Here is a 269,500-nt window from a genome sequence, read left to right as displayed (position 1 = left end):
ATTGAGAGGTTGAATAGGGTAAGGGAGGGGGAGGAGGGGGAGTCTGATGATGGTGGTGATGATAGACTGCGCAAGAGGATGCGGTCTGAGAGTTTGTAGGAGGTTGTATGTTTGGATGTTACGGTCGCGGTCGCGTTCTCGCGATGCATGACTGCCGCGGAGACGCCGCACACGAGATTTCGGCAGCGCTAGCCTGTTACGTTGCGAACGCCTTCCCCGCTCAATGCGTCATTGTCGTCAAGTGTCAAGCGTAGCTATAAACTCCGCTCTGCGTCACTCGATTAGGCAAGAAGTTTGCTATTGCATCGCTCTGGACCGATGCACTGATTCTAAATTTGTCAGACCACGCCCTACGGCTATACCTGCATTAGTACATGACACGAGAAGAAAACCGCTCTAAGGCTTGATTACTACACTCCAAGAGAACGGTTTCTACAGGAAGTATCCCGGAGTCCACTCATCTTCCTGAGGTTCTTCGCAAACCGTTCAATATTGGCTGTCAAACGGCACATTCATCGACATGGCGCTCCCAGCCACTACGCAGGTCGCGATTCTGCTATCGATCTTCGTCTTACCCATTCTCACCTATGTCTACTTCACCAAGAACCAGCAAGCAAAGAGTAATGCTGGACCTTTGCCAGCAGCGACAGAGATCACAGGGCTCTTCATACACCCCATCAAGTCATGCCACGGCATCAGCGTAAAGTCGGCAAAGCTCTTGCCAACGGGTCTTGATCTCGGTGCGCCTCTTTTGTCAAACATTCGAGAACTGCGAAATGCTGACAGAATTAGATCGTCAATGGATGTGGGTGAGCTACCCAAACTACGAGTTCCTGACGATCCGCCAAAACTCAAAAATGACACTGATCCGGCCGACCTACGACGAAAAGACTGATACCCTTACCGTTACTGCACCCGCGCCAAACTCGGTCGATGAGAAGTTGGAGTTCTCAATTCCGGCTCATCCGTCTAAGGAATGGCTCGACGAGAATACCGAAGAGCACTCGGCAAAGATATGGAGTACTACAACGGGAACCCGCGTGTACTCTACGAAGATGACCGCACCATTCAACAGCTTCTTCGATAAGGAAGTACGGCTTGTGTACAAGCCCCCTGTCTCCGAGGACCCCAGACCTCTAGTATCGAACGGTGCACCAGCCGTCCTTGGGAGAAATGCATCGACCTGTTTCCCCGACCTGATGCCCGTGCTCGTCGGCAACCAATCCAGCATCGACGAACTCAACACGCGTCTCAAAGCTGCAGAAGGCCTCACAATCGACGTCCGCCGTTTCCGACCCAACATCCTCGTCAAGGGTGATGCTAATACGCCCTGGGATGAAGATCGCTGGAAGACCATCAAGATTACGCCTAATGCTGGTGACAAGCCGATCGTTCTGGATATTACTCAACGATGCGCGCGCTGTCAGGTGCCTAATGTACATCCTGATTCGGCGGAGAAGCACAAGACGCAGCCTTGGGACGCGCTGATGAAGTATCGAAGGATTGACGAGGGGATCACATACAAGCCCTGCTATGGTATGCTCGCTGTACCGAAGTCGGTAGGGGATCTCAGGGTTGGCATGAAGTTTGAGGTTACTGAGGTTACGGATAAGCATCGGTATATCGCTGGATTCTAGGGGGTGGAGCTTGACGGTTCATGCTGATGAACCCTTACTGGCTGCTGCGTATATGGGGGAGTCTGACCGAATGCCATCACAGCGCAAGCCATTGCGACACAGTTGTCGTACGACTCTCCACAAACGTTGTACGGATGATTAGATCAGCACACAATTTCTCTGCTGTCAGCCTCGAAAATCAAAAGAAGCTAGCAGTAAGCTGCCCGATTTAGCCTTTGGAAGATCCTAGGTGCATCGATTTGCAGCTCCTGAAATCTCTTCAGATGATTGTTGGAGATGTTGCCCAAGCTACAGCAATCATAAGCGGATCCCCACGTAGTTCACATGCGAACAGCCATGTGCAGCGGCAATTATGACGAGTGTTCCTGATGATCCATCGGATCTGCAAAGCGAAGACTGCCGAAGCGGCTCCGCCTCTAGCCCGCCTTCAGATTAGCGACGCGACGCGACAGACAGGGGTACACCTATCATCGTGTCCGTGGCTGACTTTCTCTTGAACTCAACTTCTTTCAGAGAAACGTGAGAATTACACACAAGACGTTTCCAGCATGTTTCGCACAGTTATGGAGATGCCATGGCGCGCGCGTGGAGGATGGCAGCGGCATTGTTTCGAAACAGAGAACTGCAACTCAGTGGAGATTACGCGCGTTCTTGATCGGACCGTGACGTGTGACGACGACTATCCGTGTTGAGACCCTGGCGTTTGGGACGCAGGGACACCAGACGGAAGGCACACAGAGGGGATACAGAAAGCGCGTCCCACCTGGCCGCCGACCAAGTATGACAACTTCCGCTTCCAGCGAGGGAGTCACAGGTCGTCGAATCGCTCTTTCCTTTCCACACCCACAATGGCAGGCGATGCAATGCTGGCATTGCCAATGTCTCCGACACAGTCGCCCAAAGAGTTTGGAAGTGCCGCCGTACAATGGGCGTGCACAAGAAGAGGAAGGATGATGGTCTTGACGATTGCACTTCTCACGGTTCTGCTTGGATTGACGGGTATGAGGAATCATGAGGTATGTTCAACCTTCACAGACAGCAGAGACGACATCGAGATATGCGACATACCCCACCAGACTTGAACGTCATCAGCGAGGCCGAAGCTAACTCCAACAGGTCATATCTTCACGATACCACAACTTCTCCTCGTACTACCCATGGCGACCGTATCTCCAGCCCCTGCCCGACATCGTACACTCGCCGTTCAAGACACCCTCGAACACGACGCTGCAGATCGAGAATGGCGAACTCGACCACGTCCCGCCGAAACTCAAGAAGACGACGCCCAACTTCCACCTCCTCATGCCTGCCGAACGCGACACCGATGGCTTCTGCAAGACGACCCTGTCTGCTATGCTTCTCCACTACCCTCCACCGACTGCGGTACAGCTACACAAGCCATATGAGTCGGACATCAAGTGGGACAGGGACACACTGAACAGCACGCTGCATTACCTGAGCAATGAGAAGCTGGTCAAGGACCATGACTTGGTTCTCATCGTGGACGGACAACACTCGATGTTCCAGCTGCCGAGCGATGTGATTGTCACGCAGTACAAGAGGTTGTTGGCAGACGCCAACATGCGGCTGCTGAAGAAGTATGGCGTTAACAAGAATGGCTACCAGAAGTTCAACCAGACGATCGTGTTCGGCGCAGAGAAGATCTGCGAGAACGACGACATGGCCTGCAAGTATGTGCCTCAATCGATACTCTCGGACAATACATACGGAACCGAGAACGGTCGACGCATATCAGACACCCCAGCGAAGTTCATTCACTCCAAGATGGTCATGGGTCCGGCCAGCGACTTGAAGATGCTTTACCAGTTTGCTCTGGAGAAGTTCATGGAGGGGAGAAGTCAGTTCCAGACCGTGCAGTCGGTATTCGCAACTCTCTTCGCCGAGCAGCAGCTGGGCAGAGATGCGGAGGAAGTGGCATCGAAGCATACGGGTACCAAAGTCAAAGAATACCTCACGGGCCGAGCGAGCACGTCAGAAGCCAAGCGAAGACTGGAGCGTGCCAGCGCTGAGTTCTCCAACACTACACGTCATGAGTTTTCTGTCGGTTTGGACTATACCCACGCGCTCTTCCAACCCTTGGACTACTGTGTCGAAGACGAACTCGCGCCTCTGTTACACGACAACTCGACCGACTTGTCGCAATACAGTCGCTCCGACTCAGACCCTCGTTACCTGTCCCTACCCACTGCCCTCAACGAGACCAAGACCCCATTCTGGCGCCCCGACTTCGTCGAGCACAACCCGTCTCCCAACGAAAAGCCAGCATACATTGACAATCTAGAGTTTACGTTGGAGCTCGATGGCTTGCCGAGCCGCAAGCTACCTTGGGAAAGCATTCCTCTGATCCAGAACACCTACTCCGGTTCCGTCCCCGCCATCATCCTCAGCAGCTCTTCGCACTCGAGCGGCGAGCGCCCACCAGCCGCCAACATAACCTGGGACAACTTGTGGTACTCAGACCACAAACGCGCCATGCTGAGAAACTACTTCCGCGCGCCTCAGTCTTCAGACGGCTACCATAACCACCTCGTCGGTGGCGATCGCTACTGGGACAACCGCGGCGGGCGAGGCGGCATATGGACCGAAGCCGAACAGACCTGGCTGCCCTGGGGCGAAGTCGATGGCGTTTGCGGCACGCTACCCCAACTCAAAGAAGTCTTCAACGATGGCAAGGGCGTGTGGCTGCATGAGTTGGAACAGGACAACGAGCAAGGCCGTCTCAACGAACAAGAAGAGCATCGGCAAAAGCAGGAAGAGGCGCGACTTAAGGATATAGAAGAGTTGGTCAAGCTGGAACAGGAGGCTAAAGAGAAGAACGAGCAGAAGGAGAAGGAGAGTATCGACTTTGAGAAGCTGAAGGAGCTCCAGGATTTGGAGGCTACAGAGGAAAAGAAGGTTGAGAGGAGGAGGAAGAGGTGGAATGTCGTAGAGGAATGTGTAAGATATTGTTAGTGGGTGGGGGTTCTTTTATCTGTTATATATCCCGGGCTTTCGCCGTGTTTTCTTTTTATGTTTGTTGGGTGGATGGGTCTGTTGTTTGATAGTTTATGCCGCTCTAGGCGCAATTTCATGATGTTTCGAAAGTATGGTAGTGTTGTTAAATTGCTCTTATCGTTTCACTTACGGTTTTGGTCAGAAGCGTCGGGTGTCATTTGGAAAAGACGTGGTGCAAGACACGAGACTTGGACACGTGCTCGAACAACAAGCCTCACAAATAACCAAAGAGACAGATATACTTCCTGATGCTACCTTGGTCACACTGCTACACAGAACTCACCAATGGCGACCGACGCGACCATGGCTACCGAACCAACCACGGCGCCTTACCCCTTCGTTTACATCTACATTGACGCGATGAGCTTCCCAGTAATTATACACACCCAATATGCGTTACCAGCCAGATGCTAACACGAACCAGTATGTCAACGAATTCGTCCAAAGCAACACTGAAGCCGATATAGGTCCGAGGCTGGAAGCCCTCATGCGTACTTGCCTCAAGAAGCACTCGAAGAAGCGGCCGAATGTCGACCTAGAATCGTGCGTACTATGGGTAGACGTCCTCATAAAGGCGGAGAACGGGGATTGTCCACCAGCTATGCTCCGGTTCTGTGAGGACGTGACTGCCGTTCATGACTCGAAGATATTCTTGTTGATGGATGGCAAGCGCAGGGAAGGTGTGCAGGGTAAGGCCTACCTTGGGAATGCTGCTGGTTGAATTCTCCGTATGGCTGACTAGCGACAGACGAACCGGACGAGTTACCCAACGATCCAATGTGTCAATTTACGCTCCTCGCTACCCGGAGGCCAGATCAGCTTGAGGTGTTCGCGAGGAGGGATAGTAATTGTGTGATTACAGACGAGCTACCAGGCTACGTACCCGTCAACGCATCGGGCCAGCGTGTCGACGAAAATGTCGTTCAACGACCCGCCGACTACTGCTTTGACGACTATCTCGAACACAAACGCCGGAACGGTAGAGTTCGTAGCTGCTATCACTACCACCTGGACGACGGATGCGACGGCGAGGAATGCCAATACGATCATAGCGAGATCACCGACGACGTGTTGAGCGTCTTGTGTTTTCTAGGTCAGAGAACACGCTGTGTATATGGCGGCGCGTGCCGACGTGTAAACTGCTTTTTTGGACATGTCTGTCGTTGGAAGGACTTCGGAGGTAAGCATCCGGAATGCAAGTTTCAAGACGGGGAACATGGGGTTGACCAGACGGTTCATCGTTGGGAGATGGGGAGGTTACGTTACGATAGCATAGTTTAGTGTGGTTAGGTGGATAAGTGAAAAACGAAGGCTGCTGGGGAATGCGAGAAAGCGACGTTGCTGGTGCGCTAACATCTAGTGTAAGTATGATAGGTCCTGGGGTATCTCACGGGGTCTGGTTGCTCGACGGCAGAGTGGATACATAGGGTAGGCAACTACGGTAGCCACGTTCTTGCACCAAGCGAAAGACCTCCAAGGATACGTCGCTACCCTGGTTGGGAAACAGAAAGAGTGACGTATCCTATAAATCCTCGAAAGAAGTTCAGTTGATACCATTAGGAGAGACATGACTGGCTAACCCACTTAACTCAACCACGGAAAGACATGAGCAATATGCTCCAACACCAACTTGACACCAAATATAGATTCGACATGCCGCAAATAAATCTAAGCATCACAGATCTTCTCTACTCCAAAAGTTCTCACTACTACCATTTTCACCAAAACCGTCGAGTACGACCGCAGCACCACCCAAAATGTCCACCACACCACCCAAAACCGGCCTACCCACCACCCGCCGCCTCCATACCCCAAACTTCTCCACAACCCCTCTCCACGCAGAAGCCCTGTCAAACATCTACGCCCCCATCAGCAAAGACCTTTTCCTCTCCAAACCCCCCTCCTGGAAAACAGACTCCGTCGCCTCACCTCCAAAATGGAAGGGCGAAAAACACATCTACAAAGACTCCGCTTACTACACCCTCAACCCCCGCGGCATACTCCCCTCCAAAAAGATGCAAGCAGCAGGCCTAGTCGAATTGCCCTTCCAGTCCCCCTCCACCTTCCCCCTTCTCCTAATAAAAAAGACCGAATACCGCGACGGCCCCATATACCCTCAATTCGGGGATTTCCGCATCGACAAACTGGTTCGGTATGAGAAGGCCAATGTGCCGGCTAGTTGTTCTTCCATCGGCACAAGCTGGGCTAGGAAACGTATCCAGGGAGCGGGATTAGTACCGGAAATGGGCAACATATTGTCTAATCTGCAGATCAGGAAAGAGCAGTTTCCGGCGCCGTTTTGCGAGTTGCCGGATGAGCAGTTTAGGATGTGGTTTGTGAGGAATATGGAGATGGTGGGGTGGGGGGAGTGGGAGGCGGGGGTTGAGGTGGAGAGGGTTTTGGGGAGGGGGGAGGGGGAGGAGGTTGAGCAAGAGGAGAATGAGGAGGCGGAGAGGTGTTTGACGTGTCCTTTGGCGAGAGAGATTAGGGAGAAGCTGGAGGGGATTCAACGGAGGAAAATGGAGAGACGGCAGGGTAAGATTCAGAGGGCAGTGGAGAGAAAGAGCAGGTGTGAGGAAGTAAGGGATGATGTTTCCTTGTCGACAATGGAAGAGGAACCCGTGAAACAGGGGGTGTATCCCGTTGAAAGACGCGGAAAGTGGACTTGGATAAAGAAGTTCTTTTGGTGGAGCTGGTTCCCATCCTCCCATACCAGCATCCATCCTACATAGCAACGCAACCAACCCCTTACATAACCTTCGGCTGACTCTCCGCAAGCTTAATCTTGCCCTGCTCATCATAAACAATCTCCCTAATCTTAACACACCGCAGATGGTTAACCCCCTTGCTCAAACTACTATCATGGTAAAACAAATACCACTTCCCCTTGAACTCCGCAATACTGTGATGCGTCGTCCACCCAATCACCGGCTCCAAGATCCTTCCCCCGTAGGTAAACGGTCCAAGCGGGCTCTCTCCAATCGCATAGCAAAGGAAATGCGTGTCGCCCGTCGAGTACGAGAAGTAGTACTTCCCGCCATACTTGTGCATCCACGCCGCCTCAAAGAACCTCCTGTCGTGATCCTCCGCCTGGATAGGCTGACCCGCCTCATCAAGGATAACAACATCCTTAACCTCCGAAGTGAAAGTCGTCATATCATCCGACAGTTTCGCTACTTTCGCGCAGAGCGCCGGTCCAGACGACGCCTCCATAGTCTCATAGTCCTCGCGGACAAACTCCCCCGTCTTCCAACACTGCAACTGCCCACCCCAAATCCCGCCAAAATACAAATACGCACTCCCATCCTCATCCACAAAACTCGCCGGATCAATACTGAAACTACCCTTGATAGGTTCAGCCTCCGGCTTGAACGGGCCCTCTGGCTTATCGCCGCTCGCAACACCCACACGGAAAATACCGTCCTTATCGCGGGCGGGGAAGAAGAGATAGTATTTCCCGTTTTTGGATGCGGCGTCAGGGGCCCAGAGTTGTTTTTGCACCCAGGGAATGTCTTCTTGCTTGAGGGCTACGCCGTGGTCGGTGACGGGCCCGCCGACTTGTTCCATGCTGAAGACGTGGTAGTCGTTCATGTCGTATTGGTCGCCGTTGTCGTTGTCGGCGATGTCCGTCTCGCGGTCGTGCGAGGGGTAGACGTAGAGTTTGCCATTGAAGACGTGGGCTGAGGGGTCGGCGGTGAAGACGTGGGTTACGATTGGTTCTTTGTCTGCCATGATTGTGTGTTTTTGTATGTATGTATGTGTTTGAGTTTTTGGTTGATGTTGAAATAGATAGTTGGATTGAACTGAAAAAAGAGCAGCAATGTTATATAGCTATACGTTGCCCTTCCCCATGGGTCCTTATGAATGGAGGGGTAGTCTGCCCCACGATGCCGCCAGCCGCTCTGCTATTTACCCGGCGGGACGGCTATCCTGAAGCCAAGCAAATTGCAGTTGGATCCAAGACGGTCATACCACTTAGTATTGCTCAATCGCGGTACAATGGTGTCCGCTGTGGATGAAGAGATGGATGGAAGTTCGGCGTGCTGTTTAGCCGTCTATTCTTCCGCCCGCACAGGCGCGTGCTTCTAGTGCTAACTGCTAATCTGCCTCGGGTCGGCGGGCGTCATGCGCTGCAACCGCGGGAGTCATGTTCGCGCAAGATGCAGATCCAGGGTGCGGGTGACATGCAGGGTAAGAATTTGTTACGTGTATCCAAAGATGACTTCGTAGGGTTCCTGCTTTTTATACCATGACCGATATCTATATTACTACTATTACACGTGCAGAACCGTGAAGACATCCAACGACGTCGCAACCTGGAAGCTGCATCAGGGGTATTAAATGCTCAGCCCAAACGCCATCGCTACCCAAGAATGTGATATTTCTTCTTCCTCGACAGCAGTGGCTGGGGTTTTGGCGCACTTCTACCTGTCAAGATCTCGATACCGCCGTCCATATTCGGCGGACTGCGTGCAGCAGTGCGAAACGCGCTCGAGATCCTCATACCAAGAACTGAACTAGACGTGCGTCGGCGCGAAGTTGGCGCATGCGTAGGAACGGACTGCGTCTCTTTCAAAGTGAACTCCTGCAGCTCTTCGACAACGTCATGAAGGTCCCGGCGTCTGCCCTCTCCTTGGCAACGGGCCGCTCTAGGACACGTCAGCACACCTGCAAACTAAAGCAAGCGACAAAGCGCCAGGCTCAGGTCTGTAGGGGCTGGTACAACTTCATGGTCTTGTTCCGCACATCGGCACACTGCTGCAGCGCAGTGATGTGCTTTTCTTGCGCAAGCTTCCATGTTTCCATGACACTTTCATCCTCTTCCATCTTGGCCATGTAGCTCGCAAACCCAATTCCCCTGGTAGTCTCGCCGCGCTGGTGGATGAAGTGATGATCTAAATCCTCCATCTCGCTGCTCCGCGCAGCAAAGTGGCTAGTAAGGGTTTGACAGTACGCTCTGTAGGATTTGACATAAACGCCCATGTGGTCGAAGTACGTGTTTACGGAAGCCACATCCAGCTTGGTAGGTGGAATAGGTGCACGAGGTATATCTGGATACTTAAGATTCTTTGCAGCGTTTGCCTTGATGGGATGTGAGTTGGATGCGCCGGAAGGAAAAGGGAGAGCATCCATTACAGATCCCAAGCCGGAAAGTCCGTTGTTTTGAGGCTCCACGACCGGATTGATCAAGTCTGGACCAAGACCGTTCAGTCCTTCGGCTGGTGGTTTTGCAGTGGTCGCAGAAGAAGGTGCAGTAGCAGAGCCATTCGGTGTCGCCTGTGCACCTGCCGTGTTCAGTCTTGGTGATGTACGCGTTCCCTTCTTTGCGGGCTTCGCGCTTGGTGGTGGGACAGGGTCGATATCCATGGCATCTACATCACCATTGGCTGGCTCTTCTGCAAAGGCCTGGTACTTGGATCTAGCTGAGTCGGTTGATTCCTGGGGCTTCGACGCCCCGTTCTGCTGTACCGAAGCCTTTCGGGCAGCCTTTGGACGTTTCGTAGCCTCTGATGGTCGACGCGGCGATGTCTCCTTCTCCTGATTGTATACCCAGTTCGGATCCTTGAACGTCTCTTGCCAGGCTTGAGGACTGAATTTGGCAGTGTGTGGCGCCATCTTAGGTGGGGCGAAGTTGACACCCGGTGGTGGTCCCGGTGGAGGAGGAGGTATTGGCTGTCCGTTGGGTGCAACGGGAGGCGGGTCCATCGGCCGCGTGCTGAAGGGGTTGCGGTCTGTCGCATTGCGCTGTGACCTGCCGCGGGTTGGAGAGGCTCGGCCTTTTCCGTTGGCACCTTTTTGCATGTTAGGAGCAAAGTAACTGCCACTGCCTTCGAACTTGCCATGCCAGTCCGAAGGCGAGAATTTCAAGTTGATGCTTTCTTCACTCCTGCTCTTGAAGCTGTTGGGTATGTTCCCTGGCACGCCGTTGCTCTGTCGTTTCGAATCAGGAGTCGTGAAGTTACCTTCTGACCAGGTTGGCGGAGGCGGCCTTGTGGCTTGAGGTGGTGGTGGAGGGTCACGGTGTTTGTTGCCGATGTTGGACGCTTCCGAGTCGGATTCTTCGTCGCTAGAGTCGGGATATCCGTGAGCGAATGGGTTCGGCTTCGCGCTGGCCTTCTTCCCTTGTGTTCTGCGACCCGAGTCTGAGAAGGCGCCCCCATCTTGCGAATAACTTGCTCGGTGCGAGTGTGTTGGTGAGTTGCGCACACTGGACGACCGCCCAAGGCCTTCGAACATGGAGGTACGCTCGCCTGCTACATGGGAGTGATATGGTGTGCGAACGCGGTTGGCCTCTGAGTATGGGACGTCGTCGGCATGGCTATCCATATCAGGAGTCGTGGACATGGGTGGGGTTGGAGCCGGACGGGCATAGTTCCTATACGCTGACCGTGCCTGGCCTTCATCGACGCCTGGTGTTGATGGGTCAAACCCAGTCTTGGACGATGGGACCCTGGTGCTCTGACTGCGGCCAAAGGGGGTGCCATTGGGGTTGTTCTGCGGATTGGTGTGCGGACTGCTCTGGGCGCTTGGATTGTGCTGCCGAGGGTCCTCACCCCGTGGCTGCTTCATCTTCTGCCATGCCGTGAAGACATTCGCGCGAGCCTCTGCATCCCTGGCCTTTGTGTCCGGTCGCTGCGCTGTTGGTGGCGCGCGGAAGTTCCTGCCCGAGAACCTGTCCGCACCGGTGTTGTATGTGCTATGGTGTTGCTGCGGTGGGGGAGGGCGCTGAGCCTGCGGCTGCGGTTTCGGCGGAGGTGCGCGATAGTACGAGCCTTGCGGGGTGGTTGTCGTGTATGCATTTCTCGGAGGCGGCGGCGGTCTCGTTCGCGGTGTGTTGGGAGTGTGGCCAGGAGCAGATACATTGCGGTATTTCCTTCTGTCGGCGTCGTACTTGGCTCGTAGGCTGGCATCGCATAGTATCTCGTGTGCGGCCTGGATCTCTTGGAAGCGGACGACGAATTCGGCTTCGCGTCCGGGGTTTCGATCTGGGTGGTACTGTAGCGCCAGCGTTCGGAAAGCCTTGCGGATCTCGTTCTCGCTGGCCGTCGGGGATACCTTCAGGTCGGCATAGTAGTTTCGCGTGGCATCGGCTTTGACCATGGCGGCGGTATTCGCGAAGAGACGGGAGTGAAGAGGCTGGCGGGAGGTTGTACAGTGCGCGCACTCTGCCCTTGTAGGCAGCTCTAGTCGTCAAGCAGCCTGGTGGGGGTTGCCCGTTGACTGCCTTGTCGTGTGGCAGGGCAGTGCTGCTCAGATGATGCTGGCTGCGCGTGGACGTCGGAACATGGTAATGGAAGCTGAACCACGGAAACTGCAAAAGTCTGGGTTGATCACTCTGTCAGCCGCATGTCGTCAGTGTTGCAGAGAGTGTGGTTACCCTTTGCGTCTATTGGAGCTGCGGTCGCTTGTTGCGCTGGCGAGGTGCTCTGCATGTGTTTTGGGCTGATGTTTTGGCTGAGAGGGGCCTACGGCAACGCTTAGCAACGCCCGACCTGGCCACGAGAAGAACCCTGTATTAATTCCTTCTGGGCTCTCGAATATCATCTATGTCGCAATCGTCCAAGCATGCACGGAAACGTTCACAGCAAGTACAGCGCATTAATCTGGGTTTTGCCGTACGTCTGACGTCGATGGTGCAGCTGTCTTACCAATACCGGTACCGGTCAGCCACCCATGTGAAAGTCCTGTATTCGTTCTTGGCTATAGCAAGGCATACTCGCTTCTCCGAACATGGTCCATACGACGCCCTCCTCAACCGCAGCAGCGTCTTCACATTTGATCCCCGACATTTCACATTGCAACAGATAAAAACTGAAGTGTTGTCTTCGTAAAGATCATGAATCCTGTATGATTTTGAAAGTCCTGACAGCTTTTTTGCTGCTAGGAAGCTACGTAGCCCAGGACACCCTATGCCATTCACGCCAGCCCATACGCTGAAAACAATCGACCAGACGTTGCACCAAGCACACCATATGCTCAATGCATTTAACGGTAGCGCCAGAGGGAGAGGGTGTTGTGCCTCTTCCAGGTCTTCCTCCTTCCAGCAGTGGTGTTGTTGAACTTGTGTCCACGGCCGAGACCACGGCTCTTCTTGCCGGTGGCGGTGAGACCACGAGCCTCGCGGTGCTTGTGGACTGCCTTTGTGATCCAGTTGATGCGAGGATCGCGGCGGATGGCCTTGTGCTGGGGGTCGACGCAGATGACCTCGTAGTACTTGTAGGTCGAGTCCTGGTTGATCCAGTAGGAGTTGAGCACGCGCAAGTTGGCGCAGCGGCGGCCGATACGCTCCTCAGCGGTGGACTTGAGAGAGCGCTGGTACTTGAGCTGGTTGATACCCTGGTTGGTAGGCTTTCCTGTTCGGTTGTCAGTTTTTCGTTCCATAGCAATTCGATTGCGTGTTGCGTACCGTAGGTGGCGCCCCTGGAACATGATGTTAGCATAGTCCTCTTGTTTAAGATGTCGATTGCACTCACTTGGGAGCCTGCCTCTTGCGACCTCCACGGCGGACGCGGATGCGGTAGATAACGTAACCCTGCTTGGCCTTGTATCCGAGACGGCGGGCCTTGTCGGGGCGCGAGGGGCGGCTTGCGCGGTGGATGACCTTAAGTTGGCGAAGCTATCGATGCACTCTCAGCAAAGTTCAACGAGTACACCAATTGAGACATGGGTCTCGGGATAATCATACCTCCCAGCACTGTCGCAACGTTAGCAGAGTCCTTTGTCTAGCTCAATCGTGTGTACGTACGCGAACGCGCATCAAGAAGCGCATCATGTCCGACTGCTTCTTCTTCTGAAGTTCTTCGACATCTACGGCGGATCAGCTACGAGCGGGCAATTGCGGTGTTCGGTGTGCGCTTACACTTGAGGGCACCCATCTGCGGTATTGTTAGTATAGAGTCGACGAGGTTCAGCAATATTGGAGGGACGTACCTTGACTGTTGGTTAGTAGATTGTCGACGCTGTCGTGCTGGAGGTTGCGAAAAGATGATACGACAGGTATTTCGCACTGTGTGGGCGGGGCCGTGCGAGGCGCTAGCTTGACGAGGCAACGCGCAGCCTGACACGAGTCGGTCAGAAGAACATGGCCCCGCCGGGCCTGACGGAGGAGATGTGAACATCAAATTTCGAGACAAGTGCGAAGGCGGTTTTCTCGTGTGGCTGTATGTGACAAGAGTAGAGTGATGAAGATTTCATATTTGGTGTCTTCCCATGAGCAATGCTCTAAGGTCGCTCTTGCGCGGGTCGGACGCTGGTGTTCTGCTCTCAGGGCTGTTCGATGTATACTCCGAATCAGGAAGTTCTGCAAAATCCGTCGATTGTTGGTGTCTGCATTGTTACCACGGGTTGTCCGAACCATCGCCATTTGAGGCTTCGTTCCTCATGTCCACCCACACGCCTTGAACAACACAATACCGCTCATACCTAGCAGCCATCACCCACCGGCAATCCCTTGACCATCCTCTTAACACCCCTCTCCGCATACCTCAAACTCTTCTGCAGCTCATAGTTCAGCTCAACCTTCTCGCCTCCCTCCATATCCACATCGCCATCTTCGTCTGTCATCACAGAGTCCTCCACATCCGCTCCCAGCACTTTCTTGACATTCCTCAGCGCAACTCTCGCGCCCTTCTTGAGCTGCTTATCCGTGTCCTCGATGTCCTGCTTCCATGTGTCTGCAATAGTGCCGGGCTGCTCTTCTCGTAGTTTCGCAATCATGCCGTCTAGTCTCTGGTATTCGTTGACGAGGGCCTCGGATGCGCGTAGGACGCTGGTGACGGAGGTGTAGACTGCGTTGCCTGCGATTTGTGTGCCTGCAAAGGTTTCGGGTTTGCCCTTTGCTGGTCGGTTGGGGGTTTGCAGGGCTTCGGAGAGGGTGGAGGTGAGTTCTTCGCGACGGCGCTCTTCTTCCTTCTCACTACAGTAGCTGTTAGAGTAGCTTTGCAGATGATGAGGGATTGACTCACGCTTGGAGCTTTCGCTGTGCTAGTAGTGCGTTGTACTTCTTCTGATCGGCATTTATCGTGGCGCGGAATTCCTGCATCTGTGTGTCATCTTTCTTTGGCTTCTCGAGAAGACGACTGAGTGAAAGCATTTGCTGGCTCTCAGGCGCGGGTGAGGCATGTCGGCGCGCCATGGTTGAGATGGTAGGGTTGGTATGTGAAAAGGTGAGATGATATGGCAGATTGGTGAGGAAGGTGCCACCCGGTGTCAATATTTGAGGTAGGCTTGAAGGCGACATCACATTTTTAGTTTACAGAAAAATCCTGAAATATAGGCCGGGAGGTACTCAATCAGCCCACGGGCTTCAGGGATTTTATCTCTGGGGTGCCGGGAGGTAGTCGTGGTGTTGAAACACTTCACGAAAATTAGGCCAGGAGGTATTCAGTGATTTTGGCAGGGTCATCTCAAACCTGATATATAGGCCTGGCAGATACCACAACATTCACAAAAGACAGTTTTTTGGTGCCAGAAGCATTCTCATTTCGCCATATAGGCATAATATATAGCTAAAATACACGCATTCATGGGGAATTTTTGGTGGTGAAAGCAAGAAAAATCAAGAAAAATCATGAAGGAAAAATGACTTACCTCACCGGGCAGTCTACATAAACCTTGAACTCATAGGTGAAAAGGAAATGAAAAGGAAATACCATATAATGACCAAAAACCGAAAAGAAACCTTGAAGAGAACTTGACTTGACAGTCAATTCTGTCTTCAGTTACCGAAAGACAAGTTGTGCATGGCACCATTCAAGGTGCTGTCAGCGCCAGTGTTGGGGCGACCACGTCCTCCTGAGGCGCCATAGTATCCTCCAGGAGCAGCTGAGGTGTACTGGGCATTGGCGTAGGCGTTGGTGTAGCCACCGCCAGCAGAGTACGAAGCGCCACCGTTGTACGCGTTGTGATGCTGATGACCGAAGGCGTGGCCGGTACTGGAGGTGTAGTTGCGCGAGGCAGCGTATCCAGCAGTAGTTGTAGCAGGCCCATACCCTCCACCGTATGACGAAGTGTAAGTCGAAGGTGGATAGTAGGCTCCAGCTCCATAGTTCATCGGGCTGCCGCTCGCAGTGACGTTGGGGTAGTAGTTACGGTACATCTGCTGCTGCATCTGCTGACCGTGGGACCAAGGCTGCATGTTGTATGAGGGCTGGGTAGGGTAGGCCGGGATCTGGTGGGAGAACGCGTGGAAGCCGTCGTCGTAGTTACCGTAGTTGGCCTGGGTGCGAGCTTGACCTGAGCGATAATTAGCAATCATACACACGTAGCAAGGGAACGACGATGGACTTACCGTACTGCTGGGCCGGACGGTGGGTGTTGGAGCCGAAACCGGGGCCGACCGAGGAAGAAGCATTGCCGCTGTTGGATGTGATGATGGCACCAGGACCGATGGCAGAAGGCGGCGGGATCTGAGACATGCCGGCAGGGTTGACGACGGAGGCAGGGTTGACAGCCGACATCCAGATGCGCACCTTGTACTGCTTGAACAGGTCGGTGACAAGCTCGTTGAAGTTGACATACGACTCGGCGTAGTAGAAGTAGGTCAGCTTGTGGTAATCACTGAAGATGTTAGTATGATGAGAGCAACATGAACTTGTTTGACTTACGCTTGGTACTCAGCATCGAGGATCTCCATAGGCAGCTTGTGGTCAGCGGCCTTCTGAGCTCCGAGACGCTTGGCCTTGGCCTCTCCACCCTCCTTCTCACGCAGCGCAGAGATCTCATGGGCCTGAGCGAGACGCTTGATCATCTTCGGCTTGAACGGTTCAGGCTCACCCGAAGCAGTCACTGGGGTACGGCTCATGGGGTTCGGGAATCCGTTAGCACGGGCGAGGGCGCCGAGCATGCCGGAGTCGTTCTGGGTGCCGGCCAGGGAGTACTGAGAGAACATGACGAGCCAGCGGAAGTGCTCCTCGTTCGCATCAACCTTGAGCTTCTTAGCCTCCTCCATGGTCAAGTCGGCATGTGTGATCTGGCCCAGGTCGCATCCACGGTCGCCTTCGGTGATGACAAGGTCGCCACGACGGATCTCGAGGCCGGTGTTGTCGTAAAGGTAGTAGATGTCGGCACGAGAGCACTTGAAGGTGACAATGTACAAGCGGCGAGTGGGGTTTCCGATTCTAGGAGGGACCGCGTAGGGGTTGCCAGCAGACATGGCCATGTTGGGCACGACAGGATCGGGGTGAGCTGCCGAGATGGCGGAGGAGTTGATAGCGCGCGAGGCCGGGCCGTAGCCAGTGAAGTAGGCAGAGGCATCGAAGGGCTCGTCGTCCTTGTTGCCACGTGGGCTCTGGCGGGGTGAGACGTACTCCTCCTCTTCCTCCTGAGTGTTGCTCAAGGTTGAGAGCGGCATGGCTGAGTTGTAGCTACCGTAGTGGGCGAACGAATGACGGCGGCCGAGGGGGTCCATCTCAGCAGGTGAGATGTTGCCTGTGGTCCACTGGGGCTTCTGAGGGCTGTCCACGATCTCGACTTCGTGATCACGGTTGAGGACACCGACGTGCTCGCTGAAGCGACGGGTAAGGCCTGGGGCAGGACGGTTGACCGCAGGCTCAGTGTCGTCGAGCTCTTCGATGGCATACTCACCGGCGGCGTTGTACGAGGTGTTGCGCAGACCGGCAGTCGTCTTGCGGCGCTGCTGCTGAAGCTGGGAGACAGGGGAGCCAGTGGAGGTAGCCCTGCTGCGGGCGCGAGCGTTCTCCATGGCGGCTTGTTTGAGCAAGGCTTGCTTCTGCTCACGCTCCCAGTAACCGGCGGGCAGGCGGACTCCGTGCTCTGAGCCGTTGGAGGACTCGATCTCGTCGGCGTCGTCTTCACGCAGCTGCGAAAGGCCGACAGCGGACTCACCAAGAAGGCTGGGCTTGGATGGACGGTGGCGGAGGTTGGCGCTGGTGTTTGGCTGACGCGAGAAGCGGCTGACAGGACTGTGCTCGATGTCGCCTTGACCTATGCTATAGGACTGGGAACGGACAGCCTTGCGGAAGGGATTGGGAGCTTGTTGGTTGAGCAAAAAGCCAATACCGTTACCGTCGTCGCCTTCAACTGTGGTGGGAGAGGGAATGGGCTTGTCGGTGGGTGCAAAAGCAGAAGTAGGGGACGGAGCGATCTCTTTGTTGGGTCGATTCAAACCGTTGAAGCTAGGCGTGTTCCAGGGGAACGACGACGTGGACGGACGGGACTGCTGGGGCAACTCGAGTGACGGTGTTGTGGGCTGCGAGCCGGCAAACGACACCGAGGGCAGCGAGAACTTCCGGTTGGGCTGGATATCTTGGAGCCAACCAGAAGAGGGACGTCGAACACCGAGGGGGTAGGAGCCTTGCGCAGGGCGAGTAACGACTGGCACATGCTCGCGGTCGTCGTCGCTGGACGCCAAGACATCGCTGTCAGGGGTGGGACGTCGGAGTTGCAACTTCGACTTCTCGAGCGCTGAACCACCGACGGTCAAGCCGCGGTTGTAAGGGTTATTACTCATCATGGATGGTCTACCTTGAAGACGTCAGTGATCTCCTTGTCATGGATGACAAGACAGTGGCTGGACGTACCTTGAAGAGTTGCTGGAATGGGGATGAATAGGGGGGTGTCTTGATGCACACTATCTGCACACGGAAGATGTCTGTGATGCACAGGGTAGATGCTATGTTGCGTGGTCGAGGGTGTAGGAAGATGTAATGTCTAGGCAGGTAGTGTGTCTTTATGTCTCCTTCACCTCTAATCGCAAACGCGCAATATGTTAGCGCCGACGTCATTAGAAGGGGCGATAAGGAGCGGGGTATTAAGGGTGAGACAGGTAAAGGCAGCGGTGAAGGTAGACGTGAGGGCATACGTGGGGGCAAACGGTGAAGGTGGCCAGCCAGCGTAGGTGAAGGGCGGGGCACTCTGATGGCATGCGGCCAGACCGCGATGCAAACAATGGGAGCGCCGGACGTGCCCGAGAAGCGGAAGGTGCTGAGATGAGATGAGAATACATACCTGGACTGTAGATTTCGGAAGCAGATGTGTCTATCGCTAGATGCGTACTTGACGACCTGAAGACAGCGTGTATGGTGCTGATGCGGCACTTCAGGACGTTTAGGGGTTTTAGAAAGCCGTGAAGCAACCGCTCCTGCAAGCAGAATCGGATGCAGGGCGTGGTGAGGGTTGTGGGAGTGAGATGATGGGAAAGATGGTGGTGGAGGAAGAAGGAAGCAGAAACGACGCCAGCAGCGGGGTTTTACGAGCCAGCACCGAAATGCGACAGTCAGCTGGCTTGATTACCGCCTTGAAGCGCTGGAGGAAAGACCGTTGGCGATGCTCGAGGCAGGAACGCCGTGCACGGATGGCTTTAGAGATTACTGTCGGCCAGTCGTCTTAGCAATGAACATAGGGGCCAGGAAGAGGCCACGCTGAAGAATAACAGGATGAAGACAGCAGAAAGCTTGAATTGCTCCCAATGATCCTCCTCGTAGGAACGTAGAATGAGATGATGCTGCTGTTCGAGTGACAATGCTCAGGAGGGTTGGCTTGCTGTCGCCCCGCCCACACACACCATCTGGACACCCCCGAGAACTTGATGCAAGCAGCTCTACCCGTCAGAACATCCTACAGAGACTCTTCCGAGGCGAATAGGGTGCTTCTGCATGTCCAGAGTCGTGATGCAGTGCGTGGTGTTGACGGCGCTGACCTGCTCCCGCACAACCTCAACTCCGCCAACGCCGGTACATACCCCAACATCTTCCACAACACCACTCGCCCCCGAAGCGCGCGCCTGAGGACCATACGCAGGGACGCTCACACCGAAGAGAGCAGCTGCAGTAAGGAAAAGAAAGAAAGAAAGGCTGACTCTGCTTACCTAGTTAACAGAACTTTGTCTAGAGAATTACGCGACGCGGAGCTCGATGCCCAAAGCAGATCTATCGGGAGAAGGGCGGTATATCCTATCCAACATCGTCAGCCTCATGGTAATTGCATACACATGCACGACATCGCAGAGCCTGGATACGCCGCAGACCCGCCGCCGCAGCAGACGGGCGCGACGACGATGTGCGCACGACGCGGAATGCCAAAGGAAGGGATACATACCTGGTATATTCTATCCCACAATGACTCTATTCAAACAAACTGATTTGGAAGCCGATTAGCACTGGACGAGAGCCCCAAGCTCTGCGACACGAAGCTGCGCGGGCACAACCGTCGCAGATCGGCGAAGACATACCTCAAAACGTCGCAAACCAAGCGCCAAACTCTTGAACCAGTCTATCCCTAGTCTTTCTTCTCGAAGATATCGAACACGAACACGATCCGCTATGGCATCAGTCGTCGCATGGAATCACACAAGCCTAGGATCGGCAAGAAGGCACCGGGTCCTTGGAGTGTGGGGAAGCGCCACGCTGCTAAACCCAAGGCTGTCCCGCAGATCAAGGACAAATGTTCGGAGGATGGACGTGCGACTACTAGAGCAAGCACATGTCGCCCTCTGACATGGACGGCAGAACAGATGAATATAATAGGGAGGGCACCGTCCGCAGAGGCCAGACTGACAGCAGCAGAGTTTCGCCTTGGCGATCGTTCGAAACGTTGGGAAGCAGACGCGGCAGACACCCTGCGTTCCGCGCGCCTTGTCAGATCAGGAGACGACTCCACCAGCCCAAGCGCGGCGAGCTTACGGCGATCTTAAAGACTTCGAAATGTGGCTGACAGGGAGGCAAGAGGAGGAAGGCGAGGCAGGATGCTCATTACAGGAGACGAGACGTAAGTCTCTGAGACAAGCAGACATGCAACGCCTTTGAGGCTTCTGCAGCTCACCGGGCTGGCCAAGGGTCAGGGGCTTGTGAAGGGTCGTTGCGCAGGAAATGCGGAGACGGCCATCCCAACTTTGGCTAGCCGTGTATGCTTCAGGCGAACTCCTGCAAATTGCTGCGCTGTTGGGGGGTAGCGAAGCTCGCCGGACAGGGCCCGGTTCATCCAACCGTCGGTCTTCGTCAAACCTCTTGTAACCACCTCTCGACAACACAGCTTCATCGACTTTCATCAGGATTCATCCTTCTTCTTTAGCCCAATTCCTGATCGACGATGCGTTGGGCTGCATGGCTGGGGTTTCGTCAACGAACCCCTCATTTCTTCTGTCTGGACTCGGTTGGGCCCGTCGGAAGACATCCATCCCTTCTCTTCTAGGGCTTCATGCTTGCTGCACGCCATTCTGTTTCGCTTCAAGCGCCATCAGTCACGCTGCATCCCCGTCAGGCTATCGCACCCCGGAACAGCCTTAAGCAGCACTGCGGACACTTTCAGCCCTAGAGTGTAACAGGTCACGCGGTCTCGACGACAACCATGGCCTCAATACTAAGCTCTTTAGCTGCTTGACGCACCCGCGGCATGCCCCGCTCAGCGCGTTGATCTCTGTGGACACGTCTGGGCCTCTCCTATTCGACGCCGCCCTTGATATACGTATCGCAACCGATGGCTACACAACGAGCGTTCCTGGAGCTAACGACCAACATATCCCGCGAAGACTCCTGAGTGGTTCGCGACATGTTCGCCATCTGCAGCCGACAGGGTATTACAGTGTGTCTTTGGCTGGTGTCGAGCACACGAGGCACGGCATGCTGTTGGACAGTCTCCTCTTTCGGCTCTGCATATTGGCTGCGCGGCATCCTGACAACCCCGCATTTTGCGCACAGCATTGGCGTTATTGAGGACAACCAAGCCCCGCGGTACCTCCAGTCAACGATGCGCCCGCACGTCTGTTCGCCGCCTGAGGCCTTGTTCAAACGGTCGCTCGTTCTTCGGCCGTGGGCTTTTGGAATTCTGTTTGTCGTTACAGGATGTTTGCCAGCATTGTATGCTGCTCTAAGGTACGTATGGTATTGCCACAGATCGGGCTGCCCGACTCGAAGGAACCCTGTCACGACCGATGTTTGTGAACCTCTTTTGGGATACCGATCAAGTGCTCGGTCCGATGTGGAGGCCATCCGGCTGTCACCAAACGGCATCGCAAGTACCTTGCCCGGATGTTCTGATTCACGTCCCGGTCCAAGCAGCATGCCCCTCGGCTTCCAATGTCCCGCATGGTTGTAGAGATGCCTGGTGCATGCTCGTATTGGACCTCCCTGATGGTATTTGCAAAGTGCGTACACATGGACCATTCTCCGCGTTGTTGATGTCCCAGCCTACCACAGGAAGCCACACCGACCTCGAGAGTGGCGTTTGTATTGTGCCGACTCGAATCTCGCAGGGGTATCGTTCGCAGTCGCGCGGGGTACGGCCCAGAAGCCGCCAACGAATCCTCGTCCTGGTGTTGGGCGGACTCCCGCGGGGTTGGTCATCGTGTCTGTTCGACTATGGTGTCCGCTTCCGAGAGCCGCTTCGGTTTCAAGGGATGAACTCTGTTCGTGTTGAGTCCAATGGTCGCCAACCTACTTCTGTGTTGCCTGGTTAGCCTTTCGTATCCAAGAGCAGTATTCCGAAGGTAGTGACTGCGCTGACATGATGCCTCGCCGTCGTGTGCAGGATGTGTTGCAATCATAGTTGCGGAGTATAGAGGGGCTTCCGCTCAGCTTCTTTGTTGTCTGACCAGCCCTTTGTATTCGAGAGTAGCATTTCCGGGGTGTTGCGCGCCTTGGAGTGGTCTGCTGCCGTCTTCGAGAAGACTTCTTGTTGCCTTGGCCGCGGACATGAGTAGGATGGTCTCCGATCAGACACCACGATGTCATCAACTTGACAGGCTGTCGTAGTGCGAGTCGGTCGACGATGTGGAGCATGAGGGTGTCGTTCGCATCCGCTGAAGTTTTCTCCGCGCAGAGGCGAATGGGAGGGCGTGATTCCTTCGGCTTGCCGTCTGGTACGTGTGGCGGGGAGGCTGCGCGGCGGTCTCGTTGCGCATGTTGCCGTCCCTACAGTTTTGGTAGAGCTTTCTGTGGTATGGGAATCTATCAAAGAGTTGAATATGCGCCGCCTGGGCGGCAAGAGTCCTGTGGTTGCAAGTTGAGGGAGCGATTTGCCGAAGTCGAAAAGACATCGCCGGACCCCCGAGGCGGAGGCGCAGGGTGTCGAGGCAGCCCACATTCAAAGAGCAGGACCACAACCTCCTGATGGCTTCACAGAGGGTGCATCGGGGGTTGGTGGGCTCAAGGGGGTGGGGTGATTTGAGAGGTTTTGGTCGAGGCTCGAGCAACATCACGGACAACACCAGCGCTTGCCCAAGGAAGGACCAAGGCCAACATCACAACATCATAACAGCATCACAACACTATGACAAGGGGTATAAGGGAAGGCATCTTAGGATCAAGAGCTTCTACATGACCTCCGCCTTTACCTTTCGTGCAGGGGAAGGAGGGTGGTGCTAGGACTCTGTCCGTGGGATGAGGCCAGACCTTGGGCAGCCAGGAAGGTAAAGCTGGACAACATCGAGGTCACCAAAAGGGTGCAGCAACCAGCACTGACCTTCACGGCCGCAAACAGGCTACTGTGAAGGTGTAGAAGAAGGTCAATGTCTTCTAGATGTCCTCCCAAACTGCCGACTTCCCTGTGGATTCTCTTCGCGAGCTCCTGGTCTGCCTGCTCCGCTTTCCCCGGCCTCCTGCCTCCGCTTTGAACCCTTTGGCCCCCCACAAACCGTCTTTTGGCTGAAAATTTCAGCTCCAAGCTCCTCCGTGCCTCCTACACCATCACCACCGCCGCCCCGCCAAGCTGCGGAGCCACTTCTTCTCCTGCAGCAGTACTTGAGCTGTTATCCTCCCGCTTTCCCGGGTGCTCCGAGTCTTCTTGAGGTCTTCATCTGTTCCGCCGCCCCCGCAACGCAACGCTGTCCTTCAGGCATACAAATATGCGCAGACACCTTCGATCTTACAGACCTCCGCGGAGGCTACAATGGGCTTCGAGTCGACGCTGACACAACAATGATATACTCGGATAGCTACGCGAATGTTCCTTGTCCCCGAGGACATGGTGTACCCAGACCCTGCCAGCCATATCACGCGATGATACGCTATACCGATATAAAGCCACCTTCTCAAAGCCGGTTCAGTGGTATGAGAAGGGGTGAGTTATTACACGAATGTCGAAGATCAACTAGTCCATGTTACCCTCCTGCTCTCGGGCAGCGATGGGTAGCTGGACGGCCAATCTGAAAAAGTCGCCTAGACTGAGACTCTTGTCTTTGCAATACAGATACGGGTTGGACATCACTATGTAGATGAATGACATGTGTTTGCTTCATGAGACGTCTTTAAGGAGTTGATGTATAATGTCTCCTCATACAAGGAAAAGACTGAACACTCTGGAGCCTACGCTGACGTTGGGTCACCTCCTGCGCATGTTTCTATGCTGATGTAGGCCGCAGGCCTCTTCAGGTCTTTGCCTAAAGTGACATGTGAAAATACTTGCTGAGGTTTGATGTTACTAATCCACCCCACCTCTGGCAAAGCCTGCGCGCATGGATCTCGCGTTGGTAAAACAATGCGACTGCATGCCGGCACAAAGAAGGTTTCTCAGAAACGTCAAGATTGCGAAAGGGCCGAGTCGCCAACAAAACACGTCCGCTACGTTTCACGATATCAGGCAAGGCTATAAAGCGCGTAATCTGCAACAGCATTTTCCTTGCGAGGGCCTTTCAATTCAAAAGATAGCATAATCCATGACTGACTGGCCGGCGCTGCTCGTGCGAGGACGATTTGCAAACATGGTCCAACCGCGTCACACAACAGTTCGCACGGAGCGCAACGATGGCGATCACGTCGTCGATCCGGGGAGCGAGTATCCGCAGATCCAAACCTCCTCCACGTGCAAAACCAACGTCAAACCTCATGTCGTCAAGACAAACTTTACGTGTCGGCGACGGTCTAGAAGCCATAGCGCATGTCATAGCATGAGCTGTTACGTAGAAGACTGCAGTATCACGTGTCTAAGTAAGCCTTAGCTTTAGTATTTCTTAACTATAGAAATTTAAAAAAATCTTAACTTAATAACTAAAGTATACTATTATAGTTATATATTACTACTAATACTTAGAAAAGATAAGTATATAAAATCTTTATACTTATATATTAATCTTTTTATACTTATTTATATACTTTAAGATAGTAACTACTTTTACTTTTTAATAAGTAAGCTTAATACTATAAGTATACTTTAATTACTTAAAATTTACTACTTATTTTATTAGTAACTCTTATATTAAGTAAAAGTTTACTAACTTTATTATACTTTTTAAAGCTACTTATAATTACTTTAATATAAATAACTTATAAGTAAATATTATATCTAGAAGTATAGAAATAAATAGAAGATAAATTATTATATTATAAGCTTACTTAGAAAGCTTTCTTAAGTAGTAAAGCTTTTAAGAGCTTATCTTAATCTATACTAGTATAATTATATACTATACTCTTAAGAAGTATCTAGAGGTATATTCTATAATACACTTTTTAAGTATTCTATAAAAGTAGGCTACGTAGTTATAATAAGCTCTTTTATTATAGCTAAGAATACTAATTATATACTTATTAGAGTGTACGTAGCGCTAAGAGCTTACTTAGCGTACACGCGCTAATTATAATATTACTAAAAATTATTTAATTAGCTAAACACTCTCTACCTCTTACCTAAAATAAAAGTAAGTATCTCTAATTTTTATTAGTACGCTTACTAACTTTAGTAGTATACTTTATTATACTAATTAAACTAAGTATATCTCTTTATATCTATTTCTAAGCTCTATAGTATTATATTAAATAAGAATAAGTATAAGTATAAGAATAGCTACTTTTCTAAGAATAAGTAGTTTAGTTCTAGCTCTATAAGCGCCTCTAAGATAACTTCTTTAAGTTCTAGTTACGTAAGCGCGTTAAAGGCTAAGCTATTAAGCTCTAATACTTCTAACTTCTCTAAGTACCTAGCTACTCTTTTTAAAGTAGATAATTATAAGCGCTTAAATAAGCTTTATAGTGTTTCTAGAAGCTCTTCTAAGCGTAGTTCTTTTAGTAAGAAGTAGAGCTCTAGTTCTATATGTACTTCTACTTCTATCTATAACTTATTTACTACTTTAACTTACGCTTCTAAGAAGTTTAATTTATTTACTAAGTATAGTAATATAGTTACTTAAAAGTAGGCTAATAATATTTTATATTATAATAAGCGCGCTACCTAGAAGTACGCTAATAAGTAGTATACTTATAACCTTAAAGCTAAGAATAAAGTAAAGTAAAAGCGTTATAACTAGATTACTTATAAGTATTATATTACTAGTTAAGCTATAAAAAATAAGTAGCGTTTATATTATAAGCGTAATAAGTAGATTAAGCGTAACTTAAAGCGTAGTAATAAGAATTCTAAAGCTAAGGCTAACGCTAAAACTAAGTATATTAAGTCTAAGAATAAGCGCTTTATTAATAAGCAGCGTACTAAGTAAGAATACTTTAAGATTCTACTTCTAAAGGCTATTAAGCTCTATTAAGAGATAGTTTTAAAGAAAGTAATCTACTAAGCATAGTAGTCTACTAATTCTATTAGCGTAATAGAAAAGTACTATAATAAGTAGACTAGTAAGGCTGCCTAAAAAGAGTATACTAATTATAATTCTAACGTTGCTATACTCTCTTAGAAGCTTTCTAGTAATTCTTGTAAGTATTCTACTAAAGTTACTATTATAGTTTCTAGTCTCTTAGCTACTAGTAATACTTATTTTAATATTCTATTTCTAGATTCTTTTAGTTCTAAGAGCTTTACTTCTAAGAACTCTACTACTATTTCTTTTAACACTTCTAAGCTTTCTACTAAAGCCTTAGATAAGCTCTCTATTTCTTAAGAGAGTAGTATAGTTTATAACGCTTTACCTTTCTCTAGCTCTACTTCTAAGAAGAGGTATTCTTTTATTATTATAAGTAGTATAAAGAGCTTTCTTTTTAATCTAAAGCTCTCTATCTAGTCTAATAGTTTAGATATTACTAATTCTTCTAATAAGTATAATAATAAAAAGTATAATAGTAAGAAGTATACGCTTAATAAAGATTCTAATAATAAAAATAATAGAGCTTTAGTAACTAAGTCTATATGTAAGCGTAGCTCTAAAAAGCCTATTTTTATTACTACTAGTAAGCTTTACAAGATAGTGTGTCTCTAATACTTCTAGTTTATAAGTACTAAAAAGGCTACTAACTCTCTCTATAAAAACTACGTAAGTATTAATAAGAGTAAAAAGTCTAAGCGCTGTCTTACTAGTGCTATTAGTAATTATAGATATAATAATATATACGTATACTCTTTTTTAAGCTTAAGAAGCTTTACTAACTTTTTTTTAGACCTAAGTATATAAAGAAGGTTACTAAGTATATAGTTAATTAGTTTTGCACTATAGAGTAGAACTTAAAGACTAGTTATCTACTTAATATTAAGAACTCTTACTTTTGTAAGCTTATTTACAACTATAATACTACTTTTAAGTAGTATCTTAAGTATAGCTATATAATCTAAAGGCGTAGTAAGAAGTAAAGCTTTAATACCTTAAAGGTAGAGCGTAATACTAATAAGTCTAAGAATACTTCTAGTATTAAGTAGTCTTAATCTAACTTTAATAATAAGACTAATAACGCTTCTACTTCTAAGTAGCGCTCTTCTAGTAAGTTTTATTCTAGTACTCTAACTTCTTAGTGCTAATAAGCTTTATAAAACTTTATCTAGTAGTTAAGTAGATTAACTATAATAAGACTATAGATAATAGTATAGCGCTTTCTAATAATAATAATAGAAAAGTGTCTTCTAAGACTATTACTAATAATACTATTATAGTTATCTATAAAAGTATTACTACTAAGCTTAGTTATGTATTTACGTCTATAGAGAAAGTTATACTCTCTTAGTTCTTTACTTTAGAGTTTAAGTATCTTTAAGCTTATAAGAATACTACTAATAACTAGTAGTACTCTTCTAACTTTACGCTTAGATAACTAAAAAAGCGTTACTTTAATTATAGTTCTAGATATACACTTTCTTATCTTACTACGCTCTTTAGAGTATATACTTTAATAAAAGCCTTTTTTAATAAGTAGTTTTCTATAGGCCTATAAGAGAGGCTACGCTTAAAATACACTTTCTACTACTTTCTAAGAAAAGTAGTAAAAAAAAACTCTTTTATACTTTATAAGCTTTATAATACTACTAATAATTTAATATTCTTTATATTTAACTACTTCTTAAAGTAGGTAAATTACTAAACTAATAGATTTTTAGTAAGCCTATTAGCTAGTATACTTTTAGTCTCTAAGTACTTAACTTTAAAAGACTCTTTAGCATGCTCTTACCTTAGCTATATATTTTAGATATTAATATATCTAAGACGTGTTATTATACACTTATTAGCGCTAACTACTAAGTGTATAGTCTACTAGTTATTATAGAAAATTATCTACGCTACTTCTAAGGTAAGCGTAAGCTTCTAAAACAGCCTCTTAAGAGCTATTACTTCTTTACTAATATACTTAAAAGTAAGAAGCTCTACTTCTATAGTTAAAGTTATTATAGTTACTTATTATACTACTTTCTAAATAATAGTACCTCTAAAGAGTATAATAAAGTAGCCTTATAAAGAGCGCCTAGTCTCTAGGTTATTTATAAAAGAAGCGTTACTATAAATTATAAGCTTTACTCTAGAGTACACTCTATAGTAGATAGCCTAATAGTAAGTCTTATATAAGTATATAATTACTTAGTTAACTACTTCTATATACTCTTTACTTAAGTTTATAAGAAAGTATAAGAGCTTTAAGATAGCGTATACTATATTAGGCTATAGTATAATAGCTATATAGAGTAGTAATCTAATACGCTCTTAGTAGTCTTTAACTACTTTCTTATCTACTTTATCTATTAACTTTATAAGCTCTTAGCTTAGAAGTAGTATAGTAGAGCTTAAAAATATACTTTCTAAGTTAAACTTCTTAGTAAGCTTATCTAAATACTTATTATATATAAGCATTATAGTATAAGTAGCGTAATTACGTAATACTTTTACTTCTAGAAACTATTTAACTAGGCCTTTCTCTTCTAGGTTATATACTACTTTTATTATATTAGTAACTTATAAAGCTTCTTAATAAGTAGTATAGTAATATATAAGTAGTATATTATTAATATAGAAGAGTAGAAGAATCTTTCTTTATTTATTAAAGAAGAGACAAAGCTCTTCTTTAGAAGTAATAAGACCTACTTTCTTTACTATACGTAAGAGCTCTTTATACTAGAGTAGTAAAGAGTTCTTTAGTTTATAAAGAGCACGCTTAAGCTTTATACACTTACTAGGCTTCTTAAAGCTATCTAGTATATTATATACTATAACTAGCTAGTATTCTTAGTGTATATAAAGAAATACTTCTATAATATTAAATTAGAGAATCTCTAGGTTAAACTTAGCTACTATTACTATTACTATTCTAAAAGAGCGTAAGGTAAGCGTTACTACATATATAAAGTATATAGAATTAATTACTTATAGATTTTCTCTTACTACTATATAAGCTTTATACTTAATAAAGTAGCTATTCTAATTAACCTTATATATAAATACCTACTTTAGTAGAAGTAGGCGCTCTTATACTAAGAAGCGCTTAATCTTTTTCTAGGTACTTACTTAATAAAGTGTATTAATTTTCTTATTATAAGCCTTATAGAAGAGCTTTTTATATAGATAGTTACTAAGATCTTTATACTTCTTTAGAAGTAGTAGTAGTTAATTATAGTATATGTATTTAGATAGCTTATACTTTTATAGAAGTATATTATCTAAGATTATAGCTACTATAATTAAGTAAATAGTTATAAGCTCTTTCTAGTCTTCTTCTACTCTATATAAGTATTAAAGAAGACTATTTAGAAGATTATTATCTTATATACTATTCTATAGATTATATAGCGTATAAACTCTTAGTTCTTCTACTTCTAGGCCTTTATATTACTTTTTAATTCTAGAGCTTAATTACGTTAGTTTTCTATAATTACGCCTTTAGCGTGTTAGTCTAGAAGTAGATAGTAGTTCTATTTTACTTTATTTTAGAGAAGTTCTAAACGTAGAGCATGCGTAGAAATATAGTATACTTAGTAGTACTCTATTTTAATAAGTACTATATACTTTATTCTAATAAAAGCTTTCTATATTAGAAAGCTATTTGTTACTTAGTACTAGTAGACGCTCTTCTCTAGTTTAGTACACTTTTTAGGCGTTACTATTATACTTCTAACTAGACCTTATAGTTTAGTATACTCTAGGCTCTAGTATTTACTCTAGAGTAAATAGACTAGTATACTCTTAAGAGTCTATATAGATTTCTAGTAGTTAGCTAGCTAAGCTTTCTACCTATATAAAAGATATATTATATACTACTTATTAATTAAGCTAGCTAGCTTATTTAATAGTAAGCTATAATACACTACTCTTTAGCTTCTAGATAGAGTCTTTAGAAGTATACTAGTCTTGCGCTTTACTTACTATAGCGCAGAGTTAGTTAAAGATATCTTTATATACTTCTTCTACGTTATATAGCTTATTCTTATATAGAAGATTAATAATATACGTAAGCTCTTTTACTAAGTGCTTCTAGCTATCTTTAGCGCTACTCTTATAGAAAAGCTTTTTATTAAAGCTTATATTTCTTATTATAATTACTTAATTAAGCTTTAGAACCTATATTTTATAAATATTAAACGCTCTATATTCTACTAGGTATCTAATATAGTCTCTTAGTATAACTTTAAAGTTACGCTTATCTTATCTAGCTACTTACTCTTTATTAAGTAGGTAAGCTTTATAGCTATAGGCGTAAATAGTACTCTAATCTAAATAAAGGTTAGCTATAATAGTATAGACTTTCTTACTATACTCTATACACTATACATTAAGTATAGTGTTAAGTACTAAGAAATTATAAGTATATAATAGGCTTATATTATATAGCTAGGTTACTACTTCTATAATATTTAGCTAGAGCTTTTTAGAAAGATTTATACTAACTTTTATCTTAATAGACTTAGTAATTATCTTCTAACCTACTCTCTCTACTTCTCTATTTAGTTTATAGATATAGATAGAGGTATACTCTATAATAATACTCTACTCTTTAGCCTATATCTTAAAGCGTAACTTACCTCTCTAAAGTAGCGTTATAATATTATTATCTTAGATAATAACGTAGATATTAAGCTTATACTAAGCTATAAAAAAGCTTATAAAGTTATAAAAGACTCTTATAATCTTTATAAGCGTTTTAGCTTAAAAAGTATATTAATAGATCTTACTACTATAATTATCTTTAAGTAGTATAATTTAGAGCTCTTTATTATAACTAGTAGAAAAGTTAAAAAGGTTCTATAAGATTCTCTAATAAGGTCTTAGAGCTTTCTTACGTAGTTACCTAGAGATATACTACTTTATATAAGTAATAGCGTAATACTTATACTTACTTTAGCTTATTCTCTTAATACGTATATTATACGCATTCTTAATAAGAGCTTAGAGCGCTTCTAGACCTAGGTAGTCTACTCTTACATACTAAAGCTTCTCTAAATTAGACTAAGAAAGGCTTCTCTAGAATTATTATAAGTGCTAGTTATTAGTTACGCTTATTATAGTTAGGTAAAACTTTAAAAGATTATATTTAATAAATATAAGCTTATACTCTCTCTTAAGCTTTACTAGTATAAAGTTATTAGAGAGTGTTTCTATACAAAGCGTTAAGTCTAACTCTAGGTACTATAGTCTAGCTTTATTAAGAGCTACTTCTAAGATAATATTAATATAGAAATCTTTTATAAGCGCTATACTTATTAGAATAAAGTTTTTTATATATAGTCCTCTTTTTCTAGTTAAAGCGTTTCTAATTCTTTATATACTATATTTAAGCATCTAGAAGAAGAAACTTTCTACTTCTATAGTGCAGAATTTATATACTCTTACAAAAGTCTTTAGCTTAAGTAGAGATATATTATTAATAAGATATACTACTACTCTATTATCTAAGATAGTACTTATAGAGAGTAGATAGACGTTAAAATCTATAGTAGAGTACATACTACTAATACTTAGCTAACTTATAATAAGAGTAAAGTTAATAAGTATTATTTAAATTAACTCTAAGTAGATAGAGCTTAGGCTCTTAATCTATACTTACTATAAAGTAGTCTATCTCTTCTTATTAAGAGCTCTTTATAGGCTATTATACTTTAAGTCTCTAAGCTTAGTAGTAATCTTAGCCTTAGCTTTATTAGAAAGCTTTAGAAGTTTACTTATAAGCGCTGTTTCTAAACGCTTATATATAGTAGTAGACTACTTATAGTACTATTTATATAAGTAATTCTTCTTAGACTTTTAGAATAAGTTATTATTATTAGAAGCTTATTATAGTGCTTTTATAATAGTAAACACACTACCTTTACTACTAGAGTAAGTAGTATACTCTTAGATTAGTGTAGTAAAAATTTTTAAAGCTTATTTAAGAGTAACCTAAGTTTTACTAATAGTAAGAGCTTTAATAAGGTTCTACTATATAGAGCGTTTTTATTTTAGAGTAAGCTTAATACTAATTACTTCTAAATAGTTCTAAATAGTAAGCGTATTATTAACTTTAGTAAGTTTATATACTTTAGCTTAGGCTAGAATATAGAGGTATTTCTATTACTAGCGCTTAGCGTTAACACGTCTTTATTACGCTTTCTAAAGATATACTCTATACTATAAGCGTATAAGATTCTTAGTATAGTCTTTCTTTAAAGAAAGCGTAGACTTAAGGTATTTAATAAGTACTTATAATATAGCCTCTTTCTTTATAAAGATAGAAAGTATAGTAGAAGCTAGAAGCTTTAGACTAATAGTCTAATTAACCTAGTTCTAAAGATATCTAATATAAGTACTCTTTAACTACTATTTTATTACTTATACTTTATACTTTATAATAGATAGATTATACTTATTAGTGTAGAGCTTATTAACTAAAGCGTTCTATATAATTACTACTAGCTCTAGAGTAGTTAGAACACTTATCTAGATAAAAGTAGCTATTTTAGTATTAGAGTTAATATTAGCCTAAATTTTTCTACTTAAAGTATAGAATTTAAACTAGGTAAACTACTTAGACTAATACGCTAAGTTAGTAAGTGTAAAAGCTTTTATAGAAATTATTATAGAGTTACTTATTATAAGTAATAAAGTAGTGCTTTTATAAAAGCGCAAAGATTAGTAATAAAATTAGTATTACTATACTCTATTAAACGCCTTACGTCTTAAGTATATAAATATAGAACTATATTATCTTCTTAAAGTACTAGGCTTATAACTATTATATCTAAAAGTATAGAAATAAATAAAAGATAAATTATTATATTATAAGCTTACTTAGAAAGCTTTCTTAAGTAGTAAAGCTTCTAAGAGCTTATCTTAATCTATACTAGTATAATTACGTGCTATACTCTTAAGAAGCATCTAGAGGTGTGTTCTATAATAGTAAACTTTTACTTTATAGTAATAGCTAATTTTATTTATAGTAATATAAGCTTTAGTACTAATATTAAATTCTTTATATAAAGTAAATATAATACTTTTAAATAACTTTATAAGAAAGTTTTTACTTAAACTACTACTACTAGTAATAATAACTTCTTTATTAATATTAAAAGCTAAAGCTAAAAAAAGTTTATAATATAAGTAAAATATATTTTATTTAGAGTTTAGAGATAATAAAAAAAATTAAATTAGTAGACTAGTAATTAATAAGCTTATAGGCATGTACTATAATATTTTCTGCAGCGTGACATTAGGTAAGACTGTAGTAGCCCCCTCGGAGAAAAGAATTAGGGTGACGGTGCGGTCATGCGAGCGAAGGCGCCTAGGGGCGTCATCAGTGGCTGATAGCGCTGATGGACATCCCTGTGCCGGCTTGCATCATCGCTGTTGTTGCGCAGCAACCAGGAGAACAGCCGCGTAACAACTTCGAATCATATATAGTATTCGGGCAATGCACGCGCGAACGACCGCCTTTATCGCAAACAAACACCACGCAGCAATTCCAATTCCATCTTGCGTCGAAGATCCGCACGTCGTGATCGGCGCTACCAACAAGGCAAGTACCGATAGTTCCGGAGGTGGAAGCGACGATTGGACCCTCATACGTCACTGCTGGTCGCCCAGGGTCCTATGACGCTGCCACAAAGACCCGCTTCCTCCCGCCAGCCGCCGACTGCTATAATTCTCCAGCCCCAGCCCAGCCCTCCTGCAGCAGATCGCCTTCATCTACAGCAGCCACCCGATTCATTTCATCCCCACCGCAAACCTAACGCTTTGCTAGAAACGACGAACTTGAGTTCGTTTGCATCTATACATCACCCAACCACCACATTTTCCATATACACATCAGTAAAATGGTGTCAAGAGCTGTTTCCATGGGCCTTCGCGCCTGGCAGGTATGTTCATGGCATTGACTCATCGAAGAACCTCATTAACATTGTATAGTTGATCTGCGCCATTCTCGTTACCGCATTCATGGGCAACAACATCGCCCGCGCGTGGAACGGAACACACTCCATCATCAATTACTCACTCTTCGTCGGTGTATGGTGGTTGTTCACATTGCTATACTTCCTGCCCACATCCTTCATCGAGAAGTTCAGCATCCCCATCGTGGACATCGCCATGGACGGACTGAGCGTCCTCTTCGGTTTCTGCGCCGCCGTCGCACTTCCCGCATACATTGGCGCACATAGCTGCTCGAACGCCGTAAGTCATCTGTGATCTCTTTGTTGAGCGCATAATCTAACATGTATCAGGGATACACCCGCTCCAACAAGGTCCTCAACAGCTCCGCAGACACCGAGCAGAACTGCCGTCAAGCCCAGGCTACCACCGCTTTCCTCTGGTTCGGATGGGCCGCTTTCGTCGCCACACTCGCCGTCAACATCATGAACGGACGCGGCAGCGGCGCCAACCTGCGCGGCGGTATCCGCCGTGGTGGTCCCTCCATGAGCCAGGTTTAGAATACCTACAAGTCTTATTCCGATGCTTCATGGAATACCAGATCAGATGTCAGCGATGTCTGAGTCTGCTCGCATCAAGTCGCGCAGCGCTACCTGGAACATGTACGATATGAAGGTGGATAATACATCGTGCTTGATGCCGATGCTGGATGGATCGAAGGAAAGTTATTTAGGATACCAGTACACGTGTACGACCGTTATGCGGCGTTTGCATTGATCTTTAGCGATTGTAATAATACTATAGTTAATGACATGGAATTACGATACCCAACATCATCTCAATGGCCAACATTCATTCTCCGGAAGAGTTTGTTCATCATGACGTCATCTCCTTGCTTTTGATCCGCGATATCCATCTCAAGAACTGGGCATTGCAGCCACCCCACGCCAACCTAGGAAAAGGCTAAACGCCCTCGCGTCTACGTTAACGTTGTATCACCTAATTGCAAGTTTTTGGCTTAATGTAGTCTGCAGACCTGTCTAGGTTTTTTCTTGTATGAGGTGCCCTATCATCATTCGCTTGTCATGTGCGTCTTACAGCCGTCATACCCGTCAGAAAGGAGTGCCTTTGCAACGATCTCCACAGCAACTTACGATATCCTGTTGAGTTGGTACTGATTAGACAGTACCAAAATGGACAACATCGACTCAGCCAATTAGCACTAAGACACTTGATACGACGCTAACATGAATTATACACTTCACCAAACCCGCCATTTCATACATCCGTCCCTTCATCTCCCAAGTAAAACCTCCTACTCGACCAACGACATGTCCTTTTGATCCAACCCTCCTATACCCTTGACCCCAATCCACAACACAGTTTCCCCCAACCTCCAGCCCATCACCACCCCATCCCTCCCCCCCTCTCTCCCTTCCCAACACCATCTGCCTGGACGCGCTCAAATGTCGGCGACGTCTGCATCGTTGGTTTTGCTCCTCGGCTGAGCGTTGGTGTGGTGTCTATGTCCGGGGGTGCTGTGTTGTTTTCATCCGAGGGTATGGAGGAAATGGATAGTATGGATGGGAGGTAGTGGTTTATGGCGGAGAAGAGGAGGTAGGTAGTGACGCAGAGGAGTATGGTAATGCGATAGAAGTGTGGGAGGCCGAGTATTTTGGGGAGGAGGAGGGTGAGAGTGAGGATGGAGGTGGTGTGCAGGAGGTAGGTTCTATGGAGATGGGATAGGGTGTAGATGGAGATGTAGATGTTGTCGATGTCCATTTCGGGGGCTTGTGGGTTGGGATTACGCGGTTTTACCCGGCGTGTAGATACTGATGATGTCGCAGAGGCGCGGTTATTGTATGAGGATTAAGACGGAGATTAGCGTGTACAGTTGAGGAAAGGAGGGGGCTTCCGTGCATTCACTGATGAGATGCGGTGGTGCCTGAGGGTCAGGAGAGGCTAGAAGTTACCAGACGGTATAAGAAACATTCGGAGCTTTGTTTCGAGCCATTGGTTCAAATTTAGATATTTGCGAGAGCTTGCAATGATGGCTGCTGCGGAACGGGATCGGCCTCGATTACGCTGTAGTTTTCCGTGACTGTAGAATATACCTTGCAGGAACTGGTAAATTCGCAGATACTCGTTATTGATATAAGGAGTTATACGTAGCACGCCTTCCTATAGTATTGTTATGTGTGTAAGTAGAATGGACGATGTGTCTCACTCCGCACATCTTCAAATGTCGAACACACAATGTATACAATCACAAAGTCTATAGCACAAGCAACGTTCAAGTATACTTCTAATAAATATACACATTCAATAAAGTATATCGAAAGAAACGACGCCAAACGCCGATGAACCACCCATAAGTTCAACCCCACCACCCCATGAAGCAGAGAGACCCTTGCCTCGTGCCCACAACGCCAAATCACCAGGGTATAAAACACCCACCCACATGCACCCGAAGACAAGGCAAGCAATCTACTCGCTATCATCGTCGTCATCGAAGCTAGGTTCAGAAGCCTCATCCGACTCCGCCTCATCATCACTAACCACATACTTCGCCGGCTTAGCAGCAGCCCTGCGACCAGGTCTCGCAGCAGGGGCGCGCTTGGCTGGTTTGGGAGTTGGCTCATCCTCGTCCTCATCAGATAGGATGTCGTTGGCAATAGCGTCCGCATCCTCCATCTCCTCATCCTCGTCAGAGTCGATAGTGATCTGCTTCTTGGCCTTGGCTGCAGGCTTCGCAGCTTCCGCGTCTTTGCCGTGTTTCTTCGCGTAAGCTTTTGCTGCGGGGCTCTGAGCTGCAGGCTTCTTCGCTACGGCCTTGGGCTTGGGTGCAGGCTTGGCGGCTGCGGCCTTGGGCTTCGCGGCGGGTTTGGTAAGGCGGCTGGCGACGGGTTTCTTGACACCGAGATCGAAGTCGTCTTCGTCAGAGCTCATGATGGTGTCGTGGATGTTGCGAGGGGGAGGGCGTTGTGGCGAAGACTGGGGCATCAGACCTTCGTAGTTTGTGGTGTCGCCGTCGATCTCGATGGGCTCGATGGGGCTGTTCTTCTTTACGGGTGCTGCTGGGCGTGCAGTGGTAGTGGCTTTGAACATGGGAACGCCATTCGTACCGGATCCGATGGTCTTGACCATGCTGCTAACATCGCCGAGGAGATCATCGTCATCATCGTCGTCGGAGTCGCTGCCCATGGTGTACTTGGGGGCCTGCTTCTTTGCATTGCGAGCAGTGCGCGAGGCAGTAGTCTTGGACGGCTCCTTTGCGGCCTCCTGGGCGACTGCAGCAAATACGTCCGAGTCTTCATCGTCCGAAAGCGGATCCTTCTTGATGGGTTTTGCAGCAGCTGGGCGGCCCCGTTTGGTTGCAGCTGGCGCTGGTGCAGAGTCTGCGGAAGCAGATCTACCATCTTCTCCGCCTTCCGTCTGGGGCGTCTCCTCCTTCTTCTTGACAAGATGGGTGAGCAAGGTACCCTGCTTCTGCGGCGCGGTTGAGCCGAACGCGGTGCTGCTCTTGAGAGCTTCTGCTGCACTAGGCTTCTTGACTGGTTCTTGCTGGAGATAGCTAAGCAGCCCCTCCTTCTTCGGCTTTGCCTTCTTCTTAACCGGGCCAAAGTCGGATCCGGAGTCGTCCGAGTCGCTTCCATCTGCCTTTCTCTTCTTCTTTCCCTTGCCTTTGCCACCGCCGATACCAAGCTTTGCGGAAGGTCGGCGAGTGATGGCCGCGATCTTCTTCTTGCGCTTGACCTCTTCGTCCAGCTGGACATTCCATTCATCCATGAAGGCTTCAAGGTCGACAGTCCAGATGTCCTTCGGTGATAGCTTGATGAGAGTGTCGATCTCATGTTGCTTCTCGCCGATCTGCTTCAGAAGCTTCTCGACACGCTCTTGGGTCAAGGACCAGATAGCCATCTAGAAAACGTTAGTTTTGGTATCGAGGAAGGGGTTAGTAGCACTTACACCTAGCAGATAGTCGTAATCGTTGGCGGACACTTCTGTCTCAACATCTTCTGAGTCATCCTCCTGGACATCCTCGACCTCACCAGCAGCCTTAGCATCCTCGACCTTGGGGAAGGGAGTGAAGCCAAGCTTCTTGAGCTCTTGAACAAGCACAGTCTTCTTCTTCTTTGACACAATGAGCTTTCCGTCGATGATCATCTGGATAAACCTGGCCTGGTTCGTCATCTTCAGGTGCTCCTTCTCCATGACCTGAAGTTGATGCTGCTTTCGCTTCTCGTAGTATCGCAGACGAACGTGGTAGAATTCCTCGATAATATCGAGAACGCTAGCATACTTGTGGATGCGGCCATGTGCGTCGAAAGCGACCAAGTTGCTAGTCGACTGAGGCTTGAAGAGCTTGAACATCTCTTCCAAACCCTTGGCGAGCGCTGTCGCCATGTACTTGTCTTCCATCTTGATGATGAAGTGGACGCGGTCTGGCGTGTTGTAGTCGATATAGTCCTTGATGTATGAAGGGCCCTTCTCGGCCTTGATGATCTCCTCAAGCTTTTCCTTGAAGTCTTGTGTCCAGTAACGAACTGGCAGCTCAGTGATCTCAACCTCGTTGTCACCAGTTTGTCGAACAACTCCAGTGAACTGGTATCGATCGGGACCGAGCACCGTCGTTGTACCGTTAAAGCCCTTGTACCACGGGATCATTGAAAGCATGTCTTCCTTGGTGGCGCCTGGCTGCATGCGACGCTTGATGTTGTCGATAATATCCATCGGGTTGAAGTTGGGGATTTCAGAACTCCAACCAGTACCGATACCGCTCGAACCGTTGATGAGAATCGTGGGTAGGATCGGAACAAACATCTCAGGCTCGATCTTGTGGCCGTCTGATTCGCCGTATTTCAGTAGTGCGTCATCGTGGCCGTGGAAGATTCGTCGTGCAAATGGCGACAGGCGTGTGTAAATGTACCTGGCGCTGGCAGCATCGGCACCACCCTTGAGACGAGAACCGAAGTTACCACTGGGCTCCAGGTAGTTGATGTTGTTGGTTCCGACAAAGTTCTGTGCGAGGTTGACAATGGTTCCCTGCATAGAGGCTTCACCGTGAGCGTAGTCAGTGGATCCAGAAACTGAACCAGCAAGCTCAACGACCTTGACATCCTTCTTGATGTTTCGCCTGAAACATGTGTACAAGACCTTGCGCTGACCGGGCTTCAGACCATCAATAACCGAGGGAATTGATCGCACGTTATCGGCCATGGAGAAGAGGATCAACTCCTTGTTCACAAAGTCGTCGTACGAGATGTCGGGAGTGGTAAGGTCAAGATGCTGACCGGGGACGAAGTCGCGCAACCAGTCCTTACGAGCGTCCGCCTTCTTCTTAGAGAAAGCAAGCTCGATGAGCTTCTCTTCTTCTTCACGCATGACCTGGAAGCGCTTCATGTGGGTGTCGAGATCCTTGAAGTAGATCTGGGCATCGGGAATGTCACTGGTACCCAATCCCTTGTAGTACTTGTGATCCCATCCCTTCTCGTTTTGGTGCTGCTCCTTCCACTCCTCGTACTCAGGCATGGAGAAGAAGCTCTTCATACCGCGCGGGTTCTTGGGGTCGCCCTTCCAGACCTTGACAATGGGCGTGATGAACTCCAATAGGAAGCCGGGAATCTTGAGCAAACTCGGGAACTGGCACTGGAGGAAGTTGATGAGTAGACCCTTGATATGACTACCGTCGTGATCCTGATCTGTCATGATCATGAGGTGACCGTAGCGCAAGCTCTTCATGTCGGCGACCGTATATTCCTTTTTATGTTGAAGTCCCATAAACTTCTTGATGTTTTGGATTTCGGCGTTCTTCATGATCTGGTCGACGGTCGCGTCTCGGACGTTGAGGAGCTTACCACGAAGCGGGAAGACACCAAACAGATCCTGGTTGACTACGGCACGACCAGCCAAAGCAAGTACACTGGCTGATTCACCCTCAGTGAGGATGAGCGTGCAGAGATGTCCGTCCTTGGTTCCTGCCTTGTTGGCATCTGTGAGCTTTGCGTTGCTGATACGGTTGCGCTTGTTGCCGTCGGTCTTCTTCATCATCTGGTCGGCCTTTTGCTGCGCAAAGTGCATGATGTTCTGGATGACCTCCGTCTTGGCGATGGCGTTCAGGAACTTGTCACTGAGGACCGGCTTGCTACCGAACTGGCTGGCCTTGGTCGTGAGCTGCTCCTTGGTCTGCGATGTGAAGGCCGGGTTCACGATGGAACAGTTGACGAACAAGAAGAGATGGTTCTTGATCTGTGCAGGCTTCAGCTTGACAGCTGCCTTGTTCTTCTTGTTGACAATCGCCATGAGCTTGTCGATGATCTGGTCGGCGATGTGGTTAACGTGGGTACCACCAGACGTAGTCGCAATCGAGTTGACGAAAGAGACCTGGTTGAAGGAACCATCAGACACGGCGAAACCGATGTCCCAGCGGTCAAGCTTGTCTGTGATAATGACGTCCTTCTCCTTGTCGTCCTCGCTCTTGCCCTGGTCGCGCGAAATCGACTTGGTATACATCTCCATGTACTTGGCGAATGACGAGATCTTGATGCGGTCGCCGTTCAGGTAGACCTTCATGCCCCGTAGCGTACCAGCCATGTCGTAGGTCCTGCGCTTGATGATGGCCTCGAAATCGTCGTCGATACCAGCCATTCCGAAGCGAGCATAGTCGGCCTTCCAGCTGACCTTGGTGTAGTCATCGCCCTTGATGTCGGTAATCTTGGCCTTGCCCATCTTGCTCATGTTCTCGGTCCAGGTCTGCTTGTACTTCTTCTTTTGTTTCGAATCGACCGTCTCGACTGTGAATTCGGTACTGAATACGTTACAAAGCTTGGCTCCGTAACCGTTGCGACCACCGGTGACTTTCTGCTGGTTGTCGTTGTAGTTGGAGGAGGTGAGGAGGTGACCAAAGATCATCTCTGGTACATATATGCCGTGTTCCTAGTCAGGTCAGTAGTGTATTTGGCTGTTACTTGAAAGCAACTAACTTTGTGAATCTCAATTGGGATTCCCTTGCCGTCGTTCTTGATGGAGATCTCGCCAGACTCGCGGTCAACCGTGACCCTGATCTCGCTCATGTTCTTGTCGTTCTGCTTGTTGTCGGCCGCGTTGACGAGGATCTCGTCGAAGATCTTGTAGAGACCGGGGACGTAGGAGACGTCGCGGAACTCCATCGACTCGCTCTCTGAGTTGTACACCCACATCTTGTCCGTCTGGCGCTCTACGGAGCCAATGTATGTGTCGGGGCGCTTCATGATGTGCTCCAAATGCGTCAACTGTTTAAGTGTTAGTCATTGCTTTGCTACCCAGACTTCGCGCACTCACCATCTGGTACTTGCTGCTGGCACCGCCCTTCTTAGGCGCCGAGATGGGTACATCGTCGGCATCCCCGCCAAAGCTCTCGTTCGCGATGTCTGCAAGAGGCTTGCCGCTGGACTTCTTCGGGGCTGCTGCCTTCTTGGCTTTCGGTGGTGTGTCGTCTAGGAGTGACTCGTCGTCGTTGACAGGGTCCGCGTCCATGTCGATGTCCGAGTTCTCATCGTCTGAGACGGCCTTTGCCTTCTTCTTGGGCGCGGCCTTTGCCTTGGGCTTTGCAGCCGCGCCGGCGGGCCGTCCTCGAGGTTTCGCAGGACCTGCTGCTTTCTTCGTTGCTGCTGCCTTGGGCTTTGCGGCAGCCTTGGTGGCCTTTGCGGGCTTCGCGGGCGGCGCGAAGTCGGAGCTGGCGCCCTCGTCGAATACGGAGTCGTCCATTATAGAGTCGTCCGCCATAGCTGTGATGGTGTCCCGCAGGACGAAAGGGCGAAATTAAAGACGATAAACGCTCTATCTCGCGTAGAGTAGGCGATAAGAGCGATAAGAAGCAGCGAGTGTAGACGAAAGGAAGGCGTGGTGGTGAGAAAGCAAAAAGTGGAGGCGTGTTTTGTTCAAGGAGGGTCTGTGTTTACGCGTTGGCGTTGCCAAAGCGAGACGCTGCAGGGGACACACGCTAGCTGTCACGCTAGTGCGGGGCTTCCATCACCCTCATTGGGTGAGGACCGCTGACAGTGAGCGCGTCAAACGTCTCAATCTGCGGGGAGTGGTGACTGAGGAACAGTGGTGAGGTGACTGAAGACGAGGGAAAGAGAGAGTAGACGTGGAGGAGTTGTGTTAAGTGGCCGTGGTGGTAGTAACGTGATAATTCTACTACCTATGTACTCCCCGGGTTCGCGTCTGCAGTCTTTACCTTCAGTATCAAGCAGCAATAGTTGTGAAGTTTGAGCAGCTCGGGGTAATATGCGATAGCAGAAAACTGGTGGGCTCTCACTTGCGTTCGCCCGGCGGTACACACGAAATTATCTATGGTGAATTTTCTCTGTGGTGAGTAAGACATCACAGGGGGTGCGTAAGTACACACACACGATAACTTAAAAGATGATAGCAGTGAGTGGTTTGCGTGGCGAGCGCAAGTACACGTGGATTGTGTTTTGGTTCTACTCGTACATCCACGTCTCGTCGCTTTGCCCCTTCTCCGTTGTCTGCGCTCTGGCATACAGACATCTTACTATCTGCCCCTCTTCAAACACAGGTACAACGTCTTTCTCTACAACCTTCATTGCCCACATGATTATCCTCGCGCCGAGATTCTCTGTGCGTCCCTTGATGAAAACAGGTGCTGTGCTATCGGCGGGTTGGTTGACGAACGTCAGACCAAGGTCGTCTAGTATATCCGTTGGTGCGGCGTTTGCGTCTGCAGATGGCAAACTCACAAAGTCGCCAAGGTTTTCGTCGACAAAGGTGTATGTGTCAACGTCTTCAATGCCGTCTTCGAGTGTGGGAAGGGTGTGTTTAGAGCACAAGTCTCGCATTAGAGTAAATGTCTTCACGTCGTTTGTGTCTTGTGTGGTCAACATCAACGCCAACAGGACGGTCAATAACACCGTCCACTCCAGACCTTCGTTTTGTTGACCTTGAATACCATGTTTGTTGAGAGCGCTTGAGAAGGTTCTCGCTGGTTCTGGAAGGTCGGTGCCGAAGGTTGCCAGCACATCCGAGAGACTGTGCAAGGCGCGGGTGGGAAGTTCAGCGTCAGGTGCACGCAACTCTGTAATCGCATCCTTAAGTTCTTGCCGCACTGAATGGATGATTCTGGCCTGGCTGTCGCGATAAATCTTCGCGTACTTTTGCTTGTCGTTTCGGGGTTCCTGGTCTATCTGCAGTGGAAGAGTACTGCACCTCTGCTCCAGCGCTTGGTGCAGGAGTACCAATACTTGCAGCGTAATTCTCGGGCCTGGTCTTGCGATGTCGATAGTGCTTACTTCCACTTCAGAAGTTATGATCGTCTGGATGAAGAAGAAGTGAACAATATACGGAGGCACACCACGGAAGAAGGGTATATGGTTATCGTAGCGACCAAATGGATGGTTCTTGGCGCGTAGGAAATGCTGCTCCTTGTTCGGATCGGTGGCCAGAAAGTCTTTTGACATGCCAAAAGGTACATTCTCAGGGTTTAGCAAACCCAGCTGTTGTGCATACTGCTGCAGTTGCGGCTGGAACGCGAGCTTCAAAGCAAACTGCTCAATGGGGTTGTCTTCTAGGCAGAAACCATAGCCGAGGAGTAGCTCATCGTTCTGCTTAGGTGCGTAGTTGTTGAAGAGTTCTTGGCCGGGCTGAAACGACTCGCCTTCAAGGCACTTGAGCGTGAAAGACTGGTGAGGCTGGAAGTCCCATTCTACTTTGGCGGATACAGAGTGATTCAGAATATCGACCACCGGAAAGAGAATAGGTATGGTCTCTCTTTCCGGCAATATGTGGGTCGATATGAAGGCTCGCGAGGTGAAGATGGTGGCTGCCCATAATAACGAATCGCTGACGATCGTTAGCAGGCTGCGCCAGAAAGCTGATGTATCGGTGTATCATGAGCCATATATGTGGAGATCTGTGTTGTTGGCACGCAAAAGCACAACTCGCTTGCAGTGTCTCAGTTGTGGCAGAGGTAGTGCTGACTTTATAGTGCACGCTAGACACGATATAGATTGCGCTGAATCGCACTCGCTAAAGAACTTACAGGTCAATCTCGTCAGCAAGAGGCATACCAAGCTCTTTCATAACAGCCACAGCATTTTCCCATTGGTGTTGCAATTCAGCCTTTCTTTCCTTGGTCGCAGGCGCTAGGCTGGTACCGGTCAAAAAGGCGATATCGCTCTCGTCAAACCACAGAGGCGTAGTCATACTTTCAGGCCCTGGTAGACATGTGATGTAGGCGTGCCATGGCGACTGATCGCCCCTCTTGCGCTGTTCAATCAACAGCAGGTACGTCAGAATGTGATCCGGTATCTTCCCACGACACCGTTGAAGAGGACTCTCGATGTGCAACACCTCTTTCTCTTCCGGGTCTAAGTTTAGAGAAGACAGTGTCAGCTTCAATGGACATGAAGCCACCACAGTGGAGCTCAATGGTCTGGCAGCGCGCATGTGAAAGCCATGCGAGTCGCTGTAGACGATCTGGACGTCTGGACTGAGCTGACCCCCATTTTGCGTGAACCAATTGACAAGGCTCTCAGCTGATGGATGGGTACCGAAGCCCTGGCCTGACATTTCGTCCGTTGGCATTTGCACTCGTTGCAAAAGATCACAACCCTCGCTGACACAACTTTCCTATCGTTGCGGCCGTGAGAATCGGGGGTTCTTGACAAATGGGCGAATAGTAATACCTTTCGTACGCAATGCTTTCCTGTTTCGAAGGTTAGATATCTCGGAAGTTCGGTTGAGCCGAGTGCGTGACGGTAATGTGCCCTCCAGCTGACGAGTCGGTCTCGGTGAAAATTTAGCAGCGGGATGCGGAGCACAACGGAACCGACGATCAGAAGCGAGCAGGCTTGCAGCAAGATCGTGAGTTGTAGCGGGTCGTGCAGCAAGAGGTGCAGCACGGCGTAATGGTGTGCTGCTTTGTCGGTGAGGTAACGGCTAATTCGAAACCCTCCTCGCGACGTTCATGGTACCTAGAGTTGCGTAAGCCTCAGGCGGGCGCGGGGTGCCTTGTTCCATTGTTGTCGCGAACATCACGACAGCCACGCCCGAGTTTGACAAGCTTCGCGTCAGCTGCGATCTGCTTTTGCCATGATGCTTCAATCTGAATCCCGTGGTCAATGTCTCCTGTGTGGCTTGGCTGACAGCGTTGTTCGCTTGAAACATCGCAAGGCTAGCCAATCGAAGCTCCGCGCGGTGTATACGAATACGCCGTGCATTGACTGCCCAGAGTTCCTTATGAAGGTTCCATGGTCGCCGTGCCGCATGATCAATCTTAAGATCGTGAGATAATCAGGTATCCGGACCCCTGCGGAACGTGTCTTCTGCGCTCGCTCAAAGGTCCGCACCGAACCGAAGTGAGACCTCGCCGTCAGCGGTTTCTTTGCTGGCGATGAGCACACCGTAAGCCGCCCCCCAGCTTTTGTCCGCCGAAGCCGAGTAATCGCTCCCCGATGAAGCAAAAAGAGGGGCTCGTAGCGAGTGTGCATGATATGCACGATGGGCCAATCGTTCTAGCCCCTTGCCGGATGCGGCTTTGCTGGCGTCCCTGCGCCCACGGGACGGACGACGGTTGACTTTACCGGCGTTGGAGCCTGTGTGCCTTGTGCGTCGACGATGCGGATGGTGAGTAGAGCCCTGCCGGCCGATGAATGACCTGACGGGGGGCCCATCATGACGGCTTCTTTTTTGTCTCCATTTCGTTTTCTGCAATTGCATCTGCGCCGCGTCCTGAGACACTCAGCTGCACAAGCTCAAATTATAGGGAGCGATTGATTGGCCAGCCCACTCCCTGCATAAGGTCAGCCTGCTAGCTGTGGCTTGTAAGTCAGCCCCAGTTGTTCGTCGCCTGTGGGTGTGCCTATTACGCTTGAGGGGGCACGACCTCCAAACTTCAGCGCACAGCCCTTGGGGCCCGCCTTCATAAGAACAATGGCGTCCCATGCGCTGATTGCGCCTGTGTTTTCGTCATTTCCTTGTTTGCTGACGGGTCTCTCAGCATGTCACACCTGGATTGAGTGCTGGAGCAATGCTGCTGGACATGTTGACCGCCGACGCCGCCAAACACGGCCGTGAGAGCTCACCACCGCGTGCAGCCTCGCCCACCACCAATGGCTCTTTCCTGCAGATGCCGCTTTCCCTTCTCGGTTCCGTCTTGCGCGGCCAGACTCCTTCACCGTCGCAGGCGACCCTTCCTTCTACCCATACCGACCCTACGACCGATGCCCCTGACACTCCTACGCGCGCCTCGCATAGGGATGCGATGAAGAAGCCGCATGACGAAGCCACCATCACCCTCGCTCCTTCGAGACCTGTCTCCTCCGGCAGCGATACTATCAGCGTCAAGCCCAAGAAGCGGACCCCTCGTTCCAAGACATCCTACATCATCGCCCGACCCGTAAACACTCGCTCCAAGCTACACAGCCGGCAAAGGGTTGCCCTGCAGCTGCACCAAGTCATTGCGTCACAGCGACCAAAGCCAGCCTACGAAGTCGTCCCTTTCTCGGCCATCCCCCAGCGAGCCTCGAGACGTCTTTCGCGGAGCTTCAACACCAGGGAAAGGCTGGGACCACACGATCTCCTCATTGCGCAAGCAGAGGCATACAACAGTCAGGATGACGAGAACAAGTCGGAAGAAGATCGCTGGGGCTCGCGCGACATAATTGGTGTCATCAGTTCACGGAAGTGCGACAGGGGGGTTACTGAGACAACGGAGATTTGCATGAACGACGGGACGAGTCGCTGGGCAGTCACCGACATGCCAAACGGAGGCTACGAGTTCAATAGCACTGACGAACATGGACTGACGCTGAAGGCTCGTTGGGTGTTGAAGCCAAACCACTCGCGTCGTGTGTCGAGCATGTCGGCGACTGGGCCACTGTCGCCATCGCTCCCTCAAGCTCCAGACGAGAAGAAGTTTACCTTCAGCACCTTGAGTGTCAACTCCAGACGCCATCCCATCATTGCGACAATGACCCGCAGTCGCATAGATGTCATGGATACCTACGCAATGCCGTCTGCTGCCTCACCGTCAACGCCTAGCATAACTTCTTACACCCAGTCACCCACTACCGACACCTCCAGCATCGACATCAACACCTTCATGGACACATTGACGGATAAGCTCCCCACCGAGACAGGCGACGCACTCCGACAATTCATCTTAGCTTCTGGCGTCTGGGTTGCGTCTAGAGAATTCGCGACCGAGAGCCCCTCCTTGTCTTCGCCTCCAACCTTGACACCCTCTGCAACCTTCCGTCCATGCGCCAACCGCACATTCTCCATGTCCATGTTGGACTGCCCGCGCTCGCCATCTCCAGCATCGACTCTCGACGAGAAGCGCCGCTCGTTTCCTCGGATGTTCAAACCTAGCATGGAAAGGCTCCCCCGTCGCACGACAAGCTTCACGGATACTCCTCCTTCGCCTGCATCAACCAAAACGGCGATACATGCCTCTCCGGTCCCTGTTGTCAAGACACGTGCGCGACGTGCGAATTCCACCGGCACCGCCCTGCATAGCATGACAGGCAGTATGAGGAAGAAGTACGGCCTCACTTTCGAAGACCAGACACTCGTCGAGACCCCCGAAGAGCGCACTATGAAACGCAGCGTAGAGCTTCTTCGCATCAAAGAGCTCTCACTCCCTTCACCTATAGAACGTCCCTCCGCCGAGTCAACCCGCCCACTCCCTGCCGCCATCCCCTCCCCCGTCGTCATCTCCCCATCAACCGAAGGCCCAAGCTCGCCCGCGCCTCTCCTCGCCTCCCCGCTCCTATCGCCCGCCATGCCAGAAACCGAACGTTCCCACAAGACACAATCCGCTTATGCGCCGATCACAACAACCGGCATGTGGGATTCCGGCGTCACCGATGGACCTGGACTCAAGAAACGTCCCACAAGCATGTTTGTCATGAACGAGAAGAAGCGCAAGCAAGAAAAGAAAGGTGGGCGTAGTAAGAGTAAGGAGGGCAAGAGCCAAGCTACTACTGAGGATGGCAACGAAGGTCTTGGGCTCAAGAGGAAAAGCGATTGGTACATGTACAAGATCAAGCTTCGCCTAAAGAACTGCTTTAAGAAGGAGAAGGCTTGATTTCTGTTCGCCTATTCCTCACTCTGGTATTGGCATTTGGGTATAAGCATCGCTGGGCGTTTTTTTTTCTTGGGTTAAGTTCAAGGCTGGACCTTTTGCTGGTCTGCAGTCACCACTCGTTGCATTGTTTCCCCTTCTCTTCTTGTACATACATACACACCTTATTTCCTACACCAGAGAGGTTTCCCCTCATCGCAAGTCCCTGTTCTTGTCTATACCCAGTTCATTCCTAGAGCGCCCTGTTGGGTAGCGTGGTTCAATCGATACTTCTTGTTCTTGCTCCGTGGGTTATGTCCGATGCTCCGTGACTACTGCGTGAGCGCGTGGGGATCTTCACATGCTGAGCTTATTTAGTTATGCCGAAGCTACGGGATGTGCTAATTGCCGTGGGCTAATGCAGACTTGCAGATGCTGCCCCTTGCGATTCTCTGTTCCGGAGGACTTGGCATCCTCAAGGCCCGATGCTGTCGGCCGAAGTGTCGGACGAGTCGGAGGGTTCGGATGGCGCGGAGGAATAGTTTGGCGGAGGGTGGTGGCATGACTCGTGGTAAGAGGTGGAACGAGGTCTTGGACCACAATGCATGTTGGTGTCGCCCTCTGTGGGTACTTGTACACGGGGTAAGATGTACCGTGTCGGAGATTTGAGAAAGAGGTTATAATGACGGAATAGCTTCCAAGGGAACATGCTCGACGTTTTCCCTAGATGTTTTCAAGGGTTTACTTGCTATCTCACTGGAGGTAGGCAGCAAAAACACTCCATGGAGGCGAGCCCCCACCAAAGAGGCCTCAAGAGGGTAATCTAACCTGAGTTCGCAACTACAATATATGTCTCCCTACCAAACCACCGGAGAATTGGGATGACAACTCCTCAAAAGCTCCAACCACTGGATCCTCGCCTCAACCTGAAATTGCGTTCCCACCACCTCTCTGAACTCGATAACATCCCCTCTCGTTGCAGCATCAACCTGTCCCTCGCAAGATACAGCGCCAGGTCGAACAACTCCAACAACTCAATATACGCAGCATACGGAGCGTTGAGCCAGCAGTTCAAATGCCCTCGTATTTCCTCCGCGTCTTCGAAAACCATGCCTAGTTTCTCAAGATAAGTGTGCGGACTCACCGGAAACGTAACACTCGCAGGTGGGTCCAAGTACTTCAAGATGCGATCACAGCTCTCTACGACTTCCCGCGGTGTAACCGGATGATGCGGCGCATCGAACAAGTTCCACCCGCAAAACGGACAGGTCCAACCCTCCTGCTTGCGAAAATGGCTTACAATACACTCCGAGCCGAAGATGTGTCCGCAGGGGATTTCAACAGGTCGATGCGGCTTCTCAGAACCGATATCCTGTTTTGCCAGTGTAGTCCCGCAGAGCGAACATGATCCAAGGTTCTGTTTCGATGGGTTGAGCATCAACGGGACCACAGCATCGAGTGGACGGTCTTGTGCTAGAAAGGTCGTGACGCAACCGACTTGTTCGCGTTCGAGCGTTAGCGGACCGCGGAGCGACATATTCCCCACTGCGTCCATCGAGCCAGCCAGAACCTGCGCATCTACATCAAACAGCCGGAGAATTTCCTTCTGCTTCACCGCTGGCAATTCATGCCACCCCAACGCCCACTCCCTCATCCCTCCAGGTAGCGATGGGAAAACATCGAGGTCCATAAACCACTCCCAACCAGCCTTCAGACTCTGAGCCAGACTGAGCGTTTCGTCTTCAAGTATACATTGAAGCTGTGCGAGAAACAGGATCTTAGGCCAGTGCGGTTGGGGCGCTACTTCTACTACCCCTTCTTCGTCTGCTCCCACCCGCCGTTTCACATGCGGGAAATACCATTCTTGCGCTAGATATATCAGGTCGCCGGCGTTGAACGCACCGTTATAGTCCAAACCGCATTCGATGTGGCTGATGAGCTCTTGTATTATGTCGAAGTATACAGGTAATGGATGGAGACGTAGTGCCGAGAGAGAGGTGTCTGTCGGAAAGTCTGCGTACCGAAGGTGGAATTTTAGGATTGAGATGATGGAGGTGATTTGGCCTTCCAGGCGGATTATGCGGTTGTAGTAAGGGGAGTGTGGGGATGTGGTGTGGCGGCGTGGGATAACCTCTCGCTTGGTTCTATGTCGATGGCGTGGTGGGGAGAGGGAATCCGTTGCTGCGTTAGACATGTCGGGCTGGGTTTGCGCACGTCCTCGTAGCGTTTGTGGGATCCGATGGTGGGGTTGGGAAGGCATGATGGTGTTTTAGTTTGGGGCTTTGAGAGGCGTTGCGTAGACTGCAGAGTTCGGCTTTTGGTAGAGCAGAATATGTTTGATTATGCGAGCTGGATGATTCCATTCAACAGGAAGGTTTGCATTCCATATTTGCAGGTTCACAAAGCTAACCTACATAGCGCACCGACAAGCAACTTAAGGTATCTGTCTCTACTGCGCATCACTTTCTGACCTCTGCGTGTTCGACCTCCGCTGCGTCCTTGATGTCTAGTCCAGCCATGTCTTCCTGATCCTTGGCCACGTCCCTAATCATCATGTTCTGCTTCTTATTCTCGCTCTTCTTGTACAGATACTGCATGACCAAGAATGAACTCCAGCATCCTACAATGAAGCAAATGTTCACTGCATACCCCTTTGTCCATTTCGGGCCCTCGACGATAGGGAATACTGTGATGGGGTAGAAGGAGAAGACAGCCCAACCAGCTGTCAGCATAGCACCAACAGTGACAGCGCGTGCTTCAGCATCGTCACGTAGAGCCATGTTGATGAACGGCATGAGGATGGGCGTCACAGCAGCTGATACACCAAGTAGGTAGTAGCAGGCGAAGTGGTAGCCCTTGGGGATGTTCCAGACCAGGAGAGAAATGTTGGCGACGATATAGATGGTTTGGACGATCGAGAAGATGGACCAGAGTGGGTAGACCATGCAGAGGGAGGTGGCGAGGAGCGCGGCGAAGACGGAGACACCTTGGGCACCAGTTGGGATAGTGTTGATTTGAGGGACCGTGTAGGCGCCGGGATATTTGGCAGCAAGGTCCTTGAGCCAGATTGCCATCTGTCCGTGAGGATAAGAGGAGGATAAGAAGCTAGTAGTCGGTCAGCGGTTGTAACTATGGGTTACTCGAAGATGCTCACAAGGTGTAACACAGTACGCCCATGTAAAACTCCCAGCGCATGAATGTGCGCTTTGCGACCGTCCAGCTAAGCTCTTTGCTTGGTGCGACACCGGCGTTAACCATGCGTGAGCGAGCTAGCGCATGCTCTTTTGGTGTAAGCCACCATGGCTTTGCACTGCTTGGTAGACCCGGGAAGATGAGGAAGCCCGCAAGAGCAATAGGGAGAGAGATTACTCCGTCTATAATGAACAGCCATCTCCAACCCGACATGCCACCGACACTACAAGAGGTTAGCGACAGCATGATACTTTGCGGAAGGTCGCTTACCCGTTGAGGTTGTTGTACGCCGCAGCTTGTAGATATCCACCAAACATCACGGCAATGTTGTTGGAGACATACCAAACTCCCGTCCTCTTAAAGACCTCCTCAGGTCTGTACCAAGAGCCAAGTACATATGTGGTACCAGATGCTACAGGCGTCTCAAGTAGGCCGAGCAGAAATCGAGTACCGTAGATGTCGTTTCGGCTGCGCATTTGACTCTGGCAGAAAGTCACGATGGACCACAGCACTTCCATGGTCGGCAGATAGTACTTGGCAATCTGCGGTCGAGATAAAAGGAGTAAAGACGGGACCTGGAATACGAGATACCCGACGTTGTAGAAGGTGTCGAATAGCGAGTACTCGTTGCCGTAGAGACTAAGCTCTTCCTTCATGCCCGACACATAGGCATTCTTGATGTTGGAGGAATCCAGCCACTTGAGGAAGACTAGTTTCGTTAGCATATAAGTACTGGGAGACTCGATAGTGTGACCTACACATAAAGGAACAGAATGTCAGCAGACAAGCGTCCATCTTCCTCAGCAACTTCCTCTCCTCCTCAGGGTAGTGCTTAGGATACCATTCCCAGAGATACATCCACGCCTTCCATGGTGACCTCTTCGGAGCTTCAGCAGGCGCGATAACGTTGGTATCGAACTCGCCAGTCCTGTTGGCGACACCAGCAGTTTCGTCGTTGGGCTGCGTGCTAGCCATGTTGAGTTGCCTCTCGTCAGATGAAAGTGTTGACGGCACGACCTCGGAAAAGTACAACAAAGCTGGGGTCTTCGTGCTTAAAGCCCTGACGTTCGTCGGAACCCGAAGAACAGGTGAGTAGGTAGTTCCCGCATGGCTAAATCTCAAAGCTAGTAAGCGACTGGACGGCTCCTGCTCGGGCGTCGGGATATTTCTGCATACGGATGGTCGAGTGCGGGGGCGGGCTTCTTCTGGGGAGAAATCCACAAACGGGCACTGAAAGAGGTATTAACCCGTTGTCCGGTGGGTGTTGAGCTGCTGGAAGATAGCCAAGAGCATGGGGAAGCTGTGGGGTGATGGAATGAAGCTCAAATCTTGGTTCGGGAAGGATGCATTGCGGTCCATGAGTCGTGCCAAGGCGCAGCCACAGGCAGGCAACTTCGGCGCATCGTCCGCCTAACAAGCTTGAAAGTAGGCCTCGGAATCACTCGCTGATTACTATACCGCTCATTTCTTCGCATGCAAGTTGTCTTCTATTTAGCGTTGCGCAGATGCATGTATGGTGTGTAACATCCGATGACGTCATAGACACGTTCGCGAACGGAAAATCTTAGGCGCGTCTCTACGCGTCGCGACCGCGAGCATGCACATTCATCGCCAACGTCCACGACTCGAAACCGACACACTTACTTTCACTTCCTGGGCCCATCTCGAAAAACTGTTCGCGTTGAGTATGCGTTCTTTGTGTAACCTTAGAAGAGCATGGTGCCCGGGGACCTCCCATGCAGAGCCGTGCATACGCATCTTCACGCGACTATACCTACATATCAGGAGAGCGTGATCGCGACCGGGTTTCGATTTTGGAATGACCATATCTACTTCTACGCTACGCCTTTCCACTACTTCAACGCTTCGATCATCTGGTATAAGCTGTTCTCTAGGGTGACAGGCGATCGAAGCGCAGACCAATCGTAGTTCAACAATCCCCATGCCTCATCCGCTCCTATGAGCGTGTTGGGAGTTCGGTTAGGACGAGTCTGGAGGTAGAAGCTACCTGAGAGCTCCCAATGCTGCCAGCTAACCTGGTACTCCTTGACCATCTCCACCAAGCATTCCGCGTAAGTGGTTTGGTTCCAGTATGTTCCGTTCTGGATGAATCCCCATTCGGAGATTACCATCGGGAAAGTGTACTTGGTCGCTGGGTCGTCGGGGTTGACGGCCTGGAAGCCCTTCTGATACCACTTCCTCTTGAAGGTCGCGCAGTCATCCTGGGTGGCTTCGAAATCATACTTGTGGATCTCGAGAACGATCTTATCCTTCCAGGCAAAGCTATCGGGTACAAACTTCGCGGTCTTGTTCGCAGTCGATGTACCACTGGTACCATTGAGCGTCTTTCCGAGAGGGATGGGGTCAATGTACGTGTCGTACGAAAGACCAGAGAAGAATATTAGCGCATTCGGATCTGCCTCGTGAACGGCGTCTGCAGCGGCAGTCATGTGGATATACCAGGTATACCAGTCGACAGGCTCGGCGACCTTGGCAGCTCGCAGCTCATTGCGCAGCCCCATTGATGAGAACGTCGACCAGTTCTCTTTCGCCTAATCTGGTCAGCATCTGTTCCATAGCAGACGGTCTTTTAAGTACATACATGCTTCGTCATGAAGGCCAGACCTCGCTTCCACTTCTCCACGTCGAAGTCCTTCTCGCCGAACCAGCCATTGCCGTCGTCATCGCCGCAGCACCAGAAAGCCTTCGATACGTGGTTGTCTAAGTGGATGATGACGCCTTGACGCGAGAGTTCCTTGCCGACAGCATCCCAGACTTGCAGTCTTGTTGTGTTCTTGGTGAACTGTGGGTTTTTCTCCAGGATGGAGTTCAGAACATCGGTGCCGTTCGTGCCCGGAATCGCATTAAGGACACTCTTTTCGAGAGTCTGGTCAGGGCTGTTCGCAAGGTAGTCATCCACCATCTGGATTGCGAACGGCATGCGGACCGAGTTGAGGCCGAGCTTAGGAAACCATGATACGATATCTTGGACGGATGAGTGCTGGAGGCCTTCAGGAATCATGATCTCTTGGTGACCTGGCCAGTTTGTCGACATGAAGTGGAAGACATTGCCATTCGCGTCGACTATGTCTCGCCCCTTGGTCGACAGAGGAAGTATGGAAGCTGCCCTCTTCAATGCCGACGGCGGTGCGGCAGCAGCAAAGGAAATCAGAAGCAGCCTCGCGGTCGCACGAATGAACAGCATTTTGACGTTAACAGGACGAAGTGTTGGTTGGTCCTATCCACGTTACGAACCCTAGCATCTTTATGCCGACAAAGATTCACGCGATCGTCTCAAACTTAGACGCGTCGATATTGACGGTCAAAGTCTTTCCGTCGCTTCATCCTAGCAGCGCTACCCAACCCCAGACTTCATGATAGTGCGATGCGGGGAAAGTAGCTAGAAGCCCAGCCTTAGGTCCCCGCTACGTCGCTTCCAAGGCTTATCAACACAGCAAGCGAAGGAACAGATACCCCTTCTGGAAGGCCGTCCATGAGTCCAAGAAAGCGTAGTCACGAGCTTTGAGACGATACGAGATCAAGAAAAGAATGACGTCCACATTGCGGACGATGCTCTGAGCTTGTGCAAACGGCCGGGTAGCGGGCATCGGGGTAATGCAGATCCTATATTTAGCCTACACCTTAACTTTCATCTCTCGTCGCAAGATGACCCGGTATCGATAACAGCCCCGCCATGCTACGCGCGACAGTTTACGCGTCGCCCGATGTGGGCTTTTTGGCAAGAAGCAACACCTTGGCTGCTCTTTGCTTTGCTTCCTGACTCTTCTCTTCGCTCAGTTACGACCGAACAACTTGTAGAAACGCCACATCCCAACGACGCAGTCCCAAGTGCTATTGGACGGCGATTACCTTCGTATCGAACATACGTCACTCGCAACTTCCGATCGCGAAAAGAAGATGGGAAGCGCTGTACAGGATGCCAAGATGCCTTCCAAGGCCGCAGTGTAAGCAAACGCGCATGTAAAACAACACAAGCCAATGCTAAGTCTATCTAGCGTGAAGGATGTCGACCTCAGTCAGATCTACTCACAAAGCGTAGCAGCAAAGATCGTACAAGTCGCGCAACGCGGCCTTAAACAACCGGCTCCCTTACCATCATATCCACACACCGTACCCCAGATTGGTCCCGACGCAGGCCGATACGAAGAGCGAGAAGCAGACTTCTGGACATGCGGCTTCTTCCCAGGATGTATATACGCCCTCTTAGAACGCTCGATACGGTACCCACAGGCCATTGATGTCCCAGAACATGTGCGACCACAGATCCAGGACCAATTACTCAAACTTGGTCGACACTATGGCGTTGCTATCAACCAGATGTCAGGTCGAACAGATACACACGACATGGGCTTCATCGTACAGCCCGCGTTACAAAAAGACTGGGAGTTGACCGGGAACAAAGAAAGCCTACAATCTGTCGTCAACGCAGCATACGCGCTCGCATCGCGATATAATGACCGAGTAAAAGCGATTCGGAGCTGGGATGTTGCGATCAACGATCGTTACTCAATAACGGACATGTCGACAAACTTCCTCGTCATCATAGACAGCATGTGCAGTAAGCCTTCCATTCCATGCACTCCTTCTCCCCACTTACCCACAAATCCCAGACCTCGACCTCCTTTACTTCGTCGGCCACATCCAAAACGACCAGAAGCTAATCGACATCGCAACCCAACACGCCGACTCCATCATCCACGAAATCCTGCGACCAGACTTCTCCTCCTACCACCTCGTAAACTTCGATCCGCGAACTGGACAACCACAAGCCAAGATGACGAATCAAGGCTGGAAAGACGATTCGACGTGGAGTCGGGGCCAAGCTTGGGCTATAATGGGGTTCGCACAGACGTATTCGTGGACGAAGGATATCAAGTATCTGGCAACAGCGATCCAATGCGCAGAGTATTTCTTGCAAAGGTTGAAAGAAGGAGAAGGGAAGTGGCATCACCCCATGGTCCCGTGTTGGGATTTCGACGCGCCACAAGATAATGCCGAGGAGCCGCTACGCGACGTTTCCGCAGGCGTGATAACAGCGAACGGTCTTCTTATCATCCACCAAGCACTCCAATCCCTCTCTTCAGCCACGGTATCGCAACTCCCTTCTAGCAGCGCCACCAATTTCCTCGACATCGCACTGCAGATTGTATCCCAGACGCTAGATATGTCGTACGACTCTGATCTAGCGTGTTTTGAACTCCCCACCAAGGCCATGGTCAATGGGAATAGCGTCAACGGCGCAGCGGTAGCATCAGAGCTGAAGATCAAGGAGTCAGGGTTCGAGTGTATACTAAGGAACAGCACGACGAATTGGAATGAGCATGCGCATATGAAGTATGCGGATCATGGGTTGGTGTATGCGGATTACTATCTTTTGGAATTTGGGAATAAGCTTTTGAGGGCGGGGTTGCTGTGATGGGTGGTGGGGCGTTGGGATGAGTAGTGTTTGGCGAGGAATACGTGTTGAAGTGAAACAATTCTGCGTTGTCTGCTTGAGGTTGTGATGTGCGTTTGCTGTGAGTGAGCATGTATGAAAACAGTATGAAGGAAGCTAGCATACGAGAAGAGCAGAATAGGTCAGCAACGAGCAAGAGTCAAAGAACGTGTGGTTGGATTTCTTTTGCGTGCGTGACGAAATGAGCGTAAGGCGTAAGGCGTGGTAGTGTATATACAGCGATATAAAGCGAGTGTGGGTATGTATATGCAACAGCATAGAACGAGTGTGATAGTGCAAGTGTGCACAAACATGAAGAGAGACATGTACAAGAAAAATGAGCGGAAAAGTGCGCCGTCGCCAACAAACAGCAGGAACGATATCTAGCCGGTCATGGTCACTGGCTTACACAGTGACATACTCCATGATAACAGAAGTCACAACCGTAGTCTGCGGATCAGCGGGCGCGGTAGGCTCAGGCGCTTGCTCTGAGACGGCCGGTGCGCTAGAAACCTCGGGTGTAGGTGTAGGAATCGATGAGATGGCCGGCGCGCTGGAGACCTCAATTGAGACCGCAGGTGTAGGTGTAGATACGGCCGGGGTCGAAGCTCCCAGTGTCACATACTGCGTAATGACAGACTCCAGGAGCGTTGTTGCAATCTGGGGACCCACACCACCAGCATCAGGCACAACCTCCGGAACAGGAGCCTTTTTCCATACAAACTCGCCAGATTCAGCGTCGTAGGATCCGCTCGACTGATCTGCGGGGAGAGTCGAGTTGGTGCCGTCAGGTCCAGGTCCGTTGTACACGGGCGGGTTGCCTTCGATGTCGTCCTTGTATTCGGCATCGCCGTTCCAGGTTGGCACCTCGGTGTCGGACTCTGGGATGCTGACTGGCACGCTGAATACGGTGACGTTCAAGCCCTTGGGTGGCTTGTTTCGTGGGATCTCGCTAAAGTCCAAAGCTTGGATGCGCCAGCTGAACTTCTCTTTGAGATAGGCCTGTACGGTTTCTTTGTCCAGGCTCTTGAGCTCTCCAGCCGCGTGCTTCTGTGCGAGCTTCTCAGTCAAACCGATGTTACCCGTAACGATGTTTGAGGAGCTCATTCGCGGAGAAGATAGGGTGGCGAGCTGACCAACGTAGTTGGGGTCCGTAGGCCAGTCGATGGGGTTGGTGCTGGGCTCGCCAAGGAAGGCGCGAACGGCGTAGGAGACCTTGATGTCGGTCGGCATGTTGACTTCGCACTGCCAGTCGGTAGCCTGAACCGTGCGATTGATGCTGCCTCCGCCCGGAGTCGGGAACGTCGCATTGACAGTCGCATTGGTCTCGCTCAGGCCTTGAGTCTGGGCCTTGTACAACTGATTGATGGACGATGTCAGCGTCGCATTGCTAGGGTTGTTTTCGAGTTCGGGGTAGGTGTATCCAAAGGAGGTCCAGTTGCGGGAAGTGGTTGCAGTCCACATGTCGCCAAGGGCATTCATGTGGAACGGTGCGAGTGGCGAAGCAGTACCAAGAACGCTACCGCTGGCGACAGCGAATGAACCCATACGCTGCTCAGCGTCCTCGACCCAGGTGTCGGGGTAGCGAGTTTGGTACATAGATATGATCCGATCAATGTTACTATACACGATTAGCGTTACTCTCAGCATTGCGTTCCGAGGACTTACCAGTGATGGAACCAGAAGATGGGGTCGAATGCCGAAACCTCCACTATGCCCATGTGACCCAATCCGAAGACTGTGTGAAGACCATCGTGTAGAGTCTCAAAATTTCCGATCTTGCCACCGTTCGCCTTGTTGCTCACTTGGCTGAAGGGTTGGTACGTTGTCAACAATTTGTAGAGCATATCGCGGAGATTGGGCTGCTGTTTGCCAACTCGATCGTTGACCTCGCTGTTACGGCTAGTGGCATTGGCAGCGTGGGGATCAGCTGGGTAGCGAATAGTGTGGTTCCAGTACTTGAACTCAAACTCGCTCTACTCGTGTGTCAGCAGCCAAGTTCTTCAGCATGATATCTTCCTCGCGGAGCGTAGATGTATAGAATTGAGACGTACCAGGGGAGCGAAGTCATCATACTTCAGAGGATGAAAGTCGTATTTGTACAGAGGGTTGGGAATATACCCTGTGGTTCCATTGGGAAACGTGACAGTAGCCGTAAGGCAACGCACGTTCTCAGGGATGACACCCTCTTCACTGTTTGGCGGATCCATCGCCCAGTCCCAGTATGGAAGGCGAACTCGGTTTGCAATATCCAAAGCCTTGTTACGGGCTTCACCGATGGGATACTCATTGGCGACGTCGACCGCGCGATCATGGAGAACCTGCTCGAAGAGCGCGAGATACGGCCGGTGCCATGGGCCGAACATGCTGGACCCATGAGGACAATATCCCATCATCTCATGACCGGCTGTTCCATTCACATTGTCCCACTTCTGGAATGGCACTCCGTGTATCCCTAAAGATGTTAGTTAAGCCTCCGATAAGAACATTAATTCCATACCTGCGACCTGGAAGTAAGAGATCTTCTGATCCTGGTCCATAGCCTGGAAGCGAGCAAACGCTTGGATAAAGATATTCCATAACTCCGTGTCTTTCTGCAATTCACGGAGTTCCTGTCGGGGGTGTACTCCAGTTCCTTGGACCCCGACAACACTGAAGTAGCTGTCGTCTGCCTTTGCAACTCCACATGAAGGGCCATTGGTAGAGTTGGACACAGCTTGCACGCTTGCCAGTAACGAGAGTGTGGTAGCCAGACCAGTGAAAGAAAAGAATGATTTCATGTTGGCCAGCCGGTAGCGAATGAAAGTGATCGTCAAGATCTGAACGAATGGAAGCTGCAACAAGTTGCGAACGAAAAGAATGAATGTCACTAGGACTGAAAGAGAGACTGGGCAAGCGATGCTGTGATGGGATTCTGGATGGACATGATGCTGTATATAAGAAGTCCGTAAAATGAACGGCTGATGGCACAATCCACTGCCCCGCTGCCTGTAAGTGACGTACCGCGTTGTAGTACCGGCACTTCATGCGTAAAACATCGACCAGCTGTCAAAAGGCAGGTGCAGCAGCGAGTACGCCGTTGTTGCTCGGCGCATCCTTGCATGTAGGATGATGTTCGAAACATGTTTGGTTTCTTCGCATGAACGTGCCAAGGACGGAGGAGCACGAGGTATGGACCATGAACACAGACAGTCAGAGTCCTTTAGCGTATTGTCGAGCTTCATTGGGGGTCTAGCACCGGTGTTCATGATCTCAGTATAACCGCGCTTGACCGTTGACTTAGTCGTCCTGGCCAAGACGCAGCATAGACAGTTGAGTATCTTGGGGATGTATTAGCCCCGCCGGCTAGTCGAGAATCAAACATCGATACAAGCGGGCCATCTTCGATCGGTGCAGTATACTGATTGTGGCTGTGACGTGGGGAAGCTGTGTGATGTTGATTGTGTGAGATGGCAGGGCCGCGGCACAGACCACCACGGCATGGTGCGACGCTCACAGAGAGCAAATTGACGAGCAACCGAAATTCAGGCACCTATCAACTCGGATGTGACGGCCTGGAATGGTCGATGCGACGAAACAATGTCGGCACGCAGCGATTGCTAACCGGCAAAATTGGTGTTATCGCGATTTTGCGGGGGATGTGCTTCATACACTTTCCATAGTGTCGGGAGGCATGGAATCATCGACATCACGCGCTATCAAAGTGCGTTTCGAGTCCTTGATTTGTTTCGCCTGGCTGCTCTTTCTCTTTCTCGAACCTGCACTATCAGATGCGATGTGCAACCTTGCCCACTTTTTGACTCTTTTGAAGACTTCGACTACTGGCGCGGGGAGCTCGCCCAGCTGAGCAGCTGAGATACCGTTGCTTCTCGTCAAGACATCAATAGTCGTTCGAGCCCGTGTGATGGCCGGGTTCAGAGATTGGCCAAAGACGGTGTCACCGAACGATGTCAACGCAATGTTCCTCAGAAGCAGAATGTCGCCAACTTTGATGCTCTCTAGTGTCTGCAGTAGTTGATTTTGAACGTGGTTTTTTTCGTTGTTTGACTCTCGGGGTGGACGCAGCCAGAATGTGACCTTGAAGTCTGAGCGTGTATCATCCGCAACGATGATCTCCCATAGATTCATCTTGTATCCACCCTTGCGAACAAAGACTTCTTTCTGTTCCGGGGTCGCAGTCACAACGCATAGGAAGTTTGGTGTTGGAGTTTGCGGGTAGATCGCTCGTAGACGCTGTGCGCTAGGTAACAATCCAAGAGGCGTGATACTCATCTTGGGCGCGACTTTGACGAGTAGTGTATGCTCATCGACTTTACTTGGGCTATCAAAGTCCGATAGAGTAGTTCCGAAAGAAGTAGTCAAGAAAGAAGAGGAGCTGACGCTCTTATCCGTTATACCGTCTGGAAGGACCTGAGACGACAGTAGTGTGTCGTGGAATATGAGCGAATGCTCGAGATAACCAGGTGTAGCGATTGACGTATCCTCAAAGGCGATAGATGTATCCAGGTGGGTTGTATCTTCCTGTAAAAACGAAGTATACCGACCCACATTGGGCAGCGAAACATCTGATATGTCTTGACCTCGAACATTTCCTGGGAGAAAAGGTTGTGACCATCCAGTCTGGAGCCGAGGGTTCTTGAAAGGCAGTCCGCGCCACTTTAAAGACGACGTGGATTCATTTGCAGGTGTAGAAACGCTTGTTGCTGCATCAAAGGGACGGCAATCCTCGACTGCCAAAAGTGTGTCTTCGTTGAACTCTAGATGGTTGCGCAAGGGCGCTCCATTGAGCATCTTGAGCCGCATCTTACGCGACTGACGCGTCTACGCGTACGTGTTGGATCGACGCGTCCACGGGTGCGCAATAGAAGTCATGGGAACAGCGTCGTTCTTCGAAGTATACTAGCGTAGGAGGGATGCGAGGGTTATCAATTGATGTGGAGCCGAGTACTGTAGAGACAAGTCGGAGAATGTGAGGATGTCCGGGCCTTGTCCAACAAATCCGAAGCTGGAAGCATAATCGTCGCCTAATCTGATAACGCGAGGTCCGAAAGCCGAAGCAATTCACCGAGACAAGAAAAGCAACATAAGAGGCGGTCAGCTTCCGTCTGAACTCCCGTAAGACTTCGACTTCGGTGATATTCGATAATTACTGTTCATTAGGCAACAACGGCCGTGAACGGGCGTGAAAGACATCATCCAGGTACCAACCACTCCGTAAGCGTCGGCGTCACCGCGCGCCCACATTCCGCGGCCTTGGCGATCTAATCGCCGCATCTGATATAAAGATACGCAATGGCACCATCCAAGACGCCCCACCGGCCGATAAACGCCTACCGAGTCCCTGCCATGTTGCGCAACCTGTCCTACAAGCTGACCTCAGCACTCTCGTCGTCGGAAGTCCCGACGTTGGCCAAGGACAGCGACGAATTCACCAAAGCGAAGAAGACGGAGGAGTTGTTCCCGACCACCGACCCCGCGGTAGATGGCGATGATTGCCTACATGACTGCGCCAGCTGCAGTGTCAAATACCCGCGCAAATTTGAGATTGATGAGACGGAAGAGCTGTATGGACACGTGAAGGGATGGAGTACGCATTTGATTGTTGCGACGGGCAAGACGGATTGGGTGCGCGATGTTGCGGACGAGAAGGGCAGCATCATGGAGGCGGTTGACAGGGGCGATGCAAAACCTAGCAATGGGGTGAGTTTGGAGATATGACGCCTTCAGGTTGTGTCGAGTGCGAGCTAATTAGGTACAGAAACTCATGTTATCCGCCTCCAATATGCCCGTCCCAGACCACTCGGATCACAGTTCCATGGTACTACTGCTACCGTCATGGCAGTTCATAGACAATGTCACACCTGCGAACATCCCCGAACTTATCACCGACCATATCAACCCCGGTCCTACGAATAATACCCCATTGCGCTCACGGAAAACTGCCGCGCTACCACCCTCAGAAAAGCCGGAAGAGACTTCTTCCGCCGACGCCAACGCGCCCTCATCCATACCCCCGACGATACCCGCACCCCAACTCAAAGCCCGACCATGTCCACACAAATACCTCATCTTGATGTGCAGTCAAAAGACACGAGACGCACGTTGCGGCCAGTCCGCTCCTCTTCTACGAAAAGAGTTCGAGCGACTGCTCCGACCACTGGGGTTATACCGCGATCTACACGACGAGCGACCGGGCGGCGTAGGAATATACTTTATAAGCCACGTTGGAGGCCACAAGTTCTCGGCAAACGTCATGGTCTACCGACACTCCTCAGTCGTCACACGGCCCGAGAGCACGAATGGCACTGACAATGGACATGCCAATGGCGCGGAGAAGCGGCTCGCGGACCTGAAACTTGAAGACGATAATGGGCAGGAAGTTCTGCTGGATGCTAATAAGGAGCAGGAAGCAGAGGGTAATGGCGAGGCTGCGCAGTGTATATGGTTGGCAAGAGTGAAGCCTGAGGATTGTGAGAATATTATTAAGTACACGGTGCTGCAAGGGAAGGTGGTCAAGCCGGAAAGGCAATTGCGAGGTGGATTTGATCGGTGCAAACAGCTAGCTAGTTGGTAATCGACTCTGAAGCACTGCTGTATCCTCCAGCTCAGGCGCTGTCTGAGTCCCAGGCAACTCATATGGTGTTTCCTCCACATCCTCTGATGTAGTCCCACGACCCTCATCGTTTGCACCTGCTGACTTCTCGCTTTTGTTGCTATCTGGATGTCTCCGGCGAATCCAGTACATCGCGATGAATATGATGCCAACAATTGTTAAACCGCCCAAAATGCCGCCTATTACCGCACCCATATTGAGGGACTTGATCTCGGGTTCGTTGAAGGAAGACGACGAGCTGTCATCGAGAGTCGCAAATTCGCTAGAGGCTGGTGTCGCACTTGCTTGCTGAGGCCGTGAAGAGGCGTAGCCAGAGTCGGATCGGTCGACTGTTATGGTGACAGTCTTGAAGAGAGGTGGAATGATGACTGTAGAGTATGGTCCGGGACTCGGTGTAACGGTGATAGTCTTGAAGAGAGGTGGTATTATGACGGTAGAATATGGTCCTGCGGATTCCGTTGCCCTTTCTGTCAATAATTCGCCGATGTTGGATGTTTCCTTAAGCGTGCGGACGCCTGATGAAGGGGTCCAGTAAGAGTAGGATTGCTTCTTATTGTTAGATTGTAGACCAGTAGCAAGATGACCAAAGTACATACCGTCTGCATCTCAGCGTTTCGCGGTCGGTGTCTCAACGGCAGCGAGTGACTTTTACGAGCGAGAAAGAGGTACCTAAGACAACTTCAACAAGGTAGAAGATTGCATAGTTTTGCTTCCTGTACACACACAGCCCCTTTCAATAAAAATGTCGATGTAACACTAGAACGCAGCATTGCGGTTGTGTCACAACCTGTATCAGCATGGTATAGTGCAGCGCGTAGAAACTGCGCGAATGACTTAACCAAAGGCCCCGTAGTACAGAATATGTACATACTAGGGTTCATACAAGGTTAGGCTCGATATGCAATGAATCACGCGCATACGGGAAGATATACGTTGAACTCGAACATAACATGGGGTATCATTTGTGGTATATCGCTTGATCATGCGTCTATGGTGGCTGTCTGTTGGCTTTATGTGGCCCGTGGTCCTCAAGATGGCAAGCAATTTTCGATCTTTCCAAGTATTGTGACTTCGTAGCGTGCTCCCCGTCAATATGCCGGTCGTGATCGACCTTGCTCGACGAGATTAGTCGAGCATTTCGGGCCGCCAGCTCGTACTTAATGTCCATAGAAGGGCTCCACGCGTGACGATGCCAACTTCCTGTAGGGTCTTGATCATCACGGCAAAGCTGTGAGTGACTCTTGAATCGCTTGTGATCACACGACTTGTTGTATGTGCACATGCACGTCTCTTCTCAGCCTGCGGCCTCCTTGACTTTGCCACCTGGGTTTGGTGCTTCGTCAATGAACTGCGGTGGCGCTGTATCATCGAGCATGAAGTTGGGCACGCCTGAAGACTCTCCGATGCCCTCAAAGTCAACCTCGTCACCCAACGCCTCCAGCTCAGCATCCAACTCCGACTCATCCACATCCTCCGGTACGTCGTAGCTGCGGCTTATAGCGTCTTGTATATCGTTTCCCATATCCATGAGATCGGCCATCTCATCTTGCAGCTTGTCGATCTTATCGATGTTGACCTTGCCGTATTGCTTCCGTAGCTCTTTTGTCGTTGTCTTCATAGCGTCGATGGTAGTCATTGTATTCTTGAGGTTGTCCTGCATCATGCCGGCCTGTTCCATGTTCCACGATTGCGCCTGAAGTTGGTCGCGCTGAGCTTCGTACTGCTTCCGCTGCTGGAGGACTTTGAGGGCTTTTTGCTTGATGGCGGTTTTGCCGGGGCCGTCGCGCATCTTGGCGAGCTTCTGCTGGTATGTGGACAGCTCAGCGTTGAGCTTGGCGAGCTTGACATCGAGACTTTCTATGCGTGTGTCGACCTGAGCGCGTCAGTATTGGAAGGGTATTGCCTAATGGATGGAGCCTACATTGGAGATGGCGCTGTTGAGCGTAGGCTTGGGCGCGGTGCTCTTTGCTCCAAATAAGCGGTTCATGCTGGTGGTGGGATATGTGGGTTGCCGGCCGGATAGTCGCGATATGCAGCCGAGGGGAGAGGACAGGCGTGGAGTGTGTTGGCAGTGTGGGGTGAATGGCAGGCACCGAACGGTGGTCGTAGCTCCGGCAGTTCCCGCTAACGTCATCGATCGTCACGTGGGCGCTAGCGATCGCACCCTGAGATGCCCAAGCAGGATTGCCATACATTGGAGCGCCCCATGCCATGGCAATTGCCGACATTGACAAGCTAACAAAAGCCACCATAGTACATGGTGAAGCAATTCATTAACAGCTATCCACAAACGAGTCAAATGAACTTTTTCACAGGCGGATGCCGGTATGCGATGCCAGATGCAAGATGCACCAAACCATCACACTGTTGAAGATGCTACATAATCATGAAATCCTCCAGTATACGCGGCGTTCATGCCATCAGCACTAGCTCACATGCTTATCTCGAGCAACTACTGGGTCCCAGATTTGTATCCAGACACAGCTGGTAGTCTTCTTCCAAACTCGACACGTCCTGTTGATATCAGGGAGGTGCAAGTGATCTGCGGGCCTGGCACGCTATCCGTACTACGCAGCTTCTAGCCTTGCCTGTCACCACCAAACCCAACAATACCCACAACACTCCGACTCGGGAGACACAGACGTTTTCGCAGCCTGTATCTGTAACGACGCCGCGCAACAGTCGGTGCATGGGTTGATCTAGAGCCTCGCGCGCTTTTCGTTTGCCATTGCCTTCCCCGCGGCCTCGTTCGCCTAAGGTACCTGTCCCACCTGTGCAACACAGCCCAAGCCACGAACACGCGCCCTCTGTCTCACTCGAGTCGCTCTGCTAACCAGCCCGCCGCCGTGTCCAGCTCTGCACGGCGTGTCCTTCTATGACGCATTGGTCGCCGCAGTAAATCTACGCATGTGCCCCACGCTGCTGCACACGCTCTCGAGTGCCTCGCCCGACCCTTCCCCTGCCCCGCCCTTGTAGCCGCAAACCACCGCAACCACCATGTTTTGGCGCTTCGGCGGGTACGCGCAGCTGTCGTCGCTCGACAGCATCCTCGACAAGCCCGACGTCACCGTCGAGGAGCTGCTCGACGAGTCGGACCTCATACAGGAGCTCAAGCAGCAGAACTCGAAGCTGATAGAATACCTTCGCGATGAGAATGTCTTGGAACGCCTGCTGCGCTATGTTATCGCCGCCAGACCCGACCTGCCCCCCGACGACGACACCGGAGGAGAGCCTGCGCACGAGGCGAGGAGTCCCAGTCGGACGGGCTTCTTCGGCAAAGTCAGGGCGCGCTCGACATCCACCACCAAGTCCGATGCGGGCGACAGTGAAGAGACCAAGGAGGAGCGACAGCGCATGAAGTACGCCTATGTGTCGTGCGAGATCCTATCGTCCGAAGTATGGTCCATATCCGAGGCGGTCCTCGAGAACCAGGACACCTTGCGACAGTTCTGGGCCTACATCAAGCAGCCTGCGCCGCTCGACCCCGTCCAGGCTGGCTACTTCACCAAGGTCAACGAGTCGCTGCTCGACCGCAAGATGGAGGAGATGCTCGACTTCTTCAAGTCATTGGACAATGTTGTAACAGACATGTTGCAGCACGTCGACTGCCCTGTCATCATGGACCTGCTGTTGAAGATCATCAGCCTGGAGAAGAGCGAGGGCGGGCAGGGCATTGTTGACGTAAGTCGTCACATACACGCTTGCTGGCATGACTAACAGACTCCAGTGGCTGCAACAACAGAACCTCGTTCCCCGCCTGATATCATTCCTCGCCCCCGATCAGTCGACTTCCACACAAACGTCAGCTGGCGACTTCCTCAAGGCTATCATTACGATATCCGCAAACGCTACCACGCAAGACCAGTCCGTCATCGGGCCTAACGAGCTTACGCGCCAGCTTGTCTCCGAACAATGTCTGAAACAGCTGATCGATTTTATGCTGCAAGGCGGCAACCCGCTCACAGTCGGTGTGGGTATCATCATCGAGGTTATCAGAAAGAACAACTCCGATTATGATTTGGAGAATCAGATTGGGCCGGTACCCAAGAACTCAGACCCCATCTACCTGGGAACACTGCTTCGCCAATTCGCCAACCATATCCCGCAGTTCATGGAGCTGGTTAATAGCTCAAGCCAGATCGTGACACAGCGCGATGGCAGCACTACCAAGAAGAAGCGAGAGCTCAAGACAGCCTTTGGCGAGAAGATCGAACCGCTTGGATTTGATCGGTTTAAGACTTGTGAGCTGATGGCCGAGTTGCTGCACTGCAGTAACATGGCTCTGCTCAACGAACGGGGCAGCGAGGCTGAAGTCAGGAGACGAGATGCCGAGCGGGAACGTCTCAAGGCTGACGGCAAATTGACTTCAGCGATTTCCGGCAATCCAGGCGATTTCTCCACCAGTGTGGATAGCCAAGGCTTCCACCATGCGCGCGCCCCATCTATGGACTCTCCTGCAGAGATAAAACCTCTGCATGTACAGAACAGCTCGGAAGACGACTTTGAAAAGGTTGTCGCGCCGGAAGTCGCTGTCGAGGAGGCCAAAGACACGGCAACGGAGAAAGAGCAGATTGGAGAGCCATTGGAGCCCTCGCCGAAGCTGCCGCCGAGAGATGCGCCACAGGAATCGTCCGCTGCCAAGGCGGTAGGCGATGACGGCGAGTTTGTTGACGAGCCTTTGACACCACCCAAAGACGCTGCAGCAACTGCTGAGAAGCCTGCATCTCCACCTAAGCCTGCAGATGATGCCGAGTCACCTACGTCAGCCGGCCTGAGTGCCAAGGTCGATGAGCTTGAACTGGATACCGACACCGTTATGAACGACCGCCAGGAACCGACAGAGCCTGCGAAGACCGAGAAGTCGGATACCGATGTCAAGACCCCGCCATCTCTTCTCACACAGCAGCTCAACCAGACCTCGGATACCACCACTGCTGAACAGTCCGAGAGTCTTTCACCTCATCCAGACGACAAACCAGCGCCACTGTTTGCGGGTAAGAACCGCAAAAGTGAAGCCGAACCAGCCAGCATCGACACCTCGCGCTTCACCGCACCAGTAGCAGGATCAGATCTTTCGGAGATAACTCCTATCGACGAGTCTCAGAGCGTGCGTTCGGTGGTATTCGGCAATGCAGAGGATGCTGCAGGCTTCGAGATCGACATTGACGGTACGCCTGTTGTTGGCGACTTGCTGAAGATCACATTCGTTGAGAATAAAGTAGTACCAACGATACTTGTAAGCACCTTCCAGATCTTCCAGCGAAACATGCTAACATTTGCAGGACTTCTTCTTCCGCTTCCCATGGAACAACTTTCTACACAATGTAGTATACGACGTCGTTCAGCAAGTCTTCAACGGCCAGATGGACCGTGGATACAACCGTCAGCTAGCGATTGACCTCTTCGACAACGGAGGCATTACCGAGCGCATTATCAAAGGACAGCAGGAGAGCGACAAATCGCACCAAGAAACGTCCATGCGACTAGGATACATGGGTCACCTCACCCTGATTGCAGAAGAGGTGTTGAAGTTTACAGAGCGACATACCGATGAAGTCTTGTCGCAGATGGTCCTAGAGAAGGTCCACGCTCAAGAGTGGGTGTATTATGTGGAGCATATTCTGGCCGAGACGCGAGAGCGCGACAACGCCATTCTCGGAGGCGTGCGACCCGACATGAGCGTCGGGCCCAGACAAGCTGTGCTCAACGCCGTCAACGCGGCAAACAACAACTTTGGAGGCGATAGTGGCGGGCTCTCCAATGCAAGCCTCGCCAACAACGGCAACATAGGCCTCGACAGCATGGAGCTCACCAATGCTGGTGACACTGAGGGTGGTGGGTACACCTTCAGCGGAGGCTCCTTGCTTAGTGGCTTTACTAACTCGAGTGACGAAGAAGACGAAGACATGGACGATGTCGACACCGAGAGAGAGCGGGAACAACGACAGGGACCTGTCGACGACTCCGAACAAGTGGGTGAAATCTCATTTGACGATGCTGATATGGACTATCGATAAGTCCATGGCCCCGAGCATACACACTATACCACGAATGTTTCCCGCCCTTGGTGCGTTTCCTTTTCTTATACTTGTTTGTATCATGAGCGGGAACGGACAGAAGGCTCGCATGCTAGATCTATGGGCCTATCATCATCCTTTCTGTACATACATTCCTTGCGCCATCCGACAGGGTGTATGATACATGTAGTAATACGCATCGTGAGATGTGGTTTCCTCTCATCTCCTTTGTGTGATGTACAACTGGATGATTGGGCTTCATTGATCTGGTATGGTGTCCTCTTTCCTCCTCGCTTCCATCTGCTTGTTTCCCCTTTGTTCACCCTTTCTCTGTAGATTCCGATTTGCTTGCGTTCCATCTCCGCCCTACGAGTCATCGTATCTTTCCATTGACCATCTCCACTAACACCTACTTACAGCCCAGCATCCCACCGCCCCTCCAGATCCCCCCGTCGCGCGCCCGCCGCCAATTCGCCCTCCGTCTCGCCCAACGCAAAGCGCAACTCGAATCCACGCGCGAAGCAGAAGAAGACCCAGACGACCCTTCCGCCCCGAAAACTCAAGAACAAGAAGAACGCGAAGGGCACCAGCGCTTCGCGCGCATGTTCGAAGGCATCGAAGATTCTTCCGACGACGACAGTCTGCACAGCATCGAAGGCATGGGAGAGGACGAGGAGAGCATACTAGGACGCATTGAAGTGGAGGGCCAGGAGGTGGGCAGGAGGAGTCCGATCAAAGTGGCTAGTCCCGAAAAGGTGAGCAGTCCGGAGTTGGAGCGGGGTCCAAGCGGTGGGGAGGGTAAGGAGGAGGAGAGGAGGGCTGTGGTTTAGTATGTTGTTGATGTGTTTACGAATGTGGTAAGTGGGTAAGGCGCGGGCGCCGTCAGCGGTATCGTTGATGTGTTGTTCGATGTCGCTGTTGATGGGCATTGCGAGAATTCATGTAGGTTTACGCGATGGATTGGCATGATGTATGTAGTAATGCATGGTTATGAGATACCCCCTTCGATCTATCTCTTGGGATATTGTACTTTACGTTGAGCTGGAGCACCCAATATAGCCGCAACATGCTTTTTTTCTTAGAGAGGTTCGCACTTTGATCTTGTGTTGTGCCGAAGACGAGGCAGGTACGACATTGGCGAAACGTACCTACCCATGCCGACGCTCGCGTCAGGTGACTTGGCGACACGCTAAGTAGAACCTTAGCGCGTCCGCCATCTACCCTTCCCTACCATCAACACTCATAGACTCCATACACAAATCCTACACCACACAGCATGTCGACGCAACCCGCCCCTCCCCGCCCTTCAAACGACCACCGCCGCACCTCCGGCGCCCCAAAACGCCAATCCATCCTCCCAAAACCCTCCTCCATCTTCCTCGACACCACCGTCCTCATCGCGCAGCACGCGCAAATCACCGGCACGCACCCCGTTACAATCGGCCCTAATACCGTTCTACACCCACATAGCAAACTCAGTAGCGCAGTCGCACCAGTCGTCCTCGGCGAGGGCTGTGTGGTGTTTGAACGTGCGAAAGTGGGTGTTGGTATGGGTGCTGAGGGGGATGCGGAGGGGAAGAGGGGCAGTATGGCACCTCCTGCAAGGGGGAGTGCGGGTGTGAGGGAATCTATGAGGAGTGAGGGAACGGTGTTGGGTAGAAATGTGGTTGTTGATTCTGGGGCTGTGGTTGAGGCGGCGGAGGTGGGTGAGGGGAGTGTGGTTGAGGTTGGGGCTGTGCTGGGGAGGGGCAGTATCATTGGGAGGGTGCGTATACTTTCTATGCTTTGGTCGCGTTCGCGGAGGTTGGGGCTAACATGCTGTAGTACTGCACTATATCGGCTTCTTCGGTTATACCGCCTTACACCCGCTTGCCAGATTATACGGTCGTGTATAGTGGGAATCAACAGAGGGTGGATCGGACGCTGCAATTGAGACCGGAGATTCTGGAACAGAAGATGGCGGTGCATGCGAAGCAGCTGGATATGTTTAAGAAGCTTATTCCCAACAATATTGCGAAGTGGTCTTGAGGAGAGGACGTACTCGGGTCTTCGCGCCATCCCTCGGATTCCAGACCAGACGAGCTTCGACACAACGCCTCGACGACGTTCCTACACAAACCTCGGTCTACAGCAGCGACATCGGGGGTGAAACATTCTTGGGCAGTGAAAGCAAGGAACTCCTACGGGACTCGGCTCTGGCTGCCTTGTGAAAGCTATGGATAGTCATAGCAGAAGCAATGGCAGCAGTCTTTCACCGACTAGTGGGCCCTCTGGGACTATACAATATCCCCTGATTGTATATGTACAAAGCACCTCCACCGTTCACGACAAGAACCACCACACCATTCAGCTCTACCGGCACTTGCGTTCAACCAAATCAGTACCAGCACCAGCATTACGACCAACAATGCCTCTCTACGACTCCAAAGCAGCCTTCGTCGCTTCGGACATGAAGGCATGTCCCATGCCGCCCTCCGATCCATCCTGTCCTATCTGTCGTGAGGATCTTCAGCCTCACGAGCCTGAAGCCTCATCCGCGAGCCCTTCAGGCGAAGCTGCACAGAACGGCACCACCATCACTGACAGCTCCGCCGAAGACAACGACCCCATCGCCGCCAACAGCGCACCCGCTGAACCAAATGAAGATCACTCCCCCGTCAAGGTCACCTGTTGCAACAACATCTTCGGCCGCAATTGTCTAGAGAGCTGGCTCACCAGGGCAAACAGCTGTCCATTCTGTCGCGCCGAGTTTTTCCCATCGCAGACTGTACCAACCGGAAGATGGTTCAACTGGTTTGCTCGGGGCATGGAGGCTCGAACCGACGTGGGGTTGGGGGCAGCGAGAGCTCGATCCGGAGAGGGCATGCAGGCGGCGCATGCTCGATACACAGAGATGATGGATCGCATTACACTCACACACGTAGGAAACCTGCGTGCACAAATGATGCTGGAGGAGACAGTGCTACAGCGTACGTTTGAGGCTCTGCAGCAGGCGGGTCCGGATGTGGGATTGCCGACCCGGGATGACGCTGAGGATGAGTCTGAGTTGTCCTCTGAGTACGAGTCGGAAGATGAGTCTGATTCAATGCCCGAGCTAGAGCCGTTGGATGAAAGCGAAGGGTACTACTCGGGGTCTGGGTCTGTTCGGAGCGAAGATGAAGATGACGAGTCTGAGTTTGAAGATGATGATGACTATAGTGGTGATGAGGGTGGAGGAGGCGATGAGCCCCCGGAGGGACCTGGATCTGGAGGCGCGGTTTGTGTTGCATGCGCTCATACAGGTGCTTCAGTGCGAGCCTAGAGTGGCGTCGCTGGAACAAAGGGTGTAAAGGAAGGTTTCGACAGGCTGGAAAAGCTGATGTATTCATTCTTCCTGGTTGCGTTTCTTGTAGTCATCCATGAAAAATCATGTCGAAGTAGCACTTGCTTCAACTATCACAAGCTCAGCATCTATTATACTCATCCCCTGACTTTGCACGTCTACCTCTACCAACGTACCTATGCGGCTATGACCAGCTGCTGGATCGTTGAATACCACGATGTTTCAAGCGATCCAACAGCTGGTCATAGCCGGATAGGTACGTTGGTAGAGATAGACGTACCTATCAGACTACACCACATCTCCCATAATCACCGTCCCTACCCTACCCATTCCACGCTTACTGCCACCGGAACGCATCCCCCGGAATAAAGAAATTCGCATCCTCAAATGTGATCACGCGATCCATATCCAGAAAATGACTGTCCATAAACGCGTCCGACAGATTAAGCAGCGACTGGTCTTGAGTGCTATGCTGGTTCCCCGTCGTACCAGTATTACCGTACGGAGCGAGCGAGGGGCCAGAGACCGGGACTCCGTTTCCGGGCTGTTGATACTGCTGTAATGGGGTATGGTTCGGGTAACTAGCTGATACTTGCGGAGATGCGTACATAGGGGGTGGCGGCTGTCCGGATGGTGATATCGCGTGCGCGCTTGGGAGACGCGGGTGGTGTTGCTCGTAGTTGCTGGGAGAGGGCATGGTTGTGTTCCGGGTTATGTCTGGAGGCGGGATGCGGCGTGGGCTGAGAGTTGAGTGTGAACTGGTGAAGCTGTTGGTACGTCCGTGATTCCTCATCAAAGAACGTTCATGCGCAAGGCTTCTGGAACGCGCTTGTGGTGTTGCTGCGTAAGTCGGGCTGGCATAGTTTTGTGGGTCGAGGGTTAGGCCGTTGTGGTCGTAAAAGTCGAAGCGAAAATTTGCGTCGTTTTGACAGGCTTCGAGGAGTCGTTTGAGGTGGTTTGCGTAGATTGCTGCTTGGTTATTCGGCTTCGCGTCGTCTGTGCCTTTTCCTTTCCATCTTGCGGCCATTTCCTCGAGGTTGTGGATTAGTCGGTGGAATTCTGATCGTAGAGGTTTGCGGGTGGCTTGGTGTTCGAAGAGTAGTGCTTTGGCGGCGATGAAGGCGCAGAATGAGAATTGGACGTTAACGAATGGTATGGGCGTATGGGTGAGAAATTTGTCGACGATGTTTGAAGTTTCTACGGCGGCGAGCTCGCAGGTTTGAGCACTGCATTCTTTTGGTAATGCGACGAAGTCGTTCCATCCGCGGGGTGGGTATCCGATTGGATGGTGCAGTAAGATCATAGACGTATTATGCGTAATGTGGGCTAGAGTCAGGTTAGGATCCATGTCGACCACAGTCCTGTCTGACGAGATATTGGAGTCCTTCCACCTGGGTGGCAAGAATATCTTCCACTGCACAAGCCTCAAGTCTAGCTCCTTGAAGCGTGTCAGCCAACTGACTGCATGCTCCTTGTCTTGCCAATTGATCCTTTGTTGAAGGAAGAATGTCGTCACTTGACTCAAGCTCTCGGTAGCCTCGACACAGTATGCGAATGCGCCTAGCTTGGAAGCATCGATGTAGCCGTTGGCGGAATTGGGACTGGCTCCTGGGGGCAAGTGGTCCACGCCTGGGTCCTCTTCGTTGTATTGCGCGGGCACGTTTGCTAGTGAACGCCCAATGCGAGCGGCGGCTTTGTTCCAGATGCCGAAGTAGGGTGTGGTCACCGGCTCTTCTCTGGTGAAGAAACCGCCGTCTGCCGGTAACCGACGATGCACGTCATCTGCTGTGAGACTGGTGTTCCATCCCGTAGACACCGAACAATACCGATCGAGCAGAAATATGATCCAGAATAATCTTCGTCGCTCTTCCAACTCCGTCCAGTCGGTTGAGGGCTTCACTAACCGCACAGGTGTCATAAGTGATCCCGACTGCGATGTTGATGGCTCAGTAGTAAGTTGGAGATAGTCTATAGTCCTCGTGAGCGACCCGATTAACGGCCACGCTCTTTGTGTTTGACCGTCATTGAGAAGATCAAAAACTAGGAAGATGAGGGCCTGCAAGCTTTCGATGGTGACATTGCGCATCGCATGAGTTTCCACAATCATCCGGGAGACCCTTGTCTGCTGGAGTATCTGATCGTTATCCAGATATAGTACGTTGGGGTCCATATGTCGCAGAGCAACGGCGACCAAAGCATGAAGGACCAACACATGTCCTGGATCCTGGCAACCTTGGCGCACTCGCGTTTGGAGTCTCGCCTTATGAATATATGGAATCCAATGATGGAATGAGATACAGAAGAAGTCTGCGACCTTCTCGAGCAGTGGTTGAGATGGCAAATGCTGCGCGATATCAACATCTTCGAAGGGGAAAAGCCAACTCTCAGCAATTGGCATCTCGAATCTTCTTTTCAGCGGATTGGACACGCCGTTCTCTTCTTCGGAAGCTCTGGAGCCATCCTCTGCGGTTTGGTGGTCGTGGCTATAATCGGGAGTAGGCGCGACATACGGCGCGTGTTCCTCAACGCGAGGTGCGCGTTCTTTTACAGCACTGGGGCTCTCATGCGCGACGGCATGGCCATTCGCGGTGGTATCATCGTCTCTATACCGCGGCCGGATATTTCCCGCATCATCCAGCAGTATCCTCTCCAGAAAGGCTACGGAGCGTAAGATTGAGTTCATCGTAGAAGGAGGACCACATACCGACGCGGCGGGTCAACGCCTCAACAGCTCCGGGCTTAAGGCCAGGTTTGTTCTTTGGCTGATAAACACATTCAGAGGCTATGGCACATTAGCGACGCAAGGTAGCGACGCGAAATAGCGCCAATTGACAGAAAAACTCACACAGCCTCAAGCAATGCGAGCACGAGGGTGTCTCGCGCGAGCATCGCAGCTTGCGTTGCTTGCAGCTAACGCACGCGGGCGTGTCACCGCCCACCGAGACGGGACCGTCGTCCTCGCCTGCCTGGCTACCATTGCCAACCGAGTAATTGGTCCACCCAGCCGACATCAGCACGACATCGCAAAAGCGCTGATCAAGAAGAAGCAAATGTGGAGGATGCAGCGAGCGGCGGGCATCGGGATAAATCGATAATTACTCCACACGCGGGCCCCGCGCGGTCTAACCCTCCTTTCGGCTGATCACCATCACTCCACCCCGGAAGCCACCCGATTTCATCAATACGGGACGGGAGCCTATGGCGATACGCGGTAGCGATATATCTTTCGGATGCGCTACCTATTGAAGTTCGGATGCGAAGAGGCACACGTCTTTCGCATCCACTGGTGTCGCCCAAGACGGGTCACACCATAGAACCACCAGACTCAGGAGACTATGGAACAAACAGAGCTGCGACTGCATGGCCTTCGTTTGAGAGAACTATCAGGATTCGGGTCACGCGTCAAAGGCTCTTGACAACGCTCAAGACACCATGCCTCCGCTAAACGGCTTCTCAAACAACCCGTTCAAGACCCACGCCGACTTCAGAACCGCATCAATAGCACTTCTTCGCGCACTGAAGCCATATCAATCACCCCATGGCGCCCGGATCAAACTCCCATTATCAACCGGCACCCATTTCGACGATGTCGCCGCCCAGCTTGAAGGATACGCCCGACCGCTATGGGCAGTCGGCGCGCTGATGCACTCGAACATTGTGTCTAAAGACGAGTACGAAGAGCTCATCAAACCATACGCCATAGGCCTGGCCAATGGTACCAATCCACATCACGAAGAGTACTGGGGTCCCGTCGTACTACGCGATCAACGAATGGTGGAAATGGAGATCATCTCGTTCGCGCTACTATCAGCTCCAGAGACCATGTTCCATTCGCAGTCTGAAGAAGCGAAGAGGAATATTACGGAGTGGCTGGGGACTATCAATGGCAAAGACTTCCCCACGACAAATTGGCTGTGGTTCCGCGTTATGACTAACCTAGCGTTGATCAAAGTATGCGGTATACCCAAAGAGCATGTACTAGATGCGATGAAAGCGGATTTGGATCTTATGGAGCAATTCTACCGAGGAGATGGCTGGGCAGCAGATGGCGTCTGGAGCGACGAGGGACGACAAGCAGATTACTATTCCGGCAGCTTTGCAATCCAATTCTCACAGCTCATCTATGCAAAGATGGCACACGATCTAGATCCAGAGCGGTGCGAAAGGTTTCGGGGTAGAGCGAAGGAATTTGCAGTGTCGTTCTGGCGGTACTTTGACACGAATGGTATGTTTGAATGCCTACCGCAGACACCCAACACTCCAACACTGACTAACGCGCCCCAGGTGCCGCTATACCCTTCGGCCGCAGTCTGACGTACCGTTTCGCATTCGCTGGATTCTGGTCCGTCGTCGCTTTCGCCGAGCTCGAGCTCCCGGAACCCCTCAACGACTGGGGCGTTATCAAAGGACTTTTGCTCCGGCACTTCCGCTGGTGGAGCAAGAAAGACGACATGTTCAACATCGACGGCACTCTGACAATAGGCTTTACCTACCCCAACATGTACATGAGCGAAGACTACAACAGCCCGCAATCTCCTTACTGGGCTATGAAATCTTTCCTAGCACTGGGACTACGGGAAGACCATCCGTTCTGGACTGCGGAGGAGAAACCTTTACCCAGTGCAGATGTGGCAGTTATGCCAGTTAAACCGGCTATGCATATCCTATCCAACCGGCCAAACCACCATTTCCTCCTCTCCATGGGCCAGTTCTGTCCTTGGCCGCTCAAAGCCACAGAAGCCAAATACGGAAGATACGCTTATTCATCGCACTTTGGTTTCAGCGTGCCTACTGGTACGCTGATACAGCAAATCGCTCCAGACAGTACACTCGCAGTGAGTAAAGACTGTGGCGAGACATGGCGGGTACCATGGAAGGTCACAAACCATCGTTTTGCTACTGCACAACTGATGCGCAACGACGAATTTGTAGAGGACATACCATGCTTGACGAGCACATGGAAGCCCTGGGCCGACGCCGACATCACGGTGCAAACACACATCGTAGCTCCTTGCTCGCGCTGGCCAGATTGGTACATCCGCTGGCACCGCTTCACTAATACCGGGTCTGGTACGGTTAATATCCAGGCCGTTCAAGGTGGCTTTGCGATCCAAGGCCGCGGCGATAAGTACGGTGAAGTCTTGCCAACACACGCACATAGCTCTGAACTCTCCATCCAAGCAAGCCGAAACAAAGCATCTTTCCCGCAGGGCACGGTAACAACCCAGAACACGACACTCATCTGCTCCAACGCCGGCGCCAGCGGCATCGCTGCCCTTGATTCACACAGCACCGACCATGCAACGATGAAAACGTATGCGGAAGTCCTGAAACCGGATGCGAATACGAATTTGATGTGGCAGCGCACACTCATTCCCACTATAAGGAACGAGTTGGGTGTACCACCAGGTACTTCGGGACAGCCGTCTTCTGATTTTGGCAGCGCGGTGTTCGCTCTGGCTAGGACGAGTGATAGAGAGGAGCGGTACGCGGGGTTGGGTTATAGTGAGTTGTGGGGTGATGTACCAGTACTGGATACTGGGAGAGGGAAGCAGAGGGATGGGGAGTGGTATATCAAGCTTGAGTAGACATGCGACAGGCTAGCAAATGCATATGATCTTGTCTATGATCAGCTAGCTGGGCAGGACATAGGGACGTTGTGTGACTTACCATTCAAACCCTAGTCACAGCCTTGGCCGACAAAATATGAGTAACGGAAGAGTCGAAGGCTAAACGTAGGGGCGTAGGTCTGAGCAGCACACGAGCATATGCCACACGCAAACGATTTTTGAAACATATTCTAGTATTCAATCTAGCAAAAAAAAGACCCGCAAGCCCAGCTAATCGTGCAAATGTGATAATCGGTATATCTTCCTCCATTCCCCAATCCGATTCAAATAGGCGCCCAGACATTTCAAAAGGTTGTCCGTTATAGCTATAGAACACACAGATAGTACAAGCAGGTCATGATCTTGCCAATCCGCATCGTAGATGTGCAAAGGTGATTTTTTTGTACATGACAAAGAGTCATAGAAAGACCACGTATAGCCTCCTTAGCTTGCGCTGAGGTCCAAGACACCGAGTAACGCCAACATGATTGATTAGCAAAAGATGGCTGCTGCCGCGAAGGATGAGTGTTTTGAGTGGGTTCGGTGTTTCTACCTCTTCCTCACGCAGAAGAAGAGACCAGTGCGACCAAGGAACCACAAGCATCCGGCGAAACGGACAATGGCGAGCGCGGCGGTAGCCCAAAGAAGGGCCTGGAAGAAATGCGCGGTTCTGCCGGAGGCGCTTGACTGTAATTGAGTTAGTAGGATGATCGAGACAAGAACTTCAAGTAACTTACAGAGAAACCGAAGCGGTCAAAGTTGTCCTGGGTGATGACAACCGCAAGTGTGGCGTTTGAACCAATCCAGGCTGTGCACAAATGGGTACGGAAAGACTTGTAAGAGTCCTCCAGAGTCTTCTCGTCGCTCTCGACAGGTGGTACGTAAGGAGCGAGAGCACGCTTGACGGTGGCCTCGAACTGGCTGTCGATATCGGCTTGTGGCAGATCCGGCTCCTCGATAACGTTGTGCTTGCCGTCAGCTCCCTTCTCCGTCTTCGCTGAAGGAAGCGCATCTGCCTTGTCGGAACCCTTGGTACCCCAGGAAACATCGTGCCAGTTGGAGAAGGCGTAGACGTTGAGGATGTTGACGTAGGAGGACATGATGAGCAGATACTGAGGGAACGAGGTGAACATGTGCCATGGGTCCATGTAGAGGAACGAGGCGACGTAGTAGAGACCGAAGGTAGCCGCAAGAGCGATAATGATAATACCGACACCGCTCGACGAGAAGAAGGACGAGGCGAATGCTTCCGGTGATGAAGTATCGAGTTTCTGCGAGGACGGGTTCGTGAAAGCCTGAACAACGAGGTAGATAGACAGGATAACAATGTAGAACTGGATGAGACCGAAGACGCAGAAGGAGACCAGGTAAGACCACTTGGAACCCTTTGGACGATTACCAAAGGCCAAAATGAACTGTAGGACCAGGAATGCGAGGTAGAGATAGGTGACGATGACGTTGAAGATGGGCGTGACAGTGTTTCCGAAGGGCCAGGCGTCTCGCGTATCGGTTTTGGTGCCGACAAGACTCATGATAACGACGGTGGTAAGCCAGAAGGAAGCCAGGGAGAACCAGGCCATGATGGTCTGGAAGACGTTGTACAACATTTGAATGTGCAGGAAGAACATGCGGACGAGGTTGTGGCCACTCTTGTACATGCGGCCGAAGTGGAGCAGGGAGTAAATACCGGCAGCGAAGGAACCGTTCAACCAACGACGACGCTGACCGATGAACTCGGCAGCACCCTCAGGCACATCGGTTTCACCCTTGGAGGCCTTGATGTAGGTGAGATGCCACTTGGATCCAGCCTTGGCGACAAGCTCGAAACAAAGAATACGATCTTCGGCCAAGAACATGTTCTTCTTGAAAATGTTCATGCCCTCGATACCCTTCTTTCCGAGGATCTTGGCGAGTGTGTGGTCACCGTGGAAGTACTGCTCGAGCGGTCTGCCCATGATAGCACGGTATCGGTAGGCCGAGAAAGCACCAGGCAACACAGAGACGTATCCGAAGGAGGATTCCAGCGGCTTGTCGAGAATGTTACTGATCTTGTACTCGAAGTTCTGCGCGGCCACAAGCGGGTTAAGGAGGTTCTTCCAGCCCTTGCCTGTTTTCGCTATCAGCATCATATCTCATACGACCGAGATACTGTAATCGGAGGAAAACTTACCCAACATAGCGTGAATCTCACCGCAAGCACCACCGAGATCCTTGTCGTTGTAGAAACCTTCCCAGAGAGCGAGAAGGGACTTGGGACCGGGCTTTGTACCAGCATCGAGCAGAATGCAGACTTCGGGGTTCAGAATGCGACCGATAGCAGTGAAGAGCCATCTGTGGGAGTTGATCTTCTTGCTGTTCTTCTGCTTCAAGCAGAACATCATCTGGACGGGGGGAAGTGTGCTGGCGCTGTCATCGTGGGGGCGAATGAGCTGCTGGTTGGGCGTAACGGAAAGTTGCGTGGTGTATTCAAACTGAGTTGTTAGCGAATTACGGATAGACTAGCGTTTGATCAATACTTACGATATGAGCAACGGTCTCGTTTCCGTCAATGTCCTTCTTCATGACACCGTCCTGGTAGATACCAACGGTTGCGAGCAGGTCAAGAGTACCCTTGTCGCAGGGGTCAATACCGTCGAAAACCAAGCACACGACGATCTTCTGCCAGGCCGGACCGCCCTTGTTCCAGAACTCGGACTTCTTCAGGTTGACAATGTCGCGGATGTTCTGCATAACACCGTGCAGAGTACGGGCAGTAAGGACCTTGTCTTCGTTGTAGTAGGTAATGGCAATGAGCAGCTCGGTGTGGCGGTTGTACATGGCCGGACGCAGATTGTAACCGTTCTTGAGGGTGAAGTCGTTGGGGTCGCATGTCGCAGCAGTGTCTAGCGGCTGTCAGACCTGAAGGGGAAATACAGAACGTGGGACTTACAGCGCATGTGGGTGAACTCCTCGCTACCGCTCTCGAGGTCATTGCGGTACTTGGCCTGGATGGCGTTCTGGATGGCAGAGGGGACGGGGTAGTCGGCACTCAGAACGGAACCCTGGACAAGCTTGACCTTACGGGTCATACCACGCTTGAGGCCACCTGCGGCACCTCCGCCGGGCTGCTGTCGCTGCCTCCATGCTTCGGTCGAGCTGGTCTCGCTCCTCTGGTATGGTGATGGGGCCCGCTGGGGAGCACCGAAGTCGCCCTGCGCGTCGTAGCCACCGGACGCCGAGTAGGAAGTGCCAGCGTGGGCCTCGCCGGGGTATTGTGTTGGCCTGTCGGTCGCGTAGGACTCGGTCAAGCTGTAGGTGGAGTGCGGGCGGACCTCAGGGTTGCCGTAGAAAGGGTCCGGGTGGGCGCCGGTAGGGTTCTCGTGCAGCAGCGAGCGGCCTACTTCCTCCTCATCGTGGGTGCGGTCGTACTGCGGACGCTGTCAGTATGTCGTGCCTTGCTCCATATCATCAGGGGCGCCTACGCCGGTGTTCGGGTCTCCAAGGTTATAACCTTGGTTATTGTTGTACGCCATGACGTGCTGCAGTCCACGGGCCGGCGCTGCAGATGGCGGAGTTGAAGGGAAAAAGGAATAGGCGGTAGGGGTATAAACGGTTGAGATGTCAGAAAGGCGGCAGCGCACAACTCGGGGTGTCGCTTGATAAAGGTGGATGGAATGTCTGGGGCGCTTCAGGGCTGAGAAAGCTGAAGGGACGCGCGCTATACCCCTTGTGGTGGGATGGGGGAAGGTGCGCTAGGAAAACCGCCGTCTCTGAAACACGGCTTAGCCAGCTTCTATTCGTCGTCGCCGTGTAAGCTGCGCGTTTCGGATGCAGCTGGGCACTCCTTTAACAAGAATGCATTCGTGGAGACGCTTCAACAACGGGCGATCGCTCCTACTTGAATTCGACGGCAACCGCAAAACCTGCTGGCGGTGAAGCACACGACCGAAGCACATGAAGTCTCCGTCGTCTGTCAGTGTGGCGCTAGCCGGCCACGACCTCTAAAATTAGACAGGCCCTGGCCGCTTGCTTGCTCAGCCTCACCAAAGTCTACCAACATCGCTATTGCCGGCATACTATGATACTATCATGTAGATGGCCTGACTCGCCCTACGCAGACTACTCCTACGACGTGCATACAACGCCCGTTGCCGTCGAGTGGCTGAAATGCTCAAAGTCCCCTTCTGCACGGCTGCGCGTCTCTGTCTCAAGCTAGGGGTCGCACGGCCGACGTCAGCCAGCTTTCAAGGTTGCTCCGCAGGCGGATCCACTCAGAGAGATCTCCTAGTTCTCTGCAAAGGGTTGCATGCATTGCTACTGTAACCCAGCCTACCGACCTGTATACGAACCTGTAGTCGGAGCGATTGATTTCTAAATAGGGCCGTTCCCATGCCACCACTACAAACCTTGCCACGTCGTTTTTGCCTGCCGTTTTGCCAGCGTTATTGCAGTGCTGCGTTTGGCTGCCGGGTTCGCGTGATGGCGGTGCGGTGGCAGGGTCCAGGCCTGTGGTGAGTCTCCTATCCGTCGCTGTGGGCCGCCGTTGGAAAGTTGTCCCTGGACCCAGGACCCTTCATCTCTGCTGGGTCTCACATCTCAACCGCCACATACTCGATCTCGCTGACAGCTTGGCATCGGCGTCGGTACCACATATCTTCTGAGACGACGTCGAAAGTCAGATCTTCCATTACGATCCTTGGTTGGATATGAGCCTGCGTTGTTCTATTTCTTTAACATATGCACAACAACATGCATAGAACAGGTTGGCCTATGCTGAGCAACAGTCTGCGCAGCTCCCCCGAGTCATCACGTCACGTGCTACAGCCGCCTCTTACATCCATGTATACCTCCAAAGCTAGGGAGTTCCTTCCAACTCAGGTAGCGACATATACACATCTTCCCCAAATCGCTTTTTTGGCAGCGAAGTTGGCGAACGCTCCTGCCTATTTGCACCTTATCGCGCGGGGAGCAGCAGGCCGCACCTTCCGTCACCAGCGCCTCAACAAAACGAAAACTTGTATTCTCCATGTGCATCCACACCACTCGTGTAGTCTTCCTCATACTCGAAAAACAACACCTTGTTACTTAACCCGCTTGGCTGGCGTCATACCCGCTGCTACTGCCCCGCATCGAAATACTAGTCGCAATAGTTGTAACTACAACAATTGTACATCTTATTCACTAACCACCTACGAAGCTCTACACAGTTTCTCTTCGACCCGCATATCCACTCAGCGGTACGAGCCGCCATGGCCTCAGCCGCACCGTTAGTGGATCTGCCCAAATCCAAGTCTGGCGCTTCACCACCATCCACGGCAACCACATCTCCAATAGCTGAAGGTCACGACAATACAACTCAATGGCAAACACCTGAGAACCCAAACTTTGTGCATCCTGATCACGCAATACCGTCACCAAGCTATCCTAGCGCGGAGAATCTCATCATCGTTTGCTGCCACGCCATCTTCCTTCCGAATGCAGATGAGCCCAACTTCCCACTGTGTAGTCCTCACTACGAGCCGCATTGGTTGCTGGCGCCCTTTCAAAAGTCAGATGAAGCGACAGGCAAGCCAGGCGAGCATGAGACGTTCTTGGCCCACATCAAAGCTGGTATCGATGCTTTGACTGTGGGAACGGACGCAGAGCATCCTCCTTCGAGCATTCTTGTTCTCAGTGGCGGAGCTACTAAACGAGCGGAGTCTCTGAAGACCGAGGCACGCTCATACTACCATGCAGCGCTCGCAGAAGAGTTGGCAGAAGGTCACAGGGGTGGAGGAAGAACTCATAGGTACGTTTCTGATACAATGCTCGCAATGTCAAATCGCGTCATTTGACGTGCTGTTGAATGAATCAAATGCAGATAGCAAAGACTTCAAGAACGTATTCTGACCATTTACATAGATTATACAACAAGGGGTATATATTACTAGAGGAACAAGCCACCGACTCACTCCAGAATCTGCTGTTCAGTATCCTGCTTTTCAGGAAGGCTACCGGCAACTATCCGAAACAAATTCGGGTAATCACGCATGCTTTCAAGTCGAAGCGGCTCCTCGAATTGCATGCTCCAACTATTCGATGGCCGAAAGAGCGAATTCTGGTACAGGGCATAGATCCGCCCATGGCGAATGACGCATTACAGAGCACGCTTCGTGGGGAAGAAGAGAACGGATATGCGGCGTGGGAGAATGACCCTATGGGTACCGGAGATCTTTTGGGCGGGAAGAGACAGCTACGCGGATGGGACGCCAGCAAAGCAGCTAAGCACTTCAAAGACTTGGAGGATAGTGTCAAGGAGTTGTTTCAGGGCACAGTATCAGACGAGCTGCCATGGATAAACTAGACGAGGAATTGCTAGAATTTGCCTACTATCTAATGTCTTACTATGCTACCGAAGCGCCTTGTTTGGCCGCCCACAAAGCACCACGTCTTCTCCGAGTGGAATCCATCTCGTTCCAGTCAATCTTGTTATGGGCAGTCGTCCCGAGCCGCCATCCGGACACACCTGTACACCGCCTCTTCCTAGCCACGTAGGAGCAATCGTAACGATCACCGAGTCGACCAGCGAATAGGCGGGACCAGGTCCCAGTATATCATTGATGACAAAACCACCGCCCTCGATCATCACGCTCTTTATGCCTCGGTGCGCCAAAGCATCGAGAATGATATGCCATGACGAACCAGATGCAGCAATGTCTTCGGGAGAGAGTCCCAGAACCAGGACTTCGCCACCTACGCTTTCGAGTATCTTTCGTTGAGTATTAGATGGCTCCACGCAGGTCACAATATAAGGTGCCTTCCCCTTGCCCTCCTTGGCTAATCTCATCACCTTGCTCTCTTCGCTAAACTGCCAGCGACCGTGAGGATCAACGACAACTGGTCTTGGTTGTCCAACGAGCCCTTCTCCACCATAGCCACCTACGCCTTCGATTCGGCAGTTTAGTGATGGGTTGTCGGCAATAGCTGTTCCGGCCCCGATCAGAATAGCATCGTGTCTTGATCTGAGGAAATGGGTCATGGCCTTGGATTGCGGGCCAGACAACGCTGTCTGCACACCGGGTGCGATGGCTAATTGGCTGTCGAGAGAAGTAGCGAAGGTTAATGTGACGAAGGGCTTAGGAACGTATTGGTGAGCTCGGGGCGATGTAGGCGAGTCATGCGGTAGGTAGCCTTCTATGTGCTGGCTGTCAGAAGCTGGAAAGTGTAACGCGTCTCGTACTGGGGCTGCCATGGCTGCTGTGACTATGTTCCGACTCTACGTGCGAGTATCGTGAGTCTGTAGATGGGAGGCTGAGAACCATGGGTGACTAAGCCGTAAAGTGGGCATCGCCGAGAAACCATGGTTGGACCCCTCGTCGCAGCACGGACGCCCGAGGATCGTGGCAGCCTGCCCAACTTATCTCCCAAGGTTCACTCTCACGTATAATATCTCTAGCCCTTCTTTCGTTTGGCGTTCGTACTTTCGCAGGCCCTCGCACTCGCCGCCTTCTCTACTAGCCTCTCCCTATCACCCAACCGCCACCTAGTCCCCTACCTCTCGCCGTTTGCCCCGCGACCCTCACGCGCGCGCATTCCAGCACACCAACGCGGTTACATTTATACAGGCAATAGCCCGAACGCCGCATACAATACCGCCAAGATGATGAAAATATGGTCTATGGTAGGTCTTTGGAAGTCTAGTGTCGCGTGGTAATGCAAGACGGCTAACAATTCTGCAGAAGAAACAGCAGCAGCAGGATGAGGCTGCACAAGCTGCGTCGAGCAAGAAGAAGAAGGTAACCCCAGCTCAGCTGCGAACACAAAAAGGTACGGTCATCTCTCGACTACATACCATATCTCTTGCAAAGCTAACGCGACATAGATCTTGAAGAGTTATCCCTCGGCACAACGATGAAGACGCACTTCCCCAACCCCGACGATATCCTAAACTTCGAGCTCACGATCGACCCTGACGAGGGAATGTACAAGGGCGGACGCTTCAGATTTGACTTCAAGATCAACCAGAATTTCCCTCACGACCCGCCAAAAGTCAAGTGCACACAGAAGATCTACCACCCGAACATCGATCTTGAGGGAAACGTCTGCCTGAATATTCTGCGAGAGGACTGGAAACCGGTGTTGAACTTGAACGCGGTTGTTGTTGGGCTACAGGTATGTTTCCAGGTTATTAGACACATGAACAGTATGTTGACAGATCACAGTTTCTCTTCCTCGAGCCGAACGCGTCGGACCCGCTGAACAAAGAGGCCGCCGAAGACCTCAAGCAGAACCGAGAGGGTTTCAAGCGCAACGTGCGCGCATCGCTCGGCGGCGGCACAGTCAAGGGACAGAACTTCGATCGCGTGCTCAAATGAGCTTCATCGCATAGGATCAGAACAACACAAGCTTTCACGCAGCAGTCCTTCGAAATGCCCCTCTACGGACGGATGCATTACAATGATATGAGACCGAGTCACGGGCTCACTACAGGACAGGGTTGATGAATGGGAGAAGGCTGGAGGTGAACATGTCAATACATTAGCGACTGCATGTATGGTCTGGCGCATCATGTAGAGGGTGCATGGGTATCATACGGGCGCAATATAGTCTTCCAAGATCTCATACAATATGACTGCACATTTGCGCACATAAGTGGTTTTACCCGTTCGTGATACTTTACTGTGACTGCGATGTTTGCTCAAAGATTGCGTCACCGCCATGCTGAATCTGTGTCCGTCTACCCAGGCTGTGAGAGCTACACGCAAAATGTAATGCGCAACGTTACCTCGTAGTAAATAGGCCCGCTTAGACTACGGTCAACCTCACCAAGTCATCAGCCGCCACGCACTATCCACTATGACTGGGTCCAGCGATGCCTCATATCATCAGAACCGCTCTCGGAGACACGCATTCCTCCCCGACGACCCTCCGGGCCCCTGCTAGCACTCTGACAGCGTGCGGTGATTGGCCGAGGACGCGAACGGTCGGTCTGGGGCAGCGATAATCGGCCTGGTCCAAGCTCCCCAACTCGAAATTCTGGGTGGGTTGACGATCGAGCCCAGCGTGTTTAAAAGCCCATATCCCCGCCGAACAATTCTGACCCCAAGATACCCCTTTCACACACATTCACAATGGCTTCAAGACCTGTTACCCGCGCTCTGCGCCAAACCGCTCGCCAATTGGCTTCCACTCCCGCTCAGAAGCGCACTTTTGTGTCTGCTCTGAGTGCTGGTGCTAAGAAGGCTGCTCCCCGCGCGGCTGTTACAAGCCAGTTCCAGCAGACCCGCGGTGTCAAGACCATTGACTTTGCCGGAACCAAGGAGACTGTCTACGGTGAGTTTGACCATTCTTGGTGCATTAGGATCAAAGCTGACAACAAACAGAGCGTGATGACTGGCCAAAGGAGAAGCTTCTTGAGTACTTCAAGAACGACACCATGGCCATGATTGGCTACGGATCTCAGGGTCACGGCCAGGGTCTCAACATGCGCGACAACGGCCTCAACGTCATTGTCGGTGTACGGAAGAACGGTGCTTCGTGGAAGGAAGCCGAGGCCGATGGCTGGGTTCCCGGAAAGAACCTGTTCGACATCGACGAGGCCATTGGCAAGGCCACCATTGTCATGAACCTCCTCTCAGATGCCGCTCAGTCTGAGACCTGGCCCGCCATCAAGCCCCAGCTCAAGGGCAAGGTAAGCAATACTCGTCAATTTGACTTGAATTGGAATTAACAAAATCAGACTCTCTACTTCTCCCACGGTTTCTCCCCCGTCTTCAAGGACCTCACCAAGGTCGAAGTCCCCACCGACATCGACGTCATCCTCGTCGCCCCCAAGGGCTCCGGCCGCACTGTCCGCACCCTCTTCCGCGAGGGCCGTGGTATCAACTCGTCCATCGCCGTCTACCAAGACGTCACCGGCAAGGCCAAGGAGAAGGCCGTCGCCCTCGGTGTAGCCGTCGGTTCCGGATACATGTACGAGACCACCTTCGAGAAGGAGGTCTACTCCGACCTGTACGGCGAGCGTGGTTGCCTGATGGGCGGAATCCACGGCATGTTCCTCGCACAATACGAGGTTCTCCGTGAGCGCGGCCACAGCCCCTCCGAGGCCTTCAACGAGACCGTCGAGGAGGCCACGCAGTCTCTGTACCCCTTGATCGGCGCCAACGGCATGGACTACATGTACGCCGCGTGCTCCACCACCGCCCGCCGCGGTGCCATCGACTGGAGCAAGCGCTTCAAGGCGGCCCTCAAGCCCGTCTTCGACGACCTCTACACCTCGGTCGAGAACGGCAGCGAGACCAAGCGCTCCCTCGAGTACAACAGCCAGCCTGACTACCGCGAGAAGTACAACCAGGAGCTCAAGGAGATTGACGACCTGGAGATCTGGCGCGCTGGAAAGGCTGTCCGCTCCCTCCGCCCTGAGAACGCCAAGTAGATGTGCGTCTCGAGGAGAGGTTGAGCTTGGATAGTAGGGAAGGTGAAAATGTGTAGATAATGTCATGTCTTTTGTTACGATTAGGGATGTTATGGCGTCAAGCGCTGGGTTTGTCATGGGCGCTGTTATAGCTGCATTGGCGGCGGTCAAAAAAGAACATTGGAAGAGAGACGGAAGGGATAGCGCAAAAGCGAAATGAATACCTTTCCATGACAATATCTGTTCTATTTCATTCATTCTTTCGTGATGTACATTTCAATGGTCTGAAGATATTGTTCCTCTTAACAGTAAAACCACGCTATTGCGTATTCATTCATTCGTCCAATACATCATACATATCCGTCATACTTCTACTTCCCTACCCCAATCCAGCTTTCCCCCATCCTATCCTATCCTATCCTATCCTACTACCTTACTACACGCTCTCCCACCCACTCCTGTTCGAAACCGGCGGCGCTAACCTCGTGAAAGCCTTGGACCGTGCGTATGTCGTCCAAAGTCTCCCTTCCAAGTCTAATACTAGTCCTGGTTTGGGTCTTTGTGCTGATGATGCAGGGGTGCTGCATTTGGGGGATGATGTTGATCTTGATGATGTTGATGTTGATCAAGGTGTGGAAGGTGGTGAGGGGGGAGGTGATGGGTATGAAGTTGAAGTCCATGAAGTCGTGGATCGGTGTGAGCCTATTGTTGATGTTGAGGCTGATGTGGATGTAGACGAGGTGGAAGTTCGATAGGCCATCTTGATCCTTTCGATGTGTTTTGCGGGGTCGTTAAGGATTGTGTTGAAGTTTGGGGCTTGGTAGGGTTGCGCCGGTGTGTACATGTTTTTCTGCGAAGATGTTTTGGATGGGAGACGTTGCGAAGGTAGTTGTTGTAATTGTACTTAATGGGATAGTAGTCGTCTGGATGGTAGATCAAACGTTGGTCTACGCGGAGGGGTAACTAGGTATGGTCGTAGATTGTAAAAGCTTTGAGGAAAAACCGAGAAAGGAGTGTAAATTTCAATGTATGGAAACTTTAATGACTCAGTTACCATATCCAGTGTGAGCTGAACTATGGTCTGAGGTGGTGAATTTGGTGTATATTGGTGTAGCGTACCATGGTTCGTTTACAACATCTCTACCTAACCCAATCCAAACGTCCTATCACGATTTTTTGAACCTCGCATTCATGTCCCATTTGAATAAAGTCGTCCTCCAGCTTCCCCAGCCGACGTCGAATGTGAACTGACTGCGTACTCTACGGTAGCCTGGTTCCTCTGGTCCCGTGTCTTCTACGATGGGCTCTTCGACGGGCTCCACAGTGGGTTGTGCAATGGGCCATTGGACAACTTCCCAGTCTTCGCTGATTCTCGTGTCGTTGACTTTCTCACTGTCGTGTCTTGGTTTCGATGGGGTCGCATCAGGCACTGATGTGGTGGGTCAGTCAAGGTATAGTAGTTGTTGTATTGACTGGGAGTTGCACCATGTTCTTTACTGTTCGGACGAGTTCCGAGTATGGGCTTGCCGCCTGTGCTTATATTATAAGACCATGACGATTCGCGATGGTATGTGCCGCCTGTCTGTGCCATTCTGGGATGACTGTTTGAAAATCAGACAGTTGTTGATGCGCTGTGGTGGCGTTTCGCAAAGATGTTGGGTTGTAAACTTTTCTGGGTCTCATACAAATTCGTCTGCTGACAACCGTAGTGGTTGCCTGATATGGCTGCGCCACGTCTTGATACTGCGGGGTGCTGAAAGAGGGAAGGATCTGTGTAGAATTCCCGGAAGTGACGGAGTTCTGAAGGATGCGAAGGGCTGTAGTCTCCGATCAAATCACATTAACGTTCTGAATTTGACTGTGGGCCTGGAACGACGCTGCTGCATACAAAGTAGAATTCCAAGTAGTTATCAGAATTGGTGAAATGGGAATTGCTGTCAAGTGTGCCTTTTTCTACATTGTGCTGGAGAGAGACTAAGAGATTAGGGTGAAGTTGCCAAGTTCCTTCTTTCTACGAATATGTTTCCTCTTACACAGCCCGACGCGGCATCGTGTTGTCCTTCAATCGGCTCCTCCTCGTCTTCTGAACCTCTTCAAAAGGGAAATGAACTCATGCGGGGATGGGAGTGACAAGCCTGGAGTTGCACGCCCTGAACCATACCAAACAATGCATCTCTAGGTTAACTCGACTTTCAACATGAGCAAAGCAGAAAGGGTTCGCGAAATTGCAATCGATGAGTCGCGGCACGAAGACAAGATAAGGAAAGTAGCCATCTGCGTCGGTCGAAAGTGGAAGCGAGGCCAAGTGGCCGAGACGACAAGCACTGCTTGGCTTCCCCTACCTGACGCAACGACATATTGCTCCTCGGAACGCCCTTGCATCAAGCAAGACTTCGACATTACCCATCAGTGCTCAGGCGCTGTAATATGCAGTGTACCCATTACTCAGGATAAAGCAGACACAACAAGGAAGCGGATATCGAACGCTTCGCGCGTTCGCATGCTTTTGACGCACCTGAACATATCCAACGCCCACGCACCAGCAACTCTCCGCACCCCGCGGGCACCTAGCGCCTCCACAAATCGCATGGCGGATGTGCCAGATCGTGCATCGATCAAGGAGGCGTCGAATCACTCTCGGGTTGGATGCGAGGCTAAACTCCGATTTACCGATCTGGGGATCTAACATCAACATGACATCACCACTTCAACATTGAACTATCGACGCGTCGCAAACATGAGGCACGTTACAAGTGCGTGCGCGCAGCGAAGCGCTCTAGTCAACTGTCACTGGGAACTATGTTATAGTACTGTCCCTCCGTTTGGATCCCCCACAACGCCCGCAACTTTCGCGGATAGTCCCTTGAGACCGTCGCAAACGGCTTCTTTTAGCCATCTTTGTTTACAGTCGATCATTGGATAGCGATTATTCTCGTAGTAGTTTCACGGCGCATACTACTTTTCGTTGGCCTTCCTAGGCTGTGGAAACTTCGCGATGGCTTCCAACGAGGCAGGAACGCTCCAGGATTCTGATCAACAACACACACAAGACGCGTCGCAACAACAATCACATGTTACTTCAGACGCGTCTGCTACCTCCAGCAATACGACTACGCACAATACGTTCATCTCTAATGTCTTACACACCAGTAGCCGGAGCTACTACGGTGCAGAAGGCTCAGGGTTATTCTCAGCTTCAAGCAATTCCACGGCGGTACCATCACCAGATGTGCGACCCTCCCAAGACGCTGCGACCGACCATTTAACTTCCGGAATTGTCTCTAGCGATGAATCTACGGCCCAGCCTCTCCCAGCCAATGACTATCTGCAGAAGACGACATCAGGAGGCCCAGTCGAGGAGCACGTAGTTCTCCACGATGATTCTTCAGACTCAGAGCATGAGGCAGACGAGCCATCTGAGAAGCGTACCGAAACCGCCAAGAGGCCCGGCCTCCAGTCGAAGAACTCGAAACCCATGACCGAAGACGACCTGTTCCGCGCGTTGTCCAGGCGAAGAACGAGCCAGGCCAATGGCCTCAGCAAGACAAATACTAGTGCGACAGGACGAAGCCAAGAGGAAGAAGACGAAATCAACAAGCTCATGGGAAAGATGTTTGGACACACCAGGCAGGAAGCATCAGAAGAGGAGAAGACGAGACATCAAGGTGTAATTTTCAAGCACTTGACCGTTAAGGGCATGGGTATTGGAGCGGCATTGCAGCCGAGTGTTGGAAGTCTTTTCCTAGACCCAGTGAGATTCTTCAAGAACCTACTCACAAAGGGGCCACGCAAGGCAGGCGGCAAGCCCCCGATCCGCATCCTTCTCGACGACTTTTCTGGTTGCATAAGACCTGGCGAGATGGTGCTAGTTCTCGGAAGACCTGGGGCAGGTTGCTCAACATTCCTCAAGATGATCGGCAACCAACGATACGGCTACGAAGAGATCACAGGCGACGTTTCGTATGGCGGTACTGACGCGGACGAGATGGGCAAGAAGTACCGTTCGGAGGTGCTTTACAACCCCGAGGAGGACCTCCATTACGCGACGCTCAAGGTCAAAGACACACTCAGATTCGCGTTGAAGACGAGAACGCCCGGCAAAGAGTCCCGAAAGGAAGGCGAGTCCCGCAACGACTATGTCAACGAGTTCCTTCGTGTAGTCACCAAGCTTTTCTGGATTGAGCACACCCTGGGTACAAAGGTTGGCAACGAACTGATTCGTGGTGTGTCTGGTGGTGAGAAGAAGCGTGTTTCGATCGCGGAGGCCATGGTGACCAAGGCATCGGTACAGTCCTGGGACAACTCGACTAAAGGTCTCGATGCAAGCACCGCTCTCGAATACGTTCAGAGTCTTCGGTCTCTCACGAACATGGCTCAGATCTCTACTGCCGTTGCGCTTTACCAGGCAGGCGAGTCGTTGTACGACCTCTTCGACAAGGTTCTTTTGATTCACGAAGGCCGCTGCTGCTACTTCGGGCCTACCGAGAAGGCCGCGGAGTATTTCAAGAATCTTGGCTTCGTCAAACCCGAGCGCTGGACCACCAGTGACTTCTTGACGTCCGTAACTGATGATCACGAGCGACAGATCAAGGAAGGCTGGGAAGATCGCATTCCTCGTACTGGCGCGGCTTTTGGAGAAGCATTTGCCAGCAGCGAGCAAGCCAATGACAACCTGGCCGAGATCGATGAGTTCGACAAGGAGACCAAGAAGCAGGCTGAAGAACGTCACCAGGCACGAACTAAAGCTACCAAGAAGAAGAACTTCACCATCTCGTTCCCAGCTCAAGTCGTTGCCTGTACTGACCGCCAATTCCGCGTCATGGTGGGAGACCCGCAATCTCTTATTGGCAAATGGGGTGGCATCTTCTTCCAGGCCCTTATCGTCGGGTCATTGTTCTATAGTCTTCCAAACACTGCACTGGGCGTGTTTCCACGAGGTGGTGTAATCTTCTTCATGCTACTTTTCAACGCCCTTCTCGCTCTCGCTGAGCTTACGTCTGCTTTCGAATCCCGACCCATTCTACTGAAGCACAAGACCTTCTCCTTCTATCGACCGGCCGCCTACGCCATTGCGCAAACTCTAATCGACATGCCCCTTGTCCTGGTTCAGGTGTTCATCTTCGACATTGTTGTATACTTCATGGCCAATCTTTCGCGAACAGCATCGCAATTCTTCATTTCACTCCTCTTCCTCTGGATCATCACGATGACGATGTACGCCTTCTTCCGAGCTATTGGAGCTTTGGTAGGGTCCTTGGACGTCGCAACTCGGATTACTGGTGTTGCAATCCAGGCGCTTGTCGTATACACCGGCTATTTGATCCCCCCGGCGAAGATGCATCCCTGGTTTTCGTGGCTACGTTGGATCAACCCCATTCAATACGGCTTCGAAGGTCTCCTAGCAAACGAGTTCTACAACCTCGAAATCCAGTGTGTACCCCCGTTCATCGCGCCGCAAATTCCTGGTGCCCAGGAGCAGTACCAGTCTTGCGCTATTCAAGGCAACAGGCCTGGATCGCTTACAGTCGCCGGTCCGGATTACATCTCTGCAGCGTTTGGCTACAGCAGATCGCATCTCTGGCGCAACTTTGGCTTCATCTGTGCCTTCTTCCTCTTCTTTGTCGCGCTAACTGCTTTCGGTATGGAAATCCAGAAGCCCAACAAAGGCGGAGGAGCCGTCACTATCTACAAACGCGGCCAAGTTCCCAAGACTGTTGAGAAAGAGATGGAGACCAAGACCCTACCTAAGGATGAGGAAGCTGGCAATGGCGAGCCTATCACCGAGAAACACTCCAGCGACAACGACGACTCCGAAAAGACGGCTGAAGGTGTGGCAAAGAATGAGACAATCTTCACATTCCAAGACATTACCTACACCATCCCATACGAGAAAGGCGAGAGAACGTTACTCAAGGGCGTTCAGGGCTTCGTCAGACCCGGCAAGCTTACTGCGCTGATGGGTGCATCGGGTGCCGGTAAGACGACATTGCTAAACACCCTTGCCCAGCGCATCGACTTTGGCGTTGTTCGTGGAGACTTCTTAGTCGACGGAAAGCCACTTCCGCAATCCTTCCAGCGTTCGACCGGTTTTGCAGAGCAGATGGATGTACACGAATCTACAGCAACTGTACGCGAGGCGCTTCAATTCTCGGCACGGTTGAGGCAACCCAAGGAAGTACCCATTCAGGAGAAGTACGACTACGTCGAGAAGATTATTGATCTGCTTGAAATGCGCGACATCGCTGGTGCAGCTATCGGTACGGCTGGAAACGGACTTAACCAGGAACAGAGGAAGCGTCTCACGATTGGCGTGGAGCTTGCGAGCAAACCTGAACTGCTCATGTTTCTTGATGAACCTACTTCCGGCCTTGACTCTGGTGCTGCTTTCAACATTGTTCGCTTCTTGCGCAAGGTAAGTCCACAAATCTCGGCATTCTAAGATGACTGACTAACTCGACTGCAGCTTGCGGACGCTGGCCAAGCAATCCTTTGCACAATCCATCAACCCAGCGCGGTCCTCTTCGAGCACTTTGACCAACTATTACTTCTCAAATCAGGCGGCCGTACAGTCTACTTCGGCGATCTAGGCCACGACTCCCAGAACCTCATCAAGTACCTCGAAGCCAACGGCGCCGACAAATGTCCTCCGCACACCAACCCTGCTGAGTACATGTTGGAAGCTATCGGTGCCGGTAACCCCGACTACAAGGGCCAAGACTGGGGCGACGTCTGGGAGAAGAGCTCAGAGAACGAGAAGCTCGGCAAAGAGATCCAGGATATCATCTCCAGCAGGCGCGATGCATCGAAGAACGACGAGGCTCGCGATGACCGAGAATATGCCATGCCATACCCTCAGCAATGGCTCACAGTCGTCAAACGAAGCTTCGTGGCTATCTGGCGAGACCCCCCTTACGTTCAAGGAATGGTCATGCTTCACATAATCACTGGGTTATTCAACGGCTTCACTTTCTGGAACCTCGGAAACAGCCAAATCGACATGCAATCCCGACTCTTCTCCATCTTCATGACCCTGACTATCGCACCTCCACTGATCCAGCAACTGCAGCCTCGCTTCCTCAGTGTGCGCGGCATCTACGAGTCTCGCGAAGGCAGTGCTAAGATCTACTCTTGGACTGCTATGGTCTGGGGTACGATACTCAGCGAGCTGCCTTACCGAATCATTGCTGGAACTATTTACTGGTGCTGTTGGTACTTCCCGCCTGGCTTCCCCCGCGACACATACACGGCGGCGAGTGTTTGGCTCTTCGTTATGCTGTTCGAGGTCTTCTATCTGGGCTTTGGACAGGCTATTGCGTCTTTCTCTCCCAACGAGCTGCTCGCGTCGCTACTTGTGCCGTTGTTCTTTACGTTCATCGTATCCTTCTGCGGTGTGGTCGTGCCATATAACGCGCTACCCTCATTCTGGTAAGTAATATTCACGAACTAGTATGAGACATATACTAATCACGAGCGCAGGCAAAGCTGGATGTATTGGCTTACTCCATTCAAGTACCTGCTTGAAGGATTCCTCGCGCTGCTCGTCCAAGGTCAAACCATCCGATGCGAGACTAAAGAGATGGCGATCTTTCCACCCCCACCTGGCCAAGACTGTCAGACGTACGCCGGCCAATTCGCGCAGCAAGCAGGGGGCTACGTCGAAGCCCAGCCCGACGGGAACTGTGGGTTCTGTCAGTACGCAACTGGAGAAGCCTTCCTGGCATCCTTCAACGTCTTCCCACAGTACATATGGCGTGACTTCGGCATTATGTGGGCGTATATTTTCTTCAACTTTTCCGTCGTCTTCATCTGCACCTGGCTGTACTTGGGCGGCCTACGCCAGATCAAGTCATTCTTCAGCCCGGCCGCGCGCAAACAAAAGAAAGAGGCAAAGCAAAAGCAGAGTGGTGATGCAGCTTGATACAGAGATTTCAGAGATAGCAAATATTCGGCACAGTGTGCAGCGACATGCTTCGACGTCGACTGCGAAGACGCGGGTTCCGGAAAACTCCTAGCCTGCCCGCGGCCGGAACGCGCAAGGCTGGGAGACGCAGCTTTGGGACGGCCCATCCCAGCGCACTGTGGGGCTCATTTCCGCCTCGTGCATTCCCCGCGAAATGCCTCTTGGGGATCTAGAGCATGTGCTAGAGTTTCTCTGTACGTACAGGCTTGGTTCTAGCGTCCACCATAGTCACCCGTATAGCCAGCGGTGTAGCATTAATAGTAATTTTGACAGCACAGCTGTCATGTGTACAGAGTGCAGTAGCTTCCACTGTGCATTTGACGTGTGAAGTATCATGGATGTGCTGGTCTCTGTCGTAGCTGTCGAGCGATGCGCGATTAACAAGACCGCTCACACGAGATGCTCGGCACTTTGACACATGCAAACCCAATCTTGCAGGTATCGGGTTAACAAGGCATCGTGAGAAGCATCGAAATGCCTCAGCTTTTCCGATGGGCAGCGCCGCCCGTCCGAGGCCCTTGATTTGTGCATCGTGAAATCGAGCACTAAGCCGAACGGCGTTCCATCATAGTGCAGGGGTCTGTGTGGATCGCAAACTGCACACGAGCTGGAACCGGAACTGTGGTATCTTTGCACCGCCTCCTGTGGCCGAGCTATGCTGTCGACTATTGATTATCGCGATGCGCAATATTGACGCGCATGTACTGATTGCGGTATGAGGCATTTCGTACTGTTCGTTCATGGCCGCTCTAGTCACCCTCCTCAATCATACCGAGGTCTACGATCAATAGCACAGCTTCTCCGGCGAGAAATAGGCCAAGAGTCGTTATAGCCGAAATGTTCGTAATGTGGCCCAATGAAACAATGACGAAAGGTCGTTGAGCCTTTACCGCTTGCAGCGAGCGTGAATGTGGGGTAAGTGCGATCAGCCCCTCCAGCCAATACCGACGCGCGCATTGCCGTTCACGCAGCTGTAGCAATCGTCACGAGGGCTCCGGTACTGCGAAAAGTCGTCGACCATGACACAACCGTGACCGCAGACCTCATCTTAGTCCTAGCTAGAGAAGAATAGAATTTGCCATTCCATGCGCATCGTCGGCCTAAGCTTTGGCAGCCATAAAGCTGGGTGTCGTGGTTACACTTGCCGGGCGCTCCTTCCGAAGTCACCCAGCCCTCGTGCCCAGCTCCGCGTTATTTTCGTCCCTCGTGAGCCGACCGGCACTCCCACTACCCAAACACGCCCCATTACCCAATCAGCGACAGTAGCGCTAGCTTGTCCCCGGCCCAGCAGTGCCAGCCTGAGCGCAGACGACGTCGTCAGAATGGCTTCGAATGGTATTAAAGCTGCCTCGGACCCCGTTGTTAGAACTGCATCCCCAGCTCCTTTGGCCCAAGACTTTGCCCGTCAACAGGTGTCAAAACAACAGCGTTCTAATTTCCATTCCTCTTCCATCTCTCCACTCATATCCTACACCATGGTTTCTCAAAGCGTCAACAAGACCAATCTCCACCCTTCCGGCGTTGCGTGAGTGCCATCCTTTCTCAGACCTCAGGTCAATTGAGTTGGGTAAAACTAACAACTATCTCAAGGCCGAACAAGGAACATACGGAGATTGAAGAGTCCCTCCACGACAAGGCACACATCGACTACGACCGTGTAGCCATAGTAAGCTTACCTGGGCGTACAACCTCAATTCCAATACTAACCATGCCAGATCGCCAACCCTTCAGTCGCTGCCCTCTACGAAGATGCGCTCGTATACGAGACCGGCTCAGCCATCACAGCCTCAGGCGCTCTCTCAGCATACTCAGGAGCCAAGACCGGCCGCTCACCCTCGGACAAGCGCATCGTCGAGGAGGACTCGTCAAAAGACGACGTCTGGTGGGGTCCAGTGAACAAGCCGATGAAGGCCGACGTAAGTCTTCTCCGCATTTCCCACGCATTAAACTTTTGTCTACGTCAAACCGCGGGTTTGGCTTGTGAAATTTTGGCGGCAGACGTCATGTACGCTAGGCGCATACCCGATGGAGTTCGCATCCCTGCACGTGGCGCGGTTCTGGGGCTCGGCTGCCCCGCATCGCGCCTGCATAACGGATCAACTTCCATCGATCCATCTGGAATATTATCACGTGCGCATCTTGAATTGTTGCTGACATCCCATCCAGGTCTGGCGTATCAACCGCGAGCGTGCCATCGACTACCTCAACACCAGGAACCGCATCTACGTCGTCGATGGCTTCGCCGGCTGGGACAAGCGCTACAGGATTCGCGTTCGTGTCGTCTGCGCTCGTGCCTACCATGCTCTCTTCATGCGCAACATGTTGATCCGCCCTTCAAGGGAAGAGCTAGAACACTTCGAGCCTGACTACACCATCTACAATGCCGGTGCTTTCCCTGCCAACAGGTATACCAGCGGTATGACCTCGTCAACATCCGTCGCCCTCAACTTCGCCGACAAAGAGATGGTTATTCTCGGTACCGAGTACGCTGGTGAGATGAAGGTCAGTCCCAAGTGTACGAAGTGCATGTGAGACAAATGCTGACTTCGTACCTCCACCTCTGCAGAAGGGCATCTTCACTGTTCTCTACTACGAGATGCCTGTCAAGCACAACGTCCTGACTCTTCACTCTTCCGCAAACGAGGGTATCAAGAACGGCGATGTCACTGTCTTCTTCGGTCTTTCCGGAACTGGCAAGACCACCTTGTCTGCCGACCCCAAGCGTGCCTTGATCGGTGACGACGAGCACTGCTGGAGCGACACCGGTGTCTTCAACATAGAGGGTGGCTGCTACGCCAAGTGCATTGGTCTCTCTGCCGAGAAGGAGCCAGATATCTACGGCGCCATCCGCTTCGGATCCATTCTTGAGAACGTTGTCTTCGACCCAGTAACCCGTGTTGTTGACTACGACGACGACACCCTGACCGAGAACACCCGCTGCGCCTACCCCATCGAGTACATTGAGAACACCAAGATCCCCTGCATCTCAGAAGGCCACCCCAAGAACATTGTCCTCCTCACTTGCGACGCCCGCGGTGTTCTTCCTCCCATCTCCAAGCTCAGCCCCGAGCAGACCATGTACCACTTCATCTCCGGTTACACTTCCAAGATGGCCGGTACCGAGCAGGGTATCACCGAGCCCCAGGCTACCTTCTCTTCTTGCTTCGCTCAACCCTTCCTCGCTCTCCACCCCATGCGCTACGCCAAGATGCTCGCGGAGAAGATTCAACAACACGGCGCCAATGCCTGGCTCCTCAACACCGGCTGGGTCGGTGCCGGTGCTACCACCGGTGGCAAGGTAAGACAGTCCTGCAACAATATCCATTCAAAACACATGCTAACTATTTCCACAGCGCTGCCCCCTCAAGTACACCCGCGCCATCCTCGACGCCATCCACTCTGGCGAGCTCGCCAATGTCGAATACGAGACCTACGAAACCTTCGGCCTCTCCGTCCCCAAGACCTGCCCCAACGTCCCCGACGAGCTCCTCAACCCCGCCAAGTCATGGAACGGCACCGCCGACTTCAAGGGCGAAGTCGAGAAGCTCGGCAAGCTCTTCATGGAGAACTTCAAGAAGTACGAAGACCAAGCCACCAAGGAGGTCATCGAGAGTGGTCCACACGTATGCTGCTGCCCCAAGCACTAGACGGTTGTTTTTCGGTTCCGACATACCTTTCTTACTCTTTTGACAGACGGACTAGCGGATTTCCACTTCGATGTTTCTTTCTCCTTACGTTACAATCGAGCGGTCGAGCGGGTACCCTCCATCGACGTCAGCGGCTGTGCTTTCCTCTTTCTTCTTTTTGATTGGATGGTTGTAGGCATGCTATGTGCCTGCAGACGGGATTTGATATGATATCATGGCTTTATCTCTTTACTTTGCTAGATGCGTCTTATGAGCGCTTTGTCGCGTGTACATACACTTTTGGCGTTGGGTCCAGCTGAGCATTTCATGGCAGAAGACGAGAACGTAGCATAGCTGCTGTTGGAAGAGGAGAGAGAGAGAGAGACAAAATTATCATCATGTTCATCGAAGCGGTGTTCATTATGGTATAGGTGTGATTGAGGCTGTACCACTCTCGGAAGATACTTGGACCGCTTTCGAAAGGTATCTGTCGAGAGTGGTACATCCTTGTTCCACATTTATACCATAATGTATAGAGCTTTTGATGAAAGAATGGATCTTTTCAATCAAACACATTTACCGATGCTCTCTGTCTCGAAGGCATGAGGGTACCGAACTATTGAGTTCATGCTCTTGCCACTACTATTCGTTACTGCCATCTTAATACAAGCCATTCCAACCTCCTTCCAACCATCCCCATCTATCTCCCATCTCCCACATCCCCAAATTCACCACCAACTCTCTCACAAAACCGCCTCATCCATATTCCTAATCCACCCCCACATCCACATGACCGTATCCAAATGCGCCTGCACCCCCACCCTCTCATCCACCGTATGAATATTGCCCAAACCCACTTGCTCCCTATCCCAACCCGGTCCATACCTAAAGATATTCTCGCTCAAATCCCAATAGTAGCGCGTATCCGTGTTTCCAGTCATGATACCAGGACTCACTAGCAAATCTTTGCCGTAGAGCGCACGGGTTGTGCCGGACAGGATCTGGTAGGGCGTTGCGGTTTTGTTTGAGTTTGAGTTTGAGTTTGAGTTGGGATGTAAGAATGTGGGTGTTACGGGTGCGGGTTCTAGCATGGTGGGGCCGTGGGAGAGGGTTATGCTCGAGGGGGTCTCGGTGCCGTTGAAGGCGTGGAGGGTGAGATTGTGTTTTTGGGCGACTTGGGCGGCGAGGGACGCGATGTGCGTCTTCACGGCTGAGGAGCTGGAACCGACGTTTATGCGGTGGTTTACTGTGATTTGGGTTCGTTCGGGCAGGGCGTTTGTTTTTACGCCGCCGTGGATTATGTCGACGGCTACGGAGGTTGTGAAGAGGTATTTTATTCCTGGACCTGCTTTTGCTGCTTCGAGGGCGAGGGCGTCTTTGGAGGACTTCTTCGAGCAGGTTAGACTGCGTTTGGAGCGCTTGTCTAGGAGTTTGCCGAGGTGGTGCGGGAAATCTGGGGCGTGGGAGGCGCCGCATTGGAGGAGGCCTAGGTATGGGTTCTCGTCTGCGAGGTGGGGCTCGTAGGCGTTTGCTTCGATTAGGGTGATGAGCTCGCTGGCTACGCCGATGCCGTTGTGTGCGGGAGGGATGCTGCTGTGGCCACCGGGCATGCGTACCACGATGTCGACGTCGATGTAGCCTTTCTCGGCGACACCGGGGATGGCGAAGTTTGCACCCCAGCTTTCGACGTTTACGGCGCCTTCATCAATGATGGCGGCGATGGAGTTGTGCCCGAGCTTCTTTAATAGGTACTCTGAGAGATGGCCTGCGCCTTCTCGACCAGAGATCTCCTCGTCGAAGCCAAACGATAGGATCAAAGTTCGCTGAGGAGCAAAACCAGCAGAGATCAACGCCTCAACGCTGTTCAAGATAGCCAACAACTGGTTCTTGCAATCGCTCGCACCCCTGCCCCAAACAAACTTCCCATCGTAATGACCAGAAAACGGGGGATACGTCCACTGCTTAACTGTAGAGTCCGGAACAGGCACAACGTCCTGATGCGCCATGAGCAGATTAGGCTTCAAGCTCGCATCCGTGCCAGCCCACGTATACAGCAAGCCATGCGTGTTGACCTTGTCCAACTGCAATGTCGCGTGCGTCAACGGGAAAGTCTTCTCAAGGTAGTCGGCAAAGGAGTACATGATGTCCCAGCGCGGATCGGTCCCAATCTCGCCCATGTCGTCGTAGCTTTGCGTGGGGATCTGGACGGCGCCTGATAGGCGGTCGATGGCGACGTCTCGGAAGGCATTGGACGTCAGGTAGCTTTCCATCTCATCCAACTCTTTCGTCTTCCTCACCGGGAATAAAGGTTCGACCTGCGGACATTGCGCCTTCGAACCGGCATTGCTCAGCCTGGATGGAAGCTGCCATGGCGATGACACAGGAACAGTGATATGACGTAAGAAAGCCAAACCCGCTAAGCAAAACAAAGCGCTTCCAACGAATTGACGGTAGTAAGAGCGACTATACTGCTTCGACGGAACCGGAACAGGCGTCTGCGTTCCCCAATTCTTGCCCGCCATGGTGATGCTTGATGATGGTTAGAGTCTTGGTGTGTCTTGGTTATCGGATGTTGCGCGGGGATAAGTGGTGGTACGTTTGCGACTAGTCTCAATCAGGAAGGTATGTACATGGGCTTTGTCAGTATTTATCGGATCGACGAGATAATCGTATCTATGTCGCTGTTTGTTTGTTGTGTATGTCGGAAAATTATCCGACGAACGTTCACTTATCGAATGAGCGGAAGGCTTTTGTGCGTGGGTGGTATTTCGCAGTCAACGCGCACTTCTGAAGAAGACGCCATTTTCTGATCATGGTCTATTTTGGCATTCCTGCTTTATAGCTAATCATAGGCTAGTCGTTTGATCGGAGACACTCCATATCCAAATTCGTCGCCATAGACTGCTACAACGAACCCTCTGGCCACTTGTACTCCGGCCACGGGAAATCTGGATCGTACTTCTGCTGAAGTACAACACTTCCCGCCGGAAACGTTTTCTGTGAGCCATCAGGCATCTCCACCGGCTGCGCCTCATCAACAAAGGTCCACGCTGCGAGCAGACCAGCAGCCCGCGCAATCTCATCCTTGAGCTTCCCAAGTTTATCTGGCTGGGGAGAAAACTTCTCAAGCAGAGCTTTCTCCCTAGTCTCCTCGAATTCTCCTGGTTCAGCCATAACTTCCACATCCTGATCACGCTGCTGCTCTCCCATATCCATTCCACCGCAATCCGACACCAAGGGCTGGAAGAAATCATTCTTCAGCGGTCGCTCCACTTCAGCATTGTCCAGATCCTCGTCGATATCGATATTGGCAATCTCGTAGTTGATGTACGTCAGAGCCAGATATTCCGTTTTAACAAGGAGCTTCACGACTACTTGTGTACTTTCTGCTTGTCCCTCTTCCACCATTTCGTCGTCGGCAAAGGCATCCACATACCAGACTGCACTCCTCTTCACTGCATCTTCGTCAATGACGACGAATGGAGATTCTCGGCCTGCTTCGTTTTCTTTGGCGCGCATGTATTGATGGGATTTGCCGCTGTAATCATCGGGAGGTTTTGTGATCTTGAGCTCAAGAAGTGGCTGGAATCGAGAGCAGGCGCCCAGTTCAAATTCTGTCTTGACTTTTGCGAGCTCGTTGTGGTTCAATGGAGCCAGGAGATATGCTGTGAGGCATGTGACGTCGAAGGGAGGCGAAATGAATACCATGATGATGGTGAGATTGGTAGTGGCAGAAGGGGTTGAATGTGAGCATTAACAAGGATTGGTATTTCCTGACTGTTTATATGTGATGCATACTGTATGTTGATTCTCGCGTTGCTAAAGACATTGATCTCGGCCATGCAGGAGACGAACGATTGACTACAGTTACGCTCGCGCAGGCAGCAACATCATTCAGCCACCAACTGCTATAACGGGACTAGCGCTTAGCTCGCCAAGCCCACCAAAGTCCGCATGAAGCTGAGCTACCTTTCTTTGGTCGTAGAACCCTGAAAGTATCTAGACGGTGTACAATTTGGCTGAGTCGGAATAATGTGACTAGGTACATCCGCAGGGCGAAGCAAGAGCATGCGCGTTAGGCTCCAGGCCGCAGAGCTAACCGAGCTTCCGAAAGAGAGGGCGAGGCATTCAGCGTTGAATAGATGACTCTTACCGTCTAGGTGTTTTACTCGTTCCATTTAACCTCCTCTCACAATACCGCCCTGGCCAAGAATACAACTATCGCCATATCTCCATCTCAAAACATGACCGACACCCAACGATCTAAACCCACGATGGCTGTCGCTCCAATCAAGGAGAGCCAACCCTCAAAGTTAGATGCTTTCCTATCAGCACACCCCGAAATCCAGATTGGTCGCGCCGCCTTGGAAAGCCTCCAATCTGCCCACGATGGCAGCGACTCATTCTCCATCATCAACAAGCCGTTCGTAAACATGGTGCTGTATCAAGAGTTCAATGCGGATACGAGAGAGCGCATATACGTCGTCGCATTGATTGACGACCAGAAGGCTCTTGATCAATATGAACAAGACTGCGGTGGCACTTCGAACGAAGATGGATGCGATTGTGCAGAGAACCAAGGGCCCGAACACATGATTTACGAGCGTGTCGTCGAGTACAAGAGCGCGGATTGCGAGGACCACAAGGATGAGCCGGAGCCAAACCCTGATTGTTCTCAGTGCTGGCCAGTCTTGTGTGGGAGTAAATGCGCTCCGTGAAGTGCCTGGGCGACGAGCAGCATCACAAGTTGAAGGTCCTGTACTGTTTGGTTTCGTAAATCTAGATTTCGCTAGCAAATAATCAGGCCGACACTGAGCTTCGCTGTCGGCTTAGCATCAGGCTGTGTCACGCGGCGAACGCAGATCATTTGTAGTGAGATGAATTGAATGGTGGAAGCGTATAGCTGGCTAATTAGCGACTTGCTGATATCATAAAGTGGTGTAAAGGTAGCACCGGGCAATTGCTCTCAAGATGTTGGCGTCGACCCCTGACTGCGCGTAAAGCCGGCCAATCAACGACTTCGGCCCCACCTGAGGCGAGAAAAACCTTGGAAGTGTGACATCTCCATCTCACACCTACTCGAGTCCAGCAACTCTCTCGCATCAGAACTTACGTGATGGCCCCTCCTCGTGACGCTCTGGATCTCAGAGCTACTCAATTGTCTGTTGGCGTAGCATAGCAAGCTGCTTCTGGTAATCCTCCTTTGCTTGCTTTGCCTCGTCGATTCCCCAGCGCCCATCCCTCTCCAGTGTGTATATTTTCTCTATCTTTTTAATCTGCCGCAGGTGAGCTTCTGCCTCGGGCCCAAGAATCCCCAACAAAGTACCAGCCGGAAGGTCTTCTTTCTTACGGATGATCTCACGCCACTCGTCGGTTTGGCCATATTTTGGCGCGTGTTTATTGAAGTCAGACGCAAGTGCGCCACTGTCGCTTGTGTCGAATCTCTCTCCAAAACGAACGCCGTCGCGCATGTCAACATCCAGGCAACTATTGATGTAGCGTTTGACCTTTGGAGGCATATCTCGAAATCTGGACTGGTACTCTAGTACCTTGATCATGTCGACAAGAATGGTGCCTTTTGGTAGCTTGAATCCAATGTCGGCTAGACCCTGCCGTGTCAAAGTCGGTCGATGGAAACAGACGCAGATTGTTGGATACGTTGATGACAGGTCACGGAACATCTTTTCGAGACCCGCGACGGCCTCATTGGCCGATACAAAGCTGGATTGCATAACGTTTGGCTTCCCGTTCCATTTGGACGGCACCCAGAATCGGTACTCGTGCGCTTTGTTCTGTCTTTCATCGCTTTGATCCTCAGTGCTGGATACTGCTGGGGATGCTGGGGTGGTGATTTCCACAGACAAGACTCGCATCGCTTCGACTTGCTTCCAGTAGCCCCTCGCCTCGTTACAGGATATCCAGCCGTTCCAGGAATAGGCCAGACCAGACGGAGCCCACTCCATTGATACCAGAGCGACATGCGGTTTGTCCCAGCAGCGAGCCAGGGTTTCATTTTCTGTTGCGCATTCCCGTATTCTCTTCATCTCGCTTCCAGCGACGAGACCAGTCGGTGGTATCATGGCAATCACTGGACGGATTGGTCTGATGCTGTTAGGATGTAAGTAGCTGTCAATAAAAAAGCTAGCTGCACTATAAGAACTTACACAGAAGACGAGCAGGAAACCAAAAGAGGGCGAGAAGCTCGTACGTCTAAGCGCGGTAAAGAGAGGAAAGAAGTGAATAAGAAACGGATTCCATCAAAAGCTACTGTCGAAGACTTGTTCTCCGACTAGCGCTTACGCTCTGAGAATAGGATTCCAATGTGATGATGTGCTCAAAATCAACAGTACCTATCAGCCTCAAGGCAGCAGCACAGCCTCGTAACATATGATCCCAAACTCATGGTGGCTGAGTCGATGCCAAGGAGATTGTACCAACCCGATCGACCTTGGCCAATGATAACATGGACACTGGATACAACACTAATATGACTGGAAGCCCTACTTGTCCAGATGCATTCCGATGATGTGGTGGGGGGAAGCGCGCGCAGTTATGTGCGAGGTGGGGTTAGCATACATTAGGTCATCGGGCGTACCACCCTGGAGGAAATAAGCCACCTATCAACATCTTTGCAGATTGTAAGATCAACAAGACACTCGCATCATTCTTGTAATTCGCCCGTTTTACACATCAGAGAGGTATTAGAATTACATTCACTTATCGCGTAGCGAAGAGGGTACTAGTGCAAACGGTTTATTTCCTATTGAATGTCTACTTTAGTCGTGCAGACTACACTATCTCAATACCCTGTGAGTCTATGTATTAAGACCCAGCCGGAAAACGACCAAGAGCTCCAGCCGTGTTGAATATCGCAACTTCCCGTCAAAGTAACCGTCTCGCTACCCTTCCCTTATCACAATCCGTCTTCGACCGTACCATGTATCCACTTGGGTAGATAGACGTCTACTGAACAGGCGGTCCTTGCATGTTGCTCAAGTTCTCCGGGATGGGCTGTTCGCGCATCTGAATCCAGAACTCTGGCCATTCGTCCCTGAGATGACCTGTAGGTGATGAGAAAGCTCACGGTTAGTCCATCTTGTGAAGCGTATCCAGTATGCGTAATGGAAGAAGCAAAATCATCATTGTTTCTCAGCCCAGATTAATACTTACCGATGAGATTGACGAAGCCCGAACGAGGAGTGAGCTTGTAACCGCCTTCGTAGGGCTCGAAGTGGTCCGCGGCGCTGCCAGGGTGGACTTGGTCGAACATGGTCCTGATGTCGGTCAAGGTAACTTGGTTACCGGACTTGAGGAAAGTAAGGATTCCGGGGAGGTGGCCGGCTTTGGTGGGGATCAGATCTGAAGCGACGTTTGGCATTGTTGTTGGGGTTTGTATGCTTGGGTTTGTTGCAAAGGGAAGAGGATTGATGATGTTGAACTGTGTTTCTCGTTCTCAAAAGTGTAGTGTTTATGGAAGAGGGATATATGGTTTCTGATGGCTTGTTTATATACTGGGAGGGAGTGAGATATCGCAAGACCGAATGAGTAGGATTTCGAGGTGAGTGAGAGAGTGATTGCACGTGGCTAAGTCTTGTGGAAGGAGTATTCTGAAAAGTGCTGCAATGCGCAAGGCAAAAATAGTTAGCTATCTCTTGATAATAGTAGGACAATAGCGCGTGATCGAAAGTGTGTATACTTTCTTCAGGTTCACGAATCGCGTGTCATTGTGTAGATGCACGTGCACGAACTGAGCGTAGATTCATGAATCAATCTATTTAGAAGACTACAGATCTGAGGGGAATGGTTGAGTACAATGTGAGAGTACTTGCATAGGGTATCTCTTTGAAGGAACCATTGTTTGTGCAAGTCGCTTTTTGTGTTAAATGAGAGTAGACTCCACCACTACAGTATAGCCCAATTACCAGTCCCATCATGAGAAAGGAAACAAGTTGTCCAATCACCATATCTATTATCCCCACACGCCGTAACAGTAAGTATCGTCGAGCCGTTTCCCCTCTCAATCCCCAACTCCGGGTTTTCGACCGCTCGATCTGTCTAGGGAGGCGCAGTGGTAGGCGCAGAAGTGGACGTCGTGGCAGGCGCCGAAGTAGACGCAGAGGTAGACGCCGCGGTAGTCACCGTTTGATTATCCGGAACATATGTATTATCCAAATTCTCCGGAATCGGAATTTTATGCAGATCCTTCCAGAACTCAGGCCAGTTGTAGCTGTATATACCTATGGAATCGACAATAGTCAGCTTTTATCCGTGGCGCTTTGTTAGAGAGACATTGTATGCGCAAAGGTGAAGCCGTTTCTCAGCTCATGGATATACGCACCAACCAGAGTGTGAAAGCCCGACTGCCTGCTGAGCCGGTAACGGCCATTCTGGAGGTCGAAATGCAAGTTACTGTTTTTTGTAACACCTTCGTCAATAGCGGCCCTGAGTATGGTCAAGGTAAGTTGGGCATTGGACTGGAGTTTACGCATTATCGCGTTGGTTTGAACGGATGTGAGGGCAGGCATTTTGGGTGGAGTCGATATAGTGGAATCTGGTAAAATTATGAAGATTGATATTTGGCAGTGGAAAGGTGCTCGTTTCTCGTCTTCGAATGTATGGTAGAGAGAAGTAGTGTACACTCATATTGAAAGGAGCTTTTATACTGCGATTGAGTCAGATATGTCTAGGAACAAATGACTGTACCTACAAAATGAGTAAAGGAGTGACTGTTCTCAAGTCTTGGTAGAGGACGATCTGAGTAACATGGCTATAGCCCGAGCGGGAAGTGCCAGTCACGCTGTTGATTGATACCAAACGGGCTCTTTGGGCGCAGGGTCTCACAATAGACATGGCAGACTAAGCGTGCTTCTTTTCTGCCACATGTAAGCTGCGTGCAATTTCATGCGTGCGCTCACAAGGACCTGAGCACAGTGTTGGCGGAGAGTTGGAGGACGCGCTCGAACCCCTCGCTCCTACCATTGCGGGTCACCCCAACCACTATCCGGCCGTTCCAGATGCGCGTCCATATCCTGACTCCCATAGCCTTCTTCATCTTCAATCTTGTACTCTTGACTCCCACAGTCGTAATCTCCAATCTCGTCCTCCTGACTCCCCCACTCATCTCCTTCTCCACACTTCTCAGCTGCCCCTTTTCCAGCCCTGCGCAGAGCAAAAGCGTTAGCCTCCGCAAGCATCTCACCCAACCAATCGAACAACATCTGCCCAGCTCTACGCACGACGCCAAAACGAAAGCAGCGCGAGAGGACCACGTTACCGCCAAAGCTGTCGAAGACACGTGAGAACAGCGACCCAGGCGGCGCCATCCCCTCCACATCATCTTCCTGTTCCAACACACAATCTCCATCGTCGTCCTGCTCCTCCCCCTCTACAACCAACCTCTCCTCTTGCTCTCTTACCTCCTTCTCTAGTCTCTCCCGTTCTATAACCTGCGGCGAAACCCATATCTCCGTATCATCTAGCTGCTCCTGCAGCCCACAAATCCCCCCTTCCACCAACCCCAGTAACCCCCCATAACCCTCCCTCTTCCCCTTTACCGCCCACTCCAACTGAATACCCTTACCAGTCGGGGTAGGGAATGTATGCGCGAAATAGTTCCTATCACGTCTGATATCACTCGCCGCGCCCAGCGGATCCGGTAAACCAAACGCGTGACAACCCCAGTTGCTATTCACAGCGCGCAGGTTCTCGTTGATGGCGATGTGGTGCATAGCGAACTCATTTTGGACTCTTTCCAACTCCGTGAAGAAAGGAGACTTACGCGTTGCAGTCTTCTGGACTTCGGGCTCGAAGCTGGAGTCTCTGCGCGAGTCGCTTTGGGTATGTGCATTGGGGTTTGGTACGTCGGTGACGGTGTCTTCCCAGGGGACGTTTGAAGGGGTAGTCTCAGTGTCATGGATACCCGCCAACGACGTCCCTGAATAAGTGTCCAAGATAGCTAGGTTAGCAGTGAGGTGTTTGCGGAGGGTGTAGAAGTATTCTAGGGAGAGGAGGACGGATGTACGGGATACGGGGGTGGGGTGAGTTTCTTGGGTTAGTGTGCCGCTGGGGGAGAGGGTGTAGTAATGGATTGTTGCACGGTTATTTGGGTAGTTTGGATCGAGGTCTTGGATCTCATCGTGGGTTAGAGAGGGGAGAGGCGGGAGATTAGCTAGGTCGTCTAGTGCGATGGCTTCTGTGATGTTGATATCTGGGCTTGGGGGTGGAAATGGGCAGTCAACATTAAGATCTGGTTTTGGTGTAAGAGTAGCGAGGGTTGCACCAGAGGGCTCTAGAGCCATACTAACCACGGTCGCCATAGTTGTAACTCCAAACTTTGGTCTGATTCGCATTGAGCTTGATTTGTCGTACATACTCAAATAAACATATACATCCCTTGCGCGCACTGTGAGCAGAACGACATTGTCGGCGTATATCGTCCTTCTTGTAATTTTTCAGACACTGTGGAGTAAGAAGACCAGAGCTCCAAGGACGACAGTCCAATGGAAGCGCTTCGTCGTCATCTTACTGACGTCCTTCTCAGTGTCGTGCTGGCGCCCAAGCTCAGATCAGACCAAGCTCCAACGTTCATCCCATGCCAAATGGTCTTCGTCCGAGAACCACATTGTACTATTCCTGTTCGTCTTCGGCCTCACTGTCGTTATGAACCATGCCATGTAGTCCTTCCGTCTCAGCCCCGATCAGAGGAGCCCTCTCGCCCTCGTGACGCGCGAGATGGCCTCCAATACTGACAGCCAGAGTACTAAAGCCATGGATCATGGTACTTCCGAGCACAATGAAGCAAACAAGGGGCCAGATCATAGTAGCTGTCCGTTGTCGCTCCACGGGCAGATCTTTGGGCGGATGTGGAAGGGGTAGGGATGTACCAGTCTCGAGCTGCGCGCGGGCTTCGATGGCGAGGAAGAGGGCACCGACACCCATTGGTCCGAAATGTCCGACAAAGAGGGCTTCAGTTGTAGTCTTTACGGATGGCAACATTTTCGTCTTGAAAAGCGTGAAAACGATCGGAATTCTGCGGAAGAGGAGGATGAGTGCGAGCAAAGCAACCAGTCGGAGAGGGGTGATTCCGTCTACCGCGTTAAAGCTCGCCCAAGGTATCATTGCGCCGAAGAAGATGAAGAAGGCCGAGTTGATCAGCAAGTCGATGATAACGGGTAGAGCGGTTCCTTCTGTCGGGTTCTTCTGGTTGTGCGCGAAGCCACGTCCTGCGAAAAAGGCCACTAGGAAGTCGTCGACTCCAAGAACCGATGCCAGTCCGATAGAGAAGATGGCCAGGAGGAGGTAGAAGGCCAGGTAGGAGGCTCGGCCCATCCACTCGCGGCTGTGCGAGAACCTGTACAGGCCGTTGAAGATATATCCCAGGGCAATACCAAGGAGAACACCGACCACGCACTGGTATAGGATAGTAACGAGGAACCATTTCGTGAAAAATCCTTTAGCGGTGTTCTTCAAGAGAAGACTCAACCCCAGATACAAGAACGGGAAGGATATGCCGTCGTTGCAACCACTCTCCGCGCTCAACAAGTCCCTGATCCGCTTGGGTACTCGGGTGCTAAATTGGCTGTTTGACAGAACGGAAGCCGCGAGAACAGGATCCGTGGGTGTGAGACAGGCCGATATCGTCAAAGCAGTCTGAAAGTCCGTGTCGAAAAGGAACATGATGAGCATTCCGCACATCAGCCAGCCGAACGTCATGACAGGCCCGAGAAGAACAAGCAGGGCGCGCCATTTCTTTTGGAGATAGCCTGCGGGAAGCTCCAGACCGACTACGAAGCACTGAATCCCGACGATGAGACGCGTCAGTTCTTGGATAATTTCATCCTGCGACGGTTAGTATTGTTTGTTTGTGTGAGGAGCACACTTACGGAAAAGCCCCATTCATATGGCCTGAGGAGGTTGAGAGCGCGTGGTCCGACGATCTGTCGGTCTCGTTAGAAAAAGATTCATTCTTAAAGATGTCCGTACTTACGATACCAAAAAGCGTGGCTAATGGCGGTTCTGAGAGATGCAGGCGGTTCCGGATCATAAGCGAAAACAACGCGTACAGGATGAGAAAGAAGGTTAGGGTCACATAGGTAACGTGCGGGCCTGTGGGCTCGAGTTGAGACCAGACCATGATGCTTTACTGTTGGTTAGAGGCACGCGTGCAATTGTGGTGAGTGAGTTGAAGTCTCTGCGAAGCTTGGGCGAGAGTAGGCGTTCTATGATCGCCGTGACGTCGAAGGTAAATGGCGAACTCTGAACACCGCTAGGGAGGAACGCGCTGGAGAGACAGCGGAGATTCACGCACGAAAACCTCGAGCGGCGAATATCACGGGGGACCTGGAGTGCAGGATTAATGGCGCGTTGGATCAGGTGTCGAGCGCGAAGGATCACGCTGCATGGAGGTGCGCATCGATGACGAAGGTTGGCTGGATTTGGCATTGCGCTCGGACCGTAGTTGCCGGAAGTGGTGGCACCTTGCATGTTGAACCACACTACCAAGCATTCCAAGGTTAGGTGGGACGGACGTTTAGAAAGAGCAGCAGAGGAAGAACAGTAGAGATGGCGTGCGAGTGCATGTTTGCGGAGAATTATCGCCCTATCATATGTATGCACCAGTCCCGAATGCGATATATGCAGCTAGGTCAAGCCACTATCTCCACGTGAGCACGCGAGGTAATCAATTCCTCTACTTTTGTGAATCCAGCGCCTCCCTTGAATATGGATATGCCCAACGCCGCTCCCACGCGGTGATGCTACTCAATCTGGCCATGCCAGGCGCCTGCTATTAAAAATACATGCAAATTACAGTGAAACCAATGGATGTGATTATGGGCATTGTCGGCTATGCGTCGTCGGGTGGGTTGTTGAAGAAAGCGAATCGTATCCTGTGGAGCTGGGGAAGTTAGCAACGCTTCGTCTGAAGAATGTTGGGGTGCATACCGAGGGGAGCTTTGGAATGACGACGGCTATGGTCGCAAAGCAGTTGATGAGGAAATACGTCAGGTTGTAATTCGTGTAGTGCGTGCTGACGAGAAACAGCACAATGGGTACGCTGAGAAGGAACTTCTTGGCTGGTGTGTATTGTTCGCCGTTGTCAATCTGTTCCCACATGTTCAAGTTGTCGTAGGCGCCCGAGTTGAAGTCAAAGGGCACACCGCGCACGTAGTGGAACATTAGGTAGGATCCCGCCACGTACGAAAGGTTGACTAGGGTCCATGATGCTTCTTGCGACATGCCGGGGATGATGTCGAACAGAATCTTGCCGAAGAAGATGAGGACAAAGTGGATAGCCCAGGCGCCTGGAGGTGTTAGCCTGAGATACAGAATAGCAACACATCATCTCTATCTCCTGTAATGTGTATGCGCGGTATCTCGTGCTCACCCTTTGCATTCACCCATTCGGCGTTGAGGTTGGGCAGGGCGGACTGGTCGCTCAGCTGCTCCAGAGACTCGGGGGGCTCTTTGTAGACAAGACTACTGCTACGTCGCCTCCTCGCGTCTTTTGCAGCATCCAGCGACATCTTGGAGTAGGACGAGGACGAGGGCGAGTCTGATGGGCGAGACCGCGGGTCGCCAGCAAAGCTCAGGCGGGAGGTGCGATTGAGGAGTATGGGTGACAGTTTGGCGGTATTGCTGGGTTCGTCGGGCGGCCGGGCGGTGGAAGAGGGGGATATATAATCGCGTGCGCGGGCTGAGGCTATGGGAGAGCTGCCACGGGCAATGGCATGTCAGTGAGGTCCTAAAGGAGCAAGGCGGCGACGTGGGCTTTCAGGGTCTTCTTACTGAGTACGCAATACCTTCCGGGGCGTCCGAGCTTTTGGCGTTGAGCGATTGGCGCAGAGAAGGGCGTGTAGACGGTAGCGATATGGCGAGGCAGCGGGCAGAGAAGAGGGGACTGTTGGCAGAGGAGGAGGGAGTGAAGCCTCAGTCGGCAGGCGTGAAGACGGAGGCGTGGCAGGTCCACATGATGCTCCCAAAGACCGTGTTCCTAGCAATCACCGAGGCCGTGCCCTGAGCGCAACCATACAACTCTAGAACCAGACACTACCACCTCCGTCCGCCAAAGACCCTCCAACCACCACTCTTTTCACCACCATGGCCTCGGAAGCGCCGCCCCCGATGGAGCCTCACGCCCTCGCCCCTGATGCACCGCCCGCCGATGCACCTGATGCGACGCAGAAGCCCGTCAAGCGCTCGTGGAGGTATGACGCGCCGACGGATTAAATGCAGTCCCCAGCTAATGTGCATAAAAGACGAAAATACCGCAAGATGCGCATCAGGTTCGAAGAGGCCATGAACGACAGCGACTCCCTCATCAAGCAGGAGTGGAAGGCCATGGGCACCGCCCGCCGCCTGCAGGAGAACAACGACCAGATCCTCGACATCCTCCTCGAGCTCAACGAGCAGACACGCGTCAATCCGCGCCTGCGCTTCGACCTGCGCAACCTCTCCGCCGCCGACACCGCCGTGCCCTCGCTCGAAGTCGTCCCCGATCCAGAAGTGGTGAAAGCGCAGCTGCAGACGCTGAGAGAGGACCTGGCCGCCAACACCATCACCCCCGAGGAGTACGCGACACGGGCTGACCAACTGCACTCGTCGCAAGCCATTCAGCAGACGCTCAAGTCGCTCGCTAGCCTCGAAGCCAAAGTCCCCCACACGACGCGCGCCGACCTGCCCGACCACCCCGTCGAGGGCATCGACCTCAGCGAGCATGCGCCGGGCTACATGTCGCCCACCCACGAAGACGAATACCTCCTCGCTACCGACCAACTCCTCGAGCAGCCCGGCTTCGACCAGGCCCTCCAGCAGGGTCGCCCCGTCCGCCTCGCATCCGCCCAGCCCCCGCTCAGCGAAAAGGATCTTACCGTGCGCAACCCAGACAGCGTCTACAACTGGCTGCGCAAGCACCAGCCCCAAGTCTTCCTGCAAGACAAAGACGCGGCGCATCACGAGAACCTCTCCGAAAAGTCTGCCGCGCCAAAGACCAGCAAGGCCAACGCAACCAAGGTCAAACGCGAGTCAAACATTGGCGGCGGCGGCACACCCGCTCCCCGCGACCACGACGATGAAGACTCAGCCGCCCCCGAGACCGGCAAGGGACGACGCAAGACTGGTGGCGGCGACGACGACACCGCCTACCGACCCAAGGGTGGAAGCTCTCGACCCGCAAAGCGTAAGCGGGAAGAGGGCGAGACGCCTGCGGGCAAGGGCAGCAGGAAGAAGAGTCGTCCAAGCGCGGTCACAGGGCCAGCTGCTTGACCTGCCTGCTAACAGCGCGCATAGAAGAGATGGCCTATCGAGCTGGGGTATGCACTCATTGCGTGCGCAGTTACGACAGCAAGACCTCGCACACATGCAACGTGCGGATCCACGCTGAGAACGCTTCCGTAGCCATCCCTTGTAAGACGTGCGCGCGCCGTGGCGCCGAGTGCATTGTCGATCCACTCAATACCGGAATCATGGATACATCCGTTTAACATCGTCGTAAAAATCATGTTGGAATTGGGTATGGCGTTCTAGGGAAATACTGGCGTAACGATGGGTCTAACTATACCCTTGGGATATTATTCCCCGGAAATTTGTATCAATAGGAGTTCAGGTCCACCACTGGATATTTGGTATCATCCATACACGCAGCACAGAAAGATGCTGTTTCCATTGCGTATTTGTAACAACAATCAAACATTTCATATTCATACAGCAACATTCCACTAATATTTCATGCGTGTCGAATGTCAACTACCTCAGCGGCTTCCCCCTCGCACCCCCCACCATAACCGTCTCCGGCGCCTTGCCCGCCTCACTCATAAACGGCAAGCTCGTCTCAAGCACCTTGCTCCCATCCACCAGCAACCCATTCCCCTTCCTCTGATCCTCAAGATAAGCCGTCTTCGCCCTCTTCTCCTCCAGATACTGTTTCCTCTCCTTCGTCAGCACCCACTCCTTCGGGAACTCCGCCCGTTTCTTCGGCGTATGATGTCTGAAATCAAACGGCACGTCTTCAAACGTATCCTTGCCCTCCTTGGCTTCTTTAATAATCGCAGACAGGGTTTCACCCAGGAACCGCTTGTTTTGTGACTGGGTATCGAATTTCTCGCACGAGAGCTTGACGATGTTGGTGGAGGGGTTGTAGCGGGGTCCGGCGAGTTTTATTACTTTGGTGACTTGGAGGGGGGTGAGGGAGTGGGAGGCGGTCAGGTCGTTGGGCGAGAACTCGACGACGACTTTGTTGGCGGCCGGGTGCGATTCTCCGAGGTAGGAGGTGTAGCGGAAGCGGAAGGGGGTGGAGGATGTGGGGGGTTCGAAGGGGCGGGCGAGGTCTGGGAGGTGTTAGTACAAATGTTGCGACTCTTGTCTGGTGGGATTGTGTGGTAAACGTACGACTCAAAAGCGGTAACTCCCACGCAATCAACCGCGCGTACTCCCTCAACTCGCGGTGCTGCTCCAATTCGCCGTGTCCATGACTTGTCAGGTCGTCTCCGTAGTAGTCCTCATCCGGTCCCATGCTCTCTTCTCCTTCAGCCCAGAAACCCGTGGATACCTTCCTCTTATCGTCTTCCTCGATATCAAAGTCCTCATCTGTTTCCAGGCCAAAGTCTTGGGTCTGCGGGAGACCGCGTTTTCCCTTGCGGAGAGCGTCGCGGACTACATTCGGATCGATCTCTGCGAGGGAAACGCGGAGGTTCTCCAACATGGCGGATTCGCGCTCTTGCGGTGTCATGTCCTGGAAATGCTTCGTCTGCGTGGTATTCGAGAACGAGGATTGAGGTAATTCCGGCGCCAATTCCTCCAGAGTCTCAGTCGGTTTCTTCGCATCCGCAGCAGTCACGGAGCCCTCTTTCGTGGGTTCGTTGGCGTACCGCCGCGGCGTTGTGGATATTGGCCGTTGCCATTGTGCGGATGTGTGTTTCGGTGCGGCGAGCGTACGTATCCGCGAGGGGCATTGGCGTGACTGCAGGAGCAGTCTTCGTGGTATTGACGCCATTGGATGTTGGTTGGGCGGGTGATGCTGTCGTCGACTTTTCGCGATGCAGGAATGGCTTGGCGATGGGGTGCAAAGTGTGGCCGTGCGTTGGACCAATTGGAACTTAGATGGCCCCGACCTTCGCCGCTGTCCTGGCATCGTGATCGTGACCATCTTGACGCCGACTTGATTACGACTTTTGGTTCGGATCTAGAGGGCCGTTGATGGCTGGACTGATCACGCTCACCGTTTACTATCCCTCGATATCTTGACATCCATCACATCCACCATGGCTTGGAACTGGACGGCTGATTCGAAGCTCTGCTTCGTGACTACCGGAGCAACGGCGCCGTTCACCGAGCTCATTGAATCAGTGCTGAGTCCAACGTGTCTGGACTCACTATGCGAAGGAGGATTCACTCATCTCTTGGTCCAATATGGATCTGCCGAGGACGTGTACAAACAGTTCTCCAAACTCGCTTCAGCATATATACAGGAGACGACTTCATCAAAAGGAGACCTCATCATAGATGGCATAGATTTCAACCCAGATGGACTCAAGACCCAGTTTCAGTTGGTGCAGCGGTCGAAAGGCTTGGTTATCTCACATGCTGGTACTGCACAGCCACTTCGTTTGGTCGATTCATCTAACGATGCATAGGATCGGGTTCTATCCTCGAAGCACTTCGCTATCAAATCCCACTCATCGTCGTGCCCAATACTGGATTGTTAGATAACCACCAGGAGGAGCTTGCCGTTGCGATGGAACGGAACAACTACCTCGTTCGTGGGGATGTAAAGTACGACTGTGCTTTAGACTGGTGATAGCTTGAACTGACAGATTGTTAGGAATCTTGCGCCTGCGATCAAGAAGTCAGACGAGTTCCGACTGAAGATGTCGCAATTCCCACCCATGACCAGTGGGAAGCATCGTGAGACCAAGAGCTTCGCAGCGATCATGGACGAGACGACGGGTTATATGGATTGATACAACTACAATCAGCAGCTTCTCGATTTACGTTCGCGGAAGAACTCGAGTTCTAAGAGACTTAAGCGCTGGCCCTACGCTTGAGAGACGGTTTCGCTATTCGACATAGTCCGCGTCTTGGATACTCATTTTTCAACTCTCAGCATCCTAACCTAGATGCGGTTGAAGCAAAAGCAGAGATATGTCACTATCTCAAGGAATGATATTGTCGCATTGGGGTACTATATCGCTCCTGCAACGCAAGGATACGGCAGGGTGTACCACAAGGACCAGTTAGACACGGTTGGAAACTGCGTCACCTGCCACTTCCGTTGGAATACTGCGTGGAACCGAGATTGGTTACTCCGGGTATTTGTTGTGGTAGTCGCTTCCTATCCGCGCTGCATGCGGGTTTGCGACTGCCCAGTATTCCGCTGTATACGTATCTACAACGCTTGTACCTGAGCTTTATGAATGGTATCCGCAGGCTTGTACCACTCACTTCACTTCAACAATTGTTCACTTTCAAAGCACCACTTGGTCTTTTCTTTCGACCTTCTTTCTCTGCTTTACTGCACCTCGATATTCTGGCACAGATACAGCAAACATTCCAATCCACTCCCAATCCAGCATGCGTACGCAGTCCTTCATCACAACGCTGCTGGCAGCTGTGGCCTCCGTTGTAGCAGCCGCGCCTAGGTGAGCACCCTTCCGTACAAGCCCAATCTCATAGGCTTACCAGATCCATAGTACCCTTCACAGCCGAAGCGTCGCCTTTGACTGGGGTACTGAGAAAGTGCGAGGCGTCAACATTGGCGGTTGGCTTGTCGTGGAGCCGTGAGCAAACCCGCGCCCATTGTTTGCCTCGCCTGACAGACCCAGATTCATCACACCATCCATCTTCGAGAAGTACGACTCAGAAGAATGGCCAGTCTTTGACGAATGGACGCTTTGCGAGCGACTGGGCTACGATGCTTGTGCCGATGTGCTGAAGCAACATTGGGATAACTTCGTCTCATTGGACGACTTTTGGAAGATCAAGAATTCCGGCTTCAACGTCGTGCGCATTCCCGTCGGTTACTGGAGGTGAGATATCCTGCAATTCCATCATGCTACTCCACTAACAGCACACCCCATAGCTACGTAGAGCCCTGGGGCCCTTACATCTCCGGTGCCGCTCCCTACCTCGACGCCGCAATCGACTGGGCACGCCAAACCGGTCTCAAGATCATCATCGATCTCCACGGCGCACCCAAATCCCAGAACGGCTTTGATCACAGCGGCCACACAGCATCTTGGCCATCCTGGGGCGACGCCGAGAGTCTTAGCCATACACACGCTGCACTCAGCGTCATCTCACAAAAGTACGCCAAACCAGAGATGCAAGACGTCGTGATCGCCATCCAATTCCTCAACGAGCCTTTCCTGCTAAAGCTCGATCGGGAGATGGTCAAACAATTCTATAACGACGCTTATTGGAGCCTACGAGACATCAGCGACACACCCGCCATGATGCACGATGGCTTCGAGAACCCGTCTTGGCTGAACGGCTTCCTGACCACCAAGGATGGTGCGAGCAATGTGATTGTCGACCATCATGAGTACCAGATTTTCGGAGATGGTGTCAACGGCATGTCCATCGACCAACACATCGCTCTTGCGTGTAACTCTGTATGTCACAAGCTCTCTGTCATCTCACGGGTAAACATGTACTAACCCCTCCCTTCCAGGTCACCAACTACGACAGCTCCGACAAATGGACCAGTAAGCCCATCCCCTCCCTCCCCTCCCCTCCTCACACTAACCCCCCACCCAGTCGTAGGCGAATGGTCCGGCGCCTTCACAGACTGCGCCCCGCACCTCAACGGCTTCCACCTGGGCTCCCGCATGGAAGGCAGTTTCCCCGGCTCCTACTACATCGACACCTGCGCCGGCAAATCCGGTCCCGTCTCCTTGTGGTCTCAAGACTGGAAGAACAGCGTACGTCGCTATATCGAAGTTCAACTCGATGCGTATGAGGCCAAGACCAAGGGATGGATCTTCTGGAACTTCAAGACTGAGGGAGGGGCGGGCGAGTGGGATTTGTTTCAGTTGATTGATGGGGGTGTTTTTCCGCAGCCGTTGGAGAGTAGGTGGTTTGAGAGGGCTTGCACGAACTTTTAAGTGGGCTAGAGGGGTGTGGGATGGGAGACGGGTGTAAGGTTGTGATCGACGGGTGATGGATATGGGGTGGTACTCGTGTATGGGTATGTGGCATCTTAGTGGATATGTACTGACATCGCATGTTGATATAAAAAGTAGTTTTGATATCACTCCCGTCTTCACATAAATAGCCGATGCTTCTACAGTCTTCGTACTCGGCTTCCCTTACTTGTAATACTGTGAGTAGTGCATACTTCCACTCGCACCTACATCAAAGACCACTAAGACGCTGACATGTCATCTTCGACAAAAGCACCACCAGTTTCCTAGAACTAGCCATGCGTTCACTTCGAAAGCTACGACATATAACCTGCATCAATCCCCCGCTATCGAAACCTCGTTCCCCTTCTTTTCTTTCTCTAATTATGTACATACAATCTTATATACATCATCCCAACTCTTCCCAGCAAATGGCCGTTGCTGTATTCTTGGTCCCCATTGCCAGATCCAACGTCCAACATGCTATCGAACTGGTATATATAACGCCACGAGAATCGTGCCATACAATTCCGATTGGCACTCGCTCACCTCGTTGCGAGACCTTCCGGCTCAGACAACCCTGATGTAACCGGGCCAGTGTCATTTGTATGGCATCCTAGCATCCAGGTGGTTGCGCCGCGGAGCCATTTCACGACGTACGACTCTGTGGAGGGACCTCTGCACGATGTGCACCTAATCGAGAGTCCGTGAGTTCTTCTGTTCCATGACAAGGCGATTGAGCTGATGACAACAGGTTTCCTCGAGCTGAGCGCAGTCTCCCCGTGCAACGCGGTGCATACTGTGCGAGAAAGCGAAACGGCTCACGATGACATGTCTCGCGGACAGACACTCTGTCGCGTTTTACTTTGCGCGTCGCACACATTTATATATATACACCCGGATTCTAGTGCGTTGGCCTATTGGCTCATGTTGCGGGACGCTGCTCGCGTCGACGCTCGATAGCTGGAGGATTTTCCTGTCATTCAATTCACCAGATGAACGGACTGTTCACGCCGTCAGCCAAGATTCAAGATCGACAGCCGGCAGTCTTGACGTTCCTTCACGATGTGGTGCGTGCTGTCGTGGGCTCCGCCATTACACCGGATGAAGTTATAGTGGGGACACATATGGATAGGTATGAATATGTCGAGGCTGAGGAAGCGGGAAGAGAACATGCTTTGCATAGTTCTCCCTCATTGTATATACGCGCACCCGCCGCGCTGCGCGACTGTGTGCGAAAGCCGGTACGTATGTTCATTCTTTTCGATCGCCCGCGGATGTAAAACATGCTGAGCCTGTACGTTGGAAAGCGAAGATAACTAACACCTGCCCAGATCATACGAGTAACGGCTCCACGATACAGAATGTACCGTTGAAGCGTGCAGTGCTGGGTTCACTGGGAAGACTAGGTGCCTTAACGATGTTAGCCCGTCGGCAACGGGCAGCATGCATACCTGGCAACGGTTTTTCGGCTCTTCAGTCAACTACGAATCGCCAAGGCAATATGCATGGTTGACTATGGTCTTGCTTCGAAACCTCATCCACTGACACTGCAATGGCGCAGAGCGACGAGGCGCAGACGATTGCCGCAGCACATAACCACACCATGCACAATTCAACTCCCGATTGGTGGATCACAATCGCGAGACACTTGATTCAAAAACAGACATTCGCCGTGTGCATTCCTCAGCACTCCATTACGAGAACAATATGCAAGTCCAATGCGCAAAGTTTGCGCGTAAGAAAAGTTCATCCTGCAAGGAGAAAGTTTCTGATACACAACCCTGCTGCGATCACAAAGTCCAGAACCGCACATCGTCATTTTCTCCTCTCCGCACAACCCGTCATTTACTATTTTTGCGCCGTGCGCACCGGAAGACGTGGGCTTCCCCGCTCGCCTCGAGCCACCACGGCCCTCCTCTTTGTCCGCATTGCGTGTCTGTTGCGTGCTCGGATCTCCCGAATCTTATCGGACAGACGCTCGGAGAGGAGGGTTGATGGCGCATGTGAAGTTGTAATAGATAGGAGGAAATCCAACAGATTAAAGTGTACGGAATTCCGTACTGAAGACGCGCAGCGAATAGAGGTCGCTCCCACTGCCGCACATGCTGACGTGAAGTACCGAGCCAATTGCCTCGGTTTCCACGGAATCTCTAGTCGGTTAGTGCTGATTGCCGGTGCCGCGCTCGCTAGTTAGGGCCTGGGAACTGCAGCAACCAGCACAACGGTTTTGCGCCAAGGACTGGGTACCAATTTTGGGCTGTCACTGGGCAATGCGTGGTCTTCACCCCTTCTTTTTGATTCCAGGACTGAGAGTCGATCTGCGTGGCCCTGTCTGGGAAACCAAATGCACAGACTGAGGTTGCGATCGCATCGTGCAAATTATAAGGCGGTGGTCAGAGAGCGTTGTGTTCGCCCCGTAACGCGTCCAAACTTCTTGGGCACGAACGTCGCCAGGAGGAGCCTAACTACTTTGGGACATGGCTCTTGGGCACCGGCCGGCTAGTGCTACTGACATGCACCGAACCACGGTCGAAAATTTCGAGTCTGTCATCAAAGTTCATCAGCTTGCTGTGCGCATATTCAACAAGCAGGTTGATGCTGGATTTCGATGATGACCTTGCTTCACGGGCCAAACCTTGGGCTGCTGGATGAGCTCCCCAATATGCTACTTGCGAAGTACCTCCTATCTGGCAATAGAGACGACTTTCACATGACGTCTGGTCCACGTCCGCGACCCGCATCGTTCATGCAAGGACAAGACTCCGTGGGGTCCTCGGCAGCTGCGTAATGCAGACGAAACGTGGGAGCACAGACGAAAAGTAATGGGAAACCTCGAAAATACGGTGCGAAATCCAAAGTGTCAAAAAGCTGTTGTGCTGGATTTTAGAGTTTCGGACCGGTTTACGTCGCTTTGTTTGGCAAGCCTCAACAGCCCAAGGCGCCTCATTACCAACGGCTTTAACGCGAGCGCTCTGGGAAATTGAGCACATGTCATCGGATCGTAGTGGGAGTGTGTTCTGGACCTGCTCGCTAATGACTTACTCCACATTATTCTCCGACACATCCCAGCGATCATGTTTCGCATCACATGGGATGCCTTGGGTACTGATGGGTTCTGTCGTGAAGTGACGAGTATCGCAGCTGTCTCTATGGAAACGTTGGTGCATGGACTGAGTTCACTGACATCTGCAATATGCACTCCAACGGCTTTCTGAATGGTGAACCAGTCTTTCATTCTTTGGTGTGCATGTAGCTAAGGCATAGGCGAAAAACAGACCCCGGTCCTCGTCTTTCTGAGGTCATCGGATGCGAGTCCGAACCACAACATCGCCCCGCCTCAGCAGCATTGAGCCAATGAGGCGCTTTGCCGGACAGTCGCTGGACTATTGACCGAACGGCTCTGCATGGATCAACCGTTTTTCTGGCGTATTACGAAGATCGCCCCGCCTTGCTTTGCGACTGTTAGCGGGGCCGGAGGGACGCGCAGCACTGTTTCCCAGTTTCAGCTGTATTTGTATCCCGTGGCGCCCGTGGTCAACACAACAATAACAATCGCAAAAAAGCAACTAGCATGCCCCTATCAACATAAACACCCTCGCGCGAACACCTCCTGAAACATTGAACTCTCTTCGGACCCAGGAATCGGAACTCAATCGAAATCAATCGCTCGCTGCCAGGATGTCGACTACCATTGGCGTGCCGTACGACGACCTTCGCCCGCATGTCCTGCGACAGAAGAAGTCGTTCTTCCAACGGCTGAACGAAACTCACGACCAGCTTCTTTCGCACATGCGGTCTTTGAAAGAGGATCCGGTGCTTTCGGTCAAGCAATCAGCGGAGCGCACGAGGGCTTCATCGACAACATCGCTCACATCAGTGCCGGAATCAGATCGGGAAAGCTCCCAGGACACGACCCGATGCACCGAATTCGACCTCGAGACCCCGATATCCAGCGGCTTCCTATCCCCGCCCATCTCACCCGTCGAAGGCAGCTTCTTCCCCATCCAGCAATTCCTAATGCCCATGGACCGCAAGCCCAGCAAGGAATTCATCCAAGGCATGCAAGGCTACGTGCACTGGAAGCAAGCAACCTACGAGTCCACGCTCAGCCCACCCATCTCCCCACCCCAAACACCACAAAGCAGCTACTCCTGGAGCTCCTCAAGGAGCACCCGCAGCGAGATGTCCGACGAGGAGATGGACGACTGGCTCGACCGGCCCATGGACGCAGACGTGCATCGCTTCCGCAAGATCTCCGCCTCTTCGCTGGAAGAATCGTCAGACTCCGACGGCGACGACGAGAAGAAGATCCACGTCATCCAAGAGCAGCCAGAAGACGAAGATGACAGCGCGTCCCGCGAAGAACGCCAGCACATCTCCGCTATGTGGCGTGAGACGTGGTGCATGCGCGATTCTCAGGCGGATATCTCGTTTGAAGACCAGATCGGCGAGATTGCGCCTGAAGCAACGCTGAAGGCTTCGCCACGGTCGAACAAATCCAGGAACCGCGAGTCCAGGTTACTATCGCTACCGGATGGAGTGCTTCGCAACATTGCTCTTCATGTGCCGCAGGAGCATACGCAGCCTTTCCGGTTGAGCTGCGCGAAGTTCGATACCCTTGTTCAAACACCACCGTGCTCTGCTTGAGCTAAGAGAGAAACATTTCCTTTGTCATTTTGCATCGCTTCCGACATTTGTCGAGATTGCTGTTATATACACCGCCCCGAATAGGGAGCTAGAGAGAGAAGCCGCAAGGCACCGTTGCATTACCGCATTTCATTATTGTGAGCAGTTCAAATTCTTGGCGGAAGAGTATCGCGTCAGAGACGGTGGACCTGCCAATCTACATACCGCGTCGAACGAAGGCAACACCAGAGAGATGTTGCCATCGACGCAGAAGATTGGCTGGGCGTTTGCGATCAGAATGTGGTGTTCAGATGGATATCATTGGATACATAATATTTATTAGTGTGAGCCATTAGATGAGAGAAAGGGTATACATTAGACGAGACAGACACAGGGAGAGAAACATAAGAAAGACATTACCATCACCACCAAACCTCGCTCTTGAGTCACACCATCTCCTTCGCTTGTGGTCTTTGATATGTCCTCCCGCTCTCGTAGATGTCATTTGAATGCATCGACTCAGTCACATCTACCTTTGTCGTCACGGTAATGTTGCCCATTCCTCCACTTCCATGTGCTTTGCTATGTAGTCTCGTATCGCTCTCCGTGCTTCCTCGCTCTCCGCTCGTTGAGCTTCCCCCGGATGGACTCCTGCTTAGATCCCCAGTTTGCTTGTTCGTCGCATCGATTGTCGTGAGCATGTAAGACTTGCCAGCAGCGCTATGACCTGCATACTCGCCTTCTGATGTCTTGTTCGATGCGAGGGGACCGTAGCTTTTGACCGCAGAGCGCTGCTTTGTACCTTTTCCGTATGCATCTGAGAAGTATCGCGGTTGCGAGTTCTTGCGGGAGCCGCTGCCGTATGTGGATACGAGGATGGATCGGAAGAGCGGTTTGAGGCAGGGCAGGTTGCCGGCGACGATACCCACGTTGCATTCGACGACGGTCCAGATGGTCATGTCGCGCGAGTCCCAGAGGAGGTCGCCTTCCCGTCCGTAATGAGGAAGGTAGGATAGTTTGACCAAAGCGGCGACTGTAGCGAATGTACCAAGGCCGAGGATGCAGATGAGGGACGCTTTGTGACGGCGGTTCATTTGAACGCCCCACAGCATAGGAATCTGCATGGATGCGTTAGCATAGTCAATGCAGTAGTCAGTATTCGGAAACACTTACAGGTATGCCCACTGAGAAGGCAATATCGGTGATGATGTTCAGTATGATGTTCAGGAAGCCGAGGGCTTGTCTCGTCTGGATGGTCCAGCATGTGCCTTTGGCGCTTTGATCCCACATGAGACTTAGGGGTTGGCATTGCGTGACGACTGTAAGGGCGCAGCCAATTGTGTAAACCGTCATGAATACTAGGACTGATTAGCCTCGCATATTGCTATCAGAGAGTTATGCACTCACCCATGATGCCGATAATCAAGCGCCTGTATAACCGCCCGACCGCAATCCGAAGGAGAAAGAACCCCACAGAGACCTTGACGAAACAGATGGCGAACAGGAAGATCGGCTGCGAGATGAGGTTCAACCTCAGAGCGGCTACGAAGTCTTCCTTCTTGATGTAGTCGATGTGTTTTCCTGCCCCCATGTGGACCTGTGGTATGACGAGGCATTGACCAGCAATGCACTGCAGAGTGTTAGCAGTGTACAGTAATCCCAAGAACTGTCGTTTCATACCAATGTCATAGCCAACAGCATCACATAGTCCTGATTGCACAAAGTCAGTGTTGTTCACCCATGCCTTGCCAGCGGAGTACTCACGTCCCAACCAACATTCCTGATCATCTTAACTCGGACATAGAACCTCGCAATCGTCGTGAGCACGGCCACGACGGTGACGGTTAGCGTGCTAGCGAGGATGGTAGGACCCTGATCTTCGTAGGGTCGCATCGGTGGCATGGCTGCGCCGCTTTGCTGCATTGTGGGAAGCACGTCAATTGAAGGTGAAGGATTCCAGATCACGCAAGTTTTTCGATGTTCCAGCAAGATGCTTGCACTATATGCAATATAGTACCAGCGAGCGGGAGTTCGCGACGACGTCAGGGGTTTCACATGGCGTACGTCTTGAGACCAGCAGCTCCTGTCTGCAAGACCTTAAACCGCCACACGGAAGGACGGAGAGAATACAGTTAACGCAAACCTTGTTTTCTGGCATCTGCGATCCGTCACGCAGCGCAAGAGGTCGGGCTCATCGAATCTGGTACCGAGCCATAACGACATGTGCTGGCGAGAAACCGTCTGGACTAGTGTCGCTACACCTGGAAGGAATGGTGGCTGTGGACGGCTGATTCGAGACGAAAGTATGGGTCTTTGCGTGGCAGACTGACGGGGCAGGAAATAGTATCCCTTGATCCAAGATTACCCCTGCAGACGCAGAGTCTCAAGTGCAGGGTCTCGGGCACGGCGCTGGTAGGGTAATCTAAGTGCGGTCCTAAAGAACCTCGGGAGTTGCGACGGCACTGGCGACGGCACTGAGCTGTGGCTGAACGCCCAGTGTAGCGGCACGTTCTGACAGTAGTGTATGAGTTGAATAGTCACTGAAGCTGTTCTTCGTGCTACCATTCTGTGAATGCGGATGAACCTATCCGCAAAAAGCAGACAAAGATGCGTAACTGCGCTACCGGCCACGTGGATATGAAGCTGCCAAGGTAAGGCAGCGAGGGAGTAACCAAAGTGCCGCATGAACCTCACTCTAGAAATCGTTAAAGCGAGTGATGAAGAGCTAGAAGCTGCATGTCATACCGTTTACTGCACATCTTCGAAACTAAACCCACTGCACTGTGCTAGTCTAGAGCACGGGCCGGTGGGGAATGATTTCGTCAATACGGAGTACAACCGAGCATTGACAGGAGAAGAGAGGAGTCGGCAAATCAGATTGAGGACATAGATGGTATCAGGCCATGAGGAGAAGGGCCGTTGCGGGAAAGTAGACGTGAGCAGATCCCCCGGGCCGCGTAGGCTGTGCTTGGACACGTCGTCCGCCGGTAAGCTCAAGAACATGCTGACAGCGTATTGCAGTACATCTACTGCAAACCGAGGCAAGACTGAGAGAGCTGAGAGATCGGCTAATATCTGCTGCGCTTGTCGCTTCCAGGCGCCTTGTAAGGAAGGTCGTAACAGACGGCACGCTTCCAGAGACTCGCAAGGTGGTGCGTAAGCCAATGACTGCGCCAGAATGGGGCCTCCCGTGCGGCTGCACGTTAGATTCGCAATCGAGATTAACCGGTAGCTTGGAAGCACTGGAGGCCTCACTGGCCTTGCGCTCGGTGTGAATATGGAGTGGAGGAAGCGGGACGGGGAGTCGGCAAGACGGATCTCATCCCTTAGCGTGGCCTAGCGCCATGGCATAATTGCGCCACCAATGTGCAGCGGCATAGAATGCTTAGCAGTCTTCACCTAACACGCACGATATCCGAGCAACCAGACCCGATGCAGGCTGCTGAATCACGGAAGGATCAGTACACTTTTCAGGGAATTTTCGTATACCACATGGCTTGCCGCCAGGAAGAATATTTCCTCTCCTGCACGTGGGCGGGTCGCGGCTCATTATGCAGGTCTCGGACGTGACGACCTGCAGACGTGGAACAGACTGGTATCAGGGCATCCTCGGCAGGAAAAGATAGATGTACGGATATGACCGAGGTAGAGTTGTCGAACTACTTGTTGTATGGGTAACTAACGATGGCGGAGCTCATACATTACTCGCAGCCGGCATGATTCAGAATGCTGCGCGCCCATCATGTTCCCGCGCATCAACTTTGGGTCTTTATCCAAACGACGCTAGGCCCGTGGCCATCCGAAGACCGGGCAGCCTTGACATGACACTATGGGTACATCGGCGCCATATGAGTTGTCCGGCAGGCTACTTCCGATCTTACCATGCACATGTCGCCGAACGGTGGCTCTTCGTATGGACTCGCTTGAGGATACGACCCGGTTCATAGGTAGCCCGCCAATCTAGCCTCAGGGTCCTTGCGCTCAGGGCATGAGTATAGTCGGAGATGGGTAGGCACAGGCTCCAGGCACCAAAAAATTATTGGCCCCACACGTGGTATCGCCTTGCCTTGCTCCGATTCTTCACCAGCAGACGGAGATAGCAAGACTAGATGCGGTGTACAGCACTGTTCCAGCAAGGTCGTGGTGGCTTCGGCATGTACTCGCCACCAACCCCGGCAGTGAGCATGGCAAGCTCAATCGGTAGCGGTGTATGGTCATCTCTTCAAGGTATATGTATGGGAGCGGCACGTTTTTCTTTTGCTCATCAGCACTCAGCTTCTTCTGCTAAACAAGCCACTTCCTGATCCATCAGTTCCATTGGTCAACAGACAATATGCGTTTCAACTCCCCCATCGCACTGGCCCTGCTCGCTGGAACTCTATCACACGCACTACCAGCTCCACAAGATGCGCCGATAGACCCCTCCTCGCTACCAACTGCTCCCTCGAGCGATCCTTCTGTCGCCAGTGATCAAATTGAGCAATTGGCTCTGTTCGCTCAGCAACAAGTCGAGGAAGCACTTGCCGTAACTTCGTCAAAGCGAGCCGCTTGCACCTGGAACAATGTGTCGGTACGCAAAGAATGGAGCGCCCTGACGAAGCCGGAACGCAAAGCCTACACCGATGCCGTACTCTGCCTCCAAAAGAAGAAGGCCAACACGCCTGCTTCACTCATCCCAGGAGCAAAGTCTCGCTTCGATGACTTTGTTGGCAACCACATCCTGAAGACCATGGAGATCCACTACACTGGTACCTTCCTGGCATGGCACAGGTACTTCACGTGGCAGTACGAGCAAGCTCTCAAGAACGAGTGCGGCTACAAGGGCACTCAGCCCTACTGGGACTGGGCAAAGACTGCTGCTAGCGGTCTCGAGAAGTCGGCTATGCTCGACGGATCTGCCTCTTCCATGTCCGGCAATGGAAAGTTCATTCCCGGTCAGGGACAAGTTGTCATCGCAGGCAGGGGCGAACCATACATCTACATCCCCGCCGGTACCGGTGGTGGCTGTGTAACGAGCGGTCCATTCAAGGACATGAGTAAGTACCCAGTACAAACCCTGGATGTTCAGTCAGATACTAACAATCATTCCAGAGGTCAACCTTGGCCCCGTCGCTCTGAGCACCACCAACGGAACCGAGATCGCAAACGGCGACGGCCTCTCCTACAACCCCAGATGTCTGACACGCGACTTGACCGACTACAGCAACAAGAAGTGGGCCAACGCGACCGCCATCGCCGACCTCATCCTCAACAAGAAGGATATCTGGCAATTCGAGATGGTCATGCAGGGTGTACCGGGAACAGACAGCCTGGGTGTCCACGGCGGTGGTCACTACTCCATGGGCGGCGACCCCGGACGTGACTTCTTCGTCTCGCCCGGTGACCCGCTCTTCTACCTCCACCACGCTCAGATTGACAGGACTTGGTGGATCTGGCAGCAGCTCGACCGCAAGACCCGCACGAGCGAGGCTGGCGGTATCTCGGGTACTGGCACCTTCTTGAACATGCCTCCCTCGGCCAACACAACCTTTGACACGACTATCAACCTTGGCTATGCTGCGGATGGAACAGAGAGGATGGAGGATCTGATGAGCACGACTGAGGGACCTTTCTGCTACATCTACGTATAAGCTTTAATGACCGTTATGACACGCATGTATGCGACTGTATATACAGAATAATTAGTAATTAGACATGAAACCAGCAAGTCTTGCAGAATCAACCCAACATCCACAGTGCGTCGTTCTTCGCATGTTCTATAGAGGACGCCATGGCCTGCTCAGGTACATCCGTCGCAACTGCCGAGCCCCGATCCAGATCCACATCTTCACAATGACGTATACGTTCTAGAATTCTCGCACACCACGCAGCAGCATCCATCGCGTTTAAACTCCGATACCACCGAGACTTTGCTGTGATGGGGCTAACAGTAGTTGTCGGGCCAGGGTAGAGATTGGCTGGTGGCGGCGTTGATGATGTTTCCATGATCGCTGCAGCATCGCTATAAAGACGCGCATTCCCAGCCAAGCTTTCCATGTCTACCTATCAACGAAACACTTGAATCAAAACCACATCATGTCTCTCAAATACAACAAAGTCCTCGTCCTAGGCGCCACATCCGGCATCGGGTGGGCGCTCGCCGAGAAGATCGTTCAAGACGGCAAACACGCCATCATCGTCGGCCGACGACAGGAAAAGCTCGACGAGTTCCAAAAGAAGCACGGCAGCGACAAAGTCTCGACCTACGCCTTCGACATCACCAAGCTCGACGAAATCCCCAAGTTCGTCAAAGATGTAACAAGCGCGCACCCGGATCTAGACTCCATCTTCCTCAACTCGGGCATCCAGCGCGGTTTCGACTTCTCCAAGCCCGAGACCGTGGATTTGGACGTGCTAGAAATGGAGTTTAGGACGAATTACCTGAGCTACATGCACCTCACCACAGCATTCACGCCCTTCCTGCAGAAGCAAGAGAACGAAACCAGCCTCATCTACACAACCTCCGGCCTCGCTCTCATGCCACTCCCCCGCTGCCCAAACTACTGCGCTTCCAAAGCCGCACTGCACCACATGATCCTCGTCCTGCGACACCAGCTAGGCAACGGACCGGGCAACATCAAAGTCATTGAGATCTTCCCGCCTGCAGTACAGACAGAGTTGCATGACGAGAAGCACCAGCCTGATATCAAGGATGGAGGCAATATTGGTATGCCGTTGAAGGAGTTTACCGAGGAGGCGTGGAAGGGGTTGGTGGAGGGGAAGGAACAGATTCCGGTGGGGTTTGTGGGCAAGGCGTTTGATGCGTTTGAGAATAAGAGGCAGGAGATGTATAGACAGATTTTCTTGTCGGAGAAGTGAGTATGTAGGGTGGTATGGAGGGCTATTGATAGATAAGAGATGATAGAGTGGGGCGCATTGGTGGTACCTAGAAATTCAAGCCACATTTGGACCCTGATGGAAGGGCGCAAAGGGATGTGTCGTTGAGAAAACCATCTTTTGCTATGAGCAAGTGATCGCAAAAGAGACAATGCCATCAGACGCGTTCCTAGTAAGATCAATGGCTGTTTCATTCAATAAATAAAGTCGGGGCAGTTGCGCAGCCAACACGCGCACAGCCCCAATGCGGCGCAGACGTTCCGAGTGGTGTGGGTGCTAGGCGTGCTCCCGCCCGTATCAACTCCACTCCGTCTCACCAACTCCCGTCGCGCATTCTCTGACCGACTTCTCTCATAGTCTACCTGAGCGTCTTCATACCACGGATACTTGCGCATTACACGCGACAGCAAATCATACAACACAGTCATCATGGCGGACAGCTTCAGAAACGCGATGATCAACCGGTCTCTCCGCGACATCAAGAACGTAAGCAGTATCCAGCTCCTGAATATCACATGATCCTAACGATATGAGCAGAACCTCGAATTCCTCGTCGAGTCCAACGTCCTCACGCCGGCGCAACACGACACCATCGCCTCCCAACTCCCCGTCTCAGCGGAAAACAGCGCGCGCGCCCTCCCCGCCGTGCCCGTCGCCCAACTCTCTTCGATGAACATCCAGAGCGAGCCCACGCCTCCCCCCGAGAAGAAGAACCCAGCAAACATCGGCTACTACGCCGATACCCCCACCAACGCACCACCCCCAGCCTACCCCTCCGTCCCCGCCACACCCGCCGGGCCCCCCGTCCTCGCCCACGCCTCAGCAATGTACCAGTACAACGCGCAAGACGCCGGCGACCTCGCGCTTATGCCCAACGACAAGGTTGTTGTGACGGAGTACATGAACAACGAGTGGTGGAAGGGACGCAACGAGCGCACGGGTATGGAAGGTATCTTCCCTGCTAGCTACGTCCGCAAAGAGGAGAAGAGCGTTGTTCCTGCTTACAGTGGCGCGCCCGCACCGAGTAACTACGGTAACATGCCGTTGGATGTTGCGAGTGGCGCGCAGCAGGGAGGACAGGTACAGCCGGCGGGTGAGCCGAGTAAGATGGAGCAGAATGGCAAGAAGTTTGGTAAGAAGTTGGGGAATGCGGCGATTTTTGGTGCCGGTGCTACGATTGGTGGAAATATTGTCAATTCTATCTTTTAGATGGAGACGAAAGGGTGTGGGATTGGAAAAGGGACATTGTTCTGGCGTTTGGGGGCTTGTTATCACGACGTTTTCGTTGCGATCTTGTATGGAATGAACGAGGTTTCTATCGGAACTAATGTGGTATAGGAAGATTGAATATGAGATTTCCTCGCTTGTCAACAGGTATACTCGCATTCTTGTGACAGCGTGGTTGTTTGTAGTGCATCATCGCTATTGAGTCCTACTTCAAGGACACATTCGCGCCGGCATTGACATACCACTGAAGCGTTTGACAAGCCTACCAACAGACTCAACAACATACCAGTCAATTGCACTGCGCTCCTTCGTTTGCATATCAATCGCATCGATACACACACGTCAACTTTCCTTACTGGACAATCCTTGACTTGACGCTGCTACTCGCGTTACTCACTTTACACGTTCAACAAATCTTCCACTTAGCTGGGGCCCCAGAAAACACATTCCTTGTTCATGAACCGGCGTCAACCTCAACCCCTCGAGCCACCCAGCTTCTCCGCCGTCCAACAAGGTAACTTCGGCATCCCGGCTGCAGTCTCGAAATGGAATCCTTTGAACAGACCCGCAGCCCCTACACAGCATCCAAGCTCTTCACCAGCACCCCGGTCTCGCGAGCCAGCACCTAGACAGCGAAACCGATCGTACGCCCCTTTCTCCTTTCGACACTCACTTTCCCACACCCGCTCAACCATCGTTCCGAACATAGCTAACGGAACGCAGCATGTGGTCCCAAGCCCTCATCCTCTTCAACACCCTCGGGATCCCGTTGTCGTATGGCACAACGCTAGAACACCATTTCACAACCCTCTTCCCGTCACAGTCCCTAACGACCCTCGCTCTAATCCCCAGTCTCCAACTGCTCTTCCTCTTCGCCTCGCCGTTGCCAATCGGGTATCTCTACCGCTGTATACTCGACTCCAGTTCCCGGCCATGGGGCTGGAGAGTCCTGTTCGGCATCAGCATCGTCCTGGCTATTGCAGCACAGTTTGCATTGTATGTGGCGCGGAGTTACGCCGCTGTGGTCGTGCTGCAAGGACCCGTCCTAGGCACCGCACTGGGTGCTTGCTTTACCATCAGCAGTCTAGTCCTCGCGGGCCACTACAAAAACGACGTCCCGCTAGTATCCGTACAATCAGGTTTCGCCGGCTTCGCAGGGGCGGTCGTATATACCGCCTCAACCAGATCTGCCTACTCCAGCAGTGAAGCCGGCAACGCAGCGCTCGTCCATCTCTACACCGGCGCCGTTATGGCCGCTACGCTGCTCACGTCGTTCTTCCTCCTCACCCGCCTCGATCCAGCGAAAGAGAGGACGTGGATAGACGGACACACACTTCGTCTGTGTATGCCCAAACACCTCCTCACGGATTTAAAAGGCGGTGGAATGTGGTTTCTCACTGGCTACATGCTAGTCTTCTCAGGAATCCTCGTGTGGCCCTTCTACAGCATCCTCCTCCTCACCCAACCCCCTGGCCTCTTTTTTCCAGATAAAGCAACATACGGCGTCCTCACCATGCTGAGCGTGGCCGCTATCTCCGGTTCCGGCGTCGCCAATATACATGCGTTGAGAAGGGTTGGAGCGGTCAATACGTTTGTTGCTGCAAGTGTGCTGGGGGGTGCGGTTTGTCTTGCGCCTGTTTTCTATCCAAGACTTTATGTTGTACTTCCCCTCGCAGCCGTTTATGGGGTTGCGCTTGGAGTGGTGTTTTCGCTGCATATGGTTGTTGCGGCGAGTTTTCTTAGTAGGAAGGTAGGGGGGAGGTGGGAGGATGATATGCCGGCGAGGGTTGCGGTTGGTATGGTCTTGGCGGGGCTGGCTGCTTTTGGTGGTGTTGTTGGGGCTGCGGCGCTGATTGAGGGGAGTGGACAGGGTGGTAAAGTTGCGATGAAGGTGGCGGGTGCTTGTATGATTGGTGGTGGGGTGTTGGTTGGATGCGCGAGGTTGTGGCGGTGGAAGACATTTTTCTATGCCGTTTAATACATCCAGAGGCTGTTAAGTAATGGTAAGTGGGCATGACGTCCACTGTAAAATATGCAAAAACTACACGTGGATGTTGGCATCATGTTGTGTATAGAATCTTTTCTTGATGCTATGTCTAGCAACTGGGGTATCAAATTATGTTATTAAGTATCGCCATCCTCCCTCTTCACGCAAGCATTATGCGCAAAGAAACCTGCGCATCCAAGCATTGCCCTTCTCCTCATCCGCATCCCTAGTCATCTGACTATTGGCACGCGAAACATTGACAAACTTCGGCCATGTGTTGGTGAGAACAAGGTACTTGATCTCCTTCTCGGCAGCATCAAACACGAGCTCATTGAACGCATCCGGCACCTCGACATCGGCAACAGACTCATCGTCGTACAGCTCGCCCATGCGAGACACGGCTCTAAGGTTTGCGCGTCCGAGCTTGTCGAGGCTAATGGCGTTGGGGGATAGGTGGTTGCTTTTGGCGGAGACGTTGATGGGCAGATCGGAGGCGTCATCGGGCATGACGTTGTCGAAGGGTGTGGCGTCGCTGACGGAAGACGATTCGGAGTTGCGGCGACGGCCGAATAGGAGGTTGGCGGTCCTCTCAAAGACCATGTGGAGGAGTTTCATCTCCTTGGATGAAATGTTGATAGGAAATTCGGAAAACTCGAGAGAGATGAAGTGAGCGTAGATGCGCGTGGCAGCGAGGAACTGCCGGCGGCGGTGTTCGGCGATGGATGCCTTGGGAGAGAACCAGTAGAGGCGCCAGTCTGCGACGTGGGTCAGGAAGCTGACGTTTTCGCCTGTTGGATGTAGTCAGTATACGTTCTTGCAGTAGTTGGGTGTGAAAGACTTACCAGAGAAATCCTTCAAAGCAGCAAACTGGAGCAGTGGCATGGCGTTGGTCCTGAGTGCGTTCTCCAGGGCAGTCATGGTCAGGATGTCGGACTTTTGCGAGTCGAATGACTGGAATGACTGGTTGCCGATGCTGACCTCCCCGCCAGACTTGAGTGTGGTCGTGTTCGAGTATTCACTGGTGCTCTTGACGTCGATGGAGGCTGCATCCAAGCCTGCCGATTTCTGGCGAGCTTCCCAGTTTGCGATTGCATCAAGAGTCTCTTGGCGGAGTTTGTTGCCTTTGAGTACGTCGATGATAGGGAAGCCGATGCTGGTGATCTCCATGATGCAGAAGCAGACTGAGAACCACACTGGCGGAGGGAAGACGGCGTTCATGGGAGCAAATGCGGGAGTGTAGAGACCGATGAGCCAGAGCGGAGATGCGGGAAGCCTGCGGGAGTCAGTGACGAGCGCGAACAAGCAATTCTTAGTACATACCCAGCAACACAGCAGATCATGGTTTGTAGACGCCAACCGTGTACATCGCGGATGCCGCGAGACTTGAAGAGAATCCAGGGCGCGTATACCCATGACCAGAACAGCTGCCACACGATGGATAGCCACCATTCCCAGCCCTTGCTGCACTTCATGCGCACTTCCATGCCGGTGCCGACAACGGTGTAGTCGATGATACCAAAGCCACTGTGGAACTTTCGGGATGCGAAGTAGACAAAGAGAGTGAGGGCCATCTGGATGATGGGTCAGCTTGCGATTGAGTATTGGCTGTATGAGATGCTCACCTGTACAGCCATGCCAATGCCGATGAAGATCAATGTTCGCTCGATGTTGTCGGCACGCTCCATTCCGTTCATGATCCTCTTCCAGCGACTGTTGACGACCTCTTGAGCCTTCTTCTCATCGATGGGCTCGTGGTCCTTCAATGAGCTCATCCGAGCGAAGTGCTTCTGGCGAGCTGCAAGGTGCAAGAACTGACTGTTGGAGGCATGGAACAGGGCCATTCCTAAGGGCACAAGAATCGACATCGCCCAGAACTCGACCGAGCAAGGAAATACAGCGCCGAATGGGTAGGCTAAAGGTATCAAGTCAGCATATGCTCGGTGGTGGCTGATCGACATAATGCAAAAGCAAACTTGGATGTAGTAGGGTAGATGTGGGCGTACGTACATAGCGTGCAGAGGGCTCCATAGATGTGCAGGACGGAAACACCAGCGAACAAAAGCGGCAGCCTTCGCATGCGTAGCGATGGGTGTTGGCGATGAGCCCATAGGAAAGCGAACCCAGACAGCAGGGAGAGATTCCAAAGAATGAAGATGGTAATGTACGTCCAGCCAACGCCGTCGAGGACAAGGAGTGGGTTCACCATGGTGTCAGTAGGGGAATGTTCAAAGAGCGTGATGAGTACTGAAGCTCGTTCGACGACACTGGTATCGTGAAGTTGACAGACGCCTCCAACCTTATACAGACCGCCTCAGGCGTTGGAAGTTAATGAAAGAATCGGCGAGACGACAGGCAAGAGGGTTCGCGGCATGGTGCAGGGTGCGAAGATCGACATTCTCTCCCGAAGATTCATCTTGGACGCGGGAGATGTGCCAGGGTGCGCGATGTCGATAAAGTTGTCAGTGTGCACCTGTCAGCAAACGATGTGCCGCTAGCTTCCACCGGATCGTAAGCCAGCGTCGGATACGGCTTCGCTCTATGCTCATTAGGCTAGTCCACGATCTGTCAATTGGGTATCCTGGAGAATTCCGTGGATCGTCATTTAATCGCCCAATACCCCAGGATCACATCCCTTCCAGATGATGCGTCCTTGCTTTCGTACGGTTGGGCGCGAAACACCTGGTTGGTATGCCTGATGTTTTGTTTTTCTGCTCAGATGCCGACTTCTCGGAGAGATTGACACCCTGCATACACAGTTGTCGCGCGGAGAAAGGGTAACACAGCCACATCAAGGCTGCGAATTCTGTCCTCGCTCTGGTTGCCATTCCGCGCGGTCGCGTCGATCTCAGGAACATGAGTTCGCCGACCTCTAACCGAGCCAGAACGCCGACGTTTCTGGACGACCTATGCCGAATAGCTAGTTACACTCGTCATCAGTATGACTCGCCTCCTGGAAGCTGGCTCTCCCTGGCTGGCGTCCTCTATCCGGGTGCGCGGGTGTCCGGCCACGATGGATTTCACGGGAGGGCTCTTGTCACTTGGTCCAAGCGCCGAATCACACCAATGCCGCTGTCGCGCAGCGTGTCTGCTGTAGTTCCTGACGATCTTAAGCAATCCGATAGAACGATAAAGCCAGCCTATGAAGAATGGGGCGCGGATGCCAATGATTCGATAGTCGAGTTGATAAAGCGATTAGCTAAATACCACAACTGACCTAGATGATCGTCAGGGACAGCGAGCGATTCCTTAAGCACGTAATCGAACGACGTCCTGTCACTATGCAAGACGGCACTTGAGCACGTGTGTGTAGCTATGTCGAGCCGAGCTGCTGAACGTGAATCGGCACGATAGGGTTGAGAAGCGCCGTTCCGTGAGTCCAGGCTATCCAGCCTCGTAACAAGGCACTTTGAGTGAGGCGACAAGAATCATGGCTGTTCAGCAGCGGGCAGGCTTCAGAGATTTCAAGCATCCGCTCACATGACCCCAGGCGGTTGGTATGTAGGCAGGGGAGGGAGCGGTACGTCGGCTGCGAGCCTCGAAGGACGCCAAGTGGTCCAGACTCTTTGGTTCACTAACGAAGTGTGCAGGTTTTTGAGCGTAGGTCCCGCTCGTATTCTCGACGGAGTTCATCGCTGAGAGTCTGCATGCGGGTAGGTCCTTCAGCTGCGGAGATGTTTGATCCCGTTGTATTGCTATTAGGTAGCTGCTCGCCTCTGGTGTCCATAGCCACGATCGCCATGTGGTAGCATGGCAACATCCGCGCCTGCAGTCTCCCCGCTCAGGGGGCCTTGCGGTCCCAGTCTATGATTCTGCAGCGCGGGAATAACGGAAAGGGAAGATCCGGTGCGTCTGAGGGTTATACGTTATGGCGTCTGGTCAGCCATTGAGTAGTCACTTCATACCGATACATTGAATTTGCTAAACGTCGTCAATGAGCACGCTTGCTAAGACATTGGCAGAGAAGCGTGTCTGTAAGTGAAGCAAAGGACATCAGTGACTCCGGGCATAGCGTGGTGTTTCGTTGAGGAAGTGTCGGGGAGGAGGAAATTGGGCACGAGTGCAGAAGAGGAGAGGCGTCGGCGTTTCGTGTTTCGCATGTTGCATGACGGCAGCCTCGCCCCGCGCAGGTGGAGACTGACTCGCGCTATGGGATTTTCTCCCCGCCATAGGCTTCGCGTCACTCTTGGGCTTACGCACACCACGCCCAGACATCACGCCCGAATATGCCGCCCTCGCCCTGCGCACTGTGCAAGGTGAATCGGGCACTCATACTGCGCCCCAAAGACCACTCCAAGCTATGCAAGACGTGCTTCATCTCGGTCTTTGAAACGGAAATTCACCACACCATCACCACAAATTCCCTCTTCCAACGCGGCGAAAAGGTCGCCATCGGCGCATCGGGTGGTAAGGACAGCACGGTCCTCGCTTCTGTTCTCAAGACACTCAATGAGCGCTACGACTATGGCCTTGACCTCATCCTCCTGTCCATCGACGAGGGCATCAAGGGCTACCGAGATGATAGTCTGGAGACGGTGAAGAGGAACGCGGAGCAGTATAGCATGGATTTGACCATTCTGGGATATGCAGAGCTGTACGGGTGGACAATGGACCAAGTGGTAGAGCAGGTGGGAAAGAAGGGAAACTGCACCTACTGTGGCGTCTTCAGGCGGCAAGCGCTTGATCGTGGGGCGTCGAGGCTTGGAGTCAAGCATGTAGTGACGGGACACAATGCAGATGACGTCGCCGAGACTGTTCTGATGAACTGTAAGTACTGCCTTACGCGTTCAATTTCTGCAGAATGCTAACTAGAACAGTGCTCAGAGGCGACCTGCCCCGTCTGTCGCGCACAACCTCCATCATCACATCCACGCCCTCCGCGTCGTCTGACCCAGCTTCGAATACCAACATCAAGCGCAGCAAACCTCTAAAGTACGCATACGAGAAGGAGATCGTCCTTTACGCCCACCACAAGAGCCTCGACTACTTCAGCACAGAATGCATATACTCGCCTGAAGCCTTCCGCGGCAGTGCACGTGCCCTAATCAAGAATCTCGAGAGAGTGCGACCCAGCGCCATCCTCGATGTGGTCAGGAGCGGCGAGGACATGGCAAAGCTAGTGCCGGGTAGCGATGAGGGCTGCGGAGGTGCTTGCGCGAGCAATGTACCTGTGGCTGAAGAGGAGGAAGGCGGATGCGGAAGTGCCCAAGGGCGCAGCACTGGTGGCGAGATGGCTAGCGTCGAGGCCCAACTCAGGCAGAACGAAGCAGCCGTCGACGGTAACCTCGAGACCGAGATCACCACGAAGAGTGTCAATGGTAGTGGACAGCACAGCAACGGCGCGGTACCACTAGCGAACGGAAAGAAGGCCAAGAAGGGCTTCACGCCCAAGAAGACGAGCAAGCAGGTCATGGGCCAGTGCAAGAAGTGTGGATATCTCTCGAGCCAGGAAGTCTGCAAGGCCTGCGTCTTGCTTGAAGGCCTCAACAAAGCACGACCGAAGAACAAGATCGAGGTTGGCTACGAGGTCCAAGATGTCAGCCTGAACAGCGTTCGAGACGAGCTTGAGGCAATGACGATAGGAGGAGAGTGAGCAAACCGCCGACGACGCGTTCTGCGACTACGCCTATCGCGCAAGTTGCCATCACGGCATCGGTTCGGCCACAACAATCGACCGACACATTCACGATCAGAAGGACAAGTCTATGCGACAACGCACCGATAGCTTGCACAACACCAACGTCATGAATGCGGGAGTGCTTCCCTCTCAATGGGTCGGCACATCTTAGGTAACATTCACACCGAAGCCTCGGTCGACATGGTCGGTGTGCGCTACAAGAGCTCGTGGTTGAAAGGTCGGTGAGACAACCCCGGGCGATGGCAGCGTGACCTGTCAGGCCAAGACCGGTGTCTCAGTCACACGAGAGTCAACACTCCACTACCCCGCACGAATGATCTCGCACCCGCACCCGCCCCGTCCTACCTCGAGCTGTGACCATACTTAATTTGCACGACATCGGTGCGGTTGCGTTCGGGCTTGGTGGGTACGTGGTACGTACCAATTTTGGTCTGTACCTTTGTACTTCTCATGCTGTAGTGCTGCGCCGTGTCATCAAGCCCTCATACCGTCCAATTCCCGACATCACAGCACGTATTTTGAATCAACATCATGTGTCGAGTTGGTGTTGCAAGCCGATGAATTCAGAATACGTGCTGAGATGTTGGAAATTGGACGGTATGAGGATTTGATGACACGGCAGTCATGCTGGAAGCTTTAGAAAGCATATTGCAATAGTACAAGGACCAATATATTGATAAGAAGATAAAGAATAGAGAGTTGTCCTCCAAGAGCCGTCCCATGGTATCTCAAGAATCCGTTCCCTGAATACAATCCCATACACATATCCAATCAAACACCCGTGAACGCCATGTCTACATGCAAACCGCTTGCAATGAAGATCCAATCCAACAACATATCCAGCTAAACAACAAGATGCCACCTCCTCCGTGTAGATAAAGCCGTAAATGAAACCTAAATGTCAAAGACCCAACAACACGTACACTCAGTCGACCCAGTCTCTACAACTCAAACCCAAACTCACCATCCATCTTCCACGGCCCATCAACCGTAACAGCACCCTTCTCAGAGTCAAAGTTACCAGTAGCACCAGGCTTGCCCTGGCCCAGCACAACAACCTGGGCAACAGTAACGCTCTCCTCATTCGCGCCAGCATAGGCAAAAGAGCCCGTAGCGCTGAACTTGGCGCCGTCGTACGAAAAGGAGATTTCGCTCATAGCAGGCTGATCCAGACTCTCGCCGTCATCAAGGTACAGCCGTCCCGTCGCCTTGCCATCCGCATCCGGCGCGACGATGATTAGGAAATCTTCTTTGCGCAGGGCCTTGGTTGTGTTGGCGCTGTTGACACGCTGGGGCACGATGGAGCCGCCGCGGATGTGCACGGGGATGTCGCTGTAGCCCAGATTGCTGACTGTGACGTTCTTGCCCTCGCCTTCGACCTTGGCATAGGTCCAGTAGTCGTAGAACGTGTCTTGCGGCAGGTAGAAAGTGACTGTGTCGGAGTAATCCGTTACAACGGGTGAGATGAGCAGGGCGTCGCCGTAGAACCATTGCAGGTCGATGCCAAAGGTATTCGCGTCTTCGGGGTAGAGGAAGAAGAGGGGGTTGATCATCGGCGTGCCTTCTTTGGTTTGGTAGTACAGGCCCGTGTAGATGTAATCGAGCAGCTTGTAACGCGTGTCGATGGCGCGCTTCGCGGCCTCGGCGACAACGTCCCAAAGGTAAAATTCTTGGTGGATGGCGCTGATTTCCGCGTGGTTGCGGTAGAAGGGCTGAAAGGCGCCGAGCGTGGCCCAGCGGGCGCACATGTATTGGTCTGCGTTGCCGTTGAAGCCGCATACGTCGGAGCCGACCATGGGCATTTGGTGCATGGAGACGAAGGATAGCATTTGTCGGATCGAGATGCGGTAGTCGTCCCAGGCGGAGAAGTTGTCGCCGAACCAGTGGGCTACCTTGCGGCCGGTGCCGGCGAAGGTGGAGCGGGTTAGGACGAAGGGACGGAGGGCGGGACGGCGGGCTAGCATGGACTCGCGGGTTGTGGATGCCATCATGTTGCCGTAGAGGTTGTGGGTGTCGTACTGCCAGCTTCCGTCATAGTTGGTTGTGTTCATGGGGATGGTTTGGCGCGAAATATCACCTAGATGGCTGTTGAGTTTATACGCGGGCTGGAACCATTCGCGGTCGGGGAAACCCTTCATACCACTCGGGCTATCGTAAGTCTGGCGAGCAGGTAGAGACTGGAAGCCGCGAGCCTCAACAGAATCTGCGCGTGGTGCGGAAATGGGCTCTACATCACGGGCCTTGTTGCTGTAACCCGGCTGGAAGGATTCTGGGAAGCCAGGAATCGGGCGTCCAGTGTTGGGTCGTGGGGCATTAGCAGGGTGAGGAGGAATGTTGTCGTCGATGGTTTGCTGGCGAGGATTGCAGGTTGTGACATCGTGACAGAAGTTGGACGCCTCGTTCATGTCGACCCAGATACCATCGATATCGATACCTGACTCGGGGTTGAACTGAATGTTCATTTCATCAGTCCACCACTTTTCCGTGTTGGGGTGGAACCAGTCAGGCCATGCGACTTCACCGGGCCATTGAATTCCGAGTAGGTCGGAGCCATCGGCGGCCTTCAAGAAGACGTCCATGTCGTGACCCTTCTTGTAGCTGAGATACTGACCGCCGACAGCGTGAACACCCGGGTCGAGAATCAGAATGTATCGCTGATCGCGCGAGTGGAGTGTTTGCACAAGCTCACGCATCTTGGAGAGGGGGAAGCGCTCGGGGTCAACCGTGAAGTCCTCACGAAGATACATGTAGTCGATATCAGTCCACATGACCTCAAGGGGAATTCCAGCAGTCGAGTAGTTGCCGACGACTTCAGCGACCATGTTGACGTCCCAGTAGCCGTACTTGCATTGGTGGAATCCAAAAGTCCAGTATGGGTACATGGCGGAGTAGCCCGCTATATCAGCGTATTGCTTGGAAACCTCGGCAGGCTTGCTACCGGCCATGAAGTACAAATCAATGACACCACCGATGGTGTTGTACTCAAGGTACTGACCGTCATCGGCCTTCTTCATTTCGACTTGCATTGGGCTGGAGTTGAGCATGAAGACGCCATGGGTGCCCTTGTCGCCACGGTGGTCGAAGTAGACAGGGTGGGTTCCGTACAGGTTGGCATTCCTGGGAATCTGGGGAGACTCGGCGTTCAGCAAGACACGCTCGTAGTTCTCCGCATTGAAGCGGAACGCGTCGCTGTGCTCGCCAAGGCCGTAGAGGTTGGGGTTATCGGGCAGCTTAGTGCGAAGGCGGACATATTGCTTCTCGAAAACCAGTGGCACAGTGCCAATGTCAAACAAAACCTCGCCGTTGTCCCTGCGCGTCACATCGAAAGAGAATGGACTGGTCTTGAGGCCAAATTTAAGCGCCATGTTTGCATCGCCGCGCCTCTCGAGTTTGGGGCGTGGGAACACCTCTTCAGATACTTGGTAGACTTGCTCAGCGGCATCGTAGATCTTGACATGTAGACGCTCGTCTATTTGATGTTAGTAGGCGTGTCCAAAGTAGAGATGCTGATACTTACTAGTTTGGTACTCAACTAGCAACTTCAAGTCCTTGATGTCATCGCTGTATGCGTTGCACGCATCTCCAGAAAGGGTAAGGTCGGCAGTCAAAGTGTCCCCGGTCTCGACTACATTTGAGGCCGTGTAGCCGGGGCAAGCATCGACTGCGGCGCGGCGAGTGAGAAAACTCGCGACATCGGCAGGGTCTTGCGATACAGGAGCCGCGTATGTGAGGCTCGAACAGGCGGCAAGCCCGAGCAGAATAATATTGATCATAACGATGTTTATCAATATTACCCAAGGGTGGAGAAGCGTTCGGGGAAGAAAGAGGAAGAGTAAGGCCCGTTTGCCCAAGAATATATACGTGGGGAAGACCTACGTGGAAGGGCCGTGCCAGCATTCACGATATCGGTAGCCAAGGGTAATTCTGAGACCACAGTCACCGCTTGACCCACAAAATGCTCCTTTCGGCCTGCGTTGGGCCACCTGATGTCTACCTGGGGAGGGTATTCATTGCTAAAGCACAATGACGCGATGAACGGTAGTATTATTCCCTCCGCTGAAGTGAATGTGGGGAATAACAGTTGTCATGCAGGAAACCGGTCTGGGCCAGGTACCTGCAGGATTTGACCCATTTATACTGCAACAAACCAGAGCTTTCCGCCAAAGGTTGTACATGGGCGCGTACACGATACAAAAAAACATGTTGTTTGTTTGGATACTAGCATCTCGCTAGGAAATGACGGATCGTCAAATCGTGGCCAGGACCGGAAGTCCGGCCACCACCAAGGAGGGTCCGGGGTAGTGCTCAGTTGGGCGAATACTCTTCCTGGAGTGCATCGCCACACTTTCCGCCCGGCGCATGCATGCCTGCCAATGGATGCTCGGTGCCCAGGTGTGCCTGCGGACCCCGAGTGCGATCGTCATATCTGCGGGCGGCCTGGCTAGGAGGATGCCCCCGTGACGGCCAAGACACCATCGCGGTCAACAACAGGAAGGACGCAAGGAATTTGCTCATGGAGAAAGTGTCGCGAGGCCCGCTACTCAAACATCTGAGGTGTCTTCGTGACGTCGGGAGTCTTGATCAGATCAGTTGCGAGGCTCGCGTGGACTGCGGGGGCGCCTCTTCCGCGCTAAGCCTTTTAGCGCGCTGTGGAGTGCCGTCACCTGGACTCAAAGTCAAGTAACGGCATCTCACTCTTCCATCCTTGAGCGCGGGTGTGGCTGTCATCTTTCTTTCTTCCTTGTTGCTCTTCCTTCCATGGCCCACACCGCTTCCACAGGGCTTGCAGCAGCGCCGCTAGGCATCACGATGCCCTTGTGACTGAGTTGTCAACCTTCCCGACCTACCCGGTTTCTTCCCGACACAATCACCACGAGCTCGATCGCCGAGGGCTTCTTCCAGTGATTCTATTGGCATTTCACTAACATTCACAATCACGGAAGCCAGCCTTCACGGGAATAAAGCAAAGAGTAGGAACTAGCGAAAGCTTGGAGCTACAGGGTTGCTTCTGCGGCACGAACGAACCTAAGGCCGATTATACCCTCCAACAATCATGCGCTTCCGCAGTGCATACCCTAGGCGTTACCCATTCGACTATATACACTCCAAGGCTCCTCTTTCGCCGTTTCCTTCAGCCATCGCTCTAACGGCATGTCACCATCTTCGCGCGCGCTTTCGTTCGCCATAAGATTTTCGTGTGTAAGTTTAGGGCGTTGACCTCCGTCTCGCTAGATAGACGAACTCTGTTAGCCGCCGAGTCGGGGATAAACTGATGCGAACGAACGCACGGGCTGCACCCCATCTGTCGATGGAGTCTTAGGCTTCGCCATCGTTTCCGTTTCAGTCTTGCAAGATGCAACACTACGAGAAGACTTGTCGGACCCGAAAGTTGCGAGAGTGCTACTAGGAGCGGAGATGGCTTTCTGAGAAGCATTAGACTCGGCGCAAAGTATGGAACACCAGCATCAACTCACCATCAAACATTGGCTGGGCATCTTTGGTAGTGCGGCGGTGCGGTTCCTTGTTGGTAGTGTTTGTGTGTTGGCACTCTTTCGTCGCGGACAATCACTTTGTTTAAATCCATCTGCTCCAAGAGACCGTTGGACGTAACACGAGGCCGCATTTCTGAGTTGTTACTGCTGTTGATTCGAGGCCGCCAAAAGACATCGTCGCCGTCTAAGAAGAGTTGGATATCAACGCAGGCCGCAAGGAAAGTGGAGCCACAAGTTGCGTATGGCTCTCGTACTATGTGCGCAGAGATCAGGGCTAGTTTCCTGTACTGTATGTACATTCTGCGTGGATTGGAGGCCGCAGCATTAGTATTGCGAACACTGTACCACTTCCGGTTAAGTCTGTTGGCACGTACAAGATACTCCTGCGTTGATCATTGGCGGCCGCTCAGTGATGTTTCAGAAAGCCTCTTGGTATTGTTGAAACGCTTCATTGATAGAAAGACTATTGGAGGCCGCAATCGCGATATTCTTTGACCGATATATCCGCATACAGAAATGATCATAGAGGCTGAAAAGCATGCATATCATTGGAGGCCGCAAGTGGGAATCTTCTATACGAGGCTGTACTGGTGGCTTAGCAAGCTAGCCTAGCTAGAATTATGGGCATGGGTTAGCGATTGGACCAGAAGCAAGGCCGCAGAACTGTGTATAAGTCACGTTTTCAGCCACTTGGTATGCCCAGTCCAAGCATCAATGAAAGCACCGCAGAGGCTCGTAATGACTGTAACTCATCATGAAGTTTTCTTCCCACTTGGTTTTTAGTACTCCAGCAATCCAAGCCATTCGTAATTCGTCCGATGGCAAGTTCTTGCGGGCTTCGATCGCCTTCGCAGCGTTCAGGGGACAAAGTTATCGCACGTTCTGCAAGATCCAACAAGAGAAGCAAGAAATTGCATGCTACAATACCAGGAACAGGGGTTACAACCGCGAATGGCCATCTCAAGATTGTGAAAATCATCTGTCCGAAGACTTATTTCAAAGCTTGTTGTTTAGACTCTCGAGCATGTCACATGATGTAAGTCAAACCCTTTTTCTCTCATGTGTGTGCTAATGTTAGACAGAAATCCTTCTCAACATGGCGTGATATCTTGCTCGGCGATGCTATTCCTGGTATACTTCTGGACTTTGTCAAAGAATGGCTGCTGTACCCGCCGCTCAGTAGTAGATTCATGGGGTTTATAGATGATTCGGTGCTTTGCCGACTAGTCTTGCTCGACCTTGTTCAGTCTGTGCTAGACAGACCAGAATGGACGAGATTAATTTCCAAGGCGTTAGCCGTCCTAATGGTACACGCACCCCCTTTACGAGCATGGCATCTCCAAGCTCTAGCATCCAATAGCTCAGCCTGGCGGAAGGCGAAGGCCAAACAACTTTCCAAACAACTGCAAGACTCAAGCAATGGAAGACACCACGGTTCAAGGTCATTGGCTCTCGTGGCTCGACAAATTCAGGGGGCAACCGATCGAACACGGACGCCATCCCAGACAGTGTCAGCAATTTGCGGGAAGATTACCTCAGATGCGGAGACAGAGACATGTCCATCAGTACATATGAGAGGCCGCGGGGCGCTCACAATATGGAAGAACACAGCGGGGGCAAACAAGTCTTGGAGAAGATGTCCAAAAGTTGTCATCTGGCGGCAGTCGAAGCATCATAGTCGCTCGTCGAGGCTAGCAGAGTATACGACAGACCTGTTCGAGTCACGTCTCTGGATTCCGCACATCTTCGAACGACACCCGCCGTCGAAAACAACTCTCAAGCCGAAGAGACTCATACGCGTCAAACAAAAGAGGTTCACACCTAGCAAGCACAAGTGGACACCTCTCGGTGACATGCATGACTGCAATACGATGCTCACCAAACGGGGGAACGACGCCTCTTCGAAGAGGTCACCTGGGAAGTATCCTTCCAAGTCGGATGTGATGGAGCCGGGCACGGTATTCACGCGCTTGATATGGGACATTGAGCGCAAGACAAAACCCTGGCGACAGCTAGACCGCTTTGTACCTAGTGGCCAACTTTTCCGCAAAAGATGGCGCGTTCTGACGTTCTTACGCAATGACAGCCACGCTGACGTTTACTCCGTTCACGATATCATTTTCCGGGGCTCGAGGCGACATGAATCTATCGAAACGGAGGCTCATTTCTTTCTGGACGACCTTCGTGGCAACTGGCTAACAGCGGCGAAGAGAAAGCAAGGGCGCTTGCGTAGTGGCCAAGGATTTGAAGATGAGTTCTCGTACGGAATCAGACGTGTCATTGTGGTCAGAGTTTTAACGAAGGCTCAAACCTTCGACCTGAGGATGAGCGAAAAGGACTTTCCGTATTTGACGTGCAAAAGAACAGCGCCACGGGCGTCCTTAATGAGTGGCGGGGAATCTTATGCATCCATTGTACGTAAAAGTGCCACAGGCGCATCAACAGAGCTGCAGCAACGAGTTCAGCCCCACCAGTCGATTCGCGACGCGAAGCGATCGGTGAATGCACGGGCGAAGAGGAGCGAGAAGCAGAGAATGCAGCGCCTAGCCCAAAGGCATGCTCAGCGCAGTGGGTGATCGCCCGCGTGCAAATGGATCAGGTTAAATGACATTTGATTGCTATAAGTTTGCGTACTTCTCTATGCTATGAGTTTCCGTGCTTCTCTATAAGAAGAATGATCATGAAATTGCGCACGGCGAGATGGTCTGCCATCTTGGCCGAGGCTGAGGTCGTCAAACGCACCCATACCCCATGTCAGCAGCCGCTGAACACGCCCACTAGGATGGAAAGCGGCAACTACTCCGCTCTCCTCACCGTTGTCAACTCGTTTCCTTGCATGGGAGCAGACCCCACGAAGTACACTCCGGTAATGACAGCCAATAAATGGCCACTCGCGTCCTGGGGACAAACGAGCGTCGATGGTTCCAGACAGGGCTGTCTGACATGGTCCTTCATCTCAAGTATGTTTGCGTACCTCTACTTCGTAGAGCGAAGTAGAGGATTTCTATCTCATGATCATGCTGACATGGTCGTCTGTCCAAGTGGCCGAGATATTCTGAATGGTGACGGTGCACTCTCGAAGGCGGCCGTCCACCAATACATGAAAACACTCCAACTCGTAATCTTCATTGCTGCTTTAGGGGATTGTTGATGCCGATACTGGCTCTTTGATTTTATGGTGACTAGTCTTCTCGCGGGTGTTGACTTTGTTGATGTGTCGCAGAAGATCGTCCTTTCGCTTATAGCGTTTGTTGCATGCACAAACGAATGGTCGACCTTTGTCTCCGCACGAATGATCTTGGTGGCGCTTCAAGTCTTTCTCGGACTTGAATGCCTTTGAGCATGCCGCGCATGTAAAGGTCTTCACCAGTGAGACATGTCTACGTCGAGCCACTGGGTTCTTGTCGATTCGCATTTTCCCGACTGGATTATCGTCCGAGGTGTGGCCATTACTTCGCGAACTTGATGATAGCCTGGAGGACCGTAATTCTGGTGTCGAAGAATGTTCGCTTGATGTGGACTTAAGGTACACAGCCGTCTCGTCGACCGGCTGGAAAGTATCGAGGCTATAGGACGGACCCGGGGCTTGTATATCGGGGATGGGGTAATTAAAGCAGAATGAAGATTCGGGGTTGAGAGCTGAGGCCTCGTCGGCAGTCTCTCTGATGGTTGACAAAAAGGAACATTGGGATTCGGAATTGGGAATGGTTAACAAACTATAATCGAAGCACTCATCGACGCTTTGATACCCCGGATGGGATGTGTCAAATGACACATTCGTATGCCCCAAGAGGGCATCCATATAGGTCCCAAACGGATAGTTAGGGTCCAGGGTATTAGAGGGTTGCTCAACAGCAACACCTTCATAGCGGATGTCTTCGATCGTGTGGTTCGTCTGCCGTGCAAAACCTTGTGAAAACCCGTTGTAGTTGTCGTCAACCGTCTGAGAGATCGCTGGCGAGGCGAATTCGTGTATTGGGTCATTAGAATGAAGTTGTCTCGTGCATGCCTCTTGGCACAGACATTGACCGAAATGTTTTATGCAATGATCACTGTAGACGATCAGTTTCACCAGCGAGACATTGACGATCAGCAGTGTACTTACTGATAGTCGCAATTGATTGCGTAGACGGCCTATAACTAGGCCGTTCCTGGTGAGCTACGATTGTGGGGTGATATAAGGCGAATCCTTATCGCATGCACAGCGCTTCAGCTGGACGTTGCGAAGCTTTGGGGCTGTCGGTAAGACAATAGACACCGACTCAGGCGTTGATGAGGTTTCCGGCGACCGTAGAGAGTGAGGAGGTGCTAAGGGCGACAGTGTGATGATGTATAGCCAGTGTGTGAGCGGTGGAAATCAGATGGTTCGGGATGCACGGCGACCGTGTAAGGACACAGACGCCGGTCGCGGTCCGCGTGTGGCGGCAAAGCCGCCTCGTGAGATGGAAGGTCAGTTATATGGCGGAGATATGCCCTTGGGCACGATGCCCGGGCAGGTGTAGATTGAGGAGAAGAATAAAGGAGAAAGCAAAGAAGAGGCAGCGCACACAAGATATGGCAGCGGAAGTGTTGCGGACGTCATCCAACGCTGATTGGTAGCCGCAAACTATGGCGTTGAGCCTGAAACCTTGGAACCGGTAAAGTCAAAGTCAACACTAGCTTGATTCTGACTAGTCCAAGGTCCTCCATATGCACAACCCGATCTGTTGCAGCCCCCAATTCTCGTAACACGGAATAAGCAGGAAGCTTCCATCAGAATTCGAAAGATTTAGACGCCGGATAATCACAGCAATCCGACAGATCGCAGTCATGCAACTCTTTCACCAAAGAAATTGGGTAGTATTGACTGATCCTCCACAGATGGAATATGCAGCCATCAACGCCACCAAGGCTTCAACGCATGCAAAGTCGTCGCGCCGCAGCCTCAAAGTGAGCGACATCCCTGCCCGTTCCCGCGCAAAACTTCCCAGTCCCCTCCAACCCAAGTAGCGCAAAGTCCACCGTACTCTCCTCCACCAAATCCCACCACCCGCACCCACTCACTTATGCTCCTTGCACTTCTCCAAACTCTTACTCACAACGCTCTTGAGAACCCTGCGCGCCTCAGCCACCAACTCATGCAGCTCCTGGCGAAACTGGCGTCCCTCGGGCGTGTCATGTTCCTTCCTGTTCTTCTGGCGCTGGAAGGCAGCGCGAATCGTCTTGAGGATCTCGACGACTTCTTTGCGCAGCTTGTCGCAGGTGTTCTTGATGAGGGCTTTGACGTCCTTTTCGACTTCGTCGGCGATGGCGGAGAAGGGGCCGTTGAGACCGATGATCTTCTCTTCGAGGTACGCGTGGCGGACGTCGCGAAGCTTCTGACCTGTCACGGGGTTAACGGGTGTGCAGTGATGTAGTAGAATGTCGGGTTGTACCTTTACCGGGCCTCTGCTCGAGCGCTTTTTCGTAGATAGGCTCCATGGCTAAGGACAGGTAGCACTTGTCTCCCGGCTTGACGGCCTTCTGATAGATGGCGATGAGACCCGTGCGGAGGTCTTTCATGGAATTGTCAACCTTCAGAGTGATGTCCTTTTCGTAGCCGACGAGGTTGTTGCCGAAGCAGACCTGATATGCGTCACCAGCCAAAGCCTGAGGATCGTCTACAGTGTGCATTAGTAGGAGAAGGAACTTATGGATCAGCGAACTCACCTTTGAGTTGCTTGTTCAAATCGTTGATGCCGGCTTTGATAGTCTGGGCAGTCTGGGCTTTGAAGCTTGCGGGTGCTGCATCCAGTAGATCCCGGAATGCGTCGAGGACGGCTTGCTTTGTGGGTGCAAGTAGCGCGGCGTTCACATCGTGCTTGATGCCGAGCTTCTTCTGATGATAAGTGCCTGAATCTTGTTAGCGGTTGGCTTACCAGTCTTGGAAGCGGGCAGCACGAACCTCTCTTGTTCACCAAGGCCTTATGTGATGCTGCGTTCTACAATAGTCAGTAAAGAAAGCGAATAGATGACATGAACCATACTATTTTGAGTAGCTCATCGAGCTTCTTCTCAGCGACCTTGTCGAACCTGTCTTGCAACTCATGGTTTGAGAGCGCCGCTACAAGCTCCTTCACAAAAGTCTTGTTGCACTTTGTTGCAACAGCTCGCACGCGAGACTCAAGATTCTGTAGCTGTTAGTGTCATGCTTCGACTAGGGAATAGAAATGGTACTTTTATAGACTTATCGATGATTTTGGTTACGTGCTCAATGCGAGCCTCGGTGGTCTTACTGCAGCTCATCTGAACGATGCTCAACAGCATCGGGACTTTGAAGTGGATGAAATGCTCCAAGACTGCGGTCCTTCCTTGCGAAGGAATGCCTGCAATATAGGTACATGCGGCTGGGATCTGGGTCTCGTCGAGCTTCATCGTAGGCATCTTCTCCAGGTTTTTTGTGTTGTAACCGCGGCGATGTCGCATGTACATACGATTGGAGACGCAGAACGCTGCAGCGCCAGCATCGTCGCCGGTGTTTTGGCTGTACATACGATTCATACCAGCGGCGACGAATCGGTTACGGCATGCAATGCGTGCATCTTTGCGCCTGACGAAGTAAGCTTGCTGAAGTCGAATGTGGGGGTAAGACTTACTCTTTCTCTAGGATAGGTATGCGCGGCATCATGTCCTTTCCTTTCTTGCGGCTGGCCAAAGCCTTGTTTGCTGCCTTGAGGCTCTCAAGCTGGCGAAGCCCATCTTCAGTGGCAGTGTTCTGCTGAATCTTCTGCCTCAATCGCTTCATTTCAAGCTTGTTGGATTCTAGTTCGTTGTCTATGGCTTGCAGTTTGTTCTCGAGGTCGGCCAACTCATCTTCAATGGGCACCAGTTGTTCTTCTGCTATAATGTCTAGCTGGAGCGTACTTCCGCCGTCGTCATTCAGTTCCTACGGCGCATATGATTAGTCACAATAAGTTGCCTGCTTGCTGTGTAAACTTACATCGGCTCTCGTCGCGACAAGAATGACGCTACCATGGTGCCTTCGACTGTGCGCATCGAGGTAATGTTGCCGAAATGATTGATCACTTGTTGCACGCTTGATGTCAACGACGACAATGGTCATCTCACATTGCTGCAGATAGGCGGTTGCAGCAGTGACACGGTACATGTTGACGTCCTTTGTTCCTGGAACATCGGCCAAGCAAATGCCATCCTGTAGTAGGGGACTATCGACGTAATACCTGTGATTGCTGTCAGCGACGCAGCCTATATATGAAAGGGTATGTTCTCACCGTATGATCTCGACGAATGGCCACGGACTGAATGGGAGTACTTTGCCTTGGTAACGTGCGTTGGGAGCTCGCATCCGAAACGGACGAAGCTGTTCGCGCATATCATTATGCGTACTAGACTTGAAGGGCACGGAGAGCTCTCCATCCGGTACGAACTGGCCGTGGATATCCATAGTCCACTTCAACAGCTTCTTCAATGCTGGGTTGTCCTTAAGAGTCTTGCCTGATGACATAAAGTCCTCGAGAGATTCCGGAGCAACGCGGGAGGCGAAGAGATGTTCCAGGCACTCTAATGCGGCGTCTTTACGTGCGCGGTCCTCGTCGTCGACACTGTCTTCGTCCTGCATGAGCTTCTGCCTAGTGTTGAACCAAACCTTGAACCAGTTCGTGACTAGATCATCAGTGCAGTACTCGAGGCAGTAGAACTGGACTTCCGCTTGTACCGCGCCGATGTTGGTTGATAGGGTCTTTTGGCGAAATTCCGTAACGACATTCGTACACGCCGCGCCGCTGTCACCCTAAAGATGCGCGTTAGTGATAGGTCTTCGCTTCGTATCTGGGGTAACAATACTTCTGGTGTCAGATCTTCACCAAGAAGAGCGTTTGTTGTGGCGGACTTTCCGGTACCAGTGTCTCCAGTCACGGCGATGCGGATCTCGTCTTGGTAGAGAATGTCGCGGTCCTTTATGATCTGGTTCCAGAGATAGTTTGCCTCTTCTCTAGCAACACCGAGATTGTTGGCTGCCTTTAAGAAATCTATGAAGACACGCAAGAGATCTTGAACGTCTCCCTCGGCTTGTTTGAAGCCTGGGTGGTACATTGGTAGTCTGGGCCGGCGCTGCTGGGCTGGGTCGTATGGTGCTACGTCTTCAGAATCTTGATCGTCGTCGCTGTCTTCCTCATCACTGTCCGACAGCGAACCCGAAGCTACCATGAGTTAGCAAGATACACTTCTCAGATGGGGAAAGGACATACCCTTGCGCTTCGCAGGCAACATTGACTCTACGCCACCGGCGTTCCAGCCCATGATGGCAAGCTTAGCGCGGGTCTCGATGTCCAGGAGTCTCTGCATGTATGGTGAAATGCTGGGGACATCTGGAGTGGGGGACTTTGGATTGTTTGTAGATAGGGGTGCGACCATGATGGCGATGGGCACAGAAGACGTCGGGCACTCAGGCTCAAAGATGGGACTTGCCGATCTCTCAGGTGTGTGCTGTTGAATGCCCTCCATCGGAACGCTGTCCGCGGACATAGCTATCACTAGTCAGGGACTATGATGGGAGGTCTCGACGACGAGCAAGAGCCGAAGCTGACCTTGTGTCGAGCGAATGGGTGCAGTGATTGAGGTTACTTGAGAAGAAAGAAGCTTCAAGGGATAGAGGAAGAAGGATGGAGGGAGAAAGGGAAGCGAAAGACGATATAAAAGCCTTATATGGGCCACCCTCAGACGCCTACTGGTGAGAGAGCCGCCACAGATTCGAGGTCACCTCGTCTGCGAGGAGGTAAGAGCGCGATAAGCTCCTCGGACGCAAAGTCATCGTGGATGGCATGATCAAGGTGTGCCAACTCCAGCAAATGGTACCAGACTGTAGCTTCAATAGAACGTCTTGGTACATGGCACGGGTGGAAACGTTCGGCTCTGCTGCCTTGACGGACGGAACCGTAGCGGTACTACACCTGGATGGCCAGGTTCTATGCCGTGAGGCCATGGCATCCCTGGAGGTCTGCCTTTACTTGTCTCTATGGGCCGTCATGGCGACTGGAGGATCCGGAGTACTCGCCGTCACCACGGATACGGCAGGCAAGACTGGTAACAGCATCTCGTGTAGAGCCAGGAATGCGGCCCCGGTGAGTGCGATCCTCGGTCGAAGAGACGTCTGGTCGATACTGAAGTCGTGTGCTCAATCAATTGGAAGTGGCTGGAGATGTGGCTCATAGGAGACGTGGTGCAGGCGTCTTACTGGAGCCAGGTGCATCGCACGCTAGTTGCTGACCTCTATACGCCCCAGCCGAGGGAAGGCGCTCTGGACCCTGTCGAAAACTTAAACCTCGTACCTCAGCCGTGTAGCTCTCCCAAGCTTTCTCCCACCATCTCCAGCTTTTTGCGCGACCGTGGTTGTATGGCGATGCGTCGCCATGGCATTCCCACAAAATGCGATACGCGTCAGCGCCAAGCGGATGGTGCCGATTGCCGCCCCCTTAGCCTCTTCGGTCCTCCCGTCGGGCTAGACAGGGAAACTCGCAGCCATGGATGCTTGGAAGGCTTGCGACAGCGCCGAAGGACACTTTCATTGTCTCCGTGAGCAGTAATTCCTTTCCTGAGTTTCATGTACGAGACGCAGATGCATACTCCAACGGCATCACAGTAATCTTTCAGCGCTTCGCACGCGACTTTACATTCTTTTACAACCTTCAATACATGCCCACCATGGCAATCCGCCCGCTCAATTCGAGCCTCATCTTCGACAGGCGCGTTATACTCGCTCTCACGGCTGCCGTTGTCCTCGCCTTCACATTCGCCTTCCTCTACTCGCCCGACCTACGTCCCAGCTCGGAATGGCTACCACCTCTCAGCTCAAAACCTACCTCCACCTTCTCCGCGCCGCTCAAGAACACCGAAGACCCCTACATCGTCGAGCTGGACTACCTAGCCATCAAGCCAAATGTGTCGGACAAAGTCAGGTTCTATTGGAACATACCGTATGCCGCAGATGCAGGAGGCCAGAACAGGTTTCGCGGACCACAACCGGTGAACAGGACATATGGCGTTGGTCGAGGCGAGAAGCCTTTGGTGTGGGATGGATCATTGGGCATGTGCCCAAGAATCCAGAAGATTGATCCAACCCAGCGAAACAGGGAAGATATCTCAGGACCGGACGTTCTGGGTATCAAGACTCGTTCCACCGAGGATTGTCTGAGCTTGAACGTCTTCACGCCGATTGACGCGGAGGCAGGTGACGACCTACCAGTGCTGGTCAACATCCCCGGTGGTGGCTTCCATCTCCCAGGACGCAGCAATGGAGGCGAGATGGTAGAAAAGGCGCGACGTGAAAAGGGCGTGGACGGCAAACTCGACAAGGGCATTGTTGTAGTCACCATGTACTACCGCAACGGCATCTACGGCTTCCTCTCTGGCAAAGAGATCGCAAAGGACGGCGACTACAACAACGCGCTTCGTGACCAGAGAGCAGCGCTGGAGTGGGTCCAGAAGTATATCAGGTACTTCGGAGGCAACCCCGACCACGTTGTCATCATGGGCACGAGCGCTGGCGGCGCGTCCGTAATGCTGCAATTGACGGCCAACGAAGGCGACAACTACCACCCTGTCCCGGGCGTAGGTCGCAAGCAGCTCTTCCACGGCGCCATCGCCCAGTCCCCCGCGAGCCCGACATTCTTCACCCCCGACCAAGCCGAGAAGTTCTACAACGAGGTCGCAGACGGACTGAACTGCACAGACATCGCATGCGTGCGCAACGCAGCGACAGGCGACCTCTACTACGAGAACTACCCGATGAACTTCCCCGGCCGCGACACACCCCCACGCTGGATGTGGGCGCCCACCACCGAGCCCGCCGGCGGGATGTTCACCGCGCCCGCCCCGGCAGCCATAATGGCAGACCGCTACGCCAAGGTCCCCACCATCATCGGCTTCACCTCGAACGAAGGCTCCGACCAAGTCAAGAAAACAACCGACAACGAAGGCGAATTCAAGTCCTACCTCAAAGACCACTACCCGCTCCTCACCGACGAAGACCTCTCCACCCTCGTAACAACCTACCCCAACGACCGCCACTGGCCCGACAGCGGCGCGTGGTGGGACGCTGTTGCCAAAGCCCAAGGCGACATCCGCTACATCTGCCCTACCTACCTCGCCTCCAACGCCATGTCCCTTCACAACCCGCCCTCCGTACCTACCTACCAATACCAATGGGACGTAATGTGGGGCCCCGACATAGAGAACGGCTACGGCACCAAGCACGCCGGCACCGTTGGGCAAGTCATGGTGCGTCGCCAGAATGAGATTTCGGATTACTTTATCAGTTTCGTCAAGTTTCTTGATCCGAACCGCGAACACGAGGTTATTCCGAGGGAGAATGTTAAGATTGCTAAGTGGGAGCCGTTGGATAGTACGGGCAGGCGCATGTTCTTTACGAATATTAAGGAGGGCGGGCAGAGGGGCGATGGCCAGAATATGTATGGTAAGATGCGCACGGAGATGAGGGGCAGGGATGATGAGAGGGAGAGGAAGTGTGGGGTTATCAGGGGGATGTTTAGGAGGTTGCAGTTTGAGGGGGTGGAGGCGTTGAAGTTGGATTGAGCGATTGGGGTTGAGGGTTGGTGTGGTCGTCTTGCATTTGAAGGGGTTTGGGAGTTGCATTTGCGACATAGATTCTTCTTTTTCTTTTTCGTTTGATGTTGTATGAATACCATATTCTTTTGCACGTTCAACATTGAATTCAGAGATGCGATTTGTTTTAAATAGAATCTTCAATTGGTATAAAACGACGTGCTAAACCCCAGACTAACAGAAATAGATCCTCCCAGATACCCGTGGTTGGCCCACATACCCACATCGACATCCGTAGCTTCCGCTCTTCCGCGCATCCTTCGTAACATAAATACTGGTTCCTAGATCCCTTCGCGCTGATTGCAGCCCATGAACACACTCTCTTAAATCTTCCTAACATGCTCAATCAACTCCGCCACGTCGTTATGACTCAAACTCTCATCATCAAGACTCATACCCAGCTCCTCTTTCTTCTCATCAAGATTCTCCCTCTTCCCATCTAAATCACGCTGGGAGTCGCGCTCCAGAGGCGTCGCCTTGGTCTTCTCATCCCTCAGCACCCGCAAGTCGCCCGTCTCAACCGCAAACGGGGATGCAGGCGGCGGGCTAACCATATCAGCACTCGTTTTCCTTGCGTGCTCTACGACTTCTTGCAGATCGGCGTGTGAGAGACTGCCGTCATCAACACTCATGCCGATTTGCGCCTGTTTCTCTTCCTCCTCGCGCTTCAGACGGTCGATTGGGTTTTCAGAAACGGGTCCGGGGGAGTCTTGCTGTTTGGAGTCTTTTCTGCTGACCCAGCGGACGAGCTCGTCAACGTCGTCGTCGGTGATGTGGCGTTTTTCTTTGATGGGCTCGATGGACTCGCGGCTTCGGGGGCGGCCTCGCTGTTCTTCTTCGTAGTCGATTTCGTCAAAGGTTTCTTTGACTGGTGTGGAGGCCGCAGATTCTCCGCTTGTGCCGTCGTGGCGCTTGAACCAGCGGCCTAGTTCGGGGACGTCGGAGTCGTAGTGCTCGCCTACGTCGGAATCTAGTTCGGGTCGTTGGAGGTTGCGGCGTACGGGGCCTGCTTTGGGTCCGTCGCGGTGCGATATCCAGCGTACGAGGTCGTCTGCGTCTTCTTCCTCGTCTGAGGATACTTCTCTGAGTTCGCTGTCGGATTCGGTTGATGCGTCGCTGTATCCTGAATGTGCGTCGTTGAGCACGGCGGTCTCTTTGGCGTCAGATTTCCTGCTGGCAAACCGAACAAGATCTTCTACGTCTGATGGCCCTAGGCTCTCATGGCCGCTGTCTTCTTTGGCTTCCACCACGTCGCCACCCTTTCGTCGCTCACCGTCACTAGGGGGATCTCGTCGGCTAACCCATCGTACTAGTTCATCCACATCGGAATGATCGATGCTCTCGTTGTCACTTTCATAGCGAGTCGTCGATGCTTCTCGTTGATCCTTCTCGTTATCGGAGGAAGCTGTTGATGCGCGATCATTGAACTCGACTGGCGCACCATCCTCCCTAATCTTCTCCATGCTCCCTGCGTCCTTGGTCGTCATCCGTCTTACTGTCATCCGAATCCTACTTCCAATTCCACCTTTTCCTGAAGCGTCTTGATCGGGTGTTCCCGGGTGATGCATCTGGCGTTCGGCATGTTGAGACCGCCATTTGTCTGCCGCATTTTGCTCCTGCTGGCAATCTTCTTGCGTGGCAGTCTTCATCTGGTCTTGAATCCTCTGTTGGAAAAGCATGCTGCGTAGGGAATGGAATCGCGCCATGTGCGGCTGTTTTTGTCTGGATTTTGCGGACTTATCTCCGCTGCCATGCGCCGAAGACGGCTTGGTGTGGCCAGGGCTTTTGCTGGTCGTCTTCAGGGAACTCCTGCTGGGTGATAAAGATGAAGGGCGAGGCGCCTGGGCAGCGACGTGCTTTTGCTTGTCTTGGCGCAATTTCTGGGGGTCGAGTGCTGGCTTAGTGTGTTGTTGAGCGGCACGTTGATCTTCTTCTTCGGATGGGTCTTTTTCTTCGCTGCTATCACTGTCCGATTCGTCGTCGCCTAAACCTTCCAATATTTGTGTGACTGCTGGGGACATCAAACTGTTCATGCGACCGAGTTGCTTGCGCTGGTCCTGAGGCATCTGATCTATATTCGTAGCTGGCGGCGCCTTCTGCGGCTGGAGGTCGAAGTATGACGCCATGACTTCTAGAATGGTCCTTTCTCCCCAGTAAAGATGATGCGTATTTGAGGTCCGAGGATGCCAATGGGCCAGATATGGAGCGAGATAGAGAAGAGCTCAGGTGAGGGCAGTGCTCTTGGAAGGCTTGGAGGTTCTGCAAAGTGTCGGGCTCGCAGACAAGCTAGCCTGTTATCGCAAGTCTCTACCCCGCATTTTATGATGTCACGCCTCGTGAGTGGCCGGGCGCGCTGATTCAGCTGACTAGTGCATTGACGATCGGCGTGGCAGGCTTGGGCGACATCACCGCTTTGAGTTTAAGATCTAGGGCTCCATGCATGGCGCATCAGTTGCGACAGCCGTTGAGATCGGAGGCTTTCACTGGCGAATCTGGATCGCCATAGGTGGGATCTGACCACCGATGAGGCTGACATACTTGACATGAGACGGCACGGCAGGTCAGCTTCATGCATCTTCCCGCCTCAATGACCGGTGCTATCGCGCACGGCTCGATCCGCACGATCCATGAGCATGCGCTAATGAATAAGGTCAATCTTATCAACGTTTCAACATTGCTTCCCAGGGTCTCCCCTTTGTCAAAACTATAGTACCGGATCCTCATACCAGACATTTCCAGCCGATGATGCACTTCGACGATTCTACGCGACCCGCTTTGTACGTCTTCCGTACTGCTGGGATGCTTCGGCCATGTTGAAAGCTAGAAGATTCGGTGTGCTATCATGGAGAGTACTTTCATCGATCGCGCCCTTTGTTGCGACGCCAGCCATGCTTTCGCACAACCCTTCCACTGGCCATCCTTGACCCATGAAGTACGCGGCTAAACCAACGATATGAGGGGTTGCCATGCTCTGAACGTGAGGGCGGATAGTCAGCGCGCGTCACACCGACACTTATCTGGGAGTGTACTTACAGTTCCAGAAATTGTATCGATCGATTTGCCGATCCAAGTGCTGGTGATCTCAACGCCGGGCGCCAAAATGTCGACAATAGGTCCATAGTTAGACCATTCGATGAGCGTATCGTTAATGGCTGTAGCACCTACGGTGCAGACACTAGGTTCAGATGCCGGAGACGAGTATTTAGCGTCGCGTCCCTCATTGCCCGCTGCGACAGCAAGGAAGATTCCCGCTGCAACGATGGCGGCGGCCTAGATCGTTGTGAGCTGAATGTCTGATAAAAGACGGAATGGGCTACTCACAGCATCATTCAGAGCCTGCATCTTACGCCCTCCAAGACTCATGTTGGCCACGAAACCGTTGGGACATTCTCCAGCCTCACTACGTTTTGCTGCATCGGTAATAACATACTCCATACCCGCAAGTACGCCCTCGGTTGTACCAGAACCGTACGAGTCCAGTACACGGATAGCGAGCAGTGTTGTCTTCTTTGCCACGCCCCAAGTCATCGAGCCGATTGTACCAGCCACGTGAGTTCCGTGGCCCATGGCGTCGATCATGGTGTCCTCACCGCTGAAGTCGGCTAAGAAGAGAGCACCTTTCAATTCGTTAGCGCGTACATGTTAAGCCAAACGATTCATACATACGCCCCCCGAACTCCGGATGTTCAATCTCGATGCCTGTGTCAATGACGTATCTGCGGTCGCTTTGTGAGCGAAGTTCACACAGACGCGAATACGGTTGGTAACATACGCGCATGTACCCTCCCCGGCGCTGGAATCGAAAAGATAACTCGTTTGATACGGCTCGGCATGAGAGATACGAGCTAAACCCCACGTGGAGTTCAACTGTTGCACGATCTCATTGCTATGGACCTTGGCGTTTTGTTCGATGTACTCAACCTGAGTACGTTAGTTCAGGTATGTTAATTCGGGCGTATAGCTTACATGCTCAGAAGCCTGAAGTCGAATAAGTTCTTCCTCAGAGATACTGCCGGCAAATCCTCGGAATCCAGGCATTGCGTATTCGTAGTCGGGTTTGGTGGACATGGATGCCATCAGGTCGTCGTGAGCTTGCGTTGCTACGTCGCCCTTCATCTTGACGATCCATCTGCCAGCGATGCCATCTTCGCCGTCGACTCTGGTCAACGGGGCAGCAGCGACCAACGAGATCAGAGCGAAGAGGACTGGAGTATACATCTTCCTGAGCCGTTCGAATCGAATATGCTGGAAGGGATGGATAAGAGATTCGGTTTCAAAGAAAAGGTGAGGGGTCAAATCCTTCACGTTGAATTGTACCTGCATCAGCGGCAGAACCGAAACTTAAATACAAATGCCGTACAACTCGTACCAGCATCAACGACGGCCGGCTCATTCGAGAGCCAATGGCGCAATCTGAAGGACCAGTTAGCAACAGCGCTCGCGCGTACGCATAGGCAGTGCGACCTCTCACGGACCACGTTAGGGCATGCTGTCTGGCGAGCGCATGCTACTTTGCAACACCAACAAGAGCACAAAAGATACCGCTATCTGACAGCGCGCATGCTGCTGGTCCATGGGTCGACGGCATGGGTGCACGCTTCACGGTTCTCCGATGTTACTCGTCTGGCGTTATTTCGACGGGTCGGATGCTCAGTCGTGTAGAGCTCTGGTCGCGTAGATCACACAATAAGTCTAGCAGAGCTGTGGTGTTTCCCGCGGATGATACATAGTCACCTTGCGAGGTATATGGCGTCCAGATAACCAGAGGGTAGGGTCCAGTCCAGATCCAGCACTAACGGACCGTGACCACGGGAAGGAAGTTGTCTGAGACCCAATGGACTTGGACAAAGGAACGATCAAAGGTCGTGTTACCTCTAGAGAAGCGCTGTGCTATGTGGTCTGTTATGATGCGGGTTCCTACATGATGTTGTCGTTGTACCCGGTGGGCGCTAACTTTCGGCGTCTTGTCGTGGGACATCGACGACTGGTATAGAATAAGCACTCTTATCAAGAGCACCATAGATACACTTTGGGTTGCCGATGCACTGGGAAATGTCGATGGGTCTGCCAACGAGTTGTGGGGTGTAAGGACACATTGAGTGCGTGCGCATACAGCGATTGTCAAAGAGAGTATTGGTACGACTGACAGAGCGTGTCTGAGCCAACACTTCATCGGTTTTGTTGACAGTCATCCCTTGGCGGGATCGCGGGTTTGCGCATGATGTCTGGCGAGATTCTGCAGGCTCTAGTCAAAAGTACTGGACGGTGCGCGACTGTGTTGGCTAAACCATACCGTCGGGAACGTGGTCGCGCAAGGTATGTCGCCGTGCAATGCACAGCTCATTAAGATAGTCGAAGGTCGTGCTTCCTGTTGTGGCGATTCGTTTCATTCATCAATGAACATCTTTTGAGTTGATTAAGAGTCAAGCTCCAATTCCCTACCAGCTACAGCTATCAATACACCAAGGCTGGTGACTTTGGATACGCCAGCGCAAGGTCGACTATTGTGAAAGCCATACAGCCTATCGTATGTTTGCCACCTTCGGGTACCTCACAAAGTAGCCAGCCATTTCTCCAACGCCTCATTAACCTCTTTCGGTTTCTCCAACTGCACCCAATGCGACGACTCAATAGTCTCATAGGTCAAGTTCTTCACATCCCGCTTCATCCTCTCCGCCAACTTCGGCTGCACACTAGGCGAGCACACGGCATCGTACTTTGCATCAATGTACAGGAAGGGGAACTCCAACACCCCGCCATTCTTCTCGCTCTTTGCATACTCGACATTCGCCTCGTGATTGAAGTAGTATGCGTTCGCACCAAAGAACCCATGCTTCTTCTTGCTCTTCAGCAGGCTTTCGTAAAGATGCTCATCCAACGATGTGTACGAAAGTGGGATATCAGGAAGGTTTTCTGGATGACCACCGAACCAACCTCCGTCTCTCAAGACACGGCTTGTGGGCGAGGGCTGGCCCCACTTACTGCCGTCGCCTTTCATATACAGGATCTTGGTGATGACATCCAGGTGGCCGTCGAACGCTTTGACGCTTTGCTCGGGTTTCACCTCGTAGTACCGCATGTACTCCCAGTTTCCCCACTCGGTCTCGCTTTCGGGGTAGAGGTCGCGGTTGATGGTGCTCTTGAGGTATTCGAGGCCCAGCTCCACGCTTCGGTAGGGGACGCAGAGGTTGGCCATGGCAATAAAGAGTTCAGGATAGTGTGCGGCAAGTGCGTTGGTGACGCCGCAGCCCCAGTCGTGACCGATCCATACTGCTTTTTCGATGCCTAGCTTTGAGGCGAACTCAACGAGCTCGGGAACGAGGACTTCAAGGCGGTAAGACTCTTTCTTCTGGGGTGCCGTTGAGTCGCCGTAGCCGCGCATGTCAGGTGCAATGACACGGTATTTCGATGAGGCAGCGAAATGTGTGAGTTGGTGTTTCCATGATTCTGCGATGTCGGGCCAGCCGTGGATGAAGATTAGGGGAGTGCCGTCTGCAGAGCCTCCTTCGTAGTAGTGCGTGACCTCACCATTTTGGTGGGTGATGTCGCCTGCAGTGAATGAGTCCATGGCGTGTACTGGTGCAATAATCCTAAGATGTTTGGTAGAAGATGACGTGGGCTGGAGATTTTGTATACTGGTACACGTCAATCAAGAAAAAAACTGAACGGGTCTGCAGCCTACATCAATATTAAAACCTACAAGATAGGTGACCTGGCGTTGATGTAGGTTCTAGGCCTGTTTAGCTTTTTTGCGGTATGAGGTGGGTAGAGAAATGGACCGATGAAGGTTCGTACGATACTGACTCTTGGGGACCTCGGTAGACCCACCACGAAGTGGGTATGACGACAAATACGGATTCAGACTAGACCATAAGTTGCGGAGTGGTCAGAAATGTTGAACGCACATGTGATAGTGTTGTGTAACACCAGAAACGCGAAGTAAGCTGACTGTGGAAGCACCCTTGCATTGGACTGCATAGGATCTTTCGCGGCGCTCAACTCGGTTGACACACAGCGTCAACTCAGAGTGCCAGTAGTTGGTCGATGATTCGAAGGCCTTGAGGCCCAGCTTGAGGATAGGATAAGGGTATTAATTGACTAGCATCGCGCGAGAACTATATGTCGATTTCCACGTCCACCAAAGAGCTTCGGACTTCGCTCCATCATCCAAATGCATTCCGGGGATACTGATCGAATGTGATTGGTCTACATAGTATTTTCCTGTGCCCATGGCACGAGCTCGATGAGGTGTATCTCGCCATGTTCAGCATCGAGAGACTCGTACCCCAGTCGGCCGAGACTTGGGACCGAACATTTATATGAAGGAGGAGTCCAACGGAGGACGATCGAACGTGTGAAAGTGGTAGCGTTCATCGAATGTCGATGACAGTGTCTCATACGCTTGCTCTATGGTACGGTGCTAGCATCGGTCGTCGTGCGAGAGCTACCGGCATGGTCCGCTGTTGACAGCGCGCGCGTGCCTACTAGCAACGCTTGCAGTCTTTGTTCGACTGAATGCCCCAAGGTGCAGTGGGTACCGTATGTTGGTACATACTTTGTTGGCCTGTTGGGCGATGTCGACCGCGCAGTCTGCTCTCGTGTGTGCGAGTGCGCAGGCGTTATCGAAACGCTGAAGCGTGTGGGCGCGACGCGAGCTTCTTACGGCCGTAAGCCCACAACGCGAAGAAACGCGTCAGACGTGGCCAAAAGCGTTAATGTTGTTCTGCGATCGTCTGATCCTGCGTATAAGTCGACAGCTTAAATGGTTTTCGCGTCGCATCGCTGCGTCAGATGCTTCGCGCAGATTGGAGAGGCGGAGCGGCAGTTGGATGATGGAGTTGGTGGCGCACCTCATCGCTCGAACCCTAGAAGCGTTCCGAGCTTCGCCTTGGTCCGTGCGCAGAGGCGGCTGGCGGAAGGAAGATGGCAGCTGCAGCCTTAACCGCAATATCTCCAAATTGGAATTGCGGGGCGAGATTGAATCTTCCGATGAACCATGCTGATCAACGTTGTGCCAATATAGCCTTGACAGTGCGGGGAAGGCTTCAGCCTCTGGTACCGCATGCAGCTAGCTGTGTATAATGCGTGGTACTTGTTCAAGCTATTGTTAGTCGTCCGAGGTTGCAGATGTTAGACAAAGATGCGGTGGGTTTAGATCTGGAAGCTTATGTTTGGGGTTAATGATCGTTCGGTAGGTTAATACGGTGTCTCAAGGATCGTTACACCGAGAGATACCTTCCATATACACATACACAGAAGCTAGATCCTCGGTCGTACGAGTAAAATACTTCCTTTGTTTGCGTAGACACCTGTGCTGGTAGACCCTGCATGAACGCGGTTAACTAGGGAGAACGACGCAGGGCATATGGACGCAGCACCGTTATGCTAACGCGCAAGGTGACGCCTCTCAAAGCCACCTACGACGCCGCGGAGTCAACAGTCTTCTGCCGAAACAATGAATGACCCATTGTGACACATGGGCGTCTAATATAACTATGATGACGAGGCTTAGCGCAAGCCACCCCCACAAGAACATTAGTGACGGTAGCACAAAGCCCGTTTTGGTGATGGCGATCTCCGCATTCAAAGACGGTAGTAACTAAATGGTCATCCGTATTCCCATCGTTGACCAGCCATCGAGATTATGGGGCAACATATCAGCAATCGGTGCGAAGACACAGCACTGGGGGCGTTTTGGATGAGTAACTTCATAGATTGTATCTCCATTGGTGCTATCGACTACCAAGAGACAACTACCGCGATCATGACTTCATAAGAAAAGAAGGAAGGGAATCTTCAACTTCTATCAATGCGAAACTAAAAAAGACTCGATGCAACATGCTGATAAAGCGCCGCCAAGAAGGAGAAATGCTTAACCGCTGGGGTTGCCGTTGAAGGCAAGGTTGTTGACGGTGCTGGAAGGAACACCGGAGATCTTGTTCTTCAACGACAGTGCGGTGAGGCGGCTGGAGAGTGCGGCAGGGGTCTTCTTGCCCTCGAAGCCGAGAATGTAGGCGGCGAGACCAGCAACGTGAGGAGTAGCCATGGAAGTACCGGAGATGGAGTTAGTGCCACCGTTGTTCCAGGTGGAGAGAATGGAGACACCAGGGGCAAGGATGTCAACGACGGAACCGTAGTTGGAGAAAGAAGCGAGGCGGTCAGAGCTGTCGGTGGCACCGACGGTGTAGACAGTAGGCTCGGATGCAGGCGAAGAGTTGCGAGCATCGGCACCATCGTTACCGGCAGCGACGGCCATGAAGACACCAGCGCTGACTGCGTTGGCCGCGGCAGCGTTGACGGCAGTGGAGCGAGATCCACCCAGAGACATGTTGGCAACGGCACCGTTGGGGCAGCTGCGGGTTTTGGCGTCGTTGGCGACGAAGTTGATACCGGCAATAACACCAGAGTTGGAGCCCTGTAGATCATTAGCAACCTGTTCAGCTTAAGACGCATTGTCAACCTACCGAACCACTGGCGTCGAGGACCTTGACAGCGTAAAGCTTGGTCTTCTTGGCCACACCGTAGGTCTTGGATCCGATCGTACCAGCGCAGTGGGTACCGTGACCGTTTCCGTCCGAGTTCTGACCATCACCAGCATAGTTGGCGAGGAAGGTAGCACGGCCCTCAAACTCGGGGTGGGCAGTGTAGATGCCAGTGTCAATGACATAGGCGCAAGTACCAGCACCAGCAGTGGTGTCGTAGATGTAAGAGCTGGTACCAGGCTGCTGGTGGGAGATACGAGCAAGGCCCCATGTGGAAGAAGACTGAGTTGTGTACGCCTTCTTCTCGAGGTGCGACTCGCCAAGGTTAGCCTTGACAATAGCATCTTGCTCAATGTAGTCGACCTAGGCTATGTTAGTACTGAAGATGATGCTCTTGGGGCTTTATAGCTTACACCTGGGAGGTTGCGGAGCAGCTCGACAATGTCGTCGGCCATATCAGCAGAGAAACCGCCAAATCCAGCGAACTTGTAGACATGGGCAGGGTCCTTCTTGAGAACCTTCAAGGCGACGTCAATGAGGTTCTGAAGGTTCTCGTTCTTCATCTTGACGATCCATCTTCCGGGAATAGGAGCGCCAGCACGGGGAACAATGACCGGGGCGGGAAGGGCAAGAGCCACAGGCAAAAGTGCCAGAAGAAGTGAGAGCTTCATGTTGGCAGATTGATCGAAGATGGAAGTCTTTGCAGCGAGAGACGATGAAGACTGCTGATGAGGGCTGAGTGTTGCTGTGCTCGTGGCCTGATGCTGTAAGAGGGCGTCCGGTACCTCTTATATAGAGGTGCTTGATAATCTGGTGTTGAGACGAGATGGCAGGAGGCAAATGCACCTTCCAATAAGGACTAGCAGCCACCGACAAGGCGGTCTCGTGGCATGCCGACGTACCTGAACCACAGCACAAGGTGTGTTAGTCGCTAGAACGGCTTAAGATGGCGTTTGAACCACTCCGATACCTAGTTGGGTAGGTGCTACAGTGTGTCCGGGCACTACTTGCTTTCAGCCCACCTTAGTAGCGGTAATAGAACGGGCGGAAAGTCTTAGAGAAGGAGGAGGATGTTGCGCGTAGCAGGTCAGACGCGCAGGTCTTGGCAGAATGCACTATAGATTGGCATGCTTACTAGTTTAGGGATGTGAATAACGTCGCGTAGAAATTCAACGTAGAAACCGGTGCGTGGACGCGATTGGATGGTACGGATCGATCTGCAGCCATCCTGATAACGGCGTAGAGGTGATGAGTGGATCATTACTAGGTCGGCTGTCAAATGAAGCTGTTTCATGCAGGATTATCGCCTGGGGTCCATGGAAGGTGTCCCGTCGCCTTTGTCTGTTGGTCACGGTTGCACGAGGCAAATTCAACTCGGGCAGGGCACGCTTGCCAACCCGGATCGAGTGAACCAACATGATGTGTTCCTTTTTCATCCCTGACGGTGACTCCCAAGGGCACGGCACGAGCCGCTACTGGTTGTATGGTAGTCCGTATGTCAAAGTACCGAGGCAATCGTCGGAGATACTGCGCGAGACTGATGTGCAGATGATTTCGAGCCACGAACAAGGTTTACATACACCGTCACTGTGTAATGAATGACGTGACGAGAAGACCTGGCTCTAGTAATTGTTAGATGGCAATTGTATACACGTTACCTTGAGTCTTACATCCCTTACATATCTGCATGGATGTCCAATCTCGCTAGATGAGATGGCCAACGGGATTTGCTCCAATCACAACAGGGTCGCTTTCTCAACTGGTCGCTGCACCGATCCCGTTTCAGGCGGCTGGGAGACATGATTTGGTGAGGAGCCAATCAGATATTGCAGTCCGACTTTATCTGGCGGGCTTGGCGAGACCGCCTATGCTGTCGTAGCGCTGTCGGCAGCGCCGCAGCGTGCCATCATGCTTTTTGACAACCCTCGAATGGCCGGCTGTATTGAACATGCAATATTCGAGTGTTGTCATCCGACGCAGCTGCAGCGCCATCCGCTGACAACCCAAGACCCGCTAGCATTAAGCTTAAAAGCACGTAGGCGTTGAAACCACCTCCTTCTTTGGGATTTAGCATGATGCAGATCAATATAGTTAACCTGGCCATTAGCCACACCTCAGATAAGGCAGCAGCAGGAGAAGGATACGGGCGAATCGCGACCGCGATCTTTTAGGTAGCGCTCTTGCCAGCGAGGAATGACATGATCGCCCTGAAAGCTTCTCGTCCGGTCACGTACAGCCCTTGTTCCCGTAGCCCAGGCACACGACTGGCGGCGACAGGAGATCTAGAAGTGCAGTAAGCCCGCGGACTGGAGGAAAGTGCAGCGGAAAGGCGCACTTCTTACTTCCAAGCCTTTCGAGGCGACTGCGGGCGCTGGTGGAATGGCGTCTTGCCGCTGGGTCGATCACGACCCCCGCCGGCAGATGTGAGCATGGCAGAATGTCTCCTGCCTGTTGCGTGAGGTACTCCGCCCACTAAGGTGACCTACGACCCGTCTTCAAGTGTAGTTGGCGAAGCTGTGAAGGCGAAAGGGTGTGGCGTGGTGTTTTGGCGTGGTTCTTCAGGACCCGCTCCCATCTCAGGTCCGGGTGTTGGCCGGTGCCGAGATCCCGCCGCGGGCACGTGCGCGGCGCACGAACCAAGCCGGCATCGCTCACGATGTCTCGGTATTCTCCTGTCACGACATCACCAGCCGGTGTCAACAAGTCTCTAGGCAAAACCTTCTTACGTTTTTCATCTCCACTTGGGCAACTCGCAAAGATCGCCGTTCGAGATCCCGCTATATTCCCGTCGCAACAAGTGACAGCTGTCTGTCCCAACGTCTAGGTCAAAAGATCGGCCCTCGTGGCATGTCACTACGGACAAGAACGGATCATCACATGACTGTTGTGGCAGCAGGCGCGTGTGATCTGAGAACTTGATGCACTTGGAGACAACAGCTCGCCGACATGGCCGGCAGGTGAAAGCGGATGATACCTCATATCAAGCGTGTATTAGGCGTTTGCTAACCCAAAAGAATCGTTTGAGTCGATAGCTCGCAAGAACCGGAAGAGGTGAATTCCCACGACACACCTAGAGTTTATCGCCTCAAACACAAGCATCCCACACTCACAGATATCCCAAGATAGTCAACTTGTCATCCCTTCCATAACACGCTAGACACTTCCGTACGTAGCGTCAGCAGCATGATCTCCCATGATCTCCTCGTATCTCAGACCCTGCGACGATCTTCACGCGACGGTTAAGGACCTTCCCTGAGCGTCAATCTTCCGCCCGTGCCAAGAAAACGCAATCGCAACCAGCGCTTACGTCGGGCCATGACCCCACACCCCTCCGCCATGGGCTGACTGCATGGTAGAGCTAGCTGCATGTAGGGAGGGATGATGGCTTGCCTTAGCTTACATGTTCTACATACAGGCTACCCTTTGGCCGTAGGGTCTGTTGTCGCCCAACCATCATGCAGGTACACTTACTGGTATCGTGGACTTTGGTGTTGATCGATCATGCAGTCGGATGCAGTACCCATGGCGCGATTTCTATGGCTTATGGGACGAAGTGACCTTCCTCTTCGGTCTCTACACCAACTTTGACTGTCACAGCAACTTGTTGCGACCGGTGTTCGAGTGGCGCTATCGTGGTTGACGAGTAGGCGTTCACATGCACAATTCGAGTTCTCGCAAGTACACCCCCAAAGAGAAGGTCAATCGAGCTGTTCTAGACGCACAGCCCGACAACAACGTGCAAATTCACTGGATGAATCGAGACGTGATAGTATCACCGAGTCCTGCCGCAGCATGCTGTATTTAGCAACGGCCCGTCCCCTGTCCTCCAAATTCGAGCCGAAGGATTTTGCTTGCATGGATAGATCATGGTAGCTATCTCGCAGGACCCATGCATCACCCCAACTGGTCTTCTAAAGCCGCAGTATTCTGCGAAACGATACTCCTGATGATGGAGCCGCCAGCCACCGCGTTCCCTCCCGTCAGGAACCGGAGTCAACGTTCCGCTTTGTCCTCAGTGGATCCAATACATGTACCAAGCGGACATGTACGGACGTTGAAACCTAGAATGAACGGTGCTAATCCGAAAGACGATGTATTATCGATAATGTCCTCCTGCTGTTGCTCACTCATCAGAATTGGAGAGAGATAGAGGATACCATACGCACTTCAGCTGCGCTCCAAGGCTACTTGGGTATAGAAGATATCGACATCCTCGCGAGCTCCCTTGTCAGCACGCATCTAGAACCCGTACAGCATCAGCACCGCCGCGCAGATCAAAGCCCATCACTTTCCTGTTCCTCATCGCCGATCCCTCTCCATCCTCCTACCCCTTCAACTCCCCCAATACCAACCATCCTGCCCGCCCCGGAAAGCACGTCCGCACCGCATCCTGCACCATGCACGCACGGGTGTGAGCAGATACAACGCCACCAACACAGACACATCTCCGCAATCCTACCAACGGCTCGGCCCTTTTCTGGAAAGGCGCACAGAAGGACCAGATCCACATGCTTGAGCAGATTTGCGATAAGGTATCATGCGGAATAAGCCTTGGTGAGTGTAAGACAAGCCTCATTAAGAAGGCGGGTGGGTGTCTTGGCGCGGGTTGGCGACCTGCCGCTCTGGGAATGTAGGGCCGGTTGGAGGGGTGGTAGGTGGTAGGTGGGTGCCTGAAGGCGATGGTTGTGATGGAAGTATTGACAGCATCTTTGGCTACTCGTGAGATCGTGAAGTGCTGTGAAATGTACATACGACACGTGATATTCTGGTGCTATATGTTCGCCATGCGATGTTTGTTCGCTTCTCGCTCGGCAATGGCTCCGACCATGTTGACGGATAGATGAAGTGGTATTATATCAGTTCAATCGTTGTCTCTTGCGTGTTGTGGTATGCGTCAAGTACGCTTTGCAGTGTCCGCCTCATCTTGTCGATCTCGTAGTCATGGCGCCAACGTGTCGTGAAGTCCCAATAGCCCACTTGCTCATAGCTGCCAGCTTTAAAACGACTCGACGTGACCAATATCCCTTCTAAACTACCCAGTCCCTCCAGTCCAGATCCGCAGTGGCGAAGAAGTACCAGACTGACCTCATCGCCCAAATCCCTTGCATTCGTGATCGAACAATCGTCGAGGACCACGGCAACTTCGTGAGGTGTCCAATTCTCAACACCCGAATGTGGTGGAAAAATTGTGATCAGGCGACATCTCAATTTCATAGAGGCGGAGATGAGTTGCCCGGAAGACTCTTGTTCAACGGCGAGGTCTTCTAACACCCCCATCTCATTCATGTATCCCGAACAGGACTTGTCTTCCATTGCCAAGTTATAGCCCCCAATTATACGGTTGATGCTCGCCCAACTCCAAGTAGGTGCGCGCCACATAGAAGGCTTTGGTGGTACATCAATCGAATGCACCCATTCATTGGTATGTCGTCTCCAGCATAGCTCTTCGATCAGCCGGCCTCGCCATAGACCAGCAACTAGGGTGTCGTTTGTGACTTCAGCAACTGCATGCGCAATGCCATTCAGAGCAACGAATATATCTTCTTCCTTTGTCAAGCTGAGGCCGGAATATGAGGCCCTGAAGTGGCGCCAGTCTTTGTGGATGCTTGACAAAATTTTGAGCCTGTCGACACTGGTCGGACTCCCGGACGTGATGGCCAGCCGACTCTTGTAGTCACAGATGTTCGATTTTAGGGTATGTACTGCGGAGTCTCCCAGCCACATTGTCGCTCTTTCGATAAAGCTACCGCCAGGGTCTTGTTCGCTCGTCAAAGATTCGCGACATTCCCAGAAAAGTATTTCTTGTGTGAAGTGAACAGTTCCAGTACTCAAATATCGTTCTTGCGCAACCCAGGCTCTTTGATTCAAAGGTGCGTTATCGATAGCCATGGCAGTAGTGACTACTGGGCTGCCAATGACGTATGCTAGCAAGTGCTCGTTTGCCTTCCGCCCAAGTATTCGAGCTTTACTCGTAAAAACCCGTAATGGCAACTGATCTTGTGGATCCCGATTAAAGAAGAGACCAATATCAGCATCTTTGGCAGCCGTAGCTGCGATGCAGCAAATCGCTCGGCTGTAGACATCTTGCATACAGGCAGCTTCTCTTTGCCAATCTCGAGCATCGTCTTGGACGATGCACCTATAGCAAGTAAGAGGAGAGCAGAGATACCTTGACCAAATACAACATACAGTGAATCAATCCAAAGATACCGAATCCGCATCTTTCGTGTTACATGGATGGCATCTTGGAATGTCTTGGGCAGATCCATCAATGTGATACCTGCTTTAAGACGCGCTGCAGTATTTTGTGTCAGTTGAAGAGGCCGAGACTTACCCCAGCAATGCGACAGCGCAATGTAGGGTGGTTGTCCAGCACACTCGTTAGCCTCCACAAGACAAATCACTGGATCCCCAATGTGACCAACATCGATCATTCCTGTGGGCAAAAACCCATGCGTTTCTTGTCTGCTTTGCTGCATCATTTGACACTCAGTGTGCGTATCTCGGCATCGTTCCAACTGGGACATTATAAAATCGATGCAGTCATCGCTGCCTGTATGATTGGCAGCAAGGCTTCTATCCGCCACTGCAACACCAGAGAGAGCCAGAAGGGAGAGAGCCAGAGGGGAGTAACGAGGTAGTTCGCTTGTTGCCTTGGGCGTCAACGTGATCTGGATTGTAGCATCAGAGCACGTGAAGCAAGTGTCTAGTTCTTCTTCTACGGTATCGTCCTCTGCGTGTGATGGGATTACGCGGTACACGGTCGGTGCTACTTCGAATGTGTTCTCTGATTCGTGGCCTGTGTCGGGTTAGTCACTTACACACATCGAGTAATATGGGGTCGGCAATACGCGTTTCGTGAATGAATTTTCTTCGAAGGCGTCTACATATAATACAAGGCAATGCGAGAGCTTGCCGAAAAGACTCGGCCGTTGTGTGATGGGCGAATTTTGGATGTCCATTCTCACAGTCCAATGAAGGATTTTCCCCGCTGAGAAATCTTTGGCATGGACCACAAAGTAGCTCGTCTGACATCGTGGTCGGTTCATTGGTTTCGAAGAGGTTATGAGCTGCTCATGAATGGTGATGCCCAGGTGTGATAAAGGTGATGAGAAGACACCAGGCTGAGGTTAGTGCAGGTGCGCCGCAAGTCAGCCTGACAAGTTTGAGGTGCGGGGTCAGCTGCTGCTGTCTTGAGAGCGGTGCTTTCATTGTACTGGCCAGCATGCGAGAATGGCGCTCCCATGTTTGGCCCGGAGAAGAGTATGGCAAGTAGCTGAAATACCATGAGCGATGTCGATGGTGTTGAGGCAGAGCGTCCCCAGAAATTAACGGGCCCACTTCCCCTAGCCTAAGCCAGGGTCCAGCGTCGCCCGGCCTTCGTGCCTGCCTGTGCTCAACTTTTACCAATTGCACACCCTCAGCATGCTGACGCTCCCTTCTCTCTCCGCAATGAAGCGGACACGATGAACTCGTCACGCGCATTCACCCGGACGACCCAGAACACCTTCCGCAAGCCTCTCGACTTCCTCAGCAATCTGTCGCGGGGGCCTGTGCAACTGCCAAAGGACAGAAAGAGAAAGGACAGCAACGTACACCGGCGGAACAACAGCGCGAGCTCAATCGACGATACCGATCACTCCGACGTCGAGTTCTACGCGCAAATGGAGACGTCACGGCGGAGTCATTCGACGCAGAACTCGCTGTCGGAGCTGCAGCCTGCGGTACCTCTCATCGACATTGGCAGTCGCAGCACCAGTCCTTACCCGCGCAATCGAAGCGCCGCACAGAGCGAAGACGAAGACGACGAATATGAGCCGGCGAGCAGTATACGGCCGTTGGTCAGCCATGACGTAGGGCGAGGAAGCCACGCCTTTCGCAGCTTCTGGCAGCAAGGCGGGCCTGGGGCTTTCTTTTTCGGCACATGGAGGGGCTGGCAGGCCTGGGTGGGACTGCTGGTCTTCTGGGTCGGGGGGTGTAGTTTTGGGCTGCTGCTGATGAACCGCTTCATCATGCTGACGGGCGTCTACAAGTGAGGACACGTCAAACGCGTATTGGGTGTATGCTAACAACACCAGATTCCCCTTCCCCCTCACCCAATCTTACGCCCAGCTCATCATCACGCACATTCTCCTCATACTCGTGTCGAGCCTCCTACGTTTCTCTAGCAATCCGCTGCATTTCATAGGCTTCGGTGCCGCTGTGCCGCCCTCGCAGCCCGCTGCGCCTCAGGGAGGAGCCTTTAGAGGCAACAAGAAGCCTGGCATATACGCATTTGCGCGATGGTTATCGAATGGATCTGGTGGAATCGCTGGCGGAGGCCTGTTTGAGTTCGATTTTCAAATCGCGAAACAGGTGCTCCCGCTTGCGGTAGTCTTCGTTGTGAAGGTGCTGCTCAGCAACTTCTCGTTCGCGTAGGACACCCTTCAAATCCCGGTCTTCTCCAATGCTAACACAGGATAGCTACGCACCTCTTCCCGTCTATCAACTCGCGCGTATCGGTATAACCCCGCTCGCCATCATCTTCGCCTGCGTTCTGCAGAAAGAGAACGTCAATGGCAGCACCCTCTCCTCCGCCCTCGTCGCAACCCTCAACCTCTTCTTCGCCTCATACCGCTCCAACGTCCGCGTTACCTGGGAGTCCGTCGTAGCCGGCGTCTTCTCTTCCATCTTCGTCGCGCTATACCCGATCCTCCTGCTCCGCACATACCGCAAGATCGTCGCTGGTCTCGTTCCCGCAGGCGATGTGCTCACCGGATACCCCAGCGGCTCAGAAGAGCCAGGCAACAGGGAAGAGACACGCGCTTTCTACCGCACGCTACACTACACGTCCCTCGTGTCGCTCATGCTCCTCACACCGATCGTGATCCTCTCCGGTGAGGTCCCGCATATATACCACAACATACCCTTCCTCGATGTGCCCTTCTTCTGGGCCATGATGCTGTTCGGCGGCATGGGCTCGTGGGCGGTCTTCTCAGGCACTCTGCTGCTTGTCAAGGCGACGTCTCCTTTGACGGCGACCTTCGTCGCAGTCCCACGAAGCGCATTCCAGCTTGTTGCCATCACACTGTTCAAGGGTCCGGCGCAGACTTGGATCGGCGTAATACTTTGCTGGATCAGCAGTCTGTGGTTCCTGGTCGCGAGACGCGACGAAGGGAGGAGTAGGGATCGATTGAGATTGGAAGGCAGGTAGCAGGCGTGGTGTTGTTTTGGTACATTTACTTCGCCATATCCTCATATGAACTCTTTCTTCGTTCTTCGTGTATTGCTCCATTTACTTTGCATAGCGTAGCATCTGATACCAATACTTATCACAATTTTGTCAAGGATTCCTTTACCTTATGAATGACCGAGGGCTGACATCACCGGCTTGCTCATTGTGGAAATCCGCGATCTCAAAAGCGTCGCCATGTGTTGTTCCAGTAGCGACACCGCTCAGCCGTTCCAAAAGATACCCCACTTCGCCATGAGATGTATTCTATTGCTCCAGATTCGGTTCGCGTTGGTACCACGTGTTTTCCACGCAGAGCACTATATAAACCTATCCTCTGCCGGCTTTCCTCCTTCCTTCTCATCACACACCCCCTCTTCTGTTTTCCAAAAAGCCATCAACGACAAGTTGATGGCTTCGAAACCTTTTCTGAACAGATACATGTCTTCTTCCTCCTTCTTTCAAAACAAACACTTCAAAAGCGCTCGTGATATGTCTCATGGTAACCGAACGCCCAGCATTCGAATATAAAGGCACGGATGCCGACACGACGCCTTCGTTCCTCCGCGACAAACTCGAAATCTGCGACTCCAAAAGATGTCAACGAGTGCATCATGGCACCAAATTGCTTATCAACCACTCGCATGATATGAGCCGCGAATGTATCTCCTCTTCTTCTGCATTGTCCTCTGCTGGAATATCAAAAAGACGCAAGATTTTCTGAATGTTTTGGCGGCTTGCTTCGAGGTCAAAACTACCCGGGGAAGATTTCATGTGTTCCGCTCCTCCTGGTCGCTCAACGGGCCAGTCACTCTCGGAAGGCAGTTGGATGAAAAAATGGGAGATGATTACACATGTGATCGACCCAAATAATACCGATAACCTATCCATGAGATTCGCGCCGCCCTCCGCCAGCGGAGATTTCCAAAAACGTTACGCCAGTGCATCATGTTTGGTGAGCGGTTCAAAGAAAACCGAGAGGATCACCATGTCTTCGTCGGCACCTTTTCTAAACGCGGTAATGGTAGCTGCATCACTTTCAAAACATCAGAAATCAATACTCATGTGTGGTCGTGCTGTCGGCGCGGGTATATAAACCTCTATCTTCCCCGTTGCTTAGCCTTCCTACACTACGCTCCCGGTTTCGATTGTTCGAAAACCGATCAACACCGAGCCATGGAGACCAGAAAGTGAACAGGAAAATATACGATGTCTTTCTGTGTGCGCCACTGCCCTCATAGCTTAAAGGCAGGTCACAGCCCTCCATGAAAGCTCTCATTCACAACTCAAATACAGAGATTTCCCAAAAAGCCAGTCACAAATACTGCATGTTTTTGAGCCTTTCTTCGACTTCAAAAAAGCAAAGATGGATCTTATGTGCTTCGCTCATTGCGAATCGTCAGCAAGCTTTTCGCCCATCCAAAACCCAACACAGTCGCGCCGAACTTCATCGAGGGGTGATCTGTTACTTTTGGAACGAGCCGAAAAGTCATTAGGGGTGTCTGGTTGTATTTTGGTGATTCCCTCGCAAGGGTGAGGTATAAAAAGTCAACTTCTGGGGGTCACAAGAAGAGGTTTTATACCATGGCGGCCTCTACCAAGCACACGGCCCATGCACTCGTTAACTTTGGCTTTAGTTTTCTCTCCTCTTCCATGCATACGTGTGGTATGGCATCTACATACTGCCATCATGATAGTGAGAACAGCGTGCTTTCCAAACAGTCATACATACAATGCTACTTAGATTTTGGGTAGTACGCGCGAAATCCAACGAACGACGACATCGCACAGCTTGATGGCCGTTTTGATTCCGTCAACGAGTGCAGAAGACTTGGTAGAGATCCATAGTGGCGAGGAAGGAAAGCGAAGGCAGGGCTCTCTATAAAGTGATGGAAAATCTGTTTTTGGAAGGAGGAGCAAACATAGTTGAAGAAAAATTCTTTTTTGGAAGTATAGAAGCTGTGCTGTGATGAGGGAGGAAGGAACTGTTGGTTACAGAAGACTTACATAGACATTCCCGGCCAGCGCGACCTGGTGCTAGTACAGCGCACGTGTACTGCAGTCTTGTCAAACCCACCTGGGCCAGGGTCGCGTTGAAGAGAAAGGGAGGATGACTTGCCTTCGTGCGGCCCATGCACACATCGCGCGATGCTGTTTAATTTTATGGCAAGCTTTCCACTTGCCCAGGAAACATACATGTAGTGATTTGTACTTTTTGGACTCATCAAATTCTTTTCGGATGCTTTTCGAGATCACGTACGAGGGAGAGAGAGGGCGGCAGAAACATCCCACGGGATGACGGTTCTTTTTGGAAGCTTGGAAGGAGGAGTCATACCGACGTCAAGGTGAGGTTTTGGAAGACACGGAGCCGTCATATAAGAGAGGAAGAAGAGTAACTCGCGCGACTTTTATATACGAGTGAGCGAGAAAAGAAGTCATTTTATCGTGCATAGTTACGTTTTTAGTTAACAACACATGCATCTGCTAAGCGTAAGAGAAGCAGGTATCATGCATCTAGTTGTGTATTCTTCGTCTCATAATTCACAAAACCAGTGCCAGAGGAAAGGACCAGATTACCGAAGAGACTACAGTTTTCGGTAGAAGTGCTCACGCCATGGAAAGGCGTTTATATGTTTTGTATCAAGCGCCAGGAATTGAACAGCAGACTCAGGGACGGACATGGCACCGGTATCAGCCGTTTTGAAAGGAAGAAGACCATCATCACTCGCGGTAGTATTTTTTGGTAACTCTTCGACGAAAGTAGAGTATAAGACACGAGGTATCATAAGCCTGGAAGAGCTTTCTACACCTTCCACAATCCCACAAACTCCATGTCTTGGTCGTCGCCGTATTTTTGCGCAACATAGCGTGAAGGTATGTATGTTTTAAGAGGTAGAGACCACCACATGCTTTCTGAACAAAACCTTTTTGGAAGAAGGGAAGAGCAGACATGCAGCAGAGCCATCCACATTTCGTTTACCGACTTGTCTTTTGGTATGAGGAAGTGTGGTGTAGGAGATCAGGTCCTAGAAGAAAGAGAGAAGCTTTTATACACCCCTCGCTCTCAAGCGTGCTAGACATGTCGGGTTGATGACGGAGCTTGTCTTCGACATGTACCGCTCTGCGGTAGTTTTGAAGAAGCAGAGACCGCCACATAACTCGGCTTTGCACATCGTTTAAAAGGGCAGAGGGCAAATCCATGAACAATCAAGTCCATAGTTTCGATTTTCGCAATGCGGAGTGTGGTGTAGGAGACCAGGTCTCGGAGAGAAGAGAGGGCTTTCTATACGCTTCTCACTCTCCAACAAACATCGTTTCCTGCTGATCATTTTTCAGAACGACATGAGTGTCCTCAAAGATGCATTTGGAGACGCAGAAACCGCCATATCCCATCTTCGTGGCGTTTTTGGAAAGGAAGAGCAGCGCAGACAGCAAAGCCATGTATATTTCGACGGTAGCTTTGGTTTTTGAGAAAGTGGACTCGAGTGTAGAAGTTCAAGTCCCACAAACACAAAAGTTTCCTTTATACCCCATCAGCAGATGCCACAACGACGTCTCTCCCGGCCATGTTGTTGAGAAAGTAAGCTTTGGAAGTGGAATGCCGGGGCAGAGTCCAGAGAAACATAAGGTCTCCATTCGACAGTTTTTCGAGGAACAGTTACAGCCGTGTCGAAGTTGACTAGAGTTTTCGATGTTTGGAGGGGACAATTGCTTTCTCTCATGTACCATTCGGTGTATTTGTTTGTTTTAGGAAGCGACAGAGCGGCGAAGACTCCATACATCTTATAGTCGAATGATTTGGAGGAAAGAGAAACAGTCATGCAGCCCAAGTTTGTTATTTTTGAGATCGAACAATGCCGGTGGAACTATCTCATGGACAAGGCCGCAGTCGTTTTCGAGTAGGAGGAGGCAAAGACCGGAGGAGATGCCATAGTCCATTCCTTTCCTAGTTTTGGAAGAAAGGACGCAGCCATATACAAGTGTCTCAACCCATTTTGATGTTTCGACAGGAGCGGTGGTTTCTCTCATAAATCTTGGAATTTTCTTTTTTTGGTTGTGATAAGCCGAGCAGCAAAGACGAGGAGAAAACTCCATGATAGACATCCATTGCGGTTTTGGAGGAAGGAAGCAGCCATCAGGCTGAGCGAAAGTTTGTTTTGGTGTTTCGAAAGCAGCGGTGCTTCCTCTCATAGATATGCATGGGTGCAATTTTGAGCATGTGGAGGAGGAAGTCGAGGAAAAGCCGGGAAGGAACTCCATCCATTGCATGTGATAGAGTTTTTGGAAAAGCAGAACACAGCCATGGCTGTGTTCCTTTGTGGGTTTGGTAAAAACACTGCGAGAGTGTGGGATATAGAAGCAAGAGTTCTACCCGCACGAAAGAGGTTTATATACCCCACCCCCGTCCTATCTCCCATCCCCCATTCTTCGCATCGCTCACGTGCAATCCGACATGTGAAAAGTTCAAAGTGCGCGTCAAAAACATTCATGATTATACTAATCTTGGTATCTAATCTGACCTCCAGAGTCCTCATCGCCATCTCTCATCTTTCGTCAACAAGGACCAGCCTATCTCTCGCCTGCTCAAAAACGCTGCATGCGCGTACGCATGTCCTATATACCCCCAACCCACCCAAACTCTCCATGCCATGCCATTCGAAAAAAAAAAAGAACGCCATGAATGCAACGCCCTCGTCTCCCAAAACGCTCCAAAAGGCAATCTACACAGGACAGACAATCGTATTTATATCCTCCCACCCTCAACAATCTCCCTCCCAATCAACTCCAACTCGCCACTCTCCGCCGTGCGCCTCCTCTCCAACACCCACCTCCCCTCACCCGCTTCATCATGCTCCCTCACATACGTCACGCTATCCGCCGCACTCCCCTTGCGACTATGCCCTCTATTCCATCCACTCCCACCACCACCACCATTCGGCGTAATAGGACTAGAATTACTAATAGGACTAAGCCCCATACTCTGTCTGCGCGTTTGACCACCAGTCGTAGAAACCGTGGGCGCGGAAGGCGAAGACAGCGAAGTATCGATTGAAGGCGGGTTGGGCGGACGGTTTACGTGTTGGGGGAGGAAGGGCGAGGAGAGCGGCATGGGGAAGGGGGAGACGGGGAGGGAGATGTTGGAGGGTGAGGTTGCGGAGAGGCCGCCGGGGGACATGGCTAGGGTCATGTTGTGTTGGGCGTAGAGTTCTGAGATGGGAGGGAGGAGGGGGGCTTCGTTTCCTACGCCGTAGCCGGTTGGGCTGGAGAGGCTGTTGTAGTCGCTGGATGTGAGGGTGGGGCTTTCGGGGCGGTCGTTGCCGGAGTAGGAGTCTGAGCTGGAGCGACCGGACTCGTATACGCCGTTGACGGCGTCCATGAGGCCGTCGTCATCTTCCTCGTCTTCGTTGTCGTCGTTGTGGTAGTCAGAGGAGACGTTCTTGGAAGAGTAGGAGCTCTCGAGTGAGCTAGAAGGGTGCTCCTTCATGCGATTGCCGACGGGGCTTGATGCTCGCGGTACGAACTGCATGCCCATAGGGGAAGAGTTGCGTGGGCTGTTAGCCGCACTGACAGGAAGACTGGCAACACTTCCGCCAAAGGCACCTTTCCGTAGCTTCAGCAGAGTGTCGAGACTCATGTCTTCCTCCTCGTTTCCGGGGAAGCCATACGGGCTCATACGAGCGAGTTGTGCCAGGCCAGGGCTAGACATCGGCTGGTTACCGTCGCGGAAGTGGTTGAGACTGATGAACGAATTGCGGGTGCTGTATTCGCTGCGCTCGGTGATGGGCGTCAGATTCGGCTCTCTTACGGCGTTGCGACCGCTGACTGTACGACCCAGACCCATCCCAGATGGTCCAAAAAAGCCACCCCAAGCGCTCGGTGACTCGCCGACTGCAGACGCGTAAAAGCCAAACTCTTGTCCGTAGAATCCCTCGTCATCATACGCCAGAGCTTCAGCGTTTGCCTCGGCAATGATGGGATCGTCTTCCATTGCGGAGTCAAAGTCACTGTAGTCGTAGTCATCGTTCACAAAGCCAGAGCTCATACCATACACATCATCGTCTTGTGGGAAGCTAATGGTGTCTACACTGAAGCGACCATCGTCAGGAACAAGACTAGGCCGGGAGTTGCTGAGCGAGGATTGGTCGTCAGCATCGAAGCTGGGTTGACCGACATCCACACTCGCTTTCCTCGTAAACCGACCAGCAGCCTCAGCGCGCGTTGCTGCATCAGCAAGAGCACTGTGATATGCGCTGAGATTCTCAAAACTGGGCACGGGTCGCTGCTGTGCGATCGAAGTCTTGTGTGCGAGCGTAGGCGAAGACTTCTCTAGGTGCTTCGACACAGTGTCGTCATCCGCCTCATAGCCTGTTTCTGAACTCATGACATCGTACGCACGGGGCTGATGAGCGGCAGGCGCTTGCTCGTCCTCGGCAAACTTGACTTTCCTCTCGTACAATGGACCGTTGGGGTCATCGAAGACGTTTTCGTCAAACTCTGTAGGCTCAATGTCGTCTTGGTCGCCGATAAGCCCGTCGTCGAAGTCAAAGTCGTCGCCCAAATCGATGTTCCCAAAGCTCTGTTGTTTGGCATCCGAAGGAACGGCGTTATCTGATGTCTCGGGTGATTCATCCGGAAATGATTCATTAGGCTCGTTTTGAGAAGTTGTCAAGCCTAACCCTTGCGCTTGAGGGATCATTGCATTTTGACCATTCACCTGACCGCCCATCATCAACATCTGATATTGCTGGAGCATCTCCTGCGACATCGCAAATCCAATAGGGTTTCCGTTCATGTCAACGGGTGTCTGCATCTGGTTCATCGGACTAGCGGTATGACCTTTATTCTGCTGTAGCGACAGGGATGAGAAGTCGAAGGTGTTCATGCCAGAGTCGAGTGTTTGGTCTCCCAGTCCACCCCCAAACTCGTCCTCCTCGCCCAGCATCGGTATTTCTTCGTCGAACCCGCCATCCATATCGTCGTAATCGTCCATGCCGTAGTCATCGTACTCGTCTTCGACCGAATTGGTGGAAATGCGTGCCTGCTTCTTCTCCGCCTCCTTTGCCTTGTGTCGCTCCTCGAGCAGCTTCTCTTGCGCAGAATCTGTTTGACCTGATATCTGGAAACTGAACCTGGACGCTCGACTGCTGAAATGCGCAGGTAGCCCGGCAGGCTGAAACGACGGGTCGGAGACGGAGGTGGCTCTCGAGCGTGCGGGCGGTGGTGGCGACTTTGTCGACTTTCTTTTCCGCGGGGTAACATCTGTAGACACGTCCAGCGGGTTCTCCGACTCTTGTACGGGCGACAGGACTGAGGAACCGCTGTCGAATCCTTGGAACGACGGTCGAGGCAGTGGAGATGTTTGTGGGGGAGGCAATGGGGACGATTGCGGTGGAGGCGGCGGTGGGGGCGAGTTCTTGGGTTGCGGCGGAGGAGGAGCTGAACGCTCAGGTGGGGGGAATTGTACGGAGTTTCTTGCGAGGAAGTCCTTGTTCACCAGTTGCTCTGCGCGTATAGCAGCTTGCGACTGCTCGTAGCTGGTGTCGTCGTCGAAGTGCTCTCGGAACACTGGTGTATGCTCCTTGTCTATCTTCGGCGGGCTGGCACGACCAATCTCCTGCTGTCCTTCCCCGCCTTCTGCCGCGGTGTTGTACGAGTAGCCTCTGTTCAGTCTCGGCGCATTGAAGTCGTGTACGATCTTTCCGCGGATGCTGGGGTCGTAGTTATCGGGCATGGGGGGAACGTTCGAGGGCGAGCGTTGGGTAACGAGCGATTCGTCGGCGAGAGGATCCAGGGTCTGTCCAGACCTGCGTCGCATGAGGAGCGACATGGGGTTGCGCAGAGTCAGTCTCGATCTTGACTTGCTGGGTGCTGCCGTCGGGGTTGAAGTGCCCTTGGAACTGCCCGTGAGTTTGTCACTGATGCCACTCAGCAGCGACGTCTGCGACTTGGAGAAGTTGGAATAGCCGGGAGAGATGACAGAGGGTGCCAGGTGGGAGGATGACTGGGGAGGCGTCTCAGACGACGCGGCGGGTTCTGTCCTCTGTGGCAAGGGAGAGCCTCCACTATGCGAGCGCGCAGAGAGGGGCTTGTTCTCATAGGCAGGGGAGAAGTGGTCCTGTGTCCTCTGGGGCGGGGAGAGCAAGCTGCGATCCTGCGCCATCTTACTGCTGCTCCCCCCAGTGCTCCCCGAGTGCTGACTGGCGGTATACTGGGAGCTACCAGGCGAGGCCGCCTTGTCCAGCTTGGAGGCGACGCGTGCAATGGGAGGTAGTTGGGGCGGATAGGGCGATATGGGCGAGCCCGAGGTGTAGCTGGCATTGTCGTTGAAGCGCGGCGAGGAGAAGTGCTCGGTGGTCTGCGACGGCGAAGGCAGAGGAGGTGCGGCGGGACTGGGGCTGGGGACGGGCTCGGGCGAGGCCACACTCGAGGCATTGCGCTTCGCATGGCCGGGCCTGAGCTTGGAGAACATTGAAGTCCCAGACGGCGCCATGGTTGTGTTTCGTGTCGCCGCGCGGCCGCTGTCGCGCTGCGTCTAGCACGCAGAGTCGATGCCGGGCGGCGCTGGTTCGGGCGGTTGTCGTGCCTCTCAGCGAGGCCATGCACCGAAGCGCACCATGACCGGGTGGGGAGAAGCGTGCCGCGGCGTCGTTGGGGCGAAGGGCCGCTGGTTGCAAAAGTTGGTGAAGGGTTCCGGCGTGGTACAGCCTCGGAACGCTAGCGGGTGAGGCGCGACGGCGTCAATTGCGGCGTTGCGGTGGGAGAGCAGGGCAGCCAAGTGCCGAGTGTCGTGGCCGTCTCGTGTAGCCAGAGGGAGGGGCGCGTCGTCGTCGTGGTACTGCTCCGTCGTGGCTGGCCGTGAATGCTGATGCGACCTCCTCTCCCAACACCAAGGTTCATGCGACACGCCCGCTAGCAGGGGTCTTCCCGCACCACCACCTCCCCACTCCGACAACTGGAACGCTCTTGCAACGGCTTCGCGTAGACTTTCTGAACCCGCGAGCGCTCGGTCCCACACAGCTGCTATGCGCTGATCAGGCAAAAGGATGGATGCATGAGGTCGCTTCACTGCAGAGTCGATGATTGACAATCGGACGCTGATGACGTTGGAGCTCGCTGATACTACAAACCCCACTATAGGCCTAGACGAGTGATAAGACCATGGCATGACATGTGCTTTTTTATTCAACGTTCATGTGAAGATGCATTAGACCGATTCTACCCTCCCAACATCTCACTAAGCAGCCCTCTTGCCGCCCCTCGACATCTTCGGCCTGCCAAACCTCCCAACATTCCGCTTCCTCAGTTCCGACCGCTTCGCGACTTCCTCGCCAGCCGCCCAGGTAGGCTCTGGGTCCGGTCCGTTGAGCGCCGTGTTGTATGTCGCGTTTGCCGGCGTTACCTCGAACTGTATCGTGGCATTGCCCTCTCTGTAGTCACTTGTCGGTGTGCCCACAGTCAAGTAACCCGCGTCAAACTTCTCCTTACCAGTCGCGATGTCGACCTGCTTAAGCGCGCGCTCGAAGATCTCAAGCGACGCAAGAGGTTGGTAGAAGGGTACCTCGTGGCCGGACTCGTAGATGCGGAGGAAAGAGAAAAGTCCTGCCTGCTTGACTTGTCCGTGCACGATGCCGTCGCTGGTGGTGATGTTGGTAAATCCAGCCTCGGAGTAGCCAGTCGCGTTGATCATGTCTGCAACGACCTGACCACCGAGCCAGTTGCAGTTGTAGTCGGCGTCGCCGTAGTACAGCATAACCTGAACGCCAGCATCGAGCAATTTCTGGCAAGCAGCGATGGTGCCAGATGGACGGTCGTCGTCACCCGTGTTGCCAAATGCCGCAGAGACCGTGCTGGCACTCGATGAGAAGTTCTGGAACGCGCCAACCGCTTGCTGCACCTCAGGTAGGTTCAGATAATCCCTGAAGTAGTCGTAGGGGAACGGGTCTGGCGTCAAGAACCTCATGTCGTACTCGTCGCGTCCGCTGTAGATGTCGTAGAGGTTCTCGACCTTGGAGTAGCAAAAGTCATCTGCGGCGGCACAGACCGAGTTAATTCCCGTCTCGTAGCACTGCTTGGTACGGTCTACGCAGTTTCCAGGACCGTAAAGGTTGTTGTACCACTCAGCCTTGACTGTGTCGTTGTACGGGTCGTAGTCGTAGGTGTTGCCAGGGAAGACGGAGTAGTTGTAGTAGGCCTGGTACTGGACAAGTGGATCGAACCACCCGTTACCAATCAGCACGTTCTCGAGCTCGATCTTGTGTGCGCCGCTGATGTTCTTCGCGTTCTGGTCGAGGAAGTAGGCGTTGAACACGGGTGCATAGTGGCCGCCATAGCTCTCAGTTGTGAAGCTGAAGCCGTTGCGCGAGTACTGGGGAAATGCGCCCATGAATCCTTGTAGTGTCTTCCACATGTTTGGCGCCGCGCTCTCGGTGCTGTTGGCGGTCAGGGTGTGATCCGGCTTGGAGTATGTTCCGCAAGTTCCATAGTTCTCAGCGTAGTCTGGGCAGGTCGCGTTCGGCAGCTGAACGATCGTGCTGCCGTCGCTGTAGCCGGGGATAGGAATAGAGTACGAGAACCCGACGTCTGTTGGTTGATCGATGAACAGCATGTTGCTTGCATTCGTCCACGAGTACGGATTGTTGAACGGCTTCATGTCTGGGCCAATGCCACATGGTCCCAATTCTTGGAAGAGACCGATCATGGAGCTGGAGCCTGGGCCTCCATTGATCCACTGTTACAATGTCAATATGATTCCATGATGTTAGAAAGAAGCTCGCGGTATTTGAAATAGTATCCAAAACTCGTCTTAACTTACCACTGTCAACGGCGCATCAGTCGGGTCCTGATTGCGCGCCTCGAAAAACCACCAAAAGATATGCTGGTCTTCAGCCACATCTGCATAACCGCTGTAGCTCTTTACACTCGGGTCAAGCTCGCAGATGCCAGCAGGTACCTCCTTGTACCGTACACTGACATTCGCATAGCCCTCTTTAGTAATGAGATCCTTTGGCGCGGGCACGAATTGCGCAAGAGCACCCGCAGCCAACAAAGGCGCGGCGAGAAGCTTTCCTGTCGCGCTCTTCATCGTCGGTTCAATTGCAAGTCTTATCTTGATGGGGCGACGAGCTACTTCTGTGCGACTAGATGATTGAGTGAGTGGGAAAGAGCGAAGGTAAACAGAGAAAGAGCAGTATGACGAACACTCTCACTTTTTATTCTGGAAGCTTATGCAGGTCCGACTAGAAAGGCCCGCAGTCGTCGCGATAGCCAACTCTCACCTTCCCATGTAGGCTAAGAAGTTGCTCATCTCGGTCCCGGAGGCCGGGGTCGTGGCTATCCGCGTAGCCTGTTGCTCGTACCGGCGACGTCATGGTGTAGCTCGGTACTCGCGGTTTGCTTTTCGCGACGCGCGATGGGCAAAGGCCTATTTAGAGTATATCTTCTGGATCAGCCATCGCTAGAGCTATACGCGTTCAATGGATTGGTTCCAGGCGACCTACACATACAAAATGCGATACGGCCCATACGGGCGGACAGAGACCATGAATCTGACCGGAGCCTGTTCCCTTGTTAATTGAGTGAGACGCTACGAAAAGCTACCCCGCTATTCCGTCCAAGCGCGCATTGGCAAGAGCTTGTGCAAGCTTGCATGGCTTGATAGCGGTCATGGCGATAGTGGCAGACTATCTAATCCTATATGGGCAGGTAGGTAGCACCGATTAACCGAACATCACCGGTCAGCTTCATGTCTTCGGCGCCGCGTCAGAAGTCATTTCGGTGTAATCATTGTATAAGACGGCTTGTAATTCCATGTCAAGGAAAGGGGACATCACGCGATGGGTCGGAATCGTTGGTCAGAACATATCTCATTGGGCTCATGCCATTACAATCGTTGTGTATTGGTATCCGTCACTTCGTATGCAATCGTCAAGTCCTCCAACGCCTCTTACTCCATGTCATGCTGGGATGCAATTCGAGGTGGACGCTCATCTACAATACTGTACCGAAGCCGAAGGTCGTCTTGATACTGCGCACGTAGTACTGGTCCCAGTTGGTCTTAGTGGGCTCCTCCTGACCAACTGGTACACCCTTCCACTCGACCCTCATAACCGTCACGGCATCAACATCGTTTTGATCAAACCATATCGACAGTGTCGAGTAGTGTCCCGCAGGCCATTGCGCAAGTCGCCATTTCTGGACGATGTGTGTGGGTTCTTGGAGCTCGGTGAACTCTCCACTGACGTTTCCGCCAAAGAGCTCAAAGGTACCGCCAGGCTTCGCGCCTGTGAAGTTCCTCGGGGGTGCCCGTGTGAACGCAGCGATGCGCTGGGGGTCCGTGAAGGTCTGGTACAGGTTTGCTGCGTCGGTGCGGAACTCTGTGCTGTCGGTGATAGTGGTCACATTGACAACAGCACCAGAGCTGCTCTTTTGAGAGCCAGATGCCTCAGTCTGGGAGGTGGATTTGTTCACGCTTGAGCTCGAGTATACCTTTGGGGCCGAGAAGCCGCTACCGGGGTTCGCACCTGGCGCGTGTTGGATATCCTTTCCGTGTTCCGCCATGACCGCTGGCGCAAGCCCTGTGAAACTTGTTCGCAGTTGCGGTAGGATCTTGGATCGTACTAGGTCCTTTACGGGTTGTTTGCTCGCTTCGTCGGAGTAGACGTCTACCTCAAACTATGACGAGACATTAGTGACTGTGTACACTGGCGGGTGCGAAGAGATAAAGGACGGTGCCAGCGAAGGGAACATACGACATACTCGTCTTCCTCCGTGTCGTGAGCGACTTCCGGGACGGTAATGGTGCCGCTAGCCTCTTCGCCCTCTTTGTTCTTGCCTGCCGACTGAGTCAGCGCGACCAAGAAAGGCAGCTGAGAAAGGACATACCTGAGTATTCGAGCTTCAGCTTCACGTCGAAGATGGTGATCACTTTGCCTTTGCGTTGGCTCACGTCTACGTCTCCATCCATGCTAACAACCTTGTCGATCTTGGCTGTGACGCCATCCTGCTCAGCGGATATTTGCGTGAGCTCCTTGTCAAGATACTCGCGCGTCCATCCCGACACATCCTTGTTGACCCAATGCCAGTTGTTCGGGTTGTGGAGGACCATGGTGATGTTCGGCGGCGCACTCGATCTCGATTCAATCTCTGTCAGGAAGTTGTTAGCTTCGGCCTTTCATACTATGTAGAAAACCACGTGTAGTGAGAGATTGTCAGAGGGCGACTCGGAAGTCTAAGCAGCTGATCCGCATATAAAGAGTACAAGTCTTCTCAGACTGGTGCCAGCTTGTGTCTCATCATTCAAGGATTGGTAAAGGGTGGTGAATACTTACAAATTATAGCGCTCAAGCTGGAACAGAACTCTACAAGCGACAAATCAAGGCGCAGGTGCAGAATATTGAAGGAGTCGAGGTGTTCATGCGAATTATGTAGAGGGGAGCTCGAGGCAGAAGTTTCTGGAACTGATACCACAAAGCGCGCTATGCCCGGGCCGACCGAAGCTCCGCTCGCGTTCCTTGGCCCGAGCTCTTTGCAGCAGCGGCAGCAACGTCGATGCATGCTGCTGGTCGCGATGCTTTCACCCACTCCAAACGTCTTCACGAGAGGATGCACTCAACGGTTGCCAGGTAAATAGTTCGAGTTCAATAGGAAGCTGTCATGTTCGACATTGAAGAGACTTTCGGGGCTTCACTAGCGGACGGGATACAGGTATTGGCCGGCAATCTCGAACTCACCCATTGCAACATGGCATGCGATGTTGGCCAGGTGATTCAATCTCACTTCCTCTAGAATCGGGCCATTGGAATGTTCACCTGGACGACCGCTGAACTAATGTCTTTGCTGCCGTCTCGACGCGGCAGCATGTTGATCGCATTGAGTTTGAGACCAGGGTTTAGCGCACGGCCGGGAGAACGCGCTGGGGGTTCGCGCTGTGTTGCCATCGTCTAACGGCGAAGAAATTGATGTCATTTTCATTAGAGGATACCGAGGGTGGAGTATTTGAAACCCCTTAACCCCAAGGTAGAGAAGCGCACCTGCCTTCGTACCGTTTCGTCTCCTGCTAGTACCTGGTGTTGCTTGCAGCTAGAAAGTGCGACCGTGTATCTCGACGCGCAGAACCTTGCGACCACCTCTTTCAGGTTTCCCCTCCACACCGTTGCTTTCTTTTTCGCGGCAATCGCACGTCAGATTCTATAACACACCGGGCGCGTCCCACATTTCCTTCATCGCGACCATCTTTGCACGCACGCCAAGTACTACGCCGCCTGGGTGCATGCGCGACGCGTCTTATCAGCGACAAATCGCTTTCAACCCCTCCGGACCATCGGCGCGCACACATCATTCCTTCCGTAGCATCGCGAGCGGCACAGCAAAGGAATCTGCTGCTTTTAAAATCACACTCGCTTCCGGTATGTATTCTCATGTTCCCTTTGCTCTCTGCCATGCCGAACCGTGCGGGAAGTTTTAAAGTTCTGTCACCTGTCATTAGCCGTGCGCGAGGCTGTGCGCGCGAACGAGCGTGCCATACAGACCATGGAGCATTCCGGCCTTGGTGTCACGACAACGTCTGGGACAAATCGACCGGCAAGACATTTGAGACGACAAGACTGGTTCATGCACGATGGAAGCATTGCTCGATATCTGCAATAGGACCAACAAGTCAAACATCTACGGCAATAAACATGTATTGTCTCAGACAGCGTTTGCTCATCGCATCATGTGCCGCTGCAGCCAAAGCTTTTTCTTGCACGGATATTTACCTATATAGCATGTGCAGAGCGTGCGACATCTGTCCTCCCGCACACATTGCTAACTCCTCGTTGCAGTAATAGTAGACCTCCACAGTCGCGATCGTAACGCCTTGAACCATCTGAGATGGTGGCGTCTGTTCTCCAACCAAGCACCTCTCGGGCCAACATGGTGAACCCGAAGAAAAGACCAGGTGAGTATCACATCTTAAGGTGCTATCCAAGACCGGCCACTGTGCAGACACTGACCACTACAGCTTCCGAGCAAGCACAGCCAGCCAAGTCAAAGGCAGTACGCCCATCCGCAAAACGGCGGGTAGAACGGAGAATAGCAGGATATCAAGAATATCTTAAGGGTAATACGAAGGACTTTGTTCGTCACGATCCAGCAACGGAAACGTTGCCCGATCTACTCGCCTACGATGATGAATTTATGAAAGCCGAGAGGGCTTGCCTGGAGATTCCACAAGACTTCATCCTAGCTGTTAAGCCAGACAAGGACCCGCAACTAGCCGCAAGTCTCAGACCCAAACTCAACGAGGTGATGGACGAGTACCAAAGCGAACCCGAGCGTGTGGCAGTCGTCGGCAAGACTGGGCAGGGGAAGTCGAAATTGATAGATGCTATCTTGGGCATCGATGGGATTGCAAGATCGGTAAGCACGACCTCCCCAAAGCATCGCGTCATCTAACTTTTCTAGGGGGCAAGCGGCGTGGCAACAACTCGCATTCCAATTGTATATTCACCACGTCGAGCGCACATACAAACACCCTACGAGGTGAGACTGGAGCTTTCCGGCAAGATCGACTGTCGAGATTCAGTACAACAGCATCTTGCCAATCTTGTAGCGAACCTAAAAAGATGCGTGGAAGGGCCCATCGAGCTTGACGATCAAGGCCAAGACAGTCTACGGGCGCTTCAGAATCTGTTCAGCGACATTCCAGAATTCGTATCGAACGAATCTACTTGGACATTCCTAGGATATGATGTCAACTCGCACAAATTCTCATCAGTAGCGAAGCAAAAGGATGCGTTTGGCCAATGCGTCAAGTGGGCTGAGGACCGGCGCCAGAAGATCGCCAACATGTCCGCACAGGGTATCTACGCTACCAACGTGACGGAGCTGCGGAGAGAGCTCGCGCAATTCAGCGACGATCAAGCCAAGATGGACGACACCAAACTTGGCTTCAACCCCTCTGCGCTCGTAGAGAGGATTGAGGTCTTTGGTGACTTTCGGATTCGCTACTCAATCGGCGACTGCCCCGGACTACAGGACATCAACAAGGCAAGCTTGTTCCCTTCCCAGGTTGACATCGCTCAAGCTAACCGTGTGTTGATAGGACCGTGAAACAAAAGCGAACCGATATCTTCAGGACTGCAAAGTAGTCATAGTCGCTGAAGAAATCACGAGAGCTGGCGATAGCGCGTTTCTTGACCACTTAATTAATGACCGTACTACAAGGAGACCCGATCAACGCATCATCATCGCCTTGACAATGGGAGAGTCCAATCTGGACCCATCGGATCGCAAAGATGCATCATTCGACCAACATGAGAAAGCTGATCTCGACTGGCTAGCCGAACGTAAAGCAGAAACTCGGAGAAAGAAGGACAGCTACGCGCCAACAGACTATGCGCAAAGAGACCACTGCGCCCGCGAGATCGCTTTCATGGCCCTCGAAGAGAACGAAATATGTGCCCGAGAACGAGGTCGTCGCATCAGCGACAGGCTGAGGGAAAGATTCGCAAAGCAGAACGGAAATTTGACAGTTATGACGACTTCGGCAAAAGACTACATGGAGCATGTCGAGGGCTACCACCAGTACACCGACGAGCATCTGCCGCTGTCCGTTGAGTCCACCCAGATCCCCAGTCTATGCAGGGAACTCGCCGCTATCGCCAATGAACGGCTGCAGAAAGATCTTCTTCGCTTTTACAGGCGAACACTACCCGAGCTCTTCAGCTATATCGAGCTCGCTTGCAGCACGACTTCCGGGCCGGTGCAGACAGGGCCCAGGTTCAACTTTGAAGAATTCGCATCCAAATTGTTGAAGCCGCTCGAAGTCTTCCTCGACGTTTTCGAAAATGAACTCATCCTTCCGAGGATTAAGAGCATGAGAGAAGGAGTCGGCGATTGGAAGAACGAAGGTCACCATAACATCAACAATGTTTGGCGAAAGTTGCATGGCAACGCCGTACGGTGCTACTTGAACAAGCTAGGCAACCACCGGACAAAGGGACTGCCGAGTTGCAGTTGGAACATTACGCTTCTGGGTCCTGTCCAGAAGACGCTCGACCCGCTGTTCAAGGAGCTAATCGCAGAAGCACCCTCCAGGCTGGGTAGCCTTGCATACCAGCTAGAAGGAGTCGTGGACGACTTCCTGGAAGCCCTTCGCGTTGCCGCCGAACAGCTCGACAGCAAGAATTTCGTAGCGAACCTTGACGACAAGAAACCGCAACTCTACAACATGTATAGTGTTGTCGGCAAAGACCTCATGATATTCCTTCGGCTGTTCCGAGGACGTCTTACTGAAGACGGCAACGGTGACTTCTTTCCCCAAAAAATGAAACCGGTCTACACTGCCACATTACGGGCAAAACCGGCGGGCAAGTTGACCATGAAAGAGGTGCAGATGCAGACACTGGAAGCGCGCATATGCGGAAAGAACAGTCCGTACGACCAAATGGTCGACATGTTTGAAACCGCTTGGAAAGCCAAGAAGATAGCGTTGTTGGAGATTGGCAGACAAGCCATCGCATTTCACATAGCAGAGATCAAGGCGTCGTACAAGCAACTCAGCACTCCTGAGCCGCAGGATAATTCCATGACGCTGCTGCGCGCTGAGCTGGAGCGCAAGGTTGGCGTGGCGAGGGAACAGTGCAAGGGACCTATCCTGACTTCTCTTCTCGAATGCGGGCTTGATCCGAACTTGAAGAAAGTGAAGAAAGAGAAGAAGGTGAAGAGAGAGAAGAAGGTCGCGAAGGTCGAGAAGTAGGCAAATGGGGTGTGAAAATGGTAGTGAGATCGGGTGTATACCCAGGGTTTGCTTTCATGCGTCCGTTCAGTTCAGGTATGATACCCACGATGGGCGGTAGGCCCGCGAAAATGGAGTCTGGTTTTGTTGTGCGATAGTTTTGCGATATATGTATGTCGAAGTAATCATCTACTGCTTCTATTTTGCCTCTGCTGGTGAGGTAGACATTTGCCGAAAGGACGGCGGTCCCCCAACGTGCTTTACACATCGCCTTGACTATGTAGCATGGCATCTTCCAGATATAAGGCCATGGGTCTTCTGGGACCAGTGAGCGGGATCGCGGTCAGCGACTTCACCATGCCAGACGGGTACCTCCAAGCGCGTAGCGCCTGTCATGCAACAGAACAAGCACAACAAAGAATTATTTGTGGCGGTGTTCAATCCAAACGATCTCACGGCTGTGTTCAAATCTACCGCCTTGACATGAAGCTCGTTGTATTTCTTCTCCATAGCCACGATGTGGTCCCTTAGGCGACTGTTGGAGTCGACGTACGCATTGAAACCCACAATGCGGTCTTTTAGGTCCTTGGTCATCGCACAAACAAAGTCCATCAGGCGTTGCTATTGAGTCAGAGTGAACGCATCCGCTTCCTCACACGATGCACGCTCATAGTAAGCCTCGAACGATGCCCGGAGTGAATCGTGTTCTTTGCAGTTAGGAAACAGGATATTCGTGTACATCCCACTGACGAAGCTAGCACAAGTCAATTTGGTTTTTACCCTAATGTTGTTGGCTTCGTTCACGAACGTAGAGACAGTTGCATTGCTCTTGCGGACGTTGTCGTATGCGGCCTTGTATTTGATGTACCTAGGTAGTTGACCTCCGCAAGCTTGTTGGCTGCGTCCTTCGACTGCTCTAATGCCATGTATCTGGTATCCGCAATCTGCTTATCGGTGGTCCTCGACGTCTGTTCTGTGGTAAACTTCTCGTGGTTGACATTCGCAAGGTTGTTGGCTACGATGTAGTTGCCGTGATTGACATCCGCAAGCGCCGCGGCTGCGTCGGGCTTCTTCTTGTTGGCCTTCGCAGGTTCATCGGCTGTGTTAATAGCATTGTCATAAGATGACGATGTGGCTGTGTGCTCGGCTTGCAGCTTGTTGAAGGTAGTCATTTTGATATCGACGACAGCGTCCAGGCTTCGGATGCGAGCAGATGCCTTTTTCATGCCCATCACCAACAGGATCCGAGTATCGAGAAAGCGTTTGAAAAGAGAACGGCAGCGTGCCTCTTTGGGGCCAAGGCTGTGTTCGAGGGTCATAGAAAGGGCGACGAACAGACTCAAGAAGGCGCTCATCCCAGTCACATGAGAGCGTAGCTTGACGTTCTGTGAGAGCGTAACGCGAAGGAGCTGTGCATACCTGGTGCACTTGGCCTGGACGGCCTCCGTCTTGGCCATTTGGTCAACACAGACTTGTTCTGAAGCCTCAAGTGCGGCAGCGAGCTCTAGCACTATAGTGCAGGCCTCCTCGTGCTGTACTGCATGTCGGGGCATGTCGATAGCTGCCAAGGCGTCAGAGAAATCTCCAGAACACGGTGAAGTGCTCTCAGCTCCTACATTACCCGTAAGAACGAAACTCTGTCATGCGATGTATGGGGCAAAGCCGGTTTCTTGAAAAGCAATTCGAGCTTACCTAGGTATATAACAGCTAAGCCTGGAGGGCCTCGCGGATTCCTGGGGCGTCAGGGAAATTCTCAGAAGTCTTTGAAGTGCTCCCGGGCCTCTCGAGACCTATTAGATCAAAAATTTCCAAGGCTATGTATGCGGCAGAATCGGGTTCATGCAGAGCGATATGAGGGTATCTAGGTGTGTAACGGCTAATTCTGGAGGTTCTCACGGATTTCCAGGGCGTCAGAGAAATCCCCAGAAGGCTATGAAGTGTTCCAGGACGCACTGATACCTGGTAGAACGAAAATTCTCCTTGCGATGTATGCGGCAAAGGCTTCAGGGTTAGAGTTAGTGGCATTCTGAACGACGACAAATTGGGAGGAAGATCCTGGTTGACGATGTATGGAAATGCCGAGAAATCTATCCCACGACTCAGCCGGCTCGTCGACTGGCTTGACGGATTGGATAATGAAGAACCACGACCTCGTCGCTGGTATCCCGCCAACAATCGTATCGGCCGGCCACGATGTGGATGCACCCGCCACCCACTGGATGCTGGAGAGAAGTGGCAGGAACCCAAACCCAGGACTAGAACGTGAGAGAGATTCTCGAGGCGGTTCGCCAACATTTACAGAACCGGGCCAGCGTCTTTGAGATGCCGCCGACAAGAGACAGGAGCGATCTAGACCCTACAAGAGCTAAGAAAGAAGAAGTACGAGAGATCTTTTTTGCGTATTGTCACAAAGTTATTTTACCCCAGGCGACTACATTGGTGTCGCCATAACCTGGAACGCAGTATTCCAATGTATGTAGTTGCCAGGCTTTGCGAACAACAGCACAGAAAGCATCCCTGGTTTGACTCTAAGCGCGCTTCGACTGCAGGCCCGGTGATGGGCATTGTCGAAACTTCGAAAGAGGTATTAATGTATTGGCTGCCAATGGCACGGGACCAGGAACAATCCAGATCTTGTGCGAGCTCGTTGAGCGTTGCGGCGTCTCTCTTGAGAAACATAATGTGTAAGGCGGGTAGCTTTTCTATAATTAAGTAGGTACACTAAAGTAATAAAGCATATAGAGTACTTTTAAATAAGTAAATTTATAAGAAAATAAGCTCTCTACTTACTTATAGTAATAATTAGCTAAAAGTAAAAGTTTTAGGCGCTAAGCTTAAAGATAAGCTATAAATAAAAAAAAATTTAAATTATTAAAAAGTACTTTTATAATAGTACTATAAAACTTTATAAGCTTTTTTAAGTATAAAAAAATAACTAAAGTTATAAAGTATAGTTATAGTTTATTAATTTATTAGTAAACTAATAATTTTATAGTAAAAGCTAGTCTAAAAAAAGTAAAGTTTATTACTAGTATATAAAAAGATATATTTTAAAAAAGTTAAAATCTTATATTTAGAAGTATAGGCGTTAAGTAGACTAAGACTTAAGTCTTTAGTACTACTACTTCTAGTATAGTTAAAGCTTTTAAAATTTAAAGTAGTAAAATAACTATTTTATAAATACTAATATTTACTTATAGTAAAAAGAATTATAATATAATTATATATTTTTAATAGCTTATAACTAACTAAGCTATAAATTATAAAGTAATAAAATACTAAAATCTTAGCTTATAAAATTATACTTCTACTATATATATACTTTCTATCTCTATTTCTATTTCTATTCTTATTTTTATTTTTATTTTATAGCTTATAGTAAAATTAGAGATTTAAAGACTTATTAAAAATATAAATAGTAGCTTAAATCTAATACTAAAAGCTATACTAGTATATTAAATAAGCTCTTAACTATATTCTTACTATACTTTTTTTATAAGTTCTTTTAGTATTAGTAAGTTTAAAGCTAATCTTATTACTAGTTATATTACTTTACTTACTAAAGCTTAATTAAGCTTTTTATTATTACTATATTAATTATTTTTCTTTTAAACGTATTACTATCTTTATAAGTTTTCTTAAAGTTATTATTTTAAAAGCTATTATAAAAGCTATTATAAACTACTATATTTATACTATACTAGAGGCTATTATAAGTACTCTAAAGAGCTACTTTACTAGTACTTTAAAGCTATACGCTAGACTTATTAATATTTCTATTACTTTTATTTCTATTACTTTTATTTTTATTATCTTTACTATATATATAGTTAGTATAAAACTTTTTATTATTTTTTCTTTTATTTTTACTTTTAAAGAGCTTATTAGTAAGATATATAAGCTTTTTAGTAGTTATAGTTCTTTACTTAAAAGAAAAATAAAATAAAAAAACTATTTTATTAACTATTTTACTAAAAGAATACTTTTAATTAATTATACTATTACTATTTATAACTAAGTATATAAAGTAAAAAGTAAAGTAATACTACTTTTTTTTTTAGCTTTATAAAAAGCTATACTTTAGTAAAGAAATACTTTAGCTAAAATACTTTATAAAAGTAATAAAAGCTAGTATAGTAAAAATATAGTATTTATAAATTACTTTATATAGTAAGATACTATTTATTAAATAGTAGCTATAATAAACTACTATAATTTCTATTAAGATTTAAAGAAATAGTTATTACGTTATAGTTATTAGCTAGTTAGAGAATAAATACTATAAGATCTAGTAGTAGTTTTTAACTACTATATAAAGAGAGTATATAAATATATATAGTTATAGTTTGTATAAGTATTAGTGCTAATAGTAATATATACTAAATATCTTAAAATTTTAAAATTTTCTAGCTATTCTAAGATAGCCTAAAAGCTAGACGTTTTTTAATATCTTTTTACTAAATAAAGTTTATAAAATTAGGTATAAAGTACTAATAGTTATAGTAGTAAAAGAAAGCTTTATATATAAAATTTTACTTTAATTTTTCTTTTTTTTTCTTTTATACTATATTACTTAAAATACTAAGTAAGTACTATTAGTAATTATTATTACTACTACTTTTACTAACTTAAAAGCTATAAAATATTTTTTTTATATTTAACTACTATACTATTTTTTTTTTAGCTTTTACTATAATAAAGCTTATAAATTTTTTACTAAATATACTTAAATAACTAAGTATAAATACTTTAAAGCTATAAGCTATTAAAACTATTAAGATTTTATATATATATATAACTATACTTAATATTTAAATAGCTACTTTATAACTACTAAGTATAACTATAAAGTTTAAAATATTAATAGTAAAGCTATAGTAGTAGTAATAAAAATAAAAAGCTATATATTTATAATAAAAAAATAGTAAAGTATTTTAAAGACTATATAAGTTAGTAAATAGTTTAATACTATAATAGTAGTATACTACTTTAAGTAGTAAATAAAAAAAATAAAAAAGCTAATAGTTAAAATTAGTTAGCTTATTATTATAAATAAAAATAAAGTAGTATTTATAAAGTCTTTATTTAGTAATAAGAATATTATATAAATAGCTTTAGTATAGTATTACTTTAGTAAATACTAAAAATAGGCTATAGTAGCGTATAGCGTATAGAAGAATTACTACTAAAATAAGTATAAACATTAAATTTAATAAAATTAGAATAAGTAGTTAATTAATAAACCTAGTACTAAAGTACTAGCTAAAACGCAACTGTAGCTTTTCTATTAATTGCTTTTCCTTAGGGATATTTCTAAGGAAGAGGACTTTAAGATCGACGCTAATGCTACGACAGTATGGCTTCGCTACATCACTGAAGAGGCGCGCAAAGTGGTTAGAACGAAGGCGCTATACCCGCGAGCCTGCACCGAGTGCCCGGTTTCTAAGGTGCTATTCGCACATCTTATCGCAAAAAGATTTATCCAGACGCCTATATTAGCGCCGCGACAACCTAAAAGGCGGTAATACTAGGATGGGAGCTGCTAGGGCGTGGCCTGTAACAACACTGAGTCGGTACAGTTAGAATACAGGGCGAGGCGGCTGGCGAGCGTCAGCGAGCCCGCCGCCTCTGCTAGCCTGCCGCGCAGCGGCGCCCCCCCCAGAGAAGATTAGCATGGCCTCTGCACTAAGGATGACACGCTTAATCAAAGAGAAGCTACCTTTTTTTGCTCTTGATCTGGCGCCGCAGTAGATAGGATATCTTGGAGGGATTTGCAATGCAATATCTGTGGTTGCGAAGATAGCAAAATGTGAAGTGCAGAGGAAATGGTGTTTTGATCATTATTGTGCAGGAAGAAAGGTCGCTGGACCCTTGCGCAGCAAAAAGAGCGCAAAAAGAAGAGCAGGGCTCGACTCGAACCCGGGTCTCCATGCACCGATTTGGCGGAGGAGTCAGATCAAAGAGCAAAAAAATGGTAGCTTCTCTTTGATTGAGCGTGTCATCCTTAGTGCAGGGGCCATGCTAATCTTCTCTGTATCGTTTCAAATTGACCAAATGCCCGAAGGCGAAGGTTAGACAAATAAAACGATACATATACTGAGGCGTTTGACATTGCGCGCCGGGGCGCGTGAAAAGCTGGATTTGGGCCGGTGGCGGTCGGGAACACGAAAACTTGGAAGTGGACCACGCTCGAACCACCAAAGCACTGAGAAGGCATCCGGTGACCTGTGCGTGTCGAGAAGCTGCATAATGGCTATCATAGGCGGGCTTCGCCCGCTACGATAGCCATGACTGCTATTGCGACTATCCGTTGTCGCCATGTCACAACAGCCTATAAGACACCCAGACTATATTCACTATCTCTTTCTTTGATCAACGCAAGGTATGCAGTTCGATGTATACAGCCGGCGGTAATGACTCGTTACTATGCGGATGCATCTGCTAGCTGGGTACGTGGGTAGTTGTCTTGTTGGTAAGATCCGCACATGATTCCAGCGCGTTATAGTTGGACCTGTCTCATATGCTTCCAGTAATCTTCGACATCGCTGGATTCGATGGTGCCGTTCGTGATATCCGTCACTAGTTGCTGAATTTGGGTGTCAGCTGTCTGCATGATTTCGGAGTACTTAGGGAATTGCATCTGAAGCCTCTTAGTGAACGACATACACGGAGAGCAATCTAGTATCTTGATATGAGATGAAAGTCAGTTTCGAGGCGCGCAGTGACTGCGACAGTACCACGGAGAGAGAATGCAGGCGTGTGAGAGAATAGTCAAGTGAGAACGACTGTGATGTTTACCCCTCCACCCCACTTGCGCTTCGCGAAACTGCGCATTAGGAAGTAGCGCTTCAGTATGGTCGTCACGGTCGCGCCTTCCAAATTCCGGCTCGAATACACATGTACTTAGGAAGCAATGCGCATACCAGAGATGATGATGAGCGCTAATGGATATCCTGCAGTCATATGTGATGCTCGGCAACAACGGCCTCATGACATGATGCATACTTTCAAATCACCCTATCTGCACAACGCGACTCGGAGAACGGAGTCGTTTTGGCATATCAGTATGTATTCGTAGGGCCAGTGGCCAATACGGTACGATACCGCGCAAATTCACAGGCCTTACACCAAAGATGATGCGTACACAGTTCAAATGAGAGGAGACAAGGGTATCATTGCTACACACATCTACTCCTCCAACAAGTCCATCACCAACTGCGGAATGGCCTGCACACCTTCACCCTGTATCGCACTAATCGGCACAGTCTGAACATTGCGCCGCCACGCATGCTTGCGGTTACTAGGATGGGGTTGCGCGCCCTTGCTCACCTCCTCCAGATACACGCGAAGAGCCTCAAAGTTGGCCTGCGTATCCGGCAAATCGGCCTTTGTCGCGACAACGAACCACGGCTTCGACGAGATCGGGGTTGTGCTCAGGAAGGGAAGAGGCTTCGGCGAAGGATCCAGATGCGGCGAGTCGAGGAGGTCGGATGCGTCGCTTGGTGGTGCTTTACCAGCGGGCGTGTATGTGACCATCCTGCGCTCGGTCTCGGCGTTGAGTTCCTTTCCGCGTAGTGTCTCGTACTCGGATACTTCGCGCCAGAGCAGCTTGAGCGCTGCGACGGCATCACCGGCGGAGAGGTCGATGACGAAGGCGAGGACTGCGGCGCGCTCAATGTGTCGCAGGAAGCCTAGCCCAAGCCCTTTGTCTAAGTGCGCATCTTCGATCAGACCCGGCACGTCGGCAATGGTAAAGTTCTCTCGCAGCTCTCCATTTGGTCTGCGTGACCTGACGAGTGGCCGCCCCTTGTGGTCGTCCAGAACAACGGTGCCGACATTTGGCTGGAGGGTCGTAAAGGCCCAGTTACCGACTCGTGCACGGCTGTTGCTCAAAGCCCGGAGGAGCGTACTCTTTCCAGCGTTGGGCAGCCCTACCAGTCCCAGATCCGCAAGAATCTTCAATTCTAGTTGTAGTGATATCTTCAGGCCTTCGTCTCCACGCGTAGCCATCTTCGGCCTGTTGTTGAACGGCGTCATAAAGTGGGGGTTGCCCAAGCCGCCCATCGCTCCGGCTGCAATCAGCATAGGCGTCTCCATGTGCTTGTCCAAGTCCAGCCACATGGGCGCTTCCGGCTCGAGGGCTGCAAGATGCGATCTTCGCGGTGGAGGGAGCTTGGGAAACTTGATCCTGCTCAGCTCTGAGGGTATAGTGCCGGGGTAAACCAGCCATCGATCTCTCCTGTAGCTGGGTTGTCCCTCCTCCAACTCTTCCGCTTCTTCATCCTGCTCCATTTTCCAGTGCTCCTCCTCCATTATTGCCACCGGGTCATGTCTTTGTAGCTCGCGCACGATAGTCCCCACAGGCACCGTGATCAAGACGTCGGTCCCCCGCTCGCCACCTTTGACCTTGCCCTGTCCATTGCGCCCTCTGCCCGCCTTGATCTGTCGCCGTCTCGCAAGCTTATGTAACGACGTCTCGCCGCGGACTGCTTGGATGTAGACATTGCCTCCACTGCCACCGTCGCCGCCATTTGCAGGCCCCTCTTCAATGTATTTTTCGCGCAAGAACGAGACGCAGCCGTGGCCGCCGCCACCAGCTTCAACCGTGAGGATGCATCGGTCGGCAAAAGGCGTGAGAGAATAGTCGTCCGCCGTGGGATCTAACCGCGAAGATTGCGCATTCGGGTTCGCATCGGACTGCTCAGCAGACGTGGAGTTGCATCTGAGCTGTAGCGGGAATCGTTTGCGTAGTGGACATATGCGCGCTGCCGAGGCAAGTGGCACGTGGAGAAAGGCGGGATACAGAAACGGCGTAAGCGTACCGCTGAGGCTGTACGGACGAGCGAACGACATGCGTTGATTGCGAAAGTGGCGTCGTTAGGAAGATATGTTCAATCCTGTATATTTCAATCGTCAATATCGCGTCGCGGGACTAGCGAATGGCGGCCCCAGTTCCGATACATGATCTACAACGCTTGTCCAGGCTAGTCCTACATGCCTCGGTACCCAGCAAACCTCAAAAGTACATATGACTTCTTGGGCATTTACTGTTGCCTTGGACAGGCATTCAATCGTTTGCCTATCTTTTGCCCTTTCTTGGAAGCCCCCAAACTTTGTATCAGTACCTGCATAGTACCTGCCTCGACCCCCATCAGCCCCCGTTTTCAATAAACCCTTTCGCCCCATCTACCAGCCCCATCATGATCCGATGTGCCTTGCTCACACTGGCAGCCGTGCTGCTCAGAGTCGCCAAACCCGAGTACTTCAGACTTGGTGGGAAACTCGGTCTCTCCAGCAGTCAGCTTGTAACCCTCCATTACTACCTCAAGTGGGCGTTGCCGATATGGGCCCTTGTAGACTTCAACTCGGTGCTCAATCGCTTTGCCGAAAGGCGATGGCTCTGGAGGACCGACAAGTCTATTTGGGATTGGAAGAATGAAGTAGCTGTAGTCACGGGTGGTTCGGCAGGCATCGGAGGCTGTGTGGTCAAGAAGCTCACTTCTCATGGCATCAAGGTCGCGGTTCTCGACGTTAGCCCCCTGTCAGAAATCTTTACCAAAGGTACGTTGCGACACAGAATCGCCGTGTTTCAAGCTAACGATCTTAGATGAGCTTGCCCTCGTACGATACTACAAATGTGATATTACATCGCGAGACAACATCCATCAGGCGGCGGAAGCCATACGTTCCGACTTGGGCTCACCATCAATACTAATCAACAATGCTGGCATCGGTAACGCGTGGACCATCAAAGACATACCCCAAGCCAATCTCAACAGAATGTTCGACATCAATCTTCTGAGTCACTGGAGCACCGTCCAGGAGTTTCTCCCAGACATGCTCGCTAAGAAAAAAGGCCACATCATGGGTGTCGCAAGTCTTGCTTCTTTCGTTGCTCTCGCAGGTGCCGTGGATTACAGTGCCACCAAGGCGGCGCTTCTAGCCTTCCACGAAGGATTAACGCAAGAGATTAAGCATCGCTACAAGTGTCCAACGATCCAGACCTCCATGGTCCATCCCAACTGGACCAAGTCAGCAATCACCTCACACGAGGCACTTGCGGCGGGGCTGAAAAGCGTGCGCGCAAACATCCTAGAGCCAGAAGACGTAGCCGAGGCCATGGTGAACCAGATAGTCTCAGTCAAGAGTGGGCAACTGATTCTTGGCCCAGCGATTACTCCCATTATCCGAGCACTGCCTCTTTGGATCGGGGAGCTTATTCGCGATAGCCAAGCCAAGGTCGTCACCGGTGATGGCTCCACCGGCGCATGAACGATTCCTTCGACACGGTGATGACAGGGAAGAGCGGCAGTTCCTACGGGCGGTACGGAGCGTACCCGTTCCAACCGCCTGGGGCCAGCAGCGTCAGTGAGAACTGCATGTTCCAACCAGCAACGCCCCGCCGCAATCTCGAGAGGTTCGTTGGAATTTTTCCGCGAAGCCGAATCAGCGGCACAGACGCCGTTGAGGTGGCAGAGGTTGGAGAGGGCTGCGCCACGTCAATATTCGGGGTCGGCAGTCAGCAGCGCTTCTTCTGTCAATTTAGCGAAGTCAATAGAAGGTATTTTGCGCAGCACATCATGGGTAATGCAACCAAAATGCCCACTTCTGACAACTGTTATAAACGATCGGGCGGCTGATGCACAATATGCGAACGATCGAGCGCCACAGCCGGAATCCTGAGCTAATCATAGCTGATGCAGTGAGTATTCTCGGGGTTGTAGGCAAGGTGTGTGGACTCAGCCCCAGTTCCTACAGCACCCATGCAAGGTACATTTCGCGCCTAACCCAACTCGGTCCGAACAAAGTGCAACCGTACGAAGGACCACGGCCTTGGGCACGAGGCGCGGAATTCAATAGTTATATGTCGCCTCTTTGTTGTCTGTTTCATCATCTCCGGGTATCTGCCGTGCTGCCTCCGCCTCGTTGTTGTTACTCTGCTTTGCTTTCCTCTAGTCATTCGTTTCAGATCTCGTGAGCATGCAATGGGTTGGTTCGAGCGTGTTCTGTTCGCGTGTTGCACTGCATCTTTGGTAGTTGCGAGTAATGTTGAATCAGGTTCAAAGAGTAAGTGGAGCGCTGATAGATGATTGCACTTACTCATGTTATGCAGCTGCAAGCCTATCTAATACTCATCTCACGGACGAGAGATCTCCTATAATTCCACGGCGCGATTTGCATTTTCGCAATGACACGAGCACATCAGAGATAATTCCAACAAGCCTAAGCACATCAGCTACATCGACGCTCTACACTTCTACGACAGTGGACTCTATAACGACGTCCAAGTCCGAGATCAACGCGCCGTCAACAGCCACTATCCAGACTACCAGCTCCTCTCGCCAGCCAAATCCAACGAATCAAGACTCAGATGGAACAACAAGCTCATATGCTAGCGCAAGTAGCAGCGCGCCTGCAATATCTTCTGCTGCGGGCGAGTCGGCGGCGATATCCCTTATCATCACAGGAACGCAGCAGCTATCTGCACCATCATCGATCTCTTTAATCGATCAGATACAAACATCGATACCTGCTCAATCATCTTCGGTTCCTTCAGAGGCTTCTTCTTCTACGCGCGCATCATCCACAGTCCAGGTCCTACCAGTCACTTCAGAGGTCAAGTCGACCGCGAGTATATCCACACCGTCTACAACATGGGTCTTCGCGGACTCATCACGAGCTTCAAGCATTCTTCTGCCTGCCAGTACATACTCGGCCATCATTTCTCCTCAGAACGAGCAGTCTACTCGTCTCAGCGACGCACATCACAGCACTCCAAGCACGACGGTCACTGTGTCAAAGACACTACAGACTGCGACAACGGCATCACTTTCACGAATCGAGCCCTCGAATCTACCGTCATCTAGACAGGAAAACTCAGCATCTAGTATGCCAACGAATATGTCTAGTGGGGTGATGCTTCCTTCGCAAACCTTGCAGTCTCTTTCTTCGACCCTGATCGTCGATGCAACTGCGACTACTTCAAGCAAACCTCTGCCTTCGATCTCTTCAAAGATTGAAGTAACCAGTGAGCCAACAAAGGCTACAGGACTACTTGAACATTCTGTGTCTAAACTATCTAGCTGGGTGGCATCAAGCTCCGTTCCGGCGGTCATTGGAGGCAGCAGCCTTGCATCTCTTTTGTCCTCCGTCACAGAAGCGGCCACATCAATCAGTGCCGCATCTCAGCCAGCACAATCGTCTGCTTCAACAGGATATGCCAATCTGCCATCGGGTCAGGACAATGCACCACTTAACACGTCAGCAGCAACTCCTTCCGCCTCAGCCCATCTCGAAAGCAGCGTGATTGGTCCCTCATCAATTCCGACTCTCTCCAGCAGTCCATTCTCTCCGACGAGCATCACTTCTACAACAGCGTCCTTGGCAGCTTCGATGAGCTCAGTGATCGCGGGCATGCCATCAAGCTCTACTCAGCCCAGAGTAACAAAGACCGAGACTCCTGCATCGAATGTAACCGCACCTGTTCAATCTAGCAGCTCTCGGATCGACAGCTCGGCTTCGAGCGGCAGCGTCACGACTTCTGCATCTACCAATCCCGACAAGACTGCTTCTTCAACCATGACTCGACCGCAACCCATACCCATTAATCCAATTAACGGTAACATGACAAGGCCAACAAGCACGATTGCTACCACATCAGCGCAAACAACTGGGTACATATCTCCGCCGGCACCAGGAAACGGCACCGTTTCCTCCTCGTCGGCTTTCGCAACCACATACTCGGCAGCAAGCAGCCTCGCAAGCACTGCTACGATTTCGTCATCTTTTGGCTTATCTGGCTCTTTCACACAAACCTTCATCGTGTCGAAGACTAGTCAGATTTTGAGTACTGCGACATCTAGTCAGGCGGCGGAGATCTCAGATGCACCACTTTGGGGGAGCGATCCAACAACTGCGCAATCAACCCCCGCTTCAGAAATTTCCGCGTCGTCTTCCGTTGACTTGGGACTTCTACCTTTTCCGCTTGAACCTCCGCTTCAAACGGCACCTACTGGGTGGACGAACAGCTCAACTTCAAGCGCCACTCGCGGAACTCCCACTCCCAGTGCACCATTATTTACAGCTAGTATTGTCATCAGTTCCCAAGAAACCAGATCAGGTAGCTTGCGCGACATATCTACATTATTTCCTTTCTTATCCACCACCACGTCCGCTATTCTCTCTACTCCTACATCGCTCAGCGGCTTCATAACGAAGACGAAGACGGGGACTGAGAGCTCGGTTGCCAGCTCGCGCACAAGTTCGATGTCTACAAACACCTACGACACAACCCTCAGGACTCGAACATTGACCAACGTGCCCACTAGCAGTGCTACCGAGACAGAGGCCGCTGCAGCTCCACCCTCGAAGCCATTGACGCCAGAGGAGACTGCCGGGGTCGCTATAGGGAGCACAGCTGGAATCCTACTTGCTATAGTCGCCGCCATCTTCGTCGCTCGCCGCTATCATGCTATTCATACGGCAAAGCGTGCCAGTGGTGGCTCATCGGGTATCTACCCCAAACTGGGATACTTGTACGATCCTTCACTCGGCGAGAACGGTGGCAGTGGCAGCGCATCCGATGATGCACTCATCTTCATGTCTGGTGGAGCGAGTGGCTTGCCTTCGACTGGAAGCAGAACACCACCTCGCGTGCCGAAGAACTCTCGCGAGTACGATCCTCGCGGTTGGCTCAACATCAGTGCGCAGAATTACAGCGACCCTGGCAACCCCTGGAGAGAAGACCCATTCCGAGATCCCGAAGACCCCTTTAGAGACCCCTTTAGAGACTGGAGAGGTAGCGATGCGATTACCTCGCCGAGTGATCCTGGATCTGATCTTGTTGCGGAGGTGATAAAGTACGCTGCGGGCCCGCAAAGACCTCTGCCCCCCGTACCGGCGTCTCTGACACCACTCTTCCGCGACCATGTTATTCCATCGCCGACTATAAGTCCAATCATGAATAGCTGCAGCTTAAAGCGTAGTCATTCTGTGTCTTCAAGGCGAAGCAGTGTCAAGAGCCAAAGGTCCCTAAGGAGCCTTCGTGCCTGTCCTTCGCCAGATTCCGAATCGAGAAACGTCCCACCGATATCTCCTTCCTGGCGTCGAGCGAGTAAGATCCTAGCATCTATCAGAGAGGGACACGCAGACGACCCTCTTCCAGACCCGATCGAACATGACCTTCTTCTGCCAGTCGATGTAAGATCGGAAACACCGGATTCAGTGATGGTACATGTATATGCGCCAGCACCCGTAAGCAGGACGCCATTGCGACCGATGTTGTCTACGATACTGTCGGACGACGAAATGTCACTACCAAGCATAGCAGCCGCAAATTCATTAGCAGTTGTACCACCTCGGTCAACTGGCAGCATCCTCTTTCCCACACTCAAAGACGACCGATACGTATACACTTCACTCCCTTCAACCAACATCCCATCACCATCACCACCACATTCCGAACGAGCAGATAGCGACAAGACAATAACCCAATCCACCTACTCCGTCCGGCCATCATCTCCAACCCCAACAACCACTTCCGCACCTCGGAACAAAGGTTGGGAAGAGATAAAGCGCACATCCAACGGCTCATCCAGTCTCATGTCCTCGCGCCCACCCACACCACCTTTCCACCACTTCGCTCTTCCACCGCGACCCAATCTCACCCCTCCGCCTCCCCTCAAGAAACGTTCTTTGATTCAACTCCGTCGCAAGACACCCTTGGCTGGCCCCGGTCAACTCTTGGTTCCGCCTCACAACCACTACTCTTCTCCTTCGTCTTCGCCCTTGACAGTGCAGACGAACTTCATGGTCAATTCGAACAAGAGCTTTGAAGGGCCGAGGATGAGTTTGCTAGCCAAGGTGCACAGCATGAGCGATATGAGAGACGAGACAACGAGTCCGAAGAAGAAGAAAGGCATTGGGCTTGGGATTGGATATCGCGATTCCATCTCGCGGAGGGTAGGACGGGTTTCGAGATGGGGTCCTGAGGATGTGGGGACGAAGTTTTGAGGTTTTTCCTTTGGCTTTGGCCACGGCTTTGCATGCAGCATGTCTCTTTGGAGTTTTGGTTTGTCGCCTGTCGATACACTCCACGCGACAGTTATATCTCCTAAGTCTCAGTACAACGGTCTATCATAACGACTCCGCCCAATGTCGAACGAAGCGTTCCACTACGCATCTCTCATGTCTCACTCTTCCAGCAGTTTTACTGGGGCGTCTTGCTTGAAGCGTTATACACATTAGATTATCCCACTTTGTGCTGTTACTTTGTTCACTGCGCTACAGAAACACTTCTCTTGTACATAGGATCTGTATAGCTAGTTTCTAATCCTACTTAATAAACATGAACACCCGTACTTTTTGACGCAGCACTCGTGATTGAACGTTTTCGCGCAGCCATTTCTCGAGTAGCGAATGCATCAGGTAAATGACAATGTCAGTATAACGAGACCGCTCACGTTATCTCTGCACAACAGAACAACAATACGATGCTCTTACTCTTCTCGGTCAATGCATCGTACATCACTTTCTTGCGGTGAGAGCCTCATGCAATCTTCCCACCCGCAACCCTCGACATGCACTGCTTCCTTGCAAACACCTACATACATCACCGGTATGTACCATCTCCCCAGAACAAGTCTGATGCAACCCACCCACGCACTAAACCCACGCGCACCACGCTACCCAGGATACCCTTCGCCCATCTCTCCCCCTACCAGCACCACACCCATCGTACGATCCGATTCGTATTCAAACCTCGCCAAAACCCCCCCATTCCCAATACCATTCTCCCAAAACAGCCTTTGGGCATCCATCCTACCTACAAGGTAAGGTCAGGTCAAGTCTGCCCGTCACCTTTCGCTAGCCCCAAACCTTAACCCTACATACACCGGCACGCGCCCGACCACCACGCGTAACTGGCTGCCGGGCGCCGGGGCAACTTCCCGGGCTGATAGCAGCGACCTAATACGCTGGCGCCAAAGTCAGGGTAATTGTGCTTGTTCCTGGGAGCGGCACGCGATTATCGGAAGCAAGAGGAGCATGGGACAAAACTAGGCCTTGGGTGGTAAATGCGCGCACCTGCTTTTACCCTGTCTACGTCTGCAGTCTGTGCCTTCGCGCGCGTCTGTGAGCTGCTGCATGTATGCACGATGGTGTTGCGTTTTGTGGGAACGGAATCATGAAAAAATTTGGGCTGCTCAGGGATCGCGTGCAACTGGTGCATCGTGCATGTATGTATCTTTTGTTTTTCGTATCTCAGCTTCGTATGTACATGCAAGGCTAGCATCGTGCAGTTTAAGCGGCGGTAGCGGTGAACCGCGAAATGGCCTTCGAACCCTCTCGCGATCGAGCCGCAGAATGCAGGCTGGGCTGTGGACGGAGAGAACTCCGGTGCACCATGGCCTTGCTTTTTCTCAGCCTTCTTTGCCCACATCCGAGCCCTGCCGTGGGTAAGAGGGTGTTCAGCCGAGTTCGACCGGGGGCTTCTCCTTCTAGAAAGAAACGACGACCTGCATATGAGATGAAACGAAAAAGCAAAAACGCAAACGTCATTCGGGGATTAGCAGCACGAGGAGATTTGCAATCTCGTATGCAGGATGATCTCTCGATTGATGCTCATGGTTCGCACTGGGGTATAATCTAATAGTGTTTGTACATCGTAATATTGGGACCGTAGAAGATCCGGGGCCCAAGAAATTCCCCCAGCGAACCATTCTGGGATGGTGTGGCCTGGGCTTTCCAGGGCAGGTTGCGGCTTCCTCCGCGCCTCGTGGAATATGATCCAGAACGTGATAGCCAAAGGTGTATCCTACAGATCGTTCCAGATCGTACTGGCCTTCAATGGACCAGAGTCGAAAGCGAGATTCGCTGCTCCAACACATGCATCGCCAGTATCCTCCTCCACCCTCTGGCCATCAGCTTCGAGCCAAAAACAAAGGCGCTGACAGCCACCACCAACCTTCACCACCATAGTTTGATGAATCACCGATATGCTCGCGGACAGGCATCAGGCCACGTCTGAGCCGCTGCGCTTGTTCCTCCTACGAGCCCACAACTCGTGAAGCCACTTGTGAGATGCTTCGACGTCGGTGGGACCGGGGCACAGCGGGAGCCTCTGTCGGAATTCCTTCTCATACTTGCGGATCGCTAAGTGAAGCTCGATCTCCTGCGACATGCTCTCCAGCAGCATCTTTGCTTGTTCATGATCCTTGGGGAGGGTGTTAAGAGTCGCTTCAGCCACAACTTTAGCTTCGTCCGCCGACACTCGAGAGAGGTTGCAGAAAAGCTGACGCTTGAAAAACTCCATGGATGTATCCAGGAGAGGTGCCAGCCCGCCAAGCTCGCGAGTGAGGATGAGCTGAGCCTCCGTGTACATCCAAGATCGCGTCGGGTGAAGTGAGCTGCGATGCAGTAGCTGCACTTCAAGAGGGTTTACCTTGGTGGCACCTGCACGGACACAGTTCTGCAGCTCCTGTCTCAGTCCGTTGGCGTCAAGGCATGAGTTGAGAATGGGGTTGTCAGAGTTGAGGTTAACGCCCTGAGTCTCAGCCTTGTTGATGCGGACCCAGACGAAGAGGGTGTGCACTTGTCCTGGAAACAATCGGCGAATCTCCTTGTCCCCACAGACAAAGAGAATCTCACAACCTGCCTTAGTCCGGAGTTCGACCGTAAAGTCAAACAGTTCGCCAACAGGCTTCTCAGACCGAGCATTCTTCAAGATACGCTTGATACGACCGGACGTGGATTGGTACTTGGACCAGTTGCTGGCGAAAACGTTCTTGCAGCAGTCTTTAAGACAGATGGTATCCTGGAACTCTGGTTCGCGGCGATATGGGAGCAGCGCAGGATTGATGCGGTGAATGTAGAAATCTGGAAAGGACTTCGATACATCGTGCAAGACATGGGCTGCAGGAGACAGCACGATGACATGAGTTCGACCGGCCTTGAGGTGCTCGCCCTGCATGGATCTCGCGATGCCAAGGATGACATCAGTCATGGAGGGGTTCGGACGAGGCGGATGCCAGACTTGCGAACCAGAGTGCGCGATCCTAGACGTCAAATCCTGAAAGATCTCATCGACTTCCGTACAGACGGGTCGAAGTGCATAAAGCACTTCTGGCCTGTTTCCGGTGACATCACGGTGGGTGCAGTGAGTAGTGTAAAGCGCCACGCGATCCTCGCCGCCAAGATGATACTAAAAATGTTAGTAGATTGCTTTTGAGCGACATCAACGATGGTGGTTTACCAAGGCTCCATTAACCGCATCCAGCGACCTCTCGAGACAAGCCGGAGTCACATAGTAACTATACACAATGTCAGCTAGCATCGTGGATCCCGCCATGCAGGCACTTACCCGTTGTCTACCACGAAGATCACATCAATACCGGTATCGGGCAGAGGCTTTCGGTTGTGCAGGACACCCTCGATCTCGATAGCGACGCCGATGTCTTGGTAATCCTCGGTGAGAAGCTTGACCTCAGGGAACAGTCTAACCGCTGGGCGCAGGGTTGTCGGCAAGTGTGAGGTCAAGTCTGACACCTGTGCCTCCGAAGCCTCATGATCAAAGTCAGTCGGGGAAGGAATGCGCTTTGAGATACATCCTATAATTGAGGTGAACTCGTTTCCGCTGGATCATATTAGTGACTGTTGCATATCTTCGCCGGTGTTAACGTACTTGCGGGCGTTTCGTAGCAGGTAAGCCCCGAGAGCCTCGTCATCCGGATGCTGCACCTCTGAGCCTTCTTCGGTCTCGTCGTGGGCTGCGAGCGCTGTAGCTGCTGTTGGCGAGGTTGCACCCGGCATATCGCTAATGCCAACGCTAGTCTCTCCAGTGTTGTGACGACGTAAGAGAGGTAGACCACTGGTGAACGATCGAAGCTTTGACGACATGCGCCGCTTCAGGGGTTCGGCGCTACCTTCAGTGTTGCTAATCGCCTTCTCAAGAGCCTGTTGCGCGTTCATGTGTTCAGCGCTATCGGCGACAAAGAGAGGGTGCGCAGGCTCGCTCGACGCCACATCGATCAACGGCCAAGGGGTCAGTGCAGTGGTAGGCATAGAACGTACTGGGTCGCCGTTTTCGGGCTCGACATGGCTGTTCTTGCGCGAGAACGCCATCTGATCTCCAAAGCTGGATCCTGAGGCTGAGGACCGACTGTTTCTGTTCTTGCGTATCGTCAGAGGTTGGTCGCTCGGAGCGCGACTAACAGGCAGAGGTGTTACGGTCCACGAAAAAGGCGCTCTGAGCGGTTGCGCCCAGTCAAAGACGGATGAGTTGAAGCTGTAGTCGGGCGGTGACTCCCAGATATCGCTCTTGATCTCGTCGATGATGTCGTCGAGCGGACCGAACACGTACTGATCGTCGCAATAGGTAGGAGTTGACTTACGGAATATTCGCCTTCGAAAAGTAGCTTTTCGCGATTTCTTCTGGATGTGGAGGGGAGATGGGCAGAGAGGCGCGCGGTCCAGAAAGACGCTGCCAGCTGTTGTTGTTGTGATCATTATGGACGCGTCCCAATTAGGCACAAATAAAAGCCCAGTCACCGCGGCGCGCTCTCGTTCACCTCGACTTTCTTGAGAACGCGTGGCCTTGCTATCAACAGTGACGTCAGATGGCAAACGGAATCTGGAAGATAGATAAGAAGAGTAGGCAATGCCCAAGTTGAGATGTAGAGTGGATGTGCGAACAGACGTTGGAAGTCCAACGGTGAGGTGAGGTTTAAAGGTGAGAGGCACTGCTACAAGCCGGGAAGGTGCGAGGTGGGCACGTCAACAAACCTACGATGCCCCTTCCTACTTCTGAAAAAAGACAATCTCATCAAGAACTCGCACCAAGACGCGTTCATGTTCATGCTTAGCTTCTGAACGGCAACGCATAGCTTGTACCAGATATTTGATGCGGACTGTAATCCAAACAGTCCTTTCATTACGCCTCGCCCAGTTGTGCGGCAGCCACTTCTAAATGTCTCTTCATCTTCTCGTGCATCTCCTCGTCCGCCTCGCGAAAGCGAATCTATCATATGAGTAAGCAGTGGCTTAGTCAGATATGGCTGTGACCTACAATGTCTTCTCCAGCGCCAGCGCCGAACAGGACTGGTTCCGATATACTAGCCTTGACTGCTTTTCTTACACGTTCCTCCCAGACCCCCTCCCAGTTCCACTCTCCGGGTCGGCGATTACGTCCCAATGCAGATGAACCTTCTGACTTGTCCGTTGTGGAAGGGTCGGGACTTGGAGTTGCTCGGTCTGACTGTTGCGATTGCAATATCGGTGCGCGGTGCGCCCGCCATGCATGATACGCACCTGGATTCGCAGCAGCCTCTAGCGGAAGTGAGTCCAATATTGACTCCTCACTAAAGGTTGAGCGGATGTACTCTATCATGCGCACAATGGAGTACTCCGCAGTAGACTGAGAAGCCCCGAGGACGCCAGATGCGACATTAGAGTCGGATCGCGCGGGAATAGCATTTGAAGATCCACTGACATCGCGAGAATTCGGTACAGATCTTCGAGCTCTGCCGAACCAGTGCGGGAAGCCGTGCCGGAGACTGAAGCCTCCTGGTGGCAGCCGCTCCTCATCCGTGGCACTGACGGTATCCGTGTCGGCGGAGCCAGTCGTGTAAGTATACGTGGTAAGTGGCGTGAGCAGCGGGTGAAAGACATCGGTAGAAAAGGTCACGAGGGGGGGTATAGTAGGATAGCTGGGTGGGAAGGAGATTTGGAAGCGTAAGACTGCAGGCGCATATGGTCCTGTCAAACGTGAATAACGTTGCAAGGAACGCAACGCCGTGGCGTAGCCCTATAGAACAGCCTACCTTTTCGCACGAATATTACACCTACCCACAGTGTTGGGTCGCCGGGCGTGATGCTCAAGAAAACGCCATCCAGCTGTGCATAGCGCAGACGGGTGCTGTGCAGAGTTAGGAAGCGCCGCTGCTAGCCGTGTGCCTCGACTCACAACTCGACGAGAAGATGCTGCTTCCGAAACGACGGGAGAGCCGACGCAGAGACGGACAACGGCATCTCGAGAGCAACGATGATGGTTGTAGGTCGTTCGGCATCTGCAAGCACGGCGCCTGCGATAGAGAGCCGAAGCGCGTTCGACGCTAGTGCTAGCCGATCTGCGTTCTCACCTGCTTGAGTCTAACGCGCTTCCCCGCCTGCCATTCGTTGAGCGTGCAACACCACCAACACCCTTCTGTATCTCACCGGGTCGCGAAAGGAGATGCGCGCATGGTAGCATCGTGGGGGATCTGGGCTGCCCATCAACGTGGCAGTTCGCGAGTGGTGTTTGATGAGGTCGAGCTGATTATTCGTGGACGCAACGCCCTGTCGAACACCATCCCTACACCACCTCTACATATATTCGCGGTAACACTGCATGCATCTTCCTCACCCGCCCGATGCCGGGCTGCCGCTCCATCCCCGTCGTCCATCTATGTCAGACATGCTCGGGACGTCATCTGCGGCCCTGGGACAAGGCTCTGTCTGCATGCTGAGACCGAGTATCTGTGCCGACACACTCGCAACGGTCCGGCTGAACGCACACCACCGGACTCACGTCAGAATACCATGGCGGGTGCATGACCGCATGCGCCGTTGGGACTGGCGAGTCAGAGCAGAACTGGCTCACACACACCTACATCGTCTCGAAACGCCTGTGTCGGGACATGAGGTTAGCCATCCCGCTTTGCGCTTGCCGAGCCAGCCTATACACCAGCATCAGGATAATCAACTTTCGCCCTCCTACGCTTATTTCGAGACGCTGTGCCGCGCTGGTGATGATTGATGACCACGTCGTACAAGGTTCGGGTCGAAATGCGCTGGCTCCAGTCAGCCCACTATTGGTAGCCTAAGGCGATGGTATTATACGTCGTCGCAACCGAGGGCAAAAGAAGGCAGACAAAGCCTCGCACGTACAGTCGACGCCGCATCGAACATCTACCTGATGCAGAATGATCGGGCAGCATCATTCCGATCGACCCACGCTGCCGGTTTCAAGGCTGGCTTTTCGTTTTTGTACACTCGTGCCGACAAGCGCGTGAACACCCCAATCCTCCGAAATCTCTCTAACCCACGCCGCCTGCATCTGCTGTCATCTTCGTCGCGGCACGACGCTATGAGTTATGCTATTGCCTAAGGGCAAAGAAGCATGGTGTCATTCTCGGAGGATTCCAGTAGAGCAATAAGAGGGCCAGGGGGCGTAAACCTAAAGGCGCTAAAAAAGGCGGTGGCTGTCTCAGACGCTTCCATCTTCTTGCGAACCCTGTCCCTCGCGTGGAAATCTGCAGGCCAGCCTTACATATCCACACCGCCATGACCGCTTAGGCCAGGTTGCGTCGAAACAGCCGTTGTGCCCTGGACACCTTTGCACCAGCGAGCAGAGATCGCTGGTATACCGCGACAGCTCACTTACAGCACATGACGGAAGCATGTCCGGGGCCCACCGGAAATGGGAGTGCTGGCAAAACCTAATCAAGCGGTCTGAAATGGGCAGCAGTACAGATGCTACGTCGCCGCAGAAGGGCGCAGAGCCTCGTCAGCTGATGGGGGTCCTAGGGTTATGATGCCTTGATGACTGATGAGAATGCAATCACGATGTGTGACCAGCAATGACAGATGCAAGCAGCAAGCCACGTCCTGCGACCCGGTTGGGCCCAATGCGCAGGCGTGGGAAGCTTCGAAACTACGCTGACCGGACAGGGGGGCAGAGAGATGATACCTGGGGCAGCAAATGAAATCGCCGCACGCCTAGTGCCAGGTTGCGATCTGAGGGATACGAAACGCGCTGCGTCGTCCTCCTCGGCCATTCAAGCGCCGCGACTCGTGCCTTGTGGCGCTGACGACCATCCGGATCGCCAGGCATTGCAACAAAGCGACGTTGTCTAATGCGCATTGCCGCGTGACCGGTTGGTGTGCATCTGCCGAATAGGCATGGAGTACACCGCTATTTTTTGGGGGTTTGTCGGAGCAATCAAGCAGCAAGGTATGATGCCATGACAGACGCTCATCATCAATGACAACGAGGGCCCCAGCTGCATGGCCCAAGCTGCTTCTCGAAATTCTGCGGCGAATCTTCTGACTCGCCTCACGTTAAAAGTCTGACCGCGGCTTGGTGTCCTGGTGCCCCTGAACTGGGCGCTGCGAAAATTAGCATCGCCTTGTGTTCTACACCATTGGCGGCACGACGTCCTATTTGCTGGCGGGGCATCGGCCTCTGGGCCGCTGTGTCCGTTTAGGGAAGGAAAGCAAGCCGCAAGTCGCCGGCATGTTGCCATGTCGTTCACAGAGCGACAGGGTCTCCCCTGCTGTGGCGCGACTCAGGGCGCTAGTGCCTGTGAATGTCGGTAGAGGCATGCGGGCATCTCTAGCGCCGAGGATTTGGGTCCCGGGGAGTCGGGTTGCTCTGTTGATCCTGTTCCTCTTACGAGCCACGTCCAACGCTCTTGCAACTCTCCCTGGTCCGCCTTACTCGGTTCCTTCTAGCTCGTCCAATGTCGTGGATTCCGTCCAACCCGGACCGGTTTGTTCGATGAGCAGAAAGCTTCCCCAGCCCAGCCCTGGCCCACTTTCAGGGGGCTGCATTCGCTCTCGCATGCTCACACAGACTCACAGAGCCCGTCCGGTGACATGGAGTCACAAAAAACAGAGCTAGGTACAGCTCGGCTGCCAGCACTGCATTTTCCGGTCGCTTATCGACAGACGGTGGGCTGTTTCGTAGCAACGATGGCATCACGGATCCGCTACTCATTTTACATTCGCTGGTCCCTCCGCTGTCCCTATCCGCCCACACTACGTATCCATACCCACTGCCATCACCGCTTGTTCTCCGTTTCTTCCCCGCCGCCACAATCCTTGCTCATCCCAGCGGTCTATCCGTTTTGAGGACGCCACTTAAATCTTGCTGCTCCTTATATACCTTGTGACGCTCGCGTCCTTTGCAAACTGACTCTGACCTCTGAGCCCTGGAGGTACTAATCTGTCGCAAACTCGCACATGTCTTATTTGTCACAGCCGACTCCCACTTCACTTTGACATTCACCACCTGCTGTCATAGTATTTGACATTCTTCTTCGACGACCTCGACCTCTACACCTGCACACCACCTTACATTCGACCTCGATACTATCAACATGGCTCGGTATGGCGTGGCAGCTGCCGCGGGCAGCGATATAACACCTTTCCCAACCCGACAGATGGCCGTACTTGGTGAGCAGCATGCCATGATGTAGCAACACACGACAGTCGCTAACGATGGTAGCGTTGTGCCGGATATGCGAACCAATCGCATTCATGTCGATATTTCCCTACGCATACTTCATGGTCGAATCATTCATGACCGGACATTCCACCGCCCAAATTTCCATGTACACCGGCATGGTCACATCCTCGTTCGCATTCATGGAATGCATCAGTGGCATTTTCTGGGGCCGACTCAGCGATCGGGTAGGACGGAAGAAGGTCCTACTTGGAGGTCTTTTTGGTACGGGGCTGAGCATGTTGCTCTTCGGCTTTTCCCAGAGCCTACCAATGGCGTTGATTGCGCGGGCTCTCGGGGGTTTGCTTAACGGGTGAGGTCATAGTTCGATCTAGCGTCTGAGCCTCGCTAACCGAATATGCAGGAACATCGGCGTTCTCCAGACCACTGTTGCAGAGCTTGTTACGGACGAGCGACATCAGCGTGAGTTTTGCCATAACTCTAATTATACGCCGCGCACGACTGACTTTGCATAGCGCGCGCTTATTCCATCATGCCCTTTGTCTGGTGCCTTGGGTAAGATATTTCCTAGCAGCCCGACTCGTCCACACGCTGACCGCTTTTTGTAGCACCATCATTGGCGGAGCGCTTGGCGGCTTGCTCGCTCGTCCCGCTAACGTAATGCCGTTTTTCCAGGACACCATCTTCGAAACGTACCCGTTCCTTCTTCCAAACTTGGTCTGCACCGGCTTTGTCGTTCTCGGCCTGACTGTCGGTATTTTGTTCTTGGAAGAGACCCACGAGGATCGCAAATACGACCAGGATCGAGGCCGTGAAGCGGGGCAATGGCTTCTCCAGAAGCTGTGGAAGCGCGACGCAGATGCGAGATTTGACGACAAGGATGCTTCGCTTGACGAGATGCGCTCGATGTTGAGCGACCACGACCACGACGTCCAGGCCTACCGCAGCACCGACACTTCGCCTACTCTCTGCAGCACACGAACTTCCATTTCAGAGGTCCCGGAATTTGAGTTGGACAAGCAGTTCGAGCCAGCGCCGACTTTCCGACAAGCATTCACCAAGCAAGTGTGCCTGAATGTAGTGTGCTATGGTGTTCTTGCTTTCCACACCATCTCTCTCGAGCAGCTTCTACCTATTCTTATGTCCAAGCATGTGCCAACCGAGGGAAGCCAACATCTTCCCTTCCGCTTTGAGGGTGGTTTCGGATGGTCCACTCAAACGACCGGCGCGTTCCTCGCAGTGCAAGGTTTCCTCCAGATGTTCGCACAGGTCATCCTTTTCCCTTGGGTCAGCAAGAGGCTCGGCAGCCTTCGCACTTTCTGGATCACTCTAGCTTGCTACCCGATCTTGTACCTCCTTGCTCCTTACCTGGCTATCCTTCCCGAGAACTTGCGCATCCCTGGACTTGCGGTTCTGCTCATGGCCAAGGTCACCTTCCAATCGCTCTCCTACCCGTCCCTGGCTATCATCCTCGCAAACTCATCCCCATCCAAGAAGGTTCTCGGCACGCTGAACGGCGTCGCCATGTCTTCTGCCAGTATCTCTCGCGGCTTCGGTCCCACCATCTCGGGTGCCGTCGACAGCCTTGGTACCACGCTCCACATGTCTGGTCTTGCGTGGTGGGCTATCGCCGCCGTCGCTCTCCTCGGATGGCTCCCCGGTTTCGCCCTCACTGAGACCAAGCGATCTAGCTTCGCTGCACAGGACGAGGAGTCCTTCATCGACTCCGACTCTGATGCAGAGTCCGTCATCACTCTCACTCCGGACGACATCGAGATCGTCCTCTCCAAATAGATTCACGCAATCACGACTAAAACAGTAACGACGCCCCTCGACATGCATGATGCGGCGCAAGCCCTCTGCAGGGCGTCGACGCGCTGGTAGCGACCCTTCCTTTCACATCATAATTTCGGATTATAGAGACATTTTTTATCGCGGCAGAGATGAGGGTTACATCTCCCGCGCGGCGCATCATTATGGGTGCAACTTTAGCGACATCATTTACCAGGGCGGCATTTTTTGGGTCAACATTATTAGAAGGGAAAGCTCGATTGTATTGGAGACCAGCAACGGTCATCCCCGAGCCGGCGTTTGTCTCAAGAACAGAATACCCCAGTAGTTATTAGTTTTCTTTGCTACACTGTATGTTAGATTAGCGTGCTCGAGCACCAATTCATGACTTGGATGATTTCTCAAACCGCAGACCTTTGTTTTGCCATGTACGTCGTGAAGAGTGCATTAGCTGGATCTGAGTCGTGACAGGCCTCCAGCGGTGAGTTCAATGCGTCTGTCTTGAAGATTAAGCGGAGAGCGCAAAACAGGTGTAGTGGGGAATTTGCATTGTCGAAGTGGTCCCTTGCACGTTACGGATGCTTCCTTTTGCCTTCTACACGTGCTTGGATCGGTGTGCTTCATGCACGTGGTGGAGCAACGGGGATCGCGAGTCAGTGACCGCCAACATGCGGATACCGGACGCCTTGCATGGCTGCTTCGACCATGAAACGGTATCACGAGGTCGTGGACGGCAGATGTATGCGCGCGGTGACGAAAGTAACGGCTTCCTTTTGTGGTCCCTTGGTGTTGAAGGATCGCAACGTCGGCTTGCCGAGGCCGAGGCAGTTTAGTAATGCTACGAGGGCTTGCCATCAGCACCACAGCCATGTCGACCTGTGGACGGATGTGTAACTGGGCGATGACATAATTGTGAGAGGAGGAAGATGGCACTTTGAATAGATTGATGCTGGACGTACCCCATAGCACATGGCAAAGTAGACGTCTGCCCACATGGCGAGCATGACGTGCAGCCGCACCCACACTCCGCCCACGCCTATCTTCCGCTGGAGAGATAAGGCCCGTAGCCGACCAGCTAGCCATCCACTCTCAAGCGACGACTACCGCGTCCCGCTGGGAGAATGGCAGACATCTTCCCCGTGCAATCGCAATCCGCAGCCCTATCCACGCCGCCCGCAGTGGTCGCTGTTGCTGACGTCCTGATCCAGAGTGCGGGGGAGCAAGAAAGCTGCCCGCCCGTTCAGCGAGAGCTCGGAGAATAGACGCCAGACGTGCGCGAGCTTCACTAGCCCGAACCCAGCGGACTTTCTTGCCATGCGCCCTGATGAGCGGCCTCAAGCGCTCCTTGGACGAGGCGTCTCATGACGGCGACCGGCCCTCGCCCGCAGACTCGTCCCCGTCGACGGTGAAGCCTGCCTCGCCCGCCGCGCCTGCCTCGTCGTCGTCGAGCTCCTTCCGCAATGTGAGCGCCTGCAACCGCTGCCGGCTGCGCAAGAACCGCTGCGACCAGCGCCTGCCCTCGTGCGCCTCCTGCGACAAGGCCGGCGTCAAGTGCGTCGGCTACGACCCCATCACCAAGCGTGAGATTCCGCGCAGGTACGCAGTGAAGAGGGGAGCTATGGGCAGTCGCCTCGGCTACGACTGACGAGCGCTACAGCTATGTATTCTACTGCGAAACCAGAATCGCCTACCTCGAGTCGCTCCTGCGCGACAACTCGATCCCCTTCCAAGAGCCCGACGACTTCAACCCGGCCTTTGCCTCCAATGGCGCCGCCACACCTCGACCCATATCCGCTGCGCCGCCGCCGCGCAATGGCAACACCAAACCCTCGGCTGCCCAGGCCAAGGAGGAGAGCGACAAGTACGACCGTGAGAAGCTTACCAAGCTCGTGTCCAACATCGGAATGGTCTCAGTGCAAGGCGCCAGTGACCCGCGATATCTGGGTTCCACGTCCGGCATATCCTTCGCCCGCGTCGTGTTTGCTGCCGTCAAGAGCTCGGTATCAGGCTCCTCCTCTGAGCGCGGCAGCAATCGGGGCGCCAAAGTAACGAGCAATGTCGTGGACAGCGGCACCTCGATGCGCGACTCCTTCTTTGGCCTGCAGACCAAACCTACCATACGGCAGGCGCCCTTCCCAGACCGAGAGCTCGGGTCGCGTCTTGTTGAGCTGTACTTTGAGCACGCAAACCCACAAATCCCCATCTTGCATCGGGGCGAGTTTATGGAAATGTTTGAGCGTGTGTACGCTTCCGGTGAACGGCACCGCACATCACGAGAGTCGTACATGCTCAACATCGTGTTTGCCATAGGCGCTGGCATTATCCTGGGCAGTTCCGACTCTGAGGGCTCGCCGACGTCGGATCACGGGCGCTCACCAACAAAATCACGATCATCACCGCCGAGTAGCAAGAAGCGGCGACTTGCAGGCCACCAGCACCAGCCCGAGGAGTACCACGCATCCGCCATTGTGCACCTAGAGAATTTCCTGGGTTCCTCTCCCGCTGCGGACCGTCCCGACGGCTTCGGCGGTGGCCTGGAGGAGCTGCAAGCTGTGCTACTGCTCGCGGGCTTTGCGCTGCTGAGACCCGTTGCCCCTGGGCTGTGGTACATTGTGGGCGTTGCTGTACGTCTTGGAGTGGACCTAGGGTTGCATTACGAGGATGGCGTGGGTATCGACGGGGCGGGTGCGGAAGACCAGTCTGCTGGAACCGCGGCCTTCAAAACTGAGGGTAACGGGAACACGACGGCTGCCAGCGGCGGGAACCCTTCGAAAATAGATGCAAAAGAGAGGGGCCGCAGACAGTGGGTCAGAGATCTACGGAGACGCTTGTGGTGGTGCGTCTACTCGTTGGACAGACTGGTCAGCACGTGTGTTGGCAGACCTTTCGTAAGTACTTTCCTGGGTCTTCATTTTCGTATGGTACTACCGATCATGTCGGTTATGTCACGATCCCGCATGCGTGTGCGGCAGTCTTCGCCAGGGGACATGTCGAGGATCGGAAAGTTCGACACCGACTTTTCAACATCGTCTCGTGCTCTCAAAATGCGATGCGTGACTAACAGCTGCATAGGGTATCACAGACCAGATTGTGACTACCGAATTTCCTTCGCTCCTCGATGATCGCTACATTACCAAGGAAGGATTCCTGGAACCGCCAGTGCATCAAGAGAAGCCGACATACAAGATTGTGGCCCACCATTACTTCCGGTTGAGACTACTGCAGTCTGAAATTCTGCAAGTCCTACAACATCGGCAGGCACAGCAGGCAAGAGCGAGTGGTGCCAATCAGAGCAATGAGTTCATGCATACCAAGCTGCCTTCGCCATTCCTGATCAATTTTGAGTCGTTCCGCGCGTGGCGCGTAGATATCGACAGACGGTTACTAGAATGGAAAGACTCGGCACCAACGCAGCTCGATGCTGGCGTGCAGTTCTCGCCACTCTTCCTCGAGCTCAACTACTGGCAAGCATTGATTATGCTGTACCGACAGAGCCTGGTCGTTCCCTCTGGCCTGCAGGAAGAGCTGGGCAATACTGGTTCCGACATGGGAAGTCCTTCCATGAGCAATCTTGAGGAGCGCGAAGACGAAGATCTCGTTTTCCTCAAGGTAGCTGAAGCCGGTCAGAAGGTTCTGAAGCTGTATAGACAGTTGCACCGCGTACATCTTGTCAATTACACCTTTTTGGCGACACATCATCTCTTCATGGCTGGTAAGCTTCATCTTCTTCACCGGTACCCACAGTGCTGACATTTGCAGGTATATCCTTCCTCTACGCAGTGTGGCACAGCGTTCATGTACGCAGTTTATTGGTAAGTCGGTCCGAATTTCCGTACCACTGTGGATACGTCTTGTTGGTGTAACATACATGTCTAACCAATGCAGTCTCTTGACGACGTCGACTTCACCGTCCTTGCCGCGACATCCGTGCTGGGTGACCTAATCGACAAATGCCCGCCCGCAGAAGCATGCCGCGATGCATTCGATCGGATGAGCAAAGCGACCATTCAGATGTGCATGTCCACCACCGGCTTCGGGCCGCAAGCTCTGCGGTCACTTCCGCAAGCACAGCAGTACCCTACACAAACCTCACCGAATACTACATACACATCTGCAGCCGATGCAGACATTAGGTCAGACACCGACATGCAAGGTTACGCACCAAGAAACACAGCCAACTTCTTTGGCCAACAGCAACAACAGCAGCAGCAGCGTCGACCCATGCCACGCTTCGACATGAACCTCAAAGACCTCTTCTCCGACGACGAGACCGACAAACGGTCTTTCAGTCGCGTAAGCAACCAAGTCAACGCCATGAGACCCCCTCCCCCACCCATGAAATCCGAGTCTCAAATGCAGCCCTTCACAGCGGATCTCAAGATCTCTCCCCAACTGCGCACACCTCACCACCAACAGCAGCAACAACAAAACAACTTTTTCGCCCAAAGTTCAAACATGACTAGTCCGAACCAGCAGAATACCTTTTCTACTTCCCCGCCTACTAATCCGTCGATGCCATCGCCTTACCAGATTAGCAATCAAGTGCCCTACAACAATTTCTCACAGAATATCACGTCCAGTTACCCTGATTTGGGATTCTCGGATCTAGATTTCCTAGACAGTTTCCCCGTGCAGGGCGCAAGCGGTAATGGTGCTGATGCAGGAAGTGGTGGGCTGCAAGATGTGGGTATAGGCTTTGGAATGGGTTTTGGTGACGGGACACATGATTGGAGTGATGTAAGTTTCCCTCTTGCTACCTTTTACCATAACGGAAGTACACGTGCTGACAATCACCAACAGGGCAACGGCTTGGATCTCTTTGATGGGTTTTTCTTTGGTCCAGGAGGCACAGGCGGGACTGGGATGTAGACTTTCGGTGTTGGTGTTCCGAGAACCGGCTCTCAGCCTCGATGTAAGAGCCGGGAATAACATTGCCCGTCGGCTTACTGTACTTGATGGTATCGAGTAAAATGATACCGGGTATTGTGACTACCCGCCCTTGTGTACATCTGCGGCACAGTCGCGAACGTGGGGGCAAGGCTGGATAAGCCGGAAGGCGGCGGTCTCCGACAGGCGCCATGTCGCTATGAGAAGAATGACAACGAGGTTGTGGATGGCTGTATGATAGATGTCTTCAATTCATGAGGAATTTCGTGTTGTTAGCTACTGTGTTCATGTTCGTGTTCATGTTAGTATGTACGTAGTGATCTGAGCGTTTTCAAGGTTAACATGCGCGCACACCAGAGAACCGAAAGACTCTCACCACACCGGAACATGCGGGTATCATACATCTGCCCTAAGAATACTTGAGAGCCCCCCCCCAAGTTACCACTGCCTCCTCGTCTCTCTCATGATCATCCACGCCCCGGCGACTCCATTCCTCCTGTTCTCCTCCACTCCCGTTCTTCCACACACACACACACACACACACATACGACTCCGCACCACCCACCACAACGGCGCTCAATCGGAAGCACACCCTCTCCACAAAGATGCTTGCAGCTTTGCAAAACAACCCGCCTACCCGTGTCAAAGAAACCTTCTAGTCGGGTCTTTGTTCTCTTCTCCTCCCCTCCTTTCGCATCCCTTGATGTTTCTTCCGCATCCCTTTCATACCTAGGTACCATCTCCGGTCGCAGTCATGCCACACCATGCGCAGATACCGTGTCAGTTGCGGGCTCGTAGAATAGCTCAGAGTTTGATCTATGTTGGGCTGGATTTAGGTAGTGTAAGGTAGGGTCATAAGTGCGTGTTTGACTCATATCCGTTTTACCACGTAGACTTCCATGGCCGCATGAGCATCGTTCATTGCTCACAACCTACTACCATATGCATAAGTTCACTCTGTTTGACATTTGTACTACTTCCTGATTCCCGTTTACACCGTTTTATATTACCGTTTCTTTGATCATCACCTCACTACCAAATCCACATCCAAATCCAAAGCCTTCACACACAGCCACCACATTTACCCCAGCACAAAACTTTACCAAAACCACTGCATCGCTGTCACGTACCCGTCACCTTTTCAAATACAACGATGTGTCTCTACATGATCGTCCACTACGGACCCAACCCCTTCTCACTGGCACGAGTTCTCTCACGACAAAAAGCTGAGATAGAGCAACGAAGTGCATCGGAATGGCGTGTCGAGCGTTTGAGTCTGAATCGTTTACGGGAGCTGTGGCATTTAAAGAGCCGAAGTCAGGAAGATTTGAACAACGCGGAGAAGGACGACGTGTTTGACATGGGGTACTGAGTCAACGAGTTAAAAATCATCAGTGACACGGCATCAACATCGACACATTACAAGCAGATAAAAGTGGAATAGACTTTTTTTGGAATGAACTTTTTGAATTCTTCCTTCAGCTGATGTGCAGAAGACTTGTCTAAGCTAACCAGAGCATGTGGCTCGGCCTGCCCTCCATCCTCCGTCGAGGAGTGGGCGACCAGTAGTCGTGATCTTCATGGTATCGTTTTGAAGCTAACCGTTTACTCCACCCATTGAACAAAAAGCACAACAGCCTAGTTCATCTGCCTGACGAGCTGGTTGATGAACTCCTCGCGGTTACCAAGGTCACCACCCTCGATGAAGTGCTTGAACTTGCGGGTGCGGAAACCGCCAGTGGGGGAAGAGAGCTTGAAGGGCCAGAGGAAGTTGGAGACGGCCTTGAAGTTGGGGCCGACGGTGTAGATCTCGTGGATAATGTCCTCAATGCAGGTGATACCGAACTTGCCGAGGTTGGCCTCGATAAGCTCGTTGTCGGTGATGGGGAGACGCTGCTTGTTGACCTTTCCGTAACCGCGCTTGTAGACAAGCTCGCGGACGGTCTTCAAGTTGGGGTATCCGTAGGCGACGAAAGGCTCGACGATCTTCAGCATCTCGCTGGTGGCCTTGGTGAGCTTGACGAAGACACCGTTGTTGATCTGGAGAAGACGGAGGAGCTGGAGGGTCTTGCGCTTCTTGGGGTCGATCTTGTTGATACTGCGCGGGTTAGTAAAAGATTTTGCAGATGTGGAAAACTGCAACATACCCCTTGATACGGACAACAAAGGCGAGGCGGGACTCGGCGGGGACGAAGAGAGAGTTGTCACGCTTCGCGGCACGCTTGGCCTCGATGACATCGCGCTGGGCCTTTGCGTACTCCTGGGTGTACTTGGCGGCGCGCTCCTTGATGACCTCGCGCTTTTGCTTGCTGGCCTAAGAAATCTTAGCCAACTGTGGAACTCCTATCTGCTTGCGCAGGTTCTGGGAGACTGTTATACCTCACGCTTCTTCTTCAACTCAGCGGCCTGGGAGTCGCTGGTCTTCTGGTGGGCCTTCTGCTTCTTGAGCACCGACTCGGGGACAGCGATGTCATTCTGGGTGGGGACGCTGGGTTTGTTAGCTGAGTTGCGGTGAATTGAGCGCGGTATACTCACGATGAGCGGGCCATTTTGCTGGTGGTTAGTATCCTTGTTGTTGTCGGAAGCTGGAGGAAGAAAGTTCGGTAGCCCAGTTCGAAATTCATGTGCGGGCGCTAGTGTGGCCGCCAAGATCGAGTGCAGCGCTAATGCCCCGCTCTATTGGCCCGCCTCTCGAAGCTATCGACATTTTCCTGAGAGCTACCAACTTGCGACAGCTGCGGCAGGTTTGCAAATTCAACCTTTTCCCTATACCTACTCGCAGCAATGGCACGAGGCGGCGGTCGCGTGAGTAGATACTGCATGCGCCACACATAGATAACGCCCACTGACTTCCATAGGGCGGTGGTCGCAAACCATTTCGCGGCAAGGGTAAAGGTCGCGGCGGCGGCGGCGGTGGTGGAGGACGTGATACTCGCTCAGAGCCATGGTCCACTATTGAGCGCAAGAATGAGCTCTTCGAGAGCTACTATCGCATGGGAGGATTCTTGGAAGAAGCAGAGTTCGAGGAGATGTGGAAGGCTCTCCAGACCGATCTACCGAACAGTTTCCGCTTCACTGGCACCAAGTCCGATGCCCTCGCAGTGCGCGAAATCTTCAAGCAGCGCTACATCCCGGCCATCGCATCCAAGCAGTTCGAAGGCAAGCCCGTTTCGCCTCCCGAGGCAGTCCAGGCCTTCCCCGATGAGCTCGTATGGCACATGAAGACGCACAAGAAGGTCATTCGACGACATGCGCCCTTTGCCGACTTCCAGAAGTTCCTCGTCGCCGAAGCTGCGTCCGGAAACATCAGCAGACAGGAGGTTGTCAGCATGATACCGCCACACTTTCTCGATGTCAAGCCAGGCATGGTAGTCCTCGACATGTGCGCAGCACCGGGAAGCAAGTCGGCACAATTGGCTGAGATGATTCACGGTGATGAGGAAGAGCGCGTACAGCGGGTAGCAAACGGCGAGTCGGTCGATCTTAGTCAAGACGGTGACTACAGCGACGACGGGCGCTCAACAGGTCTCCTTATCGCGAACGACTCCGACTACAAGCGCGCCGGCATGTTGGTCCACCAGGTCAAGCGCCTCAACTTCCCCAACCTTATCGTAACTCAACACGACGCCTCCATCTTCCCCTCGATCGAGCTACCTAGCGACGGCCAGAGGAAACAATACCTGAAGTACGACAGGATCCTGGCTGATGTGCCTTGCTCCGGTGACGGAACAGCCCGCAAGAACCCGAACGTATGGCAGAAGTGGACGCCTAAGGATGGTCTTGGTCTTCACGGACTCCAGCTACGCATTCTGTTCCGAGGTCTTCAGATGCTGAAGAAGGGTGGCCGCATGGTGTACTCAACCTGCAGTTTGAACCCCGTGGAGAACGAGGCTGTCGTTGCGGCAGCCATCGAGGCTTGTGGTGGTAACTCCAAGGTCCGACTTGTGGACTGCTCAGACCACCTGCCAAACCTCAAGCGAAAGCCCGGTCTCAACGTGTGGAAGGTGCTCGACACATCGTCAGTCACTGCCGGAGGAGAGAAGACCGCTCACATGTTCACCAATTGGGAAGCCTACCAAAAAGCGAGGGCAAAGTACGAGGCCGAAGAGCCCGAACGTCAGTTCTCCACTAAGGTCACTCCCGGATGCTTCCCCCCTGTACCGAAGTCCGAGGAAGAGCGCATCCCTCTTGAAAACTGCATTCGTGTTTACCCACACTTGCAAGATACTGGCGGTTTCTTCATCGCCATCCTTGAGAAAGTGGATGACATCAAGATTGCGCAGGTACAGAACCCAGAGAACTTGGCCAAGGCCCAGAGGTCGCACGCCAATGCCGACACAACCACCGACTCGTCGATCCCCACTCCTGCTGAGAACGTGATTGAAGCCGACGCTACCAAGACAGAGTCTGCAGATGAGACCCCGGAGACGGCACCCCTGAAGCGCAAGCTGGAGGAGGATGAAGACACTGAAGCCCCCAAGAAGGCCAAGACCGAGGACGCAGTCGCCGAGGCAGCACAAACACCAGACGCAAAGCCTGCTACTAACGGCTCAGCTGCCCGCTTGAAGCCTGAGAACCAGTCGCAAGCCAAGGAGTACTTTGAATACCTCCCCTCCGACGATGCAACCATCGCCTCCATCATGAACTTCTTTGGCATTGACGATCGCTTCCCACGCGACCGCTTCATGGTCAAGAACAAGGAGGGTCTCTCGCTCAACAAGATCTACTACACCTCCGATCTGGCAAGAACCATTCTTACGCTGAACAAAGACCGTGGCATGAAGTTCATACATTGCGGTGTCGTCATGTTCGTCGCACACAAGATCAAGGACCAGGACCGCACGCAAGCACCATGGAGGTTACAAAACGAGGGTATCCGCATCCTCGAGCCATGGGCAAGGAAGCGCATAGTCAAGCTAGAGAAGAAGGAGACTCTACACCAGCTCATCCGCGAGATGTTCCCCAAGCTACCCAAAGAGGGCGACACTGGCCTCGGCGAAGTCGGCTCGCAGCTCCAACAAATGGACGTTGGCTGTTGCTTCATTCGCGTCGAGAAGGACGACGAGAAGGGCATTCCATTCCGCATGGTGCTTCCTCTCTGGAGACATCCTGGCAGCGCCAACTTGATGGTCGACAAGGACGACCGCAAGGCCATGCTGCTTAGGTTGTTCAACGAGAAGGACACTGAGATTATCAACCATGTTGCCGACAAGGCCAAGGCAGAGCAGCAAGCTCGCGATGCTGAAGAGGCAGGCGAGGATGATGCCAAGGTGAAGGATGAAGGAGATGTTAGTGACGGCGAGCAAGCCACCGAGGCCATGGTTGCTGAAGAGGAAGAGGGCGCTATGAAGGTTGAAGTCGAAGACGACGACGTGAAGATGGAGGGTGATGCTTAGGCGTCGTCATCCTTTCACAACGTAAAAGTCATTATTAGAGCATTTTGGCTTTGGCTCATCATCTGGTTTGCATTTGGGTTGGCGTTTTTATCTTCTTTAGTTACCATCTGGAGCTTAGCTTCTTACTCTATCACGCATATATATGTATGAATGTTATGATGCAATCATTCAACACCTCCATCAACGTCTGAATAGAGTATATGGTGCGAAGCTCTTCTTTTCGTCATCTCTATTATCATGTATTACAAGGGGTATTCCAATAAAACTACAAAACATACTTTGAACTCCCCATCCCTTCCCTTCCCCATCATAAACCCGCGCTCGGAAATCGAAACAAGGATAAACCACACAGACTCACGCAAAACGATACCTCAAAAAGCCCTTCTAAGACTTCTCCTTATCCCCCGCTTTCGTCACCACACTCTTCCCGCTCTTAACACTCTTCCCACTCTTCATACTCTTCAAGCTCTTCTTACTCGCACTACGCTTCAACTTCGCCTTGAGTTTACTCCACTTCTCCCTCAGACCGCCGTCTTCATCCTCGTCCACATCTTTCGGCCTTTCAACACTATCAAAGCTACCACGCGGATACTCGAGCTCGCTGCCAATGTCCACGCTATCGTTGTTTCGGGCGTGTTGCTGGTGCGATTTACGTGGTGTCTGTTTGGACGGGGTATGCATGCCAGAGCCAGAGGTAGGCATGTCTTTGTGCCGACCGAGCAGCATGAATTGGAGGGTTTGCCAGGCGGGCATGTTGGCTATGGGACTGTCTTTTTCGTTGGCTTGGATGTCGGCGTTCTTCCAGGGGCAATGTTCGCGGTGGGACTCTAGGAGATTAAGGCGTAGGCTCTCGATCGGCACTTCTAGTTTCTTGCTCATTTCCGTGAGGCGCGTGGCAGATGACAACCATAGACCCAGGCGCTGGAAACAGTGGTTGCATACTGCGAGGGAGATGCGGGATTCAGACACGCCGGTCCAGCCGAAGAGGGCGAAGACGAAGGCTACGGTGTCGCTGGGGGAGAGCGGGGGTTGGGTGCCGGTGGATGTGAAGAAGGAGGAGGGGATGCGGGAGAGGACTTGTTGGATGGGTGGGGAGGGGTAGGTGATGTGTTCGAGGAGGGGGAGGTCGGCGGATATGGCTTTGAGAAAGCGGTATCGGTCGAGGAGTTCTGCTGAGCTCTTGGTGCGTGATGCGATGGGGATGTGGTAGATGTCTTCTGTTCGGGTTGTTAGTTCTGTTACCGCTGCTACTGTGCGTATCCTCATACCTTGACACCCTCGCTTCCTCCACAGGCAGTCGTCTGAATGTCCCTCTACGATGAGATCCTTGTATCGCTCTATCAGAGCGTCGTCGATATCGAAAGCCAGATCCTCGCTCATCTCTAGATCCTTTCCGTTCGCATCTTTCCGCTTCGGTCTAAGCTTGACCGCGACGCGGTTCTCGCATCCACCCTTGCAGGCTACTGTGTTCCAGATATCGCAACTCCAGCCCCGCTTCGCCCACTCGACCTCGTTGATCGCATCTGGCTTGGTTGTCCACTTTCTCACGTCTGCAAACGTCTTCAGTCGCTCGAGGAAGTGTTCCTGGCTGTATGGTTGGAAGTTGGGTGCTTTGCGCGGTGTCGAGGCTTTTGGCGTGACTACCGTCTTGCCTACGACCTTGATTGTCTTTTCCCTCCGCGGCGTCATAAGCTGTTCCTTGAGCTGTCGTATGCGCTCCTGCCCTTCCGATATGCCTCTCTGGCGCTCCATGCTCAGGTTTGCGCTGCGCGGGCGCTTGTTCGGATGCTCAGGGCTGTCCGGTTCCGAAAGCGCGGAGAGGGACGTGGTCGATGCATTTGATTCTTGGAGGGTGCTCGCGAGTGAAGTCGTCGAGTTGCTTGCGGTCAGGTTATCCAGGAGCTTGTGGAACTTGCGCTTCGTGGTCGCAAGCGCAGGCTGCTGCTCTGTCGAAGTCATGGTGCCGGAGTGAAAAAGTTCGCGATGATTCGGGTGGAAAGGCGGATCGTTCGGGTGTGATTATTGGGATGCGCGCGTCGTAGAGTCGTGTGTCGATCTTTGTTTACGTCCACTCGGGTCGAATGCCAGGTCCGTCTATTCACTCAGCATCGATCGGTCGCAGTAGAAAAGATATGATACAAGCTGCACTTCGCGAGACAAGACCGCAATCTCGAATGTCTGTGCACTAACAGCAGTTGAAAGCCGTTGATGAGAGTGTTGTTGCCATGGCGGCGACCCGATTCCCCATGCAGTAACCTCCGCCCGCAGCGCCAAGGCCAGCGTTAGCGGGCTGCGTCGCGTCAACCCACCTCCGTGCAGAACCCCCACCAAAGCGACAAGGAGGGGCTGAAGATTGTTAGTGTTAGCGTTCAATGCCCACCCAAATTGCGCCATCAAGATTCTTCCTGCTCGCACTCGTCATCCTGGCTATCTCACTTGTCAATCCATCGCTGTTCTCTCGCAGTGTCGCTCGTCTTTCCCAATTGAAACACCACTTCTACCCGTCCGCCGCACTTCATACCTCACAGCACGTATACACGACCTCGAATCGAAGCATACACACCATGGCCTACGAAAAGGAACTGGAGATCGCTCTCCTCGCCGTGCAACGCGCTTCCATCCTCACAAAGTCCGTCTACTCGAGCCACTCCAAAGGCACGCTCTCCAAGAGCGACTCCTCGCCCGTCACAATCGGCGACTTCGGCGCACAAGCCCTAATCATCGCATCGATAAAGCACGCCTTCCCCGAAGACGAAGTCGTCGGCGAAGAAGACGCCAATGACCTCCGCAACAACGACTCGCTCCGCGACCTCGTCTGGGACCTCGTACAAGCCGCGAAGCTCTCCGACAGCAGCGCAGAAGAGAAGATCGGCGGACCCATCAAGAGCGCAGACGCCATGCTCGCAGCACTCGACCAAGGAAACAGCGAGGGCGGAAACAAAGGCCGGATCTGGGCTCTCGATCCCATCGACGGCACAAAAGGGTTCCTGCGCGGTGGACAATACGCCGTTTGTCTTGGTCTCCTCGTCGACGGCGTCCCCACCGTCGGCGTAATCGGGTGCCCCAACCTGCCTGTCGACGACCAAGCGCCCCTCACCACAACCACCGGACAAGACGCCGACGACAAAGAAGGCAAGGGCGTGCTCTTCGGCGCCGTCAAGGGACAAGGTGCTACAAGCCGCCCCCTCAGCGCCGGCGCCCTCACAGCCGCAAACCCCATACAAATGAAACCCCTCTCCGACGTCACCCAAGCCACCTTCTGCGAATCCGTAGAAGCAGGCCACTCCTCGCAAGGCGACAACGCCGCCATCGCATCCAAACTGGGCATCACCAAACCCTCCGTACGCATGGATTCGCAAGCAAAGTACTGTTCCATCGCGCGTGGAGCCGGCGATCTGTACCTCAGACTACCGGTGAGCAAGACGTACCAAGAGAAGATTTGGGATCATGCGGCGGGTGTTGTGCTCGTGCAGGAGGCGGGTGGTGAGGTTAGCGATGCGTATGGTAAGCCGCTTAACTTTGGTCTGGGCAGGACGCTTAGGGAGAATAAGGGTGTTGTTGCTGCGCCTAAGGATGCGTTTAAGCAGGTTATTGAGGTGGTTAAGGAGGTGCTGTTGAGTAAGAAGGAGTAGAGATGTGGTTGTTGAATGATATGATATGATGATTATGCGTACCAAGTTATGCTGTTTTAGTTGTGATGTCCTATGTTTCGCCGTCTTGGAAAGCTTCATGTACGATGCAGTTCGTCATGACGGAGTCAGTATCACGCATTTTGCTCTTGAAACATACTGCAAGTAACACAGTCACAATCAACCACCAATACTCATGAAAACGTTCTAGCAGGAAACCCACGTCCGAACTCTCATTGAACTACCCCAATACTCTAGTGTTAAAAAAGAAAAAGAGAAACGCCACAATGCGGAACCATAAAGATACCCATCAGATATCCCTCCCTTACCATACCATATCAACCTAGCTTACTCCTACTCCAGTTCACTCCAGTTCCAATCCCAATTCGAATATACCAGTAAAATACCCTCCCATTTCCCCACCAGCAAAAGCCCTAGTAAAGCGTAACTAAAATTCCCTATTTTCGAACCGTATTTCCTTCCCGTTGGGTATCACCTGCTTTAGATCCTCCATTCGTTACTTGCTCCGTAGAGACAAGTTTGTTTCCTTAGCCTTTGTTTACTCCGTAAAAGTGCAATTTGGTATTTTCCTTTCTCCGTGTGGATGATGTTGGAGATGACGTTGGTGTTGTGTTGTTGAAGTGAGCGATGCGTTGCTTTCGCGTGTTGAGATAAGACTGCCGAAGTTGTTGAGTGGCGACTCATGCTGTGAGTGTAGTCGTGGGTGTGAGAATACCGCCGGCCAGAGTATCATCGCCGCTCTCATCGACAAAGGTGCTTTCGGCACCGGTGTCGAGCTCGTCGGTATCTATGTCCGCCTCCGCACCTGTGTCGTTGACTTCCTCAGTCTGTTCCTCCTCATTGTCATGCTGAACGTGTTCGGCCTCCACGTCTACCGGTAGATGCAGTATATGAGCGCTCATGCCGGGCACAGGAGTGAGATGCATTTGTGCCAGTCCTTGTTGAAGTGCTTCAACCTCCTCATTCACATCTTCAGTCATCTCGACGTTGTTCTCTTCATCGTCAGAATGGTCGTAGGCAGCGTGGTACGGCGAAGGCCCCGACGCACTGATGGTGGTCAAGTTTGCGGGTTCCTCCATGACGCCGAATTCCGTTGTCACAGTTATAGAGTCCGGACTCGGGATGGGTAGCTCGGGTGCATATAAGGAGGAGGGGCCATCCATGGTCGGATTGACAGTGCTCTCATCATAGACTGTTGTGAAGAACTCGAACATCTGTCCAGCCAGCTCATCTGCTTGCCCGCGCTCTTCCTTGTCTTTCCTCTGCTTGGCGATGGCACGGAGTTGTTCCTCTTTCTTTTGTTTGATCTCCGCGTCAAGCCGGCACTTGGCACGAACGTTGGGTTTGTGTGTGCATGTCGGGCAGTGGTAGTTGACAGTGCAGAATGTGCACGTGCAAGTTGGATTCGATGACGCGCATTGCTAATGGTATGTTAGTGATCTGTGATTCTCATAAATAAATAGGGAACTTACATCGCAAACAAGAACTGCACACTCCGAGCACTCCTTGAGAATTGCTGGACACTGTGGTCGGACATCTCCTGCGGGTCTCGGGTACTGGCAAAAGTATGCACCACAACCACTCCACTGAACGGGATGGCGCGGATTGCACGGTAGGGGAAGAGGATTTGTGACAGGGTGATTGATTGGAACGCGTTGCGAATTCGGTGGCCAAGCACTGGTGGGTCGACCGCGCACGCCAGACACGCTGAAGGAACGCGGACGCCCTGAGCTAATGGGGACGAACGATAGCGAGGTGGCAAGTTGGAAAGGCTCGGGATTTGAAATAGAATTGAAGGACGTTGTAGTCGACATGTCGATTGACGAGTGTTGGGGAGCAACCATGATCTGCGACTGGGACATGGGTGTCTCGGAGGATTCAGACTCATTGTCACCTGTGGAGTAGAAGTCTAGATGCGATGACGATGCTGTAGGTGTGCGTTCAGGATCCGGTGTACTGGCCCTATTTGGGTTGAACTCAGGTATGACGAGGCGTTGTGGCGGCTCGTTGTGTGACCTCACATGGTCCCGCTCCGTATGTAGGTCCCGATAGCCACACTTGCGGACCTTGAGTGCCCTGAAATCATGCTCCTTGCAAATCGGATTCTTGCAAGCCCTACATGACACTTTCCACCGGAAGCTTCGATAGCAGTCGTTGCACAGCCCTCTCGGACATGTTTGTTGTTGTAGGTCAAGCGAATCCTGCTTCAAGTACGACAGGATATCAACGTCCTCCCCAAGCACATATTCGTACAGGCCGTTGTTCTTCAACTCCCGGACGTAGTCCACGGGTCGAAGTGTGTTGCTGAAATCCGGATCCTCATACTCCTTTGTGCGAGGTAAAGGCGCTGCGCGTATCTTATCCGCTCCTCGGCCACCCAGTCCAGTACCCAGAACAGCAATACCGCCACCGCCAGAGAAGATGGGCTCAAGACAGCACCAATGCATGTTCAATTTTGGTGGCTCGCGGTTCGCAGGTGGTACAGGCATACCGTTGTTCCCGTCTTCGGAATCAGAGTCGTCATCATCCTGTGCACCCTCGTTCATGAGGTTCGGTGATCGGCTCGCACCTGGGGCCCACCAGAAGCGGTTTTGGTCGGCCTTTTCCTCTTGACTCCGGTCTTCCAGTGGTCCAGAAGACCCTGACGCATGTCCAAGTGTGCCGCCTAATGTGCTGCTGTTGCCAAAGGCCAGGTTCGCGAAGTGCCGTGTCTTGACTCGTTTCCTCGGTATCGGCCTGTTGAAGGCGCAGCTCGCACAGAGCGTCTTCCTGCAGCCCATGCAGTGCATGCGGACACTGCACGACTCGCATCGCTCCAGAATAGGATCGTTGCATTGGGCGCATTTGACCTCTTCAACAAAGGCAGTGTGGCTCCTCCGTTCGTGCACTGGGACATGTTTGCCTTCTCCGGCGGAGTTCCCGTCTTCGGGACCGAGTGGCTCGCCATCTTCTCCTGTCTCGGCAATCTCCCACAGTCTGCCATCGTGTTCGCCCAGCTTTGTCGTACCTTCTACCGGGCCAATGCGGTTGCTCGATCGCCATAACCGGTCAAAGGGTACCCAGACTTCCATGTTCTGGGGTCCTGCTCTTCCAGCGTGATAGTCCTTCCTCCGGTTGCACCTGCCGCCCGGTGTCGGACACCACGCTGTATCTGTCCATATTCCTAACTGATGGCATATCTCGATGAGCTGGTGTGTAGGGTCGGAATCGGAGTCTCGCCGGATGAGGGAGGAGGGCAGATAGGGCCGCCGGCGGTGGTGTCGACAGCGGTAGGTGTATAGGCTCTTCAGAGCGAGGTCCTTCTTTATCCAGGGTGCGTCCTTGAGTGTGTAGGGTTCGAGGAAGGGCACGATGTGGTACTTGATGGAGACGTTCTTGCAGCCGCGTACGGACAGATGCTGGAGGGTGTCCTTGCGCGGGCCAACCACGTCGCCAATGAGCGAGACGCCAGCCACAGCCGTATTGCAGAGGTCCAGGCTAGTCAATCGTGACCCGTTTGGCAATATGGTCTGTATGAGGAGGGCGTTCAGCGAGTAGGCCTTGGACTGGCGTTCCCGGTTCTCAGGCGTCTCGTTGCCGGGCGAGCCCACTGCGACGGCGGGCTGGGGCAGGCGGAAGGAGAGCGTCTTCCATGCGAGGGGGTACTGCTGCAGGAAGTGGCGCAAGTGCCGTGATGTGTGGTAGAGTTCGAGGAGGGTGACGGTGGAGATCTGGGCGAGCAGCGACTCCAGGACGGGCGGGTACGAGGTGATGATGGACTCGAACAGGCTGAGGGCGGGTCCTGGTGCGGCGGCGTGGCTCACTGCTATCGTCTCGGTGTGCGTCGTCGCGGCTTTGTCGCCATGGCGGGTGGTGCAGGCCCCGAAGTCGCCGTGGCCGCCGTGGAGTATCGTGCTCATGCTGCGTGGGTGGTGGGTGACGGTGACGGTGTCTACACAATCACGCCCGGGGAGGAGAGAGCAGCGACATGCACGGGTGGAGCGCGTTGAGTCGTGTCGCGCAAGCGAAGATGGTCGTGTGAGATGGCTTGGCCAGCCGTCGGTCGCAGGCCAGGGTTCTTAGGCCAAGATGAAGGCGATCCGTTTGCCGTCGCCGGGCGATCTTTGTGCCTCACCGATAGCCAGGTGCGACTAGCAGTACCATCCTCACTGTTACTCGGCTCACGCTGCCGGCGACCACCTCAAAGACGCGAAACTTGACGTGCCAAGCTGAGACTTTGATAGATATGCATTCGGCCCTCCTCACCCTCACGCCGGCGCCAACCAGCCTATCAGCCAGCGGCACATTGCAGTCCCTCCCTCAGCCTTGCCGCGACAGCCCTCTGCCAGCTCAACACGGTGCATCACCTGGCGACACTAGTGCGCGTTGCTTTTGCCTGTTGGCAGACACGACACTCCAATTCCATTCGCCTGTGCGCGTCCATAATCACATCATCCGCGCTTGCTGTGCGACTGCTACTGAAACCCCTTTACCCCGCTGCTCTGTGCCAATTCGCCACCCTCAGCATATCATGGCAGGAGAAACAACACCAAACTAAAAATATTACATAGGCTACGCTAAGAGGATATCAAACAAAGTACGCCAGGTAGGCCCTTGAGCGAAAAGTTATTGGCCATACGCTCGTGCCCACAACATATTCCAACAAAAACAAAGACAAAACGCCGCAGGGACCTTTTGCGCTACTGAGTGCATACGCAGGGCAGCATGCGAAGAGCAAAGAGCAGCAAAGTTGTGTCCCTGTCCTGAGAACACATCATCTGCAGACTAAATATCCCAAGTACCAAAATCAAAACACCCAATTGCCCTGCGTATCCCGATCCTCAAGCCCATCAAACAGGACAATATCCCACTGATCCTCATCCTCACCAGCCGGCGGCCACAGCGAGTTATCAATGAATGAAAACACTGGAAGATGCTGTCCCGTAGCCGTAGCATTCATCAACTTGCCCGCATCAGAATCAATATCGAAAACCGGGCGTATGGGCAGCCTCATAAACTCCAATTCCACTGTCCCGAAGAAAGGTATCGTATGGCGGACTTTACCACTAGGCTGTTTGCTCGGGTCCAGTGAGGAGAGGATCTTCTTGAGTACTATAGCGCTGCGTGCTGCGATTCTTTCGCGTGGGCTGGCGCTGGCGAGTTTTTCCATTTCGCCGATGAGACGACATATCATAGCGAAGTCTGTTCCTTTGGTCTTCTTTACTTCGACTTTGTCTTTTGTGCCTAGCTCGATGACGATGTCGAGGGTGAGGGTGACGGCGGCGATGAAGACTGAAAGCTCGGCGAATCGACAACAGGCTTGCGTGATGCTTGCGTTGCGGAGCGCGAACCATCTCATCAAGATGTTGCGGCAGGCCTGTAACGCGGTGACCTTGGAATACTCGTATCGGTTATCGAGATGTGCTCTGAGTAGGTAAGGCAGGTGGATGAATAGCTTCATCTCAAAGTGCCAGACTTGCACCATCAGTCGCTCCAGTGTAGCGAAAGACTCTGGCGACCTTGCTGTTGACGGTATATTTGGTACTTCCCAGAAGTCCTTGGGCATCTCCTTCATGGAAAATTCCAGCTGTTCGTCCAAAGCCAGCGCTGCCGAATATGCCTGTGGCGAGACATCGCGATCAAGCTCCGCCACTTGTCTTGTCAGGTAGTTGAGTTTCGACCGATGAACCAGATGTGGGCTGGCGTCTGCTGGAAGTGGATAGTCGTCCGCGCCGAACGGGAGGCGGAGATGTAGTCCTAGATACCGATCAATGTCAACGAAGTGGCGCCATATCGACTTGGCGTTCGAAATCGCTGGAATCGGGGGGTTAGAGTCGTCCTGCGCAATGATGCGCTGAAATCCCATGAGATGTGCCAGGCTGAGACCGCGCCGCACAACAAGCCATGACTGCCGTAACGAAGCACTGTTTAGATGGTAGAGAGCTAGGAGCAAAAGCACCTCCAGTCCATGCAGCGTCATCATCTGCTCGTCCGAGGAGGTTACCAACGATGTCACCGTCGATACATAGTTTTGCATCGTCACCTCCATGTTCCAGATGCTCGAGAGGCGCGAATGGTCGAAATCGGGTGGGAGCGAGTTGATACAGATGGCCAGATGCAGTAATGTGCGAGCGATGATGATAGGCCGCTCTTGTGCCACAGCCTGCATACACAGAGCGTACGACTGCAAGTCGTTGTTAACATATATCTCTTTCGACGCCCGGTAGATGCCTTCTAAGATCATCCACCCGTTAGACGATTCGAAAATGATATCTGCATCGTGCTGTGATGGCAACAAGGCGGCTAGGGTTCGGTGATTGTTGTCGTAGTCTGAGGGCTGCCCCTTGCTATCTGACTTGTTGACCAAAGTACGAAGAGAGGGCGCTGAAGTCCATGTTTGCGCCCCAAGCTGACAACGTTAGTGTGGGCGGTAGGACGAATAGACTCGACTTACGATCCCATCGGCCAGTGAGGAGGTGCTATACGCATCGCTTCGCAGTTCCGATACATCCGGTTTGATGTCTTTCTCGGTAGAGCCTGAGGCAGTGAGGGCAGGGCTGTGCGGCACAGTAGTGGCGGCGCCTGCGGTGGCATTTTTACGACACACAAATCTTTCAAAGAGTTGTTCCAGTTTGCATAGCCTTTCTTGGATGTGGTTTGAGCATGGATTCCCGTCATCTATCCGTTCCGTTCCGGTGTTGTCCATGATGGCGGAAGAGTTGAGGGTAGTTTGGCTGGCATTCCCGTGAACTTTGCGCTTCTTGCCTGTAGCATCCTTAGTAAGTAGTCCAGATAATGTGTAAACGGATCCTAGTCTTACACTCCCAGCATGCCCGGCGTAGACTTCTCGAAGGCCGTTTCTTAGAAGTGTTACTCGCGTTACTCAATGATTCCATCATAGTCTTGGCGATAACAAACGATGAAGATGGTATGAATTACGGAGATCTGGTATTCCTGTCACAGGCCTATACCTGATAGGGGCGGCCATGTTACTTTCATAGTGGGGTGAAGGTGTTGCGATGGCAATGCTGATGTGGAGCTGACGCTGTCGGACCGCCGGCCGGGTTTCGTCCGCAACGGATGCCGAGAATTCCTCTACTTTAGTAAGTCATACAACTCCGGCGCTTGGTAACGGCAAGGGAGGCTCGCCCGAGGATATGGCCACCTTAATAAGCGCATCTCTGAACGGGTACGGTAGAACATACTCGTGTTTGATGCTTTTAGTGTGCTCTTATCCGCAGTCCTCAATTCCATAGGTACTTTGGTGTTGAGAAATTCGCAATTTTGGATTATCGACATGTCGGCTCCAGGGATGCTCCGACGGATGATTGCACAACGCGACCAGTGCTTATGCGGCCTATCTCCGCCGTGTTCGAACGCACTTAGAAAAGCCACGCGCATTGTTGACAAAGTCTGGAAAACTTGCCTCTCGGATACGGATATCCTATTACCAACATGTCGCTCAAGATCGTAGTTTCTGGTGTCACCGGTCGCATTGGCGCGCATGTGCTGCACCATGCGCTACAAAACCCGCTCGTATCGAGGGTCATCGCAATATCACGGCGGCCCCCACCCGGGATAGGAATGCACGCTAAGCTGGAGGTAGTGTTGCTTGAGGACTTTACAAAATACCCCGACGATGTGCTTGCGAAACTATCCGGGGCAGACGGATGCATCTGGTACCGAGGCACCTGCGTCATACTCCCCAACAACTGCTGACGTTCAAGGTGTATGACAACAACGGCTGGTGATCCCATGTTAGAGCTAGAGTATCCCAAGGCGTTTGCTGAGGCGTTTGCATCGACCATGCCTGTCGACTCAAAGCGCTTTCGGTATTTGCACTTGTCAGGCGGTATGGTGGAACGCGATCAAGAGAAGTCATTATGGATGAAAGGCTCGATGCGCAAGATCAAGGTAGGCGTTTACTGTTCTTTTGTGATACCATGTGCGTAAATCGGAGTTAGAATGATCCGGGGCAAGCTGCCAAACGTGCTGACTCTCCGTAGGGCCGTGGGGAAGTTCAAATGCTTGAATTCGCCAAGATGAATGAAAACTGGAGAACGGTCATAGCTCGGCCAGGCATGGTTGTACAAAGAGGTAGTATTGTTGGTGAGGCTTCCATGATGATGGCTGGCTCTTCTGGCTCCTTCATCCGATTTGATGAGCTTGCGCTTGCACTCGTGGATGCGGTCGTACATGGCAGTGAGGAGCTGTTGCTACCTTCTATGCTCGTACAACGGGGCCAACAATTGGCAAGGGAGGCCACCGAGTGACCTGTTCAGTCAGAAACGAGGACGGTTATGGAGGTGGAGATATGTTGGATTCCATTTGATCCATGAATTGAAAGCGAAGGCCGGCGCCAAACTACCGCTTAATCTCCTACCCGCAGAATGTCTCCGCATTTGATCACTGTCAATACCGGGAAGGTTCCGCGTGTGCGCGTGACGATCGAGATCATCTATGTTCAACCGCTATCTGCTGGTATTCCCAAACTCCGACGCAACGTAACGCAGAGTGAGACCTTTCAGGCGTACATATCATCGTAGTCTTCTTCGTCGTCATCCGCAGGCGGTGGCGGCGGTTGTTTCTTCTTCAATAGTTCTTTGCGGTCAAGAGGGCATGTGGAGTTCAGCTTGAGCCAAGGTCCTATGCAGTCCAGGTCGAAGCGATGATCGTCGTGACAGGGCAGCTGGACTACGAGTGGGTACTTATCTATGCAGTTACCATCAGCCAAGCTCTTGAGCTCTGCGTTGGGTCTTTGAGACGTGCGACGTACCTTCAAGGAATGGGTTCACGCAAATTGGGCAGGTGTCAGAAGGCTTCAGCGCTTTCTTTGGCACCCGCTCCAATTCATCCAGGAAGCTGTTTGGAACTCCCTTCAGTTCTGTGGGCGGGTCGTCGGCATTCTCGCGGAGCATCTCGATCATACTCGCTAACAGATCCCCGTGTTCGTTGCTCTCGTCCGCCGGTCGTCCGCGCATGGTCTCGAAAGCATTGGCAAGCAAGCGGAAGGCCGCCGCCATGTTTTCGGGCTGCGGTAAAGCATTGGCATTTGTGTGCGCGCTGGGATCCGACGTGTCCACGAGTTCAAGCTGCGAGAAGAAGGTCGAGAGGTCTGGTCGGCGCGAGGGCTGCTGCGACTTGTCATCTTCGGTGGAGATGTTGTGTTCGACTGTCTGGGTCAGCTGTTGTGTTGCGCACACAGTCGCTCCTGCCTACCTTCGTAGCCCGACATGGTGGCGGTATTCCAGATGTCGCAAGTCCAGATTAGGGTTTGTGGTTTGGGCGGCTGTCCTTGCCAGCTGAAATTATGAAGCTACGCGGAGTAGACGCGTCACAGCAGCAGCCTGAGACCCTGCAGTCTGGAAGGTGCGACCCCTCAGTTGTGGCGCAGGTGGCGCTCATCAGCCACATCATGACCCACACTGCATGACAATTCCACCCTCCGCTGTGGCTGATCCATCCCAAGTCTGCTCGCCATCGGCTTTCACTTTGGCCGCCGTCATTCTGCGACTGTCACATCGACGTGTGGCGCAGCCCAAGCCGCCACCCTCATTGGCGCTCGCCCAGTCCGAAGACAAGCTAACACTAGGGGAAGCTTGTCCATGTGGTGTGCGATTCTTGCGACACGCGACACTGACGCGTTCGTTCGTAGTAACTAGTGAGGCCGCGTCTGTCGTTCAAGGTTAATGTGCTGTGTGGAGGAGTTCCCTGTCAGCGCTGTCCCCAGTCTAGCGACGCTACAGGCACCTTGCACCACCTGCGCGAGGTTGGGCGCTGCATGCATATCTTGTCGATATCTGGGGAAACAAGCAACTGATGCCCAGGTACAGATCTCGGCAAAGATGCGACTCCATTGGAAACCGCTGGCGTGCACTCGAAGCAAATAATTGGGGCCTTGTGGAGCCGGTGATCCAGATCATGCACAGCCTCCTAGTGTCCGCAACCAAGTCGTCACGCACACTTTTCCCTGACAGACAACACAACATGCCGTAAAGGGGCGCAGCCATCGCAGCGGCAACTGATAGAGTCAGATACAAGAGGCAAAGCAGCCTCTGTGACACACTCGAGGTCTGACGCTTCACATTGCCAGTAGCAGTCTTACAGTGCACAACACTCACCGCTTGGACCATCGCCGCCAACGACTACCACTTCACTACTTCGGTCTACATCTAAATTTCTACCTCCGCTCAATGTCGCTGCTCGTCATGTCCACAGATCCACCTTCTACTTTTGAGCGATTGTCGCCCTCTTGGATACGCCGTCCCATGTCTCGAAGATCGACATCACCGCAAAAAGAGTCGCGGCCTACAACATCAAACGGCCTACTTGCACCAGAACCAGCGTCAACATTCAGCAATAGCGATGGCACACGATCACCACGCTCAAGTTCATCTAGCCGCCGCGGATCAATAATAGAGTTTGTTACCAGATTCCGCTCTTCATCCAACGCCAGTGTCGCAAGCAACAAATCGCAAGACCCAACAGACTTCAGTGAAATCGAGAACTGGTTCTACGGATTCCGAAGATACAACCAAATAGTCAGCACCACCACATCACCAAACAAAGCCGACCAACCGCAAGACCTCTCGAAACCTTTCAAGAAGTTGACGAAGAAGTGCGGGGGTCAATTTCTGCACGGGCTACCAGAAGCCGTCTTCGACTTCTCACTCCTCTGGTGTCCCGCCGGCCACCTAACCAGAAAAGACAACAACGAACCATCCTGGAGCTGGACCGCCTACGACGGCCCCGTAAACTTCCCTTTCGACCCAACAACCTGCCCCGATGTGTACAAACTGCCACGCAGCGAGGGCGAGTGGTTCCAATCCGAGATCTTACACTTCCACGTCGGTCCTGAGTCGGCGCAATACACTGTCCGACGGGAAAAAGAAAACTCCCTGCGCATCAAATACCCGCCTTATTTCCACGCGCCGCGCGGCTCAGACCACACCAACGAGTCCAACACCCTGCGCTTTACGGCAGCGACTATTAGTGCGGATGCGTTTACCGCTGAGCCCAACACGTATGAAGGCAACGAAACCCCCTCCTCCCAACTTATCAACTCAGACGGCAAAACCTGCGGCGCAATCATGGACTACGAATCTGAGCTCTCGAAGCCCTCTTCCACCGGCCCTTTCGAGTTCGTGCTGCTGTCCAGGAACCTGTGGCGCGAACCGAATCCCGATAATAGCAAGCCGGGGTCGAATACTATGCATCCTACTGGCACGCCGATCTGGAATGGACAGCGTTTTATATGGGATGAGAGGGTTGTGGATCATGATGAGTGTTTTGAGATGGGGCCGTGGAAGATGCTGAATGTTATGCTCATTAAGTGGGTGGGTGACTATGCGGAAAGGGTGGCGGTTGCGAGGATACATGAGGATGAGTGGAAGAAGCATAGTCCGAGTAAGCAGGATATTGTGCTGTGCTGAGATGAGATGTTTTCGACTTTTGGTCATGATTAGAGCGATGAGATGGGTATGATGGTAGATATGCCGTTCGATTATGCTATTTTGAGCATATGGGTAGCCGAATACGACCAGTGTTTACACGTCAGACCTGATTTCCATGGAAGTGTTTGCTGACTACAGAAGCTATCTCATGATCTCATTTCATGCCGCTACATGAATGTAGGAGTCTAGCAGTCAGATACCCTTGGTACTCGAGACTCGGAGACTCCACGTAGCCTCCACGACTACTCATGAGCCTCCCTCGAGAAAAGCTAACGTCATCGCATACCTCAAGCCTTCTCCAGCTTCTCCCTTTCCAGCTTCTTCTTTTCCCACTTCGCCACCTCCTCATCAATACACTTGAAGCTCCAATTCTGGTAGAAAGGCGGGTACAGGAAAGGCCTCAAGTCGAATCGGTTATCATCTGGCGAATATGCCTCGGCATGGTAGGAAGGCGTCATTGTCGTCATCTTGTGGCGGTTGATGGCATAGTAGTGGAAGAACCGCTTGACCTTGACTGCGACCTCGGCGGGGGTATACTTGTCGGACCATTCGTGTGCTAGGCGAACCCAGGTTCCGTATGGACCAAGTTTAAGCTCTTTGCGGCATTTGCCAAAGACTCCGAGTTCTGCGTAGGTCATGCCCATATCGACCTCGTCGCTCTGGACATAGTCTTCTGTGAGTGGTTCGAGTTCGGCCGTTGGGGTTGCGTCGATGAATTCGCCCAAGATGGGTAGTTCGAAGTCCTTTTCCGCCCAACCAATAAACCTCTTGAGGTCCGTCTTCGAAATACTTCCAATGGGGTTGAGATCGGCGCTGCTACAGTCGTACTTGGTGAGATACCCGCGCAGACACTCGTCGACGTTTCCTGAGGCAAGGACCAGAAGGCTACCCCCTTTGGGTCTACCTCGAGTAGTTGGTAGCATTCTGCAGAGTTAGAGGAACGAAGTCAGTATATGTCTCACGTGCACTTCGTACAGTCAGAACTTACTGGGCGAAGTAGTACGCTTGCACCAGACGCGTCCTGGACAGGTCAGTATCGTTCTTGTCGCCTTCAATGGAGTTTGCGAGCCCATAAAGAGACGTTGCACCATGCTGTAGGCTCCAACCTGGCTTCTCAAGGAAGGGCCAGATCTTCACTGTCCGCATGTCTTCGGCGATTTGGTTCTAACCTTGATGGAACTTACCTCGCTTGAATATTCTGCAAAGCCAAGTTCTCAGCAGGTGAGCCACCATGAGCCCTGAATCGTGGCGTAAAGCCCGTAGCCTTCGTCAAACCTAAAGATGAGTGTAAGAAATCAGTATCTGTCTCACATACAGTTCGTACATGGATATTACTAACCGTTCTTCGTATTAAAAAAAATGTCGTCGATGTCGGCTTCGACATGGTAGCATCCAATGTCTTCGGCTAACCTCTTGGCACGGCTCCTGGTCTCTTTGCTTGATTGCTGAGACATACCCATGTATACGGTATGAAGAATGCCGTTGCATATTTGCTTTGGGCTTGTAGGTACCCAGTCTTCGCCGTGATAAGGGCCTACGATGCGGCGGACATCCTTGAGAACTTGCTTGTTGCCGTCCTGCACAGCCTTGTACACGAGGCGGCACATGGAGAATACCAGAGTTGCGGTGGCGCAGCTATCGATCCCTCCGCTGAGGGGCAGCATGAAGCCAGCCTGACCGGATCGACGGAGGTAGTCCCAAAGCCAGCATGCAGGTCCTAGAGCGATCTCCTCTTCGGGTCGATGGTAGCGGAGCGGCTGTACTGGAGTGGGGCGGATGTTGGGATTAAAGTCTCCGTCAGACGACAGGCGGAAATCCGCCCTGAAGCGCTCATATCGAGGAGCTGATGCAGCTTGTCGGCCCCTCGACGGACTCGTCCGGAAGCTCCAAATTTCCTCCAAGTCGATGGTGGCGTGACAGACTTCGATATCATTCAGGGAGAATTGAGAAACCTGCGCGAGCATAGAACCATTGACCAATACCATGCTGGAACCATCGTAGTACTGCAAAGATGGACGTATAAAGTCAGCATATGTCTCACATGCCTTTCGCAAAGTCAGGACTCACCAATCGGTCACCATCACATCCTCTCTGGTTAGAATACTGCGGAGGTAGAGGTACGAAGTCAGTATATGTCTCACATGTACTTCGTACAGCCATAACTCACGAGATAAGCCCCACCGCTCTTACCAGTGGCATTTCTGTGGGTAGAGACATGATGTCAGCATATGTCTCACACATACTTCGTACAGTCAGAACTTACCTGATCAAGTCGAGACGTGTATCCAGCTTACGCAATTCATCTCACATGATAAGTTAGCATGATTTCCTTGCTTTGTACATGGGGAACTTACGATGAGAACCTGACGAATTGATGATGATGTCGACGCCCGCTAAGCTCAAATCTATATGCGGCGCCCGAGGCGTGAACAGCTCTTCGCAGGTCTCGTAGCCTATTGAGCAGTCGAGGGCAGACACGATGGCGTCCCCAATCGGGACGAAAGCTGAATCTTGCAGAGAGCGTGCAGTAGCGGGAAGCTCATGTAGTGCGTACTGCTCGACGCGTTGGGGTCCAGACCAGGGAATGAAGTATCGCCCTTCTCGATAATTTCCAGCCATCGCGAGGCTCATCTTGGGTCGAATCAACAATATCTTGCCATCAAGTACTACGATCCTTGCGTTGTAAAGATTTCCTGAATGCCTAACTGGCATGCCAACATCGTACATGATGCCATCGAGTTCGCGGTCAACAAGCAGGGAGTTTAGCATTTGCCAACTGTGCGTGACTGTGTCTTGTTCAAGAAAGTGGTCGAGACACCCATATCCAGGAATTGACAGTTCCGGCGTGGTGACATAGCGTGATCCATTTTCTTGGGCGACCTTGATGGCTTCCTTGATGCGATTCAGGTTCCCCTCCCAATCCTGAAAAAGTGTAAGCAGTGTACATCGCACAGTATACAGAGAATCTCACAAGAGCCCAATTATTCAAATTAGATGTAGAAACTGTGACAAGCCTTCCCATGTTGAGTAACTTGAACGTTCCGGTTGTGGTGGGGTGTAGGTTGGTTGAAGTCGACTTGATGGAGTGAGAGTAGAAAGCGAGAAGAAAGTAAGACCTCGAGATTAAGACCCAACGCTGAAGTTGACTAACGGGGTTGATTCTCTAGTCTGGTGATTTGAAATTTACAAGAGGTGGATGTATAGTACCAGGTTTCAGTTGAGTCCTAGTTGGTGGCGGACTGTGCCCAGGTGGGTCCGCCAAGGCGTTAGAAGACTACTTCGAATCAGGCAAGCGCGCCCAGGGCTGGCACCAGCCCACTGATAGCCAATCTATGGTTGCACTTCATTCAGGTACCAGGAGGATAATCTTTTCTCGTGCAACTGTCTCCCACGGCCCGCAGGTCAGCATCTTGCATGACGCCCGCCATTCGCAAGGCTCGCTGCTCACCCGATTGCCGACGACATACGCGTATCGGCTAGTAGCCATTTGCTTTCCCTGCGTCGGTTGTGCCCAAGCGGGAGTTGTGGTTGGCTGCCACTAGAAGTGCCCGACGCCAATGCCTAGGTAGTGGCTTTTGAAGGTGGGTAAACACATAGCGGTAGACCCTTTCTCCGCACGTCTCTTCAAATACATCAATGTCGGATTCAATCGACCATGCGATTGCACGCACGCAGGCCAGGCGACGGCGTCGCATAGACCATGCGGATCTAGCGAGGGAGCGGGAGAAGACGTTCTATCGGTAGGCTTATCTCCTTTGGCATGCGCCACCTGGGGAGCTACACTCACCAATGTCACCATCTAGGTACTACCCTCGTCCAGGCTCTCACCTTCCCCAGACAGATGGCCCTGCAAGCCGTCACTCGTCGCCGGGACCGGCTCCCAAGTCGCAGACGCCCCCGACTACCCCGCCGCCCTCTCTAGACTACGCCCCGCGAGCGTCGGACGACAAGGCCCTGACGGCGTTTGCGCAGTTGGGAGCGCTGCGACTGAATGCGCGGAGATGTCTCATATCCTTCTTCGACAGGACCGACTGCTTCCTCCTCGCCGAAGCCACGCGCACTCTGTCGTTACAGACTGGCGAGCCCGAATTCGAAGACGACCGTTTGTGCTTCGGCACCACCATCTTCCCCAAAGAACAGAGCCTCTGTAACTACACCGTCAACCTCGCTCCCAAGTACAGCACGCTCCCTCTCGACGATCCGAGCGACCTTCCTTCACTCGTCGTCAACGATCTTAGCAAAGACAAACGCTTCTGCAACTTTCCCTTTGTCCAGGGCCCACCATACTCGCGCTTCTATGCCGGAGTACCAATCCGCAGCCCAAGCGGCCACAGCATCGGCACATACTGCGTTCTGGACGAGAACCCGCGGGACGGCCTGTCACCGCACCAGCTCGCTTTCTTGAAAAGTATGGCAGGCACAGTAATGCGACATTTGGAAAGAACCAGGGCAGCTGAAGATCACCGCCGGGCCAAGATTATGGTCAAGAGTCTGGGATCTTTCGCTGAAGGGAAGAGTGGCTTGGAGAACTGGACGGTCGATCCCTGGGATCAGGAGACGGGCCAGTCGTCAGGTCTACCAGATGCGATCATACCCCAGCGCCAGCGTCCTTCTGCCAATTCCGACGCTGCGCAAGATCCAGTCGTGCTCAATGGAAACATAGATCCGGCCATGAGAAATCCGAAGGACACTCCACCTGCAACCGGTGCGCCCCCGAGTTTAGTCAACGGAGAGACAGTCGATACTATGCGTCCGGAGATGACTACTACGACGTCGTCCACTTCCACGAAAGGCTTCACCAAGACTGATCAAAAGGATAGAGTGGCCCCAGAACTGAGGGCTCACTTCACAAGGGCAGCGAACATGATCGTAGACTCGACCGAGGCAGAAGGCGTGGCATTCTTTGACGCGAAAATCAGTACCTTTGGAGGTCTTGTCGACGATGACTTCGATCCCGATCAGCTACCTGAACCGGACAAACCTTGCGACATATTAGGGGCGGCGCTATGCAGAACCGACCGCGACACGAAGCCGCTGCCCAACACTGGAGAATGCATTTCAGAAAGCGTCCTGAGACACCTCCTGCGACTCTATCCACATGGCCAGATTTTCCATCTCGACGACGATCCGGCAACTCCTTCGGTCGCCTCGCCATCGACAGCTGGCGTGGACGAAGTCGAGTCAGCCGATGGCTTTCCGTTCAGTACACCGCGCAAAACAGAATCTACCAGAAGCTTGGATGACGAAGCTTACTTGAGGAGGGTTTTTCCGACCGCTCGGAGTTTGATACTCTATCCATTATGGGACCCGCATCGCGAACGCTGGTTTGCTACGGCTGTCATCTGGAGCTCGGAACCGAAGAGAATCTTCACGACCGAACAGGAGCTCAGCTACCTGGCAGCGTTCAGCAACTTTGTCATGGCTGAGGTCGCTCGTCTAGACACAAAACTAGCTGATGCTGCAAAGGCCGATTTCATCTCGTCGATCAGCCATGAGCTGCGGTCACCACTGGTATGTATACAAAGATGAAGCAGTCGAAGCGCATGCACTGACCGTATCTAGCACGGGATTCTGGGAATGACAGATTTATTAAAGGATTCCCCTCTAGATGGCCAGCAGGTATCACATGTAGCAACGATCGAGACATGTGGAAAGACTCTACTGGAGACTATCAATCACGTAAGTTGGTGTAGGCTGCATCAGATACTGCCACTAACTTTGTAGGTTCTTGACTTTGCCAAAATCAACAACCTGACCCGAGGAGTTTCGAAGCGCCAGAAGAAACGAACACAGAGCGCGAAGCATATGATCAGTCCGGGCCAAGCTCATACCAATGATATCATGACACTAATTAACGACGTCGACATGAGCATCTTGACAGAAGATGTGGTCGAGAGTGTCTTCGCAGGCTACACCTACGCAAAGACGTCTGCTCAAACATACGAGTTAACCGCCTCTAAAGTCAACAAGCCGCCGATATCTATCATTCTCGATATCAACCAGAGCGACAACTACGTCTTTCGCACGCAGCCTGGCGCATGGCGGCGAGTCATCATGAACCTGTTCGGAAACAGCCTGAAGTATACACCGGGTGGGTACATCAAGGTGAAACTTGAGGTTAAGCGGAAGCCTGAAGACGAGGACGAGACCTGCGAGTTCCGGTTCTCAGTGACCGACTCTGGTATTGGCATGTCAGAGGACTATATCAACAACAGGCTCTTCCACTCTTTTGCGCAGGAGAATCCTTTAAGCCAAGGCACGGGTCTAGGTCTGTCGATCGTCAAACAGATTGTGGAATCTCTGGGAGGCGAGGTAGAAGTGCGTAGTGAGAAAGACCGAGGCACCAAGTTTACAGTCACATGTCCATTGAAAGAGTCACGAATGTCTCCCAACTTCTGTGCAACCGGTCCAGAAGGAGAGAAGGACCTGCAGCTACAACAGGTCACTAAGCGCACCAAGGGTCTGAAAGTGAGGTTTGACGGTTTCAATGAGGAAGAGGAGTACCATGTTAGAGACTTGAAGAACAAGACAGCCTCGAAGCTATCATTGAAGGCGCTCGACAGCCTTTGTGCTGAGTGGTTCGGTATCGAACGATGCGAGGAGGGCGACAATGCGACGGAACCAGACCTGATTATCGCTACCGAAACCTGCGCCAAAGCGTTACGGACTACGTACAGCCAGTCTCCCGGTCGAGTGTCTCCCACCCCCGTGATAGTTGTGTGCCAGGGCGCCGCAGCAGCACAATCTACAACAGCCATCACGGTGCCGGGGATAATCTTCGAATGTATCGGCCAACCTGTCGGACCCCACAAGATGTCGAAGGCCCTAGCCTCATGTCTGGATCGACACGCAAGACGCGCGGAGACACAGAAAATGGACGTCAAGTCGATGATCCCACGGATAACAGAGCTCAGTCTAAAAGAGGAAGCAACTCCCCGTCGCACCGACCACCTGCATGTCGTAGAGCCATCTCGACCGCAGCTCACCAGCATTAGTAGTGCCCCCGAGATACGCTCAATCAACAACAGCCCACCCCGAACATCCAAATACCTAAAACCGTCGCGCGCACTGCGCTGTCTCTGCGTAGACGACAACCCCATCAACCTCCGTCTCCTACGCACCTTCGTCGACAAGCTCGGCCACCAACACGTGCTCGCCGCCGACGGCCTCGAAGCACTCGAAGCCTACAAAGCCGCCAGCGACGAAGAATCGCGCATCGACGTCGTCCTCATGGACATCAACATGCCCATCATGGACGGCCTCGAAGCAACCCGCCAGATCCGCGCCCACGAAATCCGATCCAACCTCCCCAAAGTCACCATCATCGCCCTCACCGGCGTGGCCGACACAGACATTCAACAAGAAGCCAACTCAAGCGGCATCAACCTCTTTCTCATCAAGCCCGTCCGCCTCGCTGACCTAGAAGTCATTCTCAAAGGCGTGGTTACCGGCCAAGACAAAGCGAACCTAGAGCTCGAAGCAGAGAAAGAGCGGATTAAACAGGCGGAAGCAGATGCCATTCTCAAAGTCGAGAGTGTGGACGAGAAGACACGGAGCATCAACGTGGGTGTGGCTGTCGTCAAGGGCGAAGACGATATACAGAAGGCGGTTAAGGTGTTCGAGCACAAGAAGAGTGCGTCGGTGATATGAAGCACACACACAACGAGTTTGCATGAGGCTTTCCTTGACGCATATGCTAAACAAATCGCGGTAGGGCGCTCACACGCATCATCGGATGACCCGTATTCCCCGCGTAAAACTTCCGCGCACATTTCCTCGTTGATCACGAAGTTGGGCATGGACAGGAGGAGTGAATGACCAAGGGAAGGAAAAGCATTTACCTACGCATTTTGGCGTATACTGCATTTGCATTTCAGCTTCTCGCCAAGGAAGAGAAAAGCGTTATCAAGAGCAAGCTTGATGAACGACAAAATGCATGCATAGGGGTTGGCAGGCATGTTTAGGCGATTATACCCTTTTCTATCTTGCGTTTTTTTTCTGTTTCTGCGAGTTCTTGTTCTTTTTTGTTTTCCAGCTATGGTGTTTAGAGGACTGGCGGATGCGTTTGTGGCGATGGTTGGCGTCTTTTGTTAGGATCTGATTATTTGGCTGGTAGGGTAGCATAGCGTGGCGTTCTCGCTTTCTGGGTTTGATTAGATACTGGTGGGTGGGTCGGCTGATGGATGTGTCATGATTAGGGTATTGCGGTATGGAGAAATAAACATCAAAGTTAAAAACACACTGTGTGCTTGTGAGTGTGGTGTGTGCTCTCAGAGTCTCGACCGACATGCAGTTGGGGATACATCAAGTGCTGGCGTAGATGGAATCTGATCTGGATTCTGACAAGTTACGAGATAATGATTCAAAGAGAGTGTGAGTAACTTGTATATAGCTAATGTGGTTATCGAACCCTTATCATGATAATAATAATAACAACACCTGATCCAGTCCTATCCTATCCAAACCCAAGCAAGATCAATCTCATATCCAAAAGCGACTTCAAAAACTCGTAGGAACTCGAGCTGATTAGTTAATCTAAGCACCGAGCAAGTCATTGAGCATGGAGTTGTCCTCCTCCCTCAACATGACCATGAACTTACCGATAGCCGGGCCCATGATAACAAAGGCCTCAGCAGCCAGAACGTGGGCAAGAACAATGAACATGCCAACGATGATGAAGAAGTTCTTGAAGAACAACTTGATGAGACGACGACGAGCCTCCCAGTTGAAAGACCTCCATGCATCCAAGAAGCCAACGACACCGGTTCCACCCATCATCTTGCTAACAACCTTGCCGCCAAAGGTGCGGTCAAAGGGAACGATGGTGTCCTGGTCCTCAGGGAGAATGGAGGCTTCGATGCGGATCAGGGTAACCATGGCGGGGAGGCAGAGGAAAAGAGTGCAGACGATAACGAAGACGAAGAGGGTGAGGATGCGGACAGCAAGACCAGTCCACGCAGCGCAGGAGCTGATCTTCTCCTGCTCGAGCTTGTGAAGACCCATGAGCATGGCTACGCCGAAAGAGAGGTACAGGCTGATGTACGGCATGACGGAAGCGATGGTGGCGGGGACAGCGAGAGTCTTCCAGTGGCTCTTGGAGGGCATGCGCTGCCAGAGGCTCTGCTCGGTCGGCATGCCGACTACCTTGTGTGTCCAGACTGCGTGTACGTTGGCGAGAACGGCACCGGTGATACCGGCGACGATGATGGGCTGGCCGGGGACCATGGGGAGAGCGCCGTTGAAGAAGGTGGATACGATGCCGGCGAGGAACGAGTACAGAACGTGGACGCGGAAACCGCGGAAGCGTGCGAAGCGACCGGCGTTGGCGACGAGGTGGCGGAGAGTGGCGCGGATGGACGAGGTGATGGGCTTCTGGTTCACGAGGGTGATGGTAGGGCCGGTCTCGAGGAGCGTCTCCTTCTCGTCTTCTTTGTCGGAGGGCTCGTAGGTCGTTGGCGAGACGGTGATGGCGGCCATGGGGGACTCGACCATGCAGAGGGTGGTGACGACTTCATTAAGCATGTAGGAGATCTGTTGATATCCTATTAGTACATGTGCCAGAGATGCCAAAGAGGCATGGAGTACTTACAAGGCTGATAGCCACACTCGCGATGAAGATGCTAATGTAGATGACAACGACGCCCCAAATGGGGACATCCTCCGGCTTCAGTTGGGTAGACTCTCCGTTGCGTACAGGAGCTCCATTGTGCAAGGCGCGCTTGACAAACGTCGCGGTGTGAGGGTGCGACACAGCGCGACGAGCGAGTTCGACGAGGACCGTCATCTTGTCTGAGATGCGTAATCCGTAAACACTCAAGTCGCAGTAAGAAGTCGTATATCCTGCAAACTCGCAGTAGTGTGAAAGTTGAGAAAGTGAGAACAGAAGAAACAGAGAAGGCAGACAGAAGTAAAAGGGTTGACAGGTGTATTGAAGTTGGCGCTGTCACAGCGCGGCACGGCGTGAGAGACAAGGAGGCGAAGTTCAGGCCAAGGCTATGCTGGCCCCCATTGACGCAACACGACGGCTGCCTGGTATGCACGGACCACGTGCCGGTTAGCCGCCGATCTATAATTGGTCTCGTCCCAAGTTGATGCGGAGAATCGAATGTGCTGGAGTGGATTCACTGCATCTATGTTCCGACGTATGCGGTGCTCCACGAGAATGTGATGGCCGTTTCTTTCATCGCGGAGGACACATGTGCTCTACTGACTGAATTTCAATCCTGCATATTGGCTACTGTATATGAGACATGTTCAGCGCCGCACCTGAGGCACAGTGATGGGCGAGCACGTAGTCCAATACCTTCAGGCAACCTGTTGACAATCGGGGCCGACCTTGGGCGCCTCGTTCCACCCGCTAATTTTAGTGTTTCAAAATACGCGTTCAAGTGAACAGTTGTAAGAAGACAATATTTCATTATACCTCCCATCACACAGATGATGAGAAAGACAACTCCCATACCGTGATTATGTACCGGAACCCCACCCATGACAGACAGACAGGACTATTTCCAAACGCTGAGTGTAGAGAGAATACATGAATGCGCTAGACTAGAGATCAAGTAAAGGCTTTTAAAGAAAAGGGATACACAACGCTGACTCCGATTGCAATTTCAGGCTTGAGGACCACACACAGAAACCGAGCGTAAGTCGTTATACGTGAGCACCGTGAGAAGGGTACGTGTCGGAGATGGATTGTGGCGTATTTGAGGGTGGGAACGTGGAGGAGCCTGGCTACTCCAGATGACTGGTTGGCGGAACAGCTTATAGAGCAGGCTGCGCGACGGGCTTCTCATCCTCAAGCTCCTCGTCGGAGGACTCCTCAGTAGCGGGTGCGTGAGTTGGGGCAGAAGGGAAAGCCTCCTTCTTGACCTCTGGGGAAGTGGAACGCCCGCGGTACTGGTTGACGGTCTCCTGGGCCTTGGCCGTGGCCTGCTGGGTGTATCCTTGGACAGTCTTCATGGCGTTTCCAGCGTGCTGGTTAGCAAGACCCTTGACCTGCTGGGCCTGCTGGTTGGCGACGTTGTAGCCCTTCTCCAACTGAGCATCAATGACCTCCTTGTTCTGGATGTAGATGAGGGGACCGAGGAAGGTAATGAATGTCGAGATCAAAGCCAAGCCCCAGAGGGGAACGAACTTGATGAGGAAGTAGGAGATGAAGGAAGCGAAGAACATCTAAGGGAGCAGGAAATCAGCCATCTTGTTCGGTGTGTGAGGAGGGGTTATACGTACAGCAACAGTGACGTAGACGTTCTCGGCGAACATGATACGCTGAGACTCAATAACGAAGAAGTTGATGAGCTGCTCGAAGTCGTCGGTCATGCGCTCAAGCGAAGCCTTGGGAATGGTGTAGTACTGGCGGGGCCTGAACTGCGAAGTGAGACCACGTCCGAGAGCCATTTTTCCGACAACCTCAGCGGCTGCCGTAAGTCCGAGCACCATGTAGGACATCTTGAACATGTAGCGGATCAGGTTCAGGTATCGGGCGGCGAAGATGAAGAGGACGGTCGCACCGAACGCTATTCCGGTAGCGCGGGGGTTCTTCCAGCTCAACAGGCGGTAGAACATGCTGTGGTAGTCTGGTGCATGTTAGCTACGTGGTCGACTGGGGGGTTGGGTATAGCTTACGAGTGAGGTTTTGGCCAGTCGCTGCCTTGTGCTCGGGAATCGTCTTGGAGTTGGCGAGATCAGCAAACTCGTTGCGCGTCTTTGCGCCCTCGGCCTTGACATTCTGTGCAACGGGACCTGTACAGTTTAGCATTGGTCGTGTGCGCATCAGGCTGGCGTGTGTGCTGCAAAACCACCGTTAGCTATTGTCCAAAGCGTGTAGAGACGATCGTGTGCACATACCCTACCGTTCATAACTGTCTGCTTGGCGTTCTGGACGCTGGGGTGGTTGTTTGCGGCGTTCATGGCGTTTGAAGCTGCTTTGTGGGTGTGAGTTCAGGAAATCAGGTGTTGTGCGGGCGGCCGATAAGACTGCCATGTATCGCGTTAGCTTGCGTCTCGGTAAGGGTCAAAGGCGTTTTGTCCCACTCACCTTACTCTCTAGAATTCCGTTCTTTGCCTTGATTGCGCTGTTTTGCAGGTCCTTGTTGGCGTTGCCGTTGGTCTGCGGGGCAGAAGAGCCGTCCATTTCCGATAGGAAGTCTGGGGTGCCGTTGGGGGTTTGCTGGAGGTCGAAATCGGTATCCGTGTTGGGGAGCTCAACGCGGGGAGCACCTGACATTGCTCGGAGATACAGTGGAGAAGAGGGGAATCACAAGTGGATTGGGAGGCAGAAGTATGCGAGTGTAATAAGGAGCTGGGGTGTGTGAGAGTGCGGGAGGTAGAGGTGCTGCGGTGGTTTTGTTCGGGCGCTGTCGTGTGCGCATTGTTGGGTATTCACCAAAAGCGGACGTCATGGCCCCACCCTGATCTGGCCATGATTTGTTTTCCACTGCCACTCACGACGCGCCTCTGCACATAAGGTAACAGGTTTCACGGCAAACGATGTCATGGGGATACATATGCATCATTCCAGCAATGCCTGAAACCGCATTGCTGCGTGTCGACTTGCTGTCTCCGCGGACGATTCTTCATGGGGCAGGCCCAAGCTCGACCGGTTTCACATGTGAAAGATGGCCAGGTGGTCTTGATTCCCCTCATGACGCAACCCTGATCTGGCATTTCAAGACAGTCTTGCACGTCTCACGATACGTCTCCCCAATCGTACACGTACCAGATACTCCTGTTTGCCTTGTGCATGTTGTTGATCATAATGGATCCACATTTGTCTATGCCAGGTCCCGGACAAACTCCCCTGTGTCGATCTTCCTTTTATCCAATGTCCGACTTTCTTTACCATGGAACAAGATGGAGTTTGCTCTTGCTGCATCAACCAACATCGCAAACTGGGCGAAACTCTTTTCACGATTTTCTCCTCCAGTAGTGCGCAATGCAAGTCAACGTCATAAGCAAACATGTATCCCCACTTTACACACGCTGTTAGTGCTGGTGGACGGGCTAATATCGCGCTGAACGATGCTGTGGGCTCTGCTCTCCGTCTGTGCAACGTCTCCCTCTTCACGCCAGTAAAAGGGGTCAAAAAACCGAATTGGAGTCCAGCTCATGGACACCGATGAGTCCCCTAGTGGTTTGTGTCGTTTTATTGCTGCTGGGCAATGGGCCGAAGTGAGTTGATTAATCGTGCATCTGAACATGTGGAACCAGGAGGACCGATCACGCGAGCCTAAGCCTTGCGGCCATGTCCACGATGGAAGCCACGGATAAGGACTTTGGCGATACGCACATGAAAATCATGGCCATGCATGAGCCTCGGAAAGCAACAACAGCGATTGCGAACCTCGCAATCTCGGGGTGGCATATCTCTTCGGAAGTAGCGCGTGTGACAATCTGGTCGCAGCGCCTTCGATAGGAACTAACATGTCGTTTGAACTTTATGGTAGCAGGGCGAGGCTCGTAGTGTCGAGTCTGTCTTGTTGTATGTATGCATTGTACATAGGAATAGAACTGTACACTATTCCTGGGTGCAGGGACGATCGTCAGATATGTACTGATCATTAGGGCGGATGAAGGATTGTGGACGGGATGTCGTTATCGGTCATTTCGCTGCGTTCGCGGGGCAGCAGCAACACTGTTGGTAATATGGCCGTTCGCGGAGGTTTCAACGTCAGCATTCAGCAAGGACCATGTCCTCGAAAATTGCGTTCTTGTCTGGGCATCATCATGGTATAGCGCAGCCTTTGTAGTAATGTATGAATCGCTATTGTTATCGTAACAGGGAGCGCCTTCGCAAGGCAGGTGCGAAACGGGATGGCGGGGGTCAGGGTCTCACGAGGCAGGCGCAGACGCACAGGGCACTCTACCACGCGACAGTCGGGAGGTGGGGGTCTGCGAAATGGCGCATCTCCAACTCCAACACTATAGCCGGGCGAAGAGTCACGATAATCGTGCGGCAATGCGCACACTTGTGCAGCGACTAGTGAGGTTGTTGGACGCCATGCCCACCGGCCTCAACCCCGGGATTCGGGTCTGTTTGCACGCCTAATCCAGCGATAATCAGTGTCATCGATCAGTTGGTGGCCATTTCCGTTGGCCTGCCGGAGCTGATTATCCTGAGGCTTGGGTGTGAGGTGCCAATGCCCCAGGAGCCTCCGAGCGGTCAGCAACCGCTGCATTCAGGTCTGAGGGGTGTTTGACCTCCCGCCATTGCGCCGACAGGCCCCAATCGCTTTGTTTGGAGACAGATAGAGCTACAAGCGCCATAGCGGAAGCGCAGCACCATTGGAATTATGCAGGTGGCCCCAGCAGGGATGCATCCGACAGCCAGCAACAGGTCCTCCCGTCGCGATGCTCGGCTTTGGACTCGAGCCGTGATTGCCAATGTCGAGCCCATTGCCCTTTGTTGTGGCCAGGACGTGTCACGGCAGTGTCAGCTAACGCCTATCAGCGAGAACCAGGAGTTGGAACCAGGAATGCTGGGGTTGGCAGGCCATGGCACCAGGCAGCCCGCGCGCCTTTGGCGATCGAGGCGGGCTCCAGCGAATATGTGGCGTACCTCCGAAGTCCTGGCCAAGGTCCAGTCTGCCGTTGCGATAAGACCCACTCACACGCGCAGCAGCTTCCGTTTATCACGCCTCTCGCAGCCGGTGACTTGTTTCGCTCTTCAACTTCACTTTCACCGCGCCCTCGCACCGCTTGCAAACGCGCGTTGAGGCTACAAACTTAGCTTGACAGCATACCCACTCTGCCATCCCAGATCCTCGGTACGCCAGCAACGTCAGCCAGAAAGAGCGACATGGTCAAAGCGCACACATCGCCATCCCCAACTCGTCACCGCTATCGCTGCCACGCAAATTCGGCACTGAGCACGCGACTGCCAAACAGCTCACCCTCTGCGGAGGCGAGAGTCTGTGGGGACTACTCAACAGCAGCATGATAATATCTCGCGACCTGTACAATGCCTCTCCCCCGCTGCGCCGAACCCGCATGGCCAACAACCCGACTCTCTTGTATTCGTGGTGGTGCACCGTCTTCTCTGCCGTCATCATAGGCGTCCGACTGTCTGGCCGCTACATCCGCAATGAACGACTCTTCCGCGAGGACAAAATCATGGCGCTCAGCATCATCCCACTGTTTGCGCGTATGGGCTTTGTGCACGTGGTCCTCATCTGGGGCACCAACAATGTCAATGTTTCGACTTTGACGGACCCGCTCATCATCCGTCATCGCGAGATCGGCTCTCAGATGGTCCTCGCCTCGAGGATATTCTATGCGTTGTTGTACGTGCAGTCATCAACTTTGTTAGAGTGCGACTAACCCCATGCCAGCATCTGGATGGCCAAGTTTACCGTTTCGGAGTTTCTGAAGCGATTGACAGAACGTTTCTGGAAGAAAGGGTACGATTGGGGACTGCGTGGCATACGCATCTTCCTTGTCGTTACTTTCTTCATGGTTCTCATTGCCACACTGGCAGAGTGCCACCCCACCTCCCACTACTGGCAAGTCGTACCGGATCCAGGACCGCAATGCCGACAAGGTTACGCGCAGTTGCTCACCATGGGCATCACCGACATCGTCACCGATATATTTCTGATCGCCTTTCCGATTCCGATCATCGTGCGGTCGAGCATGCCATTAAAGCGAAAGATATCTCTCACTGTGCTCTTCTCCTTGTCAGTCGTTCTGATCGTCGTAACTGGGACGCGAATGCCTTTAGTTATCCAACGACAAGGCCTACAACAGTTCCGCACTGTATTCGCTTCTTCGGAGATCTTGGCTGCAACCATAGTTTCGAACGCCATCATCCTAGGATCGTTCCTTCGCGACCGAGGTGTTAAGAAAGCCAAGTTCAAAGCACCATCAACTACAGACAGCATGGAACGCAGAGGGTCAGCTCGACGCTTCACGGATCAAACATGCAGTAGCGACGAAGACCTCGCACGATCGCTAGGTTACCGGACAAAACCCGAACTACTCGAGAAGCAGACAAGCGTACCTAGGCCAGCTCCTGTGGCGGATCTTGACCTATTGTCGTCTTCTAGACAACCTGGTCCTTTTGTCAACAACAACTGGAGATTCCCCGACGAAGAGGCCGGCAAGATTCAGAGTAGCGATCGATCCAGCGTGACAGTCGAAGATATACGGGACCCGATGCCTAGTCCACGTGCAAGACGAGTGTCCTGGTTTGACGTTGGAGGCCTGCTTGAGAATCAAACCGTAGCTCCCTCACCCACCGATTCAGTCATCGCGCACGACTTCGCAACCCAGCCACGGCGGGGATCCAGAGCCTCGAACACAATCATACCAAATGCGCGCGCATTTTTGCCTCAAGTACGGCGCAACTCTCGACTTTCGCAACAGTCTGAGGACTACGAGATGTCGTCTGTCCGGCCCACCCACCAGTTGCAGGACCTCGGTGGCTTGCTCTCCGAAGACCGCGAGCAAGAAGAAGCTCTGTCAACTCCCTCTCCACACTCGGGCTCCTCAGCCGGTCCTCCTCGCAATGAGCGATACGCGCCCATACAACGCACGTCAACGCGCTCAACGCAAGCAAGCTACGATGCTCTGTCTCTACGAGATCCTGGAGGCTTGCTTTCTTCCGCACCACCCCCTCCTACGTCTCATCGACGCAACCCTACCCAACATAGCCGCAACGTGCCGTCCTTACAGGATGCTGGCGGCCTGCTTGGTTGACGACTCCCTTACTACTTTACATACCCCCTGCGTGATACCCCGGCCTCCATGGCCTCTTTGCATATGCATAGCCTGCCTAATGCTTCCCATGTTATTTTTTCTTTTCCTTATGTATAGTACACGAATCGCCCACACGTGGCGGTCGCGATGGGTTGATGACTGATGGGTTACGACATTTCCGGATGCGATACCCATGGGCCATCAGAGATCTAAGATGTATGTCGGAGATCACGATCTAGAGTCAGGCGGCAAGACTCGTGTATAATAGCAATATACCCAACGCGTGGCGTTGTTGAGGCGTACGTCACGGCAGTAAATTGCCGACCTATAAATGAAGTCAATATGCACTCTCGGCTCCTTGATCCTACATCCGGGTGGCACACGTGTGAAGGCACAGGGTTTACGCTAAAAGGAAGTCAAAAAAGCGATTACCGAGCGCATGGTTCAGCATCCAACGCTCCAGCCGTGTGGAACGAATAGCGTTCGGGTATTATTCACGATGTCTTGGCTGTCAACGGCGCGGGAAGGAGCTGCAGGGCGTCGGTCAAAGCTCGCACTATTACCAACAGCAACCACCGTGCCACTCTAGCACCCTTTGCGGTAGCCATCCAACACCATCGCGAAGTGGTGCCGTCAGATATGAGCAATGACGCGCCGTCGATTGGAGAGATTACCCAACTAACCCGTCAAGAACTTACTACGAGGCAGAAGACCGACCCTCTTCGCGAATGCGGACGCGCCGCGTTGTCGCTCCTTCCCAACGATTTCGAGCTTGCCCTTAAGCTTGCGTATCAGAAACTACACGATGTGCCGTATAGGGAGGTGAAGACGTGTTGGCGCAGGCTGTACACCGATGCGAGTTTGTGGAAGGTGTTGAAGCTTGTAGGCGACGAGCGTGATGAGCACCTGCGCGAGACCCTCTCGGAGGCTGGGGCCGACAAAGAAGAAGTCAATACAAAGAGTGACTGGGTCGATGCAGTGGTGCGGATACTGGATATGACGCTCATACTAACAGGCGCACCTGAGAGGGAGGAGCTCGTAGAGCTTTGGTTTGCAGCGCTGAAGGCTGTTCTAATTCCACCAGACTCTCGTCTTCATACCGACGCTTCAGAACGGCCGCGCAAGAGAAGACGACTATCATCTGAGTGTCAAACTTCACGCCTACCAGCAAGCTTCGCAACAATGCTTCCCAGCCCTCCACCCACCCTTCGGCACGCGATCCCACGAACGAAAGAGCTCAGTCTGGAGGGTTTCCAGAAGAGACTCGGTGACACAAACACACATACGCCACTCATAATCGAGGGTGCGATTCAGCATTGGCCTGCTCTCGATGAGAGGCCGTGGAACGACCCAGCATATCTGCTAGAGCAGACGCTTGGTGGTAGACGGCTTATACCAGTCGAGGTTGGAAAGAGCTATACCGATGAAGGTTGGGGCCAGCGCATCATCACCTTCCGTGACTTCATGGAGACGTATATGCTCAAGGGTCATAGAGAAGCTGTCTTGACCGCAACACGTACGGATGCCACGCAAAGTCCTGAACTTGACGAGGCAGATAGCAGCACGAAACCCACACCCACCGGCTACCTAGCCCAACACGACCTCTTCGCCCAAATCCCCTCCCTACGCGCCGACATCAGCATACCCGATTACTGCTACTGCGAGCCCGCTCCATCTCCCCACCTCACACACGTCAAACCCGTCGCGAAACTCGAAGAGCCTCTACTGAATGCTTGGTTCGGCCCCGCGGGCACTATATCACCCCTCCACACCGACCCCTACCACAACATCCTCGCACAAGTCGTAGGTTACAAGTACGTGCGTCTATACGCACCTGCGGAGACGCAGCGTCTGCATCCGAGGAGTACGGATGAGAGTGGTGTGGATATGAGTAATACGAGTCTGGTTGATTTGGATGATGCTATGACTTTGTGTCCTGAGATATCTTGTTGGGGGTCTGGGGGGAGCTGTGAGGGATATGAGGACGATAGTCTGACAGAACGGAGACGCGAGTTTGATGAAGACTTCCCTGGTTTCAAAGACGCGAGGTATATCGAAGGTATTCTAGCACCTGGCGAATGTCTCTACTTACCCGTGGGTTGGTGGCATTATATACGTAGTCTAACACCTAGTTTCAGCGTAAGCTTTTGGTTCAACTAGCTCAGCATCGTATTTCCCTTCTTCCATATATCACACATTCAATCCATACATGTATCCAATTCCTCTCTTCCACCCGCCAGTCTCCCAACATCCTACATCTTCCCACCCACCAGTCTCCCAACATCCTACATCTTCCCACCACCCTTTCTCCTAGTAACCCCTCAAACACCCACATGCTTTCCACATCCTACATCTTCCCACCCCCCTTCTTCCTCCCAGCTCCCCGCCTAAGCACGCCCCGCACGGTCTGGACACCGACCACACACCCCCTTCAACGTCCCGCGATGCACTGTATCCGACACTCCGCTCCCGCAGACTCGATCGCGCTCGTTCCAGTATGCACATCGCCGATAAAGATCTGTGTAGACACAATAGCAGCCTTCGTAGGTGGTTTCGTCCCATTCGCACATGGTTGTGTTGGTATTTGAGGTGGTTGGAGCTGTGTTGGTGTTTGGATATTTAAGAGGTTCAGAGTCGGTTGTTTGGTTAGGGGGTAGAATCGATTTTGATGGAGTGTATGTGCGCTTTGAGGTTGATTTGAGGTATCTTTCTGTTGTCAAAGATGAAGTGTGTGGCTTGGGTGGTGTGTATAACTTGGTTGATGATAGGGGTTCTGTTATACGAAGGGTGGGAAGCAGACTGCTTTTATACAGTATGCGTTGTTTGGAGTAGCGGTTTCCATTGTGGGAATTGAACGACAATGTTGAATGAGTCCCTCATCACGATTACTATGGCCGTCTGCTCTTCAATCAGTGTTGCTATATTCCTCACGCCATAGTCCTTGTCTTTTTTGACATTTACAAACATTTTGCTTATCCAGATTGAGTGGATGCTTCCATGATCATGACTGTAAACATAGATGCCATCGGACACAACCGATTGAATCACAACATATCCCCCTACGCACAACCACCCCCCTCTCGCCCTCCATCCCTCATCCACCTACCCAAAAGCCGGAGCCAACGCATACCCCACAACCAACTCCTCGCCCTGCCTAAAGCAGCTCCACAGATTCCCGACTCCCTCATCCAACGCAGGACTAAACACATTGCCCACATAGCAAAACACGCTCTCATGCTCCTTCACACCCAGTCTCTTGCGCAGAAAACGTACTATCGTTGCGAAAGACTGATTGGTGGACAGCTTGAAGATGCGTTGGGTTAGGTGGGGGGCTGAGCCTATGGGTTGCAGGCGGATTGTGACTGTAGGTATGGTGTTAGTTGATAGTGAGGGAGAGGATATGGACTGGGATGGGATGGCAGGAAGTGTGTGGGATGATTGAGTGGGTTTGTTGTTGGTGAGTTGGAACATGGGTAGATGAAAGCGGATGGGGATACCTTTCTGAACAGCGAGGTTTCCTGCTCCTTCCAGCGCTTTCGAGGCGTCTTTGGGGAGATTGGTCAACACGACTGAGGCTGCCATGGTGAGAGGCGCTTCTGTAGCGTCGTCTTCCTCCGGCATCCTTTCTCTTGGTGATTCGGACATGGCCACGGTTGATGTGTATTAATCCGAAGCGAAAAGTCAAGTGTGGATACAGCAGCTATACTGGGGTGAGGGTGGAAGACCAAAGAAGATGAAGGAGGACTGATTTGGGAAAAGGGAATGTTTGTGGGTTAGTGTTCGTTCGAGGTAAGAGCGATGGTCACGATGGAAGGTGTAAACGTCGGCCTAGCCAATCAGCGCCCCACCACCCCAACATCACTCCTCTAATGCGCAAGACAGTCATTCAACCATATCATCTTTCGCATTGATATCTAGTGTTTTCTACATATCTGATACGATAATGATATATAACATAGCCTCCAGTATGGCGTCGTCCGCGTTCGTCGCCAAGTAACCTCCTCAGTATGACAATGTTCTACAAACCTCCATAGTAGTACCAACCCTCGTTTACTGAAAACACACGCGTGCACACCACCAGCCAGCCGGTTTGCAAAGCGCAACAACCAGCAAAGATGACCCGAAGGTCATGACGCAATAGCTATATACAAAGGGGATGCATGCATCGTTAAGCCGCCAGGGATCAGTGATCATGGGCCTATACAGGGTAAGGAAATGGAGCAAGTCAAGCTATGTCGCCAATAAGGGGAAAGGTAGAAGCTGCGCCTCGAAAATGCTATGGAAACGGGTATTCGCTCGCAGAGTAATGCCATGCGCCCGGGGGCGAGAAGTGAACAACAGGTGCGATAGGAAATTATGTCGTGGGTATTAGTGAGGTCGTGCATTACGCCGTAAGGGATGCAATGTGTGGCCGTGTAGTCTGCATGAGCCGCAAGGCTCATCGACGATCAAGTTGGGCGAGGAGCTGGTCAAGCTCAACCCAGTTGTCCGTGGTAACTGCGAACTTGCGGTGCTTGCGCGAGACGACGTGCTGCATGTTGTCAGTATATCATGTGTAGAAGAATGCTTGTAGTGCGTACCTCGTCAAAGTCATTGAACTTCTCCCTGCAGTTCTCGCAGTAACCAGGCTTCAGCTCCTTCTCAGCAGTCTTGCGCCTGCGGAGGGCTGCTGCTTTACGAGCCTGTCTTTCTTCGTCTCCATCATCGTGTGTGTGACCCATGTTCTCCTGGGCCTTGCGCTTTGCCGCGCGCATGGGTTGAGAATGCTCATAGCTGAGCGCAGCCCTGACATCGTTTGTAACGGACGAATGGCCACTATTCGTGTTCGCCGACGGTACGCTGTTCTTCTCGAGGACCTTTCGTTTTAGCTGGTTGACTTCCTTGCTGTTTCCAGCACGAGGGGCAGCAGCAGTCGAGGAGATCATTTGCGAGCGGATAGCGGACGTGATGTTCGATTGATGTAGACCAGACGCGACCGGCTCACCAGCGATGAAACGGGGCATGGCTCGGATGCTAGCCTGAGCACTGCCAAACATTGGTGGTGGGCCGTCTGCCGTGTTGCATCGCTTGGGAGGAAGGGCCTTTGGAGGATCTAACGGTTTCGCATCTCCATCTTGTTCTTCTTTGACAATGGCAGCAGGAGCGCTGGGACGCCTTGCCAGATTGTTGTTCTCTCCCAAAGCATTCTTCTCTTCCATAGCTGAGGCAGCACGCGTCCGTGGCGCCTGGGCAGCCTGCCTTCGGCGTGCTTCCTGCTCTTCCTGCTGTCGGCGACCGAAATGGGGATCCTCCACGAACGGGCATTTGCCGTTACCGGAGGCACGGAACTGCGGCCATTTGCCCTTCTCTTTCTCAACCTTCTGGTATTCTCGGATCATGACGGGTCGGGTAACCTCGTCCATATCGTGCACGTAGACGTAGTATCCACGGAGCGGAATCATGTCCTGCGAGGCCATGACGTAGTCGCGGTCCAACTTCTCATTTTGTAGCAGCCTTTGCAAATCAGCAGGACGGCCCTTGTGCTGCGTAGCCACCGCCTGACGTGTCGAATGGGTAGACGCGTCCTCCCCAGTCTCCTTGTTGAACATGGTATCCACCATGCGCTGCAACTTCTCGACGGACCATATCTTCATACCCAAGCTCTTAGCCTTGTACAGGATGTCACCGCGGTCGGACTTCTCGAGGGCGGCATCGAAGATGGACTTTTTGTTCTCCAGCTGGGCCGGGTTGACGGTGCCTTTGTGGGAGGATGAACTGCCATCGAGGTCGGCGGGAATGGAACGCGTCGTGATGACATGGGTGACTTCCCGAGAGAAGAACTTGACTTCTCGCTGGTGACTGTTAGCACGACGGATGTAGGAAAGGGTATGCCAGACGTACGGAACCTAGGACGCGTGCCCTGTTCAAAAGTTTGTCTTTCTGGGGTTCTGAGACGCTGTCAAAGTAGAACGCAAACTGGGGAAACAGCTTGCGGTAGTGACGCTGCCATTGTCGGATCGTTTCTAGGTCGTGAGATGCACGCTGTGCGGCCTGCTTGGACGGGGCCTTGGTCTCTCTTGCTGCTTCCAGCTTGCGAGTCAAAGCCGTGGGCTGGGCCCCACTCCGACGAATAAGGCCGTGGCGGCGAGCTTCAGCATCATCGACCTCGATAAGCTGTTTTTTGGGTGGTGGCTGGCCATAGGGGACATCGCGTTGCTCGCTGGCGTGGGAGCGTTGGCGCTTTCCTCCTATGGCAGTCGCGCGTAACGGGGAGTTGGTAGCGTTTTGCAGGTTGGCGAGGGGGACGCGCCGGTTCGACATGACTGAAGGAACCTGGGGCGACGGAGGGACAGCCACTGCTGCCATACGTAGGATAGCGGCTGAGGGTGCTTCGAGGTGTAATAGATGGGCGTGGTGGGAGGGGCACGTGTGCGTGTAGCTCACGACGCGACGGTACAGGCACGTCGAGGTTTTCTAGCAACGCGTAGCAGCCATGTCGATGCGAGGGAGCTTCAGAGACCGAGTGAGATGTTGACGACACAGCAATTGAGCGAAGGTGAAGCGCGTTGCAGACGTCGATCTGCTTTCATCGACCAAGGAAAGAGTGTCTTTGTTTGGTCCGGAGGCTGGGTACAGTATGATGCAGGCTAGAGCGACTGTGGTTAGCCTGAAAATCTCGCGCGAACCATCCACAACATCATTTGCCTAGACAACGACCTGGGCAAACAATACACCCTTGCCGACAACACCGTCAGTGCGCCCTGCACGACATCTCGCGTCTGCGAATCTCCCACCGTATTGCTGGCTCACGATTCAGCGTATCAGGGGAAGATTTGCAGCTTCTGCATGCGGCGCGCCTCTGCTGCTTGCACTGACGCCGACCCCACTTCTCCTGTCTCCTGTCCTGGGAGTAATTCGACGGCGAGCGCTGCACCATTAGGCCCGTCTCATTTCGCGTCCTTAGGCCAACACTGGCTGGTGAAAAGCTCCCGCGTCTTCCATTTCCATGGGACCGTGACAGCTTCAAACTTATCAAGGGTCTGGATGATGGAGGCTTTTGTGGGTAGCCGGAAGTGTCACCCACCTTGGCCGCGACTTTGTTCTATGGGCCGCAAAACACCGGAAGCGTCAGGAACAGTGCATACGGAAATAGACAAAACACACACATACAA

At 52.1% G+C, this 269,500-nt stretch overlaps 83 protein-coding genes across 83 annotated transcripts in view; 36 read left to right on the top strand and 47 right to left on the bottom strand.

Annotated features, from left to right (window-relative positions):
- Positions 1 to 99, top strand: part of J4E92_009184 (uncharacterized protein) — a gene marked incomplete at both ends in the record, with an annotated part of 939 nt that extends 840 nt beyond the window's left edge. Inside the window, one exon of the mRNA XM_051500533.1 lies at positions 1 to 99. This exon is cut by the window's left edge and continues 840 nt beyond it. Within this exon, the coding sequence (XP_051349359.1) occupies positions 1 to 99 (99 nt within the window).
- A 421-nt stretch (positions 100 to 520) lies between these two features.
- J4E92_009183 (uncharacterized protein) lies at positions 521 to 1,637 on the top strand (the record flags this gene model as incomplete). The annotated part of the gene is made up of 2 exons (XM_051500532.1): positions 521 to 740; positions 793 to 1,637. 2 exons carry the CDS (start codon positions 521 to 523, stop codon positions 1,635 to 1,637), a joined length of 1,065 nt encoding a protein of 354 aa, XP_051349358.1.
- An 848-nt stretch (positions 1,638 to 2,485) lies between these two features.
- J4E92_009182 (uncharacterized protein) lies at positions 2,486 to 5,373 on the top strand (the record flags this gene model as incomplete). Its single annotated transcript, XM_051500531.1, has 3 exons — positions 2,486 to 2,653; positions 2,754 to 4,595; positions 5,056 to 5,373. 3 exons carry the CDS (start codon positions 2,486 to 2,488, stop codon positions 5,371 to 5,373), a joined length of 2,328 nt encoding a protein of 775 aa, XP_051349357.1.
- A 2,027-nt stretch (positions 5,374 to 7,400) lies between these two features.
- On the bottom strand, positions 7,401 to 8,384 carry J4E92_009181 (uncharacterized protein; the record flags this gene model as incomplete). The annotated part of the gene is made up of 1 exon (XM_051500530.1): positions 7,401 to 8,384. The coding sequence occupies one exon, from the start codon at positions 8,382 to 8,384 to the stop codon at positions 7,401 to 7,403; it is 984 nt and encodes a 327-aa protein (XP_051349356.1).
- Positions 8,385 to 9,353: 969 nt separating this feature from the next.
- J4E92_009180 (uncharacterized protein) lies at positions 9,354 to 11,753 on the bottom strand (the record flags this gene model as incomplete). Its single annotated transcript, XM_051500529.1, has 1 exon — positions 9,354 to 11,753. The coding sequence occupies one exon, from the start codon at positions 11,751 to 11,753 to the stop codon at positions 9,354 to 9,356; it is 2,400 nt and encodes a 799-aa protein (XP_051349355.1).
- Positions 11,754 to 12,638: 885 nt separating this feature from the next.
- On the bottom strand, positions 12,639 to 14,787 carry J4E92_009179 (uncharacterized protein; the record flags this gene model as incomplete). The annotated part of the gene is made up of 7 exons (XM_051500528.1): positions 12,639 to 13,006; positions 13,060 to 13,073; positions 13,127 to 13,269; positions 13,399 to 13,460; positions 13,513 to 13,528; positions 14,094 to 14,568; positions 14,618 to 14,787. The coding sequence occupies 7 exons, from the start codon at positions 14,785 to 14,787 to the stop codon at positions 12,639 to 12,641; spliced, it is 1,248 nt and encodes a 415-aa protein (XP_051349354.1).
- Positions 14,788 to 15,369: 582 nt separating this feature from the next.
- J4E92_009178 (uncharacterized protein) lies at positions 15,370 to 18,126 on the bottom strand (the record flags this gene model as incomplete). The annotated part of the gene is made up of 3 exons (XM_051500527.1): positions 15,370 to 15,887; positions 15,943 to 16,211; positions 16,259 to 18,126. 3 exons carry the CDS (start codon positions 18,124 to 18,126, stop codon positions 15,370 to 15,372), a joined length of 2,655 nt encoding a protein of 884 aa, XP_051349353.1.
- A 15,896-nt stretch (positions 18,127 to 34,022) lies between these two features.
- J4E92_009177 (uncharacterized protein) lies at positions 34,023 to 34,634 on the top strand (the record flags this gene model as incomplete). Its single annotated transcript, XM_051500526.1, has 3 exons — positions 34,023 to 34,064; positions 34,114 to 34,377; positions 34,428 to 34,634. 3 exons carry the CDS (start codon positions 34,023 to 34,025, stop codon positions 34,632 to 34,634), a joined length of 513 nt encoding a protein of 170 aa, XP_051349352.1.
- Positions 34,635 to 36,561: 1,927 nt separating this feature from the next.
- TOP2 (DNA topoisomerase 2) lies at positions 36,562 to 41,838 on the bottom strand (the record flags this gene model as incomplete). Its single annotated transcript, XM_051500525.1, has 4 exons — positions 36,562 to 37,995; positions 38,044 to 41,010; positions 41,058 to 41,345; positions 41,395 to 41,838. 4 exons carry the CDS (start codon positions 41,836 to 41,838, stop codon positions 36,562 to 36,564), a joined length of 5,133 nt encoding a protein of 1,710 aa, XP_051349351.1.
- Positions 41,839 to 42,539: 701 nt separating this feature from the next.
- Positions 42,540 to 44,643, bottom strand: J4E92_009175 (uncharacterized protein; the record flags this gene model as incomplete). Its single annotated transcript, XM_051500524.1, has 2 exons — positions 42,540 to 43,914; positions 44,114 to 44,643. The coding sequence occupies 2 exons, from the start codon at positions 44,641 to 44,643 to the stop codon at positions 42,540 to 42,542; spliced, it is 1,905 nt and encodes a 634-aa protein (XP_051349350.1).
- A 1,471-nt stretch (positions 44,644 to 46,114) lies between these two features.
- On the top strand, positions 46,115 to 48,163 carry J4E92_009174 (uncharacterized protein; the record flags this gene model as incomplete). The annotated part of the gene is made up of 1 exon (XM_051500523.1): positions 46,115 to 48,163. The coding sequence occupies one exon, from the start codon at positions 46,115 to 46,117 to the stop codon at positions 48,161 to 48,163; it is 2,049 nt and encodes a 682-aa protein (XP_051349349.1).
- A 2,435-nt stretch (positions 48,164 to 50,598) lies between these two features.
- Positions 50,599 to 52,306, bottom strand: J4E92_009173 (uncharacterized protein; the record flags this gene model as incomplete). Its single annotated transcript, XM_051500522.1, has 4 exons — positions 50,599 to 51,213; positions 51,311 to 51,554; positions 51,602 to 52,040; positions 52,090 to 52,306. The coding sequence occupies 4 exons, from the start codon at positions 52,304 to 52,306 to the stop codon at positions 50,599 to 50,601; spliced, it is 1,515 nt and encodes a 504-aa protein (XP_051349348.1).
- An 878-nt stretch (positions 52,307 to 53,184) lies between these two features.
- On the bottom strand, positions 53,185 to 54,536 carry J4E92_009172 (uncharacterized protein; the record flags this gene model as incomplete). The annotated part of the gene is made up of 2 exons (XM_051500521.1): positions 53,185 to 53,883; positions 53,934 to 54,536. 2 exons carry the CDS (start codon positions 54,534 to 54,536, stop codon positions 53,185 to 53,187), a joined length of 1,302 nt encoding a protein of 433 aa, XP_051349347.1.
- Positions 54,537 to 55,276: 740 nt separating this feature from the next.
- On the top strand, positions 55,277 to 56,768 carry J4E92_009171 (uncharacterized protein; the record flags this gene model as incomplete). The annotated part of the gene is made up of 3 exons (XM_051500520.1): positions 55,277 to 55,296; positions 55,348 to 55,910; positions 55,963 to 56,768. The coding sequence occupies 3 exons, from the start codon at positions 55,277 to 55,279 to the stop codon at positions 56,766 to 56,768; spliced, it is 1,389 nt and encodes a 462-aa protein (XP_051349346.1).
- A 423-nt stretch (positions 56,769 to 57,191) lies between these two features.
- Positions 57,192 to 59,152, bottom strand: J4E92_009170 (uncharacterized protein; the record flags this gene model as incomplete). The annotated part of the gene is made up of 3 exons (XM_051500519.1): positions 57,192 to 58,407; positions 58,455 to 58,762; positions 58,955 to 59,152. 3 exons carry the CDS (start codon positions 59,150 to 59,152, stop codon positions 57,192 to 57,194), a joined length of 1,722 nt encoding a protein of 573 aa, XP_051349345.1.
- Positions 59,153 to 60,431: 1,279 nt separating this feature from the next.
- Positions 60,432 to 61,058, bottom strand: J4E92_009169 (uncharacterized protein; the record flags this gene model as incomplete). Its single annotated transcript, XM_051500518.1, has 1 exon — positions 60,432 to 61,058. One exon carries the CDS (start codon positions 61,056 to 61,058, stop codon positions 60,432 to 60,434), a length of 627 nt encoding a protein of 208 aa, XP_051349344.1.
- Positions 61,059 to 62,078: 1,020 nt separating this feature from the next.
- J4E92_009168 (uncharacterized protein) lies at positions 62,079 to 63,360 on the top strand (the record flags this gene model as incomplete). Its single annotated transcript, XM_051500517.1, has 2 exons — positions 62,079 to 62,486; positions 62,545 to 63,360. The coding sequence occupies 2 exons, from the start codon at positions 62,079 to 62,081 to the stop codon at positions 63,358 to 63,360; spliced, it is 1,224 nt and encodes a 407-aa protein (XP_051349343.1).
- A 1,333-nt stretch (positions 63,361 to 64,693) lies between these two features.
- Positions 64,694 to 65,386, bottom strand: J4E92_009167 (uncharacterized protein; the record flags this gene model as incomplete). Its single annotated transcript, XM_051500516.1, has 2 exons — positions 64,694 to 65,272; positions 65,321 to 65,386. The coding sequence occupies 2 exons, from the start codon at positions 65,384 to 65,386 to the stop codon at positions 64,694 to 64,696; spliced, it is 645 nt and encodes a 214-aa protein (XP_051349342.1).
- A 1,010-nt stretch (positions 65,387 to 66,396) lies between these two features.
- Positions 66,397 to 70,246, top strand: J4E92_009166 (uncharacterized protein; the record flags this gene model as incomplete). Its single annotated transcript, XM_051500515.1, has 4 exons — positions 66,397 to 67,080; positions 67,127 to 68,635; positions 68,682 to 69,371; positions 69,836 to 70,246. 4 exons carry the CDS (start codon positions 66,397 to 66,399, stop codon positions 70,244 to 70,246), a joined length of 3,294 nt encoding a protein of 1,097 aa, XP_051349341.1.
- A 1,577-nt stretch (positions 70,247 to 71,823) lies between these two features.
- J4E92_009165 (uncharacterized protein) lies at positions 71,824 to 72,717 on the top strand (the record flags this gene model as incomplete). Its single annotated transcript, XM_051500514.1, has 1 exon — positions 71,824 to 72,717. The coding sequence occupies one exon, from the start codon at positions 71,824 to 71,826 to the stop codon at positions 72,715 to 72,717; it is 894 nt and encodes a 297-aa protein (XP_051349340.1).
- Positions 72,718 to 73,075: 358 nt separating this feature from the next.
- Positions 73,076 to 75,749, bottom strand: J4E92_009164 (uncharacterized protein; the record flags this gene model as incomplete). Its single annotated transcript, XM_051500513.1, has 5 exons — positions 73,076 to 73,294; positions 73,347 to 73,360; positions 73,564 to 75,396; positions 75,443 to 75,520; positions 75,584 to 75,749. The coding sequence occupies 5 exons, from the start codon at positions 75,747 to 75,749 to the stop codon at positions 73,076 to 73,078; spliced, it is 2,310 nt and encodes a 769-aa protein (XP_051349339.1).
- A 421-nt stretch (positions 75,750 to 76,170) lies between these two features.
- On the top strand, positions 76,171 to 78,326 carry J4E92_009163 (uncharacterized protein; the record flags this gene model as incomplete). The annotated part of the gene is made up of 2 exons (XM_051500512.1): positions 76,171 to 76,963; positions 77,023 to 78,326. 2 exons carry the CDS (start codon positions 76,171 to 76,173, stop codon positions 78,324 to 78,326), a joined length of 2,097 nt encoding a protein of 698 aa, XP_051349338.1.
- A 570-nt stretch (positions 78,327 to 78,896) lies between these two features.
- J4E92_009162 (uncharacterized protein) lies at positions 78,897 to 81,859 on the bottom strand (the record flags this gene model as incomplete). The annotated part of the gene is made up of 6 exons (XM_051500511.1): positions 78,897 to 79,034; positions 79,085 to 80,454; positions 80,518 to 80,818; positions 80,868 to 81,229; positions 81,277 to 81,754; positions 81,809 to 81,859. The coding sequence occupies 6 exons, from the start codon at positions 81,857 to 81,859 to the stop codon at positions 78,897 to 78,899; spliced, it is 2,700 nt and encodes an 899-aa protein (XP_051349337.1).
- Positions 81,860 to 83,575: 1,716 nt separating this feature from the next.
- On the top strand, positions 83,576 to 84,669 carry J4E92_009161 (uncharacterized protein; the record flags this gene model as incomplete). Its single annotated transcript, XM_051500510.1, has 2 exons — positions 83,576 to 84,114; positions 84,228 to 84,669. The coding sequence occupies 2 exons, from the start codon at positions 83,576 to 83,578 to the stop codon at positions 84,667 to 84,669; spliced, it is 981 nt and encodes a 326-aa protein (XP_051349336.1).
- Positions 84,670 to 84,714: 45 nt separating this feature from the next.
- Positions 84,715 to 85,557, bottom strand: J4E92_009160 (uncharacterized protein; the record flags this gene model as incomplete). Its single annotated transcript, XM_051500509.1, has 1 exon — positions 84,715 to 85,557. One exon carries the CDS (start codon positions 85,555 to 85,557, stop codon positions 84,715 to 84,717), a length of 843 nt encoding a protein of 280 aa, XP_051349335.1.
- Positions 85,558 to 85,965: 408 nt separating this feature from the next.
- On the top strand, positions 85,966 to 86,680 carry UBC12 (NEDD8-conjugating protein ubc12; the record flags this gene model as incomplete). Its single annotated transcript, XM_051500508.1, has 4 exons — positions 85,966 to 85,986; positions 86,045 to 86,132; positions 86,188 to 86,477; positions 86,528 to 86,680. The coding sequence occupies 4 exons, from the start codon at positions 85,966 to 85,968 to the stop codon at positions 86,678 to 86,680; spliced, it is 552 nt and encodes a 183-aa protein (XP_051349334.1).
- Positions 86,681 to 87,436: 756 nt separating this feature from the next.
- Positions 87,437 to 88,740, top strand: ILV2_2 (Acetolactate synthase, mitochondrial; the record flags this gene model as incomplete). The annotated part of the gene is made up of 3 exons (XM_051500507.1): positions 87,437 to 87,638; positions 87,689 to 87,996; positions 88,045 to 88,740. 3 exons carry the CDS (start codon positions 87,437 to 87,439, stop codon positions 88,738 to 88,740), a joined length of 1,206 nt encoding a protein of 401 aa, XP_051349333.1.
- A 2,974-nt stretch (positions 88,741 to 91,714) lies between these two features.
- On the top strand, positions 91,715 to 96,637 carry J4E92_009157 (uncharacterized protein; the record flags this gene model as incomplete). The annotated part of the gene is made up of 3 exons (XM_051500506.1): positions 91,715 to 95,131; positions 95,183 to 96,144; positions 96,196 to 96,637. 3 exons carry the CDS (start codon positions 91,715 to 91,717, stop codon positions 96,635 to 96,637), a joined length of 4,821 nt encoding a protein of 1,606 aa, XP_051349332.1.
- Positions 96,638 to 98,001: 1,364 nt separating this feature from the next.
- Positions 98,002 to 100,326, top strand: J4E92_009156 (uncharacterized protein; the record flags this gene model as incomplete). The annotated part of the gene is made up of 6 exons (XM_051500505.1): positions 98,002 to 98,204; positions 98,270 to 98,345; positions 98,395 to 98,595; positions 98,846 to 99,181; positions 99,246 to 99,977; positions 100,033 to 100,326. The coding sequence occupies 6 exons, from the start codon at positions 98,002 to 98,004 to the stop codon at positions 100,324 to 100,326; spliced, it is 1,842 nt and encodes a 613-aa protein (XP_051349331.1).
- Positions 100,327 to 101,048: 722 nt separating this feature from the next.
- J4E92_009155 (uncharacterized protein) lies at positions 101,049 to 102,827 on the bottom strand (the record flags this gene model as incomplete). The annotated part of the gene is made up of 1 exon (XM_051500504.1): positions 101,049 to 102,827. The coding sequence occupies one exon, from the start codon at positions 102,825 to 102,827 to the stop codon at positions 101,049 to 101,051; it is 1,779 nt and encodes a 592-aa protein (XP_051349330.1).
- A 382-nt stretch (positions 102,828 to 103,209) lies between these two features.
- J4E92_009154 (uncharacterized protein) lies at positions 103,210 to 104,013 on the bottom strand (the record flags this gene model as incomplete). Its single annotated transcript, XM_051500503.1, has 1 exon — positions 103,210 to 104,013. The coding sequence occupies one exon, from the start codon at positions 104,011 to 104,013 to the stop codon at positions 103,210 to 103,212; it is 804 nt and encodes a 267-aa protein (XP_051349329.1).
- Positions 104,014 to 104,549: 536 nt separating this feature from the next.
- Positions 104,550 to 105,023, top strand: J4E92_009153 (uncharacterized protein; the record flags this gene model as incomplete). The annotated part of the gene is made up of 1 exon (XM_051500502.1): positions 104,550 to 105,023. One exon carries the CDS (start codon positions 104,550 to 104,552, stop codon positions 105,021 to 105,023), a length of 474 nt encoding a protein of 157 aa, XP_051349328.1.
- Positions 105,024 to 105,455: 432 nt separating this feature from the next.
- J4E92_009152 (uncharacterized protein) lies at positions 105,456 to 106,385 on the bottom strand (the record flags this gene model as incomplete). The annotated part of the gene is made up of 1 exon (XM_051500501.1): positions 105,456 to 106,385. The coding sequence occupies one exon, from the start codon at positions 106,383 to 106,385 to the stop codon at positions 105,456 to 105,458; it is 930 nt and encodes a 309-aa protein (XP_051349327.1).
- Positions 106,386 to 107,268: 883 nt separating this feature from the next.
- J4E92_009151 (uncharacterized protein) lies at positions 107,269 to 107,683 on the bottom strand (the record flags this gene model as incomplete). The annotated part of the gene is made up of 2 exons (XM_051500500.1): positions 107,269 to 107,366; positions 107,476 to 107,683. 2 exons carry the CDS (start codon positions 107,681 to 107,683, stop codon positions 107,269 to 107,271), a joined length of 306 nt encoding a protein of 101 aa, XP_051349326.1.
- Positions 107,684 to 109,277: 1,594 nt separating this feature from the next.
- On the bottom strand, positions 109,278 to 110,603 carry J4E92_009150 (uncharacterized protein; the record flags this gene model as incomplete). The annotated part of the gene is made up of 1 exon (XM_051500499.1): positions 109,278 to 110,603. One exon carries the CDS (start codon positions 110,601 to 110,603, stop codon positions 109,278 to 109,280), a length of 1,326 nt encoding a protein of 441 aa, XP_051349325.1.
- A 328-nt stretch (positions 110,604 to 110,931) lies between these two features.
- On the bottom strand, positions 110,932 to 112,438 carry J4E92_009149 (uncharacterized protein; the record flags this gene model as incomplete). The annotated part of the gene is made up of 3 exons (XM_051500498.1): positions 110,932 to 112,143; positions 112,188 to 112,241; positions 112,292 to 112,438. The coding sequence occupies 3 exons, from the start codon at positions 112,436 to 112,438 to the stop codon at positions 110,932 to 110,934; spliced, it is 1,413 nt and encodes a 470-aa protein (XP_051349324.1).
- A 711-nt stretch (positions 112,439 to 113,149) lies between these two features.
- On the bottom strand, positions 113,150 to 113,828 carry J4E92_009148 (uncharacterized protein; the record flags this gene model as incomplete). The annotated part of the gene is made up of 3 exons (XM_051500497.1): positions 113,150 to 113,200; positions 113,248 to 113,606; positions 113,690 to 113,828. 3 exons carry the CDS (start codon positions 113,826 to 113,828, stop codon positions 113,150 to 113,152), a joined length of 549 nt encoding a protein of 182 aa, XP_051349323.1.
- Positions 113,829 to 114,402: 574 nt separating this feature from the next.
- Positions 114,403 to 115,566, top strand: J4E92_009147 (uncharacterized protein; the record flags this gene model as incomplete). Its single annotated transcript, XM_051500496.1, has 2 exons — positions 114,403 to 114,509; positions 114,561 to 115,566. 2 exons carry the CDS (start codon positions 114,403 to 114,405, stop codon positions 115,564 to 115,566), a joined length of 1,113 nt encoding a protein of 370 aa, XP_051349322.1.
- Positions 115,567 to 116,046: 480 nt separating this feature from the next.
- Positions 116,047 to 117,292, bottom strand: J4E92_009146 (uncharacterized protein; the record flags this gene model as incomplete). The annotated part of the gene is made up of 2 exons (XM_051500495.1): positions 116,047 to 116,627; positions 116,689 to 117,292. 2 exons carry the CDS (start codon positions 117,290 to 117,292, stop codon positions 116,047 to 116,049), a joined length of 1,185 nt encoding a protein of 394 aa, XP_051349321.1.
- A 268-nt stretch (positions 117,293 to 117,560) lies between these two features.
- On the top strand, positions 117,561 to 118,259 carry J4E92_009145 (uncharacterized protein; the record flags this gene model as incomplete). Its single annotated transcript, XM_051500494.1, has 3 exons — positions 117,561 to 117,885; positions 117,933 to 118,071; positions 118,121 to 118,259. 3 exons carry the CDS (start codon positions 117,561 to 117,563, stop codon positions 118,257 to 118,259), a joined length of 603 nt encoding a protein of 200 aa, XP_051349320.1.
- Positions 118,260 to 118,869: 610 nt separating this feature from the next.
- Positions 118,870 to 120,401, top strand: J4E92_009144 (uncharacterized protein; the record flags this gene model as incomplete). The annotated part of the gene is made up of 6 exons (XM_051500493.1): positions 118,870 to 118,937; positions 118,989 to 119,075; positions 119,121 to 119,324; positions 119,378 to 119,939; positions 119,969 to 120,002; positions 120,055 to 120,401. The coding sequence occupies 6 exons, from the start codon at positions 118,870 to 118,872 to the stop codon at positions 120,399 to 120,401; spliced, it is 1,302 nt and encodes a 433-aa protein (XP_051349319.1).
- A 3,699-nt stretch (positions 120,402 to 124,100) lies between these two features.
- Positions 124,101 to 125,069, top strand: J4E92_009143 (uncharacterized protein; the record flags this gene model as incomplete). Its single annotated transcript, XM_051500492.1, has 1 exon — positions 124,101 to 125,069. One exon carries the CDS (start codon positions 124,101 to 124,103, stop codon positions 125,067 to 125,069), a length of 969 nt encoding a protein of 322 aa, XP_051349318.1.
- A 425-nt stretch (positions 125,070 to 125,494) lies between these two features.
- Positions 125,495 to 126,971, bottom strand: J4E92_009142 (uncharacterized protein; the record flags this gene model as incomplete). The annotated part of the gene is made up of 5 exons (XM_051500491.1): positions 125,495 to 126,166; positions 126,222 to 126,367; positions 126,456 to 126,678; positions 126,729 to 126,758; positions 126,813 to 126,971. The coding sequence occupies 5 exons, from the start codon at positions 126,969 to 126,971 to the stop codon at positions 125,495 to 125,497; spliced, it is 1,230 nt and encodes a 409-aa protein (XP_051349317.1).
- A 2,410-nt stretch (positions 126,972 to 129,381) lies between these two features.
- J4E92_009141 (uncharacterized protein) lies at positions 129,382 to 130,678 on the top strand (the record flags this gene model as incomplete). The annotated part of the gene is made up of 2 exons (XM_051500490.1): positions 129,382 to 130,084; positions 130,140 to 130,678. 2 exons carry the CDS (start codon positions 129,382 to 129,384, stop codon positions 130,676 to 130,678), a joined length of 1,242 nt encoding a protein of 413 aa, XP_051349316.1.
- Positions 130,679 to 131,123: 445 nt separating this feature from the next.
- J4E92_009140 (uncharacterized protein) lies at positions 131,124 to 131,906 on the top strand (the record flags this gene model as incomplete). Its single annotated transcript, XM_051500489.1, has 1 exon — positions 131,124 to 131,906. The coding sequence occupies one exon, from the start codon at positions 131,124 to 131,126 to the stop codon at positions 131,904 to 131,906; it is 783 nt and encodes a 260-aa protein (XP_051349315.1).
- A 447-nt stretch (positions 131,907 to 132,353) lies between these two features.
- On the top strand, positions 132,354 to 133,133 carry J4E92_009139 (uncharacterized protein; the record flags this gene model as incomplete). Its single annotated transcript, XM_051500488.1, has 2 exons — positions 132,354 to 132,410; positions 132,462 to 133,133. 2 exons carry the CDS (start codon positions 132,354 to 132,356, stop codon positions 133,131 to 133,133), a joined length of 729 nt encoding a protein of 242 aa, XP_051349314.1.
- A 2,176-nt stretch (positions 133,134 to 135,309) lies between these two features.
- J4E92_009138 (uncharacterized protein) lies at positions 135,310 to 136,979 on the bottom strand (the record flags this gene model as incomplete). The annotated part of the gene is made up of 4 exons (XM_051500487.1): positions 135,310 to 135,926; positions 135,981 to 136,411; positions 136,459 to 136,709; positions 136,761 to 136,979. The coding sequence occupies 4 exons, from the start codon at positions 136,977 to 136,979 to the stop codon at positions 135,310 to 135,312; spliced, it is 1,518 nt and encodes a 505-aa protein (XP_051349313.1).
- A 2,382-nt stretch (positions 136,980 to 139,361) lies between these two features.
- Positions 139,362 to 140,728, top strand: J4E92_009137 (uncharacterized protein; the record flags this gene model as incomplete). The annotated part of the gene is made up of 2 exons (XM_051500486.1): positions 139,362 to 139,902; positions 139,953 to 140,728. 2 exons carry the CDS (start codon positions 139,362 to 139,364, stop codon positions 140,726 to 140,728), a joined length of 1,317 nt encoding a protein of 438 aa, XP_051349312.1.
- Positions 140,729 to 141,714: 986 nt separating this feature from the next.
- J4E92_009136 (uncharacterized protein) lies at positions 141,715 to 144,546 on the bottom strand (the record flags this gene model as incomplete). Its single annotated transcript, XM_051500485.1, has 2 exons — positions 141,715 to 144,242; positions 144,291 to 144,546. 2 exons carry the CDS (start codon positions 144,544 to 144,546, stop codon positions 141,715 to 141,717), a joined length of 2,784 nt encoding a protein of 927 aa, XP_051349311.1.
- Positions 144,547 to 151,304: 6,758 nt separating this feature from the next.
- J4E92_009135 (uncharacterized protein) lies at positions 151,305 to 154,656 on the bottom strand (the record flags this gene model as incomplete). The annotated part of the gene is made up of 11 exons (XM_051500484.1): positions 151,305 to 151,627; positions 151,680 to 151,904; positions 151,954 to 152,136; positions 152,189 to 152,225; positions 152,271 to 152,414; positions 152,491 to 152,833; positions 152,880 to 153,169; positions 153,224 to 153,464; positions 153,516 to 154,033; positions 154,087 to 154,442; positions 154,491 to 154,656. 11 exons carry the CDS (start codon positions 154,654 to 154,656, stop codon positions 151,305 to 151,307), a joined length of 2,826 nt encoding a protein of 941 aa, XP_051349310.1.
- A 1,287-nt stretch (positions 154,657 to 155,943) lies between these two features.
- On the top strand, positions 155,944 to 157,833 carry J4E92_009134 (uncharacterized protein; the record flags this gene model as incomplete). The annotated part of the gene is made up of 1 exon (XM_051500483.1): positions 155,944 to 157,833. The coding sequence occupies one exon, from the start codon at positions 155,944 to 155,946 to the stop codon at positions 157,831 to 157,833; it is 1,890 nt and encodes a 629-aa protein (XP_051349309.1).
- Positions 157,834 to 158,186: 353 nt separating this feature from the next.
- J4E92_009133 (uncharacterized protein) lies at positions 158,187 to 159,989 on the bottom strand (the record flags this gene model as incomplete). The annotated part of the gene is made up of 1 exon (XM_051500482.1): positions 158,187 to 159,989. One exon carries the CDS (start codon positions 159,987 to 159,989, stop codon positions 158,187 to 158,189), a length of 1,803 nt encoding a protein of 600 aa, XP_051349308.1.
- Positions 159,990 to 160,343: 354 nt separating this feature from the next.
- J4E92_009132 (uncharacterized protein) lies at positions 160,344 to 162,186 on the bottom strand (the record flags this gene model as incomplete). Its single annotated transcript, XM_051500481.1, has 6 exons — positions 160,344 to 160,400; positions 160,897 to 161,133; positions 161,185 to 161,480; positions 161,530 to 161,579; positions 161,636 to 161,784; positions 161,830 to 162,186. The coding sequence occupies 6 exons, from the start codon at positions 162,184 to 162,186 to the stop codon at positions 160,344 to 160,346; spliced, it is 1,146 nt and encodes a 381-aa protein (XP_051349307.1).
- Positions 162,187 to 163,414: 1,228 nt separating this feature from the next.
- On the bottom strand, positions 163,415 to 164,431 carry J4E92_009131 (uncharacterized protein; the record flags this gene model as incomplete). The annotated part of the gene is made up of 1 exon (XM_051500480.1): positions 163,415 to 164,431. The coding sequence occupies one exon, from the start codon at positions 164,429 to 164,431 to the stop codon at positions 163,415 to 163,417; it is 1,017 nt and encodes a 338-aa protein (XP_051349306.1).
- Positions 164,432 to 166,735: 2,304 nt separating this feature from the next.
- Positions 166,736 to 168,016, bottom strand: J4E92_009130 (uncharacterized protein; the record flags this gene model as incomplete). The annotated part of the gene is made up of 3 exons (XM_051500479.1): positions 166,736 to 167,278; positions 167,328 to 167,708; positions 167,759 to 168,016. 3 exons carry the CDS (start codon positions 168,014 to 168,016, stop codon positions 166,736 to 166,738), a joined length of 1,182 nt encoding a protein of 393 aa, XP_051349305.1.
- Positions 168,017 to 174,811: 6,795 nt separating this feature from the next.
- On the top strand, positions 174,812 to 176,538 carry J4E92_009129 (uncharacterized protein; the record flags this gene model as incomplete). The annotated part of the gene is made up of 3 exons (XM_051500478.1): positions 174,812 to 175,377; positions 175,424 to 175,759; positions 175,809 to 176,538. The coding sequence occupies 3 exons, from the start codon at positions 174,812 to 174,814 to the stop codon at positions 176,536 to 176,538; spliced, it is 1,632 nt and encodes a 543-aa protein (XP_051349304.1).
- Positions 176,539 to 181,300: 4,762 nt separating this feature from the next.
- On the bottom strand, positions 181,301 to 185,047 carry J4E92_009128 (uncharacterized protein; the record flags this gene model as incomplete). Its single annotated transcript, XM_051500477.1, has 1 exon — positions 181,301 to 185,047. One exon carries the CDS (start codon positions 185,045 to 185,047, stop codon positions 181,301 to 181,303), a length of 3,747 nt encoding a protein of 1,248 aa, XP_051349303.1.
- Positions 185,048 to 185,791: 744 nt separating this feature from the next.
- Positions 185,792 to 187,639, bottom strand: J4E92_009127 (uncharacterized protein; the record flags this gene model as incomplete). The annotated part of the gene is made up of 2 exons (XM_051500476.1): positions 185,792 to 187,285; positions 187,370 to 187,639. 2 exons carry the CDS (start codon positions 187,637 to 187,639, stop codon positions 185,792 to 185,794), a joined length of 1,764 nt encoding a protein of 587 aa, XP_051349302.1.
- A 905-nt stretch (positions 187,640 to 188,544) lies between these two features.
- J4E92_009126 (uncharacterized protein) lies at positions 188,545 to 189,661 on the bottom strand (the record flags this gene model as incomplete). The annotated part of the gene is made up of 3 exons (XM_051500475.1): positions 188,545 to 189,228; positions 189,306 to 189,388; positions 189,439 to 189,661. 3 exons carry the CDS (start codon positions 189,659 to 189,661, stop codon positions 188,545 to 188,547), a joined length of 990 nt encoding a protein of 329 aa, XP_051349301.1.
- A 1,808-nt stretch (positions 189,662 to 191,469) lies between these two features.
- On the top strand, positions 191,470 to 194,296 carry J4E92_009125 (uncharacterized protein; the record flags this gene model as incomplete). The annotated part of the gene is made up of 4 exons (XM_051500474.1): positions 191,470 to 191,494; positions 191,558 to 191,955; positions 192,001 to 192,628; positions 192,804 to 194,296. 4 exons carry the CDS (start codon positions 191,470 to 191,472, stop codon positions 194,294 to 194,296), a joined length of 2,544 nt encoding a protein of 847 aa, XP_051349300.1.
- A 779-nt stretch (positions 194,297 to 195,075) lies between these two features.
- Positions 195,076 to 195,828, bottom strand: J4E92_009124 (uncharacterized protein; the record flags this gene model as incomplete). The annotated part of the gene is made up of 1 exon (XM_051500473.1): positions 195,076 to 195,828. One exon carries the CDS (start codon positions 195,826 to 195,828, stop codon positions 195,076 to 195,078), a length of 753 nt encoding a protein of 250 aa, XP_051349299.1.
- A 5,635-nt stretch (positions 195,829 to 201,463) lies between these two features.
- Positions 201,464 to 203,128, bottom strand: J4E92_009123 (uncharacterized protein; the record flags this gene model as incomplete). Its single annotated transcript, XM_051500472.1, has 1 exon — positions 201,464 to 203,128. One exon carries the CDS (start codon positions 203,126 to 203,128, stop codon positions 201,464 to 201,466), a length of 1,665 nt encoding a protein of 554 aa, XP_051349298.1.
- Positions 203,129 to 203,475: 347 nt separating this feature from the next.
- Positions 203,476 to 204,547, top strand: J4E92_009122 (uncharacterized protein; the record flags this gene model as incomplete). The annotated part of the gene is made up of 2 exons (XM_051500471.1): positions 203,476 to 203,836; positions 203,883 to 204,547. The coding sequence occupies 2 exons, from the start codon at positions 203,476 to 203,478 to the stop codon at positions 204,545 to 204,547; spliced, it is 1,026 nt and encodes a 341-aa protein (XP_051349297.1).
- A 6,739-nt stretch (positions 204,548 to 211,286) lies between these two features.
- Positions 211,287 to 212,276, bottom strand: J4E92_009121 (uncharacterized protein; the record flags this gene model as incomplete). Its single annotated transcript, XM_051500470.1, has 1 exon — positions 211,287 to 212,276. The coding sequence occupies one exon, from the start codon at positions 212,274 to 212,276 to the stop codon at positions 211,287 to 211,289; it is 990 nt and encodes a 329-aa protein (XP_051349296.1).
- Positions 212,277 to 212,629: 353 nt separating this feature from the next.
- J4E92_009120 (uncharacterized protein) lies at positions 212,630 to 213,778 on the bottom strand (the record flags this gene model as incomplete). The annotated part of the gene is made up of 2 exons (XM_051500469.1): positions 212,630 to 212,768; positions 212,955 to 213,778. 2 exons carry the CDS (start codon positions 213,776 to 213,778, stop codon positions 212,630 to 212,632), a joined length of 963 nt encoding a protein of 320 aa, XP_051349295.1.
- A 4,631-nt stretch (positions 213,779 to 218,409) lies between these two features.
- Positions 218,410 to 220,289, top strand: J4E92_009119 (uncharacterized protein; the record flags this gene model as incomplete). Its single annotated transcript, XM_051500468.1, has 5 exons — positions 218,410 to 218,485; positions 218,538 to 218,847; positions 218,899 to 218,957; positions 219,011 to 219,050; positions 219,104 to 220,289. The coding sequence occupies 5 exons, from the start codon at positions 218,410 to 218,412 to the stop codon at positions 220,287 to 220,289; spliced, it is 1,671 nt and encodes a 556-aa protein (XP_051349294.1).
- Positions 220,290 to 221,610: 1,321 nt separating this feature from the next.
- J4E92_009118 (uncharacterized protein) lies at positions 221,611 to 225,155 on the top strand (the record flags this gene model as incomplete). The annotated part of the gene is made up of 5 exons (XM_051500467.1): positions 221,611 to 221,882; positions 221,944 to 223,174; positions 223,359 to 223,998; positions 224,046 to 224,098; positions 224,172 to 225,155. 5 exons carry the CDS (start codon positions 221,611 to 221,613, stop codon positions 225,153 to 225,155), a joined length of 3,180 nt encoding a protein of 1,059 aa, XP_051349293.1.
- Positions 225,156 to 226,811: 1,656 nt separating this feature from the next.
- On the bottom strand, positions 226,812 to 227,722 carry RPL7_1 (60S ribosomal protein L7; the record flags this gene model as incomplete). Its single annotated transcript, XM_051500466.1, has 4 exons — positions 226,812 to 227,271; positions 227,321 to 227,487; positions 227,553 to 227,661; positions 227,709 to 227,722. 4 exons carry the CDS (start codon positions 227,720 to 227,722, stop codon positions 226,812 to 226,814), a joined length of 750 nt encoding a protein of 249 aa, XP_051349292.1.
- A 235-nt stretch (positions 227,723 to 227,957) lies between these two features.
- J4E92_009116 (uncharacterized protein) lies at positions 227,958 to 230,569 on the top strand (the record flags this gene model as incomplete). The annotated part of the gene is made up of 2 exons (XM_051500465.1): positions 227,958 to 227,978; positions 228,032 to 230,569. The coding sequence occupies 2 exons, from the start codon at positions 227,958 to 227,960 to the stop codon at positions 230,567 to 230,569; spliced, it is 2,559 nt and encodes an 852-aa protein (XP_051349291.1).
- A 384-nt stretch (positions 230,570 to 230,953) lies between these two features.
- Positions 230,954 to 232,528, bottom strand: J4E92_009115 (uncharacterized protein; the record flags this gene model as incomplete). The annotated part of the gene is made up of 1 exon (XM_051500464.1): positions 230,954 to 232,528. The coding sequence occupies one exon, from the start codon at positions 232,526 to 232,528 to the stop codon at positions 230,954 to 230,956; it is 1,575 nt and encodes a 524-aa protein (XP_051349290.1).
- Positions 232,529 to 232,941: 413 nt separating this feature from the next.
- On the top strand, positions 232,942 to 234,201 carry J4E92_009114 (uncharacterized protein; the record flags this gene model as incomplete). Its single annotated transcript, XM_051500463.1, has 1 exon — positions 232,942 to 234,201. The coding sequence occupies one exon, from the start codon at positions 232,942 to 232,944 to the stop codon at positions 234,199 to 234,201; it is 1,260 nt and encodes a 419-aa protein (XP_051349289.1).
- A 698-nt stretch (positions 234,202 to 234,899) lies between these two features.
- On the bottom strand, positions 234,900 to 238,118 carry J4E92_009113 (uncharacterized protein; the record flags this gene model as incomplete). The annotated part of the gene is made up of 3 exons (XM_051500462.1): positions 234,900 to 235,640; positions 235,692 to 235,735; positions 235,943 to 238,118. 3 exons carry the CDS (start codon positions 238,116 to 238,118, stop codon positions 234,900 to 234,902), a joined length of 2,961 nt encoding a protein of 986 aa, XP_051349288.1.
- Positions 238,119 to 239,005: 887 nt separating this feature from the next.
- Positions 239,006 to 240,904, bottom strand: J4E92_009112 (uncharacterized protein; the record flags this gene model as incomplete). The annotated part of the gene is made up of 2 exons (XM_051500461.1): positions 239,006 to 240,607; positions 240,653 to 240,904. 2 exons carry the CDS (start codon positions 240,902 to 240,904, stop codon positions 239,006 to 239,008), a joined length of 1,854 nt encoding a protein of 617 aa, XP_051349287.1.
- A 1,818-nt stretch (positions 240,905 to 242,722) lies between these two features.
- On the bottom strand, positions 242,723 to 243,433 carry J4E92_009111 (uncharacterized protein; the record flags this gene model as incomplete). The annotated part of the gene is made up of 3 exons (XM_051500460.1): positions 242,723 to 242,943; positions 242,975 to 243,370; positions 243,418 to 243,433. The coding sequence occupies 3 exons, from the start codon at positions 243,431 to 243,433 to the stop codon at positions 242,723 to 242,725; spliced, it is 633 nt and encodes a 210-aa protein (XP_051349286.1).
- Positions 243,434 to 244,466: 1,033 nt separating this feature from the next.
- Positions 244,467 to 245,630, top strand: J4E92_009110 (uncharacterized protein; the record flags this gene model as incomplete). Its single annotated transcript, XM_051500459.1, has 1 exon — positions 244,467 to 245,630. One exon carries the CDS (start codon positions 244,467 to 244,469, stop codon positions 245,628 to 245,630), a length of 1,164 nt encoding a protein of 387 aa, XP_051349285.1.
- A 308-nt stretch (positions 245,631 to 245,938) lies between these two features.
- Positions 245,939 to 248,673, bottom strand: J4E92_009109 (uncharacterized protein; the record flags this gene model as incomplete). Its single annotated transcript, XM_051500458.1, has 5 exons — positions 245,939 to 246,555; positions 246,991 to 247,637; positions 247,915 to 247,954; positions 248,006 to 248,573; positions 248,623 to 248,673. 5 exons carry the CDS (start codon positions 248,671 to 248,673, stop codon positions 245,939 to 245,941), a joined length of 1,923 nt encoding a protein of 640 aa, XP_051349284.1.
- A 767-nt stretch (positions 248,674 to 249,440) lies between these two features.
- On the top strand, positions 249,441 to 253,301 carry J4E92_009108 (uncharacterized protein; the record flags this gene model as incomplete). Its single annotated transcript, XM_051500457.1, has 3 exons — positions 249,441 to 251,162; positions 251,214 to 251,330; positions 251,376 to 253,301. 3 exons carry the CDS (start codon positions 249,441 to 249,443, stop codon positions 253,299 to 253,301), a joined length of 3,765 nt encoding a protein of 1,254 aa, XP_051349283.1.
- An 885-nt stretch (positions 253,302 to 254,186) lies between these two features.
- J4E92_009107 (uncharacterized protein) lies at positions 254,187 to 255,435 on the bottom strand (the record flags this gene model as incomplete). The annotated part of the gene is made up of 2 exons (XM_051500456.1): positions 254,187 to 255,182; positions 255,241 to 255,435. The coding sequence occupies 2 exons, from the start codon at positions 255,433 to 255,435 to the stop codon at positions 254,187 to 254,189; spliced, it is 1,191 nt and encodes a 396-aa protein (XP_051349282.1).
- A 980-nt stretch (positions 255,436 to 256,415) lies between these two features.
- J4E92_009106 (uncharacterized protein) lies at positions 256,416 to 257,880 on the bottom strand (the record flags this gene model as incomplete). The annotated part of the gene is made up of 4 exons (XM_051500455.1): positions 256,416 to 256,826; positions 256,884 to 257,230; positions 257,280 to 257,396; positions 257,697 to 257,880. 4 exons carry the CDS (start codon positions 257,878 to 257,880, stop codon positions 256,416 to 256,418), a joined length of 1,059 nt encoding a protein of 352 aa, XP_051349281.1.
- A 2,708-nt stretch (positions 257,881 to 260,588) lies between these two features.
- Positions 260,589 to 262,349, top strand: J4E92_009105 (uncharacterized protein; the record flags this gene model as incomplete). The annotated part of the gene is made up of 2 exons (XM_051500454.1): positions 260,589 to 260,935; positions 260,984 to 262,349. The coding sequence occupies 2 exons, from the start codon at positions 260,589 to 260,591 to the stop codon at positions 262,347 to 262,349; spliced, it is 1,713 nt and encodes a 570-aa protein (XP_051349280.1).
- A 639-nt stretch (positions 262,350 to 262,988) lies between these two features.
- J4E92_009104 (uncharacterized protein) lies at positions 262,989 to 264,509 on the top strand (the record flags this gene model as incomplete). The annotated part of the gene is made up of 1 exon (XM_051500453.1): positions 262,989 to 264,509. One exon carries the CDS (start codon positions 262,989 to 262,991, stop codon positions 264,507 to 264,509), a length of 1,521 nt encoding a protein of 506 aa, XP_051349279.1.
- Positions 264,510 to 265,451: 942 nt separating this feature from the next.
- On the bottom strand, positions 265,452 to 265,994 carry ATG12 (Ubiquitin-like protein; the record flags this gene model as incomplete). Its single annotated transcript, XM_051500452.1, has 2 exons — positions 265,452 to 265,711; positions 265,847 to 265,994. The coding sequence occupies 2 exons, from the start codon at positions 265,992 to 265,994 to the stop codon at positions 265,452 to 265,454; spliced, it is 408 nt and encodes a 135-aa protein (XP_051349278.1).
- A 793-nt stretch (positions 265,995 to 266,787) lies between these two features.
- J4E92_009102 (uncharacterized protein) lies at positions 266,788 to 268,649 on the bottom strand (the record flags this gene model as incomplete). Its single annotated transcript, XM_051500451.1, has 3 exons — positions 266,788 to 266,880; positions 266,930 to 268,180; positions 268,230 to 268,649. The coding sequence occupies 3 exons, from the start codon at positions 268,647 to 268,649 to the stop codon at positions 266,788 to 266,790; spliced, it is 1,764 nt and encodes a 587-aa protein (XP_051349277.1).
- Positions 268,650 to 269,500: the final 851 nt, after the last annotated feature.

This window comes from Alternaria infectoria (genome assembly GCF_024043175.1).
Source record: "Alternaria infectoria strain BMP 0036 chromosome Unknown scaffold_21, whole genome shotgun sequence".
NCBI classification, from domain to species: Eukaryota; Fungi; Ascomycota; class Dothideomycetes; order Pleosporales; family Pleosporaceae; genus Alternaria; species Alternaria infectoria.
The sequence above is the reverse complement of the archived record's forward strand: the minus strand, read 5'-3'. Positions and strand labels throughout refer to the sequence as shown.